The sequence below is a fragment of the Chelon labrosus genome (genome assembly GCF_963514085.1).
Source record: "Chelon labrosus genome assembly, chromosome: 21".
In the NCBI taxonomy this organism is placed as follows: domain Eukaryota; kingdom Metazoa; phylum Chordata; class Actinopteri; order Mugiliformes; family Mugilidae; genus Chelon; species Chelon labrosus.
Window position 1 is genome coordinate 18,461,562 of NC_140354.1, and position 209,048 is coordinate 18,670,609.

The 209,048-nt window shown below is 42.0% G+C and overlaps 7 protein-coding genes and 1 long non-coding RNA gene across 15 annotated transcripts; 2 read left to right on the plus strand and 6 right to left on the minus strand.

Annotated features, from left to right (window-relative positions):
- Positions 1–8,912: 8,912 nt before the first annotated feature.
- LOC311506832 (uncharacterized protein) lies at positions 8,913–29,814 on the minus strand. 4 transcript variants are annotated; one of them, XM_084570931.1, is made up of 17 exons: positions 29,737–29,814; positions 24,447–24,508; positions 23,972–24,046; positions 23,333–23,374; positions 23,154–23,243; positions 22,954–23,062; positions 22,564–22,578; positions 22,395–22,442; positions 17,964–19,196; positions 17,563–17,601; positions 16,972–17,004; positions 15,929–16,035; positions 15,612–15,656; positions 14,889–14,939; positions 14,431–14,466; positions 13,548–13,598; positions 8,913–12,342 (listed from the first exon to the last, which is right to left on the minus strand). In XM_084570931.1, exons 2-17 carry the CDS (start codon positions 24,495–24,497, stop codon positions 12,259–12,261), a joined length of 2,109 nt encoding a protein of 702 aa, XP_084427057.1. In that variant the 5' UTR covers positions 24,498–24,508; positions 29,737–29,814; the 3' UTR covers positions 8,913–12,258. The 4 variants fall into 4 exon arrangements, with proteins under 4 accessions (XP_084427057.1, XP_084427060.1, XP_084427059.1 ...); XM_084570934.1 differs by lacking the exon at positions 17,964–19,196; XM_084570933.1 differs by lacking the exon at positions 16,972–17,004.
- Positions 29,815–31,677: 1,863 nt separating this feature from the next.
- cpt1a2b (carnitine palmitoyltransferase 1A2b) lies at positions 31,678–105,080 on the minus strand. Of its 2 annotated transcripts, XM_084571530.1 has the most exons (19): positions 104,924–105,080; positions 99,112–99,254; positions 96,675–96,814; positions 92,623–92,800; positions 90,970–91,071; positions 90,752–90,889; positions 84,669–84,746; positions 84,218–84,325; positions 82,603–82,690; positions 79,820–80,015; positions 74,886–75,074; positions 72,390–72,495; positions 71,524–71,640; positions 45,667–45,831; positions 43,163–43,291; positions 42,156–42,311; positions 41,522–41,635; positions 39,350–39,442; positions 31,678–35,318 (listed from the first exon to the last, which is right to left on the minus strand). In XM_084571530.1, the coding sequence occupies exons 2-19, from the start codon at positions 99,250–99,252 to the stop codon at positions 35,196–35,198; spliced, it is 2,361 nt and encodes a 786-aa protein (XP_084427656.1). In that variant the 5' UTR covers positions 99,253–99,254; positions 104,924–105,080; the 3' UTR covers positions 31,678–35,195. The 2 variants fall into 2 exon arrangements, with proteins under 2 accessions (XP_084427656.1, XP_084427657.1); XM_084571531.1 differs by lacking the exons at positions 96,675–96,814; positions 99,112–99,254; positions 104,924–105,080 and adding an exon at positions 94,857–94,973.
- A 7,235-nt stretch (positions 105,081–112,315) lies between these two features.
- On the minus strand, positions 112,316–130,834 carry LOC311506936 (serine/threonine-protein kinase BRSK1-like; the record flags this gene model as incomplete). The annotated part of the gene is made up of 20 exons (XM_084571092.1): positions 112,316–112,781; positions 112,888–112,977; positions 113,933–114,041; positions 114,322–114,423; positions 114,564–114,687; positions 115,243–115,291; positions 115,617–115,893; positions 117,444–117,504; positions 118,768–118,918; positions 119,081–119,178; positions 119,799–119,963; positions 120,561–120,592; positions 124,022–124,168; positions 125,733–125,801; positions 125,878–125,911; positions 126,229–126,345; positions 127,830–127,970; positions 128,088–128,173; positions 130,319–130,413; positions 130,747–130,834. 20 exons carry the CDS (start codon positions 130,832–130,834, stop codon positions 112,573–112,575), a joined length of 2,244 nt encoding a protein of 747 aa, XP_084427218.1. The 3' UTR covers positions 112,316–112,572.
- Positions 130,835–136,388: 5,554 nt separating this feature from the next.
- LOC311506104 lies at positions 136,389–147,310 on the minus strand. 4 transcript variants are annotated; one of them, XR_014699680.1, is made up of 4 exons: positions 147,176–147,310; positions 144,688–144,846; positions 137,787–137,897; positions 136,389–136,762 (listed from the first exon to the last, which is right to left on the minus strand). It is a non-coding gene; the product is annotated as an uncharacterized lncRNA (long non-coding RNA). The 4 variants fall into 4 exon arrangements; XR_014699681.1 differs by having other exon boundaries at positions 147,172–147,288; XR_014699682.1 differs by having other exon boundaries at positions 147,168–147,182.
- A 4,736-nt stretch (positions 147,311–152,046) lies between these two features.
- On the plus strand, positions 152,047–154,235 carry prl (prolactin; the record flags this gene model as incomplete). Its single annotated transcript, XM_084570409.1, has 5 exons — positions 152,047–152,089; positions 152,761–152,873; positions 153,066–153,173; positions 153,762–153,944; positions 154,044–154,235. The coding sequence occupies 5 exons, from the start codon at positions 152,047–152,049 to the stop codon at positions 154,233–154,235; spliced, it is 639 nt and encodes a 212-aa protein (XP_084426535.1).
- A 1,226-nt stretch (positions 154,236–155,461) lies between these two features.
- mfsd6l (major facilitator superfamily domain containing 6-like) lies at positions 155,462–160,700 on the minus strand. The gene is made up of 2 exons (XM_084571586.1): positions 160,469–160,700; positions 155,462–158,309 (listed from the first exon to the last, which is right to left on the minus strand). Exon 2 carries the CDS (start codon positions 158,281–158,283, stop codon positions 156,553–156,555), a length of 1,731 nt encoding a protein of 576 aa, XP_084427712.1. The 5' UTR covers positions 158,284–158,309; positions 160,469–160,700; the 3' UTR covers positions 155,462–156,552.
- Positions 160,701–165,966: 5,266 nt separating this feature from the next.
- grb2b (growth factor receptor-bound protein 2b) lies at positions 165,967–197,388 on the minus strand. The gene is made up of 6 exons (XM_084570313.1): positions 197,201–197,388; positions 195,032–195,324; positions 175,553–175,650; positions 171,616–171,738; positions 170,888–171,056; positions 165,967–168,372 (listed from the first exon to the last, which is right to left on the minus strand). Exons 2-6 carry the CDS (start codon positions 195,107–195,109, stop codon positions 168,187–168,189), a joined length of 654 nt encoding a protein of 217 aa, XP_084426439.1. The 5' UTR covers positions 195,110–195,324; positions 197,201–197,388; the 3' UTR covers positions 165,967–168,186.
- A 1,008-nt stretch (positions 197,389–198,396) lies between these two features.
- Positions 198,397–199,755, plus strand: mchr1b (melanin-concentrating hormone receptor 1b; the record flags this gene model as incomplete). The annotated part of the gene is made up of 2 exons (XM_084571587.1): positions 198,397–198,457; positions 198,743–199,755. 2 exons carry the CDS (start codon positions 198,397–198,399, stop codon positions 199,753–199,755), a joined length of 1,074 nt encoding a protein of 357 aa, XP_084427713.1.
- Positions 199,756–209,048: the final 9,293 nt, after the last annotated feature.

Below are 209,048 nucleotides of genomic sequence, written 5' to 3' on the forward strand. Positions count from 1 at the left end.
GATATTGTCACGTCTTAGGCTTTCACTCCTAAGAAGTGGTTTAATTCAATTCTGAAACCTGGCCTGAAACCCAGAGAACAAGCATGAAGGCGTCGATGGCAGGAAACATTTAACAGGAAGAAATCTTGAGCAGAACCCAGCTCATATGGAGGGACCCATCTGCCTAAGCCTGGCCTGGTAGAGACAGAAAAGAGAGAGAAGAGAGAGGATAGGAGGAACAAGATAAACATACATCTGTCATAGATACATACATCTGACTAAAAGCATACATGTAGAATATGATAATGATGCAAATACAAGATATAGCTGATGTTGTTACATGACAGTTTGGAGGAATCGTAGGTAGGTTGGAGAATTGTTCATTCAGGGGACACACAGCAGTTAACATGCTATACAGTAGTAGCACAGAATTGCATGACTAGTAGTAGAGTAGAAATTAGAAGACAGGAGCTCAGTGTGTAGTGGAAATTCTCCTTTGTGAGGTAGAGAGTTGCCAAGTCTCCGAAGAACTTCAGACTCCAGCGTATGAATCAGATCTCTTTTAATACACACAGCGTGGAGGGAAGGCAAAAGCGTTCTCTCTCGAACTGGTAAAAAGTTTGCACTTAAATACAGAACAGGGAGGAAGGTATCTTCATTTACAACAGTCATAAAATAGGTTTTACGTAACAATTGATGCTTTGGTGTTTTGGGGTATCCTGTCTTTCCCAGGGTGGTGACCCTTTGATGTAATACAGATGGGACAGCAAATGTTTATCTCATTTACATTTCTGTATCTTCTCAAGATGGTAATGTGCCCCACCTGTGGTTCTCTAACACCTCAAGCACATGACCCTCTAACTTCCTCCTCTCTCATCCTGCTCATGTCTTTACATCTCTCCGATCACATACAGACAAACTATGTAATTTCTTACAAGTGCCACAGAAAAGAAAGTAGAGGACATGTACTCAGTGCATTGTCCCCCAGCAGCCTAGGCCTATTGCAGCATGACTAAGGGATATTTCAGTCCAGCCCTAACTATAAGCTTGATCAAAAAGGAAAGTCTTAAACCTGACCTTAAATGTAGAGAGGGTGTCTGCCTCCTGAACCCACACTGGGAGCTGGTTCCACAGGAGAGGGGCCTGATATCTGAAGGCCCCTCTACCTCCCATTCTACTTTTTGAAATTCTAGGAACCATAAGTAGGCCTGCACTTTGAGATCAAAGTGATCTGTTGGGATGATATGGTCAGTGATGGAAATAACGGCGTTAAAATAAACAGCGTTACTAACGGTATTATTTTTTTCTCTAAACATTTCTCTAAAATCTCCTCTAGAATTTCAGAAATAAAAGGAAGTTTGAAAATTGGTCTATAGTTGGCTAAAACATTTGGGTCTAGAGTAAGTTTTTTAAGTAAGGGGTTAAATACAGCAATCTTAAAAGACGGAGGCACATATCATGTTAAGATATGCGACGTCGTGTATCTCTCCGAGTCCAGTTACTTCTTTGCTTTCTTCTTCTCTATTACAGGTAGACTGTTCGAGAAGCTGGCAGACCTTGGAGTCCCTACTCCCACCTGCAACTGGATCTTGGATTTCCTGACCGACAGACCACAGGTGGTGAAGATATTAGGACGGGTGTCTGCTGACCTTAGGGTCAGCACAGGATCACCACAGGGCTGCTGCCTCAGCCCAAAACTCTTCACCCTGTACACACACAACTGCGTCTCCACCCAGGACAGCACCATCATCATCAAATATGCTGATGACACCACCATCCTGGGGCTCATCAAGGGGGGGAGATGAGTCATAACTCGATTTGTGTATGTTTTGTAACTAGATTTGTGTAATATTATTTTACTTTGAACTTTTGAAAAGGACCCCAGGAAGACTAGCCTGGCGTTTGTGCGTCGGCTAATGGGGATCCTCAATAAACAAACGAACAAACAGGGCCCTGGTCAACAACATCCTTGTCTATGGAGAGGAGAACAACCTCATCCTCAACACAGACAAGACCAAGGAAATAATTCTGGACTTCAGGAAGAATCCTCCCCCTCTACAGCCTCTTTTCATCAGAGGGACTGAGGTGGAGAGGGCAGACAGCTACAGATTCCTGGGACTGCACTTCACATCTGGCCTGAGCTGGACTCCCAACACCACAGCCACAGTGAAAAAAGCCCAGCAAAGGCTCTATTTCATCAGGTTGCTCAGGAAAGCTGGTCTGAACCACCGCCCCCTCACCCAGGCCTACAGAGGGCTGATAGAGAGCATCCTCACCACAGACATCACTGCCTGGTACGGCAACACCACACAGGCAGAGAGGAAGGCTCTGCAAAGAGCCATAAAGACCGCGGAGAGGATTATAGGGACAGAACGTCCTTACATGGACTGTATGAACGTGCAGCGCTGTAGGAAACATTGTACTAACTAACATTGTATAGAGATTTCTATATTTTATACTTCTTGACTTAAGTTTCTTTCTTACTACCTAAATTATTGACTCTGAGAACCCTGCACAAGATTTCCAATGTGCCTGGACTGTTGTTTTATGCACAAATGGCCAATAAAGAACTTTGAACCTTGAACCTTGATATCCTGTTAATAAAGATAAATGTATGTGGTTTAATATGGAGGTGTTTATTAATGGAAAAAAACACTTGAGCGGTTTATTTGGGATGGGATCTACAAGACAAGTTGATGGTTTAAATGCTGTAAATGTTGAAGAGAAATGTTGAAAGATTTATTGGAGAGAAGGATTAGGTCTTACAGAAGTTTCTAATGCCGGTGAACTTAAATCTTTGACAGCTGTTGGAAGGATGCCTTGAATTTTTTTTCTAATGTCAACAATTTTATTAGTAAAGAAGCTTGTGAAGTCATTACTACTGAGGGCTAAAGGAATAGATGGCTCAACAGAGCTGTGGCTCTTTGTCAACCTGGCTACAGTGCTGAAAAGAAATTAGTTTTCTTGTATATATGATGAATACTATGCTGTTCTAATATGACAGAGAGCTTTTTTAATCTTTCCAGGCTATGTGAGTTTCTTCATAATTAGTGGGGTATTGTTTATAATGCGTTGAGCAGTCTTGTGGCACATGGGATGAAACTGTTTTTGAACCTGGATGTTCTGCTCTGTAGGCTGCGAAACCTCCTACCAGAGGCCAGCAGCGAGAACAGTCCACGTTGGAGGTGTGAGGGGTCTGAGGTGATGTTTTTGGCCTACTAAGCAATGACGCAGTGTTATTAACAAAATAATCTATTTGTGTAGGAGATAAATTGTGTTTGCTGTCATCCCAACCATTATCAAATGGCTCTTGGCAAACTTACACACCGATTCCACATTAAGTTCAGTGACCCTATCTTCATGTTCCGCAAACAGAGTTACCGGATTTATAACAAAACTAAGTTTAGGGACCGAGTAACTGAGATCCAGTCACTGCAAAGTGTTTCATGTTTTGCCCCCTCAGAAACCTTCAGCCTTGCCGTGATCTGATGTTGAGAAAGACCCCCTTTGCTAAGAATAACAGTATGTTAACTGACCGTTCAGAGCCCATGCTTTCACTATTTGCGGTCTGTAGCAGCTGTGGAACCTCAAATCCCAGGAAATGAGCTCCATCAGTTTTTAGCAGGTGTGATTGCTTTATTTAGCCTCTGATCAGTGAATCAAATCCAACAACGTGGTATCGGCAGGCATTTAACAGTTCATAAATTACCCTTGCATTGTATAGATGATTTAACACTAAACACTCATTGAAAAGGCCCTTGAGATTACATCAGGTTTAAAGCACTGTAATCTGATAGACTGAAGGTGTTGTGTAAAATGACTTGTTGGCTTTCTGACCTGAAGCGATCTACAGAGCTTGGCCTGATCATGTAGAATGCAGCTCAAAAGTAATCTCCAGCATTATTCCTATCAACCTAATCATCAGAATACTCACTGTTGAAGGGTTTTGTTGAATAAAACTGTTTAGGCTTGCACTTTACACAATCAGATTTTGGCACTCATGCAAGAACCACTTGCATGAACTGGTTTATTCTTGGAAAGGCTCAGAAATGTTGGTGCAATCTCCAAAGCTGTGGTATTTATTTATTTTATTTTTTTTTGGTGTGTGTTTTATCAACATGAAGTGTTAGGCAACAGCCAATTTATCAGTCTTTCACAAATTACCTAATATGTCCTCCAGGCTTTAGGTTTGAGTACAGACATGCCTCTACCACGCCTCTTCAACTAATCTCAACTTTGAGGCGACGAGACTCACATCATGACTGACGGGAGTGCTTGATGCAGTTGATTGACTTGTGACTTAACTACTTGTTACCCATAATGTCTGCTGTAGGGAATCACTTTCAAATTCACCATTCTGATATTGGGGCGTTGGGTAAACCCAGATGGACCGGTAGGGTCACTGGTGGTATTTTCTACTAAAATAGGGAGATGGCAAGAAGAACTGGGACAGGCCTTTTTTGGGGCTATTAAGCTCAGAAAACAACCCCAAAGACATTTAGCTGCTCTTAACTTGATTATTGTAATGCATTTTCACTGTTATCTGCCAGGCCTCCTTCCAATGTCTCCAGCTGGTGCAAATGCAGCTGCTTCCTGGGAGAAATTATATACATAATTATATCAGCCCAGTGCTTACACCTCTCCTCACACTGACTCCGAATACGATTTCAGGTCACTTAAAAATGTTTTGTTGTTTAATTTTAAGGTCTTATACAGCTGAAATCCGAAACAGATCTCTGATTTTGTGACCTTATGTGCCGTTATTGACAGCTCAGATCTGCTGGTTACTCCCACGTCACAGAGATGTCATGCTTTTGCTAATCCCTGTTTACAGAGACACGGAGGCTCTTTCCTTCCTTCTCATACAGTGCATTAGGAAAGTATTCACAATTCTTCACTCTTTCCACATTTTGTTATGCTACAGCCTTATTCCAAAATGGAATTAATTATTTTTTTTCCTAAACATTCTACACACAACGCCCCATAATGACAATGTGAAAAAAGTTTTTGGAGATTTTTGCAAATTTCTTAAAATAAAGAAACTAAGAAATCACATGTACATAAGAGCTTTTGCTCAATACTTTGTTGATGCACCTTTGGCAGCAATTACAGACTCAAGTCTTTTTGAATATGATGCCTCAAGCTTGGCTCACCTGTCTTTGGGCAGTCAAGCTCCTTCAGGCTGGATGGGAAGCATCAGTGCACAGCCATCTTCACATCTCTCCAAAGATGTTCAGTTTAATTCAAGCCTGGGCTCAGGGACATTCGCAGAGTTGCTCTCAAGCCACTCCTTTGATATCTTGGCTGTGTGCTTAGGGTCGTTGTCCTGCTGAAAGTTGATCCGTCGCACCAGTCTGAGGTCAAGAGCGCTCTGGAGCAGGTTTTCATCCAGGATATCTCCCTAGTTTCCCAGTTCCTGCCGCTGAAAAACATCACCACAGCATGATGCTGCCACCACCATGCTTCACTGTAGGGGTGCTGTTGGCCTGGTGATGAGCGGTGCCTGGTTTCCTCCAAACATGATGCCTGGTATTCACGCCAAAGAGTTCAATCTTTGTCTCGTCAAACCAGAAAATTTTGTTTCTCATGGTCTGAGAGTCCTTCAGGTGCCTTTTGGGAAACTGGTGGGGGGCCCAGGTGGGCTGCCATGTGTATTTACTAAGTAGGGGCTTCTCTCTAGCCACTCTACCCTACAGGCCTGCTTGGTGGTTTGCTGCAGAGATGGTTGTCCTTCTGGAAGATTCTCCTCTCTCCACAGAGGAATGCTGGAGCTCTGACAGAGTGACAATCGGGTTCTTGGTACCTCCTTGACTAGGGCCCTTGTCCCCTGATTGCTCAGTTGAGACGGCCGGCCAGCTCTAGGAAGAATTCCTGGTGGTTCCCAACTTCTTCCATCCACAGATGATGAAGGCCGCTGTGCTCATTGGGACCTTTGAAGCAGCAGAAATCTTTCTTTTTTTTTTCTCCAATTCACTTTTTATTGGTTTTCAGCAGAAAACAAACAAACAAACAAAAGGAGTCCAACACAGACAGTATACACACATACACATATACAAATATATGCATACAAATGCAGACTGCTGAGAGGAATTAACGGAAAGGCTGCAACCCACCGGTGTATCCAGATACCGCTGTATAAGGGCCCCTTTGTTTCTTATATAACTCTTCCTTATCCATCAACCTGTAACACAGCCTTTCATGGGAAGAAATATTGGCCATTTCATCAAACCACTCCTTTACTGATATATCTCCTTTCGTTTTCCAATGTCGCAATATTATCCCTCATCCAGTAATAACTGCTGTTCTGCACTATTCGATCTGGTGGAGATTTAGCAGGAATCTTTCTGTACCCTTCCCCAGGTCTACAGGCAGTTCCTTTGACTTCATACTTGGTTTGTGCTCTGGCATGCACTGTCAGCTGTGGGATCTTGTATAGACAGGTGTGTGCCTTCCCTAATCATGTCCAATCAACTGGATTTACCACAGGTGGACTCCAGTTAAGCTGTAGAAACATCTCAAGGATTGCCAGTGGAAACAGGATGCACCTGAGCTCAGTTTTGAGCTTCATGGCAAAGGCTGTGAATACGTTTTAATGAATCTGAAAAAATCTCAACTTTTTTTTTTCACGTTGTCATTATGGGGTGTTGTGTGTAGAATTTTGAGGGAAAAATTAATGTTATCCATTTTGGAATAAGGCTGTAACATAACAAAATGTGGAAAAAGTGAAGCACTGTGAATACTTCTTTTACACTATAAATCCCTTCTTTTTGTGAAATCTTTAGGAAATGTTTGCCATATATTCTGAGTCATACTTTTTATTCACATTTCTTGGATGTTATTCATTGACTTCCTCATTCACCAACCTTCCTTGTTTGCTTGTATTTCCTTTTGTAAAACACTTGTCAAGAAAAAATATTGTGAAGAAAAGTGCTTTATAAACACATTTACATGATGTTTTATTGTTACATAAGCTGTATGCTCTGTTAATGTGTTTCTTTCCCTTTTCCAAAAGAAAATTATTGCCCTCTTCCTTGTTTTCCTCTGAGACGCTGAATTAAAAGATCTTTGGAGCAGCAAATGTAAAATGACTGGCTTCATGGGCCAGTCATTTTACATGAGCTTCGTGAGCTAGAAGTAGGGCTTTAAGTACAACTTATGTATGAGAAAAATATGGCAGATGTACAATGAACTGTTAAACAACGTCAATGGCGATGCAGTCCTTGGCGTGGCTGGTCCATCGCGTTTAAATGATTTATGTGATTACAGACTGAACACAATATGATTTGCTGGCAGCTGTCATGGGCAACATGTTGCCCAAGGCTTGGCACCCTACGAAGACTGTAACACACAAAGACGTTTTGATACTACGAGTGGGAGGTGCAACAACCCCAACGCACTTTAACAAAGAATTCTTTTCACTTAACTTTGTCTTTCGGCAGGTCAAGTTAAAAGAAGTCTAAAGGCGTCAGTGCTCCAAATGAAGTGCTTTGTCCGAGGGGTCGAACAGAATCGTAAAGTGCCACTTCATCAGAACATTTTTGACCTCAGAAATTGCGCCGTTGGGTTCAACATGCTTTTGCCAGTTTCCATAATCAACAGTCATTCAACAACATTCTGGTCCAGTTCATGCATTGCCCAGCCCCGAGTGTGGTAGGGGTGAAACATTCTGTGAACGGCCATACATAAAATCCCCATTAACATTTTGAACGGTCTGAATCGTTCTAAACTTACATGGTACTATTCAAGCCAATTGGAGCCTCTCAGGAATCTCTCAGATCTAAGACAAGACCCTGGACTTGTTGTTATTTATTTTCTTTCTGTTCTGGTGCACCAGTTTGCCAAGTTCAGTCAGAGTGATACCATTCTCTGGTTCATTTTGCCACTGATTAAACATGCATTGTTCCAACTGGTGCCAGCGTAGCAGGACAAACCACCAAAACTAAGGCCACGGGCGCCTATTGACGAACCAACACTGGCAAATGGCCAACTGTCGGCTTGGCGTGTCACGGTCCCCATACACCACTGTAGTCCTGGAAACACCTCTATTGTGAAGGTTGCGAATGACACAGCCAACAACGGCCATATTACAAACAACAGTGAGAATTCATGTGGTGAGGACATCATCAGTCTGTGTACATCAGGTCTCAGGTTGTCTGGAATCAGTCTCTTATTAAAGAAACGTAAGAAAGTTTAATTCCAAACTCTGGTTTATTTTTAAGAGGATTATAAATCATTCCACATTGGCAGGGGATACACATGGCCCAAAAAAGTAATTATAACCATCCAGCGGGTGGCAAGGACTCCTTCAGGTGAGTCCTTGCTAACTCAGTGTCTGGACAGTAAACAGAAACAGCTGCAGCCTGATCACCGTTGGAAAGAGACGATAGGTAATATCCTGTTATTGCAACAGACAATCCAAGTGTGGTTTATTCATTCATTCATCTTCTGTACCCGCTTATTCCTGTTAAGGCGGGGGTACACCCTGGACAGGTCGCCAGTCTATCGCAGGGCAAGTGTGGTTTAATTGCTAGAGCAGACGCACTTCAATTTGGGTGGTCAGATAAGCTGTAAAATGTAATGTAAAACACGACTCTAGTTGTTTTGACTTGAACCGCATCAGCACGCCGAACACAGCAAGCAGCCTCGTGTACATGTACAGTAAATATGTAACTGATTTATATGTATGTATGCGTTTTTGTGTCCGCCGGTTCATTGTATGCTACCAACACTGCACCACAAGGGCGGACAAGATGATATAAAATAAGATAATCATTGAAAAGGTGCCACGTTGCAGCAGCACACGGTCCAAAGGACGGTGGACGCAAGAGATAAGAAAGAACTACATTCGAAGCAACTTTAGGAATGCAGGTGAGCACATTTGCAAGTGAAGAGACTACTAATTATCAGAAATGCTGCATTTATGCTAATAATAACAATAAAAAAAAGCTATGAAGCACTTGAGAGACTTTATTTGTTATGTCAGTTAGGACATTTATATGCACATTAATATTCCATAATACATATTACTTCAAACACAGTTTTTATTTTGAATTTGATACGGTTCACATGAGCAGAGTATTCTGTGTGGAATCTGGCCTCTTTACGAATGTAGCCTTTTCTGATGTAGATTCATGGACACACTTGGTAAATGGTCATGCATTTATATAGCACTTTTCTAGCTGTTAATACTCACAATGCCCTTGGAATATGAATCTCAACTGAGGTTTGTAAGCACAGCAAACTAACAAACAGTTCACAGGGATCCATGCTCCAAAGAAAAGGCTACATTTACACACAACTTAAATGACAGACCTGAACATCAACAGGTTTCTGGAGCAAATATCAAAACGTCAACCTCTTCTGGACGGTGGTTGAAGGAATGAAAGCGGGGAGGCTGCGTCCAGTATCAAACAAGTCAGGCAATTTTGGCGTAAAGTTCCTTCAGCCATGTAAACAGCTTAATAGAAATAATATGGGGATTACCATAGATCTCACTCTGAAGAAGTGAAGTGATAATATAAAACAGAGGCAAAACAAAAAATGTGGATTTGAAATGAAATCCCAAGCAGGCCAACAAAGTGAAAAGACATGGGCTCCAAAAAATCCAAAAACACGGGAGAAACATTAACTGGACGACAAAGAAGAGTGCTTTACACCGAACAAGCATGTTCGACGATAGGTTTCATCTTACGGATACGTTGCTATGACAAGCAGTCCTATGACAGTCCACGAGAAATCCAGAATCACTGCAATTTAGTCCAGCTAAAATGTTGATCCATTACATGCAAACACAAACAACAGAGCTGAGCGAAGGCGGACTGAGTCGATGCATTGACCTGGTGAACTGACAAACATTTACCTGGAATACCTCATCCTTCTTACAGACACCGCAAAAAGACGTTTTAACAATGACACACAGCACATTTACATATTTAAGAATACTTTTTTTTTTTTTCATATAAAATACAGACAATGCAAGATAAAAAGTCGTGGGATAGCTTAAGAAATTTTCAATATGCTGCCAGAATGATAAGTCTTCCTTTCCCAATCTCAACTTTCACAGAGAGAAAGTCAGAAAAAGTACACAGCTTTATACACTATTACTTCTGGTATCAACAGCTGGGGTCACAGCATACATCATTTTTTGTCGTTCGTGAGAAGTCAGAAAGCCATCTCAGCAAGCCATGCTTAATTACCACCTCCCCATCTTTGTCTATGGAAGCCAAGAACGCCCTTGCTCGCAGATAATTTGATAACACAATTATCTCAACACCACAAGTCAATTATTTTATAATCACCAGAGCTCACAAAGCTCATTTTCTGGTGACAATGAGAGAGAAGAGGAGCAGTCATATCAGAAGTATTTATGATGATTGTTGAAATCCATGCATAGCAGCGATGGTTGAATAGATTAAATTCGGGATTTCAACACGGGTCACTTAACTTTATGATCTTTTACATAACTGATTATTTATCAGTTATGTAAGACAGTCAGACATAACTTTATGCGAGAAAGCCCCGAAGGAAAACATTTGAACACCAAAAACAGACATTTGTCGTAAGTCACCTAATTATTGTCAGGAATGTAGTTTGTTGTTCTTAAGACAAGTTAAACTGTCTCGTTGTCGGTAGAAAACACCTCATTATTTCAATGCACATAGCAACGGAAAAGAAAATGTTTGCGAACATGGACGCTTTTGGCTTCCGAATCGTTGAATCTCAGTGTGTGTATTTCTACTCGATACAGAGATGTATGCACAAATATATCAATATTAACTTCCTGTCTGAATCCATACACCCCGACACACTATCCCAATCACTCATGTTTCTATCACGGAAAGGACTTTGTGTTAACATAATACATTAGTTAACCATTACTCCAGTCCTAACCCTAACCCTAGCCTTAATACCCAACCCTAGACCTACACCTAACCCCAACCATAGCCTTGGCCCTAACCCTAACCTAACTGTAACATTTACATTAAAACCAACTTGTGGGTCTCAACTTGATCAAAACAAGACCACGCACACAATCCTATAAAACACAATAAATAATATAGATAAAAGACAAAATATAAAAGTACACTTGTGACATGGCTTTACATACTTGAAACCAGCTTTAAAATGCAAACACAATAAAAAAAAATACAAAACACGAACACGCGAGATACATCTGCTTCACTATTATTACATGCTATTTCTATTGTAACTGTCATTGTAATGTGACGACAGGCTGATAAGATGAAAATGCACAGAGTAGCTGTTTAATATTTTGGGTTAGACTTTATATGCTCGAAGGCCGTTTATAATATACGTGTCCGTATTGGCGGAGCGTCTTATTTACAATATTAAACACTGCGGGAACTCTTTTCATGCCGCTTCTCAGACCAACAATTCAGCTGTCACATTTTAGTCCCAGAAAAGGCAGGGGCACTTACTGACTCCCAGGTCAAATACAGTAAAAGGTATTTAAGCCCACAGTCACTAGAATTTCTTTGTTCAACTGGTTCCTCAACTGCGCAGTAATCACAGAAAACTCAATGCAGACAATAAAAATAAAGCAAAACCTGAGCTGCTAATATACACATTTATACTTTTATGCTGTATTACAATGACAGTGGAGGATATTCCTTTTTTCTTTGTCCATTATCTGACATGCCAGTGTCGCCAACGAATCACATTCAATTACTCCAGTAGTATTAGACCAGAGCGACACCAAGACTAGTGCAAACAAAGAGCAATAACCACACCTGTGAGAGGTCTTCCAACTTTTTTTTTATTCCTATAACATGCCTATAGGTAAGGGCTTAGCTTAAATAGAAATGCTTGCTCTATGTTCCTTAGAAACTTTGCTTGAAATACAATAAAATTAACTCAGACATGTCACTAATTGTGCTCACTCTGGTATCCCTGCTTTAATTCTGAAAGTGCGTTTTCCTTTGAGAAACTTTAGGTAGGTACACAAAAACAAATCCTCAAAATTTTGTCTGGACAAGCAACTCGGTTGACTTGATGTGGTTCTTGTTGCACTTCATTTCCCTTGTACTGGAGTAATAACCTACTCCGTCTTGATCAGGGGCAGTGTTGAGCTGTAATGCCGAGGCTCATTCGCTGTCACTTCACGCCGGAAGCGAATCAGGGGCTCGAGGCATTTACAAACCATCTCAGTTCTCCTGTCCTGTTACCAAACAGTGAAGAGCTGTCCCGTACAACCACGTCCTGCATTACATCCCACAGCTGTGATGAGCTTTTTTTTTTATATATACATAGGCAGTCTTGTTAGTAGGGCCCGTGATGCTCTGTTCCACTTGCACTTGGAGCTTCGCCAGTGGAGTTTTGGGTAAACTTGCAACACCCAAGGTTCTGCATGACAAAGAAAGAACAGATATATCCGTGCATGAACAAAGGCAGCTCTGCAAGGCTAACTGCAAGCTAGCATGTCGTCACTGATATTGTTAGCATGTTGATGTGTGGAAGGTAAACATTTTGGCCATGTTAGTGTTAGCACCGTAACATTTACTACCTGCTGGCTGTACGACATCAAAACTCATGTGATCACCAAATCAACTTTGTCACATTCTCTGACAATAAGTCAGTATTTTCCACCAATTCATCCAGTAAATGTGGATATATTTAGTCTAATAACCAAACTTTTTACCCAAAATGAATGGAGCTTAAATGGTAAAAGCTTGTATACTGCAGTGCAAATGCGTGGGACAACTCAAGTAATTTGTAGACAAAAACAACAGTATACATGTAATTCAAGGCAGCTGGTGTGTAGCAAGTAAACTCTTTCACCATCTTAGTGTATTACCACTTCTTCAATAAACAGCTAAACGGCCTTTGCTGGCTAAATAGCTCAAACTGCTGGTGACACTACATCAAAACTCACTGGATCATCAAACATACTTTAATGCAGTGTCTGGCAGTCACTTAACATTTGCACCAAATTTGGCACCAATCCATCCAGAAATTGTGGATATATTTAGCCCAATAAGTGAACCCTTCTTACCCAAAACGCATGCAGCTAAAACGGTAAAAGCTGGTAAACTGCAGTGTAAATACATGGGACGACTCATGTAATTTGTAGATAAAAAGAACACTATTCCAGATATAATTCAGGGCAGCATGTTAACATGTTGATGTGTAGCAAGTAAGCTCTTTCACCAGCTTAGTGTAGCGTGTTAATATATTACCACTTCCTAAATAAACAGCTAAACGGCCTTTGCTGGCTAAAAAAGTCAAACTGCTGGTGGCACAACCTCAAAACTCACTGAATCATCAAACATACTTTAATGCAGTGTCTGACAGTCACTCAGTGTAAATAAAGTATGCGATCCAACTCTCTCTGTTTTATCTGACCCAGACATTTAATAAATCTGACGCCTGTGACTGATCACGAAAAACAGCCCTGTTTTTCTTTCTGACCCTTACTGGTCCAGTCTAACTTATTAGTGTTCTGTGAATTTGTGAAGCTCACTTAAGGCCTTTTTGGGAAAGGGCACTGCATATGTACTGTAGGTGCTCTTCTAGTTTATTACATGCTGCACACTCAAAATCATAATTACCTGCAATAAACGTGAAGCCTCCCCGTTGTTATCATCTCCATATGTCGGTGGCTAAAATAGAAAGAAAAAGGGTGTTAGAATCACCAGCAAAGACCTCTGGCACATTATAGTCCATACCACTTGCCAACATTTGAGATTTAAATTGTCGTTACTATTACTTTTGATATCCCTGCTATGCCTCGGAGGTCAACATGTGCAATGAAAAGTGATTCTGTCTTGGTTCTTTTCTTTTCTTTTCACATGAAAAAATACATGGAACCAATGTGCATTACCGCAATCCACATGAAAACGCAAATTGGCCAGTTAACAGTTGTCTGGCAAAGATGCCTTACGGTGAATACACAATAAAGGTGCTGTGTTCCCGTCTAGAGCATAATGAAGTAACTTGATGAAATGTAACACGGGAAACTGGTGTTTATGTAACGATCCATGTGTTGTTGATCACTTTTTATCCTGAATAGTCACAGATTAAGAGGCTGTGTGAATAAGGGAGCTACTGTGATGACTACAGACGCCATTTAGCTCAAACTTGCAGACATCACCTGGTAGATAGACTTTCACCACAGGTGCAGCCAAAGTAAATCTGGACTTGACTGAGACAACATTTTCTCAAGGTTATTCCATGTGAGGTGAGGTTGCCCAGCAAACCAAGAAGACAGATGCACAATGGTTTCATTCACGCCGCAGCAGACTACGAAAGCACTGTTCTGTGGCTGATAGTGCACAGATTTCGTGTCCTTTCTCGTCTGGTGATAATTTCTTGAAAATCAAGCAACTTCTATAGATGTGGATACAACAACCTTCTTCATATAACTTAATCAAACATCGACAGGACCAGCTCTGAGTTTTAAAGGGAAGCAAAAGAAGTCAAAGAACATCTCACCAATGGATCTTCCGCAGCAGTCTCAGGGACTCGAACCTGAAACAGAAATTACTCTTATGTTGTTCTGATATTTTACCATCAAAATCCGATGTACCGTATACTATGGTCCTCAAAGAAATTAATGTTACACAATCTTATTTGGCATTTTATACAGTTTAAATTGGGGCTGCGATGGCTGAGTAGGTAGAACGGGTCGTCCACAAACCTGAGGGTTAGTGGTTCGGTCGGAACAAGGACTACGCAGGCTGTTGCCAATGTAATCCACCACAGTTAAACAGCAAGCTCAAGTTCAGTAAAAAATATCAGAAGGATTTTTGATGCCTGGAAAAATAGCCCTGTTGACCCTTTCTGGTCCAATCCCACTTATTAGTGTTCTGTGAATTTGTGAAGCTCACTTAAAGGCCTTTTGGGGAAGGGCACTGCATACGTAGGTTCCTCTTATAGTCAATCATAATTACCTGCATTAAATGTGAACCCTCTCCGTTTCCGTCATTCGGATATAGAGGTGGCTAAAACAGAAAGAAAGATTTGTTAGAATCACCCACGAAGAGCTCTGGCACATTATAGTCCATAATATTTGCAAACATTTAATACGTTTTTTTTTTTAAGCACCAATCAAGACTTAAATTGCAGTTACCGGAGAGAAAAACGACATCGCTATGTCTCGGAGGCCAACATGTGCAATGAAAAGCCTTTTCACACTCACACTCTGATTCTGTCTTAGCTGTTTTGGTCAGTTAGTGGTTGTCTGGCAAAGGTGCCTTACAGTAAGTACAAAATAAACATCCTGTGTTCTCGTCTAGCGCACAGTGAACACACGCAATGAAATTTAACATGGAAAACTGGCAGACGGCGCATACAATAAAAGCCTTGGTATTTATTCACCAAACCAAGAGCACAGATGCACAATGGTTTCATTTATGCTGCAGCAGACTGCGGAAGCACTGTGTAAAAACCACACTGCAACCCAGATCCAGTCCTTCCCCGTCTGGCAGTAATTTCTTGCAAATCATGCAACGTCTATAGACGTGCTTATGCAACAGCATTCTTCATTCAACTGAATCAAACATCGACAGGACCAGCTCTGAGTTTTACGAAATGCTAGACTCATATCAACAGGATGATGGAGTTGAAAAGGAGCATACACAGAAAATATTTACTAAAATCGAAGAATATCTCACCGGTGGCTCTTCCATGGTAATTTCGTGCATCTCTGTGAATGTCATCTGAAACAGAAATGACACTTATGTTGTTCTGATATTTTACCGTCACAGTGGGATGTACCGTATACTATGGTCCTCAAAGAAATGAATGTCACATGATCTTATCTGGCATTTTATACAGTTTAAATTGGGGCTGCTACGGCTGAGTAGGTACAGCGGGTCGTCCACAAACCTGAGGGTAAGCGGGTGAAGGTTCGGTCGGAACAAGGGCTACGCAGGCTGTAGCTAATGTAAACCCACAATTAAACAGCAGACAGATTTTTACTCAAGCTTACCGACTGTTCCCTTTGCAGTTTGCCTTGTTGTTTCCTGGACCAGAGAAGAGCCACCAGCATGGTGCCATTCAGGAGCAAGGAGATCAGTAAGAAAGACGTCAGGACATCTGTTTAAGGAGAGATCGGATAAAAATATATATATTGATGTCACTAAACAAACAAAAAAAACCCCACAAGATAGATAAATTATGAGAAAAAGAAATTAAACAAAAGATCACAAATTTTTCCTGACAATCTTTTCACTTTGACATACAGAAAATGATGTGTAAAAAAGTAGCTCTTACTGTTATTCATAAGACATAAGACATGTTTATTAATCCCATGTATGGGAAATTTCCTTGTAATAACCACTTGGAGTAAATTCAGCCAACAATAATTCAGTGACTACAATGGAAGAATTATTCATTTAAGTTTAAATCTTAAAGTTCAAATTGTGAAATTCACCTTTAACGATTCAAAGACCTTTTTCATGTGGGAAAAATAATCTGAAACCTAGACTCTATATCTATACATGATACTCAACAGATCAAACAAAGCACTCAAAAGGTCCCTAAGCTATAAACGACCATTGGCGACAAAGTCTGATTACTTTGAAACCTTCTGCATTACAGTACCTAAGAACAAGAACAAACGTTTGACTGTATGGAGTCACAGGAGTGCCAAACGGAGTATCTGGAGCCTTTAACACCTTGAGCAGGCCACTAGTTCATGGCGAGGCTTCCAGGTCTTGGCGGCACATGTGCCACCACTAAAAAATAATTAGACTTAAGTCTGGTTGAGACGTATGCAAAAAAAAAAAGATAAATCCTATACACTATATGCAAATAAAAAGACAAAAAGATGTTATTTCCTTGTTTTTGTACAAGTTTTGCTCTTTTATTTTATGGCACTCCCGTAACTCCGTACAACTGGACGTCAGCATCTATGTGAACAATGCACTCCTCTTTTTGAAAGCTAGCCAGGCAGGCATGCGGGCGTTTGCTCAACTGAGCTTTAATTCATGCTTTAAGTTTATTTTTTCTCTTGTAAAGCAAAGCTCTTACTTTTTCCGGTGTTCTCACTGTCATGTCTCTCTGCTGTGTCAGAAAGGGAAAAATCATCATTTCAATAAAGCAGCCCAAGAGTACAGTTAATGCTTCAGTTCCGTCTTTATCGCCGTCCTTGTATTTGCCTGATAAGACGTTTTCCGACTGGCTCAAATATTCCAGATTTTTGTCTTTAAGATTCTCGTCTTTACGTTTGACTGTATGGAGTCACAGGAGTGCCAAATGGAGTATCTTGAGCAGGCCGCTAGTTCACAGCGAGGCTTCCAGGTCTTGGCAATACATCTGCCACCACCAAAAAATAATTAAACTTAAGTCTGGTTGAGATGTATGAAAAAACTGATAAATCATATGTATGGATATAAAAAGACACTGATTATTTTGTTATTTCCTTGTTCTTGTACAAGTTTTGCTCTTTTATTTTATGGCACTCTCGTAACTCCATACAACTGGAAGTCAACTTCTATGCCAATAATCCATTCCTCTTTCTCTTTCTTGAAAGCTAGCCAGGCAGGCATGCAGGCGTTTGCTCAACTGAGCTTTAATTCATGCTTTAAGTTTATTTTTTCTCTTATAAAGCAAAGCTCTTACTTTGTCCGTTGTTGTCATTTTTCCAGGAAGAGAATGTTCCTGAAAGGGAAAAATCATCATCTTCAATAAAGCAGCCTAAGAGTACAGTTTATGCTTCAGTTCCATCTTTATCTCCGTCCTTTATAACCACTTGTATTTGCCTGATGAGATGTTTTCCGACTAGCTCAAATAAGGATTCTTGTCTTAACGATTCTCTAAGGAATAACATCCAGGAGTGTGAAACTGTTGTAACGTTACCACAATTTAATTCAGTATTTAATCCAGTATTTCACAATGTCGGTTGAACTCTTAAAATGGGACTATGTGCCTATAAATAAATCGCATAGTTTCCATGGACACTGTATTCCTTTATATAAATTTTTATTCATTTTCTCAAATAAATTGGCATTTACATAGCTTACCCTCTGGATGTGGGCACGTGCAGGTTGCATTAGCTGTTGTAGGTGGTTGCACTCTTGTTGTAGTCGTTTCTTTCGGTGGCAGTCTGGCTCTACCAGATGATGTGTCTCGCTGTGTTGTTGTTGTTGTTCGTGAAGTTTTAATTGATGTCACTACTGCTGTTGTCTTTGTCTGTGTTGCAGTTCCTAACAGTGTTGTCGGTGCCGGTGTAGTTGTCAGTTGTGAAGTATTAACTGTTGCCCCTACGAGTGTAGTTGCTATTGATGGTGACGTTTCTGTTGCTATCTTTGTCTGTGTTTTCGTTCCTGACAGTGTTGTCAGTGCCGGTGTAGTTGTCAGTTGTGAAGTATTAACTGTTGCCCCTACGAGTGTAGCTGCTGTAGGTGGTTGCACTTTTGTTGTAGTTGTTTCTTTCGGTGGCAGTCTGGCTCTACCAGATGATGTGTCTCGCTGTGTTGTTGTTGTTGTTCGTGAAGTTTTAATTGATGTCACTACTGCTGTTGTCTTTGTCTGTGTTGCAGTTCCTGACAGTGTTGTCGGTGCCGGTGTAGCTGTCGATTGTGAAGTATTAACTGTTGCCCCTACGAGTGTAGTTGCTGTTGATGGTGATGTTTCTGTTGCTATCGTTGTCTGTGTTGTTGTTCCTGACAGTGTTGTCAGTGCCGGTGTAGTTGTCAGTTGTGAAGTATTAACTGTTGCCCCTACGAGTGTATTTGCTATTGATGGTGATGTTTCTGTTGCTATCGTTGTCTGTGTTGCAGTTCCTGACAGTGTTGTCAGTGCCGGTGTAGTTGTCAGTTGTGAAGTATTAACTGTTGCCCCTACGAATGTAGTTGCTATTGATGGTGACGTTTCTGTTGCTATCTTTGTCTGTGTTGCAATCAGTTCTGCCGGTGCCGGTGCAGATTGTGGAGTATTAACTGTTGTCCCTGTGAGTTTCATTGCTGTTGACGTTGACTTTTCTGCTGTTGTCTCTCTCTGTGTTGTGGTTGTTGTGGTTGCTGGGGTTGTTGTGGTTGCTGTGGTTGCTCTGGTTGTTGTGGTTGCTGTGGTTGCTGTGATTGTTGTGGCTGTTGTGGTTGCTGTGGTTGTTGTGGTTGCTGTGGCTGTTGTGGCTGTTGTGGTTGCTGTGGTTGCTGGGGTTGTTGTGGTTGTTGTGGTTGCTGGGGTTGCTGGGGTTGTTGTGGTTGTTGTGGTTGTTGTGGCTGTTGTGGTCGGTGCCAGTGTTGTCGGATCTAAAAATTGCAGACAACTCAGTCAGCAATAACATCTCATAACACGGTCTTTGCAGCATCAGAGTAAGTATGTAAGTATAGTTGCAAGCATCAAGTTAGTGAATTTAAAGGTGCAGGAAACTCAAACATTGGAATGGTGGATTAATTACGTCCGTGTGCTTTGTGTTAAATTATGCCAATATAGTTTCTACTCTGTCATCCAGTTCTGTCCATTTTTTTATTTATTTATTTATTTATTTCCAGAAAGCGGTCTGAACATAGTCTGACTCTAAGCCTGAATTTTTGAATTTCTGGTTGCAGAACAGCTGATCAGTCCGTTCAGTCAACTCATGCTGGAGCAAGGTTTTAAATCCAACACGGCAACTTGAATGATGTGAATAATGGATGGAGGCTCCACACTAATCCGTCGGGGAGATTGAGATGAATTAATGCCACCCATTTATCTTTAAAAACGGCAGCGTTTGACAGCGCCTGGCACCATTTATTTTAGCCGCCTTGAATTATTAATGGAGGATAGAGTGCTTAAATCAGACATGCTCTATCGACAATAAACTGAACATGGATCAAAGCAGAGACGCCGAATAAAGTAGTTAGATCCGGCCCTGAATAAATTATTTTGATCGTACGCAGAAAATGCGAAACGTACGCGTTTTTTTTAAATGTGTTTTTAGATTTGGACGCCTGATGTGTAATGCCACCAAAGTGAATTCGATGTATTCACATGATTTCCAGCTACAGCGCAACCAATTACAACACGGCAACACAGCGACAACCACAGGACGTTGGGGTGCAGTGGGTGCGTCTGAATGTTTGGAGAACTCATACCGTGGTTAGTTTTACGTGATTTCAGTCTGATTAGTTGTTTCCGACTTATCCGTTTACATGGACGCCCAAATAAACCGGATTAGATGTACAGTACTGTATGTGTTTACATGCTCCAAAACATCAGTCTGAATGTAAAGTGTTAAATCTGCTGGAAGCGGTATAGATATTATTTTCGCCAACTTTATTCATGAAAATTGAATTCATTCAGTTGAAGAAGCCGATCATATCCTATTTAGTTGATTATTTAATTGATTTACACTGCCCCTCTCAGTCCAGATGTGATCGGGTCGGCCCTTTTCACTTATTGAGGTGATTACAGAAGCATTTCTGTGTCGGCTGAAGCATTACCCTGATTGCCAGTGGAATACCAGTGTCCAGTAAACACCTCATGATTCTAATCTTCTACATATTAACATCACGTGAGCGAGAGATGTCAGTACGAGGCTCCTTCAGGCTGAGTACCGAAAGAAAGGGAAGATAATAACAATAACACGCAAACATGTCTATAAAATGACTGCTGTAACTGATGCTGTGAGAAAACTCACTTAACCCGCTTTCTGGAAAAACACACCTGGATGTTTCCTTTGATGACAGCCTGACAGCTGTTGGGTTAATTATCGTGCAAAGATTGCTTAGATGCGATAAAGTGTGGGATAGTTGTTCAACACTTCACTGGATCATTAAAAATGAACTGCCTCACACGCATACACCCATCAGGCATAACATTATGACCACCTTCCTAATATTGTGTATGTCTCCCTCGTTGCATCCAAAGCAGTTGTGACTCCTAAGAGAATGGATGCCAATGAATGCCAGGTCCAAAAGTTTCCCAGCAGAACTTTGAATTGTCACAAGATGGTCAGTGTTATTCACTTCTCCCATCAGTGGTCATAATGTAGTGGCTGACTGGTGCACACAGAAAAAAATGACATGCCATGCAACCATACCTGTCAAGTATCTGGCCGGGAAAGTCCCGTATTTTACCCTTCTTTCCCGCCGTCCTCCCGTATTAGTATTTTCTTCCCATAAATCTCCCATATTTTAACCTCCCTTATTAAAAAATAATAATACCCCGGGCCCGGGCGGAGTAAAAATAACCGCGATAACTGGCACCTCCAGTAGCCTACTACAAGTAATGTAGATGACAGTTGTTGTGAGGTTAGTGTGTGACGTCAGATGATGAGTGGCAATGCAAGGAAAAAAATGAAAAAAACTGAGATGGATGATGGACGCCACGACAGAGAAGGCCCTCCTCCTGCCAAAAAACCAAAACCCTCATGTAAATACCGCAAATAGCTTAAGCCAGCTCCTTTGTTTCCTGTCTGCCATTATTGGACAAGCTGATTAATCCAGGTGTGTCTGATTATTGTTGTTGTGACTACTGAGGTCAGGCACACCTGGATTAATCAGCTTGTCCAATAATGGCAGACAGGAAACAAAGGAGCTGGCTGAAGTTCAGGAAGTAGTGCATAAAGCCAATTGTAGTTTATAAGTGGTTGACAAGCAGTTATTGTGGCGGGCACCGGAAAATTTCCCTTATTTTCAAATCCAAAACTTGACAGGTATGCATGCAACAGGTGAGTTGTCTTAATGAAATTAGAAACCAGATGAAATGATTTGAGGTACTTTATGTCTTTTTTCCCTGAAGCATCTTTTTTGTTAATTCATCTGGAGGATGTGCAGTTCTAAACCATGTTTCCTGCACATTAAATATAATATTTCTGTTAAAAAAAAAAAGCTGTGCCCACAATCACTGATAAAACGCAGTAATTATTCAAGACAGTATGCATAATATTTGCATGCCTTAAGCAAACGTATGGTCTGCGCTGTCGCTGTAGCTTCTGCGTCATATCGACACAGAAGTCTAAACCGCCTATTAAAGGGGAACTACTGTTTTTTACAACCTGGACCTTATTTCTGGCATAAAATACCATCGTTTACTCACCCATTTAACTTTGGTGTAATTTTTTTGTCAAATATTGGTGAAATTAACGAGTTTCGCGCAGATAATGCGTTATTTAGAGGCTGCGTTTCGGTGCCCCAGTCACTCCCACTATATGGATATACGTGGATTTAAATATCGTCCAAATGACAAAAAATGACACCAAAGTTATATGGGTGAGTAAACGATTGTATTTTATGCCAGAAATAAGGTCCAGGTTGTGAAAAACTGTAGTTCCCCTTTAAGCTCTAAATTTATTTTTTTTTAATTTTTTTTTCAAAAAAATAAAGGCACAGTTTTTTTGGAGTTGCGTAGACCTCTTTATACTTGCTGTATAAACTGGTGTGCAGGCTTTGCAAGCACGATTTATAGTATTTTCTCAGCATCAACATGCACTTTTTAAGCAGTTCACAACAAAAGGTGCAACTTACCAGACTTGTTGTGATGTAACATTTTCGAGTGGATCTCACATATGAATTCTAAAAAAAGAAACAAAATCACAACAATGAAGGTAATGAATGTAACGTGAGGTTACACCTTGAAACAAAAATGTTGAATGTGTGCTTCTGTGCTGGTGAATAAATCAGGGTATAAACTCACCGTACTTGTCACAGCCTGTAATAGAAGGACAGAAAATTAAATCACATGTGTGAATTAAAAAGAAAAAAAAGAGAAAGACAAATTTTGGACAATTTTAAATAATCACAAATTGTTAGCCTCATAGCATAATTGCCATTTTTTGGCCACTCTTAGAACATAAATAAAAAATACCAATGTGCTTGCTAAAAATTGTGTTCTTTTCTTGTTTTCTGAAATCGTTAAAATATGACTTAAGCAATTATGCTATGAGACTAATGAAATACTTTAACGTTTACAAAGATTGCATTTTGTGTCAGATTCGGATTTCAGAAGTAAATGTATTAGTTTGTGACTCTCAGCCCCATTCACAGAAAACACTGATTGTTAGAGTAGTAAACGTGTGGGTCGTACCTGATATACTATGGTTGTGTATTTGGGCAATGACGCACCCAATGTAGTGCAAACTGACGTTCTTAGAACTACTCCCTTTGCATGATTCCAGAGGAAATTCGCTTGTGTTCTGTTAACAATGAAAAAGTCGATCAGATGCAATCACTGTTTGAGTAAAAACAAGAAACGGCGAATGAAATTTGAAGAAAATGCTCACTTACTTTGTCCAAAATGCAGTAATACAGAAGATGACAATACGTAGTATTTTCCTCTTTGGGGCAGACGTGACGCAAGGAACACGCCAGCATGTTCTGCAATGAAAACAGGATATGTGCATGTTTAGTGAAATGCAGGTCGGAGTTTTCACAGGATTTTGCACAGAATTGGTTCATTAAGTTACCTGGGGTTTGGTGTTTATCACTGTGAGGTTTTTTTCCAGACCCTTAAAAGGGAAGCAGACAAAAAATAAATAAATAATATGTGAAAACAGCGTTAAAAGATTAAGAGCTATTCAGACATATGTCCTGCACCTGCTTTATATGATGGAAATCAATGTTCAGATGTATACACCGATCAGGCATAACATTATGACCACATTCCTAATATTTTGTAAGTCTCTCTTGTGGTAACTCATCAGAGAATGGACAAGGGCCTTCAGAGGGTGTCCTGTAGTGTCTGGTAATAGCATGTTGTTAGTGGGGGGATACTTGATCAGTTTGGGATCTAGTGAATTTGGAGGCCAGGTCAACACCTTGTGCTGTTCTTCATGTTTGTTCCTAAAGCTTTTTTGTGGTTGCATCCTGCTGAGGATGGCTGCTGCCATCAAGGAGTATCATTGCTATGGCGTGGGGTGGTGTCTGGTTTGGTCTAGGTGGGTGCTACATGTCTAAATAACATCCACATGAATGAATGCCAGGTCCAAACGTTTCCCAGTAGAACATTGAATTATTACATGATGGTCAATGTTATTTACTTCACCTGTCAGTGGTTATAATGTTATGGCTGATCTGGGTGAATATAAAAAAAGATCAATACATACCTCACTACTCACGCCTAACTTCGATAATGTCTCATAGCAGTTACCCTCTGTGCAATCAATCATGCACATGAATGCCTAGTGGACAAAAAATAACAACATTAACAGACTTGTTTTTCAAATCACTGCTGATCATGTGAAATATCTACAATAAAACCTCGGGATGCACCGATACCAGCGGTCCAGATAAACATTTTCTCTGATAGCCAGCGCTGTGTTTGGTTCTGTGTTTTGGTTGATATTTATTCCCTCGGTTGTGTCAGGGAAACACACTTTCACTAGGAGAAATGATCTATCTATCTATCTATCTATCTATCTATCTATCTATCTATCTATCCTTCAGGGCTTTGTAAACATAGATGTGATTGAGCTGACTCTGTTAGGGAGGCCGGCTTGTTCAATGGCCAACATTCAGACTGATACATCGGTCCATCCCTAATGAAAACTCTCTTGACTCGCTTTCAGACATGAAACTTACAAAAAGAAACACGTAGCTCCTCCATGATGTCATGCTGCCACCAGGAACCATCCAGGTTAAAGCTGTGGCGGTGACAGAAAAGCATATTAGAGAACCAAAGTCAGACAGTAGCATCCAAATGCACTACAGGTCAATCTGCAGCCTCTCTGGCCATCATAATTCACCCCTCCTCCCCATTCTCTCCCACCCATCCTCCCGGGATGTGTCTTCGTTGCCAAGAGCATTACACTCACTGAATCTGAATGTAGGGAAAGAGTGCAGGGGTACAGACTTTCCATAGATGCTTTCGGTTTTGTTTGTTTAAGTAGCTGCGAAGGCTGATATGAACCACAGAAAAAAAATGCATTTTAAAAGTCTTGCCCTAAATCTTATCTTCAGGAAAGGTTCTGGTGTTCAGCATTTGTTTAAAATAACAGAGAGAACTGTTGACTCAACTCTGTTTTCATTTAGAGGCCGTGGTTTGTCAGACTGTCGAAGAGTATGATGTTGCACCAACTTATATTTATTCAGTCCTCTGGAAGATCGCAGGGGGGGATGATCCTACCCCAGCTGTCATTGTCTATCACAGGGCTAACACAGAGAGAGAGAGACAGCCATTCACACTCACGCCTACGGCCAGTTTAGAGTCACCAATGAACCTAATGAGTATGTCTTTGGACAGTGGGAGGAAGCCGGAGTACCTGGAGAGAACCCACGCAGACACAGGGAGAACATGCAAACTCCACACGAAGAAGATCCCAGGCAAAACACCTTTAGAGGTACAGTCCAACTGACCGGTCAACGGCAGTATGCAGCATGTCATTGCAAACCTACAGAAATATGAACTAAATAAAGGGCTGCTGGCTTGTACAGTCCGCTCAGCAGCTGAAAACAAAAACTCATTTAAATAAACAGCCGATCAGCCTGCTGGTCAGTTACCAACCAACAAGAAGACATCAGACACATGGCCTCGTCAAAGGCAGCATGCAGCGTGTCATTGGGGTTTTCAAGTGGGCACCTCCCTTCACTGATGTTTCATTAAGTTGGGCCCACGACACCTCAAGAAGGTGTAACAGTGAATTCCATCGTCCTGGAGTCACCCCCCTCCACGCTGCCACAGCACAACAACCCAGAAATTAACCTAGCCCTTTTCGTGCAGCAATCAGAGCAAACAATCAATTGAAACGTTGATGCGGACCACAACCCAAATACTAAAGTTACCCAGGCAGCCTTACCTTTAGTGAGCTGCCTGATGTTTCCCCCTTACCCACAGCCATTCGCTTGCTCGCTCTGCTGCCAGGGACACCCTCTTGGCTTTTGCCACGTATGCCTGGCTCATTTAGGAGAGCAATGGTGGATTTTGCCATAAGTCCACGGCAGCCCACCTCCACCGGCCACACACGGGCCATCCAACCATGCTGCCCTGCATCTGCTGCCATCTCTGCTACCAGCTCGTAAGCCTCCTCATCTCTGTCTTCCCACAGGACAGTAAGCTCAATGAAGTAAACTACCTTGCCTAGCTCAGATCACGACAGCAGTTCAGGCCATCTGGGTTGGGATAATTAGCTGCTCATTTAAGTTGTCCCTCAGCTCCTCCTACCCTTAGCTGCCTTGTGCTATGCCTGATGATCAATAGTCTAGTAGTTTTTCCTCAATTGCAGCTGCTAAACATTTTAGTGCCTGGTTGTGACGCCAGGTGTATCGTCCTTGGGAAAGACTAACCCTACAACCTGTCACAATATGGTTAAGCCTTCATACACAAGTGCACAGTGGGCAGGCAGCATCCTCACCTACCCACTGGTTTATGTTCTGGGGAGTTGGCAACACATCATAAGTAGCGCCTATCACAAATCTAATCCTGCTAGCCTCCATGCTCCACAGCTCTTTCCACTTCAACTTCCTTTTCTCTACACTCTCCCAGTTCACCCATTGTCCCAGCCCTAGGCCTCCACGCCCCTGCTGTATGTGGTCTATGATATCCCTATGCCTAAGGCCTGCCTGTGCTTGTTGTACCCTCTCAATTGGGTTCAACTTCCTCCCTGTCTTAACTGTGTGTGCTGCACTCCTAACCACTGGATTCTACGACTGAGTGAAAGTCATTTTCAGTCTAATCTTAGGGAACTACCGTTTTTTACAACCTGGACGTTATTTCTGGTACATTATATGATTGCTTACTCACCCATATAACTTTGGTGTCATTTTTAGTCCCTCGGAAGATATTTAGCTCCAGTGGAGTGCCGCGTATATATCCATATAGTGGGAGTGATTGGGGCACCGAAACGCAGCTTCTAAATAACGCATCATGACACTGGATGACATCATCCAGGTCAGAGGTTAGTTGGTCAATCTACAGACCCCGGATGATGATAACAGGCAACTCTGGACTCAATGGGGAATAGCACTAGCGTATCATAACAAAATATTGGTGAAATGAACAAGTTTCGCGGCAGATAATACGTTTCCTTTAAACTCCTCTGTTAGGCTAGTAACTGGGGACTCCAATATGTCTTTCCCATACAAAGCTGTGCCGCTCGCGTAGCGTGGGACACCGTGCCATTTTCTGATAAATGAATTAATCATCCTTTCCAGCTTTTCTTCATTTGAAAGAGGAACCCAAATTGCAAGCACCATAATTTTAACTTTCCTGGGAATCCTGACCGGTCTATGCTTAAGACGCCTTGAATCATTTCCTGCCTCAACCCTTCAAACTGGCCCATCACTGAGACTTGCATCTTTCTATCTCCCCAAACTCTTCACTGGCTTCCCTAGCACTGTGGGCACCACCTCATCATTTATAACAAACTTCTTATCTACTATCTTTCCTTTAACAATTGAAACATTCCGAGATTTACTGGCTTCACTTTCATCCTAGCCCACTGCAGGTTGCTGTTTAACGTATTCAGCAATCTGCTGGTACGAGGAGCAGTTGATGTTGTACTTGTACATGTACTTGTCTCTCACCTGGGCTGAAAAACATAGCCATTTCTGCAATGGCTTTGTTTTTCAGCCCAGGAGAGAGAAATAATATGTGAAGCGGTGAATGTATGCTGCTTTTCATCCTGCTGCAAATGGAGACTGGCTGCTGAACAGGTCTGGTGTCATTAAGATTAGTTGTTGAGATAAACTATAGGCACACAATTTAGTTTGATAGTGTTCAGAGTGTTTGCAACAATAATTTGCCTCTGGAATAAATGGAAAATGGAAGAAATGGGTTGTCATCTACCATTGCACCCATCTTAATCGGAACAAACAAGCGATTTAAACCATTATATATTAATTAGCTTCAGAAACTGCTATTTAAAGTCTTCAAAATGACCCTATATAATGTCAAAAATATTTCTGATTTGATACATTTCTTGCACATTGCTTAAAGCTCATACATTTCTGTGATAAAAACAATTAGAAAGACAAATATTTTGCCAGATATTCAAATGTCAAACTGTTTAAATGTTTCATTAATTCTCTTACATACACCGAATGAATTTAAATTGATGGGTTTTCAGCCACTGTTAAATAAAAATAAGTAGATAACTGAAAAATCAGAATACACTTTATATTTCAGAATAGCTGGTTGAATTTTTCCATTACTTGGCCTCCATACACCCACATACACAACAATAGGATGATCAGCAGCCTTCTTTAGTGGTGGAAAAAAACAATATATCTTGCTCACGGAAAGTCAGTTGTAGGAAGGAAACAAGGTCAGATGAGAGGAAGGGACAGTGTTTTCAAAAATATCAATGGCTGCAACTGATGAGTATTTTTATAACTAATTAATTTGCCACTATTTTAGGAGTAGCTGCTCTCCGAATTTAGGAAGCTAAACCCAAATATTTTATTTGATTGTATTTTTTGCAGCTGCTTGAAAAATGAATTAAAAAATTGAACTCAGTGGAGAAACAAGCAATTTTACACAGTTAAATAAAAGATATATCAGAAAAGCAGCCATTTAAAGTCTCACAATGTATCAAATATAACATATAAATATTTTTGTTTTAGTAAAATTTGAAATTTATTCCTGTGTACACATATTCTCATGCACTTTGAGATGCTCAAGGAAAAAACAAACATTTTGCCCCAATGTAAAAACATAATTTTGATTTTTTTTTCATCCATTTTTTCCATTCATTGACTTCCATACATCAAAGGACTATTAGCAGCCTTTCAGTCGAGGACTGTCGCAGAAACCACAAATATATTTTGCTCATGGAAAGTCAATTAAAGGAAGGAAACAAGGTCAGATGAGAGGAAGGGAGTGTTTTCAAAAATACCAGTGGCCGCAGCTGATGGTTACCTTCAGAACCAATTAATTTCATCATTGAGCAGCTAATCCCCACATTTATGAAGCTGAAAACAAAGACTAAATGATTCAAACTATTGGCCTGATTGGATTTTAAATCCAGATGTTTGCTGGAAGCCAGATGTTAGTAAATTAAAACGTCATTAGACCATTAGGTGAATTTATGGCAAGTTAAATAAATCATAAAATGGCCACATATGAAAAACAAAATGTTACTTCAAATCTTAAAATGTACCCTGTTTAACATAAAAATATATGTTTAAATAAAAGTTTTTTTTTTTTTTTTTTTTTTTTTTGCTGTTTACAAATATTCTCATGCTCTTTGAGGTAGGCTACCTGTAGATTTAATAAATAAATAAATAAATCACCAAATGCCAAAGTCGTTTTTTTCCATTAATCGTCCTCCATACCAACACACCTACTGTAAATGCACCACAATAGAATAGCCAGCAGAATTTCTTTTAGTCAGACGGTCGTGAAACACATCACTATATCTTGTTAGAAGAAATTGTGTTGATTAAAGGAAATGAGGCCAGATCATAAAAAAAAAGAAAAAAAAAAAAGAGCTGACGCGACTGTCTTGGGATGAGTTATGCCCCAGAGTGGGTGATGGTAATGCAGCTGCAGGTCCCGTGCGTAAATCTGATCACCGTGTTCAAAGTCCACACATGGAACCGTGCACATTTTTATTTTTTTTTCTGAGGCGAACCCCCTGGCGCGCCGAGGTGCCCCGTATGTTCACACAGTCACGCGTGAACGAACAGCTCAGCTCGTTCTGCAACTCACCAAGGGACACATCCAGTAGCTGACCGAAGCGCCTCTCCCCGCTTCCCAGCGGTGCAGCCACTGCGACTCGTAATGGCGCAGTTTTGCACGTACAAAAAAACCCAGTCTCTGTTGTGAATCTAACAGGTACAACTCTTCATCTGAATCTAATAAAAACTAACACAACCCATCAACTTTACCAGGCCCCCACTTAATAAAGCGCAGTTAAGAGAAACAGCAGCCTACCGTGATCTTCTGTTGGTGGTGCGTGTCTGTTCCGACCAAGTCTGCACTCATTCTCATTCTGACATCTTTACTTTCACTTTCCACCTTTTCTCTCCTCCTCTCTCCTAACATCCCCGGAATTTCCAAAAGAGAGGCTGGGTCCAAACCAACGCAGGGGGAAGTTGAATGACATAAACTCATGTGCAAAGTACAAAGTGGAAAGTTGTGGACTGAACTGTGGGAAACCCCTGATGCAAACTTTTGCATCAGTGCAGTGAGAGTGGTGTTTATTTAAAGCCCCTGGTGGAGATTCTATGATTCCCCATGTCCTCACCAAGATGTTGCGTGTTGAAAACTGGATGAAAATGTCCCCACACAGCTCCAAGTGGCACCTTTTTATGTATTGCCATCAACCACTGTGTCTGAACTGGGCCTGCAGGATACAAGTAGTTATTCGGCATTGTGTTTACACTGAAATATGTTTCTCAGGCATTTCACCTGTGCTGCAGGCGAGAAAGAATGAGTTGTGTCAATAAAAAAATTACAAAAAAACCCCTCATTGATATACAGTGGATATAAAAAGTCTAGACACTTCTGTAAATAAATAAAAAAATATAGCAGGTTTTTGTGACGTAAAATAAATTGTGAGGCCTTCCTCAGGCTCCTCCACAGATTTTCTGTTGGAAGCTGGAAGCCGGCTTGACTTCTTCCCCTACACAAGCAACATTTCAATGTCTCAAGAACTACACTAAGTAAACTAAAATAGCTAACTTAATGAAATTTGGCATACACAATCTGTAACATATTGTTGCACATCAAGCTGCATAACATTATGTCTACAGGGGGCGCTACAGGTGACAGGGAAACATTTCATATGACTTTAAGGCCTGTCACTTTTGAAGTATTCACCCAATCCTTATGGAACTTAGCAACCCCCATTATGACATGCCTGCATACAATCATGCCAAGTTTTGTGAAATTCGGGCTGTCGGGAGCGCTACAATGACTACATGTTTGTATCTCACAAACCACCACAGTAAACTGCTTGAAATTTGACTATAATCATCTGTGGATGAGTCCTTATAAGCCCACCACGTTTCGTGCAATACGGTCTATAGGGGGCGCTGCTGGTGACGTGTAGATATTTGAGTCCTATCTCCAACTCAGTTGGCAGACCCAGCTTTCCCCTAATCACACTTGACCTCCTGTCAGGTCTTTTCCCACCTGCTTTAGCCTATGACTCCCTCTAGTGGCCGACTGAGGCAATGGCATCTGTGGAAGACTGCGTACAAGCCCACCAAATTTCGTTGCTTCCGACCCGCCAGGCTCTCATTCACTTGTCAGCCAAAGGATTCCTCCGCAGACACATTACCTCCTTTCAGGCCATGTCTGACCTGCTTATGCCTCTGCGTCCCACTCGGGGGACGACTTCGCCACGGCACGAACCCCTTTATGATCGCTTACAATCGTCCAGTTATTGTCCTTTTATTGGGCTGCTGAGCGGGCTACACAAGCCAGCAGCATTTAATTAGTTCATATTTCACAACACATGACACATTTATTGCACAAAACGTATTTAATGTGTTACTAAAGCAACAAATAGTTTCCTTTTAGTATTAAAACTGAAATTAAATCAGCTGAAATGTGCTTTTACAAATGAACAACTAGTCAATTTCAAAGATTTGAAACAATTTTTTTTTTAAATATTTTACTTTTTATGGCAGGGAGGTGCTTAGATAGTCGGGGAGAAATAAATTTTTTAATCTTGATCAGTACTAAAAGTTTCATATGACTAAATGAAGTAGAAAATACAAAGATGTTTAACGATTAATTAATTTGGTTGGTGGAAATAGGCTCTACTAGTTATTTGCACTTCACCGTGGCTTTGCAAAAAAAACAGTAAAAATTGAAAAATCAACAAATGAACTCAATGACACGAGAACAGATCAAATGCAGACAGAGTAGGGTTTGGTAAACCTTTAATTTAAACGACACGCCATTAACATCTGGGAAAGGCCTTTCACAAAGTCCACAATTTACATTTACAAATATCTGCTTGGATAAAAACGACGCACCAAGTCGTGGCAACATTAGCGTCGTCTTGAAGAACGGCAGGAGGAGTAAACACAAAATGTATCTCAGTAAAAATAAGTCAGAAAAACTAAAACTGTGTTAAAAAAAATTCACAAAATCATGCTAATGCTAAAGTTACCCTTAAGTTGGAACAAGAAACAAACTGCTGCGAAATGCTAGCTTCTTTTTAAAAAGGTTCGTAGTCCTAACACCGTGGCACATTATTATATACACATGTACGTGGCAGAGTAAGTGAGGCACGAGTTCATGACTTTTTTTTTTGTATTTCAGGCAGGCAGTGGCATGAAGTTCATATACTTGGAGGCGTAAAATTGACACTCCTATAATGATCTTAAGAATGATGTACCATGATTAAAACACGCCCTTACTTGACAGCTTTACTGAAAGCATTCATCTCATGTACAGAAGACACAGTCAAGAGTAATTCACGACTGTGGTCGCAGTAAAACGTGTAGTAATATATCCTGGCCTCGTCCGTTCTTTCTTATTTTGTCAAGACCCGAAACACATGAGGGTAAGGGCGTCCCAATGTCTCAGCTCTCTCTACTGATGACTATTTATCATCGGCTCCAACTTTATTAGAAAAAGTCACGAGTGGAGAGAGGTAGAGGCGTTGCGGTTCTGCTGCTGATCGCGTAACCTGAGGCAGAAGTGGAAGCCACTGCGGTGTGAGGCTATTACGACTTGAGATCAACAATCTCTAATGTAAAGTTTTGTTAAGCAGAAGGTTAATGCCACAAAATTTGAATGCGTTTACGTGTGAACATGTCCTGGCACAACTCTAGTACATTCTTATTAACACGCACAGAGATGTTCAAGAAAGGAATATATATATATGTTATATATATATATATATATATGTACACAAACAAGATGAGTTGTTTTCTTTTTTTGCATTGTTGTGTTAAAATTGCATTGAAACTGTTGCTAGGTGAATACTTCTATTGAGGCACGTGTGTGTTTTAATTAAACTGCCATAGCTTTTAAAAAACAAAAAAAATCAATGTAGCTGGAGGGAAACCTTTTCATTGCGCCCCTCCCCCCGTGGGAATATAGGGCCCTGTGTACATATGCGCTCTAAAAGCAAATAGAAACCCGGCTCTGCTCACGCTGAGTGTATAGTTTCTGAAGCAAGGGGTCATTTCGGAAAACGGGGCAGCTCACGTGGCCTCGGCAGAAACGACAAGAAAAAAAAAATAAAAAATGCAGTCTCGCACTTCATTCATCTAACAGCATTTAAATTACAACTGAAGCATATGATAAACAATTAGCGACAACATCTTATTAACCGTTACACTGAAGTTGAGATTACACAGTAAAAAAAAAAAAGAAATTAATCAATACAAAAGTCATGTGTATTTCTTTTTCTCCTCCCTTCTTTTCTTCCTTTATATACACGGCTATACATAAAGTGTTGCAATTATTATTATTTTTTTTTTAATTTTAGTTTTATTGATCACCTGATCTCCTGGTCACAATACAGCCTGGGAACAATTGTGCAGTGTAGTAAAGTGTAGCCTTTTTTTTTTTTTGTTTGTTTGCTTGGTTGTTTTTGGTTGTTGAGCGCAGCGGCGTTACAGGACAAAGTCAGCGGGGGGTTGGCGTTCTTCCAGCTGTTCCGCTTTCACTCGGCTTCACACCAAGCCTCACTGAGAATGCGAAACACCCGGTTCAACGGTTCGGGCGAAAAAACACTTTAATGATTTGTGGAATGTGTCTCGTGCTTTCGTTTGAACCTTCTGAGAAAATTAATTAATTAACATTTAATCCTGCGTACTCGCTAATGATTGTAATGCTTTAAACGTTCTTAATGCCTCGGGATGGACATCTTACACTGTAGTAATGCCACTTTTACTTTACGACAGGTGCTAAACACTTATTGATCTCAAAGGCTCTTAAATATAATGCTTTCACACTCGTGTGCCAGTTCATTAGGTACACTATTCAATTCAACAGTCCTGCGTTAAACTGTTATCCCCACGAAGGAGTCATTCTTGTGAACTGATGTGTTTCCATCTGTTTCAACATAAAGAGGAACTTTGATAGAGGAGGATTTACTGCAAGGCTGTCACTCTGGAATGCATTCACCGTCGCTGGCGTGCCCAATGACCTGGATCGCATAACAAAGCAGCCCGAAGCTTTAATAATACAGTATGCCAACTCCTGGCTTTTCATATCTTTCAGTATTGTTACAGGTATCAGCTTGCAGCTTGTTAAAATGCTGTTCAACAAGCACCGGCGAAGAAAGAGGAAAGCTTAAAGTGGGCCAAATGTCATCTAAGACAAACACTCAGCTTTGTGAGGCACGACAGCTGAATCCAGTCAAATCACAACAATCCATCGCGGGTTTGGGACCAATTTCCACAGGTTTGCGTCTGTCAGCTTAGTTGCAGCTGCAGGTTGGTTGGACTACATTCCAGGTGGTTCAGCAACAAACAAACAAACAAACATCTGCCGTGACTGGTTATGATTTGGAGAACTGACTCAATTGACCTCATGTGTGTCGCGCCGAAGCCACGACACCGTTTAGGACAAAATATTCCCTCTGACATTAAAGAATGAACTAAGAAGTTAACTATTGATTCCGGCTGCGGTGGCACGGTCCAGAGATCAGGTGATGGGTAACCGCGCATGTCACAAAAAAACAACTTTTAATGTCTGTGTAGGATTTGACGGAGACTTTCATTGTCTAGCTTGTAAACCTCCAGTCCCTTCTCGTACACGACAATAAATAAACGGGTCTACTTTGATCAGACTTCCCTTTTTTTTTTTTTTCCACCCTATTCCTCTCCCTGGTTTCTGATTTCTAGCCGCCCTGTGACACGCACTCCGCAAAACTTGACTGCCACCATCAAATTGTTTTGAACCCTGTCAGCGAGCTTTTATCTTTCATTGAGATTTAGGGTCTTTTAATGATTTCCGGGAGGTTTGTTCCTCTTTTCCCTTCTTCAAGGCTTCACTGAAAAGACTTCCTCCTGAAGCGAGGAACTCTGATCCCACTTTGGGAGAAATCATCCATCACGTTTTCTGAGTAAGCATTTTTTGCACCCTAATCCTTTATCGAGCTGAAAGCAGGAAAAACGACTTGCAACACAAGCAGAAATAAAAGTTTTTAAGGCCATTCATGCAGAGAGAGCTTTGAGCTTTTGTTACAGCATGAAGTTCAAAGGTGACACAGGTGCATCTTTAGATTATATATATATTTTTTAAGCATCAAAGGGTTCCCTCCTTCTTCTTTGCCTTATTATTATTATTTTTTTTTTTAATGTTACCGCTGTGACTTAAGATGAAGATAAAGATCAACAGCACCTGTTGGGGCAGACCTAGTTGTGCTTTTAACGTTGTGGGCTCCGGATAACGACGTGTTAATGGGGGGAGGGGGCGATTCAGAGGAGCTTCTTGGACTGAGGCTGGCCTTTGGAAGACGAAGGGGTTTTGGTGTCGGCCGAGAGGAGAGCCATGATGTCCTGCAGAGCTTTACTTATCTGAGCTCCAAACCGGTGGGAATCCTAGAAAAAAGAAAAAAAAAAAAAGAATAGTAAAGATTGAGAAAAAGATTGTCGTGTGATTTCTCGGCCATTTTTTTTTTTTGTGACAAACTTTTTTTTTGAACATTTTGAACAAACATTGTGCCACTGCCCTGCCACTAAAGAGACATAGAGTCCATAGAGTCTTGCAGTCAGACAGCATAACTCACAGTAACACCTTGTAGTCTATGCCAGCAAGCAATGTTCTGTCAGAAAGATAACCTGTACAGGCCTGTACAGTAGACGCTTGCGCTTACGTATGACAGTGCAATGTCTCTAAAACAATTAAGCCATTCTTTTGCCGACTGGATGTCTGGGGAAAACCATGAATGTATTATAGTCTTCTTGGCAGTCAATCCTGCAAGCATAACTTTCCTCCGTGCTAATGTGGTACTGCCACTAAGAACTGAGTCATCATTGAATAGTGAAGTAGGGGGCGGATGCATAGTAATTGGATATCCTAAAATATTTTCAAGACTTGGACCAGAGGCCAGACACAGAGGGACATTCCCAAAAAACATGAAGATATGTGCCAGCAATATTCTGATCACATTTTGTACAGTCGGGATCATCTGTCGGTTTCATTGTAAATCGTCTGTATGGCGTGGCATAAAATCTGTGGACAAACTTGTAATGAATAAGTTGATGTGCTGGATTTTTTTTGATGAGATGGGTATGCTGGTCCAAATATTGTCCCAGTCCAGATCATAACCCCGCTAGTCAAGTTCACAGCTCCGAGAACTCATCATCTTCTGTACCCGCTTATTCCTGTTAAGGGTCGCGGGGGTCTGCTGGAGCCCAATCCCAGCTGCCATCAGGCGGGCGGCGGGGGTACACCCTGGACAGGTCGCCAGTCCATCGCAGGGCCAGCTCCAAGAACTGACAACTCCTAATGATTTTCACACTTTCAGAGAGCAGGTCATTGTTGATAATGGACACTAATCTAGTAGAGGGTGTTCGAGAGGAAATCCAAGAGTCCAACGGATGAGAGAGTAAAAGTGAATCCCATGGAACTCCATAGGCACAAACTGCAGACCTCAACTGGAAATATAAGAACCAAGGAAACCCAGAGAGAGAGTAACGTTCTTTGAGTTCTTGGAGTGAAATCAAACCATTTCTGTCATACAGATCTTGGAGAATGTGAATTCCTCCAGAAGCCAAACTGTCAGCTGAATGCTGTAATCAACTGTAATTAAACCAAACAGGAGAGCTCTACGTTACATCCCATATGTCTCTGGACCGCAAACCAAATTTTCAAGGAGTTGCCAATGATTGGCCCAAACCTTCTACTCACAGATCTAGGTTTCAATCCACAAAATAGTATGTCTTTCAACCTATGTGGTTTTACCATCTCTGTCTCCATCTGACGCCAGGGTGTGACAACATTCTCATTGCACCAAATTGTCAATTGCTTTATTTAAAATGACCAGTAGTATAATTTAAAGTCAGGTTCTGCTAAGCCTCTTTCTTGGGAATTTTTTTTTTTTAGAGAATATGAATGATAACACAAAAACTATTCGTTCACTCGTGGTTAGTGGTTGGATGAAGCCATTAATTATCAAACAACTCTTGTTAAATCTTGACGACAACAGAAAGTACCCAAAGTTTACACAACCCAGCTCTTAATAGCATCCACTGCACCCTTCAACATCAATGAGAGCTTGAAGTCTTTTGTGGATGAGGCTCTTTATTTTCTCCAAAGGTAAAGCTGCCCATTGTTCTCGACAAAAAGCCTCCAGTTGCTGTAAATTCTTGGGCTGTCCTACACAAACTGCACGTTTGGAATCTCCTCTAAGTGGTTCAACGTTACTGGCCAATGACCCCGGTTGACTTGGCCTTGCGTTTTGGATCCTTATCACGTTGGAACGTCCAAGTATGTCCCACGCACAGCTTCAGGGGCTGATGATCAACGATCCTCCGCCGCCAGTAAAGTTCAGTCTAGCGTCATCACTCCAAATGGCTTTGTTCCAGAAGTTTTGAGGCTCGTCTCTGTGCTGCTCGGCGTATTGTAAGCGAGATGATTTGTGGTGTTCTGGCGACTCGTTTCTTCAAGTGCATCATTATCGTGCATCTTGAAACAATCACACCCTTTTTTTTTTTTTTTCCTCCCTTGAGTTCTATATATCAGCTGAAGTTATACATGGGTTTTCTTAGCATTCCAAACAATTTTCCTGACAGTTGTGGCTGAAATTTTTGTCGCGCTTCCCGTGATTTGGTTTGAACACTGCTGATCAGCATTCTCAGTTCCTTTTTTTAAATTTTTTTATATCCCTTTCCTGTTTTTATACAGTTCTATTACCTTGTCTTCTTGTGCTTTCCCCAATGCACAGATGATGGTCATATATACACACACACACACACACACACACACACACACACACACACACACACACACACACACACATATATATATATATATACACACACATCAGCTAATCTCCAAGAACACAATGACACACAACGTCAAAATAGGGAAATGGGGAGAAAGGAAAGAAAGGAAGTGAAAACAGAAGTAGCTCATCATGTGTTTTACGGGATAAGAAGAAACCAGAGGCGAGAGAGGAACGCCAAAATGACGTGCTGCAGATAGGAGCATGCATTTTTATTTCAGTCGTCTTTGGTTCAGTCGTTTAACAAAAACCTGTTCGAGCATTATCCAAAAACGCTGCAAAATAAGGCATCAGTGAATAAATATGGTTGCATTTCCTAAACGTTTAGAGTGATGCACGTTTAATATTCAGTGGCTAGGACGTGGTTGGACAACTTTAAATAAACTCAAATAAAATGTTTTTATCATTTCTTTAAAATCCTTTGTCTGAAATCATCAAATAATGGTTGTGATTTTTTTTCTTCTCCTCTACTCTCTTCAGTTGCATAAAGGAAACTCTGGAACAGTTTGCGTCATTAGGCAGGCCCAGACACTGCCTGGTGTTAAATCCCTTCTTAAAGCTTATTTATAATAGAATATGATAGTCTGTTTTCATTGTGCAAGTACAACGAAATTATATTATAATACATTCAATTCAGTTTGAGAGCTCTTTTTTATATTATATATATATATAATGTTGTAATCTAGTAATCTAACCTCTTCCTCGTTGTTGCCTTTGTGTTGGCTGTGTTTCTACACTTTCACTACTCTGTGCAGCGGTCTAGTGAACATTCATTGGCTTTAAATGTACTTTATAAATAGATTTGTAGGTCGTTTGATCTCCATCAAGTTAAGAAAAAAAAAGAGTCTGAACAAAACTTCTCCAGCTCTGATGTGGCTTTGATCAAAAAAAAAAAAAAAAGAAGGGCTTTAGCCAAAGGAATGGTTTCCATTCACAACTCCCTACATCTCCTCTTCTGTGACTCAGCCAAGCATATGGTGTTCTCCACTTTTCTTTTTATGTTTTGTTTTTATCACGAAAATGATCCTGAGTTCATCAAAAACCGTAGCCACTGCCATTTTTTATTTGTTGAGCTCAACAGTTCTCCCTACTCCCCTTGAATGCATCGTGCAGGTTTTCACAGCAGAAGTTTCCACCAAAATTCCAACATAAAGAGCCAAAATGGTGTCAGGTGTTAGGTGGGTCTACTGATGAGCTGAAACAAGGAATGCGTTGAAACATGTTTGGTCCGTGGCCGAGTCAACTCATGAATCAGACTTCCTTTAGAGGTTCAACTTAGCGCTGTCCTGGCAGCGCGCCTGCAAGCTATTAGCCTCACTGTCATAATGTTTAAATACATCTGATCTGTTTAGTCACGAAGCTGAAAAGAACCAAGGAGTGGCAGGACAATAATGAAGCAATGAATGACAATATAACCGATAGCTACCTCCTCTTTTATCATTGTGTTATTTCAGCCAGTTACACTGCGATAAACAGCGCTATTCCTACACATTCCCCCCACAAAGCTCATGGAGCGTTTCCATTTTACAGGAATACAGGATGCGAGTCGATTATCATGGCGTGAAACGTGTAATAATCGCATTCGATCTGAACAACAGCAGCAGTAAGAAAGGCTTTACTTACAGTCTCGCGGCAGGAGTGCTTGGATGACACGTGGAAGTTTATCATGTCCTCGCCCACGATGATGTATGAAACACCGTAACCATCATCGGCAACCTGATGCAACGGAGACCAAAAGAGATCAGGTTCAGGAACAGAAATATTACGCTCTTTTATTTGTGCCAATAAGTGCCAAATCAGAGTCAGCATCTGTTCAGAAATGTTTCCAATACAATGAAAATGAGTTGATGGAAAGGACAGAGATATTCTACCAAAGAAGAATAATTTGGTTTAAATGAGTGATGTCATGTTTGGAGGTGAAACAACTTTGCATTCCAGCATCTGAACCTCAACCCAGGGGTGGGAATAAAGTCCTCTTTTGGGCCTGTTATGCTGCATGGCTTGTCGTCATTGACGGACCAATGAATTCTGAATTACACCAGTGAATTCTAGAAGAAAATGTGAGGACATGTGTCCATGAGCTACACAGCCGTTCAGTCCCAATCCCTTGAGTTCCCTTCACATTGTACGGAAGTGCTCTTACTTTCACTATTAAAACACAGCTCTGAGTTCTACTGTTTGTTTTTCTTCCATTTGATTTCACCAAACTTTTAACCGATCGCTGATTACCAGTGTTGTTTTTGGCAGTCTTAGTCTTTTGGACGAAAATGCTTATTAGTTTTAGTCACATTTTTGTCATTTCTATGTGTGACGGTTTTAGTCTAGTTTTAGTTGACGAAAACTCAAAAAGGTTTTAGTCTAGTTTTAGTCAATTTTAGTTGAAAGAAAAAAAAGAAAGTATTTTCACCAATAATTACAATAATAAAGGAATGGTTTTAGACAAGTTTTCCACCCAACGGCAAATACTTTCTGATCTACTATAAGGATTACGCATTACACACAGATAAAATGGTAACAGTGGAATCGATGTTCATTACTCCAAAAAAGCCAAGAACAAAAACATTCTTAGTTAGCAGACCGGTCATATTAATTGGTGCTACAGTGTTAAAAGCTCTATCCATCTTTGTTTTTATTTTTATCAAGAAAAACTGGTGCACTGCACCTTTACAAAAATAGCGCTGTCTCTTTAAGAAAGACAGTAGTCTTGAGTTGTTGTTGAAGTTGTGCGTGGCTGTGGATGTGTGGCGCTGAACTGAGGGCATGTTGCAAATATAAAGTAAAAATAAATAAAGATGAACGTTTGTCTTGCTGTTTGTTTTGGAGTTGCAACAGATAAATGTTTCAGACTAACATCTATTGCGATCGACGTTACGAGCACCCCTGCCATAGATCATCTCGTCGTTTCTGACCACCAAGGCCGTTGCCGCTGCCACTGAGGTCCATCATTTAGTGTGACTGCGACGGCAGGCGTGTTGTGCAGAATGTGCACAGATGCTGGCGTGATGCCGTGTGGTGGGCGTGACCAAACAAGGACAGGATGCAGCACCACACTAACATTTTCGTCCAGTCTCGTCTCGTCAACGACAGCTTACACACATCTAGTCATGTTTTAGTCATCAAAGAGCCATGTTTAGCTCGTTACTGTCTCGTTATCGTCATGAAAAAAAAAGGGGCGTCAACGAAATAATTGACACAACGCTGCTGATTACAGTGAGTCAGGATTCTTTTCCGACCACATTTCTTCCAGGAAGACGATGGTTCCCCACTATCCTTCCAGTTTTTAATAATGCGTTTGACAGTTCTTAACCCAATTTTAGTAGTTTCTACAATCTCCTTAGATGTTTTCTCTGCTTGATGCATGCCAATGATTTGACCCTTCTCAGGCAGACTAACATCTTTTTCACGACCACAGGATGTGTCTTTAGACATGGTCGCTGAGAATCAGTTGAGGTTAAATAACTTGTTTCCATCTGAAAGATAATCATCGATGCAGTAATTATCCAATAGGAGGCTGGTACCTATTTGCTTAGTTAAATCCAGATGGCGACTTGCCAGTGGCAGTTTATTTCTGTTTTATTTATTTGTCTACTTCCAGGACGTGTGTGAGTCATTATCATGGAGAATTGTAGAAAATCCCTGGAAAAACCTTTAAGATTGGTTTATCATGACTCAGCTGTTGTGGGATCAGATAAAACAAACATGATGCCTGCAGGTATTGAGTATTACTGAACGGGTGAACTAAGGGCATTTGAGGGTCTGCAAGGTTTCAGATCTTAAGCGCTGTGTGTCACTCACAGGTCCAAAACCACCGCCGAGAGATATGAAATCTGGATGGTTCTTCAAGTCAAACAGCTCCATCTGCTGAACGGGCGTCTGGCTGGTTGAGAGGCGCCACGGCTCGGACAAAACCTGTAACATGAGCGGATTAGAGAAAACCAGAAAATTGGGGTGAAATCGGAATATAACTCACCGATGACTGATCTACAGATGTCAGGAACGCGAGAACTTTTGCAACGCTCACGTTTATGATGATTCAGTAAGTTGTTGTTGCATTCACATGGTTTGTTGACGATTTATTTAGTCTTGGTTCTGTGATGGTTCACTGATCTGTTTTTGCTGTTTGGATTGCACCATGAGGCATGATTTAAACAAAGAAAAACCCAAAACTCTAAATGATTGAATGCAACAGAGGGCTAACTTTTCACTGGGTGTAGGAAGTTGTCAGAAGCACCAACACAGCTAAGACAAAGGCGACTGGACTGAAGATGCTTCACCACTCGCCCAAGTGTCCTCTTCAGTTCTACGTGACTGGTGGAGAGTTTTGGTTTTCATCTGGAGCATACGCGCTTACAACGGTTAACGTTAACGTTGTGGGAACGCCATAGCTCTTGGTCCGGGACATTGCCGACAGACAAAACCAGGAGCGTACCTCTTTGAGGAAAGGTGACTCCACGCCCAGGTACTTGGAGACCACGTAGAGGCAGAAGAGGTGTCTGTCGATTCCAGCTCCAGTCATTGCCATTCGATAAAGGTTCTGGTGCTTCTCGGAGGCCACCTGGAACAGGCGTCTGCATTGTTCTTCGGTCTGTCAAAACATTTCAACACACTTTCATCAAATCCCTCAAACAGGACCCCACAGAAATCACCCGCAAACTTTACAAGACGTTTAACTCAAAACAGCACTTCAAGAATCCATTAATTACAGAAGTTGGCAACCCTGCTGTTATGAAATCTTATTTTTCATGTAGTCAACTCAGTTTTTGTAAGATATTTTTACAGCCCTTTTACTTGGAAGGAAAATGAAAAAGGCTTCTCTGCAAAATACAGAGGTGTTTTTCCACCTTTCCTGAATTAACATCACTAACATTAAGTATAACATTATGACCACCTTCCTAGTCTTGTGTAGGTCTCCCTTGTGCTTCCAAAACAGTTGCGACTCATCTGAGAATTTCTTAGGGCCTTCTGAGGGTAACATAAAGTTGTTAGTGGGGGAGGGGCCTCTGTGGATCGTCCCAAAGATACTTGCTCGGTTTGGGATCTAGTGAATTTGGAGGCCAGGTCAACACCTTGTGCCGTTTTTCATGTTTGAGTTGTTCCTGAAGCGGCTGCATCAAGGAGGGTCGTTGCTCTGGGGTGGGGGTGTCTGGTCTGTCTAAGTGACATCCACACCAATGAATGCCTGGTCAAAAGTTTCCCAGCAGAACATTAAAATTTTACAAGATGGTCAATGTTATTTACTTCTCCTGTCAGTGGTGTTAATGTTGTGGTTTATCAGAGTAGATAGTGTCATCTCCACTTACAACACTCTCCCAAAGAGCACTATTTGGCATGGAGCACAAGCGTAGAGTTAACATTAGACTCATAAATTTTAATCCCGTGCTGTGCCACGTTTGGATCAGAGTTGGGGAAGCTATTTCCGTGAGGAGTGATTCTTACCTCTCCACCCTCGAAAGCTCTGATGAAGGCACAGCTTTCGTTGGAGCAGGATCGCACCGTCTCCGTCCGGCCCTCCCTGAACAGACGGGTCATTGACGCCTCATAAGTCAGACAAAAACCACTGCGATCCTGTGGGACAGACACGTAAGAGGAGGTGGAGAGAAGTAGGCGGAGTTAAAAGAGACGCAAACATACTGTCTGACATTTCTCCAAACACTGAGCCTGTAGCACTGGAGACAGGCATGTCCAGCACACAAATCGAAGACATAAAGGGGGAGGAAGGAGTTCAACACAAATACAGAGATAAGAGAGACCGATGTAATGATAAACAGGAAATGAAGGAAAAACATGGCCAAACAGATCTGCTTTGTGATTTGAGGACACGTTTCTGGGATAAAACGCTTGATTCTCATTCTACAAATATCTTGTAATTTGTAGAACTCTGACACTCTGGTAATTGACTGGCGCTGTTGTTTTTTGGGACTATGCGGATATTGGCAGCTCTGGTGTTGAATAAATGGTTTAATGAGCCATTTTTACACACTTCATGATTATTTTCTTCCTCTGTTGTAGTCTATTGCATCATGGCACATGTTTCAATCAACAAAATAAATCGAAACCAGCTAACAGAATCAGAGACATACATCTGGACATCTGGAAGGTGAAACACACATTCAGGAAGTCCAAATTGTGCAACGCGTCTCCATGGACGTTTAAAGCTGACGAGAGTTTTCGAATCAGTAAACGTTTGATTACGTTTTTTTTTTTTTTTTTTTTACAGTGTAGTTGGTTTCAGACTTTTACGCTCACACACAAATCTGTGCCAACTGAGAGCGTCTTCAGACTTCATGATGTCTGATTTGGGTCCCACCTTCAGAAAGTGTCTACCCATGACCTCTTTTATTGACTCTTGAGTAGAGATGCACCGATTACAATTTTCCCGGCTGATTCCGATTTCCGATTTTTCATTGAGTTTGACCTGCCGATACCGATTTTAGCCGATTCCGATTTCATTTTTTCTAACCACTTTACAACACACACAAAGATTTATTTTCTCTTCTTTAATAGAATATTAATATTATCTTTTCTTTAATAGAACATTTTTTGAACAGATAATCGCTATCACTATAAAAATAGAACTATATAAATTACGAACCAACCGAAGAACCATTTCTTTCTTTTCATATCCAATATCCAACTAAAGAAATGTGATATATAGCAAACTAAACTTCTGTATGAAAACAGGGAAAACAGGTAATGGAAATAAAATAATATATAAATATATAGAAAAGAGAAGAAAATAGAGGCCTTAAAGATTTTCTTAACAAATATTTAAAAAAAGGTGGTGACGGTGAAGCTGGGACTAGTAAGGTGAACGTAGGTTAGAAACAGCGCAGCCAACGTTTACCAGCCTTGTAACGTAAGCTAACAGGCTAGCTCTAATGTTAACGTCCATTAGCTTGTATAAAAGCCCGACACAACACGTTATCTTTGACAGAAACAGTTGAGTTTGGTAGCTCCGTCAGAGAGGATGAGAGATCTGGCTGCAGTCAGGTGACAGAGAGAGTGATGCGGGAGGGGCCCGCTGTCCCGGAGCGGAGGGACAGAGTCAGGCTACCGTTGAGAGAAGAGAGAGAAGGTCACAGTGGAGCGCGGGGGGGGGGGGGGGGGGGGGGTATCTAAGATTATCTCGTCCCGGGCCCAGGCAAGACTGTCAGCTGGCCTGCGTGTGATGCTGATGTTGCGCGATGTAAATCATGCGGCGCCCGAGTGCATTTGACCGGCAAAAAATCAGCATATGTCAGACTGACCGGCCGGTCTCCGGTCATGGCCGATCACGTGAAAATCGGCCGATTCCGGTCACCAGCCGATAAATCGGTGCATCTCTACTCTTGAGGGTTGTGGTTTCCTTCAAATTAAGTCACGGTGGTATTCAAAGTCTCAGGTTAAGTGGAAATTTGCCCGAGCACATGAGTTTTGAAGGGGTTACGTGTCCGGAAATGGTCGAGGTGAATGGAGTGTTCTTCATAAATTTTATAATAAGTCTGAAGAAAACGAAACTGTTGGTTTTGATGGTTTCCCGTCGCCAAGCAGGGGTGTTCTCGAAGCTTACGGCTGAGGCATAGTATATTCTTTGAAATGGTAGCTGTTAGGAGAAGGAGACCAGATGTAATCAGGAGTGACACTGGATGAGTCAACAGGCGTCACTACAGTGATAATTGTAACACAAGATGGGATTGAATTACATTACTGGAAGTAGGACGAATAAGAGAAGCATGGAGTGAGTCGTTTTAACATTAACATGCACTGTGGAGTCTGAAGGAATGTGCCTAAGTGGGCACACGCCCAAGAGTCAATATTTACTTCCGCCCTTCAGTTTCAGAGGCATGAATGGACGGTGTGATATTAAACCAACACATCAACACTTCACCTATAAACTTGGATTATTTTTTACCAGCAAGTCGTTGTAGCCAGTTTGTGATGAGTGTCTGTGACAGCTTTACCCTGTAGTACGCCAGCTGCAGGCTGATCTGTATGAAGGCGTCCGGGCTGATCCGACACTTCTTGATCCGTCCTTTCCCGAACTCTCTGAAGGGAAACACGTGGCAGTCCACATCATCTGCAAGCGCCTGAGCAACAACCAGGGAGCTGCAGGCCTGAGTCTGGACCTGACAGACAAAGGAAAGAGACAGGAAGACATATGTTAAACATGGACTTGGCTTGAATTTGGATGAAAGCACTTTGACACCATTAACCCATCTTCAGCGCAGAAGGGGTAATTGCATTAAACTTTTTAATCTGATTAATCACGAGGATGGATTTTGGATTTTGACAGCCCTAATGTTTAGATGATGAGGTGATTAAGCGTGCTCAGTCACAGGAAACCCAGCTTTGATAAGAAACTGTCCCATTGTTCACAGCGTGATCTATCTTTAAAGCTGGGGACACGGGGAACAACACCATCATCACTCTTTAGATCTTCTGACACTGACCTCACTATGTTCTCACACGGAACGAGCAGCAGTTTTGTTTGATGGGGGATCACTGCTAATGTATAATTTGTGGAGTCAGGAAACCGTAAAACGAAACAGGAAATGGGTTTCAGGGAATTACCCCATTGTCCCTCATAACTTCGTTGTGATTTGTTCAGGTCCAGCACATGCACCCTGGCGCAAGACCCGATAAAGTGATTGGAACACCTCAAACAAAAAGACCAACGTGCTCGTTTCACGTGATGGATTTTGATAAGCGCGAGGGGGGAAGGGAGCGGCGGTTAAAAACTCCCGAGGAAGGAAGCCAGTTGTTTTAACAAAAGATAAACCGTGAGCATACCAACAACAAAGGATAAAGCGTGAGCATACCAACACTGCTTTCAAACGTGCCATTGTGCATATTGTCATATTACCGACACATACATACCTGTTTGGCTAGGATGCATTACAATAACACAACGTCTGTTTTATTGAGGCAAGGTGATGAATCAGTCCAAACACACCCAGTGTTTTAATTTGTGCCAAATCCACTCTAATACATGTAGTAGTGGGAATTGTTATCATGGGAACTTCATGCATGCTCACATTGTTGTCCAAGTGGCAAAACATAATCATTTTAAATTTAGCCCACAGTGGGGAAATGACATCAAGTCAAGTTAGAGTCGTTTACTTGTCTTTCCGTCTCCGGACACCTTGTGTACTCTTTACCTCTGACTGGGTTTCACTTGTAGAGCAACATCCTGACCTATCTAAAATTGGACGTGGCCCAGCTGCGATGGAAAATTACCACAAGGGGGTCGAACACTATTCCAACCCTGTCAGTGTGCAGTCAGATCAATGGAAAGCATGTTCAGGATGTAAGTTGTTGTCTCTTACAGGTCAGAGTTATTATCACACTACCAAACCCCAGTACCTAGTGTGAGTTACAGGTGGGCACAACCTACAGATGGTCCTAAGAAAAAACATCCAACCAGTCATTTAGAACTGGATGGAACGTCTTCAAGAACCGAACAGGTCCAGGTTTTAGCTAGGTAGTTTTAGCTTTTGTTTTTTTGGACAATAGACACGCCATGAGGCTGTGTCCTGTACCCAGCCCAGGTCAACGAGAGGTCGTTTGAGAGGCATTGAAGCCTAAATAATCAAACAATAGAGTGCCGCAGAGAACGCTTCAAATGGCATGATAATAGACAGACTTTTTAACCACTAATTAAGAGGCGGGGCTTTATCGGAAATCCACAAGACCAGGATTAATTTTCTGGCACAATGCAGCAGAATGTGCAGGAGATCTTTATTATGTAAATCCGCAGGGAGCTCATCTCTGAGCCAAAGCAAGCAAGTCTTTGGATCAAGACGCAATTGGCGTTGGAAGAGGAGTTTGAGCTGCTGCCGCCGGATATAGGGACAGCTCCATAAACAGTAAACAAAATTTAGACAAGGCCGGGTACATTCTGAGTCTGGCCTCTGGGCTAACATACAGCCTACGTAAAAATTTAAATTGTCTCTCCCGGGTAGAATTGGGTACTAAAACCCTGATGGGCTGGCCAATTAGCTCATTCCATACCTCGACATCAGTTTCTTGCTTTGACACTGAATAGCTAAATGCTAACGTCACTACGCTAACCAATGCGATTTTCTTTTCATTTATCCTGTTACCAAACTGTTAACTCTTTAAAACCGAACGCGGCGCTGGCAGCACCTTTGCGCACTTTGGATTACCGTAATTATGTCACGGTTTGCGCCACTGGGAAACAATCCAGTGGTTTCTATAACCCAGTGGTTCCCAAAGTGGGGGGTGCGACCCCTGGGGGGGGCGCAGAGCCATTGCAGGGGGGGCGCAAGGCTCGGATGGAATTAGAGGGTGACAATTTTTCGGGACTCCCGCGGGTCACGGTATTCTCGCGGGAGTCCCTCGGTACGGGTGTCAATTTCACTGTTGGTAATGTGATAGGGACGGGATAGAGCAAATAATTAACAGGAGCGGGACGGAGCCAGAGATTAAATTAAAAAAAATTACTGCAATGCGGTGAGTGCGCCCAGCTTTAGATAACAACACAGGGAGCGGGACGGGATTTGGGAGTCTTTCTGTCGGGATTTTGCGGGACAGGATTTTTTGGGGGGGCAGTCATGTGATCGGGATATGACAGGAGTGTTTTTGTGGGCTCGGGATGGGATGGGAGCGACAACTGATTCCCGTGTCACCCTCTAGATGGAATGAATCTGGGGGGGGGGGGGGGGGGGGTCGTGAAGATTTTCTTATATACCAAAGGGGGGCCCAGCAGAGAAAGTTTGGAAACCACTGCTATAACCCAATATGGTGTCATTACGATAATTTCACTCGTGCCTCTCCTGGAAGGTTATTAGACTCTTTTAAAATGCAGTAAATTATAAATAACTGCCAGATATGGAAAGTACATGGTATTATGGAAATATGGTATTCTGACTTTTTTAATAGTCAAATTATGCAAAGAAATATCCAGGTGGACATTAGGGTGTTAAAGGTTAATAAGAGTAGCCTATGCTACCTTTATCTGAGAGCCTGATATCTGAGAGCCTTTTCTGGTTTCAATGGAGTCTTAAACTGAAATGTGTTAATGTGACTGCCTCTGAAAACTGCAAATCATCATGTCTTTGTTGGGAACTTTGTAATGTTGATTTGAAATACAGCAATAAACATCATTAGTCTGTCAGTATGGACACTGCAACAGGATGCAGTGCCCTCTTCCATTTCTATTTATAGTATTAGTACAAAGAAAGAGTGTGCTCAGACAAGCCTCACTTCAGAGAATCAGCAAAGGGGAAAACCACCTGCCTCCTTTCTCACCATGCTGCGTGCACTGAATTGGTTAATTTCTTCAACAGTGGGATTCAAGGGGACTTTTGTCAAACATGAGGAAATCACCTCATAGACCTTACGACATTAGAGTGGGCGTTTAATAATGGTTACGTTATCTATTTATTTTGAAACCAGCTGATACTCTGTGAACTGTCAGCAGAAATGCACTGTAGAAAACAAACACTAGTGTTATATACACCGATCTGACGAAGAGACGGAGAAGTAAATAACATTGACCATCTTGTGACAATTCAGTGTTCTGCTGGGAAACTTTTGGACCTGGCATTCATTCACCAGGCACCCCCACCTCATAGCAATGACACTCCTTGATGGCAGCAGCCATCCCCAGCAGGACACAGATACACACACAAAAAATCACTAGATCCCAAACTGATCAAGTATCTGTGGGATGCACTGGAACAAGCCTGAGCCACATAGGCCTCTGCCCCCACTCAGACCCAAAGGCCCCCCACTAACAACAGCCACCACAGGACACCCTCAGGGTAAAGGGTGACATCATTTTCATTTTCACTTCACAAACATGTGGACATGAAGCAGGACATAGTTTCACACTTGCATCACTTCCTGTGGGATTTTCAGTTTTAGTGTCACGTTGCACTGACAGAAAATTTTAAACTTACACCCACACACATGTCCTTCCCTCACAAAAGAAAAGAAGCCAACTTGTTCATCCTGACCACAACCCGGTTCATACTTGCAATGAGTTCTGGCTACATGTAGGAAGACTTATGTTTCCTTCCATACATATACATGAACCCAAAAAGTACAGTAAATATATATATAAATATACAACTGCTGAGAAAACACTTTATGAACTGTGTACAAAGGTCTGCAGCCTCAAAGGCTTCATAAGCTTTCATTTCATGACATGCAAAGTTGACATCCAAGGTTATTAAGTTATTAAGTGACGTGCTAAAATGGTGACATCCAATGTCTAACTGGATCTTTTATGCAGTGAACAGAGGTTGCGCTAGACTTTTTCGTTGTCGATCATTTTGACTGACAAGGTCATACAAATCCCGTCATAATCTATTTGTACCCGTCACTTTAATTTTTTAAAATGAAAATAAAGACATATTCAATAGCATTTAATTTTCATTAAAGTTTCATTAACTTTAAGTACTTTTTTCAGAACAGTATTGACTTTAAATGGTAACAAAAAAAAAAAAGCTTAAGCTGCCGACACGTCTTGTCCGTACTCGTAGCGAGACTGCTAGCATAAACAGTTCTTAGACGGTACCATAGCGTTAAAGTGCTTCAGTGGTATGCAAATTCCATTTTGGTAGCCGTTAGCTGCATAGATATATACATATATATAGTATATATGTATATGGTCTATGGTTAGCCACATATGTCTATGGTTAGCCGAGCTCTGACGCGTGCATCAGTAAAATCGGAGTACCAGGAAATCGTGCATCGACAAAAGTTCCTTGATGTTTGGAACACAAACTGCGAATGCGAGACAATAGCCAATTAATAAGGTCACTCGCCACCAAGTGGTCAGGGGTGTGAATTGCAATCTGTCAAAATGACGGATGGCCTTCAGATTTTTCCGTCACATTTAAAAAAAAAAAAAACAATGACGGAAAATATTCGGTTAACTCGACCCCTGGCAGTGAAAAAGCTCAATAAATAAATTTTTGATGCAAAAAGCCCATAAATTTTTATTCTCAGGTTTGTTGTCTTTGAAAAATTATCGGACAAAACCTATTAAGAAGTCGCATTAGGATCAATTTTGTTCTAGATTTTATTTTAACATTTCATACATTCAAAGACGAAAAACAAAAATATGGGATAAGATGAATTCTAAGTTGCAACCCTTAAAGGAAAGGTGATGAAATGTGATGTATTGTGTGTGATCCGTGCCTTAAGGCCGTTACATACTCCGCGAGAAATTCTAGCGGCCACTCTGTGAGCTCCCAGATGCTAATATTCGCAGTGAGACAGTCGTCAAAACGACTGGCCGACATCTGAAAAAAATAAGAAAAGTGCCTCTCGTCGTCTGTCTCCCACAATGCTTGGCGAGTGTGACGTATGCTGCAGTGGGAGGGGCCTATGAGGACTTTCCAGGAGTTCGGTACTTGAGTTTCTCGCATAAAAGTATTAATTACCTGGCCAGAACTAACTTCGTTCTCGTTCTTGCTCACTTCAAGAAAAAGAACAAATTTCTCGCTTCTTGCATAACAAGCTTTCGACACACCCAGCGATAGCTTTAACAACTTTTTTGTCTTTAGATTATTTTTAACCAAACTAGATTCAAACTCCATACGTTGCATAAAAATTACTTTTCATCCCTCTCCTCATCATTTTTCCCTGACAGCAAATCCCAGGAGCCAGTTATCTCAGATGGAATCCGACCCCGCATACACCCATCACGTTCCAGACATCCACACAAACAAACTTTTGGCATCAATATACACACCCAATCACATACACCCATTGCTCGTCAGTATGTCGGCAAAAATCATCAAAACAACCAACTTGGAAATCAACCATACCACTTTTTCGGTATTTGTTTGCTTTTAGCGACACTTGTAAGAAAAAAAAATGCCTGTACAGACATGTTTTTTGTTTGGATGTCTGGAAAACAAGAAGACTGCCGCCACCTATTATTTCCAAAACAGACAATGTTCTGGCCAGCGTCACAAAGGAATTCATTTCAGACTTCCTATCTACAGCAACCATTCTGATAACTTTGCTCCCTCAATGGCCTTCTTCCTTCCTCTTTTGCCTCCAATTACATTTTTGCCAATTTTAGCCTTTTTGCTCGACACAAATGCATTGTCACGTCAGGGGGTCAAAATCAACGTGATGCTGAGCTGCACTCGTCCAAATCTCAACTGGCTTCTCATTGGGGAGGGAGGGGGAAAGGTCACTTCTGAAGTTCATGGAAACAACTCCATGGGGTTTAATTTAACTACAAAGTGCGCTAAAATATGTACGACTGTTATAATTTAAACTGTCAACCACTACTTAGTGATCAGAGGAAACTTTGACTGCGTCATTGAATCGTTCTAGAAACTTAATAACTGTGTTGATACTTTGCACTGTCTCTGAACTCTGAACAAGCTAGTACAATACCATATCGAAACTATGACTCTTCTGGTAGCGGCAGGCAACAAGGAGGCAATCACACTGATAACTGTGCAATACAGACCGTTTGAAGTAGTAGATGCCAAAGTCAATAACATGGTAGTAAATGGTCTGCATTTCTACACCAATCTGGCATAACATTATGACCATCTTCCCAATATTGTGTAGGTCTCCCTTGTGCCTCCAAAACAGTTGTGATTCATCAGAGAGTGGACATGGGCCTTCTGAGGGTGGAGTGGTGCAGTGGACCACCCGCTCTGCAATCTGGAGTCATATCTTATCTGGAGGTGGGAGGTTTTCTTTACGGTTTCTTTTTTTGTATCCCACACAGGAAGTTACTTTGATGCCGAGAGAGATGGTGATCTATGATGACACGCACAATTGTGTCACCACAGTGTGACAGCACATGGGCTGGGAGCATATCAGTCCTTCGCCATAAATCATGTCACAGTTTATATAATCTTTTTGCTGCTTCCTGTAATTTGCCATGATATTTGTTTGGACACTGTGACGGCCACCTGCCACTAGGGCGTGTTTTGTGTTTTCCCCTTGTCTTGTCTTGTCTTGTCTGTTTTTGCAGGTACCTCAGTGGGCAGGTCGCATTTTGGGAGACCTCATTTTTGACCTGGCAGTCACGATCCTCACTCTCTCTCTCATCTTCAACCTGGACTCCTCCAGCATGGGTTTTGGTTCTGTTGGCTTTGGCCTATTTGTTTTATGTTAGCACCTTCCAACAATACACATACACTATCATGCATCCATCAACAGACACACTGATCCTCACACTCAAATCTCATTAATTCTTATGGGTTCTTTTGGTTTGTTTAAATAAATCAGTTGACCTTTATGTTTAACCGCGTTTCTTTGTTTTTTGTCATGGCTTACGAGCCAGGTTGTGTCAAAGTGGGGTCTCGTCCGCTCGTTCACAAGAAGAATAAGAAAAACCTTTATTACCTTTATTATTTATTTAGTACAACCAACTCACCATCAAACACAAAACAAGACTGTCACGCACAGTGAATCATGCTGCCAAAATAACTGGCTCCCCCCATCTCCCCGTATCTGAGCTGTACAGCCGCTCTGTGATCAGGAAAGCCAACCTGATCACAGAGGACCACTCCCACCCCCTCCATCACTCCTTCCAGCTACTACCATCAGGCAGGCGTTTTAATGTACCACTGGCCCGTAAAAACATCTACAAGAAATCCTTCATCCCTTCTGCAATAGCCATACTGAACAGCACAAAATGAACACCACAGTCAGCTGATACCTCAACACCCCATGTCCTGTTTGTATATGTCTGTGTGAATGTTTTTCTTGTGACTAGAGCCTTGTCAAAGACAATTTTCTGTAACCTTGTGTAACAGACAATAAAGTATTATCTTATCTTATCTTATTAGAAATTGCAGTTTACAACAGCTTACAGAAAAGGCAGAATAAAACATAACAAGAGCAAAAATAGTAGCTTATAAAAGATAAATAATGAAATAGAATAGGATAAAAATATTGCACGGATTGAATTGTAAAATATTGCATAAACTGGTGTCAAACTGCTGTTTTGGAGTTTTTACACCTTGTGGTGTAATACTAGTAAGAGCCGTTGCAAGCAGCTGCCGGCTTTGACCGGCGCCAGAAGTGAAGTTCATTCACAATTTGCTGTGCAATCGGTCCGTGACTTTTATGAATGAAGTGACGCAAGTACATTGTTTTTTTTGTGTGTAAAAGTGGAAGCTTTGAGTAGCTGGTTTTACACGTGGTGTCACTGTGGAGACGTGGAAATTTGTCAGGGTTTAGAAAATTAAGTGGAGTTCAGCGTTTGGCTGAAATTACGCGAGTGTGGGTCAGTGTTCACTGTGTTTTGGAGACATTTTCCCCTGTTAGGTATTAGCAGCGTTGCTCCTTTGAGTTTCGCTGGTTTGTTTTTTTTGTAGTGTTGGGGTGAAAGCGGTTAGAGCTTTGTCTCGGGAGCATGGCCGTGGTGATGGGTTTGTTGCCAGCCGGTGGTCGCTTTCCCATACCAGCGGTTTTCAGTGCGTAAGTACCCACCGCAAGTAATCTCATGAAGACTAGGGTTGAGTTTAGTTAGTTTTTGGTTAGGTAGTTTAGTTAGAGGGGATTGTGTGCTCTATTTGCGGTCTTGACGGGCCCTTGGTGTTCACCTGGCTATCACTCGTTTTGTTTTGTTTGTGAGAAGTAACTCTGGGTTTTTCTCTTGTGTGTACCATGGCTAAATTGGCTGAATTTGTTAAAACTCCAACTAAAGAAGTTTTGGATAAGTGCACAAAAGAACAATTGTTAAAAATTGCGAACCACTATGAGATTGAGATATCTGATAAAAGGTTAAAGGACACTGTAAAAGGCATTTTGGAGGCTAATTTAAGTGAGATGGGTGTGTTAACTGCCGGTTGGGAGCAACCTCCTTCTGCCACTAACACGTGGGTGGTTTGGCTTTTCCAGGAAGTTTAATTCTTACCAACTAAATAATTCGACCATTGAGAGTTGGTGTGGGCTTTGACACATTTTGATGTGTGTGTGGGGTCTGGTGTTGTGCTTGTGGTGGTCTACACCGACCACAATCCTTTAACTTTTCTCAACTCTCTGAAGTGTCCAAATCAGAGATTAATCCGTTGGTCCTTGCTATTACAATCACACTGGTTAGACAATCGGTACATTAAAGGCTCTGACAACGTCGTGGCGGACGCGTTGTCAAGAGCACCTCGTCACTAATCCTTCCGATGTTTAATTTAGTTGCTGATGCATGTTTATTTCTTTATGTCCTTGTTTTTGTTTTTTCCTTTCCTCTCTTAAAGTGCTTCCTTTGGTACCAGGTTGCTGAGGGGGAGGGTGTGACAAGTGCTAGAGGTAAATAAGCACATCAGGTCAGTTGGTTATATGATTGGGAAAAAAATAAATAAAAAAATAGCCTATATAGGGCAACTTATTATGGAATATTTTCTAAATGTTATAGTTATATATACTTTAGTTGGTTTCTGGGGATATTCTATAACGTCCTGATTATGTATTTTGGTTGGATTCTGGGATTGGAATCCCTTCTTATGAAGGGGGGTGTGACGGCCACCTGCCACTAGGGCCTGTTTTGGGTTTCCCCCATGTCTTGTCTGTTTCTACAGGTACCTCAGTGGGCAGGTCTCATTTTGGGCAATTGGGGGCACCTGGCCAGTCTCCCTGAGCTTATAAGACCTGGCAGTCACGATCCTCACTCTCTCTCCCTCATTTTCAACCTGGACGCCTCCAGCATGGGTTTTGGTTCTGTTGGCTTTCTTTTGGTTTGCTTAAATAAATCACTTGACCTTTATGTTTAACCCATTCAGACCGGATCATGCATCTGTGCGTGTTTACCTTTAAGACCGGATCACGCATCTATGCGTAGTTACCATTAAGGCCGGCAAACGCGCCTGTGTCATTTTGAGCGTTGTCGTCTTTTTCGAGGCACATGGCCAATTATATGCACTGTGATTGGCTGAAATATTCTTGGGTGAGTGACAGAGATGCTTAGGGATTTTTTTTTTAAACTCATGTGACTAATAAAACGCTTTGTGATTGGTCGAAATAAGCCTACACGTGGAGTATGTTTTGATCAAAAATTTAAAACACCGTGCTAGCGATCCGTCATGGCTGACTCAAGTGAAGGAAGTGATATTGACAAAGTAATTGAAAAAATAGATCTTTACTGATTTTCAAAATTTTCAAAATTTTTGGAGTTTATTGATTTTTAAAAAAAATGCATTTGAAGATTATGCCCTAGCAAGTCAGTCAAGTTGAAAGTCAAAGAAGTAAGCTGTCAAATGCTTTTTATCTCATGTTTTTATCTGCTACAGAGCCTGAGAAATTAAGGTTTAAGTGTTGACATATTCTGAAAAACCTCAGGTTTTGAGAGGGGGTTTACAGAAGAGTGTTTAGGCCTGAATGGGTTAACCGCATTTCTTTGTTTTCTGTCATGGCTTCCGAGCCAGGTCGTGACAACAGCATGAGCCTGAAATCTGGCGTCTATCTACTAAAGAGCTGGCGAGCCTAATTTGAGTAAGCCCATAAGGAATTACACCACTCATAATGAACATCATCTTCTCCTCTCACACACAACTGCTGCACAAGCAAAGACATCGACCCCGTTACACAAATAAACTCCTGGTCAGCCTTAATTCCTCCCCGTCACTCTGTGTGAAAGGTAAGGAAATGGATTGGGAGGTACTTGTTATCGTTCCTGTAACTTGTCAGTGAACACAGTCACAGGCCTAAGCTGACAACTGTGTGAAAGGCAAGGTCACACTAGACACACAAGGCTGTTGTGTTGATGAAGGTCTCTCCTCAAAAACATTAGAGCACAACCTCGGTCAATTGTGAATGCACATTTACGAAAACCCTCACTACTTAATTTCTTCTTGTTTAACCTCATGTCTGTAGTTTATTAAAAAAACGATTATCTAGTAAAAAGAGGTAACTCCCAGACTATTAAATCCAACATGGATGCCTCATGAGAAGACAGTTGAGGAGCCCAGTGGGTCACTGCAGCAAACTAGCAGCGGTTCATCAAGTGTGTGGAAATACTTCACTAAAGATGAAGCCCATACTACCGTGAAACGTCAGCCCTGAAATACAACAAAAGTTCTACTGCAATGCATGTGAAAAGACATCCGCTAACGCTAGCAAAGGAACGGTCCAAATCCTCTCGACAGCACTCAATTAACAGCTTCACCAAACGTCTTGCTGCAGTACACAGAGAAGGCTTCAGAGGGTATCTTTGCCATCTTCCAGCAGTGGAGTACTGTTATATGCTACTGATGGTGCTGAGTTGCTGCCTGTTTTTATACAGGCTATACATATCTGCAGCACACAGTATGTAGCACTAGAGCTGTCTGTTCCCAGCATCTGTATTCAGGTCAAGAATACAGGTTTCATTGTCTTAAAGCATTATTTTCTACTGTGTTTTTATTAGTGACGTCATCAGCGACTAGTCGGTATCAACTCCACTTTCATCACATCCAAACAGTTGGCTTTAAAAAAAATAAATAAATCTGATATTGTGCAACCTCAAGTATTCAGTAACATCAAAGTGCAATCTTGGTTATGTTTCGTCTATCATGTTGTTTTAAAATGCTGGGACTGTTTCTACTGCTCCATTCACTACACTGCTTCCCCTTTCCCACACTTGCAAACTCACTTATTCTCATTTTCCACAACACAACTCTCCTCAAGCGATCTGTTCGCAAACCATTCTCTGATGCAATCTGTCCAGAAAGTTTCCTTTCTCTAATTTAATGTATTGCAGTTCAAGCCCCTCTGTCTGTCTGGCCACCCCACTCCCCACCATCTGCTCTTATCAGCCCATCTGCACCACTCGGATAGACGTTACAGGATCCTGTTCATATCCTACCTTCATCGTGGATTCCCTTCTATGACGCTGATCCTTATCCGAGTCTGAGAACCAACACATTTATTTTCTAGCTCCTGTTACTATATTAAGTTTTGCTCTTTACTGCCAAACAGTCTTACTGGATTACTGGTTCAAGGGTCTTATTGACAGACAAAACATGACTTGGCACAAAAACACAACTTAGATAATGTCGTCTTCTTTACCATTTCTAGGTTTTTCTATTTGTAATCACTGACTGCACTGTAAGCATGGCAATTTTACTTTGGCAACTACTTTCAAGGGATAGTTATTTCCTGTAGAATGTAAGCTTTACAGCACTATCAACCTCACAGATTGTTGATCCATTACAGCTGGGTACATAATGGGATATTTTTAATTAAAAGTAACGACCTGCCTGGCCAAGAAAATAAGTCACCACCTGGATTTAACTAAGCAAATAGATATCAGCCTCCTTTTGGATAATTACTGCATGGGTGATTATCTTTCAGCTGGCAACAAGTTATTTAACCCCAACTGATGCAATGAGTAGCTTCTCATTTCTTAAAAAACCATGTCTAAAGACACAAAGAAATATGTTAGTCTGTTTGAGAAGTGTCAAATCATTGGCATGCATCAAGCAGAGAAAACGTCTAAGGAGATTGGAGAAACTACTAAAATTGGGTTAAGAACTGTCCAACGCATTATTAAAAACTGGAAGGATAGTGGAGAACCATCATCTTTGAGGAAGAAATGTGATCTGTGATCACTTAAACGTTTGGGGAAATCAAATTGAAGAAAAACAACAGTAGAACTCAGGGCTATGTTTAATAGTGAAAGTAAGAACATTTCTACAAGTACAATGTGAAGGGAACTCAATGGATTGGGACTGAACAGCTGTGTAACCTTAAGAAAACCACTAATCGGTGAGGCTAACTGGGAAAAAAAAGGCTTCAGTTTGCTAGGGAGCATAAAGATTGGACTCCATTGAGTCCAGATTTACCCTGTTCCAGAGTGATGGGGGCATCACAGTAAGAAGAGAGGCAGATGAAGTGATGCACCCATCATGCCTAGTGTCTACTGTACAAGCCTGTGGGGGCAGTGCTATGATCTGGGGTTGCTGCAGTTGCTCAGGTCTAGGTTCAGCAACATTATGTGCCAAAGCTGACTACCTGAATATACTGAATGACCAGGTTATTTCATCAATGGATTTTTTTCATCCCTGATGTTCACGGGCATATTCCAAGATGACAATGTCAAGATTCATGGGGCTCAGATTGTGAAAGAGTGGTTCAGGGAGCATGAGACATCATTTTCACACATGGTTTGGCCACCACAGAGTCCAGACCTTAACCCCACTGAGAATCTTTTAAAATATAAGTGTGTGACCTTTTTTTTTGTATGTCAACAAATAGCCCAACAATGAAATCCCCCCCACCTCCAGACAGTGTTTCATTCTGCGTATGTAGAAAACGCCGCCAACAGTACGTCAGCTGGTTAAAAGCAGCCGATTTCACTCCCTTACATGTAATTTCGTCTAAGGTCCTAACCTTGGCCTTGTTTTATTGTGCCGACAGGCCAACGCCTTCTTATCGTTACCTCGTGAGAAACTTATCACTACCTCTTCAGAATATTGTGCCACTAAATCTTGAGTCATACTGTATCAGCACGGTCACTCATTTACTCTTCGTCTTTAGAAAACAGTCTCCCTTTTAAATTCCTTTCCATCTGACAAGACAAACAGAACAGGAGGACAGCTATCACAAAGAGATTAATTTCAAGTTAGCATTACTCCTTCAGACCAGGGAGCACTATTTAATTGGCAGTAACTGTTTCAACATGAAACTTATCGCTGCCTCTTGAAAGTATTATGTCACTACATTTTCAGTATCGACAGCTCCGTCGATACTTAAAATGTTTATATATGTTCTGGTTGGAAATATACAAGGATCTACCCGCGACTAACTGTCAACCGTCCAAAAATCTGTTTCATTCATTCATTTACATTCATTTACTTTATTACTAATCCATTCTTTGTCTCGCATGGCCACACTGTGTTGTGCGAACAGTCTCACTTTAAATTTCTTATCCAGTTCACAGTACAAACAGGGAGGCAGTGATCACAAAGAGATTCATTTCAGATTATCAGTACTCCTTCAAACTCTAAAGCACTATTGCATAATCGGCAGAAACAGCTTCTACATGAGAGTCATTGCCACCACTTGGGAATGTTATGTCACTAAATATTTAGTCATCCTGTGTCAGTGAGCAAATGACCAAACTCGGTTAACTCGTTAATTTGTTGCATAATCGGTAGAAACTAGGACAGAGCCATGAACTGTTGAAGGCAAGTAGAGCAGCTCAGACTTGGGAAGACACATTTGATTTAGTGGTGAGAGTGTGCACAAGATGTGGCAAGAGGAGCTTCATTACTACGCTGACCCTTTGCTTACGGAGTTGAAAATTAGCTGCAGGTTCAGTAAAACAGTATACTTAGCTAGTAGCAATGAGTTCAATCTGTGCTATGCAAAAGCATACGAGGTCAAAATCCTTCATTTTGGCACAGTTTTCTTACTTGTGCTGAAGAAAGCAGACTCAGTGAAGACAAAGAGTAAGAGCGTGAGATTATTTACAGCACAACCAGAAGTGGACCATCTATGGACAACCGACGCACTGGAAATTCTGTCTGGGGGCGGGGGGGGTTTCACTGTTAGACTATTTGTTGACATATGTAGGTAGTTGCTTTAATTTAAAATGTCAGACTTGATTATGGAAAAGTGTCTGCTGCAAATACCCTGCTGTGAAACCTTCAAGTCATCATGTAGGCACCCATCCGGTGCGGAACAGGGCTTGATATTGAGATAAAGTTTACGGCCTACCGTGTCTTCTTGAAGGCGGTTGATGTTCTCCAAAGGAAAAAGTGCTGCACTTGAAATTCAACTGTTTTACTAGTGTTAAGCTACAAACAAGCTGATTGATTAAGTTCTGCTGAGTTATGAAAGACAAAACTAATGTTACTGGTTTCGGAGATGCCAATACCAGCATCGGGTATCTGTCCGACACTGTGCGAGCGTACTTCCACCTGCAATGGCATGCACTACATGTTACAGTTTCTCATAGAGCCGAAGAGGGCCCTGGGAATATTCTCATCCAAGCACGAGCCCCCTGCCAGCATCACCGTTCACCAGTGAGCGCTCGCAGAAAAAGCAATGAATTGGTGCAATAGAGAATCATACATTAGGGCATAATCAATCATTTAGGAGAAGGCAGTTTGCTTATCTGTGCTGATAAGAGATAAACAAAGTTATTGTAAGAGCGTGAGATTATTTATAAACAGAAAAGAACCATTAACAGACATCCGTCGCACTGGAAATGCTGTCTGGGGGATGGGTTAGGGTTAGGTTAGGGTTGCTGGCACCAGTTGCCCATGACAGAAGATAATTGAGAACCACTGCTTTAAAATGTCAGCGTTGAATATGGTCTGCTGCAAATATCCTGCTGTGAAACCCTCCAGCCATCATGTAGGCAGTCTGGTAGTCTGATCAAAGATGGCAACGTCATGATCAAGAAAAACATATCATTGAATATTCAGATGTAAGTTCCGCCAATTTATCGGTGTAGTCACAGAATAAACAATATCTGATGGAAATAAAGCACACGACTGACGCACCGGAAATGCTGCCTGGGGGCGGGGGGGATTTCATTGTTAGGTATATGTTGCTATATGTAGGTAGTTGCATTAATTCAGTACTTCTCAAATAGTGGGGCGCACCCCCTCCCAGGGGGGCAGGGTGGACTTTCAGTATTAATGTCTTTATTCCAGCCCAGTAGAAGTACACAAGAACACCGGTGTACAGAGGTGACGGACGGTAACGCCAACAGGCCACTCATTTTGTGAGCGTACTATCAGTAAATGAAAAAACACCGTTAGCCTTGTGCAAAGTTGCCCACCATATCGCAAAGCGCGAAAAAAAAAAAAAAAAACTTAGTTATTGAACTGACCTTGGAAATTGTTTTATGCTGTCGCAGATGTTATCTCGTGTTGAACGCTGGTGCCAGCAACCAGCGACAACACAGAATAAACAATATCTGATGGGAATAAAGCGCATGACCCGACGCACTGGGGGCGGAGAGAGTTCATTGTTAGGCTATTTGTTGCTATATGTAGGCAGTTGCTTCAATTCAGTACTTCTCAAATAGTGGGGCGCACCCCCAGGGTGGACTTTCAGTATTAATGTCTTTATTCCAGCCCAGTAGAAGTACACAAGAACACCGGTGTACAGAGCTGACGGATGGTAACGCCAACAGGCCACTCGCACTTTTGTGAGTGCAGCATCAGTAAATGAAAAAGCACCGTTAGCCCCGTGCAAAGTTGCCCACCACATCACAAAACGCGAATAAAACCTGCGCGACATCCCAGTGAAGGATTTGGAAATTGTTTTATGTTGTCGCAGATGTTATGTCAGCTCATTTTATCAATCTGTTTTGATGATAAGGTGTTGAATGCTGGTGCCAGCATCCAGCGACTGGTGCCAGCAACCCTCCCATGACAGAAGATAATTGAGAACCACTGCTTTAATTTAAAATGCTGCAAATATCCTGCTGTGAAACCCTCCAGCCATCATGTAGGCAGTCTGCTGGTGGTCTGATCAAAGATGGCAACGTCATGATTAAGAAAAATATATCATTGAGTATTCAGATGTAAGTTCCGCCAATTTAGAGGTGTAGTCACAGAATAAACAATATCTGATGGAAATAAATCACACGGCCGAGTACCTTCACAGACATAGTTAATGGCATTATTTGCGTACTCATATCAGTCCTCAGTATTGGCAAGGGCTCAAATGCAGGTACTGCGTCCCTACTTGTATCCGGATTTCTAGTCAGTGAAGAGTTTCAAGTCCTTAAGCGCCATGCTGGGAGTCATACGACAGTCAGAGATATAAGATTGCCGACTATTGCAGTCTGGAGGAAGTGATACTACACTAAACAGACAAAGACAGTCGACAGAGCAGCGTAGGCAGTGATTTCCGGTTAATAGTGGTTGGAAAATTCTGACATTGTGACGCTTTGTCTCCACCGTAGAGAATGATGTGGGCAGATACTTTGCACGAACTGTCCAGAATAAACTTGGCACACTGAGCTGCAGCACAGAGCCCATAGCTTGTCTCAGGCCACTCTTCTCTGGCTACTACCCAAAATGGCCCGAGTGGCTCCGCAACTGCCCGGTGCCAGCCACCACAGTACTCAAGGTCTGGCGCACTTCTTGCAATAATCAGCGTCAAGTGGTTTTAAGTGGCAGTAAATTCTGCAGGTTCAACTCAGTTTCAGGGTTTAAAACGGCCGAGTATCAACAAACGGCCATTTCAAACGTGTGCAGAAACCTGGGAAACGTGTGTTCCTTGCTTCTGCAGCTTGGGGGAGGTGATTAGGAAGGAAAATATTTTTCTTTCCTCTCTTTCAGGATACCAGAGGGTGTCCAAAATATTTTGGACATTCCCGCTGCAAATGAAAGGAATGTGTGTGCGCACAGTATGCAAGATGAAAAATGGAATGATGGACCAAAGGAAACGACAGCGGTATAAAAGACAGACGAAAATGTGGCTCATGACATCTGTGAAGCGGTTCCAGCGATCAGGATGTTCATTAAAGTCTAGTATTAAGCACATGCAGTATTACACCGACGTGGACGGTGGAAAACAAATCTCCACCAGTTCTGCTTTAGAAAATGACTCGGCATGTTGCTCACCCTGACTGATCAATCCTGACCTACTTGTCTGCGTTGCTCAAGAAACTAAATTGTTGGCGCTGTAGTCCCCGTGCACTGCCACACCTCTGCAAAAAAGGAAGGCCGAATTGGGTCCAAAATCCTTCAATTGTTTCCAACTTCCGCTGACATTCAATTGACATTTTGGTAGCTGCTACTTGCGGTGATCTTTGCATCTTAAATTATCCCCGAGATAACTGGAGTTGTTTCTGTTTGTGACTGAAATTGATCTTCCTCAAAGGTTATTTGCGAAGGAAATAAGTTCATTGTGCTGTAATGCGTAGCGGTTTGGCTTCTGTTCACCTCCCGCTGCGTCCACGCGGCAAGAAGGAACGCTAACCGCAGGTTCTTCATTCCAGCTGCCAAAAGGTTGCACAATTCCAGCCTGAGTCAAAAAATAACCCACCTGTTTTTTGATTGCACTGCCTTATATTGAACAAATCGCTACCTCACCGTCTCATGGTTGTTAGAGTTTTAGCAATTATTTATTTGCAAAGTTTTCCATCCACCACAGTGTAAATACAGAATGTCTTTATATTTCTGTTTCTCTATATATTTTTCAGAGTGTCATTTGTTATTTTTTGTATATTTTTGCCAAACTGTGACATGGAAATACCATACGTGGGACCAATAAACATGTCTTATATCTCTATTCCACAAAGGCACCAGGTTATCTGGCGCCAAGTTAACAATGCATCAGGCATAACATTATGACCACCTTCCTAATATTGTGTAGGTCTCCCTTATGCCTCCAAAAACAGTTGTGACTCATCAGAGAATGGACATGGGCCTTTTGAGTGTGTCCTGTGGTGTCTGGGAACAGGATGTTGCTAGTGGGGGGGGGGGGGGGCCTTTAGGTGCTATGGGTTGATGGGGGAGGGGCCTCTGTGGATCATCCCACAGATACTTGATCAGTTTGGGATCTAGTGAATTTGGAATTTTGAGTTGCTTCTAAAGCATTTTTGTGTGTGTGCATACTGCTGTGGATGGCTGCTGCCATCAAGGAGTGTGTGTGTGTGTGTGTGTGTGTGTGTGAATGGCTGGTCGGTGTAGGTGTGGAATAAACAAAAACACAAGTCACGCTCTGCTCGGCCTGAAATTTGGTCTCCATGGTGACTTCAGCCTCTTCAGTGAACTCTGTGACATGGTAAATGAAAGGTGCGGACGTGTTAATGATTAAATGTGGTGCCTTGCATCAATAATTATAATAGTAATAACAATAATTAATCCTTTAATTTATCCCCGAGTATTGAAGGAAATTCTCTTCTTCCCTTTAGTGATGGTAGCCATCATCTCAGGACTTAAATGTAATAAAATCTATACTGCTTCTATCTTGACTTACTTTAAGATTATAGGTGAATGTTGAGCTGGAGACAGAGCAAGCGGAGAATCATTGACTACAGGAGTTACAGGAGTAACCTGAAACAACCCCTGCATGCACGCTATGATCTGAAGATAACGAAGCAACACACACACACACAGACACACTACGGGACAATATTTAAATTAGTTTGTCTGTTATGAATCTGTAAGCCATTCGGGAGGTTTAATACGCGCCTCACCTCTCGAGTCTCTTTGAGTCTGCGTCTAAATTTCCCCGTGGCAAAATCACTGACTTACATTTTAATATTTTTCCATTAATCTTACAAAATTATTCCCAATGACCTCTTCTTTTTATTTTATGTCTTGTCTTTCTCTCAGCTGCGGTGCTTCTGGCAGCGTAGCTTAGGCATTAGAGCCTTTTTCCAATCATATTTTAGCCATCGCGTGTTGCCGGAGTCAAAAGAATTCCGTCTGGGCCTTCACAATGAAAACTGCAGGCGGCTGAAGCTTTAAACACCTTATAATGACACTGTTCCTTTAATAAATCACACCTGAAGTTCGTATTCTTAGGCCTTCTCTGTGGCCTACGGTGGCGTCAGTGTTTTCGCGTCCTCCAATTGGAGCCGCTCCGTTTAAGCCAAGCTAGCGGTTCATGTCCATCTGTTGCGAGCTGTACAAGCAAATCGTCCCCGTTAACGTTTTGACAGCTATTTTTTGAATTCACGATGGCGGAAGGAGGAGAGGCTATTGATGTGGTTGCAGATCTTCTTAGAAAGACATTTCACAGCGGACTTTGAAGGAAAGTCCACCCAACCCCTGGAGCTAGCTAGCCTGACCCAGTCGGGGAAACTTTCAGGTCAGCAACTATTAGCGCTACCCTTGGCTGACTTGGTAAATGAATTATATTTACATCTTTTATGTATATTTTTCCCATTTTATTGGGCCGACATTGATGCTTCTGTTGGATTTGACTTTTGAGTGAGGACTTTCCTTCAAAGTCCGCCCAATCCCCGGAGCTAGCTAGCCTGACCCAGTCGGGGAAACTTTCAGGTCAGCAACTATGAGCGCTACCCTTGGTTGACTTGGTAAATGAATTATATTTACATCTTTTATGTATATTTTTGCCATTTTATTGGGCCGACATTGACGCTTCTGTTGGATTTGATGTATGTGGCGCTGGTGCGACTTTGTGAAATGTTCTAAGCGAGTTTCTTGCTTTAGTAATGGCATTCATCTCGCTCCTGTTTTATTGCATATCCCCATGATGTTGATAATTCCGATAGCAGTGGCGCAATAACAATCTATTAAAAGGTGTTTGGAATAAGGCTGGGGGTTATTGAAGGGTCCCTTCATATGAGCTGGGTTCTGCTCAAGGTTTCTTCCTGTTAAAAGGGAGTTTTTCCTTCCCACCGTCGCCTTCAGGCTTGCTCTGGGGGTTTTAGCCCGGGTTTTGTAAAGCGTGAGGGTTTGTGAGACGATTTATATTGTTATCGTTGCTATCGTTTTATTGCTGTTCAATAAAATTGAATTGAACTGAATTGGTGGAACATGCACAGCCCGGCATCGGAATACAAAACGGAAGAGGCTTGCATTTAAGGTTAGACAGCTGCTCTGAACAGCGACTGCTAAAAGAACTGTGCAATTATTTATCATAGTCTGTGTTCGAGTAGCTGGTGTGTGTGTGGATACGTTCCCAGTTTATTTATCACTACTAGTAGGAGCCAACTTTCAGTTTTGGTTTGATTAATGGGAAAAAAAACAAAAAAAAAAAAACTACGAGATCTGGTTTGAGTCTGGTTTTTTATCTTAATCGAACCAGAGAAGCTCTTTCAGTGACAGGTTGTATGCAGGGTTCGACAGTGCGAGCACCTCGTCGCAAATGCTAGTAAAAATAGTTCAGTGCGAATAGTGAAATGCAATTAGTAGCACTTGTGCGACTACCGAATTTTACCGTTCAATAAATGTTTTATGATGTGTTGCTGACGTTTGGAGGTTGTGGCTGGTTGTGCACTTGAATGCAGCCTCAGCTGAAAAAATACGTGATTTACACGTAGTGAGCGTGCTTGGCGACGTGCTGCGGAAGACGGTTAAAGGCAGAGGGAGTATCTATGGCAGGGGTGCTCATTACGTCGATCGCGATCGACCGGTAGATCTCGAAGGTAGTGCGGGTAGATCGCGTGCCATTGAAATTTTAGTCTAAAACATTCATCCGTTGCAACTCCAAAACAAACAGCAAGACAAACGTTCATCTTTACTTATTTTTTACTTTATATTTGCAACATACCCTCAGTTCAGCGGCATAAATCCACAGCCACGCACAACTTCAACAACAATCAACAATCAAGACTACCGTCTTTCTTAAAGAGACAGCGCTATTTTTCTAAAGGTGCAGTGCACCAATTTTTCTTGATAAAAGTAAAAGCAAAGATGGATAGAGCTTTTAACACTGTAGCAACAATTAATATGACAATTAATGTGAAAGTACAGGTTTAATGCTGACTGGCAGAAAACATTCCTGTGGCTCCTTTACGAAAACGAATTATTGTAAGTACTGCAAAGCGCAGAAGCAAGCAGCTGGAAAGTCCGTTTATGTCACAGGCAACGCGAACTTCAAACGAGATAATTTAGTGAAACACAGTAAATCACATAGGCATTGTGAACCCTGCCTGCTGTATGAATGTTCTATGTGATAACACAGGCCAAATAAGCTTAAGTCTGTTGTCAGTACTACAGTATTATTCTCTGCACTTTTTGGAGAATTTTACTTGCTGTTTTGATACCGTCTCAGTTGCACTGTGCACATTTGCACCTATAAATAACTGACAATACATGAGTTGTTACAGTATTATTCTCTCTACACTCTGTAGAGAATATAACTAAAACTTAAAAAGCTATGAATTTATTTGTTTTGCTTATAAATGCCTCCTCGTTGACCTCATATCACTTTATTAAAGAAAAACACATTATTTGGTTACTTTTCATCGTGCCCCTAAAATTATTTGTGTGCTACTAGATTTTTCAACTTAGTAGCACACGTGCTACTTGGGAAAATGCTAAGCGTCAAGCCCTGGTTGTATGTACCCTGCGAGGAAACAACTGGACTGTGGTTGCTCTGCTACTACACATATTTTTTTATACAGCATTGACTATTTAACGTTGCTCCCGAAAGCATCACTTCCTCCGTCCCCTCCCCACACGCTGGGCGCTCAGGTGCTCTGTGCTGAATTTAACCCAACGGAGAAATGAGACATTACTGTTGGGAGTTCGTCAAAACCTGAAGGAAGAGACTCCAAACGTAACGTGAGCTAGCTAAACTCAAAGAGCTAGCTAGAACAGTTAAATTTGCTAATAATTTATTTAACCTTACATAAATTTGTCGATAGAAAGTCACGTCTCAACGGCATTTTGTTTAGTATTCATGTATACGAACTGCACAGGCTGCCGCTAATTGTCGCCAAATCCAAAACTGGAAATGGCAATTTAATGATGAACTGTAAAAAAAGGCACGACCTTATTCCATGTGCAGACATTTCATTAACTCCGGATTTTCAGAGTGTGAGGTGTGGTATAAACCTTTCATTGGTTTTTAATAATCCTTTCTGGGTGCATTTAGGACGGAGGTTGCGCTAGACTTTTTCGTCATTTTGACTGACAGGTTCATAAAAATCCCGTCATAATCTATTTTTACCCGTCACTTTAATTTTTTAAAATGATAATGACATATTCAATAGCATTTAAATAAAAAATAAAAAAGTTTGGGACACATCTTGTTCGTACTCGGACCGGGACTGCTAGCGCTAAGCTCTTATGGCACTGTATTGTTGAAGTGCTTCGGTGGTATGCAAATTGTATATATGTCTACGGTTAGCCGAGCTCTGACGTGTGCATCAGTGTAATCGGTGTACCAGGAAATCGTGCACTGACAAAAGTTCCGCGATGTTTGGAACGCAAACTGCGATTAGAGACGAGAGCCAATTAATAACATCACTCGCCACCAAGTGGTCAGGGGTGTGAATTGCAATCTGTCAAAATGACAGGTGGCCTTCAGATTTTTCCATCACAGTTTAAAAAAAAAAAAAAAAAAGGGTCAATGACGGAAAATATTCGGTTAAAAATCACATGACCAGTTTACGACGATGTAGCAGCAAGACGAAGTCTCACTGAGACTCCATTTCAATTTGTGTATAAAGTGCTAACTTCAGCCTATATACCAGTTTTTAAATGGTGCTGATAGGCCAAGTGAAATATGGCATGCTTTTTCCTGAATATTGTCACTATGTTTGGTGCGCGTTTAGCACAGGAAGATACGGTGAAAAGGAAAACGCTAGCAAGAGGAGAGCACTAGCCGGCTTCAGGTGATCGAGAAAAAAAAAGAAAACAAAAAAAAAAAACATGACACCCTCTTTCCTATTGGTGGAAAAATGCATCACATCAGCCAATCAGAAAATTATATGGTAATGGTTGATAAGGAAGAGTGAATTTTGTGGGAGTGACGCTATATACAATGTATGGAGTGACGACGGTGAAAGAGAGAGAGAAGCAAGTTTTGAGATTTGAGACATTTGTGACTTTACTTATTTACGTACCTTACTTATTAGACATTACTTATTGTGACGCCTGATAGTTTTGCAAATGGTTGTAAATAGTTGTAAATAACTTTGTTGTTTGCTAAATTTTTATATAAACTTTTGAAATTTACAGTTTAGATTGCATTCTAAGTTATAAAAATGGTTCGTTAAATATGGTTGTGGTTTTCACCGTGAAAAATCTAGGTTTTTCCTACTTGGATTTTATGTTTTTAGTGTGGTTTTAGGTCCACTGTGTTAAAACAGTATGTCAGAATGAAAAAATAACTGTAAAATCACACATGTGAGGTTTTGCTGAAAAGAATGACACCCAACAAGGCAAGGTAAACTGTTTTTAAGATGAAAAATAATGGTATAACCAAAAGTATTAAAAAACGGCCAATTATACTATAGACCCCAGAGGGTTAACGCGACCACTGATCTAGGATAAACAATATTCAAGTGAGCCATGTTTCAGAAATGGGCCCTTCTGTCGGTCAGAGAAACATGGTCGAAGCCAAACAACGCCGTCTGAATCAATGTGGGAAAATATATTTTTCCAATGGAATGGTAATGTTTTTGGAAGGAACATGACTTCAGCCAGCCTGAAGAAATAACCTGGCAGGACTCTTGGCTGCAGGACTGCTCAAGTGGGCTGGTTGCATGTCAGCGTTTCCCACACATAAACGAATCTGTGGCGCCACAGATTCAACTTTTGTCACTTGCTTTGGACCCTGCGGTTTATACAACGAATCATGGATTTTTACAGCTAACGGTCACCAGGGGCGAACTATCATGGAAGCGCAAGAGCGAGACAGACAGTTCGCGCCAGGTAACGAGAGCAAAACAAACCAAGTGAGTCCAAATGCAGTACGACAGCTGCTTTTAAGTTAAAGGCGATCGATCTGACTGACTTTTCTGGTATAGTAGGCTGGTTATTTTGATACAGTAAACGGCCGTGCTACTGCACCTTTACTGCTGTGTTGGCTGTTTTCGAAAAAGATGCTGGTTATTTTGTTGAGCAGCCGGGTTACTGCACTTTTGCTGCCGTGTTACAGGCAAGCACTTTTACAAACAAATTAAATTTAGCCATTTAACGTTATTGCCTCATCAAGCGTTGTAAGCTTTGTTTTTTGGTATAGCTACTGCACTACTACGGTACTATGACTGCAGGAAGCGCGCTAGGAGCGCACCGTTGTATTATTTGTGCACTGCACGAATGCTGTTTGTAATGTCAAATGTGTGAAAGTTTGATCGATTGATTGATTGTTTGATTGTTTGATTGAAAGATTTATTGTGTTTCTCAAATGTAAATAAATGGGACGCTTTGCATTTCCAAACAGTCATTTCTGTCCCGACAATCCCCTCCGTGGTAGAAGAAACCCTTACGGTAATTAAACATTAAAACACCAGCGGCTTAGGGTGCTGCTTGTAGTCGGATGCGGCTTGTAGTCGGGTTCGGTTTATATATGGAACAATCTGCATTTTCCACAAAATTTAACTGGTGCGGCCTATATTCAGGTGCGCCTTATAGTCCGGAAATTACGGTATATATAGGGTGTTAAAATTAATGTAATAAAGTTCTGTGTAACCAATTATTAACTGTTTTTTTAATTATTAAGCTTTAGGAATTAGGAACCCCCCCCCCCCCCCATCGGTCAGACACAGGGCAGTCCTCATGCACATACCCTATCCAATACCCCCCCCCCCCCCCACACATTACTTTCAAATCTGTGGGAAACACTGCATGTCATACGCAGCCCTGCATAGTCTTATGATGTGTGGCAACGAGTACTGACTGTTAGAGAATAATTTCTCTTCCCTATGGATAGTTTGTGTGGTTAATGTTAGATTACTGTTGGGGTCAGTTATCTGCCCTATTTTCTCTTTGAGGAAAATGCCAAGGCCATGGTCCCTCTTTTGGCGCCTTCCATCTCACTGTCTGGCTGTCTACAGGCACAGCTGTAGAGTTGGATGATAACGTCCTCCATCACTGTCTGACAATTTGTATTTCCTAGTTGGTGTGAGTCCTTATCTTCATGTTTATGTATAATAGCCAATGGGATATTGACACATCTCCCCTTTGCTGCCTCAGTCCACCTTTCTAGTATAAGAATCTGAGTTCACCGTTTGTCCCTTAGAATTGAGGTGGACTCATGCACTTATGATGACGAAGCTTCTGTTCTCCTCGTATACGGGCCTAAATAAACTCCTTCAGGCAATAAGACATACAGGACTCTGGTGCTTCTTCTTCTTCATCGGCATCACCATAAATTCCTCCCTAACACTGACAGTGCAAGTAAAATATACTATATTTCAGACTGCTGCGTGGTAATAACTACAGACATAATGAGTGAGTGTGGGGACACGAATACAAAATCCCACCGTGGGGTCGTACCTCTGAGGGAATATCCCAGGCAAGCCTCTGAGGGTAGGGTAGAGAGAGGTCCACTGTGCCTTTACAGTGACCGTCCTCATTGTAGCCCAGCTGGAAGGCATCTGTGGCCAATGTGTACTGGAAAAACAAATGAAGGGAAATTAGTCTAAAACCATTAACCTTAAGGAGCTACCCTCACCACACTATATCAGCGTTGACAGTGCTTATACCTGTTTATTTGACTTAATGCAGTCGCGGAGTTATAACGCCAACGCTATATCATATTAACCAATCTAAAGCCAACCTTTAAAATGGAATTATTACCTCTCAGTTCTGTAGTAATTCTAAACTGGACAAAGACAAATGACAGTAGCTGTTTAAGCAGCTTTAATCAAGCGTAAGCCAAAGCATATTTTCAGAAAGAACTTAGTTTTCTCATCGTCTAGTAACATCTGTCAATACCCAACGCCCCATGTCGCTACGGATCAACGCATTTCATGTTCTGTGCTTTATTTCCAGGTCAACCACTGACACTTGCAAAGAAACACAGACACATGGGGGAGGGTGGAACTTCTGGAAGCTTAAGATGAAGATTGACCAATCTGGGAATTTCCACTCAGCTCACACAGATGTTTCAAATCTTTATACTATGTCCCCCATACTGAGTTTACGTTTTTTTAATGCATCATTAAACAGGCTCCAGCAGCTGTGGGAATGTCCACAGCTATGTGGCTATATAATGTCCTGGGCTGCCCTTTGTCTCTGCTGCTGTCCATTCTGTAAACACAGCCACTTCTTGGCAATGCATCTCCCCCACTGGCAAGATTTCTTAACAGACCGTGCAATAGATCCGTCTTTTGAAATATAAAAACGAAAGCAACACGCACCTCCCAGAGGTGAGCCACTGTTGGTGCATCGGCCCAGGAGTGCTCTGCATTCAGCCCGCTCTTCCCATTCTTGTAGATCACAATGGAGAACGATTTATCAAACCACCTGAGCGATGAAGGATGAGGAAGAAAAAGCAAAATTTAAAAAAAAGAAAAGATAAGGAATGTGAAAATACCCTAAGTGATGAAACAGGAACATAAAAACAGTCATGTAATGAGTGGTGAGTATTTTTTGTTCTATGGGTCAAATTCAACCACAGCTGTAATCTCTGGGGCTGGAAGAGGAAGCCAACGTGAAAGTGCCAAAAACTGCAGTTCTACTAATAGCCACTTGAGGCTAGCGCCAAAAGTGAGTCAATCCCCATAGAGCACAAGTCTGTATGGGGGTTAATCTTTACATAACTCACTCATATAGATTTTTTCACGGCTTACAGTTACGCATAATTAATGGCGCGATCTCTTCGAGTGACCTCTCCCTGGGCTCCAGTCATGCTCCACCTTTTTTTGCCCATTCTTGAATTAATCTGGGGGCTAGATGGCAACAGCCGGAGTCACAACACTGAGCTTCAAAACCACTGGAGGGTTCATCAAATTTTATATTCAGTCAGTGGGGTAGCTATGTAGCTAGCTTGCATGTTGGTAGACAATACTTGCCACCTTTGTAATGGAAATCTCCTCAAGAGTTAGCATGGCTTTGCCAAGATGGTGACAGTCAGAGCAACCACACTGTGCTTCAAAACCACCCTATCAGCTATGGGTAATGTCGTAGAGGGTTCGTTGATCTTTATTTTCAGTCAGTGAAGTGGCTATATAGCTAGCTTGGATGTTGGTAGACAATACTTGCCACCTTAATAACAGAAATATGCTCAGGAGTTAGTCTGGCCTTGCCAAGATGGTGACAGCCAGAGCAACCACACTGAGCTTCAAAACCACTCTTTTAACCTATGGGTAACATCATGGTAACACCATCTTTATTTTCAGTCATTGGGGTAGCTATGTGGCTAGCTTGCATGTTGGTAGACAATACTTGCCACCTTAGTAACAGAAATATGCTCAGGAGTAAGTCGGGCAAGATGCCAAGATGGCGACAGTGAGAGCCACCACACTAGCTCTTCAGTAAAGCTAAGGGTTACGTCAAGAATGGTTCTTCCCAAGTTTGGATAACATGTTCACTGTGGCAATGCAGGTTTATTTGCAGTGACATCTATCTTGCTGTAGCACTGTCTCGTAACATGCTAACTTTTGCTAATGAACACAATGATTAGCTAAGACTAATGGGAATGGGAATAAGTTCAGGAATGGTCAACCGAAGCCCTGGAGGTAGACCTTTGATTTTCATACCAGACTTACTTAAGGGCAACCTATTCTATAAGACATTTTCCAGAAATGATAAATGTCCAGGACATCTAATATATCCTGTGGACCTCTGACTTTGCTTCTTCAGCAACTACTGGTCACAGTGCCAAGCTCTTAAATTACTAAATCCTCATAACGTTGCAGGTTAAGGGTCAAGAAGATCCTGGAACAGCCCAGTCACCCCGGACACTCTGTCTTCTCCCTACCAGGCCGGCGTGTCCGCTGCGTGAGGACAAAGACTAAGAGGCTGAATAAGAGCTTCTATCCACATGCCATCCGTCTGCTCAGCTCTGAGCCTTAAACTGGACCTAAATACCACTGCACGTTAGTCACATAGCCGTTTTCAAACACTGTAAATGTGTATGTGTATTTACACAAGCTACCCCCTTTAAGTTTACAGTCTATATTTTATATTACATTCTATTACCGTTTTACTGTAGTACCTTTTTTACTACTGGCTGCAGGTACAAAAATACATTTCAATGTACTTTGTATAACTGTGCATGTGACAAAACAAAACTTATCTTATCTTAGATTGCTGCTGCTGCTCTCAAGATTTAGAGAGGGTCAAAAAGGTGACAGTAAAAGAGGGAGTGAAACCGGATTGTATCACTGTCTGACGAAAACCCCACGCAGTGCTAAATTACAGGATTCAAACTGTCTTACACTATTAAGCAGAAAAGGAATAAAATATTATTTCAGATTGGGAAATATGTCTATTGAGTGCTTAACTATTTTTGTGGGTTTAAAAAAAACCCAGATGTGATCTGAACACGCGGCTTTAATAGTAACAGGATGAAGTCAGAAAGACTTGGTGGCAGACATGCTGCTGCAACTGGAAAACCCAACGGAAAGGATCCAGACGATACAAAATATTCTCCCACTCACTGACGGCGTGTCTGCAGCTCTGCGATGGGCTTTTAGGGGGAATCAACAAATGCTCGTGGAACCTACATGGGAGTTAAAGCATCTGGGTATTCATCATTTGCTTTTGTTTGTCTTGGCTGGAAAGACAGTTTGCTGCCCGTTTGACTGTTCCTTACAACACAGACTTGGTGGTATTTAATCAATCTGATTTATGCAGCCAAATGACAGCCTCCCCCGCCCCCATGCACTCCCTTTCCTCCGTAACCTCCACACCTGTCATAGCATTTCCCATGGAGCAGAGACTTGGCGTAGCGGTCCAAGTTTCCCACTGGATCGTCTCCTCTCATGCCTTGCTCTTCGTCGTCCAAAGTCACAAAGAAGGCGGCCCTCTCAATGACATCAAGTGATCGCTTGTTGATGCCGGAGCTGAAGTGCTGCTTCCTCATCCGAGACCAAGGAACCCTAGGAAGGAGCAGACACACAGATCTTAAGGATGAGGCACTAACGGCTCAATATCGGATGCTTTCAAGATATTTCTCAGCTGGCCTCAAATTACGTGCAGAAAGTATCAGAGAGGGTACAGAGAGTTCATGACGGCGGAAACCGCAGATCTTGCTTTATCTGCGAGATGACACATTAAATTACATCTGAAATATTGTCCTTGTTGACGTATCTCAACAAGGAGCTGATAAAAAAACAAAACAAAAAAAGCACATCCTCCCTTTGTCCTATTACTCCAAGTACGTTTTCCATCCAAGGCAATCTAAGGACATCTAATGCAAATATAAAACATCAAATTTAGTTTGAATGAAGTTCACAACCTCAAAGGACAAAATTAGCTCATGGGAAAACGCATTAGGCAATATTTTTCCATTTAGCTTTCCAAATCTGCACACATCTGCATAAAAATTCTTAGAAGGGAACTCAAGTGTGAAGCTCATTGTAAATGTAAATCAAACTAGTTCTTCTGATGAATGGCAACGCTTGATTGCCCATCAAGTGGATTTGAGTGTGGTTACATGCTATTTGGATTTAATTATGGGACAACAGAACAGCCCTACAACTAATAAGAGCAACATATGTTTCTTGACAAATGCCGTAGTTGCTGTCAAGTGTTTGTCCATGAAGTTATTTCAGGATATTAAAATCTAAACATCTCGTCCTGTTCTCCAGCCCCCGGCCCTCCTTTGCCAAGGGGGGCTTCCTTGGCAAAGGAAGAGAGAAAAGAGGAGTGGGAGGAGGAAGACGAAAATGAGGGAAAAAGTAGGGAGGAGGAGGACGAGGAAGTGGAAAGAAGGGGGAAGACGTAAAGGAGGAGCAGAAGGATGAAAATGAGAAAGATGCAAGAGGGAGAAGAATGGGGAGGAGGAAGAGGAGAAGAAGAAAGTGTGAAAATTACTCACAAGACTTTAAACTGCCATTTTTCAATAAAAGTAACAGCTATTGCCAATTTGTCCACTAGGGGGTGCACTATTTCACTAAGAGTGGCTGAGGTAACGCGACACTGAGACCCAGAACTTAACAGCAGGTGGCAGCAGTGCGCAGACATCGCAGTTATTTTTCTTAAAAGATTTCAGATTGTTCATAAAATGTTTCGTAAAAGGATAGTTCATTAAATCTAAACATTTATATCATAATAATTGAACCCTTAATGGTTCCGCAGTTGGAGCAGTGGGCAGCAGCCTCTAAGGACTGCGCCCAGGGATCAATAAAACAATAATAAGAAGAAGTTTTATTGTCATTGTCCAGTGAAAAACAATGAAATACAGTTTGGCAGCTCTTCGGTTCCAGAGCAATAAAAAAAGGTAAAGATAAAAAAAAAAACAATGAATATAATTGTTACACTGAGGAAGGAAAAACCAGCAGCATTTTAAATCAGTAACCAATACTGCAAATGGTATCCAAGTTAGTGCCCCTGAACTGAAATGAGTTTGACAACCCTGATTTATAAGGGTAAACAGTTACGGAAGTTTAATGATGATTAGAAATATCATGTCAAGGCAGTGTTGCAAAGTCCGCTTATTATACGCGACTTTGGAATTTGTTTTTCCGTAAAGTCGCTTACAAATATTGGTAGTCGCGTGTCGTCCAAGATAAGCCCAGTAAATGCTATTCAGAATTTGTCCACTAGGGGCCGCACTGTATATAAGCAGATATTTTCTATATATCATTTAAACGTATGAGTTTGTCTTGCCTGTTCCATCTGCCCCTCCCCTTTGCCTATGCACACTTCTAATTGGCTCTGACCCAGATGGCAACGAATACTAGCCAATCAGAGGCAGAGCCAGTGAGTGACATTTAAATGAAAATACGCGCGAATGATGGTGGACTTTAGGAGAGTTTTTGGGGAAAACAAAATGCCTGGGACAGAGTGGGCGAAATATGAGAAGAAATATAACGACTGGGAGAAAGAGAAAATTCCCAAAGCTCAGGGAGGAGAAAAATAAACTGTGCACCGTGGGTACAGTTGTGCAAAACTGCGCACATAGATACCAACAATCGGTACCCACAGTTGCATATATACATGCTTATTTATTTTTCTCCCCCTGGGACCTAGGGGGGCTCCGTAGAAAAGTCACTTGTCTTGGGCCTGTTTTCACAAGGCCTGGTTGCTTATTTGTCTCGTGAGATCTGGCAACGCTGCCTCAAGGTTGTAAGCTTCTGTTAACTAGTCCATGTAGTAGTAGTAGTAGTAACAGTAGTCCATTTTTATGTGTGTTAAGACATTTGTGTGACTTGTGTTTTTTTTTTTTTGTTTTTTTTTTTACGGACAAGATCCATTTCCTGTCAAGATTTGAGGGGAAAAAAAGAAAGGGTTTTAGTTTTGCTTTGGATAAATGTGCAGCTGTTTCTCAGTGGTTATTAAATCTGAGTTAAAACAGATGCTGGGTTGACAAGGCCTGAGTGTCTGTGTCGCAGTTCAAATTACGTTTACGTCATTTATACGCTGGTAAAGACAAGATGAAGGGAGCAACAAGAAGAAGCCTGTTCAACACACGAGAGGATAAAGAAGAAAGAAGGAGGCATGTCCACACATCTACACACCATGCCAAATGCCCTTTAGCCATTGGGGTAATTACAGTCATTTCCGTAAGTCCATCAAAGAGGAGAATTTCTTTATATTTCTGTCCCTTCAGTGATAATAAATGACCAATACGGAACCTTCTGGTGACACCTCCTATCTTGCTCACGTTAAGGCCTTTGAAGCACGGCGCTTAGATAGCAAGCTGGAAATCAGTGTTTCAAAAAGAAAGGAGTTGTTTATCTGCACAAAATGTGATCTGACAGTAGTGCCGGGTTCACGTGATGATTAAATACCTTGGCACAGTTCTGGACTGCCAGATAAACATCTCTGAAAACACAGACTTTGTTTTTAAGAAAAGTTCACAGCGGCTTTACCTTCAGAGAAGACTGAGCTGTCTTGCGGTCAGTCCACTGATTCTGTAACTTGTGTATACTGCACACATAGATAGTGTCCTGACGCACATTTATACCGAAAGGATGGGGAGGAAAGTTGAGAGAATCCTGGCAGATGACTCACATCCTCTTTTTATTAAGTTTGAACTTTTGAAGTCTGGGAGGCATTATAGACCCCCTATGACCAAGGTTTTTTTTTAAAAAAGTCTTTGATGACCTGCATGAAACTGCACACAGATAGCACCCAAGATGACAGGTACAAGGAAACAAGAAATATACGGAGGACAGGATGGACTCTTATCAGACCATATATGGAGAAATTAGTAATGCTAACTCAGCGGATTAGGGACAGAAAGGCCTCCAGCCAGACCATGCATGGATGTAAGGTAAGGCAGGTTGTTTTTTAAAAAGCCACCAGCAAGATGAGGCAAAAACAACTGTGGCACACGGAGGATAAAGGTTGTGCTAGAAAGAAGACCTTGTATGGTAGGAAAAGATGAGTATTTCCAAGAGAAATGTCTATTAAAAAAGGGGGCTGAGTCCAACCGCTGTGTGTAAATAAAGCGCAAAAAGGTGTATAAACCGTTGCACAATACCACAAAATCAGTCCGACCTCGCATGGTAGCCTGAACTGACTCTGGTTTATTTCTTTTGCATCAAACTCTGATCGTCTTCAGTGATTCTTTTTGACTTCGAAGATACCAGATACTGGTACCGGATACCAGTAGATTCCAGTCTAATCTAGACTGCATGTCAACTTGGAGAGATATAAGCTGATACCTGGCACTAGTCTGAACCTCAACTATTTTTTCAACACGCCTCACTCAAACACTCATTTCCCCTTTCGCTTTCCATCCTTTCCGGCCTTGTTTGTGTAGAGTACAACAGAATGAATGCACTCTTTCCTGCATTCACAGACATTCACTGACAATGTATTGGTTTTTTGTTTTCTTTGACATGAGGAATTCAAAAATTAAACCTGGTCTGTGTACAACACAAAAAAAAAAAAAATAAATCGTACTTCACGCTCCACTGATTGCTGGAGAAACTCTGGTTATCAAGAAGCCTGTCATTGGCAAATATTTTGGCAATGACCATTAATAATTCATCTCTGGTGAAATGTCCATACAGAATATAAAAAAAAAATCATACACCAGAACTAGTTCAAAACAATTCATGAAATGTTTATAGAGGAAAGGCCAGGAAACTAGATTTCATGAAATTCTGAAGAAGTGGAGTAAACATATTTAGGCCGAGACGCCCTTACTTTGTTTAACTTTTAGTTCGGGCGCCAAAATCAGCCCAACTGGGTCTCAAGAGGGTTGGACCAGTAAGCCAATAAGACAATAAGCCTTAAATCATGACGACTACACTCGTTTCCCTTTGTTTTAGTGCAAAAAATAAGTATAAGCACATAATAAGTACAATAAGTGTAAGTACATAATGAAAATGTTTCTCAGTGTTGTGTTATTTCACAACTCTGACTAGAGAAGGGCGACCACTAGTGGACAAATTCGGAATCGGTGACAATTTTATATAAAAAAACAAAACAAAAAAACAATTGCAGTTAACGTCTTTTATGTAATTTTTTCAGTTTTTGCAAAATTCATGCCTGGTTTTGAGCCAATTTAAGCCAATTTGAGGGTGACTCTCATTCGTAAAGATAATGTAAAGATATTTATGTCAACCAAACATATATATGTTTTTTGAGGTCCTGTGTTTGTGTCTTTAAAAACTTCAAACGTAGAGAACAGAAGCTCTTGAAAACAAGCATGCCCTATTGTTCCCACCTGTCACCAGCCGTGAGCGCTCCCAGCTTTTCCTCTCCAGGAAACGGAGGTGAAGTGTCATCAATGATCTTCTGGATCTGGAACTCGATCTCCCTTGGGGTCAACAGCCTCCCGGCCTGGTACACCCACAAGCGGAAAAAGCGGCCCTTGTGGTAGACTGCCACAAACTCACTATCCTGCCAGTGCTGGAGCACATCTGTGGAAAAAACCATATCATTGTCATCTGTGTTTTAACAAATGCACTTGGGATGGGGGAATAACATGAGATCCAGGCAGCTGGCAGACAAACCGGGAATTAACCTACTTTTTTTTTAGCATTTTTCAGCTCATCTGTCATGGGACACAATGACTTCAATGATGTATTTTGTGCAGATAAGTTTGTTGGGTTTCGAATTCACTCAGTGTAAAAGGTTAGGGCTAGGGTAAGATAAGAACATGTTCGTGTGTGTGTTCTTGCACAGTTATCTTTCCGAAGACCAGTTTGAGTTTTAAGCCACCGGAGTGAGGACATTAGTACAAAGGGAGGACATACCAGCCAATCCTCACTTCTTCATGAGGCTGTTTGAGGGTTATGATAACACTTAGGTTAGAGCAGGGCTGCCCAATTTGGGGCCCGCGGGCCAAAGTTGGCCCGCGACTGATTATTTTTGGCCCGCGGCCCATGCTCATATTTTTAATAATTAAATTATTATTATTGTCCCACTGCCAGCAGTCGGAATATCTCTTTTAATGTTTATTTATTGTTGCACTTCCTCTCCTGACCACAACTTAGCATTGTGTTACATTGGGGGTAGGGTGGCACTGTTTAGCTCCCGTCAGCTCAAATCCGGCCGGAAGCCCATGACCAGAGAGTGAGAAGATACTGGGATGGAGAGCATGGGCTCAATCATAGACATGGGCCCTCTAGTATATACAGTCAATGGCTCCAGGGTGAATCTGCCTTCAGCCGTCGACTTCCAGGCTGCTCAGCCTGGGAGGCTGCACAAGCTCCACCCTCAACAACAATCAGCACAACCAATCAGAGCTCATGCGGCATCCATTCGAAGCGAGTGAGCGCGACTCGTTTGAACCTACAGTCAATGGTTTGAACACGAAGCGATAAGCGGAGTGAGCCACCGAGCGAACTGCTTTAAGTTAGATGCAAACATCTTTTTGAAGTAAGTTAGATATTTAAGCTAATTGATTTATAGGTAACCAAGACTATACACAGAGTATTTTTGTAAATAAACTGGTTAGTTTATATATGTTAGAAATTTTTAATTGCAAGTTACTGCTAACGTTAGCTTAGCTTGTTTGTTTGTTAATACAAAAGGCAACAGCCTTCAAGGCTAATTGCAGAGAGTAGTGCCTTGCAGGCTGATTATTAGGCTAATGATGATTTCATATTGCATGTCATTATTCAGTCAGCTGCTTTCGAGGCTGATTGCAATAGGAAATCGTCAAAAAAAAAAAGCTAAAAAGCTGAAGCTGTTGTCCAATTATATTACTATTTTAAAATGATTGTTCAAGGCAGCAGAGAGTGTAATATTTCAGTCTTGTAGGGGCATGTTGTCCCATGTTGTTGAAGACATAGGCCTGGTAGCCTTATTATTATTTTTCTGCTTTCAACAAACAGAAGTGCCATTCATTTTCAAAATTACTTTGTATGACTGTTTATTTTGCAAAGTTATATCATAGTCATATTTAATTAAATGCACTGCAACATGAATGTTTAGTTTTGGCCCGTGACCCTGTACCCTGATTCATTTTTGGCCCTCCACTGAGAAGTATTTGGTCACCCCTGGGTTAGAGGTTAGGCGCCTTGTTGAGATGGTGATGGTAAGGCTTTGGGGACTAGTGAATACGTTACGTAAATGATTGTCCTCACAAAGATGGTCATACGTACGTGTACGTGTGTGTGCTCTTGTATAACTATCTGAGGACCTGGAGTGAGGACATTTGTGCAAAATGAGCACTTTTTGGCTGCTCTTCACTCGTTTACGAGGTTAAAATAAGATATGATAATAATGTGTTTATGTGTGTGTTCTTGTACAGCTATCTTTATGAGCATGAGTGAGTTTTACACACTACAAGACTGTTTGAGGATTAAGGTGACAATTAGATTATCATTGAAATGATTAGGGAACGGGGCAAGGGAATGCATGATGTCAATGAATGTCCTCTCAAAGACAGTCATGCAAAAGTGTATGTGTGTGTGTGTGCACGCTCTTCTACAGCTATCTTTCTGAGGACCAGTTTGAGTTTTACACCATTGGAGTGAGGACGTTTCTGCAAAGTGAGGACTTTTTGGCTGGTCTTCACTCGCTTACAAGGTTAAGATATGATAAAAATGTGTTTGTGTGTGTGTGTGTGTTCTTGTACAGCTATCTTTCTGAGGACCAGTTTGAGTTTTACACCACTGGGATGAGGACATTAGTGCAAAGGGAGGACATACCGATCAATCCTCACTTCTTCATAAGGCTCTTAGTTCAGATGGTTAGGGAAAGGCTTTTGGGGCTAGTGAATACATTACGTAAATGATTGTCCTCACAAAGATAGTCATACGAACATGTATGTGTGTGTGCTCTTGTATAACTATCTGAGGACCCTGAAGTGAAGACACTTAGCCACTTTTTGGCTGGTCTTCACTCGCTTACAAGGCTAAGATAAGATATGATAATAATGTGTGTGTGTGTGTGTTCTTGTACAGTCATCTTTCTGGGGACCAGTTTTGAGTTTTACACCATCGGAGTGAGGACATTGTGCAAAGGGAGGACATTTTGGCCATTGTGTATGTGTGTTACCAGTTTCTTCTCCTGGCGTTCGCGTTGTGTTGAACATCCTCTCACACTGAGCAGCACACAGAGGAATGACAGTGCCTGGAACGCGAGTCTGAAACACAAACACCGCTGTTATTATTATTTATATCTCTTCATCACAGCCCGAGAGAATTTTGGAACCTACTGATTAATATTTAACCGTTCAAACAACCATCCAATAAAAATCCCAATCAAATATCCCAAGGGTAAAAGTTTTTTTTCCAAGTGGCTTCTACTGTTCTAAATGACAGATGGGGAGCCCAAGCAAAGATGATATCAACAAGGTTAATCTCAGTAACATCCACAACAGACCCTAGGAATGTGAGCACCACCCACAGACGTTCAGACTTTGTTTTGGTAAATAAAATAGCATAGCAATTATAAGGTGATCTTATGATAAAAAAGTTTTTTGCATAGTGACTTAAAAGAAGAAACCGAAATCAAAGATCTACCAGCAACAGAGACTGTGAGCTTGCTTTACTGTCAGCAGTGTCTGTGTCACAATACAAAGATTACAGGCAACGACCGACAGGAATATACCTTTTGCGTCTTTGAGCAAAACATATGTCAACCTAGCAGTAGTCGAAACCAAAGTGCCGGTATTAATTCTTTATGGGGCAAGGAACCATATTTGGTAACTTTGACACACATTTTAAATTGTGTCCCGGTGAATCTCAGCGAGGTTTAGAAGCATGTGGTTTTCACCCAGCCAATCAGAGAAGATCAAGGCACAACTCTGGTGAATGCGGTCTGAAAGGTCAACCTCTGCATGAACGCTGAGCACAACTGTTTTATTAGGTACCGAGAAGAAGTGCCCTAATGTTGTTTAATGTAATAATGTGCGTGCAGACAAGTGCCTGCATCAGCACTTATGTTCTAATGGTCCAAATGCATTTGCTTACCACTTAAGGCCAAGGAACAATATATTGTAAATTCGTTAATCTTTAATATTCTCCATTAAAATTAAAACAGTTCCAAGAAACTAAGAAGAGCAACAAACAAGGCTGATCTGTTGTTCACTCTGGTGGAATATTAATATTCAATTCAATTCAATTGAATTTTATTTATATAGCGTCAATAACAATACAAATCGTCTCAAGACGCTTTACAAAAACCCGGCCTGAAACCCCCAGAGCAAGCCTGAAGGCAACGGTGGCAAGGAAAAACTCCCTTTTAACAGGAAGAAACCTCGAGCTGAACCCAGCTCATATGGAGGGACCCATCTGCCTGAGGCCAGCCGGGTACAGACAGAAGAAAGAGAGAACAGCAAGATAAACATACATCCGTCATATGAGCCCTATTAAAACAAACTTGTGCCTACGTGCATCAACCTTTTGAATTAAACTTTAAAATGACTCTGCCCCGAGGTCGCTGGGATTGCGTATTAGTTCTATGACGCTCAGCCATTAAAGAAGACTTTGCAGGCCTAAGATCGTCTGCCAGGGAACTGCATAACTCTGAGGCATGAACAATGGCAGAAAATTGCTGGTAGATCTAAGATACAGATTATGCAAATAACCTGGATTTTTCTCCTGGAGCCAGTTAAAAGCCAAGCCAGACTGTTTCCCAACTGAGGCCTATAAACTGAGTGCGGTCTCACCGGTTTAAGTTCCTCCCGGTTGACCTTGCGGCGGTAGAGCAGCAGAGCAGTAATTGTGTTGCCTGCCCTGGCTGCCTGCACCGGGGTTGGCGTCACGTACAGAAAGTCCTGGAAGAGACACACACACACCAGACATTTTAAACTCTTGAGATTTGCAAACGGATGGCCAAATAAAATGTTACATAATTTGGTTATACAACTTTAAACACGTGAAAACAATATGAGACAGTAAGAGATAAAGTTATAAAAAGGATTGCTCTGGTGGGGTCAGGAAGTTTGAGGAGAGGAAAGAAAGGAAAGATATAATTAAGAAAACCAATAAATATTATGCAAGAGAATGCCTTGCTTCCTTTTTGGCACAACCTTCGAATTCTCTTTGTTGTAAAGAGATAAAGCACATTCACATTTAGCCAGGTATCCTTGTAAACCCTAAGATAAGGGAGCTGGTTACCATGCCGTAGTAGTTGCTGTTCACCATTATGGGCCCTCTGCCTCTCAAATAGATGTATTCCTCCCACCAGTCGCTCACCTGGAATCAAAACAGAATTCAGAACACAATTCTTCCAGAACTTTCTCGTTCAATCCCACTCACAACCAGCATCTATTCTGTCACAAAAAGGTTTCTGATGATGTCCCGTGCAATGCGGTTTATTTTAAATTAAGTCCAAGGAAGGGTGGAGGTGTTACGTGTCAAGACAGGGGCAACATATCATCTTTTTCCGTTAACGTTTAGAGAAACTGGGTTGCGTGGCAAGACAGCGACCTCAAGCACGACAGTCGTTAAGGAAGAGCAAAATTAACGTTTTGAAATTACCCTGATCCGACATAAATTTCCTGAAAGGACATAAGGCCTCAGAAATGAAGCGGTTCTGTTCTGAGGAACCGGTTAAAATTCCCACAGTCTGCTGTAGGCAACACATCAGCAGTTGCTGAAAAGGTTTAGTTGCTGTTATTGGCGCACAAGGAGGTAACACTAGATACTGAGAACAAGGGTACACATACTTACACTGTACACTCATTAAAGAAATATAATATTTCCGTAAAACAGTGTTGTTTTTGGCAGCCATTTTAGATTTAGTCTTAGTCTTTTGGACGAAAATGCTTATTAGTTTTCGACATATTTTTGTTATTTCTATATGTGATGGTTTTAGTCTGGTTTTAGTCGACGGAAACTCAAAAAGGTTTTAGTCTGGTTTTAGTCAATTTTAGTTAAAAGAAAAAAAAAAGAAAGTATTTTCACCAATAATTACAATAATAAAGGAATGGCTTTAGACAAGTTTTCCACCCAACAGCAAATACTTTCTGATCTACTATAAGGATTATGCATTACAGTAGTCCCTCGCTATAACGTGGTTCACCTTTCGCGGCCTCGCAGTTTCGCAGATTTTTTTTAGTGCAATTTTGCATGCTTTTTTTTTTTTTTTTTTTTTTTACAGTGCATTGTTTTCTGCGTCCTGATTGGCTAAGGGAGAGCCCGAGTGTCGTCTTTTGCGTCCTGATTGGCTAAGGGACTGTAGACCATTCTCAATCAATCTCCTCGTACGGTGTCTCTTGTACAGTACGGAATGCGTTCAGCTTGCCAAATTTACATATACATCTTTGATCGCTGGCAGTGTGACTGAAGTGCGGTATGTTTGCAAGTTATTGAGAAAAGTGTATAAAGTGTGTAGTGAGGGGTTTTGCAACCTTAAAACATTTATAATCATTGTAAAAAATAAAGCTGACTACTTCGCGGATTTCGCCTATCGCGGGTTATTTTTAGAACGTAACTCCCGCGATAAACGAGGGACTACTGTACACACAGATAAAATGGTAACAGTGTATATATAGTCATATTAATTGGTGCTTCAGTGTTAAAAGCTCTATCCATCTTTGTTTTTATTTTTATCAAGAAAAACTGGTGCACTGCACCTTTACAAGGTGTGCCGCTGAACTGAGGGAATGTTGCAAATATAAAGTAAAAATAAAGATGAACGTTTGTCTTGCTGTTTGTTTTGGAGTTGCAACAGATAAATGTTTTAGACTAACATCTAAAAAAAAATTTCAGTGGCACGTGATCTACCAGCACTACCTTCGCGATCAATCGGTCGACGCAATGAGCACCCCTGCCATAGATCATCTCGTCGTTTCTGACCACCTTGCCGCTGCCACAAAGGTCCATCATTTAGTGTGACTGTGACGGCAGGCGTGTTGTGCAGAATGTGTACAGATGCTGGCGTGATGCCATGTGGTGGGCGTGACCAAACAAGGATAGGATGCAGCACCATTGCTGATGCTTTTTAGCTTTTGACAGACAACAGGCCGAAATGTCATGGATTTTGAACGTCTGACAGACCACCCACTAACATTTTCGTCCAGTCTCGTCTCGTCAACGACAGCTTACACACGTCTAGTCATGTTTTCGTCATGAAAGAGCCGTGTTTAGCTCGTCACTGTCTCGTTATCGTCATGAAAAAAAGGGGCGTCAACGAAATAATTTCGTCATCGTTGACGAAAACAACACTGCTGTAAGAATTGTTTAATTGGGTTCTGTAGTGTGAAAATCTGCTGCAAATACTTTTAAGTGGCATTGTTTAAACACCAATCAGGCATAACATTATGACCAGCTTCCCAATATTGTGCAGGTCTCCCTTGTTGCCTCCAAAACAGTTGGGAACAGAATGTTGTTAGTGTGGGGCCTTTGGGTCCTATGGGTTGAGGGGAGGGGCCTCTGTGGATCATCCCACAGATACTTGATCAGTTTGGGATCTAGAGAATTTGGAGGCCAGGTCAAAACCTTGTGATGTTCTTCATGTTTTTTTTTTTTTGAGTTGTTCGTAAACCATTTTTGTGGTTGCATCCTGCTGGGGATGGCTGCTGCCATCAAGGAGTGTCATTGCTATGGGTTGGGGGGTGCCCGGTCTGGTCTAGGTGGGTGCTACATGTCTAAGTAACATTAAAACAAATGCAGTTGAAAAGTTTCCCAGCAGAACATTGAATTGTCACAAGACGGTCAGTGTTATTTACTTCTCCTGTCATTAGTTTTAATGTTATGCCTGATCGGTTATTGGTGACACTTGGTTACTGGTTTGTGTATATTCTCACAAAACCTATTCTTAGATAAGATCCGATCATTTAGAGCAGGGGTGTCAAACTCATTGTAGTTCAGGGGCCACATACAGAACAATCTGATCTCACGTAGGCCGGACCGGTAAGATAACAGCATAATAACAACTCCAGATTCTTTCCCAATTGTTTTAGTGCAAAAAAGATAAAGTAAATTTGGAGAATGTTTCCATTTAATAAAATATCCTTGGGAAAAAAAAATGAAATTTCTTAACAAAAGTAAGTGAAACTTGGATACATTGCTGTCTGCCATTTAGTCCTGGGTCTAGGTGTTAGTGTTCTGTCTACTTCTCTTACTAACACAGTGGACAATATAGGGATATCAGATATTTTCATTGAAAAATTGCAGTCTATGTGATTTTTGCACTTTGCAAATTCATGCTGAAAACCAGATTAGACGCTCTGCTCGCGGGCTGTATGTTTGACACCTGTGGTTTAGAGGGATTCATTCGCTCTGTTACTTTCATTTATTTTGGCGCAACTGCACGGCCTCATCTTTTGTCGGTGGTAACCTATTAAACCTATTTAATGTTCTACACCGACTCTTGTGCGTTCATCCGTGGACACCCCCTACTGACGGGCCATGACACTTGCCAATGATTAATAATGTTCATGTTTTCTCAAGGTTTGAAACATCGTTGGATGCTTTGATGAAATGCATCTGCTATACGTCAAATCTTATGAATGAGAGTGAAAAAGACAGAAACAGCTTATGTACACATTAGGTAATTCAATATGCGCACACACAGTATCAGGTGCTTGACGAAGTGTGTCAAAACGTTGCAGCTGCCAGACGATCCTTCTTCCTTCCTTTGAGTGTCTGCGGCTGTGCACATATCGCCGCCGCATGTAGCTCTTACATGAATCTAAATCTGACAACCTTCCTCTCACTCACTGGGCCATTAATAACACACGTTGGGGGGGGGGGGGGTCGAATCCACGATGCTCCAGTGAGTTCGAATAGTGTTTCTTGGTACTGTGCCAAGAAACACTATTCGAACTCACTGGAGCATCGTGGATTTGGATAAAATCCCCGTGACGGATTAAAAAAATAAAATAAAAGCAGTTCCTGCACATTCACCATTAATAATCCATTTCACTGTTAGGACAAACTGTGCTATTCTGAGAAAAATGTTCTGGAGAGGAAAACCGGGAGGGTCAAGAGGCTGCATTGGCTGAAGGAAGGGCAGATTAATAAAAAAGCACTACAGAGTGTGATTTCAATACATGGGTTGCAAAACAAACTGTGGTACTTTACTGGCAAAGTTCATGGAATCTGCCAACCCACAAAGCATCTGCCATAACACACCATTTACTTTAATTTAGGGACCAGATGGCCATTTAAGAATTATTAATTCACGGAAGAACATAAAACATGCAGTGAAGGTGCCAAAGTTCACCTTCACTGCAGCGTTCTGGCTTTAGTTTTTACTCCATCTGTACTTTGAAACATCGTTCAATCATCTTCATCTCGCTGAGAACCAGAAGTGGCACTGTTTTTTGTTTTTTTTGTCTGTATTTTTTGGCAAAGACTAATTGGCTCCTTCTGTTTATTTACCCTCATCAATTATTTGCAGATTGTGGTGAATCCTGTGTATTCTTTAAGTGCTTTCTGGGACTCTGGAACAGTTTTGCCTCTTTACGTTGGGCGTCCCAGACACTGCCTGTTACTAAAATACTACCCATATGTCATTTGGAGTCATTTGGACGATATTTAGATCCAGCAGAGCGCCGCGTATATCCATATAGTAGGAGTGAATGGGGCACCGAAACGCAGCCTCTAAATGACGCATTATCTGCTGCAAAACTCGTTCATTTCACCAATATTTTGTTATGATGCACTAGTGTTATCCCCCGTTGAGTCCGGAGTTACCCGTTATCATCATCATCATCCGGGGTCTGTAGATTGACCTACTAACCTCTGACAGAGGGTCAAGCTGATTAGAAGAGAGTAAATAAAGAGGAGGGACAAAAGTTTGCGCTCTTGAAGTCCGGCTTTCTATGCGTAAAGCAAACGTAACCTAACAATCTATGCATGCGTGTAGGCTACTTACTCAATCGAAAGTTGCCCGTTCGGTCCTGCAGGCTTTGGCTTGGTCATCCAGTTGACTTTGAGGACACGAAAAAAAGTCTCTACAACAGCCCGGTTTATCAAAGAACGGAAATCCTCCGAAGTTGTGATACAGACATTTCTGGAGACGTCCCAACGGGCATCTCCTGACCTCAAATCCCATTCTGAGCAACATAGGCATTCCTCCTCTGTTGTCACAGACAAATATTTTTCCCCAAGCACACCACCAGTTACTATCTATTCGCAAACGTGCAGCGTTTTTTGTTATTTGGCCAGCTGTTCCTCTATCTCCCTCTGTATCCTCCTTTCAACGAACTCCTCATCCGTATACTCTGGCTCAAAACGGTAGCAAATTCGAGGTAAACAAGCTGACCGTCGCGGGTGATCATACAGGTCAGAGGTTAGTAGGTCAATCTACAGACCCCGGATGATGACAACAGATAACTCCGGACTCAAAGGGGAATAGCACTAGTGTATCTTAACAAAATATTGGTGAAATGAACGAGTTTTGCGGCAGATAATGCGTTATTTAGAGGCTGTGTTTCGGTGCCCCAGTCACTCCTACTATATGGATATACGCGGCGCTCCGCTGGATCTAAATATCGTCCGAATGACTCCAAATGACACCAGTAAGTTATATGGGTGAGTAAACGATCGTATTTTATGCCAGAAATTAGGTCCAGCTTTTAAAAAAAAGTAGTTCCCCTTTAAATACTTTGACTACTCTTTTTTTTTTTTTTTTTTTTTATAAATGTGCTTAAGTTGACACGGACATTAAATAAAAATGGAAACGGGTACTTTCTCAATACAATTAACAAGGGTTGACATTTTTAATCCCTTCAAAACTATGTCCATAAATCCAAAACTGACAAAAATGACACTTAAAGTTTGTTCATGCGTTGCTACTAGTAATCCAGGAGTGTATAAAGTACTCAAAGTTGTCACGGCTTTTACTGCTAAAATAAATGAGGCTTTGAATGTTCTACCCAACCCTTTAAAACCCAATGTGTCGGCGGCAGCATGTTTGCACAAGCGCACTTTGGATTACCGTAATTACATCGCAGTTTGCGCTCAGAAAAATTCCAATAGTTTCTGAAAAGCAGTTGCGCTTTGCATCCAAATTAGTGTCATTACGGTAATTTTATTTGTGCCTCTCCTGTAATGTTATGATACTCTTATAATATGCAGTAAATTGTAAATAACTGCCAGTTACTTAACGTTTCTGACCTTTCTGTAGACAAAATAAACAAAAATATCTGATGCTTAAATATCCGAGTGGTTCTTCCACCATTGCATAGAAACACAGCTCTGAGGAGTCATTAGGTGCAAACAGCGCTTGTGTGAATAAATCCACTTACATAGTTGGTGGCCCACAGAGCTTTGAGTTTCAGGTAGCGCTGGAGGCGGTTGCCCAGGTTAGACTCAAACCGATTGGCCAGATCCGTCATCCGTTTAAACTCTGGATCGGTCAGTAGAGGGCGCACCGACTCCAAGTACTGAGAGCAAGAGAAAAACGGCGTCACTTGGGATTCATTTCATTCATATCAACATGACAGGTGTGTTGTTGAGCACTCACCCTGCTCATTGTGTCTTTGATGGCAGGGACAGGCAGGTGAGGCAAAGAGGTTTGATAGCTGTACAGCAACGGCTTCCTGCTTGAGAGTAACCTCACCAGCGTCTGACAGAAACAAAGGGAGAGACGTTTTTTTAGAGACAATGAAATCTTATTAAAATTTAACAAATATCACACACAATAGCCCTATTCACAAGGGACTAGTTTTGTAGTAATTACAGAGGTCATCTGTGTCCTTAATCTCGTGTTAATCTGTATAAAAGTACAGCGCACCCTGTTTCTCCTAACCATAGACTGTATATAAATATGGACAATGCTTCTCCACTTCCTCTCATTGGCCAAACTGACACCATTTTTCCGGGGATACAGGCGGCGCCATCTTGCGATTTTGGAGCCAGAGTCTGATCAGTACGGTCCGAGAGTGGAGCCACGACATCGTTGACCAGACCACACTTCAGCCAGACTCACTCGCATTTTCGTTTTCGGTCGGCACGGCAGCTGGTGGTCACCATTATGTGTCACATCCTGTTACTTAAATGAAACTTGAATTGGCACTGTTGGTGTCAACATTATATTAACTAGGGGTGTAACGGTATTTGTATTCGTCCCACGGTGTCACAAAGTTGAGTCCTCACTTCAATCCAGGTGACGGTAATGAGTCTAAAAGCTTCCAGCAAACGTTGGCAGCAGTGTGGGAACACTTTGGTTACCCAGTGCAACATAATGACGTTGGCACACAAGTGATGGACCGGACAAAGACTGTCTGTTGCTTTTTTACCGTTGTACCGAACCTACCCGAACCGTGACCCCTACACCTAGGTATGTACCGAACCGTGACTTGTGTGTACCATTACACAACACTATTAACTACCTAAAATGACAGAAACCATCCTTGAAAAATATTCCACGTGCACTAGTTTGTCCCACTAACACAGAGGGGGTGGAGCTTATGACCTATACTTCAGCCAGCCACCAGGGGGAGCTCTTCCGCCATACATCTTCATACTGTCTACGCTCCTAACACCTAACATCCTGTGATAATACTTTATCTCTGCAATTTGGGGTTAGTGTGCGTTCTACATTTTTCTTCCTTTAAGAGTTTTGTTTGATTCAAAGCTTCTTTTTTTTCTGTCCCTTTTTCCCTTGGGAATTATATAAGCTGTGTCTGACGTCAACATCTGGACAGGTGTGTTTCAGAAAACAAAATCAAACATCGGACAAAATCACATAGGCTGGTAAAACGGATGACGTGTGCATGGCGGCATATTCAGATGTGTTGGATTTTATTAAGTCAAGTATTAATGTGTATAAGTAAAGATGTAATCAGCACATTTAACTGAGCTTTCCCACAGTCTTATGGTGTTACTGCCAGTTCTGTGTGGCCTTAATTGCCCCAGTGGGGACAAATAAAGTTTTTCTGAATCTGAAACTAAACGCTAGAGAGGGTCTCATGAAAATCTGTGAGAAACACCGACTGACTGAGCCTTTGTTGGCCGTCTTATTGGCTTACTAATGACTAGACGGCTCCAACGCTTTGTTTAATGTTACTGTAGCTAGGTTAGAAAAACAATATCAAGGTGAGGGTCCATTCCCACTATGGTCACAAGGGCCAACACAAGGGAGCCGTGGTAACAAGCAGAGACAACAGCAGCTCACCACCCAGACTTTGGTCGTGTTAGAGATTCGTCCGTGCTGCTCAAACATCCACTGGTGGTAGGAGAGCAGCAACTTCAGGCAGAATCTGAGGGCGAGGATCAGGGAGAGCCACAGCAGGGTGCTGAAGACGAGCGCCGACACCATGGTCTGGCCCTGGGCACTGAGGGACACGTGGAGACTGGACGGAGGGACAGAAATAGAAATGAAAGTCATTTAGCAAAAACACACATATGGAGATACAAGAATGACCAAATTATACTGCTCCTGAAAATTAAAGGAACACTTATCCAACTAGATTTTATTGTCAGCTTTTTTTAGATATATGATGGTACAACAGCCTCAGGAGACATTATACTAACATACTTTTTTGTTTTTTATACTCATGTAAATGAACTGAATGCTTCCTCCTCCACTGCTCAGAGAGGAAAGCTTGGAAGGGTTGCAGGCAAACATCCTGTAAAACACAGTTCAAATGCCGAAGCGAACACTGTAATTTGTCTAAGAGGGTGTCCAGTTACAGCCAGAGGAGAACAGAGGAGAACAGATTCAACCCAGTTACTCTAAACATCACATCTGACCCGTGACGCAACGCGTGAAGAGCAAGGAAACCGCATGGAAGTACAACAGCGACATCTTCTGGATCAAGGAGGAAGTGAATTTGAGTGAAAAAAAAAAAAAGAAATGTCCTGGAAGTAGAACAAATAAACAAACCATAAATATTATACTTGTGCATTTATTTATTCAAGAAGTGATATGACTGGCACATTCACTGATCAGCCACAACATTATGACCACTGACAGGAGAAGTGAACAACATTGACCATCTTGTAAAAATTCAATGTTCTGCTGGGAAACTTTTGGACCTGGCATTCATTCATGTGTATGTTACTTAGACATATATGACCCACCTAGACCAGACCAGGCACCCCCACCCCATAGCAATGACACTCCTGGATGGCAGCAGCTATACCCAGCAGGATGCAGCCACAAAAACGCTTTAGGAACAACTCAAAAAAACATGAAGAACAACTCAATGTGTTGACCTGGCCTCCAAATTCACTAGATCCCAAACTGATCAAGTATCTGTGGGGAGATCCACAGAGGTCCCTCCCCTCAAAGCCCCCCCAATTACAACATGCTGTTGCCAGACACCACAGGACACCCTCGGAAGGCCCATGTCCATTCTCTGATGAGTCACGACTGACTGTTGTGGAGGCACCAGGGAAGACCTACACAATATTAGAAAAGTGGTCATAATGTTATGCCTGATCGGTGTATCTGTGAGTTGCAAAAGTGTGTGAACCCTTCTTCTCAGTATCTGCTGCGACCTCCTTGTGCAGCCATAACGGAAACTAAACATTTCCGCTAACTGCTGATCCGTCGTCTACAGCAACCCGTTCCTCAGAACAGAACCGTTTCAGTTCTGAGGATGTTTCTGGGTTTCCTCAACGATGTTCAAGCCGTCCTGGCTCGGTCGCAAACTAGGACGTTACAACCCACCATGATGCAAAGACAGGATGAGGTTCTGATGCTGGAATTCTGTGTTTTTTCCGTCTCCAAACACGACGCCTCTCATCTAAACCAAACAAATCTACTTTTGCCTCATCTGCCAACATAACCTTTTCCAGTCTGACGTTCGACCAAGTTCTTCTATGTGTACCATCAAACACTTCCATAATCATGTGTCGTAAGGATCAGACTGTGACAAACCCAAGTTTTTTCGTTTAGTGGCCTTGACGTTAACTTGTAATCCTACAGGTGCAACTTCCCTTTGCAACTCACAGACATGCAATATCGGCTCATTTGCACAGTGAAAATTATCAGGGTGGAATCTGCCAGTTGTGTGTCGACAGTGAATCAGCGCTGAGGTATTTAACTAAAGCCACGGTGAGCAACCAGACTGGCAGGGAAGTGGGGGAAAGTTCAAATGCAGGCGACACACCCACGCTGCTTTATATCGACTCATCGGCCTCACATGCCGAGGACTTACTATGTTTGTTTGGATTAGTCAAATGTCAGGTCTACAGTGGTTAGTACATGTCAGGCTGATCTCTAAAGTGCAACTGTCACCGTCAAGGTCGGTCCTCTTGGCTGTCAGCACATGTCAGACGGACCTTTTTACACAAGAGATTAACTACTGCACATCAGACATTTTTAAGCCCTGTCCAGATATAAAGTGATTTCGCTCGCTGCCGATCTCTTTGGAGCCGACGGTCGGTAGCTATCGGACGTACCTGGTTCTGGTTGCCTGGGTAACCCACTTGTATATTTCCCACCCAGAAAGTATGGATCAAAGGGGCGGCACAGTGGTTAGCACCGATCACAGCACGAAGGTTCTGGGTTCGAATCCATCGGCCTTTCTGTGTGGGATCTCTCCGGGGTCTCCGGCTTCCTCCCACCGTCCAAAGACATGCCCGTTTGGTTAATTGGCGATTCTAAACTGGTCGTAGCTGTGAGTGCGAATGGTTGTCTGTCTCTCTCTCTGTGTTAGCCCTGCGATTGACTGGCGACCTGTCCGTGGTGTACCCGGCCTCTCGCCCGATGACAGCTGGGATAGGCTCCAGGCCGCCCGCGACCCTCCGGAGGACAAGAAAATGAGTGAATGTATGGCTCAAGCTAGCTCTCCTTGTTTGAAAAGATAAATACTGTAATTGCTGATTGCCCGCCAATCTGCACGGTCAATTTGTTGGTAGGAACTAGGGATGCACCGAACATTCGGCCACCGAAAATAACTGTACTAATTGTATTAATAATTGTCATAATAATTTTTTTCGCTGTTTCGGCTTTCGGGTCTTCCTTTTCGGTTTTGGCCAAGAATTTTCATTTCGGTGCATCCCTAGTAGGAACCAAAGTCGTGGCCTTACTAAATTAGTTCAACTTTGTGCCCACCCACCAGAAGTACTGTACCTGAAGTGCATTCACATTTCATATATGTTATCGTTACAGCATTTGAACTTCCAGACTTCATCTTCACAATGTAATCTTTTTTTTAAAAAAAACACAAAAAAAAACAATTTCTAATGTCTACTATCAAATATTCTCAAAGTTATAGTTTCTACCTACAAACAAACGCTAAACTGAGGTTAAGACATAACCACGGGGCGATGCTACTACTGTATGAAAGTAAAATAATGTGTCGTCAACTTCATATGAAAAAAAAAAAAAACAGAAGTGCTGTGGCTTCACAAAAGAAAACGAAAATAGGGCCACGGTGTCATAAATATAAGTTACTATCACATAATCCTTTGTAATCCTTCCTTTGACTTCCTTTTATTTTATTTATTTATTTAATTTTAACTCGAGTATCAGAAACTCTTCTTGAATGCTACCCAACTTCTGCTTCCTCCTTCCTGAGTCGGTGAACTCATAGAACCCAGATTTACATTAGTAACCATCATTAGCTCCACCATATTTTTACTCGCCTAAGCCTATTTTACATCAGTTCCTACAGATCCACAAATAAAATAAATGTAGGTATTGATGTGAAATGTCTGTTTTAAAGTGCTTTTTGTATATATATATTCATCTCCGACCTGATATTAGCCGTTTCAGAGACCCAAACCAAACAGAGCTCGGGTTGTAACTCCAACCATGAAGAAAAAAAACTAAGATTATCTGGAAATAAAGTTAAACAAAGATGACGATCATTACTATTCGATACCGTAACTCCACAAGGCTACAGGCTAAGGCTGTTTTGGTGAACTCATAGAACCCAGGTTACATTTGTAACCTTCATTAGCATATTTTCAGTTGCTGTAGCCTGTTTTTTGTTTATTTTATTTCCAATTACTCCCCTTTCTTGCCTCCCCAACCCTTGCTGGTTGGTGTAATATATCTCTAGAGCTAGAGTTGGATTATCACCATAGACAATAGCTTTAAATCCCTGGTATCCTGAAAAATACAGATATATTTACAAGGGGGTGATTCACTCAAACCTTTTCTCTCTACTAATGGTGAGATAAAAAAAAAAAAAAAAGGCCTCCAAATTTCCCTTATGTAACATTCGTAATTTGAAGACGGTAGAAAACGGTCTTCGTGTTGTGCATGTGTACCTCAGTGGGAGGTGCTGCTGTATCTTGGCGATGAGGCCCATGCTGGGATCCGATTGCATGTACATAGTGGCCAAGATTCCTATGGCGACGACGAGCCAGGAGGAAGGGCTGGCGGGGTACACTCCCTTAATCACGCTGTTCTGTAACCACAGAAGAAGAAGAAGAAGCAGTTATTTATCAGCTGATTCCTTTCATAAAAACAGGCACGAGTCTTGAGGTAGTTCTTCTTTTAGTTCTTTTTTTTTTATGCTCTGACTTAATATTATTGTATCACAACAATTACTCACAGTGGCTGATGCACACATTTCCACCTGTGTCACAGTCAGCAATTAGCTCCGTGCATGTCACTGCATGTTGGGAAAGACTCATCATTCTTAACTTACACGTGGGAATTCATACTCTGTAATTAAGCCGTCTGTTTTCAACTCGTTCCTGGATACAAATCAAACCTTGCATACCTCCTCCTCCTCCTCCTCCTCCTTCACACATGCAAACTGTACTGTTGACATACCCTTCCCTTATTCTTATCCATAATGACAAGGGCACCCACAGGGTTTTTTTAAAAGGAAAACATGCGTCATACTGTCCAACTCATGATTTTTTTGTCTGGCTCCTACCTATCTTAAAGTCCAAATTAAAAATTAAACATTTCCGATAAAGCTGATATCTGTTGCAAGATATGGAGGCAACATGTATGGAGGACCAAGACTGCCAAAATAAAATAATAATAACTGGAGAAAAAAAAAAATTACAAAATTACCATTAACCCTCTGGAGTCGACGGACGCACCGGCGCATACAAGTCACATGACCAGTTTAAGACGATGAAGCAGCAAGACGAAGTCTCACTGAGACTCCGTTTCAATTTGTGTAGAAAGTGCTAACTTCAAAATATATACCAGTTTTTAAATTGTGTTGATAGGCCAAGTAAAACTGGACTTATTAAAACTAATATACGGCATGCTTTTTCCTGAATATTGTCATCATGTTTGGTGTGCGTTTAGTGCAGGAAGATACGGCGAAAAGGAAAACGCTAGCAAGCGGAGAGCGCTAGCCGGCTTCAGGTGATCGAGAAAAAAACAAAACAAAAAAAAAGACATGACATCCTCTTTCCTATTGGTGGAAAAATGCATCACATCAGCCAATCAGAAAATTATATGGTAATGATTGCTAAGGAAAAGGGAAAATTTGTGGGAGTGACGCTATATACAATCTATGGAGTGACGACGGTGAAAGAGAGATAAACGAGTTTTGAGATTTGAGACATTTGTGACTTTACTTATTTACTTACCTTACTTATTAGACATTACTTATTGTGACGCCTGATAGTTTTGCAAATGGTTGTAAATAGCTTTGTTGTTTGCTAAATTTTTATATAAACTTTTGAAATTTACAGTTTAGATTTGCGTTCTAAGTTACAAAAATGGTTCGTTAAATGTGTTTGTGGTTTTCAAAGTAAAAAAATCTAGGTTTTCCCTACTCTGATTTTATGTTTTTAGTGTGGTTTTAGGTCCACTGTGTTAATACAGTATGTCAGAATGAAAAAATAACTGTAAAATCACACATGTGAGGTTCTGCTGAAAAGAATGACACCCAACAAGGCAAGGTAAAGTGTTTTTAAGATGAAATATAAAGGTAAAACCAAAAGTAGTAAAAAACGGCCAATTATACTATAGACCTCAGAGGGTTAAAATGCAACAAAAACTACAAATAACAATAAGAATAAATGTAGGTATGGGACATGAAGTGACGTGTCTTGTTTAATTTTCTTTGTATATATTTATAAAGGCCCTGATATTAGCCGAGATCCAAACAGATCTCAGGTTGATCCAACAAATCTGGAAATAAAGTTAAACAAAGACAATAATATTCAGTACCTTAGCTCCACGAGGCTACGTTGCATAAATCTACATTAATACATTCAATTATTAATTCAACTATTTTGCTTTTTAGTAGAAATTAAGTCACTCCCTGGCACATTATCTGAGCGCCGCTGAAATGCCTCCGACTGTTTGTAGGACCATCCAATTGCCAAGTGCTCAGATATTTTATCTCTACACGAGCTGCAACACCACCCATAACGTAATCCAAATGTCGAGTTACTAGACTTCTCTGAAAAGGACTGAGAGCGAGATCTGGACTTTAAAGCAGTAAAACTAAATAATACAAGTAAAAACCATAAAAGAGAAATGTAATTCTATCCGATATGGATTTTAGCTGACATCAAAATAAAGTGAGAGGCACCAAGACAAGCACCCACGGCACAGAAACGGTGGTTTTGAAGCTCAGTGCGGCTGCTCTGGCCGCCGGCATCTTGGCAGAACTTGACACCGCCGACAAGGGCTGATTTTTGATTTTCTGATTTGATTTGATTCAGTATAATCTAGAGAGATTTTAGTTGCCAATGGCTCCAGAGATTTGTGGCATCTCCTCCTCACCCTCACGCGGCTGACTCGTTTCTTCCATGACCGTACTCCGGACAGGTAGATCTGGTTCAGGGCCTGATAGGACAGCTGTAGGTCTATACCCTCTGGTGTTATGGTGAACTGGAACGCCACAGCCTGGTGGGCCTCCGCCATCGCTGTAGAAACACAAAAAAACAACAACTTAATATTCCGCACTGTGAGCCGAGACATTTGTCTGATTTAATAACCGTCCATGACAGTCAATTTTATGTGCCAGCATGCGCCGAGCTCCATGTGACAACACTTTAATTGAATGTGCTGGAGGAATGTTGTTGTTCTCGCCGAATCCTGCTGCAGCAACGAGAACACAGGCCAAATGTTTTGTGACCTTAAATGACACCTGTGCCATCGCACATTTAGAATTGCAGTATTTTTGACATTCGTCCACATTTACCTGCTCAGAAAACGCATTTTCCTACACTTAAAAAGCCGTAAAGCCATTTTAAATCGTTGCAGTTTGCAAACAGTTTCCTGGATGCTAGCCCAGACTTTATCCCTTTTTTTTTTTATGCCCTGCGTCTGCAGTTTTGAGGTTTTGACCCACCATCAGAGTCTCTTTGACATTACGAACCGAGACCTGAGCTTCAACCTCTGGCAGTTAAACGGCAAACAGGATGCATCTCCTCGCTTACAAGCCACTAAACATTAACTCATGGACACCGCACCGTGTCATATCTAGAATTTTACTGGCCTATCTACAGTCGATCATTATACAGTGAGTTATTCAATGGGTGGGTAAAACTAAGGTTCATTTGGTTTGGGTGGAAACTACATTCATTGGTTTTACTTTACGGTCTGTTATTCTTTATCTGAAGGTGCGTTCACGTCTCAACCCCTGATCAGGGTTTGGTACGACATGAACCAGAGTGTATTAATCAATGACTGAACTAAAAGAGGGCTTTAGACACTGCTGCACCACTTGGACAAAAACGGATCTGTTGAGTCCAAAAAAAAAAAAAAAAGCTTTGACAATCAGCAGTCTGTGATGGCTGGTGAAAGAAAGAAAGAAAGAAAGCTGTGGAGTCCTGCGCAGCCGACGACGAACGAAGCTTCTGGTGCGAAATGATGACACAGCGACGATACGGTTACAGGCTGGCGGTGGGGAAGTGGGTCAACATATAAACCGTTTGAGGTCCTGAGCACCTCTGTCCCCCTCTTCCCCTTCTCTTTGCCCAGCCGAGCGACTGATTGCCGCATATTTCCCACCTCCCACAGCTGACTCAGTCCTGTGTGAATGTGGGAGGAAAAGTGTGGACGCGGTATTTGTTGGGCAAGAGGATAACAATAATAATCATTCACTTCCTTCATTTAAGGATTCACTCGAAGGCCGCACCGACGCCGTTATCTCTATCCTTGGACAAAAAAAAATAAATCGAAACTCTCACCAGGCTAAACAGTAAAAGAAAATACAATGGTCTGAAACAGCTGGGTGGAAGTGAATAACAAGATGCCCTTTGTGGAGATTGAGGTGATCTCCAGGGGTAGTCGGAGGCAGAAAAATAGCGAGACGAAAAATATTTCCACTCCAACCGTAGTTTTTATTTAGGCAGTTGATATCGCGGTACAGGAGGTGGTTTCAAGTACCGACAAAAAGTACGTTGCCTGCAATAGCCAATCGGCTCGGACATACATTCACCTGCCTAAGCTAGAATCGCCGACTCCGCTGCAGATGAAGTGACGTCATCCTACATACAGGAAGCGATCGTTACACCTTGGCACTCCACAACACGGAAACAGTGGTTCTGAAGCTCAGTGCGGTTGCTGCGGCCGCCGCCATCTTGGTAGAACTGCCGACTAGGGCTGGGTATCGCCGCCCATTTCCTGATTTGATTCGATTCAGTAAAAGTCCTCTTGAGATATTTCAGTTGTCAATGCATCCAGAGATTTGTCGTATTTCTACAATATTTTACATCCAGTTTTGTGTTTTTTCTACATTTTCTACTATTGTCATACTTTTCCAATCCAATCAGCTTTCAGGCCTCACTGAGCTCATTCAGAGTCATGTTTTTCATCTCCCTCATACGCAGACTAATCTCTTTTCACGATCTCGTGAGATTTGTTGTGCAAAAACCAGACAACTTCCTTGAAAGATTAAATAAAGTATTCTGTTTCCGATTCTGACTGGACTTGTGAGGCAGTTTGATTCTTGCGAGATCCGTGAGATCACAAGACAATACGTCTTGTCAGGCCTCGAGCGACGCACTTCTGGTTGATCCACAGGGGCGTGGAACAACCGGTGTCCCGTGAAGCAACGACTGTAAACCCCGGGTGTGTTCCAGCAGGCAGCAAACAGACGTAGAAGACTTAAAAAGATGGCAGCTTTTGTCTACCGACATGCCAGCTACATTTCTGGGGTTCTACTGTCTTAATAAAAGCCCCTAATTGTGATGCTATCCCAGCTATTAAAAACTATTTACGCAGTATATGGCACATAGAATAAGAGCTTTGTATCAGTCCGTCTTTAAATTACCGTAATAACGCGGATGTTGGATTTAGCGACAAATAGCAGCTGTCTGCGCAGTTCATATACATGAATGCTTAACTTTTTTGACGTGGCATTCTATGGGCAAATATGTGTAAGATTAAATCAGCAAATAAATCTAATTTACAGTAAACAGTTGGCTTTTAATCTAACTTTGCTAGCTAGCGCTTATAAAGTTTAGCTAGTTCACGTTACGTCTTGAGTCGTTTCCTTCGGATTTGACCAACTTGACCAAAAACAGCCTAATTATGATGCTATCCCAACCATTAAAAACAATTTATACCTATGGACAAATATATTCAAGATTAAATCTATAGTAAACAGCTGACTTTCAATCTAACTTTGCTAGCTAGCGCTTATAAAGTTTAGCTAGATCACGTTACGTCTGGAGTCGTTTTCTTTCGGGTTTTGACCAACTCTCTTTAAATAACTGTAAATCTCTGAGGTCTAAAAAATCAAGAGCACAAACATCGGGTTTTAAAAAGTGCCGGTAATGTAATTATTTTTTATTAGTGAACAACACAAGTAGCTTCACATGCTACGTGCCGTTTTCTCCGTCAGGTTAAATTCAGTACAGAGTCAGGTGAGCGACCAATGTTTGGGTAGGGTCTGGAGGGAGGTGGCTTTGGGGTAAACAAACGCAAGCACAGCGTTGTTTGAAACGTGCAAACATATTTCTGATTCATTACGAGACCGTGGCGGAGTAAATTAGACGCTGGCGGGCCGCCGTAGTGTTAACGTTGTATGGGAAACGCTGGAAAAACCCTCCACGACACGGAAACAGTGGTTTTGAAGCTCGGCGCGGTTGCTCCGGCCGCCGCCATCTTGGCAGAGCGTGACACTGCTGACGAGGGCTGGGTATCGCTAATGACTTCCTGATTTGATTCGATTCAAACAAAGTCATCTAGAGATATTCCAGTCGTCAACGGTTCCAGAGATTTGTAGTACTTCTACAATATTTTACCTCCAGTTACGTGGTTTTTCCTTTTGCTTAGTCATGTTTTGGATCTCCCTCATACTAATCCCGTTAGCATACCTTTAAGCCTTTATATAATTTAAACAGGTTAGATATTTAAAAACATAAATAAATAACTCGACAATCACATCAACTCCTACCACCTCACCAAACATCCACACGGAATAATTTAAGAATTTCTGTCTGACTGACTTCATTTTGCAAAGTTCTTCCACGCAGCAGACATGTTTAGCTTTGATGCTAGCCAGCCACCACCTTGACAAAAGGAGAAGAAGAAGAACAAAAGGAAGTCGTCTTCTTCTTCTTTGTTATTTTTTGTGGCAGCTTTGACGCTACGCAGAGGAAGAAGACATCACAGCAGAGCAGCAGTAAGTTGACGTAAGCTAACTTCTATACAAGTACAACAATTGCTGGATGTTAAGTTGCATTGGTGTTACATAACCCTCAGAAACGGGAGCCAATTAAAATCCACTTGTTGTGTCTTAGCAGTTGATTACTCAAACCACCAGTGTTTTGTCTCCAGGGAGGATGTTTGTGAAGCCTCTCGGCCATGCTAATCGTGGCTTATCTAAAACGCAGCTCAAAACAAAAGGACTTGTTTTGAGTTATCTTGTAGACGTCTCACCTCTCGTCCAAGTGGCCTCTTTGGAAACTCTCTGCAAACATCCAGTCTGGGGAGTTTCTCAAAGATCACGGGTCAATCTGAACAACAGCCTGAACTGCAAATTGATCATTTAGAACTGAAGAAGCAACTAGAACGAGATGTCCTCAAGAAAACCCAAACAAGTCCAGCTGCCTTTACTTTGTTTTTTGTTAGATATTTGCAAAGGGGGATGCGTCTGATGGGCAAAACCCAACAAAACTTATTTGTACAGACTAGATATTACTCAAGGTCGTAGCTTGAACTGATGCTGCACGCTTCACTCACTTACTTAAAACATTAGACGCACTATTGAAAACTAGTGCAATAAACAACAAGCAATTAGTGGGCAGACGTCCAGTGCAATGAAAAGTAAAACACCCAACAACTTGTCCTCTCACTGGCATATTACATATCTGTTATAATAATAATAATAAACAGCTTAATGCACTTTCTAGAGCCTTTACTTTATATCTACACTGGTTATTTTAAGGCCAGAGGAGGGGAACATAATTTAAATTCTTCCGTATGTCCTGAAAATATAGACAACTGACAATAAAAGTCTTTAAATCTTTAATATTAGTAAAATTAATAGTGATAATAAAAATTAGAATTAAGTCCCTTAACTTCCGGGTTCAATAGCTGCCATTTCTGACACCGTTTCAACATAAACTGAACATTATAACAGTCATGAAGCCTAGTGTACCTAATGTTTTGGCATGTGAGTACTGCAAGAGTTAAACAGCAGTAAGAAGAAGTTATATATATATATATATATATATAAAAATCTATAAAAGGCTAAACGAGTTAACTCTACAACACAAGAAGACAGTGCTGACAAACTGGTTTTACTTGAAGGAGTAGAAAAAGCAGAACGTCTTTTGCGGGGGGCGCGCATACACGTGAGCGAAGATATGCGCGTTCACGCCCTCCACAAGCAGTTGAACATTATTGTGTTGAAAAATTTTTGCAGTTTGTGGCTTTTTAGTGTCGGTGTAAAAGAAGTACACACCCAACGGTGCTTCCTCTTAGTGGCTAAAATAGAAAAAAATACATATATTTATATTAAATGTCATATTACATTCGATAATGTTAATTAGAAAAGTAATAATTAGCTTACTCTCGTGACTTCCGGGTTGTGGAACTGTTACGTTGGCTCCTACGTACGCCCAAATTTAAGTTTTTTTTTATTTATTTATTTATTTTATTGTCTTAATTGGATATTTATCCTTTTAGCTTCAGGGCTTTACATAAGCTAGCAAATATTTAAATAAAATTACAATAAAATAAAATAAATCTTAACCCCCGCTGTTTTGAATATGGCTGACCACTTTTTTTTTTTTTTTTTTTTTTTTTGGTTAACATAAATAGAGTGGCGAGTCGCGGCCATGCTGCTCTCCATCACTAACTTACATCACCACGTCCCTGAGTGTAGAAAACTACACAACAACAACAAATGCTGCACAAACATAGTTATGACACTTATGCAAACGACAGTGCATTGGACAGCACACACTGTTACTGTTACTGTGTATCTCTGTGGTCCATTCATGACCGACTCCCACCCCGCGCGTTGCACAAAAAGGAAACACAAACGGAGAGCAGCCAGAAGTAATTACAGCGTAAATGAGGAAGAACCGAGGCGGCGGCTCGATGAGGCTTGTTCCAGATGCCGGTGAAATCTTACCTGAAGTGTCTTTGGGGGATCTTACTCGATGAGAAGGTTGATAAAGAAGCGCCTGTTGTTTTCGCGCCCCTCCTTTTCTCAAGTGTTCCACAGAGAGACGGAGCAGTCAGTCAGTGAAAGCGTCTGGTGCCAAGCTGCACAGATCGTGTGTGAGGACAGATGAGCCACTCGTTTGAAAGCGGCTCAGCTTTGTACCTTTGTGCACAGGGGCGTTTCTAGATTATATTGGGGCCCTAATAAAAAAATAAAATAAAAATAAATCCAGTTAAAAAAAAAAAAAAGTCTCTTGTGTGTTATAAAATCACTGAAGTTTTATTTAGTTTTTATTAAGCGTTATTGTAAATAATCATTATCTGCTTCTCTTAAGAATTATTTTACTTCGGGTTTTTTTTTCCATTCCTAAAGGGACATGTCTTAATTTATAATTGGTGCACCACTGTCATATTTAACTACGACATATATAACTGAATTAAATGTGCAGAGTTGTGTCCACTGAGGGGCCCCTTATTGGGTGGGGTCTCCTGCTGTCATTATAAACCTAATACACTGCCACATTGCATTTTCCTTGCTTTATAAATAAATTCTTAAAAAAAACAACAGAGCAATTTTAATCTGGACCAAATAGGCAATAGTTTGCACAGAATATATAATAATATTGGTGTTTAAAAGTAAAAAGAAAGCAACAGATGTATTAAGTAGTGTAATATAACAAATATAAGGCGAAATATTAAAGACACTGATGTTACTGTGCAGCCAGATACTTTATAGAGGAAGTTTGGTTTTATTTGGACACGCTATTAGTGTCAGAGTGAGACCTCTTTGTATTTCTTTTCCTCTCTGGAGGAAACTACTGATGACGCTACCGATGACCCACCCCCCAAAAATGTTATTTTTATATATATATATATATATTTGTTTTATTTTAATTTTTTTGACTTTGGTTTTAAGGACACGACCCTAGTGAACATACATAAATGTAAATTAAAAGTATAATAATTTATTTATTTATTTTAATTTACAGTCCTTTAATGGTTTTTATCTCTTAGAACCTGCTTCTTACTCAGGGAACTCTCATTATGATTACCCCATTTCCACCACTTTTCCACTTGAAAAAAAATAATAATAAATAAATAAAAAAATAAAACTGAAGCACTTTATCTTATATACATGTAAAAATGTGGCTATAATTGTGTAAAATAAGGGAAAAACTTCCAATATCTCACCAAATCTCACCTCCATTGATCGTTTCACCAATAAATTCCAAGACTTTTGTTGTCACTTGGCTAAAGTCGACTGAATAAATGCTTTAAAACTATAAAACTGAACACAGGGACGCACTTATTTCCATTGTTGTTTATTGGTCAGTATTTCTCACAGGCAATAATAATCATTGTCATAATAGTGCACTTTTCCTTTTTTTTGTAATTATACTACAGACATTTCTCTTCGTCGTTGTCATCATCATTAATCGTGTGAGCGGTTTCTCTCGACCCACCCTCCCGCCTTTCGTGCCTCCTCCTCCTCCTCCTCCTCCGTGAAAAAAAATCTTTCTCTACGGGTGGTGGAGTGGAGGGGCACGAGATGGTGGATGGGGAGGACGGGGTGGAGGGTGGGAGGGGAGGCGTTGTGCGGCGGAGACGAGGTGGAGGGGAACATGTGTGGTAGACGGGAGGTTATAGTTGTACAATTGCAATAACTGCAGAAGAAGAATGAGCAATAATGATGAGAGGAAGAGTTGTATGGTGACTACAGTGTCGATAAAACATAGTAAACGCTACATAGATATGGACGGCATACAATGGAGACACAGCGTATACAAAGGTATACAGCATCTGCGACGAAGTATACGGTGTATAAAATGTGTACAAGGGGGGAAATGGTTATATAAGGGGGGGCGAGATATGTGCATTTGGGTCAAGGGTGGGCGTGGAGCAGGATTCAAGGAAATACAAAGAGGAAGAACGGGAGCGGGTGTAGAAAATGTCAAGTAAATAGGTGGATAGGGTGTTAAGGTGGAATGAGGGAGGGAGGGGTGAGATTTCTTTCAATAGCAGAGCTTTGCGCGAACGAGCCGACCGTCCTGTTGTGTCTCTGAACGGGTTTCAGCGGAGGCTCCGCTCAGAGGGGAGCAAAAAGCTCAGTAAGCCTCTTTTATTCTTCCTAGCTTTGCCGTTCTGTTCTTTAACTAGTTTTTATTTTCTTTCTCAAAGTGGATGTAAGGTGAATGATGCTTTGACCTCATGTTTAAAAAAAGATGTAACCCTTTCTCTGGTGCGAGTGTGCAACGTTAAACCTCCCCGACCTCTGGCCTTTTTAGTTTCACTGCTGGATTCTCCTAAAGGTGTCAACTGTGAGCACTGGGATGGGACAGGAAAGCCTCTAACTACATGAGAGGTGGAAAATAAAAGAGAGATAACACACACACACATACATCTACAGCAAAACTTAAGTGGAAAAATGTTGTTTGATTAAGTCGTCCAAGGCCGTGGCGCCATTTCTAAGAGAAAAAAATGGACAAATAGAGAGAGCTATCTAAAATGATTTCAGAACTATGTCAAAACTTCAAATATCAAATATTATGTTCTGAAAATATCAAGTTTGCATTTGGATTTTAATCCCTCGTGTAAGAGATTCTAGGATGTTGAAGCACAACTGCTAACCTCAAGACAAAAAAACAAAACATCTGTGCGGTGTGGCAATTGAAAGTCAGTCAATGCTAACAAAATAGGTGAGCTGTTAGCGTTGGCATTTTCCAGCAGTGCCTTGAACTAACTATTATCTTTAGCATGCTAACATGCTTGCAAAGATAATCCTAACACACTAATGTCCCACAGGTGTAATGTTAGCTATGTTCCTATTCATAGCAGAGCATGATATCATGCTAACATTTCCTAGTTAGCGTTAAAACTATTTCATAAAAGTGAGTTTGATGCTGATCCATCTGTTAAATACTGACAAATATGACCATTTTCACCTGCTGTAATAGATGAGAAGAGAAGATCAAAAACTAATTTGGGTTAATTCTGTGCTTTGAGCTAAATCTTAACTAAAGCATGCTAACAAACTCGCAAAAAGATAATGCTAACACACTAAAATGTTTTGTGGCTGTAATGTTAGCTATGTTCCCCTTCTTAGTAAAGCATGGTAGCATGCTAGTATTTCCCTCACATAGCTCACATGTTGGTGGTGCTGGATGAGGATCATAACCTATTAGCTAACTGTTAACTTTAGCATGCTAACATGCTCGCAAAAAAATAACGCTGACACACTAATGTTTTGCGGGTGTTATGTTAGCTGTGCTCCCCTTCTTTGTTAAGCATGATAACATGCTAACATTTCCTTCCTTTGCTCTGAAGTTCAGCTAACAATTTGAATAAAGCGAGTTTGAAGCTAATCCGTCTGGTAAACACTGAAATAAACGACAACAAATGTTCAACTGCCGCTTGTGCTAGATGACAAGACAGGATCAAAAACCCCTGTGAGCAAAATGTTAACTTTAGCATGCTAACATAATTACAAAAAGGATAATGCCAACACACAGAGGTTTATGGGTGTAATTTTCCCCTTTTCGGTTAAGTATGATAGCATGCTAACTTTTCATAATTAGCTCTAAAGTTCAGCTGATCGCCTAAAGAAACTGAATATGATACCGAGCCCTCTGGAAGACACTGACTTAAATGACTGCCGTATTAACCTGTAGGTGGATCAAAAATGTTAACACTAGTATGTCAAAATGTTCGCAATAAAGGTAACGCTAACACACTAACATTTTGCGGGTGTAATGTTAGCTGTAATCCCCTTTGTATTAAAGCGTGATAGCATGCTAACATTTCCCTACCAGCTCTAAAGTTAAGCTAACTGCCTGAAGAAACTGAATTTGATGCTAACCCATCGTGTGAACACTGAGATAAATGACAATTTTTAACTGTGGATGGGAGCTACATGAGGATCAGGGTTCATTCTGTGGGGACCATGCATGTCTGTAATGTTTCATAGCAATCCACCCAATAGTCACGATATTTCCATCACACCAAAGTGGCAAACCGAACGACAAATTTCAATTTGCAGACACCTATCAGGACCGTAAAAGACCCTTAATCTGAAAGGCCCTTGTGTGTGTTTTGTACATACAGGCACACACACAAACACAGACATCTTTGAAGTAATCATGAAACATTCCAGTAGCTTAGCATCCTGCTGTCTTTTGCCTTAGGTGTCAACAGAAAAACAAAATAAACTGAACAAACAGTAAACGACTTCCTGTTACAGCCAGATTTTGGTATAGCAACATAAAATGTGAACAACTATAGAAACAAACCAGACAATAAATGAATAAAATCAAACTTGAGGGAGCCAGTATAAAGCAGGAAAGTGTTTTGTTTTTTGTTTGTTTGTTTTTTTTGCAGCATAGATTTGGAAAAAGAATAAAAAGAGAAGGAATTTTTCAGTTTCTGTCAGGGGAAAGCTATTTCGCTTTGCAGCATGAGACATCTTGTAAATTAAATTTCCTGGTCTTTGAAATCATCTCCTGCTTGTGCATTCATGAAAAAATAAAATCACACTTTTAACACATACACAACAAACAAATAAATACATAAATAAATAAATACATTTTTTTCAATAAATATATGGAACAAAAATATTTCTATGACTCTCGCGATAATTTCAAAAGAAAAAAAAAATAACTTTTTGGACATTGGCATGGTCGGTTGGTGCCATGCTTTATTTGCTGCTCGCAAACATAAAAACACTGAAAGTAAAATAAAACATATGAAGGTCAGAGCGGAGTAGAAAAACAAAGGATAAGACGGTAAAAAATAAAACGAGCACATTTCATTCTTTAACTGTGGCTTCATTTTTCCTTCCCAGGCAGTTTGCGTGCAGAGTTTTTTATAACAACAGACACACCTGAGGGCTTTTTTTTTCTTTCATTGCAGCTTTCTTGTTTTGCCTCTTGTGAAAAGTACATTATTTGTTCACCGCTCTCGTTTCCTTTTGTTTTCTGAGAGGCGGAAAGGACTGAGGCTTGTTGGGGGTTTTAGAGTCGCCCTGCAACATTCTGGGTCTATTGTGAAAGTAAACGGAACGTGGGGAGGGTTTCGGTTGCCTAAAAGTGAGCCTAAATAGCTGAACACCTGTTTGACAAGCCTCTTTAGTTTAGTTCAGTTTAATCTCAGTTAAAGGAGGGGTGTGTGTGTGTTTTTAAGCCACTCTTACTACAATATTCACATGCCAATATTTGCACTGAAGAAATTAGTCGTTGCACTAATCCTTCCTCCTCTCCATCATCAACGTAACGTGATTAATTCCTCATACATTGTAAAAGATCCAAACAAAACAGCTTAAGAATTCTTGCAAAGGCTTGGCAAAAGCTAATATGAGTTAGTTAGCTAAATTAAACTAAAATTACAACTTGATAAATATGCGTTTTGAAGGCTAAATTAACCAGTGAGCTAATAATTAGGGTATAGCTAGCAAGCTAAGACCACAATTAATCTAAACGTGGTAGTTATGTATAGCTAGCTAGCTAGACAACTCACTAACATCAGCTGTCTAGTTGTAACTTTGACCGATACTGGGAATGTCGCACAGCTACAGCTAGCTATTTAGTAGCTTCAACAGCAAAAGTAGCTGAATTACATTATTTCGCTAATCCAACCACAAGGCTAGCAGTGGGTGTGAGCATGCTAGAATAATGTTGCATTTAAATGGGGTCGTGTTTACTGTGTTCATAAGAAGAGTTCCTGTGATTAATGACCTTGAAAATTTTCTGAAGGCGCTGAAAGAGTTCTTGAGTTGTGTCATGCTTGCTAATGTTTTCCAAAATGGTGGAGGCCATGAAAATAAAAAGTAGTCCTTGGCGTTCAGGTGGTAAAGCATGAGAACTGCTGCTAGGCAACTGTTGCCGTCTAGAAACCCCAGAGGCTAACAGATTAGCAAGCTAACAACCAGGTAACTTAATGTAGGAAATGCAGACGCATAATTCAAACATGTGTCTGTTGGGAATATCAACATTTTCGTCAGATACATTAGAAAACTGATAAGAAAACTATATGACTAAATTAAAGTATATTCGTTTACCGTCAACATTTATTGTTAGCTAACACGTCACAGCTTATGAACTCTATCAGAAAATATCCACTTATAAGGTCATAAACACCACGATCTGACTTTTTGCATGAACACAGTAAACACGACTCCATTTGAAGGCACAAAGTTGTATTTTATCATCTGTATTAGCAAGCTAATTGCGCTAACACTTGCTCCACGTGGTGGTTGCACTTGACTGCTATATCGCCTGGAGCTAAAAGGATAAAAGCAAACTCTCACAAGAAAATCAGTCTTTAAAAAGGTGGTTGCCTAGCTCTGACTGGATAACTACTGTTCATTCATTCATATTAGCATATTAGCTCATATTAGCGTTAGCTGAACACTTGCATCCACTTTGGGTGAAGGTATAGTCTCACAGCTTGAAAGTTAAGCAGGAAAACTACAGTTTAAGTTTTTTATATATGGCATATGAATGTTGTAAAAGGGTGGACTAAAAAAAACAACTATCATTTAACTAAGCTAGCTAGCATTTCTAAGCTAGCTTAAGAGGCTTTTGGCTACTTATTCTTCTTATCTCCTTCCCTTTCTATGTTTAGTCTATTATCTATTCACCTCCCGGTCTTCCATCAGACGTTTTCACTCGTGAGGGGATCCTACCTTTTGTGACTAGTGTCTTCGAAATGGGGCTCAATCTAACTAGCTATCCACTTATTCTCCTCCGTTAAAGGCAATATGGTATCATAGCTTTATCAGTGTAACTCAGAAATAGTTGTGGAGGGCTTTCGCATACACTCAGGGAAGGGTGGTGTGTTAAATTGATATTCACCTTTCTGTAGGGCTCTTACGACATGGCCCACGTCTGATCCGTTCGCCGTCCTCTGCTCTCAGACTCTTTGATTGTTAATTTTGCTAATCATTTCTTGATAAAATCCATTTTAACAATCAAGACTCTTCCTTTAACTCGTTTTTTTGTCGCCTTGCTTGAGAGCAAACCTTTTTCGTCTCTGATTAGAGAGTGAGGGGAAGAGAGGAGAAGCGGGCTTCCTGTCATGTGACTCGCCAGGTGCGGCTGAGGAGATTTGCTGACTCAGGTGACAGAAGGAAATGATAAATGAGAATGCCCACGGTCTTCCTGAACCATTTCCACAAATGACCGATGGGAGGTTTCCTGTTGAGTTTCAACCACGTGTTGATGGTCGGTGTGAACGTTATGTGCTTTCATTGATTTGTTGGAGCAGGTGAATGTGTTTCCCTGCCTGTGAGCTTTTCCAGTTATGGTAAGATGGGACGTTTCGGACTTCCTTTCTTTAGACTCATCCTTCCGGGGTGAAGCTACTCTAGAGATGAGCTCAACCCGTCTCCCTGCAAATACGCATTTTTGTCGAAAGTCAGACATTTATTGGGAATTCTCCGTCGTGTCTCCTGGATCAGCTTCAAGGAAAACGTTCCCCCTCTTCCATCCCATTGCTTGGGACTAAGAGTATGAAGCAAGGCAGGAAGTAAGGAAGTAGGGGAGGGAAGAATGTGGGAAGGGACCGAGGGGAGGAAGAGATAAAGGCCAGGCCGACGACCCTCGCTTCTCTTCCGCGACATTCTTTTCAAGGGTGAGACTGTGTGCCGTTGGTCGACGAGAGCAACCTGGTCTTGTCCTTCCCGGACTCTCGCCTTTGTAAGGCAGTCCCGCTGCTGCTCCCGCTGCAGCTCCCGCTGTCCGCCGCGCGCTCCCGGTCCGATCCGCTTTCCGAACGCCGGGAGTTCTGACGCGAGGGGGTGCTGGGCTGGCGGGAAAGCTGACCGTTCTTCTCATCTGAGGGCGAAATTAAATGGGAAACGAGTTAAATAAAGGATTAGGCTGCTGCTGCTGCTGCTGCTGCTGCTGCTGCTGGATGTGGGTGCATGTGTGCACTACTCACCAACCAGTGCCTGCACAGAAGGCTGATCATGAGTGCTGAGGAGCTGAGCTTGAATGGTTTCCACTACTCTTTTGAACCTGCGACTGGGACCTGAGAAGAGAGAGGAGCAACTCATTAAGTTTGTCTTAGCCGAGAGTGCATTAGACAAAAATGGCAGAAGCGTTTGACAAAGATCCAAAACTTGAGGTGAATATAAGTAAAAAATGCACCCTGCAACTGAAACCGACGTCCAAATTCTCGCAAGCTGAATCACTGAAGTTCTAGACGAGCCACTTTTGAATCAGATTTGGTAATTTATTATCATTCAGTTACTGTTATTAAATCACATCCTGTTTGTTGCCCTCGTGTTTGTATGATTGTGGATATTGATGGCTGTATGAATGGGGTCTTTTCATTGTTCAGATGTGGCACGATAAAGCATAAAACATCCAAAAAAAGAAAAGTATTCAACGTGTTTGTTAGAAGTCAGAGGATGTTTTTGAGTAAATAAGAAGAAAAATGAAGAATTTGATCACAGGAAGCCTTAAAGAGACAGGAACATCCTGCTTCAAACACAGGCTGAACTGAGGGGTGCATAAACAGCCAGCAAACAGTGAATCATACACTTCTTAAGCTGTAAATAATTGAAAGAGACTAATACATAGATCTGGAAATGTGCATGAAATATTTTCTAAACATATTTAAGTATTTAACCTTGAGCCTTCATAGTTAAAATAAGTACAGATACCGAAATTCAAATCAATCTGTAGACCAGCGTGCACACGTTTATCCTAAATCTGCAACTAACATTTTTGGCCACTAGGGGGCGGTGGAAACAACCAGAGAAGGTCTACCAGAACTAAAAATACCCAAGAAAACACACTACTGAACACTTGATGTTTAAACAAGTATTAGCCTGTGTAAAAAAACAAAAGAATGATATATAACATTCATTTACTTCTTTGTGATAACATCTATCATATGAGAGCGTCTCCGGCTTTGTCTCTCTCTCTCTCTCTGTCTCTCTCTCTCTCTCTGTCTTTCTGTCTCCACATCATCTTCCTACCTGTTATTAAAGTGAAGGTCACACTGTAGATGCCCATCTCTCTTCTCCCTTCCCTCTCTGCTCGTTCCCTCTCTCGCTCCCTCTCTCCCTCAGAGAAAGCGATGTCCACCTAACGGAGGAAAAAGGACGAAAATGAAGAAAGGATTTCCTTCCTTTTTCGAGGACTCTGTGTTATCGTAGCCTCTTTTAATGCAGCCTAAAGGCAGGACTTTCTGTTTGTAGGTTAGATGCTTTATGTAAGGTATAAACAGACCAAAACAACTTTTTAATTTCTTACTTATTTGTTGTGAATTTGTGTGCAAAGATAATATTTACTGTATCACAACTGCAAGCATTAAATGTAAACTCAATATCAGAGCTGAAGAGATAAAGAAAGGAAATAATTATACTTGGAACTTGACAGGTTTCTGGAAGACAGAGGGGCCGCCAGAGGACTTGTACTCTGCCCGGAAACTGTTCTGAGACACCACACTGTGGCTGAGGGACGGGATCTGCGACGGAGGACAAAAGAAAAGAAGGATTTTAAGATCAAGTCCCGAAAATCTGCGTTGTTAACACCATGAAGGGCGACTCGCATTTGTGAGATTATTATTATTATTATCCGCTTATCCGGGCTCAGTCGTATACTCACGGAGAGAAAGGCGTGGACGATGTCGGCCTTGATGGAGCTGAGCGGCTTGTCTCTGATCATGACAAAGATCTGCTCCTCTTTCTCCAGGCTGATGAAGTTGCCGAACCAGGACTTCTTAGCCAGCCTGCAAATAAAGCAGGACAGTTACAGTCGCATCTATAACCGCTGACAACTAGCATAGCCATAAGTTAAAAAATAAAAGAAAGCCTTAAATATGATTTGTTGGCAGAAACAAGTTAGCTAAAGCTGTAAATACAGAGAAACCTGGTGAAAGTCCAATATTTACTCTGGTTTAGCTCTGTTTTTGGTCTCCTCCACCTACTGAGAAAAATATCTATCTCTTTAGCTTCTAAATGTAACACTATGTTCACCAGCACGTTGCAGCAATTTGCAGACAAACATGGGCTGATTTTAAATATTATATACTGGTTATTTTAAAGCGAGAGAGTCACAGCTTTTTAATTCTTCTGTACGTCCCTAAAATGTAGAGGATTGACAATAAAAAGTCCTTGAATCTTGAAAATCTTGGACCAAAGAAAAGTTATCTGCTTCTAAGCTTAAACTACAGTTTGAAAATAACTTTTTACAAGCCTGCAAACATCTGACAACAAAACAAAAAAGCCCAATTTGTCTAAAATTGTTTTTCATTTCTGGAGAATTGAGGCATGTGCTCACTTACTCTGGACTGGACTCTGGAGTCAAACTGGACATGTCCTCTGATGTAGGGACTAAAGCATGAAATATAGACGGAGACGGAGAAAGAAAGAAAGAAAAGGGCAGTCAGTCTTGATGACAAGCTCTAATTTAATTGCCCTAATTACACATTATCACAAAATCAGATATTACCCAACACAGCCTCAGGCTCTAGACCGGGACACGTGCTTGTGTCTTGGTAATAATAGATCTCGGATGCAGACTAGTAGAACTCTGATTCTTAAAACTGTTAGCGGAGCATCGGGTTCACACTGATGGAGAGTAGTGTGGCTTTGTTCCTCGGCCTAAAGACTTATTTTAGGATGTAGCGTTCACTTTGTGCTGCGAGTCTTCGCTCACCTTGCAGTTTGCGCCGATGGAAGCGTGGAGAGCCCAGCAGGTTGTTCTTGAACGAGTTGAGCCTTGTTCTCCAGTGGCCGGAGCTCGAGGCGGCCATACCGCCGCTGCCGCCCGGGCTGGAGGGCGGGGTCAGCGACAGCGAGGCCCCGCCGGCTCCGTCCGCTCTGGAAGAAGAAGACGAGGAGGAAGAGGAGGGAGGGGTGGTGGAGGAAGGGTGTTGGATTTGGTGCACGGGCGTGCCCAGTGGGGTGGGCAGCGGCGAGCCCTGCGGCGTGACCTGCGACACAGGAGGAGGGGTGGCAGAGGAGTTAGAAGACGCATGGACGTTCTTGGACTTGAAGACAGACGGGGAAGGGAAGTTGAAGAAGCGTGGGATGGGGGAGAGGATAGGGGAGGGGGAAGGGGAGCGTGGCGTCTGCAGAGGGAGGGACTTCATGGAGTTGAGCTGGGGCCGGTCGGCGGGGCCCTTTGAGGGCAAGGTCTGGGTTTTTGGGTCGGGCGGCGGGCGGGTAGGCCGAGGAGCGGTGGCACTTCCTGGCTTGGGGTCTTTGGAGGAGGAAGCGGAGGTGGAGGTGACTTCTGATTGGCTGAAAGTGAAGACCGGGCTCTGATGGGCACACAGAGAGAAATGGAAAGGAGGAAAAACAGGTATGGAAAGATGAGAGAGGACGCAATGGTCATGACACGTGATTCATGATTCATGGACACGATACATCAACAAGCCTCAATTAGATGCACCAAATGGAAGATGGCTCTGGTGATCTCTACCCTCCTGGACAACTATTTGTCTTTCAGTCCCTTTTTTGTTGTCCATGCCAGGACATGTACACAGGCTTTTGTATGAGGCAGCATGATGTGTCTATGAAACGAGAATGTGTATGACTGAAACTGTGACAATATGATGGAAAGACATGACTAGCGAGGACAAGTTATCAGAGGAAAGAGAGTCACATCACAGGAAATTTGTTTTTGTGTTTATGATGACCAAAACTGATATCTATACACTGACGCTCCTGGCGTGTTTTACTGTATTATATAAAGTATATACTGCGTGTTGGACTGCAAAGATGAGCATGATAAGATAAAATCAGTCCATTATATGCCAGGCTGAGTGATTATTTTCATTAAACTGGGCACTAAAGCTCAAAACTAGAAGTTAGATTGACTTCTCTACCATGTCGACTTGAACAAAAACGGCATTTTGAGGCTTAGGAATTTAGTAAGACTCAATTGAACGTTACTGTAAAAGGAATAAATGCTGCAGTTAAACTTTCAGCTGCAAATGAAGCATTTAAACGTATACATCAGGAGATTAAAGGGGGCAGTTTGTACCATTGTGTCCTAAAAGTACCCATGTTCACATAAAAATAAACAAAAGCTTCTTTGTGTGACTGAAACGCAGCTTCAGAAAGTATGAGTACTTCCTTATTGTTGCAGTTCACGTCTACGTTTGTCCAGACTCATAATATAAGTAGTTAAGACTTTGTGGAAATTTGATAAAAGTGTTTAAGAAAAAAGTTTGAGAGTCACTTTGTTGAGTTACACCCAAAAACGTGTTTTGTGTCGTTGACAATGACCTTTGATCACATAACTACTGTAATCAGTTCATCCTTGAGTCCAAGCAGATGCCAAATTGCTGTTAGTGGCTTCAAAAGAATCGGCGGGACAGTTGTACGAACTTGTGAGAACCAGAAAACATAATGTTACTGGCGTAGAGGACCAGATTATCCCAAGAAAATCTCTTAATCTGGAGACTCTTTGCGCTTACGTAATGTAAAGTACAATTGAACAGAGAAGAACAAAAACAGAGCGGAGTGAAGATCTTACCCTGGGACTGCTCAGAGGACTGGGGGAAAGGCCTGTGGATGCTCCGCTGACCGAACGAGACCTTTTGAAAGCAGCAGAAAGTCAAGATTAACAGTAGTCACAATGGTTTGACACAAAAAAAGGTCTCGGTTGCTAATGCAAAGTTTCTTATTCAAACTAATATTTGAAATTCGTTAATACACAGGATTAGATGTTACAATCCCTTGTGCCAAGACCTCAGGCAAAACACATTTAGAGGCCCTGTCCAACTGAGAAACCCTAACAAACCTACGGTCATGAGATATGAGGATTAAACCTACAATCTAAATGAACTAAGTAAATGCTGCTGGCTTGTATGGCCCACAGAGCAGCTAACCAAACAAAGAAATATCGCAACCAACCAACATGAAGACATCAGATACCTGGCCTAGTCAACAGCAGCAGCTGATGTTCACGCGAAGGATGGGAATAACGGAAAAAGGTTAGTTCCCAAAGACAGACGAATGTCCAACAACCTCAAAAGTTGGTGAAAGTTTTGGTTTCGTAACTTAGCAAGGGGTTAATGTTATATACGCAAAAACGTTGCAGAAAGTGAGTTTGAAATCAGTCTTATGTCGTGGCTCCCCTGATCGGTTTCCTTTGCTCTTTGCCGCCATGCAAATACTGGAATCAATTTACATTTTATTTATATAGCATCAATAAAAACACAAACGTTTTAGAATCTTTACAGAACCCAGAGTCTGCAAAAGCAAGCAAACACAAATTTCAACTGTGGCAAGAAAAAAGTCCCCCAAGAGGAAGAAACCTTGAGCACGACCATGCAGCTCATATCGTTAAGTCATTTTTTGGCCACTGTCTATATCTATAAATCTATAAAAAATACCAATGTGCTCTCTAAAAAATTGTGTTTTTTCTTGTTTTCTGAAAATGTTAAAATATGACTTAGGCAGTTATACTATGAGGTAAACAATATGATGGGGAAAATGTGTAGATAGCAAGAGTGAAAACTAATTTGAATAGCGAGAAAAAAATTGAGGCTAGGTGCAAGAGATAAGAAAGTAGAGGATAGGTGCTAGGTGCAAGAGCTAAGAAAGCAGAGGATAGAAGCTAGGTGCAAGAAATAAGAAAGTAGAGGATAGGTGCTAGGTGCAAGAGATAAGAAAGCAGAGGATAGGTGCTTAGTGCATCAAGGGAAGTCCCCCAGCAGCCTAGACCTTTATCAAAAGGTCTAGTTTAGCTTTATCAAAAAAAATAAAAAACGTTTTAAGCCTAACTTCATTTAGTTTGTAGCGTCCGTGTAGTTTCCGCAACTTGAAAGCACACAAACAACAAAGTCTGTTCGTACCTCTGACTGTGTGCATTAGTGTCCAGGGCCCTGCGAGGTGGGGTGGGAGACCCCTGGTCTGTGACACTGAGGACCTCCAAGCTCTTCCTCTCTGGACGACAGCGGCCATGACGCGTCAGCATGGGGGAGTCCACGCGCTTCTTGGGTGGGTCTAGGAAGACAAGAATATTAGTGAATAAAAAGACATAAAAACAAACAAGTTATCCTGACATTTGGGACATTTTTCAGATATAAGGGAAACTAAAATTTACTGTAATAGTTTAGATTTTGGTTCTTGGTTTCAGTGTCATGCTTTTTGGGCGCCTTTTCTTACCAGCGTCGTTTCTGGGAGGCAGATCCTCGTCCTCGCAGCTGGGGTAACGCTCCTTCCTGTCCAACAGGAGGTAGTAGATCATCTTCTCCTGGTTCTCCCTGCAGAGACAGATGAAAGTAAGAAACAAAAACAAAAGGTCAAAAAGACAGGTAAGAGAAGGACAGAAAAACTGCTAGCATACTAGCTAGCTAGTTAATAATCCCACAAATATATTCAGCAAAGAATCTATCGCCATCGTCAACACCAACATGATGTCAACTCTTAAGTTACCAATTTACACATTTAGCAGACACAAAATAATGTTAGCACTTATTTGGACTCCAATATTGTCTTTGCCTTCGCTAAATGCTAAATGCTAAATGCTAATCAAGAGGTTTATAACTATTTTGCTGAAAATAGCTGCTGGCAGTGACGGATAAAGTAGTTGAGGAGAGTGTCAGGCTTGGAATAGTTCAGCATTTAACCATAAAAACCAAAACGATAAGCTAAAATATGCAAAAAAAAAATGCTCCATAGAGCTGAAAGGAACTGCAGAGCTGGGTAACAACTCTGTGCAGCGTTGTCGCTGAAACAACCAGTTTCACATTACATACCGTCATTTGATCCATTGTTGATAAAAATCAGTGATTAGTGCAGCCATGCCAACACGTTTACCTCTCAGTGACGTACTGTTTTGCCATGTCAAAGTGGAAATGTTTGATGGGTCGCATTTACTCACTCCTCAGTTGTAAGGTCCTGTGTGAGTTTGCCTCGGTCTCTGAAGCACCCCAAAGAGTACATGCTCTCCAGGACGTCGGGGTCCAGATCCGTTAAAGACAGGATCCTCTTCACGCACACCCGGCGAGGGGGAGGCTGCTCTGGGCAAGGCTCGTTGCGACCGCTCCTGAATGGGGAAAAAGGTTGACTGGTATTGTATCGCACGACTTTCAATAAAAGTAGGGTTGAGACAGAAGGAAAAAACAAGTGTTTTAGTTCAAAAGCCCACACCAGAGGCCTTAGTTAGGACTAAAACTGGAGGTTGTAATTTGCAAAACAATACATGTGGCATTATGGATTAAACAAGAACTTTACTTATTTATACCATGAAATGAAAATGTAAATGTTAGCATAAAAAAAACGCTCTATTTCTATCTTCATGCTTTGAGTTACTTTTGGTTTCCACTTATTTTCTTTTCGTACATGCACAGTGAAAAGATAAATCCCAAAATAGATCACAGGCCTCTGCCTCATGACAGATCATGTCCATGAGATCAGGGAACTTTTAAAGCTTTCTTGTCCTTTGATCATATATCACGGTTTTCCACTGTGAACTCAAAGCAATGTTGAAGTTAACAAGAGGAAATGGAGATTTATACTCTGCTAGCTTGCATATAGTTATTTTGTGGATGACGGTGGATGTAAATGGAGCAGTTTGAGCTAGTAATAAAATATACAGAGGGGGTGTAGGTGAATTGGATGGAGGATAAGTAAATGTACTTACTGGTACCAGGCGTGTTTCTGTATTGCTTCTAGCTGTAGTCAACAAAAACAGAAAACAGCACTTAACAGCACTGAAAACAATATATATTCGCCATGTTTGCACCCATTTTTTCCAACCGATTTGAAAGTGTTTAAATGTCTGGTGAGTCACTATAGTTTGCCAGATTATGTAACAAAAAAATAAACATATATTTGAGCCCATGACGCACTTATGAAATGATACGAAACTAATCACTTGCATTAACAGCGTTTGGAAGAGAGTGTTTGTGGAGACATTCTCACAATATCAGAAGCAGCACACAGTCATCTTTCAGGCCAAGACAGTAGGCGGGGCTAAAGGTCAACTGTCTGACACTGACTAAGTTTGCGTGGGAAATATTTCTTCAACACGACTGAAATCATTGTGGTTTGAGATTCAAACTTCACCGTTTACTAAATAAAACAATATGATGTACACCAATCAGGCATAACATTATGACCACCTTCCTAATATTGCGTAGGTCTCCCTTGTGCTTCCAAAACAGTTGTGACTCATCAGAGAATGGACATGGACCTGTGGTGTCTGGCAACAGGATGTTGTTAGTGGGGGGTCTTTGGGTCCTATGGGTTGAGGGGAGGGGGCACAGATACTTGATCAGTTTGGGATCGAGTGAATTTGGAGGCCAGGTCAACACCTTGTGCTGTTCTTCATGTTTTTTTTAGTTATTCCTAAAGCGTTTTTAGGAATGCTGCATCCTGCTGGGGATGGCTGCTTCCATCAAGGAGTGTCATTGCTATAGGGTGGGGGTGCCTGGTCTGGTCTAGGTGGGTGCTACATGTCTAAGTTACATCCACACCAATGAATGTCAGGTCCAAACGTTGAATTGTCACAAGATGGTCAATGTTATTTACTTCTCCTGTCAGTGGTCATAATGTTGTGGCTGATCTGTGTTTACTTGCCCCAAAACATCAACCAGAATAGAACTATTTCGACAAGCACAAAGAGGTTCAACTTTATTGAGAACTCTGAAACGATTCAATGAAGGAAGATGACCAAGATGCACATGGACTCCAGCTCTGTTCAAACAGCTGGTTGTTTTGCTACCTCCATGTTTTTGTCCTTCCTGGAAGCTTGTCATGCCACCTAGTGTCGACAAACGTGAGAAAATGTGCTCAGATCAAGTGTTTGCATGATTATCAGGCGCTAATATTTTCCTATTCAATGGATCATCAAGGATTTACACCTCAATCTGAATGAGGTAGCAACAAACGGATCTAATGTCAAAATGTTTGGATCTGGATTGTTCATTCATTCACTCATTTTCTGTAACCGCTTGTCCTGTGAAGGGTCACGGGGGAGGTTGAAGCCTATCCCAACTGTCATTGGGCCAGGTCGCCAGCCCATCACACCTACGGCCAATTTAGAATCACCACTTAACCTAATGAACATGTCTTTGGACGGTGGGAGGAAGAACCTGGAGAGAACCCACACAAACTCCACACTAACCACCACACCACTGTGCCGCCCGGATCGCTGCATAGTGAGGTTTAAAAACACCCCTGCAACTACCACTTATTGGCAAATAGGTGCTACCAAAGAGAAACGATGCAGTGAAATCTTTCTCCAGTACGACCAAATACCACCAGAATTACTTCAACTAGAAAACGTTTTGCACGCTAAACTCTCATATAGCTGCAGGCTAATGTTTTCATAAACCCCAGGAACAGTTTTCAGCCTGTAGCCACCCTAAATCCTCTCACATACTCTGCATTAGGACCGCATACGGCGGAAGTCATCCCGTCAGTGCTGCACAGCATCTCTTGGGGTTAGAGTAATGGAGCAGCTGCAATTCTGCAAGCATGTGAAAGGAAAAGTGGGTCTCCTGCGTGAACGCTGTATTCACAGATCTTGCGGGGAGGAAGGTCGGCGAGCAGCTGCAGTGAAAGCTTTGCATTTTTTAAACTCGCTATTAAAGGACCTGCAGAGGCGAGACACTTCAACGCTCCTATTCTCCTGCGTGATGCGTTATGAAGTATTGAAAATGTGTGGGTTTGTTTCCTGATGCTAACTAACAGATATATTGTTGTGAAATCCGTCTCGGATTGTGCGGTGGGTGGTTTCCACGGAGGCAACTAGCAAATAGATAGATGAGAAAGAGAGAAAGAGAAAGAGGGAGAGAGAGACAGTCTGACCTGGTTTCAGGCTCCATTAATCAACAGCTCATCAGACGAACTCACAGCTTTGATTAAATCTGCTCCGTCGTAGCTGCATGACTAACCGGACTATTTCTTTCTCTCTCTCTGTCTTTATTTTGCAGCCCGCTGTGAAACACATTATCGCAGTTGTCCCCAACTCTCCGCCTCTTAAGCGTGAACTAATTTCACCCGCACATGATTGCTTTGCCCGAGCCCTCGCTTTATAACCCGAGCGCAGTGGAACTTTCTCGAGCTGCCCGGCCTCACTCAGTCATTCATATATTCGTTCACTCACTCCCTCTCTCTCGGTCTCTCTGTCGCTCTGTCGCCTTTCAAGAACTGCTTTCAGGACGGAAATCTGGCCTTTAGGTGAAAAGGATGAAAATCCTGCCAACGGTGAAGCCACTCGATTATCCATCTTCATTCGATCTTCTACACAAACGCAAATTTTATCCTTCCTTCCCTCCCTACATCTTGCTTTCTATGAGCTTCTTCTCCCAATAAACCATCTGCTCTGCCGCTTTCACCCTCCTCATCTTCTCCCCTTCCTCCGTCCCTCTCTAAGGTCTTGTGTCAGGTTTCATTTCTGTCACATCTCGAAGCAAAGCCCCGGGGCAGGGTCTTTTCTCTTTCGCTTTCCTTGCACCCTTTCAAACGCCTTAGCTCGTCTGCCGTAAGAGCTGCCCCTCCTTTGTTATTGCTGCTACACCTGTCAAGCTCTCCATTCAGATGCACATTAATAACACGGGCAGATTTAGATTTAGTGGAGTGGTTAAACCAAGGAGATGGTAAAACCTTTTAGTGAGGAGAGGACATCCACCAAGCCCACGTACGTACTGTACGTCATGGGCAAGGAGGTTCGGATAGCTGAGCACAACCGATGCTGAGGAGGCTCAGAGATTACGCAACAAGATGCTGGGGATCTACAGTGCTGTGGCAGTAGCATCAGTACAAGAGATGCCAGCAGAATCAATAACACAAGGATGGAACTACCATTGGACGAACCCTGGAGACGTTTGTGTCTACAAGGAGCAGGAGGTCGAAGACGTACATTATGGATAATCAAGAACTAACTAAACGCAGCCTAAATGGGAAGGAACGAGCTAGTTAGCAAGATATGCTAACGGTTTACATGCTGCTCCCTTTCTTGCTCAGTCACATCTCCTTCACCCTCTGCCCAACAACTATTGATTTTCTCTAGGTTTCTGCCATCATTGCACTACAGTGTATTGACAATACAGTGATTACAAATGTCACTGGATTTACGCTCCCCTTTCCCTTCCTTACCGTGAGCCTCTTGTCGGCGTTGACTTCTATCATTCCTTTGAGCAAAGCTTGGCAGTCGGGAGGTATAAAGTGGGGCATGTGGAACACTCCGCTCTTCACTTTCTCTAGAAGCTGCCGCAGGTTGTCGTGGTCAAACGGCAAGGCACCCTGGGAATGGACAGGAGAAGGTGGTTACGGATAAAGAGGTGAAAGTATATGGATGATTTTCTCCGTCCTAGTCCATAATTACTGGATGGTTAGCCATGAAATTGATAGCAATAAGTATAGCTTGCAAATAATTGCTTTTCCATTTGTGCCACCATGAGTTGTTCCGAGTTGCTATGTCTCAGAGTTTTAGTTGGCATGGGATGGATTGTCATAAAACTTGGTGCGCCCATTCGTATTAGACTGACCAGGTCTCCAGCCAAAATCCTTTTTTTTTTTTTTTTTTTTTAATTTGCCCAGAAACTTTGGATCGTGACCAAATACATGCAAATAAGACATTTAAATTCACTGCCAGCAGAGGGAAAGTGCTGCTAGAAGTAATTTATTACACGGCTCACTTGTTTTTTTACATCCTCATACCCTTGTTAGCGGAGACCAAGAGCAAAGAGTGAGTTGCTTGTCAAAGCGCTGATTGTGTTTACATGTGGATTAATGTTGTACTGACTTTTAAATGAGTCGTGTAAACAGCATAGTCTACGTTGTTGTATTTTCCAATTAAGGAAGTGATACAGTGATATTAGTCTGGTTTAAGGAGCATTCTTTGTGCATGTACACCGATCAGGCATAACATTATGACCACCTTCCTAATATTGTGTAGGTCTCTCTTGTGCCTCCAAAACAGTTGTGACTCATCAGAGAATGGACATGGGCCTTCTGAGGGTGTCCTGTGGTGATTGAGTGAATTTGGAGGCCAGGTCAACACCTCGTGATGTTCTTCATGTTTTTTGGAGTTGTTCCTAAACTGTTTTTGTGGCTGCATCCTGCTGGGGATGGCTGCTGCCATCAAGGAGTGTCATTGCTATGGGGTGGGGGTGCCTGGTCTGGTCTAGGTGGGTGCTACATGTCTAAGTAACATCCATGCACATCAATGAATGCCAGGTCCAAAAGTGTCCCAACAGAACATTGTATTGTCACAAGATGGTCAATGGTATTTACTTGTCAGCTGTGGCTGATCGGTGTATGCAGCATCACGAAAATCTGTGTCCCAGTTTTGGTTTTTACGCAGTCTGCAACACATAGTCTCTCTTTATGGTCAGCTCTGCATGTTGTACAAAAACCAACAAGCCAACAGTTTCCAAGGCTGGGTTAGAGACTCGTGCCCAAAAGAAAAAGCCCTCTTCCATTTCTAGTTGAAAGGAGAAACATGGATATGGGATATGTACAAATATTGCATTTGCAGCCTTTTCCAGAAGGAGGCTGAAGGAATGCAAGGTCAAACGTGTCCGCCAACAGTGGCAAAGTGTCAAGCACGAGCGTCTCCATCTGTTTGATGTTAATTGAAGTGGACGTGGCTGCATATAAAGTAGGAATATTAGCATATAAACACACTAGGAATGTGATTTTCATTAATTTCTCTTTTGGAATAAGGACAAAACCTGAACATACAGCGTTCCCTTAGAATTTAATACTAATAAGCAGTGTGCTTGTTGTTCTGCATGAGATACTGATGAGCAAATGCCTAAAAATGAAAAGACTTGAAGCAGAGAGGGTTGTCTCGTCTCCTTACCACAAGAAGAGCAAAGAGGATGACTCCGCAACTCCAAACATCTGCCCTGCGACCATCATACTTCTCCCCCTGAAGCACAAACAACCTTTTAGAAATGCAAACACACTCACACACAAAAACATGCACCGAGAGTGAAGTAACTTACCCGTATGACCTCTGGGCAGGCATAGTGAGGAGATCTGTAAAGGAAGGAGTAGGACATAATTACACAGAGAGGGAGATAAAGGCATGCAGTGCTGATTTATGAGAGCACAAAAATTGAGGACACCTCCTTGTTAATCCACTGAATAGACTGAATAGAAGAATCCAGGTGAAAGCCACAAGCTTTTACTAATTTTATCTGCTAAAGCCATATTCCGCCTGATGGTTCGGTTTGAGCTTTTAATCAATACTTCCATCGATTACGTAAAAACAAAGACGGAGTCCGGTTTTTGAAACAGTTTAAAAGTAAACGCTTATACCCTTCACTTGTGCGTCATCTCGTCCCAGTACTCACCCACAACTGGTCTCAAGCAGACTGTCCCCGACCTGTAGCGAGGCCATGCCAAAGTCTGCTATCCTGATGTTGTTCTTCTCGTCCAGGAGAAGATTCTCTGGCTTCAAGTCTCTGTGACTGGACACACAAAACACACTGATACTTAGGCACACGAGCCAGTTATCTGCAAAATAAATTATGCTTCTCTGATAATATTCCGGTACTGTTGCTCAAGTAGGATATGTGTGCGGTGTTGGTAGTTTTACAAAAGCGAAGGATTTGAGAGGTTTTAAACGCCAGAGAGTTTGCTAAATAGAACTGTCGCGTCCTTGAAAAAAGCACTTGGCAGATTGAAAGAAACCATTTACATCCTCCACTTTTATTGTCTATCACATACCAAACACAATAATCCTTGGAGATTTGAAAGCCCGCAAACGGTCAGTGTAGCTAGGTGCATACGTAGTTAGCATGTTAGTAGATTTTTATCGTCTTTGTGTGGGAAAACTTTGACAACATGCTACAAGTTGTATTCATTGGATTCAATGATGCAACAAACCGACGCGTTTGTTGCATCACATGGTGCTCAACGAGTTTATATGTGTTTGTTTCACCAGTTCTGCTTGAAGCATCCAACAATGGCAATGAGTGCTTGAGCAACGCCGCAACTGTGACTCAGCGATGTAAGCTAGCCATGTTTGGCCATTTTGTAACTTTTGACCTCACCGAACTAGGAGCCCTTCATGTGAGCTGGGTTCTGCCCAAGGTTTCTTCCCATTAAAAGTGAGTTATTCCGTACCACTGTTGCCTTAAGGCTAATTTAAAACACTGTGGGACATAGACGCTGTAACCTACCCACATAGCCTACGCCGGTGTGAGCCATTTATACTCGTGCACTTGTTAGTCTGGCTAGTTGGCGCTGTGTCATTTTTGCCAATTTCTACTTCCTGCTTCACTTTCAACAATGGCAACTGAAGCTTTCGCCGAAATTTTGCAAGTCGTACAAATGTTCGTACCTCCGAACCCCTCAGTTAACCTTTCCTCGATGTGTTCCATCTCTATTGATCCAAAACAATCAATCTGAAAATTGCTGAGATGGAGAAGCAGCCGGAAATAATAAAGCGGAAACACGCTACTACCAAGCGGACCAATCACAGCTCTTGCGGTCTGCGTCGCCAAAGGGCATCGTAACATTTCTGGCAAGGTGAACGTCAGGCTGCGGCGTTAGGGTCTGCGTATGCTCTGCAATGTCGCAGAAGCCTAAACCGCCTGTGAGTGCTTGCTCTGGGGGTTTAAGGCCAGGTTTTGTAAAGCGTCTTGAGACAACTTGTATTATTATTGACGCTATATAAATAAAATTCTGGACTCTGATTGGTCCACATTACTGTAGCTCTGCCAAAAATACAACCAAACCTTGACGTCTGGAAAGATAAATTGCAGTGTGAGCGTACAAATCTTGTGAGAATCCAACTGCCTTTCAAGGCAACATGTGTTTTTGCAACGATCAATCAATATACATAAAACTCCACCAAAGTGATTACTTACAATTACTGACAGGCTTTTAAAGAAATAAAAAATATTCTGATCATAAATTTAAAAAAGGGCTTGCATAGCTTCTCACAGACCATATGGAGTGACTATGGCAGAAGTCGAGGGCGGAGATGATTTGTCTGAAGAACTTCCTGGCCTCTTTGGGGGTGAGCCTGCCCTTCTTCACCAGGTAGTCAAATAGCTCTCCGCCAGACACATGCTCCAACACCAGGTACCTGGAGACGGACAGAAGAAATTTGCACGCCATACGGTGAACAGTTCTCTTATTCAAGGTTGGTTCTGGCTCAGATGGTGAGGGTCAGCAGAAATGAGAAAGATACAGGGATACTCACAGGTATTTGTTATTCTCATAGACATCATACAGCTTGAGAACGTGAGGGTGCTCTATTAGTTTAAGAATAGCTATTTCTCTCTCCACCTGCGTAGACGGAGGGAGGGAGGGAGGGGGAGATGTGGAGAAAGGTTGAGAGAGACAAAGAGTAGGTTATAATGATGGAGATGGAAATGTCAGACGGAGGAGCTGGAGGTAAATATGATGCAAGACAGAGAGCGGGAGGAAGCAAGTATAAAAGGAGGAGTTAGGGTACAGTAAAAGACTCAGTTTTACTATGATAAAGTAAAAACGAATGTAATTATGAATGAAATGCACCATGTGTTGCCATCCATGACAAGCTAGCTCTACTCTGCTATGTGCTAACCTAGCTAGTTGCTAGCATTTAGCTCCTGACTTACCAAAAACCACAAACTATTCATGAACCAAAATGAACTTATTTGTCGTTCATTTACTGTCTGAAAAAAGGTCCCATGCTGGTCCCCCAGAAGGGGAGGGGCTTTGCTTGTCTATGCTCAGCATGAGGAGTTCCCTTCCTCACAAAATTCAGTCTTTTGTTGAATTCAAAATAATTTATAAAGACTCAAGAGTCTAAGTTAGTCAAATGAGCCAAGCATTTTGATTTGATTTTGCGTTATTTCCCTGGACAGTGGCAGCGTAGCTTCATATTAGCTTTGGCTAAATGTGTTAGCATTCTGGATTTTGCAGCCGAGACCAACCATTGCTAGTCCGCACAAGCAAGCAATATTCCAACTATTGTGTTGCAGTGGATTTAAAAATATCCCCCGAGCCTTTCCTTTAGATGCAAGATCTGTCATGTTTCATTTCAGCACTCAGCAGCTGCACATAGCATGACCTATTAAACAGCGTCACACATGGCACGGACTGAGGCACAGTATCGATTTCCTCTCCACATTGGGGTATTGATCGTGCCAAAGCTGCAACATATAGTCTGAAGCGGGCATAAAAGTTTTGCTTCTGTATCACGTCGAAGCCCCGGAGCAGAAAATTCAAAGTGCAAAGGAGTGTGAACATGACATAGCTACTTTTACTCTCTGTGGTTTTACGGGTTTGCAACAAGCTAACGCTAGCAGATAGAAGCCTAGCAATGCGGTTAGTGGCAGTCCGCAGAGAAAATAGTCAATGGGCAACTTTCCAAAGCAAAACAAATTAGCAATACTGTATAAAACACAGGAATCAAGAGCCCGTGCTGCATACAGGGGGTCAAGGCAACACTCTTTTGCCCTAAAGTGTCCCTTGTGCAACCTCTTTTAAAAGGACAGACTTCTCAAAGCTGCCGGCAATCAGCCACATTAGAAACGCCAACATGAAAAGAGCTTTTTTAAAATTTCATTTCAGCAGCTTTCATCAGAGGGCCTAATTAGCAGTGAGTGAAACCGTCCCTATTGTTCGATCTGGAGAAGCAGGGCCCACACACTCGGCAGCTCCAAGTTACAACACACTGACAGTTTTTTTTCTTGACAAAAATAAAGACTCAGAAGCTATTTCTGCAGACCGCGAGCTTACGTAATTTCAGCTTCGTAGCCGCCATAATGACAGTCACAGGGACTTCTGGCGCAAGGAAGTTAAGAAGTGCTTTACAGGGATGTGGCAGAAATAGAACATTTCAAGACAAATAGGCAAATAAAATCAAGTAGAAAGAGTTTTGAGAAATAATTTAATCAACAGGCAGGAAGTTCCCAAACTGACGGGGCCCCTAATCTCTATTAAGAAAAGTTATGTGCAGGGAAGGGACAAGATTTTGGTACTGGAAGCTTTTTGGTTTCAGTTTGTACCTTTGGTTTCAGTTTGGACCTTTGGTTGCATGCATGCTTGTACGTCCAACACCTTAAACAAAGCCACTGTTGTGGTTCTAAGCTACCCAGATGTGGATGCTGTCTCTCAACTTCAGCTCCTTTCTTGCGTCTTAGTTTGCAAGAATGACAAATGACTGGAAAGTCTTGGACCGGATGTGCGCTAAATGTTATCCGGATAGCCGCTGGATGCACCAGAATCCCCAAGAGGCGAAGTCATCAGACGACAGCTGATGGGTTCCCTGATTGGAGGAGCCCTGACTGCAAAAGCTTGGCCACCTTTAGTCTTGCAGAGCTCCGTCTAAGGATCTCAGGCTACGCAGCAATTTAGCAACACTATCCGAACCGTTAAGTGCTCTGAACCTGATCAGTGAAAGGCTCTAAAACTGACCAAAACAGCTGTGGTCCGATCTCGTACCTTCATTAGGACCGATTCGGAGAGCTTCTCCCTGTTGACGATCTTTATGGCCACCTTCTGCCCCGTTATGCAGTGGACGCCCAGCTTCACCAGCCCTGAGAGGCGGACAGAGGGAGGAAGAAAGTGTTTGAATATCACAAATCGTGATGCAGCGTGAAAAACAGGAAGGAAGGAATGTTCATAAATAATTCAAAAAGCTATACAGACTGTCACAAACTCAGCTCAAAGGAACAAAAAAAAATGACTTTTTATTTAGAGGCCTGCTGGGATTTCTTCTCCCTGACCAGATATTTTAAGAAAGCGACCGTGGAAGATAAGAAGAATGAGTGAATCAGTGATTTTGCATTTGGATGAACCACCCTAGAAACCAGTGGTGTACCTTTAGACGCCTACTGACCCTTACTAGAAGACTCTAGGGGGGTTCCTACCTGTCTGTCCCTTCCCGAGAGTCTTCTCCAGCCGGTAAGGCCCCACATACTGGCTGGACTGGCCCACCGTCAGCTCCTTGCTGCTCATCCTTCCCGAGATGAAATTTTGTTCCTGATATAAGGCAGATCAAGAAAGCGTTTGGTGCTTCTTCTTCTTCTGCTGCTGCTGCTCCGTGCGTAATTCCGTAACGCACATCACAGGCGGCGTAGGGGACTGGTCGTGATCTAAAGCCGGGCCCTGCAGGCTACTCCCATGCACTTGTTTGTCATGCGGTCAGGTTCCGCGCTGGGGAGTGAGCACCGGCCCAGTTTCCACTCCGCGAGGCCTCGAAGTAAAGTCTCACCGCGGCGCAGAGAGCAGCATCGCCCCGGATTGAAGGTAGAAAAAGATCAGTGAGAGAGGTGGACGTGTGAGGTTTGACCGGTGATGGGAGATGTCCACATAAAAACCCACCTCCCCTTGCTATAAATACCAGTAGTTTAAAGCTGATTGATCCCGTGTAGCTTATGCAGCTGGCCAAAAAAGAAAAAAATCTTATCCAGACCCTGGCAGGGAGGCTACATTTACCACAGATTGATTCCTGTAAGAGCAGAGTCTCAAATATCCTAAGTCAGAATGCCCTGATTGAATCCATGCTCAGATCGATATCAGGGACCCCCGTCCTCCTCCTCCTCCTCCTCCTCCTCCTCTACTGCTGCCGTCCTCAAATGTTTTTATAATCCACCCAAGCTCATACATCCCCCCTTCCCTCTCTCTCTTTCTTTCTTTCCCCCCCTCTTGTCAAGCCCAGGCCTCGTTTGGTCAAGATCCGCCGTTCAGTGGAGATGCGGCGCTGTCCAGATAATCATCTATTATCACAACGGCATCAGCCAGAAGAATGGGTTTTCCAATATCCGGTGCACACTTTGGCTCACCCCCTCCCCGGTCCTGCATCAGGAAATAGAGGAAGAGGGGGTAGAGCATCAAAAAAATAAATAAAAAAAAAGAAAAGAAAGAGCCTCGGGGGAGACCGGGTTCAGACGGACAGACAGACGGGCGATAACGCGCTCTCGGCGGGGTTAGGTGCGCTCCGTGCGCCGGTTGGAGGATCAGCGCTCGGCGCGGCGACGGATCCCGTTTCTAGAAACAACAAGCATCCTCAGCTGGCCTGGTGGTAGCCGACTCCCCGTGCTCTCTCTTCCTCCCTCCCTCTCCCTGTCTCTGTCTCCTTCTTTTCTCTTTCCCCTGGCCGGCTGTGCTCATGATATCACCGCATCTCCTCCCTCGGGCTGTTGCCTCCTGAGCAAATAACAACAAACGGGGCTAAAACGATTTCTTTCAGCTCGTCAGAAGTTGTCCGCGTCCACGGGAGTGTTCATCACTGACGGGATGTCCTCCTCTACTCTGCTGCTGCTGCTGCCCGTAATATCCCCCTTTTTTTTTTTTTTTTTTTTTATCATCCCACCTCTCTCACTCCTCCTTCTCCTCCCTCTCTCTCGCTTCCTTCTCTTCATCGGTCAGCATCAGCATCCGGGTTCCGTGGTTCCCGCCCCACCCACCCCTCCATGCCTCACCCACCACCCTTTCTTCTCTACTGTAGGAAAAGTTCCACATTTACTGCGTGTGACTGACAAAAATAATGAAATAATATAAGACATCTGTCCAGCCTGACCTTTAACACAGGCACCCACACAAGTAGAAATATAATAGAAATAGCAGCCACATGTTGTGCCCACATCATTTTGCATCCTTTAAAATAAAATCAGAACATAATAACTAACCCATTTTTATTCTATAAAGGGAATATTCTTTTTGTCACCTACTCAAAAACATATTTAAATCATTAAAGACGCTTAAAGATGCAGTTTGGCTATTTTTCATATAAACTCACTTAAAAGAAAATAGTGAAAAGTGAATGCTAAGCTAAGATTTAGTGCAGCACTCCTCTATTAGATTGTTTGTATTAGTGTTCATAATGAACTGGCAAGTGAGTACATATTTTCCATTAACTTTATTGTCAAATGTTTGGTATAAACTACAAAATTAGGAAAAAAGAAAAGAAAAAGCACATTGAGGAGTTCTCCAAGGCTCAGCGTTGGTCCCATTAATGTTTTGGTTTTTTGTTGTTTTGTGAAAAATGGGGAGTTTTCCAAATACAAGAGCAATTTATTCTAGGGGTGGGATGAAAATTATTTCTGCTTTCTCACTTTAATATCAAGCAAAAGGTGCAAAAATACTTCAACCTGGACCTTAAGTGGAAGCTGTGGCGCCAAACTTTCCGAACATGACATGATTTATTTTTTACTATAATAAATATTGTTTGACTGATTATATAATATATTTAAATATATAAAACAACAGAATGTGTTGTTGTCTGTGAAGGTTCTCAGACATCCAGGTCATGGTATGGTTTTTGAGAATGAAGAATTCTCAAAAAACTCTACAAGTCCAGTTGCCTTTTTTGAACCTTTGTTGGATAGAATTTGTTGTTGTTTCTCTTTTTAATATACTTTATTTAAAGTTAATACCATAATTTGAATGTTACATGACATTATATGATCTAACAAAATGAAAATAATGTAGTTTTCTTTATTATTTTTTAGAATTTGGCTTTTTTTTTAAAAAATTATTAACTTTCTTTAAATGCAAAACAATCTAGAGGACATATTTGTAAAGTCAGCTGATGAACAGCCACGGTCCACAGCCGACCCCCTTGCACGGATCACAATGTCCACTTGTAAACCCACTACGCCACTGCATGTGATTAAGCTCCACATTGTGATGTCTCTATGATGCCGATTCCCAAATCTCAATCCCCTTTTAATCTTAATCTCTTGATACATTCAGGTTGATGCATCTCAGATTATCTAACGGTGCCATGTGTGAGCACGTAAATCAGTCAGTTTATCTCTTTGCAGACAGATAATAGCGTCACATTCAAAACGTCCATCCATGCATGACCTACATTTACGATTAATAAAAGATACTGAAGACAATGAAGTTGCATTTTTTATGATAAATACTTTCTTCTCCACTGGTGATCCAGTGCATTTTAAATTGTAACGCAGGTGCATTTTCCAACCACAGGATGGTGCTGTTATGCAAGTACGAGCTATCATTTTTTCATCTCTGTGTAATTGTATTTTCCAGCCATGGGATGGTGATGAAGCGGTTTAAGTTCAGGGTGATAGCTTGTTCAGTCTGCAAAAGTGATGCAACAAAACAGTTCCTCTCTTAGTCACAGCCAAACCCTGATGGTGCATATTTAATTTTATCTTGGTATTAGGCAACAAAACATTAAGTCAAGCACTTTTTCTCTTGAGTGCTACTTCAACACATCTCAGAACATTACATTTACTTCCCGGTTTGGGGTTTTAATGCTTGCTGCAACTTCCACCGACTCTCGCCTCACATGCAGCCGTACAGCCTTTGCCCTTTAGGCTCTTCTCTGCAGGGTCAGATGGAAATATTGTATCTCCACCCCTATCTCCCCCACCTCCCCCACCCTGTCAGTGGAATTTTCCCGAGGCATTTACCACGTCGAGGGTTGACATGATATATGTGACCTGGAACACGTAGATAGGCTGTCACTGTGACATGTGGGATGCAGTATTGTATTTATGTCTGCAAATTAATGACTGGATGTTATTATTTCATGTGGTGGAGACAGGGTCCTTGTGAAGGTAACAGTTAAAGATTAAGGCTCAATTTAGTTCTTGCAAGTAGTACATGGTTGGTTCTTTCATGTGCCGACAGCTGGCTGCAGGCCATATACAGTGTGTACAAATATGAACAGAGTTATCACCTGGTAGACACAGTGCTGGTCTGAGTTTGTGCAGCGTAGGTTGTTTAACCTGTAAAAGTTAAGATTAAGAAAGAGTGAGTGAAGTAGGTTTGGCTCCATCTCGTGGATAGAAACCATTTTTGAATTGGTTTAAAACTTAATAAAGAACTTAAGTGCGCCAAGGTGTTTATTTTCTTAATTTAAGCATCTTTACATGTTTGTTTTAAGGCAATAAAAACTCTATTAAGTTTTACTTTACAGATGTGGAGTGATCTCAGACCTTTGTAGATTACTATATATATATAGATAAATAATAGTATTCATGTGTAGTTTTACAAACGTGCGTGGACTGGATTTAAAAAGTACGGGTCTGAAATAGCGAGTGAAAGAAGAGGACAGGCTAATCTGGGAATGTGCGGGTGTGATGCCAAAAAGAGTCTGAATTTACCCCCTGTAGCTGGATTAGGACGACCAAACAGGCAGCTGACTGTATTGATGTCTGTCTGTGGGTGAGCGGCCAGACTGGCTTCCGTCTTGATCGCTCAGCAAATGGCCCGTTGGCTCTTGCTTGATTTAGCCGAATACCAGTCAGCAATTTCCCTGTCAGTCAACACTGAATTTCCTCTTGTCCAGCATCTATCTATGTATCTCTCTATCTCTAAGTAGCTTTAGCTTTCATTGCTTAACTTCTGCTACAGGGCTTTATGCATCTATAGTGATGGACTAAAACATACTGATGATGATCATGACGTGCTCTGGCTGTAATTTAAAATGAATGAAAGTAACTGTTCTTGTTATGCTAAGTTAAGCTAAGCTAAGCTAAGCTAAGCTATGCTATGCTATGCTATGCTATGCTATGCTATACTAAGCTAAGCTAATTATCAGTTTAGAAAAATGTGCTTTATTTATTCCACTACTGCTTTTACCAAAACTGTAAAATTAGTGTGTTCAGGCTACCAGTTAAAAAAGCTGGCTACAAGAAATTCACAATTGCAATCGCCTCGCTGACAAGCTGGAAGTTGAGCAAGCGTGAATTTTGTTTTAGTGTTCCAACAATGCGCTGCAGTGTTATCCTCTTACATGCGTTTGCTTTACCACCATAACTTCTTGAGCATTTCTCAATATGCTTTCTTGTCTGTACTCGTGTTCTTGTGGAGTCGATGCCCATATACTGTCCTAGTTCAAAGTACCATCTGACCAAGTCCAAATACCTGGATGAGTTCTTGCCCCATCGTACTTTACTTGGTAATGACAAATGCCCCTTGGCTCAAAAAGTTGTCTTCCTTGTCTTTATATATATATACACAGAGGATATGGATGGCAACTGTTAATCATCATGATGTCACGTCCTGTTTCTATAGCGCCAACTAACAAACTAAAATAGACACTTGAACATACATCAGCATTATATTAACTACCTAAAATGACAAAAACAACAATCCTTGGAAAAAATAAAAAATAAAGATAAGACATGTACCTTAGTTCGACCCAAGTCCCATCCACTAACATGGAGGAGGCGGAGCTTATGACTTATACTGCAGCCAGCCACCAGGGGGAGCTACACATGCTTTGTCTTTGAGCAGCTGTCATGGCGTCCACTTTTTATACAGTCTATACTCCGGATCTTATGGCACTCATTATTAAATATGTGTTAGAAGAACTGGAAATAAGCCGAGAAAAATTGTAAATGTTGCACGTTTCTGCACAATAAAAACTAACTTGAACGCAACTGAAGAACCCTTTTAGTGAGGGGGAAAATGCCAGCCTGTCCTGCCTTGACTAAGATATAGTTTTACTTTCTTTACCACATGGATATTATATGATAATGATCTGGTTCCTAGATCCGCATTCAACCCTGGTGAAACAAAAAGCCAGAAGTCACAATTTATTTTTATACCAATTATTTGATACTTTTATTTCCATTTATAAGTATTCATTTCAAGTCGACAATTTACATCACAGCCCGTCGGCTCGCTGGAATTGTCAAGGTACTGTACGTCAGCCCCAGAGGGAGAAGGGGAATGGTGGGAAGACAAAAGGGACACCAGGTAAGTCTAAAACAGGTAGGGGGGAGGGGGGTACTGTGGTTACTGCCACCAGATCCCAGACTCAGCCCACATCAACACAGTGTTTGTTAACGCTCAGCATCATCATCATCATCATCATCATCGTCTTCATCGTTGTCATCGCTCAGTCCAGTGCTGTTGTGCAGAAGGGAATGCTGGGAACTTGGAGGACTCAGTGCAGTGGACCTGGAGGAAAGGTGAAAATTACACTCACGTTAACATGTGATACCTTGTCTGGATTAGATCTGAAATCAGACACAAAAACAACAAATAATCTGAAACATGTATTGATATTTGATCACTTCAGATGGGGAACGTGGATTTTAATTTGTGGAGTTTAAAGCACTGAGAAAATGAAGTGGAAATTCAGGAACAAAATCTCTTCTCTGATCTCTGTGTCCTGTTTATTCAGGGAAATAAGAGACAAATATCTTAAAATTAAACCAAAACTACCTACCCATTCAAAAGATTAGATTGTCTTTATTTACAGTCAGATAACATGAAGAGTAGGACCCTTAGACTGAAGCAGCTAAAGGAATTCAACCACCATTCATTTCATTTCTTGCACATGTGAATTTTCCGCTGCAAATTAAACCATTTGAAGTCAACGAAACTGCATTTTTACATTGATTCATCGCCAGCACAAGCTGCTGCTGACTACGAATGCTATTTTTTTGTTTCTTTTGTTACTTTTTTTTTAAATATTTTTTTGATGTGATTTTTTTACACCCAGCACGTTGGTGACGTACAGACAAATTTGTCCAAAGTTCAACAGCCTCTGTGGTGATTCGTCCTTGGTACAACCCACTTTAAATAAAGTTTACTTTCAGTATAAATCCTCATAACCCTATAAAAAGAAAAAATGTGCAAAACGTTAAATAAAATTAAAAAAAAAAATCTATGTAAAACTATAGTAGTTTATATGCGGGTGTTTCCAAAGTACATTTAAAAAAAAAAAAAGTTTAAACATGGATTTTTTTATGAAAAACGAGTGAATTACAATGATTGAGCCACGATCTTTAAGAGATAAAGAACACAACTGTGCTAAATATTGATTAAAATGGTTATTAATGAGATATAAACAATGTTTATCGGGATTTTATGGGTTAAACTAATACCACACAGGTACAAAACAAAGACAAAACAACATGAAATAAATTTATTTAAATGTAAACGAAGAAGAAGCGACTCGGTTACGTAACATCCTTACATTCGAGGCTGGAGGGCGACTCCTCATGACGTCCCCTCGGCTGCGCTCTTCACACAAGCGGCGAAGGCCTCCATCAGCTCTTTACAGCCCTCGGCTCCCTTCTCTGCCACGCTGAAAGACAAATGAACGATGATTAGGTCGCAGTCGAGGGGGAATCCACGGTTCGACCCATTATTTGTCAGCAGAAGTTGACTCGGGTGTGTTGAAAGAACAGATGTTGCTTTTATTTAACACAAGCTTTAACAGCCATGCCACTGCAAAGACAGCAGAAGTGAGAAAGGAGATGTGTGAGAAGAGAGAGTTCGGGCTCAGAAAACATTTCAGGCTCCCAATTCAGGAGCTCACACAGCAGCCGATACTGACAGAGTGCATTAGGGTGATGGAGCGAGATGGAGGGAGGGAGGGAGGGAGAGAAAAGAGAGGCAACGGGAGGAGTGAGAGATGCAGGAAAGCCGTGTGGACTGACCCATCTGTTTAATAGGACAGCAGAGAGGGAGGGAGGGAGGGAGGGACGGAGGTTGCGTGATAATGCAAAGATGACATGACACAGAGGAAGGAGGGGGAGTCGACGGGAGGAGGAGTTTCAAGTTACATGAATGCAAAGCCAGGATCTGACTCCTCCTATGGCCTCATGACGTCTTATCCTCTCTCTGTTCTGCTGTTTTCTTCCAATCCCTCCCTTTTCCACTGAAGTATCTACCCCTGTGTCTTTTAGTTTGGCTATTTACCCAATATGTGAAACAAAAGAATCATCAGTAGGGCTTTTCTTTTGGGTCCCTTCATTGGATCGGTTGAATAAAGTCGATTAGCGCCACGGTTCGCCTTCTCCACGCTGAATTTAAATCACCTTCTCACAGTATACACAAAGGACTAAGAGGAAGACATGTTAGTGTTGGGTTGCTAATGGACGTCCAGGCGTCTGTTGGCTGCTTATTAATCCTCAAATATATCTTCCACCTCAAATGAAACCAAGTGAAACAAGCAAAATACAGAAAAATCTGCTAGTGTGCTAATGGATGGAGCTAGCATTTCTTGCTAGCGTGCTATTAAGCGCGATAAATCTGGTGGTAGGAACCAAAGTTGTGGATGGGATGGTGTTTTCTTGTGGCAAACGTTTGGGGAAACTGTACTCAGTTTGGTTTCCCCACCGGTCACACCCATTGGTTGTCACTTGAAAGTTGAGATTAGCTAAACTTGTTGCCCATTCATACTGAAACGCCAACTCAGATGTTTTCCTCTTGTCATCTAAATTTCATTAACATTCATGACCTTGTTGCCATAACGCTGCCTTCAAATGCCTCTATTGTGTAGCATACACTCTCGTACAGTTGAATCATGTTGCTGCTAATGCTAACCAAACATTTACTACTTCTGAGTCTTCACATGAAAAGCATTCAACAACACAACATGGCTTTTTTTGTAAAGCACAACAAGACTCTTATTTAGCTACGATGACACAAGAAACTGGTGTCAAAAATATCACATTAAGCAGCACTTAAATCTCAGTGTATTACACTGACTTAGCATTAGCTAAAACTCCTGGTTAGCATTAGCTAAATCCGTGCGTTTAGTGTAATAACCACATTCTTATTTTTTCTCAAAGTCTTGTGCTAGCTAGTAGTTGAGGTCGTGTTATGCTAGTAGCAGCTAATTTACCCTCAAGCTGCGAGCATTTGTCAAAATTGTGGTCCTGAGGAATCACCAAAGGCCACTACAGTTTATTTCACATATAGTATGCTAGTACTTATCGACACCTGTAAACAGAACTCCTCTTTGTTGCAAATATAAATAAGTAGTTGGACGTTTTAAGAACCATACATGGCATGGTTAGCTTAGCATAAGGACTTGAAACAGCTAGCATGTCCACAGAAAAACAGAAAAGTTGAGGTTTCACATTAAGGCGATGTGGAGTTTTTATGCTAAGCTAACTAGATGGCGCGTCACATTAGCGTCACAGCTATTCTTGTACACCAGTTGAGAGGAACAGGATCGCCTCTGCTGCTTTATCTCTCAGCATCATGGCCCGGTGCCCATTAGTGATGTAACACACAGCTGGATGCTGCAGATTATCACTCAGCGCTTTACTTCGCCGGCAGAGATGGAGCGAATGGTGTGTAGGTTGAACGTAGACGTTAACTCAAGCATGACAGAGACAATGAGTGCTTGTGTTTGACCACTGACAGATGGCCCGACATCAGAGGGTTTCACCTGTTAGAATATATCCATCAATCCAATACAAACACACATTTTACTGTGCGATATAAAAATAAAAGCATGGAACTCTTTCACCCTATCAGCTTTGTCGTCTAATTTAACATTTTTAAATGAACGCAGGCCTCGTATGTATACCTGCATGTAAATTGCATAAAAGCAGGGATTACCGAAAGCATTAGAGCCGGATGGCTTCATGCAGAGGAGGGTGAGGAGCTGGTGACGTCATCCCAACCACAGCAATCACATAATCTCCCAAGAGAAGGCACGGCTGTGGGCGAGGTCACGTTACAGGGTCATGGGCCAAAACCTGGGGTTGGCCTGGTAACAAGAAGCTTTTGTGACTACTTCTAGTTCCTCGATAAACCCAACAAGTTTATAAATAAATTAAATTAACGTGGTTTAGTAAACCAGCTTCACGCTGTGGAGCGCTACTTGTATGCTGGTGCGGCGATGTCCGGTGCGACGCCGTCCTCGTCGTCGGACACTATCAGGAAATGAATTTTGAATTATTTAGGCTGAGCTAGCTGTTCTCAGTCCTCGGGGATGCACATGCATAATGGATCACTGAGCAGGTGCATGCAGGAAAAGATGATGCAGAGGCCGAGCATTAGTCAACGGGTCACGTGATTAAAGCCATTGTCTGGATTCGAACCTCTTTTAGAAGTCCAAGAAGAAGGATATTCACTGTCCATAAGTTAAGACGCTGGACATGTGTCTCCTAAATTTAACCCAGAGAAGGAGAGATCGCGCTCAGAGCAGTGGTCAGTTTGGAGGTTTGGTGCTTTGCTCAAGGGCACTTCAGGCCGGATGTTGAGGGGTTGAAGTGTTGCTGATTCACCGAACCCTCACACATTTCTTCTCCACCCCTATGATCCCAACAAAAATTTGAGATAAGTTTTTGCAAGACATCTCTGCAAAGATCATTCACAACTGCGCCTCTTTTGTGTTAGCATCACATGCACTTAGCTTAGCATCTGAAAAACCAAAGCAATTTTTGAGAAGAGATTTCTGTTGCACAATTAAACATATCAACTTCCAAATGAATATAATCATAAAGTCGACTCCTGCATGCGTGGTGCAGTGTGGTGGCCTGAGGGGAAGGAGGCCGGTGCCAGAGCAGCACTCAGATTACTGACTTCTGCAGAGTCACCGAATTCCATGGTGAAAACCAGCTCGGTTGCCACCAGCGAGAATGGACATGCTTGTCTGCACATGCGACTCTAGTGAATCAGTAACAGAGAGAACTGTTTATATATATGTGTGTGTGTGTCCAGAGGGCAAAGGAGGGATTAAAGGTGCATATGTGCAAACTATGTGTTTAACCCTTGTGAAAAAGCCTTCAGTCTGATAATACGCCACCAATCAGCAAGACTGCCAAGACTGTCATGCCAAAAACATTTACACTGCAAACTCTACTCATGCAGGGAAAATATAGTCACTTATATTAAACAGGGCTTAATTTGAGATATTTTTTTCCATTATCTTGAAACAATAATCCAAGTACCAAATAGTAGTTACTGAAAACTAGATTAAATATTCCAGCGACACTGCATTTTATCACTTGTTTGAATGAAAGTAATCCTGAATTAGAGACAAAATAGATTTGATTGCACGGAAATGGACTAAAAAGCCTTTATTGTCATTGTACACATGATACGGCGAAACAAAACAATACTCGCAATCAATCCCATTCCCATTATGGCATATATTGCAGAAACACTGCATTAAAATTGCTGTTGCTAACTCGACATCGGTGCGACTTAGCCAGTGTGACCTTCACAAGGTCACAAGTATTGCCGCTTCTTAAAACCATCAAATTTAATAAAAATGAACTATCCCGATAAACGACAATTAAAAAATAGCCCTGAAACAGTGGAAAACATGATTAAATTGGATATATGGTGTAAGTACAGAGAGATGCTTATCATCCCAACATGAGGGCCTAAATCCAATATGGCCGCCTCCATGCGTGTCCTGGTGGGTGTGAATGCGAGGCCTTTGCTTGGGTTAAAAGGAGCAGGTGTCAGGTGGAGCAGTAACGTGATCCATGGTTGGATCCATGGCACATAAAGCCTCACTCGTGCATTCTCTACATCCATAACTTTTAAAAGCTGCCGTCTATAAATACGCTAGGGGTTTCGGGTGTTACTTACACAGAGTGAAGCCTTGTTGAATCTATGGATGGGTCGGAATAAAATGGAAGGCGGATGGGTAGTGATCGAGTAGTGTCAACACTTTCAATTCTTGACATGGATGTAGGGGGATGTTTTGCCATAGAAGAAGACCACATGCAGAGTTTGAGGGCAGGAGTCCAGAGGGGGAGCTGAGCGTTTGAAATCTGAACACTTTCCCCTTGAACCGATTTCTCCAGGTCATAGATAAGACTTGAAAATGTTCACAAATCACGGCAAAAAAGTCAAACGCCCGACTCTCGATAAGCTAAATCTGTTTTTACTGCTCCAATCAATGAAGCTCCAATCAAACGCATTCTTGCTTTTAGCCAGGTCACTAGACTATTTAAATAAACTTTTTGTGTTTTACTGCAGCTATTTTGGCTAACGACATAATGTCAACTCGCATTGCAGCAACACTTCAACTCTGACTTGTAAGCAATGTAGCCGACCACATCTGTCGTAGCAGAAACATAGCAAAGGGTTGATCACTGACCTTGAGGAGTTCAAAATATGAGAAGTTACTAGACTTCCTCTCTGCTTGAGGCTTGAGTGCTTGAGGCTGCTGCTAGCGACACATGCCGAAGTCTCACGCCGAATGAATCTAATTCAATAGGATTAATTCCTTATAGTTCAATTCTGGTCCTTAAAACCACAACTTCTGAAGGAAACTAACTGGCAGTTAGCTTTTAGTTGCTAATGCTAAGAACTACGAGTAAGACAAAACAGCGAAGCTAGCCAAACAGCTAAACAAATCGATATTATGCTCTGTAAAACCGAGAAGAGTGGCAGATTAAGGCGCCACCACACATTAATTTGAGATAAATGCCTTCCACAAGATCCTCACTGATCTTTATTTGAATTGTTGGATAGACATAATGATTGAGTTCAGGATGTAGGTTGCAGGGGTTAAGGCTCCAGAGCAAGAATTGTGAATACTGTGAGGGGCGCCACCATGGCCTTCAAATTAACACCAGCAGCTTAGCTCAGATGTACTATACCGCAAGGCCGCGTTGACACGTGATGACTTTCAGACTCTTGCGATCGTGCATTCAGGCTATGCTGAGAACAGCTGCATGAAATAGACCACATACACACTCATCACTTCAAACCACACTATGTTGCATGCAGGTCAAAACCTCTCATTAAACTTATATTTTGTGTCGTGCCTTGACACGCCGTTGAGTTGCAACCTTGGCCAGAGTTTTTCGAATAGGCCGTAACTCCTCACTGCCCCAGAACGTCTGCTATGTCTTTAACACAAGAGTTATATAGACATCTGGAGTTATCCATCAGTGACAGATGGCACATAAAAGGGTGCCAATGGATATATCAAACATCAAAGTCATCTGTAAGGGAGTAAACTCAAAGTTGGCACTCGTCAACTTTTAACACATGATTAGCCAATCGTCCGAGCCTTGCCTTCCTTCCTCCACCTCAATCTGCTGTCTTATCTAAAGGCCTCACACACCCACGGCTAACTTATCAAGACCACACAGCAGTGCTAAGACAAACTCTGCAAACTGTTGACTCTGCAAAACAACTTCAATAAAAGTAAAGTGTGAAAATTCAACTACACCTCAAGGACACTAAAAGTGCAGCAAAACCGCCCCTGAGAATTTGTTTTATTGGTGCTTGATGACAACTCATGAAAGAAAAACCCCATCTGTCAGAACGGACAGTGTGTTGAAGCGTAGAAGTCTTACACCATCGCTGCTCTTCACTCCCGCTGAGCAGCTTTAAGTAAAGACAGCATCCCGACAATGGTGTCCCTGACATTGACACAGCAGAGGCAAAAAGGAGGCGGCGGGGACAAAACGGAACAAGCTATCGCAAGGTATTCTGGGGAAAAGGGAGGCGAGTGACGTAAGCAGATTCCCAGCCTCCATCCATGCGTGCAGACAAGCATCAAGCATCACCCTGCTGCCACGCATCGTTAACCCCCAAATCTTTCTACCCTGCATGAGGTACCCCAAATTTTCATGACCCCTGACCCCCGCGCGCAATTGGCATGTCATATTTAGTTAAATCTCTACAAGCAAGACGTGGTGGCTCTCGGCGCTAACGAAGGCGTCCGCTGAAGAGACTCCATTTTAGCATGGCGCATTTTTAGGATGCCGCTGTCCACATCCAACCGCTCCGGTTTGGACTTGACTCGAGCTCGTTCCCGAAATTACAGCAAATTTCCCATCTACGCTCAGATGTGATGCTTTCTTTGCTTTCCTTGCGGCTGTCGGGTAGCACGTTAGGTAACCTTCAAACCCATCGGACACAGATAATCTGGCCTTTGCAACCTTCAGCGGTTCATCATCTCAGCGAGAATGAACGTTTGAAGGAACCAGAGGAGAACTTGCAGAAGTGTCAAAGACGGTTCAAGACTTGCAAGAGGTTCCTACAGCGAGTTCTCTATGAAGATCCTTCACTTCTAAAGGTTGTGCGGAAAGCTACAAGAACCACACACCTTCACGTTTCCCACTGATGCACACTCCTTTGCAAACATGCACACCTTCACCTACCATTTGTCCAGGTCAGCCTTGATGCTTGCACAAGAAGCAGGGACGGGGGCCTCAGCGGGGGCAGCGGCGGCTTCAGAGTCCGACATGTTTCTAGTGGTGGTTGTGGTGGTGCTGGTGGAGCTGCTGTGTGGTGTTGAGGGTGCGTGTCCTGTCCTGTTCCTGTCGTCCAATGGATCCCAGCGCCACCAATAGAAGACAGAATGAGAGAGAGAGAGAGAGAGAGATAGTGTGGATGAGAGTGAGTTGGTGAAAGGGGAGGGGAGCGCAAGAAGGGGAGGAGGTGGAGGAGGGAGGAGATAAAACATGTGAGAGGGAACCACACGTGTATATATGGCAGTCAGGGGCAGTAGGAGGGGCTATTAGGGGTGAAAGGGCACTGACACCGAGTAAAGTGGAGGATAGGAAGACTGGTAACATGCACAGAAACAGTTGGTGTGTTCACCTCAGTGTCAACGGAGGCTACAACCCAACTACAGAGCAACCCAACAAACCCTAACCCTAACCCTAACTCAGACAAGGATAAAGCACATTTCTGCTGGTCTGCATGAGAAACTACACCCGTACATTTCTCCACACATGCACAAAGTGGTGCAGGGAACTGACCCACTTGTGTGTCAGGGTAGATGCAACATGATAACAGTCACAGCGAGTCCTCCAAGAAGAATTGTCCATTGAGCGCTGCCCTCTAATGGCGGCTTTGCGCAACTGGCTCTTACAGCTGCTGCTACCCTCACAGCACATGGCTGCCGTTCATCAAAGGTCAGGGATGTAACGGGGCTGAACTAAATGTACGGGCGTCATCTTTTATATCCGCTAATCATTGCAATCCATCTATATGTCTTGGTTGCACTTAGTCAATAGCAAATGGCCACAGTGGCAGATGATTTGTCCTTGCAGGAGCAAACTCAGAAGTGTTTGTCAAGGTCACAGTTAGACTGGGCTGCAGTTTGTTTATTTAACTGATCAAAAAATTTAGTTTATATCGTAAAAAATATACATTACGGCTTCTCAAGGTGGGAACTTTAGATGCTAAAAGCCATAAATATTCATTTGATACCAGCTAGAAAGGAGATGGACTATTCAGCTAATAGTTTAAGCAGCTCTAGTCTGGAGCTGCAGAACAATAGGGAATGGCACTTTTAGTTTTGATTAGTTTGAACAGATCTGATACTTGACACTAATATTTTTAGGATTTTATTTGTCTGCACAAAGGGAATCCTTTAAGAAATCGTTTTGCATAAGACTCATTTTTGTTTCCAGAATATCTGGTTAAATTAAAGTTTTTTTTTTTATCACATTGAGCATAAAAAGTGGATTTAGTTTGCCTTGGTGCTGAAAGGATGTTGGCGTAACTTTCTGTTCTTCGCGCCTAGGGGGAAAAAAAACTCAAACCATATGGATGGCTTAACACCAGAAGGAATAAGTGAGAAAATATGTTAGGACTTCGGATTTAGGATTGTGATCATTGCGAGGCATTTCTGACACCTGTGTAATGTCTTATCAGTCAAAGGTTTTCTGCTTGGTGTACACACTGGAACCAGTTCTGTGTACACAGAAAACACACCACGGACAATCTACTTTAATCCTCTCCGCCTCTAAACCCTAACCCTGGCTCGTCTTACCTGATCCGAGCGTATATATTGCAGCTCTCTGCGGCTGCACACCTGGTAGAGATCTATAAATCTGACACAAGCCCTTGAAGAGACGTGAAGCCCGTTCGTCGCGTGAGCTTCAAAGCAATGGACTGTTCTCTGAGACATACCGTACATATTGCTGACTTACGGCTGCAGACGAGGCACAAACCCACCAACCAGAGCGGACTTTAACTGCTCTCTGACGTCTCCTGAAATAATCCGAGCTGCTCATTCATATTCCGCAGAGAAAAGTGTCTCTAAATTACATTAGCATCAAATGTCAACCAATTAACTCCTCTTGCAGAAATAGCGCTTTCTCATGCATAAATGTGTCGTGGTGACACAAGTTAAAGTGTGAGCCAATGGCACTTACATGGAAAACCGGACTTAAAGCCTTGTGGCTGTATGAAGCCCCCCACCCCCAAAACAAGTCAAGCTGTATGTGGAGATACTTAGAAAATGTTACGGGCGAGATCTATGAAAAGTTTTGTGCCGAATTCAAGGCATTCCTTGAGAAAGAACTGAATGTGCAGGCAAAAGCGAAAACTTAAAGCCTCAAGCCACAGCTGTCGCCTAAATGGAGCCACGCAAAGAGATACCATATGTGTCATCACACTTCGTGGCATCTCTTGCACAAAAGAAGTTTTTCGAAGAGTGGTAAACTTTTCCCTTGAGAGCAACCAGAAAAAGAGATGCCCATTCCACATGCCCCTGCTAGGCCATGTGCACCGGGACTAAAAGGAACAGAGTGTACTTTGAGTCAAATAAGCAGTTTCCTGCACAGAAACCCATCCCAAACACTTGAATAATGCAAGAAACCAAACATAAAACATTGTTGTTAATTACCTACCTACCTGCAGACGGGATGTCTTTGTCCTGAGTTAGAAGTGTGTCTAAGTTTGTGGAGGAATCAGCAGAAAATGCCAAAGAAGGGCTTTGACGTGCTCTGAATGAGGTCCCAGTAGAAGGGGGTGTGTGGCTCAGGTTTATGACTGTGCGTGCCTTTCTTTCTCTGTGTGTGTGTGTGTGTGTGTGTACAATGTGTACACTGCCAGGAGCTAAAAGACAAAAGGGGGAGTGTTTAGTGGTGGAAGGAAATGTGCAGAAAAATGAGAAAACAGAAGTTTGGGCTGTAAAAGAGAAGTGAAGACGGTCCAGTTTGAAATTCAACGGGGATTACATAGAAACCAGGAAGGATGCAATGTTTTATGACCGCTAGCCCCGGCTGCTGTGGAACGTGACACAGTCGACATCTATAAAAGAGTCAAAAATGGCCTCTAAAGTAGTTTCCACATGGTATGTTCTCTCACTTATATGCATAAGACCCTCAGGCAGCTCCGTGCGCTGACTTTGCAGGAGTCAACAAGTTTAAACCCACACAACAGGACCATCAGAATTCCTCCGTCAGGCAAAACCAGCAACATTAAACTGTTTTTCCTGACAACAAGCTGGACCTTAGCTTGCAGCAGTTCTGGATTTGAATGCAATAAATAAATAAAAGAAAGTGTGTGTGTGATAAAACCAAAGTCACATTGTAGGTCCCACACGGGGCAGCTGGCTGCACACATACACGTTTACACAGCGCATCATGTGTGATAATGCAGTTTGAACGGGGGCGACTGGAGCCCGGCAGAGAGGTATTTAAAGCAAAGTGTCCCGGGAAATATGCAAGCGATTTGCGCACTTTATTCCTCAGGGAACAAACGTGCAGTCGTATGTGCAACTTCTGTTTTAATGGAGGTTGTGTTAAACGGACCAGAAACCAAGCAAACGCTGTTTTATTGGCAGAATATTGAACAGGTTTTCTAGTTTTTAAAATAAAGTGGCTTACCTTTCTTTAAAGTACTTAAAGAAAGGTACTTAGCTAAAAAAATCACTAGTAAAGCTCAAATTTGGATTTCTCTCATTGGGGTTTTAGTAAGTTTATATCAGTCTGCACAAAAGAGATCGACCTCTCTATGATCCAAATAATCGTCTGCAACATCTCAGCCTTGGATAAACTGTAATTTAGTCCTTTACCGGTGATATCTACAGTTTTCTGGCAAACAAATTAGCGTATCTCACTGTTTTAGGGGGATTCCTGCATTTCTGTGAAGAGTGACAGCCTTCTCAGTTTGAGAAGCTAGTCTAACCTGTCGAGAACTGAACCCTTGAGGCTATAAGCAACAGTGGAGTTTAACTGTGTTCAAACAGAAATATGAAGACAGGTTAGTGTGTTGATTTATTCCCGTATTGAGCGTATACAGCAGGGTCTTTGGAGACTTCAAACTAGCAGGAAATAAAGTAAAGGTCTAAAAAAGAGTTAAAGATTAAAAGGTTGAGAGGGAGCAAAAAACGTTTCATCCAAATAGCTTCTTCAGTTCTGATAGGCGGTTTAGGTTTCACCTAGGCTACGCGGCACGGCGACGCAGAGCGCAAGAGCTGTGATTGGTCCGCATGGTAGTAGCATGTTTAGTATTTCCAGCTTTTTCTCCATCGGCAAATTGATTATCGAATTGATTGTTTTGGATCAATAAAGAATCGGTGATGTTAACTGAGGAGGTTTGGAGATGCTTTGTACGACTCGTGTGTTGGAGTGAACTTTCGGCGAAAGTTTCAGTCGCCATTGTTGACGTGTAAAAGAGACGCAGCGGCAACTGGAGTTTGGGTGGCGTTATTACAGAGCTAGCCAGTAAAAGTGGCTCACACCAGCGTAGGCTAAGTACGTAGGTTCTTGCATTTAGGTACCTTATAAGCGCCTTAAAGGACTGGTGAGGAGTTTGGGTTTCAACTGGAACGTTTGCAGACAGGGTCAAACTGTCTCCTACTACTACAGGTTAAGTATCTGGCCGTTAACAGACCTGAGTCGTGTGAGTTTCTGATGGTTAACGCCCACAGATGTTGCCAAAAGTCTTTCAGAACTGAAGAAGCTTCCTGGATGAAATATCTTTAAGTGAAACTCTACAAGTCCACTTGTCTTTCTTGCTGAAACTATTAGGAACACAGAGGGTACAAACGCAACACGACTATAGTTCAGAGGCTGGAGGTTATCACAGCTGACCTTGGGTGAGGAGGGGGAGGGTACACCCTAGACAACAGCCAATCAGCAAACAACCCGCATACATGCCGTGGACAGTGGGAGGAAGAAACCCCTCCCGGTTATAGGTGGATGAGGCCTACCCTACCTTGACATTATAAAGTTTCCCACTTCTCTTTTACGCAGGACGTGTTCAACCCTACTCTGCTTTTGAACGCTTTGAGACCAGGGTCAGCTTTATGTGCTGAAGTAAAAGCTCCAGTAACACTTGTAGTAAAAAGAAGAACTTTATTAGACTGGGGTCGCGTAGGTCTAAGTTGTCACAAGTGCTGCTGGAGTCTTGATCTTCCTTGTTATTAATCAGTCATGTCTCATCTGTTGAACTCGTTCCCTGAGCTCTCTGGATCTTTTTAAGCGAGGAAAGAGATTGAGACCTTCCAGTTTTTCAATCGTTTGCATTCGGACTGTTTAGAGTAAACCCCAGACTGGGGGCCAATCAACGAGCTGGGCCGGAAGGCCTCACCCACTTTAAACCAGGTCTTAAGTTAAAGGTCTAACCATGGACTTGGTTTTCAGTTCACCAACTCCAATAATAGCCTGTAACAGGACCTGGACCAAGTTGTGACATTCATATGGCTTCTGATTAGTCAGGTGTAGCATGCACAGTATTTACCGTTTGGGTAGCTTGAGTTTTTGAAAGGCAAAGGAATGTCAGACCTCCGTTCATCCCTCGGACACTAAAGGGTTATTTGAGACCTTTCTAAGTTAAGTTTGCCGTCTCTGTTCTACCTCTTTGTCTCCCACTGACTTTCTTTGACTCTTGTTGCCATTTTGGGTACCCATCCCCTCGGTTTCACCTGTTAGAGCAGGGGTGTCAAACATACGGCCCGTGGGCCAGTGAAAATTACACAGAAAATTACACAGAAGACAATTTTTTCAGTAAAAGTACTACATTAAAATTCCTTCTTTGCTCTGTTCGAGCAAGTGTTGCAGACATGTCTAGCTACCTTAATGTTAGGTGAGTAGCATTAGCATCAAAGCTATATAGTGTGAGGGTGAGTTGGTGAAAACATGAACCCTGAAGGCTGCTGAAATCATGTGCCTTGAGAAGCAACAGGTTTTGGCCAACGTTAACCTGCAGAGAAAAGTCATTAAAAATGGATCTCGTCATGGAGGTGTTCATTTGAATTGTTAATTTCATCCGAGCCAGAGTTAATATGTGTTTATTTGTATATTTATACAAATAATAATAATAATAATAATAATAATAATACATAAAACTTGTAGTGGTGCATGAGCAATAGGGTTTTCTTTGTTTTATTTGTATGGATTTTATACATTTACAGGGCAGGGGGATAAATTAACTATAATAGTTCCAACTAGGTCCAGCTAGCTTTAAATTGTATGTATTATATGTGTAAATGATAAACTGAGGAATAACATCGTTGAAATATTTTTTTCAGGTTGTTCAAAAGACATTTTCATCATGTACTTGTGCTTCTTTGCACTAAAACAAAGGAAAATGTCATTATTTTAAAGTTATTATGCCATTATTTCACTGGTCCAGCCAGCTTGAAGTCATGTTGGACTGTATGTGTCCCTCCTCCCCCCACAGCTAAAACGAGTTTGAAGCCTGCAAATCCATACATGTCCGCTAGATGTCGCCATTTAGCTCCTACCTCTGTTCAACCAGGGGCAACCAGAAAAAAAGACAACAGATGTTTTCAAGTCAGCTCAGATAAAGATAAATAGATGGAGATACACGTATATATTTAGTTTTATAGGTCTATATGTGCATAAAAAAACAAAACAAACAAACAAAGAAAGAAAAAAAAACAAGTGCATACAGTTTGCAAATGAAAAAGCTGCATGCTGGCGATAAAAGCATCTGCTCTCAAGTCTCTAAAGAGTTATTTTCTTAAGGACATCGTTATTTTTTATTTTTTAAATCAAAAACAAAACAAATAAAATACTAGATACTAAAAGAAACATGTTCTATAACTTTATACACCCAGTAAAATATATACACATACATAGTTTCATATAATTTGTTAACACTACATGCTCACTGTTGGTTGGTTGTCCTTAAAAATTAAAAATTAGAGCTATATTTACATGTCTATAAGTATCTACAGAGCCTGAAAACTGCAAGAGAATATTTTCAAATATTGGCTCAACGTGGAAACTGCTACAATTGACGCTTTAAGATCGTAAAAGACAAGACTTTTTACCTACGAGTCTGATAATACATATCAGAGGGTGCGCACTGAAAAGGTCAGGGGACTTATAAACTCATCCTGATTTCGCTATCAAACGATGTAAAATGGATCGAGGCTCGTGTTACGACATTAATTACCAAACTCTGCGTGAACATTTTTATTCATCCGTTCAATTAAGATTGGGAACGAAGGAAACTTTTTCCACATTCACACTCACACCGTTATCAACCTGGCACTACGTTCTGTTGAATACATTCACATCTTCCACACCGTGTTGTTCCATGCAAACATGCAAACAATTAGCGCACATTCACCTGGCTGTTGATGATGCTGCTGATGCTGCTGTTGCTGCTGATGCTGCATAGTCAAACCGCTGCAGCCAAGGAAGTATAAAAAGGTGGCGAAAATGGAGCAAGAGGAAGAAAAGGCGACAAGCACAAGAAGAAGAAGAAGAAGCAAAGACTGAGAGATACACATCTAAAGAAGAGAGATGGCACAAACACGAACCAACGGAAGCAAACTCTTCATCACAGGTGAGATGACTTATTGATTTTATCTGTCAATGCAACGTATCAGGCTAAAATATATCTGAATCTGCAAAAGTAGCCTGTTCAGTATGTATCTAAGCGTTCAACAAACACATTTAGGGGATATATCGCTTTGTGTTTACATGACAAAATCCTGTATTTGTTTATTTGGGTATAACGTTCATTAATCAAATTGGAAAACCATTTGTTTGTTACTTGCAGAGTGTTGTTGCATTGATATCGGGTTAAATTATTTTCTTTTTCCCAAGTAACTACAAAAAGATAATTAAGTAAGATGTTACTTAGACATGTAGCACCCACCTAGACCAATGACAATAACACTCCTTGATGGCAGCAGCCATCCCCCGCAGGATACAACCACAAAAACACTTTAGAAACAACTCAAAAAAACATGAAGAATAGCACAAGGTGTTGACCTGGCCTCCAAATTCACTAGATCCCAAACTGATCAAGTATCTGTGGGATGATCCCTAACCCTTTGGGTCCTAACCCTAGGACCAAGGCACAATTGAGACCTATACAACAGTAGGATCTGTGTATAAAAGGTTACAGAAATGAAAATGTGGCACTTTTATTGTTGGTCAAAGTGATAAAGACGCTGCAGCTTTAGCCTCTTTCTGTACATATTTAACAGTAAAACTCTATCTCCTCCTCAGTGCTCTACATGGTGGCCATGTGCAGAGCCATCCCCATCGGTGACCTGCTGGACCGAGCCTCTCAGGGCTCTGACAAACTGCACTCCCTCAGCACGATGCTCACCCAGGAGCTGGTTAGTGCCGGTCTTTATCTATAAATGTGTGTTTGCACCCTCCCAATGTGTCACAGACGAACAAACACAGCCTCCTGTTTAACCTCTGTTCAGCCGCATTACACCTGCTCAGTCTCCAGGAACAACAACAAGAAAAAAAAAAAAAGGCATTTATTTGAAAAGAGATTAACCATCCCTAACCGTCCCTCCCAGGACTCTCATTTCCCTCCCATCGGCCGGGTCATCATGCCTCGTCCCGCCATGTGCCACACCTCCTCTCTGCAGACGCCCAACGACAAGGAGCAAGCTCTGCAAGTAGCGGTAGGTTTCTCTAATTTTCATTTTCATTTTCCCCTATATTATTTGCTTCTGTCACAACCCTTTCAGTCTTCTCTTTATCACTTTCACTACCATACATCAGATTGAATCTTCCTAACCCGTCAGGCTTCCATTATCTAATCTTTGACGAGATCTGAAGATGAAGCATAAATTGAGGACGTCTAAAAAGCTCTAAAACTGACTGAGACAGCGATTGTGTTTTTGTAAATCTAAAGCTAAGGATTCAGATTGCATTCTCAAGACTTCATCAATTAAAGTCTAGACTGCATTCATCCATTTTCGTCCACATATCCAAAAAGTCTCCCTAGCATCGTTTCACAGTTCATCACGAGGGTTCCTAAGGTGTTCCTCAGCCACATGAGATATGTTGTTCTGGGTCTACCCTGGGACTTCTCTCCAGTTGCCTAAAAGGCTCTAAATTCTCAGGAGCCACCATCACCAGATGCCTGAACTCAACCTTTGCTAGCTCCCTCCAAATCTCTGAGCTCGTACAGTGGCCTCAAGGCTCAACTTCCTCTTCACCACAGCAGTCCTTCGTACCAATGTGACGTCTTTTATTCTCGCCTCCAGGAGTCAGACCTGATGTCACTGGCCCGCTCCTTGCTCCAGGCCTGGGTGGATCCCCTGTCAGTATTGTCCACCTCCGCCAACACCCTGCCTCACCCAGCCCAAAGCAGCATCTCCAACAAGATCCAGCAGCTGCAGGAGCACTCCAAGAGCCTTGGAGATGGCCTGAACATACTATCTGGCAAGGTCCGCAACTGCAAACACTAAAATGTTGTCACGCTCGTCTAAAATGTAAATACTAAGTGTGTATTAATAAGATTTCTTTTGCCTACCTTTCACTCCCAGATGGGTCCGGCTGCTCAGTCCATCTTCTCGCTGCCCTACACAGGAGGCAGCAACCTCGGCCAGGACAGGATCTCCAAATTGACCAACTTCCATTTCCTGCTGTCCTGCTTCCGCAGGGACTCCCACAAGATTGACAGCTTCCTGAAGGTCCTGCGCTGCCGGGCGGCGAAGATGAATCCCGAGTTGTGTTAAAAAAAAAAAACAAGAGCGAGAGCAGCAGATTGTTCTGACGACTTGGATCACATACAACCCACACCAACAGCACATGCTAGGAAACTGCTACCTTAGATAATATGCTATAGTTCGCATTTTGCATTTTCAGAGTGAAAATAAAGAGGAGTTATACAGCACATACAAGAATACCTTCCTTTTTTTGACCTATCGCTTTGTGCAAAACACTGACTGATGCATCTCTCTATTATATGCTGCCGATTAAATTCATTGAACAACTCTGAGATGTCTGGAGCACATGCAGAGAATTCAAATTACACGACAAAAGAAGAAAATAAATCTTAAACCTATAGAATCATACTGTCGCTAAAACTGGCAAAATGAAAATACCGGTCAGCCATAACATTAAAACCACTGATTACCACCAGGTTATGTAAATAAAATTGACCATCTTGTGACAATTCAGTGTTCTGCTGGGAAACTTCTGGACCTGGCATTCATTCATGTGGATGTTACTTAGACGTGTAGCACCCTAAAACTAAAAAAAAACATGAAGAACATCACAAGGTGTTGACCTGGCCTCCAAATCCACTAGATCCCAAACTGATCAAGTATCTGTGGAATGATCCACAGAGGCCCCTCCCCTCAACCCATAGGATCCAAAGGTCCCCCCCAGCAACATTCTGTTGCCAGACACCACAGGACACCCTCAGAAGGTACATCTCCATTCTCTAATGGGTCACAACTGTTTTGGAGGCACAAGGGAGACCTACACAATATTAGACAGGTCGTCATAATGTTGTGCCTGACTTTATAAGTCTGAAATCCGAGAAATGTTGTCTATTTAACATTTTTTTGATATGTGCTGCTGTAAAGCAGAGTGTAGAGTAGATTCACATGGAAACACACTCCAGGACTCGTCTGATCATCGTGGGCAACAGAATATTAAATTACAGAACCATTAAATCCGCATTAATTTGACTTTACTGGATAGTACTGAATCTTAATCTCAATTTGAAACTTGTTTGGGTGTAACAAGTTAATACTTTGCAGCCCTGCCTGTTTTAGTTGTGCCGTAGTACTCCTTCAAACAGACTTAAATGAGTGAAATGTGTGAAGGTGGTGAGGCCCGTCTGACGTGAGGTGTGTTCTGCAGAACAAGACTCATGCAACTCAATCAATTTCTTATATTATAAACACAAGTAAAACAAAAAGAGCTTCTTTTTTTTTTTTTTTAGCATGTTTAATAACCTTTTAGTCCAGGAAGAGGAACAAACATGATATCAGCGTGTTTGAGTGCGCAAGCGTAACAGGATGCCGCTGTAGCTCGGTTTAACTACACGCCTTGTGTTAACACTCCTTGTATGAGGCTTCGATTGTCGCGACGCCTAATGCTGCTGAACTCGTCAGGTGGTATGGAGTTCCTTGATCTGCCCACCCGTCATCCTGCTGCCTTGTTTGCTTTATAAAAATAACAAATGCTTATGCAGACGTACAATGAAAGAAGCCACGGGAAGGTCCAAGAGAGGAGAATACCTAAAGTCCATCAGTTGGCACCATAGACTGTATATAAATATGGACTATGCGTCCCCACTTAATTGCAATTGGCCGAACTGACTCTATTTTCCCGGAGATACGGGCAGCGCCATCTTGCGGCTTTGGAGCCAGAGTCCGATCAGTACGGGCCGAGGTTGGAGTCACGTGGAGCCATGTCATCAACCACACTTCGACTCACTCGAGTTTTCGTTAAATAAATACCAAGCTCTACCTCCACCAGTTGCAAGTAAATGTTGGATTATGCACTGTACTTATTTATTCAATTATTTTTACAGACTCTCACAGTCCCACAGGACTGCTTTACGGAGCGGTTGGCATGGCAACTGGTAGTCGCCATTATGTCACATCCTGTTTCTGTAGCGTCAAATAACTGATTAAAATGAAACTGATCCAAAGAATTGACACTTGAACATGCGTCAACATTATATAACTACATAAATTATATAAATTTCAGTGTTTCAGTTCAGCCCATCCACTAACATGGAGGGGGTGGAGCTTATGACCTATACTGCAGCCAGCCACCAGGGGGAGCTCTACTTGCTTTGGCTTCACTTTGAGGAGCTGTTCCGCCGTCCATCTTTATACAGTCTATGGCTGGTACCGATGGGATGAGATTAAATTTGAAAAGTAATGAGAAGTCAACGTTTATACTGTAGTTAAACTTTTCAGGGTAGGAAGTCAATAACACAACTCTGCGATGAGCTGACGATAAATAGTGACGCGTCTTTTGTAGAATGACGATTTGTATCATTATGAAATCAGTTCATTGTCTTGTGTGAGCTCAGCGGATTATCCTCCTTCCCATGCTATTGTTGTTGTTGTTGCTTCTGTCATCTTCCATTGCCTTGTCCAGCCAGTCTCTCTCTTGATCAGACTCGGTATCGCTGGCTTCGCTCGCGTCGGCTGCCAGGAGCCGGGAGTAGTTGATCCGGCGCTGGCGGGGGGCCCTCCACTGGAGCAGGGGCAGACAAACACACCACACCGTCAGCACCAGCGCCGCTCCTCTGAACAGCCACGCCAGCCCGAACCTCTGCACCACAAACCCTCCCGCGACACTGCCGAGTCCACCTCCCAGGTGCAGAGAAAGAGAACTGTAGGTCCTCCACACGCTCCTCTCAGCTCCAGGCGTGGCAACGTCCTCACACTGGGTCTTCACGGCCCACCAGAGGGCGCCGCTGCTGAAACAGCTCAGCACCTGTGCGGGCAGCGCAGCCCACGCTTCCCACAGGAAGGAGTAGTAGACGCACTGCAAGCCGAGACATCCAGCCGCAACTATGAGCACCCTTCCCGGGCTCAGGAGTTTAGAAACTCTGGCAGCCAGCAGAGGGTAGGCCGCCTGTGAGAGCAGAGCCAGGGCTAAAGAAAGCCCCATGTGGAGCTCACTGCTGCCGTGATCCTGCATCTGCCACAGGAGGAAGTTCTCGACGGCCGAGCCGGCAAACCCAACCAGGAGGGTGGTGAAGAAGCAAAGGAGAGCACGGGGGGAGCCGTGCACTAGCTGCGCCGCCTTCAGGAACCCGTTGGCTTTGTCCCGCTTCTTGTTCAGGTAGAGGGGAAGATTGGCAGCTACAGGCAGAGCCAGAGCAGCCAAAGCAGCGTAGCAGTAGAAATGCACGGCGCTCCTGGAGGTCTGAGCCACTATGAGACAACTCAACTGGCTGACCAGCAACCCAGCTCCCGCGACTCCGCACGCCGCCCCCAGTAAGCGCCACAACTCGGTGCTGCCGTGGCGGTCCGAGGCGTCCGCAAAGTCTAGATACTCATACAGGCCGTCCTCTACCGTCCACTCCAGAGGAGCCGACACAAACTCCAACATCAACACGATGAAGAGTATCATGAAGAAGAGCTGGTGCTGGGCGTCCATCCTCTTTAGGCTTCCCAGAAAACTGCCCTCCCCCTCCTCCTTCTCCTCAGGCTGCTCTGATATGGACCTCTTCCTCCTCGATGGAGTCCCAGAAGAGCTGCTCATCGTCGATTCTCCTAAAGTAACGTTCACCACGGACACGTTCGGATGAGATTTGTTATTCATAACTGGGGAAGAGTTTGTATGAGGGAGCGTGCCAGCAGGAAAAGTGACAACAGACTGGGAGACAAGATCTTTCTGTTGAGTCGCCGTTGATTCAGGTCTCCTCGTGAGCAAGCTATCACCTGGATTTTGAGTCGGATTGACTCTTAGATCGGACGCGTTGCAGGCGCCATGGACATTTGTGTCATTGTGAGGGATGAGCAGCAGAAGCAGAGCAACTGCAGCAGAAGACACAAGGCAGCCGTTGATTACCACTCGCCTCTTGTTGTAGAGTTTGGAGAGCAGAGCGGCCACGGGGCTCCACACCAGAGATACAAAGTGTTCGGCACCCATGACGATGCCCGTCATGGCAGGACTGAGGCCCAGCTGTCTGAAGTACAGGGTGAGGAAGGGAAGGAGGCAGGCTTTGGCACAGGACCACAGGAAGTTGAAGGCGCCGGCGAGAGCGAGGGCTCGCTTGACGTCAATCTGCCGGTTCCTCTTCATGGTTGTGGTCCGGAGCAGAGTGTCCACTGGGAGACAAGGGGAGACAGTGAAGGCGTTAAAGTTTGCAGTTAGAAGAGCAACACACGACGGCGTCTACAAATGTTTTACTTGACTGCAAGTCAGTTCACAATGATCTATGCATGACCTATGGTTAGTAAAGCTTCCAAACATTTAGGTCTATAAATGTTTGGAAGCTTTTTTATTTTAGCTGTTTACCAAAATATATTGAAGTTGAAGCTATACAATAAATATGGACTTAATGGACTTTATGGACTCTCTTATCTGCAGAGCTGCATGTTTCTCATCTGTGGCCCTGCCCACTGCTCTTTCTTAGCAGTTGATTATTGATAAAACTGCCGCTGCCACTCAACCACCTGATTAAATGGTAGGTCATGTAAATAAGGATCGGTAGTTAATGTTTCAGGACCTTCAAGGTTCTGATGAGAAGAAAACTGAGGAAATATTAATATGTTTAAAACCACGATTAATGGAGAAAAAAGATCAAACCCGTAGATTCATGCAAACTAAGATGAATGGATCTGCTTTAACCACAGGAACAATGTTAACTATGTTAAGTTTGCTTTAATTATGCGGGTTATTTTTTTTTTCTGCACCTATTCATGTTGTCATAATTCACGTAAGAAAAGGCTCAATGCATTTTGAAATCAGTTTGTACAATGAGCCTTGTATATTCATTCTTTGCCACCTGTTAAAGGCCAAATCCTTTCATGTAATAACTTTTACATGTCATATATATCTACTCACACAAACACTCCATCTATCTGTTCCTGACCCGGACCCTCAATCAAATTTTAAAACCCATTGTGGCCCGCAAGTCACAAAGTTTGCCCGCCCCTGCTCTATGACAATGGAAAAATGTAAAACCTCCAAAAGATATTCTGCATATTTTCAAACTACTTTTGCTTGAAACTGATCTAATAAAAAATGACTAAAAATTAAATGGACCCTGGTTAATTCTTTGTAAACATACACCGATCAGACGTAACATTACGACCACCTTCCTAATATTGTGTAGGTCTCCCTTGTGCCTCCAAAACAGTTGTGACTCATCAGAGAATGGACATGGGCCTTCTGAGGGTGTCGTGTGGTGTCTGGTTGTCAGTGTGTGTGTGTGTGTGGGGGGGGGGTCTTTGAGGGGAGAGGCCTCTGTGGATCATCCCACAGATACTTGATCAGTTTGGGATCTAGTGAATTTGGAGGCCAGGTCAACACCTTGTGCTGTTCTTCATGTTATTTTTGAGTTGTTCCTAAAGCGTTTTTGTGGTTGCATCCTGCTGGGGATGGCTGCTGCCATCAAGGAGTGTCATTGCTATGGGGTGGGGGTGCCTGGTCTGGTCTAGGTGGGTGCTACATGTCTAAGTAACATCCACACCAATGAATTAAATTTTTCCAGGAGAACACTGAATTGTCACAAGATGGTAAATGTTATTCACTTCTCCTTCACAAGCGGTCATAATGTTGTGGCTGACCGGTTAATGTGGTTTTTGTTTGGTGGGGGCGGGGGTGGCGTTACCGAAGTTCACCCGGGGCCCTAAACAGACTAGAACCGCCTCTGATATAACGAATAAATGAATTAATAACATATTTGCATATAAATTATGAACATATGCGGTTGCTTTGATAGGAAAATACTATTTTCAAGATTAAAAATCATTAAATTATGTGTAAAATAACTCAAGTTGTGAACAATCCCTTTTTTATTTCATTCAGCTCAAACATAAATAAAGTTTCTGAGAGAAAACAAAAGATATTTGATATATTTTTGCTTGAAACTTGACGACAAATAATTAAATGGACCCTGGTTATCTTCAGACTTTAAGGCCAGCTAATGAAGCGCTTTTTAATAGTTAGAATAACACAAGTTGAGAACAGTTTTATGTCTTTTAACTGCATCATTAACAAAGTTTCGGCCTAAATTAATGAATATTTCCTCAGATAAGAGAGGTAAGTTGTCTAAAAAAGGATCAAAACAGGACGGGAACTATTTCAACTTTAACGTCCGTGTTTTATTTGCAGAAATACGCGGATGGAGCGAAGCAGGAACTTGACGGTGAGTTAACACCTGTCGGGCTGGATGCACCTGTCCCTGCAGGATATCAAGATGTGGGAGCACTCACAGTCCACGTCACCTCAAGATACGTAAAAGACGAAGAGAGACATTTACCTGTTTATCTTCTGCTCGAGGAGAAACGCTTCCTTATTCTCTTCTACGGCTCATTTCTCGCCACAGATGCCGACATTACGTCCACGAGTTACTTTCTCTCTTTAACTTTTTTTTTTTTTTAAGTCGAGTTTACCTGTTGCAGCCCTACGGAATCCCGGAAGGGACATGAAGAACAAAACGAAAAGCACCAGGACCCTCCCAATGACTGTACTGTCCTCCTAGTGGCGCTGGCACAGAGTGACTACTTCCGGCTCTCGCTGTGGCGCACGGTGACGCCTCCGTGACGCCTCCGTGGCTACCTGAAACTACCTGTAACCACCTGAAACTACCTGCGATCTTATTTTTATTTATCGTGTGGTATCGTCATAAAATAAAACAACATTTAAGACATTTAAGAAGCAACAGGACCGAGACAGACGAGGAGTGGATAAGACTCGTTGTGGTGCTTTGTGATGCATTGATACATAGAGATCCATATTGGTGGGAGGAGCTGCTTACAGAGTATTTTCCCTGTTGTAATGTCCCACTAAAGATTCTTAAAATTATATTGCCACCGTGTTGCACATCACAGAAACCATCAACCGTGTCTCGCTTCATATTTGCAAAGCACAGCACCCATGAGCTCCAGCAGGTGTTGCACTAGAGATAAAGGCTGTCAAATAGTAGAGTTCAGACCAAGTAGTTCTCTGAGACAGAAAATGAATGACAGAAGTTTAGATCATACATCTTACTTTGCAAATCTGACTTGCTAACAACAGTAATAAATAAAAGAAATACAAAACCTGCAAAATTCAACAATGTGCAAGAGAAATCTATTAAATTAACAACAGCTAAAAAAAACTTTAAAAGTTTAAAAAGTGGTCAGTGCCTTATGCTACACATACAGTTGATAAGATTTGATGTATTTCATTAAGCATTTGTTTGTCAAGCTAAACAATTATATGTTTGTTAGGAACAAATATACTGACGTTTTACTGAGTTTCTGTACATAGCAGTCTTCTAGATGTTTTATGAATCTGTCCATTTATTTTCACCATTGTACCTAATGAACTAAAGTATAACCTTTACACAACTGTATTAAAAAATGGACAACAAAAGAAAATATTTATTCTCTTGGTCTTTTTCCAAGTAGAATGAGTTCTGCAGATTGGCCAGTAGGTGGCAGCATTACACTACAAATGACTCCAAGTACAGCGTGACTGGAAAAAACTGTCATAAACTATTATATATAAATATATATGTTTGGAGGGCTTCAACCTTCATTTTGTGTTTTAATTTAAGAGAGTGTAATGATTTATTCGAGTTCTGATGTGTTTATCACGTATTTATCAGCAGTATTAAAGCTGGCGGTGTTTGTAAAACAGACTATTTGCATGAAAAGCGGTTCAACAAGTCAAACTATTCCGAAGCTGCGGCAGAAACGAGAGATAAAGATAACTCTGAATGCAGCTTTTGTGGTTTCCACCTGAATGTGACCCCTCGAGCGTCACCTGCAGAGGAGGTGTTCGCTGGAGCTCATCCACCTGTGTTTTCCAGAGTGGAAAGTGTCAACCTTTGCGTGCCAGATAAATGCATAAGTGAGCCGATAACTCTATCGCATATCAGACACCTACACAGAGACGCCTATTGTTTCCAGGGGTTTGTGATTTGGCGTCGTCTCGTTTGCCCCCTCAGGTGTCGGTGGAGGCTGTAAACAGAAAACAGATTTACGGCCCTGGTTCTTCACGCGATACGCTAATGCATGTGTTGTTTTATCAGTATAACAACTTGACTTTAAACCATCTAATAGGAAGTTATAGCATTAAAAAGCTGCTATTTGTAACTCAGAGTGTGAAACAACAGGGCTCCGGATGCAGCTAGTATTTGTGGTTGCTTTTTGAAGTTATTTTAAACCTATGTACCATCGCCTGACTCTGATCTGTACCCTGGAAATAGTTGGTGATCTTTATGTTCTAAACAAAGACATTCTGGTTTGTCCGAAAAAAACAAAAAAATAAAAAAAACAAAGCTAAAACTATGGCAAATGGACTTGTTGGGTTTCTTGAAGATGTTTCACAACACAGTTTGAGTTGGGGTTTTACCAGGAACATATGTGGGTGGCGCACACCTGAAACCCGCCTGTCTAGGGTCTGTTAGCAGCCAGATACTCAACTGTAATTGGAGGAATTTGTTCCTTATAGGTGGTTTAGGGATCTCCGTAGCTACGGCGATAGCCCAGATCCTAACGCCGTAGCCTGACGTGCACCTCGCCAAAATGTAGCTACAACGTAAAACCGCAAGAGCTGTGATTGGTCCTCTTGGTAGTAGAGTGTTTCAGATTTAGTATTTCCGGCTGCTTCTCCATCTCTGCAATTTCCGAATTGATTGTTTTGGATCAATAAAGATGGAACACATCGAGGAAAGGTTAACTGAAGAGGTTCAGAGATACAAACTTTTGTACGACTCGTCTCCAGTGAAATTTTGGCAAAAGTTTCAGTCGCCATTGTTGAAAGTGAAGCAGGAAGTGGAAACAAAAATAAACCCGACTGGCAAAAAAGACACAGCGCTGACTAGTGTTTGGGTGGCGTTTTTATAGAGCGAGTATAAATGGCTTGCACCCACATAGGCTACATGCGTAGGTTATGGTGTCCGGTACCTTAAATGAGCCTTGAGTTGGCTAAAGGGGCTTTTGCAAAAGGCTGTTAAAGGGGAATTACTGTTTTTTTACAACCTTAGATCAGCGTATATCCATATAGTGGGAGTGACTGGGGCACCGAAACGCAGCCTCTAAATAACGCATTATCTGCCACGAAACTTGTTAATTTCACCAATATTTTGTTATAATATGCTAGTGTTATTCCCTGCTGAGTCCGGAGTTACCAAATGACACCAAAGTTATATGGGTGAGTAAACGATTGTATTTTATGCCAGAAATAAGGTTGTAAAAAACGGTAGTTCCCCTTTAAGGTTGTGGTAGCTGTGATGCTAGATGTCTGGCTTGCCTCACACAACAACTTCAGCTCCGCCAATTTGCTCATGCTAAGATAGCGACGGCCAGAGACGCTACACTGAGCTTCAAAACTGTTTTTCTGGAAACATATGTGTGGGTCAAAGAGGGTTTGCCTATCTTTATACTCAGTCAGTGTTTGCTAACTCTCCTGCACGCCTCTTCTCTGCTAACGTTAAACCTCTCTGTCCATTTCCAAATTAACCAGAAGTTTGGTTAAATCAGGCACCGCCAAGATGGTGACGACCAGAGCTGGGCGCGCTGAGCTTCAAAACCTCCTCGGCCTTTATTTTAAAGCCTTAAAGTGCAAAATCTTGCTGTCACGCAGTTTCTCATGACCAAATCCAGACATACTCTATTTTAATCTGTCTACGAAACAACCAAGCCAACGAGTGCGCGTATCTACACCGACTTTAATAAAGAAGCCGAGGGGCTGAACGAACTGGTCGCAGGTTTCTCACGCTGATGGTTAATCTTCTCAACTCAGCACGGAACGTCCTCCTCACTTGCAAATCCTCAAATCATCTTAGGATGGGGCTACCACGGCTGATTTTACCGCTGCCGACTACTATAGAAGCACCATATGGTAAAAAGCACAGTGAGAGGACAAAAGACCCCTGGGGCAGAGTTTGTATTTCAAAATAATTAACCCAGAAGTCTGAGCTTAATATGCTGTAGTTTTCTTTTCAATAATCACACCACTGGTCAACAGAGGCCACAGTGCAAATGTTTGCGTGGGCTACATTACTGGTAAATGTCAAATAGACGAAAAGATGCACTGGAGCGGGGCGATATCTTTCAGAAGCAGAATACATTCCAGATGGATGGGCTAGAAAGAGGACAGCTGATGTAACAGTGTCCGTTCAAGACCAAAAAAAAAAAAAAAAAAGGAGGCAGATTGAAGAGAGGAGCTTAAGTGGTACTCTGAGTGCTAAAAGTCAAAATGTGGAGCAGACGGAGCAGCAGACCGTGGCTAACGTGCAGTTAAACATCTCGCCGGAGCTGCAGCAGAGAGTGCTGCATGCAGAGCAAACCCTGGGGCTTTTCGTCGAGAAACCAAATCGTCCGCTTCCTCTTCGCTGCGCCTCCAACTGACACATGCATCATCATCTGCACCTCTGGAGGAAAAAAAGAGAGGCACTCGGATGGGTTTCATAATGAAATGTGGCCTGATTCAGTGAGCTACCGTTCAGCTACGGCTAACAGATCCCCCATCCCGGAGAATCCCCCTTTGGTGTTCACACCGAAGATGCTAAATGCTAAATTTGTAGTGAGCAGACTTTCTGTTTAAGTCAAATACATCACAGATGATTTAACACAAGCATCGTTTAACAGTGTCTGGATGGGCGAGCTCAACAGACGCTAAAATATTAAGGATAAACATGTTTTTTTAATCAATTTATTGAAGATGAAATAAACTTAATGTTGATTTCTGTGTCTCCTGGTTCATTTAAAAAAAATAAATACTTATTTAAGGCTGCTGTTGCTGGAAACATGTTGTATTTGCTGTATACATCTTCAAACCAGCTCTAAAAATACAGAATCACCAAAAAAAATCTGCTTTTTTTAAATCTGACTTTTGTTATTCACTGCGATGGATTACTCATCACAAGGAAGTTTCAGGTCTGCAACCTCATTATCATACTGCAGCGACCTGCAAGGGAAACCACCGGCTGCAAAAACAGGACAAGGACAAAGCGCCACTGAATCGAAGTGTGTTAACCGAGCTTTTACGCCGTACACATCGGAGGCAAACATTTCAACATCTTTATTAGTAAAAATAGAACCGGATGTGACACGAAAATGAGCGGATATCTCGGAAGAAGGAAAAAGTAACACGTGCCTTTCCGTGTAGTTACTACTTGTGGCCACAGCGGTCGCTGTTTAGCTAGTTATGTGGTTTTGTTTTAAAGCTACAGAGCTGCTCCCCCTTCTGGCAGCGAGAGGAACTACACAAACACTGTCGTCTCATTCCCTTCTCTTGTTTCAGCGCCTTCCAACGACGAGAAAAATATTTAATTCCTCCTGATCTCCAAAGATTGTCAATTCATAGAACCCATAGTTACATTAGTAACTTTTTTGACACTACTACTACCAGATCTCCAAGACTACAGTTGCGCCTCCCTTCTGCTTGGGTATTTTGACATTTTCAACCCGCAATAACTCGTTTCATATTGTGTAGGTGTAAAAAATATGTTAGCAGAAGCCGGTTAGCTTAGCATTATGACTGGAAACAGGGGAGCAAGCAAAAAAAAGTGGTCCACTCTAATATCTGAAAGTCAAATTTTAGCTTTTTAAAAAACTTTTTGACAAGTGTTTGTCCCCTACACTAAGGAAGTAGCTGCTTGTCCAAGAGACACATTTATTGTCAAAGGGACAGTCAGTCTGCACATTCAGATCTTTGCCACTGTTGATGTCAGTGACACATTACACATTTATCGACTCAGTTTTTTTTTTTGACAGTTAGCATCTATATCCATTTGCTTAAACAAAATACAGACCACAAAAAAAGTCGCATTTTTTAATAATTGCATTTTATTAATTGAAAACAAAACAAAACAAAAAAAACAAATGCAAATAAAAAAAAAAAAAGAGCAAAAACAAAACAGTATCATTAGGTAAGACGAGGCGAGAGACACTTAAATAAGAAGAGTTCCATGTTGGTGAGGGCAAAGGTGGAGGTGAGTTGATGCTGGAAGGACGGGGGAAAGGACAGGGAGGGGGGGGGTTATTGGTGGATGATGGGACATCTTGGATTATGTACACTGTTTCTCACTGCAGGACTGGCAGGCCCCGTAAAGAGATGAAGTGGGCTGGGAGATGGGGCGGGGGCGGGGCGGGGGGCTCAAAGTAGCAGGTCGGAGACACTGAAACACCAGAGAGAAAGGCACTATCCAGAGAGAACAAGAAAACCAATAACACTAACACAGTAAACAAACACACACTGGACCAAAAAATAAAAATAAAAAAAATAAAATGTTTTGACAAAAAAAGTGCTTGACCACACGCCACATCGGACAAAAGAAAGGAAAGAAAAAACAAAAAAAGCTGATCTCTCAACTTTTAGCATAAAAAGACAATCTCTCAGTTTTCTGAACTGTTAAATTTGTGCCAGCTGCAGGTCTCTGCTCTGCACTGGTGATTACGACAAAGTGATTATCCAAACTCAGCCCCGTTGCTACGTGCAGGTATAACAAGGAGGAGAGCGTATGCATGCATGCATGTAATGAATGCGTCTGAATATGCATCACGTCAAAACTACCTGTACATATCCTCGGACACCGCTCTCGTCACAAACGAACACCGACGACGTTTTACTCAGCATGTCTCTCTTTTTTTTTTTTTCTTTTTTGTTGTTTGTATGTTTTTAAAAATCCCTTGCGCGGTTGTGTAGTTCAGGTTCAGGTTCAGGTTCAGTTCTCCGACCTTGCTTCCCTCATGTTTGCGTCTATAGACTCAGTCAGCTACATTCACTGCCCAAGTTTAAATGGCTGCAATAAATACATTGGCTTTGAAGAAAGAAAGAAAGAAAGAAAAATAAAAAAAAAATAAAAAGGTGGCTGACCTTTATACAGTTAATACAGCTGTTGTGGCATTCATGGCTCTGCGTACGTCTTGCTGGTCAAACATTAAAGATCCCTGACAGGACTAGTTTCCTTAGAGAACCATTTTTTTTTACTTTCATTGAAATCAAATGGAAAAAATTTTACGACCCCCCTTTTTTTTTCTTAATGTCATGCTTTGTTATCCGAGAGCCCTCAGATGTATTCAGGAAAATAAAAAATAAAATAAAACCCGACAGTTCAACACATTCTGGAGCTACTAGGTCTAAGAGAAGATTGAACATAATTTACATATGGAGGAAAAAAAACTATTTGTGATGAGAGGTAAAACAGACAAACATACAAATATATAATATATATTCTTAAAAAATGGATTCTCTCTATACTTGATTTATTTATACAGCCGGGGGGGCTGATGCACAACGCTCACGTGCCAATGATCTCAAACATGGAAACTTGTTGTATTGTTGATGGCATCATTTTCTTTTTCTCTCTTCTTCTTCTTCTTCTTTTTATTTTTGTACATTTTTTAAAAACCATTTCTTCTTTTTTATATTTTTATTCATTTTTTTTTCTTTAAAACAGGATTCGTCGGTAGGTAGGCATTTCATTTATGTGATTAAAACAACATGCGGCAGAGAAAGGAACAAAAAAATAAAAAATAAAAACAAAAAAAAGGCAGAATGTTAAGAAGTTAAGGAGAAGACAGAAGCAGCTGTGGCAGCGGTGAAATCATTTGGTAATCTTCTCGGTTGGTGCGCTACGCTTTAGTTTCTCGGCATTTAGATTTCCCTCAAAACACAGTTCAGTCCTCGCTGAGGCGTTCACGGGGGTGGGGCGAACGTTCCCGTTGGGTTTCTGCTCAGCTGCCGCCCACACAGCGACGCCTACGGCAGAGCTAACTCCTGTTTTTATCTCTCTCTCTTTCAGTTGTTTGCGTTCTTCCTGTCTGCTCCTGTTATTGTGGGATGGCCAAGAGACGAGAGGTGGACGAGGCGGGGTGGGGGGGTTTGGTTGGTTTCTTTTTTTTTTTGTTTTGTTTTTCTTTTTTGAGGCGGGGCGGGAGAGGGAGGGGGATGCTGGATGAGGACTGATGAGATCAAGAACGATGATGATGGTGATGATGATGATGGTGTTGTTGTTGTTGTCGTTTTACACGCTCTGACTGTTTACATGTTCCGATTGACAGGTGTGACGTAGTTGCGGGGGAACATGCCCGTCTGGCCGTGGCAGCCTCCTTTCCACCAGTTGGGGTCGGAGTTGTCCAGGACTTGAATGAAGTCGCCGCGTCGGAAACCAAGCTCCCCTTCCTCCTGGGGGTCGAAGTCAAAGAGTGCTTGCACATACGTGGGATGCTATGGAGGCAAAACAAAAAACAAACAAAAAACATTTGATTAACTGTTCACATGGAGGCAAAATAAAACATCTAGCAGCAGTAACACAGGAAGTTGGGACTTGACAACGGTTAGGAGCTCTCTGATTGGTGGTCAGCAGACCGATCAGAGGGCCAACAAAGATCGGATCTTTGCTTCTGGAGCTGTCCAAAAAATTTTCGGTCAAAAATTTTGCTCGTGTCTATCTAAGGAAGTGACAACGATATTTAAACACAGGCCAGTTTCTATTGGGGCTGACGCCTCCAAACAGAGTTGCGGATGGGGAAAAAGATCAGCATTACTCAATAAACTCTTATCTTTGGCCAGAAAATGTATTTATTTAATTGGATCATTGAGAAACCACCCACTTTAACTCATTTATACGAAGAAATTTTCTCTTCTACGGAAAGCCTAAGTGTCAAACTAAAAGGAAATGACGACACTTTTATGGGTTATGTGGACATATGACGGCTTTGATATTATCCAGAGGGGAAACACTGGCTTAGGAGGTCCCAGACTGAGTTGACGGCGGATGAGAAGTATTTCTTAACGGGTACAAGGACACATTTTTCTTCAGTTGTTCATAGGCTGTTGTTTTCTGTTTTTCTTTTCTGTGTTATTTTAATTTTGCTTATTCATTTCCTCCTCCAGCTCAGACCACTACTTAATGATGTGTGCTTAAATGCGTTGTTGATCAGATTATTTCTAACCCTAATGGAAACTCTTTTGACAATCCATTGTTCCCACATACGTCCCCCAGTCTGCACTTTGAGACCTGAATCCTTGTAAATAAACACCGACTTAATTTGGAGATATTTGAACAAATGTCGTGTCCTACTGCTGTTTCAGAACCACAAACTGTTTGCCGTTAAACCCTAAAACGGGTTTTGCCATGGCAGTGTGGAGGGGGGTGACTCCAGGACGCTGGAATTCACTGTTAAGCCTTCTTGAGGTGTCGTGGGCCAAACTTAACGAAACATCGGTGAAGGGAGGTGCCCACTTGAAAACCCCAATGACATGCTGCATACTGCTGTTGTTTAGACCAGGTTCCTGATGTCTTCATGCTGCTTGGTAGCTATGGGTAGCTGCTGAGCGGGCCATACAAGCCAGCAGCGTTAGGTTAGCTCATGTTTCACAAGGTTCGAATTATCCTCTGCTGCTCTGTGGGCCTTCAAGCCAGCAGCATTTACTTAGTTTATTTAGATTTTAGGTTAAGCTAGCCAGTAGCATTTGGTTAGCTTATATTTCACAAGGTTTGAGTTAGCGTCTGCAGCTGAGCGGGCCATACAAGCCAGCAGCATTGCTGTAGGTTTGTTAGGGTTTCTCAGCTGGATAGGGCCTCTAAATGTGTTTTGCCTGGGATTTTGGCACAAGGGATTGTTACATCTAATCCTGTGTATTAATGAATGTAGAAAACGTCCATATGAAAAAAAAAAAACATCTCTGGTAATAAATAAGTAAATAAAGACACCAGTGATTATAGAGCTATATGTAACTTGACTCCACAAGGCTCTTTATACGTCAACATGATCGCTTCAATAATTAACCACATGACGATTATTGTAAAAATCTCTCATTACTAATGAACAGACGTCACTTATGGTGCTTTTTCCCTTTTTGGGTCAACATCTACTATAGTATCTGTAAATGTTTCTCTCAGAATGAGACAGTTCTCACCAGTGGTGAGCAGGTGGTCGTTAATGTGACATAGAAACAAACAAATTAGTTTAAATTTGTCCCAGACCACCTCCAAATCTGATCTCAATGCGCCCTGGGTGTGTTCACACCCGGCCATGAAAGGTTTAGTGTTATAACAGACAACACATTGCACAAATGCCCTTTTTTTACTTCTCCAATTTTATTAATAGATTTATGCAAAGTGCCGTTCATTTAAATCAGTGAAAGCAGCCTTTAGTGTTTAACACGCTCGTTCTGCTTCTATCTGATCGTAATTTGACTTTTTACTATTTCCCACCATCAACGTAACAGCTACTCCCTCGGTGCTTTGCTCAACAGGCTTTTCTGCTACAGCGCATTCACATGTGGTTAGGTCGACAACCACCACACGCTTCAACAGCTTTGCTCTGCTGTATCCGATTCAGACTAGAGTGGAGTGTAGAGCAATATCTGCACGAGCAGAGCATGCTCTACCAAGAAATCCACAATGTTCTTGTGTTTAGTTCGGGGGTCTTTGACGTTCTTCAGGCCAAAGACCCCCTGCTTATGTATATGTGTATTTAAAGACATTTAAATTTATGGAGAAAAATAAAATTGCAAGGCCCCCCTGCAGGGACTAACAGACCAACCCCAAAACAATCCCGAACCCAGAAATGGGAAAAGGTGGGGCTTGAGGCCAGCAACCTCAACTTTGAACACAGAAAGACAGATTCCAAGAGGACTCTGGTGGACTGTGATCAACGGTCTATGCTCCATGAAGGAACGCTAGGCAAAGAAGAAGTAGAAGAATGGAAAACACTGACGGGGTTTGAGTTCTTACCTGTGGGACCTGCTCTATGTCTCGCAGAAAGATTTGCTGATTGCGGGAGACTGAGGTGGAGCGGTGGTAGTCCACCAGCTCGTTGAGGGAGTTAAACTTCACCACCCATAGGAAATACTTCCCGGCCCCGTCGCGAAGAACCTTGAAGTGCTGCACGTCGTTTCCAAACCTGGAAGAAGATTCACGGGGAAGACAAAGAGTTCAGAAAAAGGAAAAAAACAAGTTGCCCTTGAAGGCACATATTTAAATAAACGGAGTCAGACACTTTAGTCGGCTTTATCAAACAGGTTTGCCTCAGAGAGATTACTAAGTATTAGTCAAATGACTGCTTGTGACAGACTGACATTCAATGGAAGCTGACTAAGCTGAATCAGGACTGCACAGACAGTAATTAAGATCCATATCTTGGCAACAACTTTACATGTACGCTGGCTTTTGGGAAGGACAGATAAGAGGAAATGAGCTGTGTCTGTGTCAGCTATTAAAAAAAAAAAAAAAAAAAAGGACCTGCAGGGCTTGAACTCTGGTCACTAGAGGGCGTCACCGAGACTAAGCCAGAATGAGGAAGTGGCTTTGCTGATGACTCAAACACGCCAAGTATGGAAACTTAAGAACCTGATCAGTTTTGAGGAAACAGTACGCTGATATGGGGGATAATATTAAAACTGTATTTAAAGAGAACTGTGAGTGTGACTCATGTTTCCCTCCCTGTTCCCGTCCACACTTACTTCACAGAGAGGGAGAAGTCCCCAGGTGCACTCTCGCTCTCTCTGATGAGGAAGGCGCCGTCGTGCCTCTGTTTGTTGAGCATCTCCTCTGCTTTGGCTCGGGGGATCTTCCCAAAAAACCACCTGGAGGAGAAACCGAAGAGGAGGGCTAAGTGTCAGTCTAACCACGGCGACTCAAGTCTACCTCTCTTCACTTCCGGCAAACCTCAACTCTGCGGACAGGGTGAGGAAACTTAAAGAGGGCCACATGAGAACATGAAACTCGCCCCGAGACATCACACCTCCACTTTGGCCGCCAGGTGTGAAGTGACGCTGCTAACCTAGCATCCACCAAGCTGACCACAGAGCGAAATGAGACTCTACCTTTGCTCTGACAGGCGTTACTTCGGACTTGCCACCAACAAAAATAAGTATATTTCATTAACATAACAGGAAATGTGGAAAAATTCATACAAAGAGTGGCCAGTTCACTGAAGCGACGCCGTCCCGTGTTTAAACCAGGAAATAGATAGTCATCTCCTAATTATAGTGGAGAAAAAGTGACATCAAAAACAAATACTCTGCCTTCAGTCTCTCACCATTTACTTTTCAAAGTGTAGATACTAAGAGGAAGTAACACTTGCACATTCTTGAAACTTAAATGAGGTTTATTTTTAGTTTTAATACATCACTGAGAGAAACTTGGACAGAATAGTTGAGGTGTTATAAAGACGGACGGTGAGAGAGAGGAAGAGACAAATGGGAGAGACAAAGCAAGCGAAAGCTCTTTACTGGTGTAAATAATTAAAAAGTACAGTCAGCCCAAAGATGGCATCTTGGCTCCTTTACACATAGGTGAAAATCAATGATGAAATGGCCAACTCTTGGCAGGACGGCGAGCATGCGCACCGGGACCTCTTCCCCCCACCCCTCCCCACCCGTTTGATAAAAGTGATAGCAGAGCAATTAATGGAGCCAAGGAAACAGGAGGAGGACGGCGATTGGATTTACTATCAGCAACACGGACATCCAACCCTGTGAGAGGGAATGATCTAAAGCAGGGGTGTCAAACATACGGCACGAGGGCCGAAACTGGTCCACCAGAGGGCCGAATCTGGCCCCTCGGGAAAAATTTGCAAAGGGCAAGAACAATTTTTCAACAAAAGTAACTGATATACCTATTTTTTCTGGGGGGTCCTGTTGTTTTAGTAAGAGTTGTGGTATAACAACGCCGAGACCCAGAAATTTCAAGTTGTTCATAAAATATTTTGTAAAAAAGGATAGTTTATTGAATTTAAACATTTTCATAATGTACTTCTTTGCACTAAAGTAAAGGGAAACATTTGAAGTTGTTGATATTTATAGGTTACTACTCTATTATGTCACTGGTTGAGATCAAATTGGACTAAAATGTGTTCCACACCCCTGCTCTAAAGCCTGCAGGCTCTTCTAACCACACATATCCTCAAACCTAAGCGTCAGAAACAAAACACAATAGTTTCAGGGCGGGAGAAAAGATCTGTGTACAAGCAGAAATGACTTAACTTGGAGCCATACCCTTATTGTGCTCTGCTGTATAGTAGCACAGCTGTGTGGCCGCCTGATGCTCTGGGACTTCACTGTCACCACCAGCTCCAGTCACATCTGTGCTACCATCACCAGTTTTTTCCAGTTTCACTGCAAGTTTCCTCTAAAAATCACCGGGAAACAACAAATAAAGCCAAAATTTCCATAAGAGGAAATATCCAGAATTTTGGGGATTCCACTAGGCTCTAGTCTGGGCCCACTTCTCACAAAATGATCATTATCGTAGAGCTGCGCCGACAGCAAAAGTAAGAAGATTTTCGTGCCTATCTTGGCGTGCGTGCCGCCAGGAATCCTGAAAATGACCAAAATACCAGATAACAGAAGTGTGGAAGCTCAGACCCACCTGGTTTAACGCTGTATATAAAGATGATAACCACAACGATTTGGTTGATCAACTTAGATAACTGTTGCTTACCACAGTTCTGCATATTACCTCACATTGGTTTCCAACTATATATAAAAAAATCTATAGGGCCTCCATGTTTGCAACTTTCTGATTACTGATTGTAATCCAACACATGCTGCAACATCCGTAACGCAACAACGAGACGAGAAAGAGGAGTTGTTCAGCCTCGGTGTTGGGAATAGAGCGTATAGGAAAAGGGTGAGCATACGCAGTCACCTTGTTATATTTACAAATGGCTGCAAAATTTACACATTTAAAACATTATTTGTTTGAATTTCATGAACTGTTTTGCCCGCTTTTGTAATCCTTTGTAATGCGGTCTCTTACTTCACCGCCTACATTTCAGGAAGGCGCCTTAGCACATCTTTAGAGGTGTAGAAATGCCACAACCTGCTTTTTAAATGGCACAACCTTTCCTGCCCTCTCTGATGTGGTGGGAAAGCTAAACCCTGCAGAGATCCTAATATTAAATAACGTTTAATTAAAAAGGGTGAAATTTACCTCTAATCTAATTATAAGTCTACATTTAGTAAGGATGTGCCAAAATAAACACATTGAAAGGAATCAAACGAGTAGATGTGACGGTTAAAATGCGTTTACAAGCTACAACACTGCTGAGAACCCTCTGTATAATGATTACGATCTATCTAAACTTCTCCCAAGTGTAGAATATTTGGATTATTACAATTAATTCGGTCGGAGCGTGGGATTCATCATTGTTGCGTCCTTATTAGTTGTTTTCAAGAAAAGACCTAAACTGACAGCTCGTACGGCAGCGATGCTTTCTAGTGTATTCACAAGTTGTATGCAAATCATTTCTGCACATACAGACGTATAAAACTAAATGACGCATGTTTCAATCAACGTTGCGCCACTAAGTGGGTGTAAGCAACCTTTGGCAGTGGTTTGGGCTTCCTCTCAAATAGACACGACTGTTAATGGGAGTATAACCCTCTACAGGGTGATACAGATGCATTTCCAATTACAACCGGTTTAGTTATATTTTAGAGGTATTAGATAGATTAATCTAAAAATAATGAGGGCAACTTAAACTGTGTATAAATGCTACAACACTCTTGAGAACCTCCTGTATAGTGATTATGAGGGGGTTTTCGTGGTGCAGGTGAATCAGCTTTAGCTCAACGTGAATAAATAAATAAACGTACCACAATAAAAGTCTGCAAACACTTGAGTACTATTGTTACACTACCACAGAAGGCTGACACAAACAACGGTAAAAAAAAAAAAATCCACAAGCCTAGTACAATAACATCCCCAACCCTCCTCCTCCCTGTCCCGCTACAGAAGCTACACCTGATAGCACTACAGCAGCGAAGCACTGAGGTCAATATTCAATTAAATGTAAGAGGCCTCGAGCACGTTAATAAAGAGAGAGCTAATCTGGCACTGAGCACGGGTCCTGGGGTAATGTCCTCCAAGGATCCTGCCAGGCAGCGGCTGCAGCGGCGTCTAAAGTGGTTTAAACACACAAACTCTCTGCTCTTTGTCTTTAAAAAGCACACACACAAGTCATCGCAAACAAACGTCACAGGAGTGAACTGGGACTGCTCAGATTTAGGGACTCCAGCTCAAAGTTCCCACCACTAAAACTTTACAGACGAGGGAGTCACAATTCTTTATGCACGGACCAATAAAACAACTCGGACGTGCTAACCGCACAGTCGTAAACGTCACCTGGGCACTGATGAGTTGATTTTGCTTGGGGAAGCGAGACGTTTAGATCCCGACATCGCGTTTCGTGCGAAAGATATTCACGGCAAAATAACTTTACAGCTCTTAAGGCCTTTGACGAGAGGCGTACGTGCCCTGACTGGTTGCAGAACTATCAAAATGAAATCCAAATGGTCAGAATTCAGCAGTACAGACAGTTCAAATGCACATGCTTATTTATTTAGACAATAAAGGGAAAAATAATTAGTAGAATACGACGTGATGGATACTTACGGGTGGGCTTTCATCTCTATGTAATTCTTAGGAATGAAGCCGTCTTTTCCATTTAGCTCCGCCTTGTACCAGTTCTGATCGCACTCTTCATTTAATACCTGGAGTTGACAAAAAGAAAGAAAGAAAGAAAGAAAGAAAGAAGAAGAAATGTCATTCATTACAGAGCCACATATGAATCTCAAACAACTGCTTCTAAACTGGTCTTTACGGCGCCTCGTTTAATTTCCCGTCACTTCAGATAAGCGCGTGTACAGTGTGTTAAGAGAACTGCCTCGGTAAATATTAGGAGACGACACGGACGGCCGAGGACGGCGGCACGAGCAAGCAGAATTAAATTTCCAAAATGCTTCCGAGCAGAGAGCTACTGCATCCGTAGGCGACTTATTTAGCAGCATGAGCGCATTCGTGTCTGACAACACGCAGCGTCGGTGCAGGTGTGTCGAACTAGTGAAGCATCCATGCGTGTCGATGAACCATTTTGGGTTTTTTTTTTTTTTGCGTGGGACAATGAGTGACCTTCACGTTACAAAAAGGTCAGCTCATAACGCTCATGATTTTAATGTTAGCACACGTCACGCAATGCGAGTTGCAATGGCTGTTTTATATCTTTACATCTTTGCATTATGTGTGATCTTACGTGTGACACTTCTGCTTTTCGTCGAGTACGAAATTCAAAGGAAAACTAAGCAACTGTACAATGACTCAGGAAAAAAAGATGTCCGTTTGATGACATGAGTCTGGCTTTTAGACATGCATGCTCATCGTCACAACTCTTAGGGCACCTTTAAGTCTGGTAAAGGTCACTTCTTTAACCGACTTTGATCAAATCTCTTCTGCATAATGTATTTTCGTCATGCAACTCTTAATGCAGAGTCACTGGACTTTTTCCGCAAGAAGATGAAGCGTCCTCCTCTACGCTCTCCTCAATTTTCTCCCATTCATCTATTTTCTCGATTGCATTTTCCCTTCCTTCCCCTTCCAGTTCATAATTTATCCAGAGCCCCTCCCAAGACAGCTGTCCAATTGGTCTCTGTTCAGTGCGAGTGACCTGGGTCTATTTGCTCCAGTGAGCTTGCAGAATGCCAGCTGTCCCTCATCCTCCCCCAGCTGTGAGCCCTGCGCGAGACCAGCATTACTGGATGAGGGAGTGGCCCTGGCGCAGGAACTAAAGTTGGCCTCGGCCAGGAGCGGGACGGTAAATGAGTCTGTGTGCCCACAACACAGTGGATTTACACATTCTGAGGAAGGCTGTAATACGCAGAGATGGGAAGTACCAGATACTGTGGAGTTTGTTTAGCCCCCGGGGCAATGTGAGCCAAAACTCAAACAAAGAGCTTTAGCCTCCGGGCTGCATGTTGACACACCAAACCAACCTTTAACAACTAGCACCTAGAAAGGCAGACTGGTCCGACCGCGATGCAGCAGTGCTGACTGCCATGATGCAGCTCTCTGCAAAGACCACAACCCAGGGGTAGGGCCTGGCATCGCTGCACATTTCCTGAACCAGTTTGAATCTGCTTCACAATGCCCCGACGCGAATCGATATCAATTTACTTGAGTCATGAAAGAGATTTCCACAAAACTTCCAGATCTTTGTGGTATTTCCTGAATATTTTACCTCTAGTTTCACATTTTACATACGTCTGTGCGCAGCTCTTCTCTGTCATCATACTTTTTTAAAATCCAATTAGCTCCCAGGCCTGACGACGACGCTCTCGGGGGTTGTGGCTTCTGTCATGTTTTGGATCTCTCTCTCTCGCACGTGGACTAATCTCATTGCGTGGTCTTGTGAGATTTGATGTGCAAAACGGGTCAAGTGAGACTGCAGCGAGATTTCTAACGAGAGGATGCGAGGAATGCCAGGTATTTAAAAAAAATGTTATGAATCAAATCAAGATAAGTTTTGAATGGGGGTTTGGGGATTTAAACCCAGCATGTGAAAAAAACAAGACAAGACGTGGGGACAAACACGCTAGCCGTCAATGCGTCCAATAGTGAAGATATAATCCAGAAAAATGCAAACCTTAATGTTTATACTACAGAAAGAAGACGATGCGTCATCTAGGAGCCATGCCACGGATGAATGCAACTCTATGATATTTCGTTAAGTAAACAAAGATATTTCACAGATTAATTAAAAAAGAAAAAACGGCACCGCATCAAATAAGTGATGGTTTTTAAACCTGGACTAAAGTGGCAAACCAACACACGTTCCCCTATTATGAGTTAAAATACAACCACACAGTAAGGAAGGACCTAAAATACCATAAAGTTGATTTTCAACTTTATTTATCTACAGGGATATAGTGCGTCTTACATGGTTATTATTTCACTCCTCAGTTAAAAGTCCAGTCAAACTGAAACCACTGCATGCAGACCTTCAGTAATGCTACGCTACCTGCATGAGCCACCTGTAGTTATTATTTCATTTCTTTATTATTTTAGGTGTGTTTACTTGCAGAACACCACCTGGGCAGGTTACTGGTGTGCAAAGCCTGCTGCTACATGTAGCCAGTGTCAGAGTCAGAAAACTCAGCTTTCCTCTGTTAACATGGACACAGGAATAACAGTGCTTCAAAATGTTTTTGAGATGGTGTGAACTCCAAACAACCCCACGAAACATGTTTATTGTACATTTGTATCAGGTGAAGTGTTTGATTTAATTAAGCATTGCATGGGCGGCGGCTGCTGCTGCTGCTGCTGCTGCTGCTGCACTAACCGCTGACTCATAGGAAAGCTCGCTTTGAGAAGAACAGCGCCCCGGGCGCACAGTCATGAGCAACATGTGATGGTGCAAGTGACTGATGTGCTTGATCTATGCATGCTGGAGTAAAACTGACCCAAGGAATCAGGCTCAACATGCAGCGTGGTGCGTCCCTGGGGCTGCTTTAGCGGTGCTGAGCGAGAGGAAGAGGTGGCGTGTAATGTTAGCCGATAAGAATCCAGCCGCAAAATGTCTTCATATATTTTTTAACCGACATTAAAGCAACAAGTACTGGAGGAGTACTGTAGTCTTGTAGGAGTACTGTAGTCTTGTACAGTGCTGCTGCAGGTGGAGGAGTTAGAAAGACAATGACTCATCTGCACAACGCAGGCTCAAGCCCACTTGTTGGCAAACTACTACTCAGTTGAGGTGTCTTTAAAACCAAACACGTCATCTTGACCCATTTTAAAGGAATTAAAAAAAACAAAAAACTTCCTGAACATGACGAACGTCTGACATCAGTTAAGTACACCACGTTGGACATTTTGCAACGCATATTGTGCAAGAAGACATTGGAAGCATCTCTTTAAGTCTATCATGATCAAACAGAGTACAAAATGTGTTTCTATGTGATAAACGATATCACTGATGGATCACAAGTCTCTACTACACCACTATCTCTGTGGTGAAAGGAGGCTGACTGACTGTCTGCCAGACAGTACAACCATTTGGTCTTGTGAACTGGAATAACCTTAAATAATTACCCAGTCTGTGACCAAAGTTAATAATAGAGCACAGCGGGTGCAGCAATATACGGTATGCCTGAGCTTGTGCTGTATAAATTACTGTGATGCTTAAGTGAATTTTCCAGGAGATTCAAAAACAAGCAAGGCAGTTATTCGCCGTCTTACGCCGCCTTAGTTATAATTTCTCAATATCTGCAGCCGGATTATTATCCACATGACGGTTTTTGACTTTCATTTTCAAAATGAAATGACTGTTTCCTTTCTCGACGCTCTCATATTGGCTCATAATCGAAGGCTGTACATATTAAAGAAATAGCTAGCCATCTGCTCCGAAGTTCACAACTTAGCACAACGATCCGTACAAAAACAACAATTTTTTATTTATTTTCTTGACATGTGGAAATATCTCTCCAGGAAATAATGTGGCTGCAATTTTTTTTTAAATGTCATGTAATGCGTGTTGCAACGGTTGTTGTTTACAGGGGTGGGAAAAAACAAAACGCAGATGCAAAAGTATTAAAAGCATGACAGAAATAGTTTCTATTCAAATGTTTGGGAGTCTGTCTGGTGGCTTTCAAGGCTGAAAGAATGGCAGCCCACTAGGAAAAGCAGAAATAAAATATTTGCTTGCTTGGCAGTTTTTTTTTTTAAGCCACAGAGAGGAGACAACGGCAGCATTTTGTTTGACTGAGCTCGGCCTCTGTGTTCCAAGCCGAACAAGCATTGTGCTGCATTTCTGTGGATGACAAGCATTCCCTCCCTCTATCCCTCCCGCCCTCCCTCCCTCTATGTGAAGATTTTTTTTGTCTTTTTAATCTGATTGAGCCACAATAGTTGTAAGAGTTTCTCTTTGAGAGGCTATAAGGTCCAGGGATTATCTGCTCCACAGCTGCCACTGCAGCCTCCCTCCACCTCCTCCTCTTCGTACTACTACTACTACTACTCTCTCTTTATCAATCACACTCTCTAAAATAATACAAGCCCATGTGAGACACTAAACATGGTCAACATTTACTCAGGAAGTCCGTAAAACCATGAATGCGTGTGGTAAATATGGTCAACCCGCTTAATAATCTTTTGTTAACTTGACAAATAGATGTGTTTAGGCTGACGTAGAGAAACTGATGCAGCATAAAGGGATTTCACACTACCTACCTACCTACCTACAATAAAATGTCACAAACTCCAAGTGCAAGTTTCTGTTTCATATAACCAACTTACTACATGTTGCGCAATGCAAGATGGAGGCGTAAAGTGAGGACAACAGCATCGGCAGACAGAACAAGACGCTAAATAAACCACGCGTCTGCACGGTCCACGGCGGATTGCAATAAATCAGGAGCAGGGATTACCCCGGAGTGTGAGTTAATCTGAGCGGGCAGCGGGTCAGTCAGACAGAAAGACAGACAGACGAGCTAAAGCTTCATCAGAACCTCAGAGGCCAAAGCTTACTGGATCCGCCGTCGCTCGTTTTAAGTGGACCTGGTGGAGCCCCTCCTGCTGCTGCTGCTGCACCAGACGGCAGCCTCGACACACTTGCGTGGTTATCTAATCGGACCGCGGCAAACTCTCAGTTACGACAGCTCGACTATTTTAATATGCAAAGTCAAAGCCAGCCACTGTTGAGATGAACCAGTCAACCAGAGCTCAGGTGGTGCCGTACATGTATAAAACGTACATGTAAAACCTAAACTCTTTTAGGTGTTTTATGAGCCTTCACTCCTGATTTATCACCAAATGAAAGAATAAATTGGAACTCAAACTAGGGCTGGGAATCAATACCAATTTCCTGAATCGATTCAATTCAGTGTTAAATTGTTTAAGAGATATTTCGGCTTTGAAACAATTTTACTCAAATCTAGGGATGTCCCAATCGGTATCTTAAAATGACTGGATCGGTATCGGGCTTCAGCCAATCCCAATATTTTGTAGTTGTTCGTTCTGGCGCCGTCATAAACCAAAACCACGTCAAAACTTCTTATTTTTCTTCTCCTTTAATGGCGGTTGGTTAGCGTCAAAGCTGCTTAAAATCGAAGAGGAGGACTAAGACGAAGAAGACGACGTAGAAGAAGAAAAAGATGACAAAGAATCATTAAACAAGATGGAGGACAAAGAGGGAGAAGGGGAAGAAAGAGAACAAGACAAAGAAGAAGAGGATGAAGAAGAAGACGACAAAGAGGACCAAGAAGGAGAAGATGAAGAATCAACGTGACTAAACATGTCTGCGTTGTGGAAGTACACAACTCTGGAAAATGAAGTGAGTCAGACAGCTGTTTGTAAATGGTGCGATGTAGATCATCAATCAAGACTAGCAACTTGATTCAACAGCAACCACAAACTCTGAACGTTGAGTTTAAAACAAGACGATGGAGTCGAGGAGAAAAGCATTACATAGAGGGTTACTGAGTTCTGCAGTTCAGATCCCTGAACAAAGGACAAGCTGATGCGCCCCCCCCCCCTAAATGGAACCGTATATAGGACAGTTACATATTGGTCTTTAAATAGCCTGAAAGTGTTTTAACAGACTTTTCTAGATTCGCATGGAAGTGTGGATTTTAAATCTCAAGAGATTTGGGGGGGGGGGTTGAGTTTGACCTCTTTTGCTCCCAGCAGGGAGGCAGCAGCTTAGACCAGGATAGACCACAGCCAGGGAGGAAATGAGTGCCACCCCAAACGCAGAAGAACACCAGGGAAGAGATTACGCTGGATTCTAGTAAACTGAGCCTTTTAATACTACTGTAATTAAAATAACGCTCAAGGCATTTACCACATGGGGATGCGTCCTCATAGAGCAGAGATTGCGGCTCACACCGTTTCTCAAAAACTCAAAAAGGCGAACTGGATACCAGTCGTCCAACAAAAACCTTTGGGTGCACTTTCACTGTGGCTTGTTAGGCCACCAGCTCCTAAACAAAAGTGAGTCTCCAGCTTGGGTGCTGCAGTTTCCTGGTTCTTCCCATTTATTTACTGTGTTTGACGGTAATTTGCAATGGTTACGTCAACGCATTGTCAAATTGAAAAGGTCTACTATAGTAGCCCAACCGGTTATGGAGAAGTATCTCAATTGGGAAGATCGTGGGGCTTTCCAAACTTGAAAACGACATATTTCAATGAGTTTTGTCTGATTCTTTACTAGTTAGTGCTTAGGAGTCCTTGAATCATCCTTCATAGAGTAGAGATTGTGGCTCACACCGCTCCTCAAAAACTCAAAAAGGCGAACTGGATATCAGTCGTCCACCAAAAACATTGGGGCATACCTTCACTGTGGCTTGTTAGGCCACCAGCTCCTAAACAAAAGTGAATCTCCAGCTTGGGTGCTGTAGTTTCCTGGTTCTTCCCATTTATTTACTGTGTTTGACGGTAATTTGCAATGGTTACGTCAACGCATTGTCAAATTGAAAAGGTCTACTATAGTAGCCCAACCGGTTATGGAGAAGCATCTCAATTGGGAAGATCGTGGGGCTTTCCAACCTTGAAAACGACATATTTCAATGAGTTTGGTCTGATTCTTTACTAGTTAGTGCTTAGGAGTCCTTGAATCATCCTTATTTTGCCTGAAACAGAAGACCGATAAACACAATCTAGACCAGATGCTAATTGCTACCATACAACACTGCTTTTCCAAGTTGTACTCAGTTTGTTTATGCACACATATATCCCTATAAAACTGACTGATATAGATTAACTCGTCTGCAAGTTTCATGAACAAAACAGTGTTGGAAAGGTGGTAATTCAACTGTAAAATCATTTTGGAGGATGTCGTTTGAGGTGCTGTTAAACAGCAATCGATTAATCATTAAAGTGTTGTTTTCTGTTTAGCTTAGCCCACTGTACGACGAACAACGGTCCCCAAAATAAAGACACGGTTGAACCAACAGCGCTCGGTTATTTTAAACAGCACAACCTTCACGAAGATAAGACTTGGTTATATTTAAAGGTTTTCACTAGTGTACCCAATGAACTGGCAAATGAGTGTATGTCATTAATGTTAATGTTACTTAATGGCATGTTAGCTAGATGACTACTTACAGATTATTTGAAAACAGACAAAAGTAAACCGTTTATTATTATGACTCTGTATCTGCTATGTATCACGTTTTTTATGGACTGCGAATGCACTTAGCATAAGTATATAAACTATATAAACTAAATGAGAAGTGAAACCGAGTTAGGAGTTCTGAAAAGAAAAAAAAAAAAAAAAAAGGAGCAAAATTAGACAATAAAGACAAAGCTTTGGACAGACATAACCAGGATAAAAGTCAGTGTTAGGAACAACAGAAGCACACTCGACAGTAATCCTCCATTTGATCATCTCGTGATGATTAAACAATAAGTCATGCCGCCTTGACAAATTGTCAACACACCGACCGAACCAGACGTGCTGCAGCTCATTGAACAGTTCCAACGTGATTACCAATATAGAAAAAGATCCTTTTAGGGTTTACCCTCCTTTCATATCCCTAAATCAATTTGAACCAGGCAGCTGGGGGGAGGGATCCTCTCGTACGTCACAATGTTGTTTATCACAGCTTGAATTCTCGGCACAGTTTTCTTTTTGGCAATAACCTCTAATGACTCCCAAAAAAAAAAAAAAAAAAAGGCGACAAAATCGGCTCTGTCGTCAACAGATGTGAGAAGCTTAGGCAATTGTATTTAGGAACAACTGTTCCACTTATGAAGCGTTAAGATGGAGCTTGTCTGATGCCTGGGTGGCTTTACAAGTTGTTGTTTTAAGGAGCGCCAACCTTGGCGTAATCCAAACGCTGGAGCCGGTTAACTAATTTTAAGCCAGCTTTATTCACAGTCGTGTGCAGAGTGTGAACGAAAGTTTAGAACAAAAAAAAAAAAAAAGCAGAAAGAGAATTATAACTTTTGGTTTAAATACAGCCGTTGGTGTCTTTACGGCACATCAGCAGGGCGCGATGGCGAGAGGAGACGGAGCGAGACCTAATTACAGCTCTCTGACTCAACACTCAGAGGGGATGAGTGGTGAGAAAGAAAGATAGAAAGTGAAGAAAACCAAGGTACAGAAAACGTCAGGAGACACCAATAATAGCAAAATCGAAAAAAGAAAGCGACACAAGCAGAGAGAGAGAGAGAGAGAGAGAGAGAAAGAAAGAAGACAGAAGCACTCTGAAGAATCACACTCCTTGTGATCAGCTTAGGAAAACTCCTCGAGGGCAAATAACATAAAATGAGGGCATTTCATTTTCAGAGCAGGCGAGCTATGTTTGATTCTGCAGCGTCTTACGTCTGTGGTAGCTTGTGAGCTAAATGACTTTCTGCGAATCCCATTCCGCCGTCCCATCGATCTAGTGAAAGGGAAAGTTGTCTTTTCATTCCCACGCTGCACAAGAGAACTGACGTCTAACCTGCGCTCGTAGTGAATTATTACTTTTCCTCCTCTCTTTATTGCTTTTAAGACGCCAGAAAGACGTCAAAGATGTACAAAGAAGTTAAAATAGTTTAAGTGTTGATAACGCTAAGCAACGTCATGAACAAGGTCTGAAAGATGTACAGACATGACATGGACAAAAGGGACATCTGCTGATCTTTTGGGACATATAGGTGCAGTCTCCCTAATTTCTGCTTTTGACGGCGCTTGATATCTGAATTTGGGTATGTGGGACGCCAAGCCAACGGTCGGCCATTGGCCCAGAGTTGGGCTGTCGGTGGCCGTACGTGTTTCAGACTTAGCTTTAGCAGCATATCAAGGACCATTGGTACAGATGAAACTGACTGGTTTCCTTTTAGCAAACTAGCAAACCAGCATTCCAAGGCAGAAACAGTTTCACAACACGTTCATCCGGCGTGACGCAACTCAAGATTATCTATCCAGATCAGTATTAGGCTTTAGTCAAGGCCGCTCTTTTGTAATTATTTATTTTAGGAAGAAGCGGTTTTGATGCTACGCTACACGGACGGGTTTTTGGTTTACGGCGACAAAAACACCTAACTGTAGAGTAGCACCAAAACTTCTTCTTCCTCTTCTGGTTTAATGGAAGTTAACAAGAGTCAAAGCTGCCAAAAAAATGAAGCAGCCAAAAAAAATGAAGAAGACAACGACTTCTTCTTCTGTTTAGTAGCGATTGGCTGATGACAAAGGTGGTCATCCAAACCCGTCCTTGTTTAAACCTACCACAGGTCAACAACTGCAACAACTACATTGTTGGCTAAATTATTATTATTTATTTTTTTTTTTTACTTGGTACTTTCCACCGGCAATGACACAAAGTTTGGGTATCTATTCAAGATTTTTAAAATATGTGTAATTTCCTGCATCCTCTCGTTAGGAATCTTGCAAGACTAGTTTTGCACGTCAAATTGAGTTTAGGCCACATGCGAGGGAGATCCAAAGCATGATAGTGGCTACAACCGTTAACGCTGAACGGATTAAAACACTTTGACGACAGAGAACAGATGCACAAAAGCAAAGCAAGTAACCTCAAAATGTACTGATATTGAATCAAATCAATTGAGGTAATCAGTAGCACGACCCAGAGATAGATGATGTCAAAAGAGTCCAAGTTGCTCAGTTGCTTTTGTGTTAGCTTGATTATTGGATATACCATGAGGTGGATGGCTGAGAATCTACACAGACAGATGTCCAAAATGATGATAAATAAAATGTCAAATATTTCAAATAACTGTTATTGCACTAACTTCTGATGAACAAGCAAGCACTGTGTCAACTTAAGCCAGATTTCAACTTCAGCGACAGCAGCAGGCGCGAGAGCTGGCATATTAAAGATTGTCCAGTTGAGCAGCTATTTGCTGGGACAATGCATGCCGGCCCACTAGACCTGTTGCCGCGTGTTGACTTTGAGCAGACGCCTCGAATGCAGACACACGAAACGGCACAACAATGAGAAGGGAAGAAGACAGGAAAGGGTTCATGCAAACACACTTTCCTCCATTACTAGGCTGAGGCAATATTTGCCCTTTTCCACGTCTTGTTCCATTGGCGCTGTGAACAGATGCATGTTGGTAGTGGTGTCACAAGTAAAAAAAAAAAAAGAAATTGCTGCTATTCTTAGTACCCTAAGCTGACCACATGTTTGCCCCATCAGCTCTCATCCTTCCTGGCAAGTAGTGTTTTACTAACCAGAGCTTCACAAGTAGAGACTGCCTAAAAAAAAACAAAAGAGATTTTTTATATTTAAATTTGATGTCATTTCCTGAAAGAGTCGGATTCTTAGTCGTTTAAATTGAGATGATCTGTTACTTGAAGGAACATCTTCTTCCTCAAAAGGTTTTCAAAGTGGATTGATGGTCGGTAACCATTTAATCCTAACGCAGAATAAAATGACAACTTTTCATTGCAAGATGTTGTGCACAGAGATTGGGAATTTAAAACAAAAAGTCTATAAATGCTGAACTAAGACATACCTTTATTAACCTGGCTTTTGATTGGAGTGACAGCTGATATGTCTGACTAGTTATCCAAGTTTCGTTAGCAGCACTGGGGCTGATCCAGGCATTTTGTAAATTAAATAAATAAATAAAAAAAAAAAAAAAAGGGGTCGGGATTCAGCCAAGCCACCAAAAGATGAAGAACCAAAAATCACACGACCAAACATGTCTACTGTCTGTGTGGATGAACTTTAGTCTGGAAAATAGAAATCAGCAATTGTGCAATGTGGATGTTTGATGAGGTGGCAGTAGGAGATCATCATTCAATGCTACCAGCTCGGTTTGCCACACAAAACGGCATACGGCAAGCGCACTGAGGCAAAGGCTGCTCCGAAACCACAACAACAAACACTGAACGCTGCGTTTAACAAAAAAAAAAAAAAAAAAAAAAAAAAGAAAAGTTTCCTGGAGACTGTGTCAAGTGAAAAATATTCCAGAGAGGTTTAGGGAGTTTATGGCGTTGGATGACCAGCGAACACTGGTTTTGTGGAGCCAAGATACAAGCTACCCTCTCCACACTACATTAACTTTGACAGAATTATTTATTGGACTTAACACAGTCACACTACGCACATGTGATCAAGGAAAATACAATTAAGATACACTACTAGTGTGTTTTATCTAAAATGCTTCAGTTGCTTGTAATTAAAAGAGCTTCGGGAACACTGACAATTCAATTCTACATTAAAAAACAACACTGAAATTGTACAAATAGTAATAAGACATCGTCTTATTACCTAAATCCATTGTACTATGGCTATGTTTCGAGTTCTTCCCGGAGTCTGAACGATACAAAGTGAAGAAAGGGTAAAGAACGGAGTCAGAGAAATGTACTTATCCGGACTCTGTCTCTCCAGAGATTCAGCATTTAATTAGAAAATAGTCCACTCTTAAGCAAATGTTAACAGTGCACACAGTCTCCCAGACTCCAGCGAGATCCAAGAAGACTGTTGGCAGTGTAAAGACAGAGTCGCATCTGTATCAAAAACTGCACAATGGGCAATATAGCGAGGGGGATTTATTGACACTTCACATAGTCTACTTCACTGCTGCCTCACTAAATACAGCCGGGGGATCCAGAGAAAACCACTGCCAGCTTGAATTTTATGTGTTTGGAAAGGAAAAGGAAAAAACCAAACAGAAATTGGAGCTCAGACACCGACGACGGCTCATGAGGGAAGTTTTCGAGACATTCATGCAAGCAGTAATGACACAAACCCGTCCCTCTTCGGTGGTTGCGTGGACAGATACCGGAAATCAATGACCTAAGCTCTAATGCGTGATGAGGGCATCATTAATCAAGCGCAGGGAGTGGAAGTAACCGACTAAAAGCTCCATATTCCTCAATAATGCAGCACCTTAAAAAGGGATGTCAAGATGTCTCCCCCCCCCCAAAAAGAAGTTTTTGGTGAAGGTACTATTTCACTGACATACCAAAACCACGATCTACTAAATTCTTGCTATGACTTCAAAGGAAAAAAGAACAAGGCGTGTGCTTGTCTGTGTAGATGCAGTGCTATTTTGTAGTAGGTGCAAAACTGTAGAGTTGCTGGAGTTTGCTGTGGAGACACAGGAAGTTGCAGGGGGTTGGAAGACACATCAGACAGGATGTGAAAAAACTGCTACGGCGTAGCATTGACATAAGCACAGATGCACGGACGCGCTGATGTTGGGACAGACTAGACAACTTTACCACAGATTGCGAATGGCACCAAATGGGCAGGATGCATGGGCAGTTACCGACAATCCCATTCTCTTTAAAGAAAAATATAATATGTATAGGTCACACATTTAGCTGCTGGAGTTATGACGTTGATAAATGCTGAGGTAGAGAACAGAATCCAACCTTTGAAACCATTTTCAGTGATCTAGCTCAAATATAAGACCACTTATGGTTCTTTAACAACTGTTAAATGTTTAATAAATGTTGCTCAACCTGGAGTAGACATCAGCTCTGCTTGCCAAAAGTCATCTTTGTTAGATGAAAGTAGACTTTAAAAATTCTGAGCTTGATGTCAAGTAAAGTTTTCTCTTTGTACGCCTTTGAGCGTCTTCCAACATTCACCTCCCTTAATGACCATCGATTGTCCTAATAATTGTTCGGCCAGGGTTGACTGGCGACCTCTCATGGAGCTCTCTTTCATTTCCTGAATTTTAAATGGGTAATTTCATGGCGTACCATTTCATTAATGGCTGCAATATAACATAAACAGAGTAAGTAACATGGCTAGAGCAGATTTTAAATAAAAAATTCGATTGTGTGGACAGGCGTTTGCGGAAGCTGGTATGGTGGCTCTTAGATCATGGTATACGAGCAGGGTTCAAAGATCTGTTAATGAGAGCTACGTCTGACAGCGAGAAGGGCTGTTAATCTTTATTTATTTAAGGAGGAAATGAGAACAAGTGCGTTGTGCTCAGGGCAATGGCCAGGCTCGACTGTGGGCTACACATGCCTGCTGCTTTGCCTCTAGATCCACTTTTTGACACAGAAAATTAGAAAAACAAGGCTAGGTTAAGCCGGACGGTCATTACAATCATATGGATGGGATGAAATTGAAAGGAAAGAAAAACACAGCTTTGAAAACAGCTGACTGGATTATAAAAACCGGTTCATAACAGACCCAGTTACCACTTCTGCGTGACTGTTTGACTTGGATTAAATTTAAGCCCTCACACTACCACATGTGACTCATGTGTATCTATGTATATGACTCACTAGACAGCTGTGATTGAGATAAATTATGATTTAACCCCGTACGGATTTTTACAGTGTCACCTTGCTCTGTTAAATGACAACATGTCGTGTACACGCAAGGTTCTCATCAAATAGATCTAATTATAAAAATGTCATTTTAATGAATAACTTCTTACTGTAGAAACGCAAGAAACATATGAAGTGGTGGTGCAAAAAAAAAGTGAGCTAATCGTTTTTTATAACCAAGCACAGATAAAATGCATTCACCAACATTTAAAAAAGATCCTGTGGCCAACAATGGCATCTTCCTCTTTTTTTGTCCATGCATGATGGGAAATCACACTGTGAAACCACGCTAGTGTGCATTATGCAAATTTGTCATGGGCCCACACTCCTAACATTTGCACTCAAAAAATGTTCTACATGCTCGCTGTAGTGGCGGCAAATGTGTTTGTCGTTTTTTGTGGCTTGAATTCAAAAAAACAAATCCGTCCTTACGTCCAGATTCAGTGAAAAGTTTGAACGGTTAAACAGCTTGAAACTATGTGTAAAGATATAACAGGAAGGCTGTCGCAACAGCTCTGTGCGCCATGCACTGATAAGAAGTAAAAAAAGAAAAAGAAAAGTGATAGGTAGAGGAAAAGCACGCATACCTCATTTTATCTATAGGTGCATTTAACATTAATGGCTCGTACACTGAAGCACGGCAGTTTTAAAAGTGAAGACTGAGGGGTTGGAGGCTGTCAGTCTGCTTCACTACTCAGTAACTAGCAAATGAGACGACCAAATGTTGGTGTATGACTCAAGGCGGCAAATTACAGGGAGACCTGGTCTAGTCAACCAGCTGTGAGTCACGGTGACACGGTGCCTTCTCACTGGCTGACAGTTTGTGAAATCTGAAAACTAAATATCTCTGGAAAACACTGGCATCCCTTTCACATGATATTGTGTAGTAATATTAGCAATGAATGCAGGAGTAGCAGAACAAAGTGTGAAAATAAGAAATCTAGTCTAACTGATCAGAGAATATCAAAAATGACTAGCTCAAAAACAACCAAAATACAATAAAATAAAAAGACTTGTGGGTGGATGGAAATGGTCTCCCAAAAGATTCAGCATCAATTTAGTATGTTAAAACTATAAATGCCAACTTATATGTAAATAAGTCATTGCGTTAGGTGATTAAAAGTCAGCACATGTCCCCAAAACACACTTTCACCCACATATTACATAAAAAAAGGGGCTTTTTCTAAAAACAAGGTGAAGAAAATTGATTTGTGGCATCGAGCCTGAGCAGGAGCGACCTAACATTTGGGGTTTAACCCTGTGACTTTTAGTGAGTGATTCAAAGTGTAACTGCTGACGTCAACGTTCACTGCTAAAACAAAGCCAACTCAGTGTCTACAGTAGCAAACCAAAGAGGTTGTCGGAAGGGAATGCAGATTCAGAGAGGTATTAAAATCAACCATTCCCCCAGGGCATGGAGCAATGTTGGCCCAAAAATAGACCAAAGTTGAAACAAAGCTACTAAGACCAGGGTTGGATGATGCTTAAACGAAGGCTGGACTAAAGGTGGTTAGACCACGGTTGGACTAAAGGTGGTTAAGGCCACGGTTGGACTAAAGGTGGTTAAGGCCACGGTTGGACTAAAGGTTCTTAAGGCCAAGGCTGGACTAAAGGTTCTTACGACCAAGGCTGGACTAAAGGTGCTTAAGACCACGGTTGGACTAAAGGTGCTTAAGACCACGGTTGGACTAAAGGTGCTTAAGACCACGGTTGGACTAAAGGTGCTTAAGACCACGGTTGGACTAAAGGTGCTTAAGACCACGGCTGGACTAAAGGTGATTGAGACCACGGTTGGACTAAAGGTGATTGAGACCAAGGCTGGACTAAAGGTGATTGAGACCAAGGCTGGACTAAAGGTGATTGAGACCAAGGCTGGACTAAAGGTGATTAGACCAAGGCTGGACTAAAGGTGCTTAAGACCACGGTTGGACTAAAGGTGCTTAAGACCAAGGCTGGACTAAAGGTGCTTAAGACCAAGGCTGGACTAAAGGTGCTTAAGACCAAGGCTGGACTAAAGGTGCTTAGACCACGGCTGGACTAAAGGTGCTTAGACCACGGCTGGACTAAAGGTGCTTAGACCACGGCTGGACTAAAGGTGATTGAGACCACGGCTGGACTAAAGGTGATTGAGACCAAGGCTGGACTAAAGGTGATTGAGACCAAGGCTGGACTAAAGGTGATTGAGACCAAGGCTGGACTAAAGGTGATTGAGACCAAGGCTGGACTAAAGGTGATTGAGACCAAGGCTGGACTAAAGGTGATTAAGACCAAGGCTGGACTAAAGGTGCTTAAGACCAAGGCTGGACTAAAGGTGATTGAGACCAAGGCTGGACTAAATGTGATTAAGACCAAGGCTGGACTAAAGGTGATTGAGACCATGGCTGGACTAAAGGTGATTAAGACCAAGGTTGGACTAAAGGTGCTTAGACCAAGGCTACACCAAAGTTTGACCAAAGTAGATTAGACCAATGTTTAGTCACATTTTAGATCTAATTTTATCAATAATATATGTTTTTAAGGACAGAAAAACTTTCTTTGTATGCATTAATGTTAGCATCTGGTGTCATATGGTTATTGGGCATTGAGTTTTGCTCCCAGAATATCTAAAAGTGCTAAACACAGACTGCTGTGCGACAAATTTCCTCCAGGGCTTTGGTATCTGCAACAAATCATCCTTTAACATGTTGTAAACATGAATAAACCCATTAACAAACATGACCCTGCTGCAGTGTGTGGAAATACATAGTGATACTAAAAATGAAAGCAAGACTAGCGGTCCGATGTGAAAATCCAAACCAGAAACCATAACAGATGTTACTGTAGGTCAACGTGAGGCCTGGATTGAAAAACACTAGCCACCATCGCTGAGTGATACTGAAAGTGGTGAAAAGTTAAGGATGCAAGCGAAGCCTTAACACGGGGGTGTTCTCTCATGAGAGGGACCCTTTGTCTGGAGAGCAGAGCTGTTTAGTATTAGTATCAGCAGACAGATAGCACTGGTGATGGAAGAAAAGGAGGCACAACTAAACACAGTCCACCTCACATAGGTTTTGTATGTCGCATCCAACAGGCCGTATAGAATCGGGGAAAAGCGACGTACGTCAAATGTAAATGAGAACCGGAGTGGGCCATTTTATCAGCGCTAATGTCGTCAATCGAGAAAGGAATTTAACGGTATTGATGTTTAAGCGGTTACGTAATCAAACTAACCGGTCTGGAAAGCTAAGTGCAGAGAGCAAAGTGAGATAAAGAGAAACCTCGCTCATGTGGCTTTATTTGGTGCTTATTTCTCTGAGGCTACTTCCTAATGCAGGAAAACGGCGGCTTACAAAAGAAGGCGAACATCTGTCACACTTTGAGATACTGGCTCTGCGAGTTGACATTTAATACTTTAGACTACTCTAAACTTAAAAACGGTCAATCACACGACAAAAATATGTGTTAACTCACCAGATTTTCCTCTCTTCCTTGAAAACAAATACTGGGTCAATCAATCACAGTTACATAGTTCAATTCGCAGCCCCAGTACGTGCACTGCAGTGCCAATCTAATCAACACAGTGAGATATTTGAGACCCTTAAGAACTTAAATTCAAACTTAAATTATTGCACTTAGCAATGTAGACGGGCGCGCAGTTGCCTTCGGATGCCATTCGCATTTACATCTGAGATACTTACTTAAGTCTTAAAACCAAGAAGCCATGCAGCAGATCGTGGGGTAGATAAAAGCTTTGAAAGTTCCTAGTATGAACTCTGAACCGGTGAAAGTTGGTTTCCGGTACTGTGCACCTTGCTACTGGAATGACTTGCAACATGATCAGTGGGTTGAATGAGGTTAGAGAACATTTACAGCTTAGACACTAGCTCACGAGTTGTATTTTTTTTTTTGTTTTTTTTATTAGATTAAGCTGTGCCTTCTGCCTTTATCTAAATGACAAGTGAGCATGCTCCATCCCGTTTCTCATAAAATGACCCCGGGGCTAAACTTGAGCCTAATGCACAAGCACAGAGCGAAGGAACGAGGATAAAGGGAGGCGAATAAAATGTGTGGGACGCAACGAAACTCTTGCCAATTCATCTCAAAACAGTTAACAGGTTCAGATGAAATGCGGGTACTGCTCGAGGCTTTCCTTCCCCTGCCCAGACATTTGTTGCAGCCTTCACAGTTGTGCACTTACATTATGTCAAGGAACTAAAAAAAAAAAAAACGGACTTTCATTTGAATACGTCCTTTTGCTTTTTCCATCTCCACGTCGCGACAGTGATGATATTCTTTCAGTCATTAACGGAAATAACTTAACACGTGCCTCATGCGTGTCTGTGGCGAGACGTACAGAGGCTCGGAGGGACAGGCAGAGCTACAAGGCCGTTGTTTTTTTTGAGGAAACGACTCAAGAATTGAGTAAAAAAAAAATAAAAAAATAAGTAAGGCATATGAGGAACTGAAACGTACAAGTTGGGCTTTAAAGTCAGAGAAAGAGCATAAGAACGCTTTTAGATATTCTCACTGAATAGCATTCAGCTCAGTCTGGACTACCCAGGCGCCGATGGGTGCATCTCGTCTTTAATGATGTCAATTAAGGCAGGGGGGGGAAAAAAATCTGTGGTATTTCCCATTAACTTCTGGGATGGAGTTGTGCCATCTGGTGAAAGGCTTGAGATCCCCCCCCCCCTCCGCCCGCCCCAGCACCACAACTGGCAGTTCAGAATCAGAGGAGAAGTGCAGTACTTTCTCTTCTCATATGCAAATGAAACAGAACTCGTATTTAGCTCAGTGTTTCCTAAGCCCAATCTCTCCCCCTCCCTCCCTCCCTCTCTCCACCCTCCTGCTGAGATAAGAAGTCTTTTCAAGGCTGCTCAAATCTCTTTTTCTCCCCCTCCTCAGGGAAAACAGCAGTCACCTCTCACACTTTTAAAATGTTATATCAAAACACAAAAAAAGAATTACGTGCGTGCTTTGTGACGCCATATTGATTTTCCGTCCACCTGTGTGTGTGTGTGTGTGTGTTGGAGGTAAACGCAGATGCCGCGTGTAAAAGCAGCTCGGTGTTGTGATGAAAACAGGATGACAGGTTGCGCTTGGAAATACACGAGGCTGAGAGCTCTTTCACAAATAAGATCTCGAAACACAACCGGCCAGCAGCTTAGGATAAGTGTTCCTGATAACCATCGCGGCTGTAGGAGGTGAAGTCACATCCAAACTAGGTTCAGATAATGTAAATTTAACTCATCAAAGTGAAAGTCTAACTACACGTATGGTCTCTGGAGATACGAAGGTGTGTTTAAATCTTCCGCGACCCGTTCTCCACTACCCAGGGAGGATTATAATGATTGCGTTTGAATCCAAAGTGAATCGCCGCGTAGGAAAATTGCAGCGTGCACCTTCTTCTCGTACCTCGGTCCCCTCTCATCAAGGTCGAAGAATGACAAACACTTTTCAGGGAGGCTTTGAGTAAGCTTCTCACGGGGCCCCGAGGATCTGGACGAGGCCGGGGCTTTTCGGGCAAAGCTCTTTAAATAGTTCATAATGAAAAACCTTGCAGCTTTCGCCTCTTTAATCAGTGCAGTTTTTTTTTGCGGTGCGAACAGTAGCATTGTTTTTCCCTACCCTGCAATGGACCGCAGCATCAAATGTTATTGTTCTGTTGCCACATGTAATTACCGTCATCACATGACACGGCGGCGGCGGCGGCGGCGCAACATCTTCTTTAGAATAACAAAAACCATTTACCGGCAAAACCGTTCTGACTATTGTGCAGCAAACAAACCCGCAGCGAGAGTGCATCTTCCAAAAAAAAATTTCATAACTCTGAGTAATACGGACAAGTCTTGACATCGAGCGAGCACTTCACTTACCTTGAGGATTTCTCCACGCTTGAAACTAAGCTCGTCATCAGCAGTGGCTTTGAAATCGTATTTGGCAATGGCCTCCATGGTCCTTTCTGTAGCGCGCTGGGAATCTGCTCGTCCGTAGTTGTGTCTCGGCGACTGAATTATATATATATATGTATAAAAAAAAAAAAAACTATGACAAAAAAACACTTATCCGGGGCTTCTGTGGTTCGAGCGCTTTTCTCCGAGTCTCTCCTCCCGTCAGTGACCCGTTCCTTTAGGGCTTTAGACCTCACATAAAGGTCACAGTAAGGAACCTGGAGGAAAAAAAACAAAAAACAAGGAACAGAGTATTTGTGGCTGCACGGCAAAGCGGAGACGACGACAGCAGGATTTCAAACAAACAATACGCGTAAAGCTGCGTTAATATGGTGCGCAAGATAATATTTTAAGGTTTTTAAGGCTCAGATATTAAGACTATTGCCGTCTTAAAGAGCAAAGGAGCAGGGATGGTCTTTCCAGCGGCGAGTTCAGCTTCAAAATCCTGCAAGATGGACCAGAACTCGTCTGCATTCGCCATCGACGTGAACTGACCTTTCTGAGCAAGTGTTGAAAAGAGTTACGACTGAGGACAGATTAAAACAGATCTAAAAAAGAAGAAGAACTCGCGCGATTAAATAGTTTATGACTGCCCCTTCACTTTTAATGGCAACTTCAAAACTGCTGCTGCTATTCTGGGCAATAGTCCTCAAAAGATGATGATGATAATAAATCAAAACCTGCCAAAAGCCAGTGGCGATTCGATGCGTATCGGCCCGGGAAAACCAGTCACCTCGCCCGAACCAAAACATTTAAGCCTTTTTTAATTTACTTAAGCTAAACCTGCGACAACAAATGAAGCTTGGGGTTATCCAATTAAGTTGCTAGCGTACAGCTCTGATGGGCTCGCGCTAATGCAACCGTGTCCGACATGAGGCCATTAAAGCGGTCGAGCGAAGCCAGGAGGCAGCAACGGTGCAAGAAGAAACGTCTTCTTCTTCTTCTTCTTCTCTTAAAGCACGTAAACGCGTCGCTTCTGGGTTTGATGCCAGTACATCCCAACAGGTTAGTGCGGCTGTTGTTGAATTCAAAGCATGGGGGACTGTAACTGTAAGGTTATTAAAAAAAACAAAAAAGAGAAAAAGACCAAATGAAAGCATCAATGAGAGGCGGTTTTAAAGATGAAAAAGAGGAAGCCGGAGCCCGGAGGGAGTGTTTTCTACCAAAATGATGGCAGACTTCAGCAACACGCGCTCTCACACTAATGCACGGTGTCCGATTATGAGGCCATTAACTCTGACAAGCAAGATCCAGATGACAGCGAACTTGAGGTGGATGTGCAAACGTCCTGATTCTCCCCTAAAACATGTAAACACACACCGTGAGGCAAGTGGACAAGTAGAGGAAATTTAAAGCTGAACAGTTTCTGGATCTGAGCCACGTGAATTTAAATAAACTAGTGTGGGGTGTTGTTAAGAGCTTAATAAGTCCAAGTGTGAGGTGTGTGGTGTTATTTAAAACAGAAAGACCCAGAGAAAACATCGATGAGAGGTGGTTTTATAAGAGGAAAAAAAAAAAAAAAAAGAGGAAGCTGGAGTCCAAAGGGACATCGGCCCTCAAGTTATTTTTCTAACAAGGCGAAGGGCTTGCGTTTAAAAAAGCATTTGTTCCATTTTATTGTGCGGTTCTTCTCGGGGATCGATCCCCGTCCCCAGCTAAACGGGACTGCGCCCACTTGTTCCAGCAAAGCAGCTACAGCTAGCATGCCGGATAACGGGGTCGGACAACAATAAACCCAGCGATGCAGTGCGATTTGTCAAACTTAGCCCCTTGAAATGTACAAGAGCAAATCAATTAGAGGCTACTTTAAAAAACCGGGATGAGGTTTAAGGTAAATATTAGGGTGTTTATTGACGCCCGGGGCCTACTTGCTTAGCTTCACGTTGACAAATGAGAAAAGGAAGAAAACACCTCTTTTTTTTTTCTTCTCTCCCCTCATAGCGCAGGCTGCTAATGTTGTTGCTGCTAGCTAGCTTAGCTTAGCTTAGCTTAGCCAGCTCCAACTAGCCCAACTGAACTTGGCTAGCCTGCGTCGCGACGTGAAAGGAAAGCGGCGACACAAGTTCGGGGGGGAAACCCGTGGATAAAACTCACCACTCGAGATATTCCGTGTCAGTGGAGCCCCCGCGACGAACGAAACAGTTTGTTTATCCGCTCCCCGCTTCCTCTAGAGAGGCAAACCGACGGCGTTTGCGTGTGGTGTCGCCCGCTTGTACACCCCGTCCTCCGAGCCTAAAACTAGCTACTAGCATAAGGTTAGCAACGGTTATTTCCGCTTCCTTTCCCCCAGAGCTGGGAGGGTCTGACCGGCTGTTGTGGCCCGGAGCTCCTCCCTGTCAAGTCAAAAAAATAAAAATAATAATAAAAATACCACGTTAACTGTCACACACATCAATTAATACTTAACCATTACTTTATATGTCACCATATGTCTGTGAAAACGCACCTCAATCCACCTTAAAGCGTTGAATTAGCCCAATTCTACTGTTGCTAATGCTCCACAAACATCCTAAAAAGTGTCTTTGTGCACTCTTTTAAAAGTGTGGTTCATAAAATACCCCATTTTTTTTTAAGCTTGGCAGATATTGTTTGGGATAGTTGATCGACTTTGCACATCTGTTTTCAATTCTGACGCTTTAAAAAAAATAAAATAAACCTTGACAATGCCGCCACCTAGTGGACAGAGTTAACCACAGCAGTTTAAAAGATGACAACAGAGCAAAACTCCATACAGAAAATGTGGAAATGTTGAAAAAACAGTGCCAATGTTAGGCGTATTTTAAATATTTTATATGAAAACGGTGTTTAAAATGTCAGTGTTCAATTCGGCTTTGTAGAAGAAAGCGCACGAGCTATAATTGTTGTTTTCTTTTATTATTTAACACGTAAAGATTCAGTAAAATTAAATGAGGAAAATAGTGAATTTCAGCCTCGCTTCCTGCAAAATAAAAACGATGAATGGAAAAATTTGCTCTTCATTTAGTGAAAGACATTACTGATTCGTTTCCTGATGGATGAGAATGAGGCGCGTGCAACGTCAGCTGCGTGGATGTCTTCTGTTTTTTTTTTTTAGGCAGTCGCGTGGAGTGGATACCAGCACCGGCGCGCGAGCAGCGTTTCATCCCTGCTATAAAATCAATTTTTTTAAAAATCATATAATTTTTTTATTATATTATTGCTGTTATTCTTTCTAATTTAATATTTTCGCCTTGTTATAATATCCTATAATGTATTATTATTTATTTAGCTCGAAAATTGCTATGTAATTAAGTTGCCTCACAGTATTGGACATGGATACCTATATTTTGAATTCTTCTTCGTCCTTCAGTTCACCTGATAATCTCGAAGAAGGTAAGTTATTTGATTTTTCTCCTTTTTTAAATTAAGTCTGAAACTATTTCATGGCCACAAATATTTAAAAAAATATATACTTAAAACAGAAGAGATTAAATATGAATAGTGTAGAGTGGTTATAGTAGAAAGAAACATTAAAAAAGGTGTAGAAAAAATGTTTAATGAGCTTTTTTTTTTTTGCCCTTTGATTTTTAATCAGGATTAAAAATGCAACAAAAGAAAAATAAATCACAGACAGCTCTATGTTCAGTGTTGTAAGGAGTAACTGTTTCCCTTTTCCAGATTATGATCAGTACAACACTGTGCTCATGCCGAGCATCTTCGGTGTCATTTGCTTCTTTGGCATCGTCGGAAACTCCATCGTCATGTACACCATCGTGAAGAAGACCAAGTTCGGCTCCCATCAGACCGTGCCGGACATTTTTATCTTCAGCTTGTCCATGGCGGACCTCCTCTTCCTGCTCGGCATGCCCTTTCTAATCCACCAGCTCGTTGGCAACGGCTCGTGGTGCTTCGGCGGCACCATGTGCACGGTCATCACCGCCCTGGACTCCAACAGCCAGACCGTCAGCACCTACATCCTGACCGTGATGACGCTGGACCGCTACCTGGCCACCGTCCACCCCATCCGCTTCAAGCACGTCCGAACCCCCTTCGTGGCAGGGGCGGCGGTGGCGCTGGTTTGGGCGTTCTCTCTGGTGTCCATCACCCCCGTGTGGATGTACACGGGGCTCATGCCGCTCAAGGACGGCACGGTCGGCTGCGCCCTCCTGCTCCCCAACCCGGCCACGGATACGTACTGGTTCACCCTCTACCAGTTCCTCTTGGCCTTCGCTTTGCCCTTGGCGATCATCTGCATCGTCTTCTTCAAAATTCTCCAGAACATGTCAACCACGGTCGCTCCTCTGCCTCAACGCAGCATCAGGGTGCGCACCAGAAAGGTGACCCGCATGGCTGTGGCCATTTGCCTGGCTTTCTTCATATGTTGGGCCCCCTACTACATCTTGCAGCTGGCCCACCTTGGAGTCCAGCGACCCAGCTTCGCGTTCCTGTACGCCTACAACATCGCCATCAGCATGGGGTACGCCAACAGCTGCATCAACCCCTTCATCTACATTCTGCTGAGTGAAACATTTAAGAGGCAGTTCATCGTGGCTGTTCGCCCGTCCCGCAGGGGCTTCAGAGTGGCCCCCGCTGCGACTGAGGGCGGTCTGAGGATGGCGCCAGACAGATCCAACCCATCATCGGGGGAGCTACTCCAGAGCATGCTGCCCGTCACTGTGGCCGTGCACTGAGATGCGCGATTATCCGGCCATCTGCCACCACTGACAGCTCTCACTCTTCCGTCTGTTTGAATCAGAGACTCGACGAAGGAGGGAAGCGTCTGCCAAGACGTGACACAAGACAGATTTCTGGATAGTTTAGTTTCAGCAAGCTGCAAAACAAAAGAGTAACAACGGAAAACAAATACCACAGCCCACGGCTAACAGCTTAATTAGCCATAATTGCACCCTCTGTGTGCTATTCTCCAAATAGAATTCAGTAACTTCACACGCTCGTTTCATCAAATGTAAGAAAACGAAGTGACTTGTGTTGCAGTCTGCAGAATTTATTGATCTAAATCTGTATATGTCGCAGAAACCTGATGCCCGCTGAGTGGGATCTAGACCCACGTAGCTGCAGGGCTAACTGCAAGTCATCATCTCAATAGGAAAATCATCCCGTGAGTCACTCTCAAAAAACGATCACTTCCCCGTCTAATGAAGCGCAGCTGGTTGCTTTTGTGGTTGGGGGAAAAAAAAAAAAAAAAAGGAACAGATTTTAGAGACCGTTTTCAGCAACGCATCTGAAATGTCATAACAATTGTATTCGTCAGCGGAGCCACTATTACAGCTGCAGGAAGTGGTTGTGGTAATTAGACACAGGGTGTTAGAACTCCACCAGAGGAGAGGACACGCCTTAGAGGACACGCTGATAGACTCCTGATAGACCTCACATGTCCCGCGTGTTTTGAACCAAATCAAAAGGACAGTAAGTGGACGTGTGGACCTTTATGACTGTTTGACTTGTGATAAGATAAAGGTGTGACAAGGCGAGACGAGATAAGATAGATATGACGAGACGAGATAAGGAAAGAGAGTTGAGACAAGACAAGATCAGACGACACAAGATGAAATGAGATAAGAGAGGACGAGACAAGATAAGACAAGACCAGGTGAGGTAAGACAAGACGAGAGGGGATGGGACGAGATAACATAAGACCAGATCAGACGAGACAAGACGAGACAAGACAAGGAGAGAGGGACTGGGACGAGATAACATAAGATCAGATCAGACAAGACAAGACGAGACAAGACAAGACAAGAAGAGAGGGGATGGGACGAGATAACATAAGACCAGATCAGACGAGACAAGACGAGACAAGACAAGGAGAGAGGGAATGGGACGAGATAACATAAGATCAGATCAGACAAGACAAGACAAGAGAAGACAAGACAAGACCAGGTGAGGTAAGACAAGGAGAGAGGGGATGGGACAAGATAACATAAGACGAGATCAGACAAGACAAGACCAGGTGAGGTAAGACAAGGAGAGAGGGGATGGGACAAGATAACATAAGACGAGATCAGACAAGACAAGACCAGGTGAGGTAAGACAAGGAGAGAGGGGATGGGACAAGATAACATAAGACGAGATCAGACAAGACAAGACCAGGTGAGGTAAGACAAGGAGATAGGGGATGGGACAAGATAACATAAGACCAGATCAGACAAGACAAGACAAGACCAGGTGAGGTAAGACAAGGAGATAGGGGATGGGACAAGATAACATAAGACGAGATCAGACGAGATGAGACAAGACAAGACAAGACAAGACAATGTAAGGTAAGACAAGACAAGAGGGGATGGAACGAGATAACATAAGACCAGATCAGACGAGACAAGACAAGGTGAGGTAAGACAAGGAGAGAGGGGATGGGACAAGATAACATAAGACGAGATCAGACAAGACAAGACAAGACCAGGTGAGGTAAGACAAGGAGAGAGGGGATGGGACAAGATAACATAAGACGAGATCAGACGAGACGAGACAAGACAAGACAAGACAAGACAAGACAAGACAAGACAAGACAAGGCAAGGCAAGGCAAGGCAAGACAAGACAAGACATTACCTGAGATATCTGTGTTGCACTTGAGAAAAGACCAAACATATTGCACAGAATAAAATGATAAATAAGTTCCTTTTCTGAGAGAGAGACAGCTCTGTTGTCCAGAAGGTGTCAGTGTCTTTTCGTTGTGTCAAAGACTCTGAGACTGCTGCAGGGACAAAGGATATTTGTGTATCTGCGCTTCTCTGCATCGTAGACTCGGATAATGATATGCCGACCTCCCATGGAGTGTTCTTCACAAGGTTTCTTCTTTACCTTGGAAAACATCCAACGCTTTTCATGTCTTGGAGCTCACCTTTTGATGAGGGCCTGCCTTTTTATTCTTTTATTTATTATATATCTGTAGCTTAAATATGTCTTGGACACCTGTACGTCCTTTCTTCATAGTTGACCTGGACGAGGATGCGACTGCCTTCTAGAAAATGTTCTTCACATAACTGAAAGAAGAAGTTTTCTCGCCGTCGTTTATTTTTTCCTAACTGTGTTAACCGTTGACTTGGCGCCGCCTAAGGCTCGCGGTATATCTCCAATTGATTTGCTGTATGACTGAGGGCGCCATTGAACGCCTTTTCACTTGGCTGAACAATGAAATCAATTTCCCAACATTTTTTCCATGGCTGTTACCTTGGCCTTACACAGGCCGACACGTACCCTTAGAGCCTAGATGAGGCGTTCACTGTTATAGGGATGATCTTTGAATCTCTCAATAAAACATACTTTTATCAAAGGGCCTTTCCTGGTTTTAACTGTTATTCATTAACTTTCTATTATGTGCCTGTTTCTAAAATTGCAGATTTGTATGTCTTTGTTAATATTGATTTGAAAAAATGCAGCAGAAATAGATTATTATCATTGCTGAAGAGATTAGGAAGGAACACGTCACTCCTGTCCACAAAACAGCTTTTGAGCCAGCTTTAGGATCTGGTTTACCTAACAAAGACATTTTCAGTACTCATCTGAGTGGCTTAGCTTTCCTGCTGTGCTTTGGAAATGTAAACTTTTGCACGTCTATTGTAGCTTCGTGTATAGGGCAAAAGTACTGTTATAGGTGGTTTAGGCTTCTGCGTCAATTTGACGGCGTAGACCATCGTGCTGTAGCTAACGTGCACCTCCCCAGAAATGCAGACCACAAGAGCTGTGATTGGTCTACTTGGTAGTAGCGTGTTTCTGCTTTACTGTTTCTGGCTGCTTCTACAATAAAGATGAAACACATTGAGGAAAGGTTAGGCCGAAAGTTCGCTGGAAGTTTCAGTCGCACAAGTATAAATGGCCTGCACTGGCGCAGGCTACTTTGTTTATGTCCCGCATAGGTATAAACCACACTTAAGGCTTCACAAGGTTAAGAGAATTTCTTCAAATTTGGTACAAACGTTGGTTAGGACTCAGAGAATGACTGATTAAAATTAGAAGGTCAGAAGTCACAGTGGCCTTATGTGAGACCCATTCTTGTGACCATTAATAATCGAAAGTTTCAGTTGCTACTGTTGAAAGTGAAACAGGAAGTAGAAACAAAAAAGACTGGCAAAACAGACACAGCGCCAACTAGTGTTTGGGTGGCGTTTTTACAGAGCGAGCCAGACTGATGAGTGCATAAGTATAAACGGCTCACACCAGTGTAGGCTACGTACAAAGGTTACGTACAAAGGTTACGTAAAAAGGTCTATGTCCTTCAGTACCATAAATGAGCATTTACAAATACACAAGACTGTCTTTACCATGCATGGACTTCAGTTTGCATGTTTTTTACTTGTCAGAAGCTAATGTTTTGCTTTGTGAGGTCCAATAAGGAAACTGTCACTGTTTTTGTAATGATCATTTTTGCATTCTTGTAATTGTGCTAACAGAAGTGTCAATAAAGTGTTGAATTTAATTGCATTACTTGAGACAAAGCTGTTTCACGCCGTCAGGACTTATCCAAATGTCAGATGGGAATCGAAACATCGTCCTTTACCTTGAAAAGAAAAGGGGATTGCAATAAAAGAGAAGCCCCAACACACACTCGAACACTTGAACACGAAATGACAAGACAATTCATATTCACACACTCATTGTGAGGCTGCACGTCGTCCCCTGCAAAACACTCACAAAGAGCGGTGGAACGTAACTATTCCTACGGCAGCAGAGTGATTCTGTTGCGCCTATAATTGCAGGGTTTTAACAGAATTGCAGGTGCCAAGAGTAGCTTTCAGAGCTGCCCTGCAATCACTCGCTCTCCGCTGGACTGTAGAGCTTGACGTCAGTGTGAGCCTTAGAAAAAGGAGCACGTCAGGAAATCCTACCGGGAGCAGAGGCTTCCAAGGACAAAACAAAAAAAATCTTGTGGTAATATCCATCAAATTACTACAATGACAGAAAATAAAAACTTGGTTAGAGAAGCTCAGTTGCACATAAAAAACTTTTGAAAACCAATAGTGAAAATAAAGAAGAATTAAATTTAAAATAATAAAAAATAAAAATAAATAAGAAAAATGAATAAAATAAAATAAATATGTATTGCATATGTACAAATCTGCAAGAAATAGAAATAAATATACACTAAATACGTAGGAAGGATAAATAATAAGGTGCAATAATATGGAGTTATCTGTTACAGAAAGGTGAGTTGTTGTACAGCTGGATTCACTTTGGTTTGAATTCACAAACTGGTGCAAATTAACAAGAGCGAGGTGCAAAAATGGCCACACTGAGACTCAAAGCAACGCGACTACAAAGAGAACACAAAACAACTGCAAAAATGACTGCAACAGAGATGAGCAACGTGGCCACGGAGGTGAAAAACAACCACAACAAGACACCGAATGTGCATTTGGGGACACACACACAGAGAGACATGTTGCACAACAGCTATACATATAAAGGCAGGTTGTTTTTGTGAGTCTAGGGAGGTATGTGGAGACCTTCGGATGTCTGTGCTCAGAGGTTGGCTCTTTCGTAAACCCTTTTGTCTAGGTGCAGCTTTATCGCACCAATTTAGAAAATAGCACCGAGCCTTACAAAATGCACGATGGAATTGTGATATAGGTACACCTAAAAAAAAAGAAAAAACACACATTGTGGGGGTTGTTCTGTCTGACATGACGCGGCCTGACATCCAGCTTGAAACAATCTCCTTTTGCATTTTGTACTTTTGCACTTTAAAATATTCAAACATTCAAACCTTTTCTCTTCGCTCGCAGTTTAATGGGAGAAATCAATATTGGATACGGGCCTTCGTACTGCATGTGCTTGTGTTTTTGTTTGATTTGCCATTTGATTTTCATGAGGATGGATTTGGGATTTCATATTCCTGGCACCGCTTGGTGTTTCATTTTATATAATCTTTGCAGATCTCGTCAGGTAACAGCAAGCGTCCCTTAAAACTGAACAACAATACTTTTAAATTCGATATTCGCTTCGGTGAAAAACTGATTAAATATCTGCAGGACATCAACTTATGACTGAAAAACACACTCAGGGGATTTAATATGAAACACAAGCAGGCGTCCACCTTATCTCTGATTATGAGCGGGAGGATCTTTCCAAGTGGCAGTAATGGCCTCAGGATTGCAAAACATCGCCAGCCATCACACCGATCTCTGCATGAGCAAAGACAGCAATTACCCTCCCTGTAATGAGTCCGGTCCAACCTCAGGGACGCAACTTTAGTCCTCAAACACCCATGTGATGCGCCTCGTTGTGCCGTCACCCTGCTCGGGGCAGAGATGTGAGTCACTGTGGCTATTAGGAAATTGATATCGTGCTGCGTTACATAACCAGAAAAAATGACAAGAGGACGTCAAAAAGATGAACAGAGGATAGGCTGACATCGGAGGTCCCTGCCAGGTGGACTGTTGGTACAAACAAGCGCTAAATAACCCCCCTCCCCCTTCCTTTCAGAACAGCTTCTTGTCTCTTTTATGCGTCATGCTCACACAGAGTTTAATTTAGGAGACATATTCCCTCCAGTATTCCTGCAACTGGTGTTTCGGAAATGGTTGAAAGCTGACTGCACAAACGTCCTCTGAGATGTGCTTGAATGAAATTGCGAAACAGTGATGTCAATACACAGATAATACAATAATCCTTTATTTATCCCACATAGCTATATTTTACTTTGGGAAAATAGAAAAATAGACTAAATGCTGTGAGTTTAATGAGAGAGAAAACTGATACCACTGATATCTGTGCAGTTAAGCTAACATGAAGCTATTAGCTGGAGCCAACAGTGGTTAGCTTAGCTGAGCACAAATAAGAATCAAGGGGAAACAGCTAGCATGCCTTAGCCTAGTAGTGCTTAACTACGATCACATAATTTGTGGGATTTGTGTATTTGTTTCCTGATAAAAAAAAAAACTAGATGTGTTAATCTAATAAAAAACATCTACTTGTGCTAATATAAGCTGACTAAGCTAGCTGCGTAGCTAACAACTACACAATCTCTTTCGAGAACATTAAAAAAAAGAGAAAATAGACTGAATGTAAATGTTTTTTGTTAAATATTTTGCTGCGAGTTTAACGAGAGAGAAAACTGACACCACTGGTATCCATGCAGTTAAGCTAACGTGAAGCTAACAGCTGGAGCCAACAGTGGCTAGCTTAGCTTGGCACAAAGGTAAGAATCAAGAGGAAACAGCTAGCATGCCTTAGCCTAATAGTGCTTGATCTGTGTATTTGTTTCCTGATTAAACAAACTAGACGTGTTAATCTAAAAAATTTTTACTTGTGCTAAGATAAGCTGACTAAGCTAGCTGTGTAGCTAACAACTACACAATCTCTTTTGAGAACATGAGATGATGATAGCCATCTTCCGGGGGGGTGGGGGTGGGAGTGGGGGGGCAACTAAAGTTTTATGGTAGTTGTACTCGTGTTAAATTACTTCAACTTCACTACGGTTTAGTGGCAAGCAGTGGTGGTTTCTAAATTGGAGTGACCAAGCAATAGACTGCCACACTATTTGGCTAATTGTCAGTCATGGTCGCTGTTGTAGCACGTTTTACGGGCTACCGCTGGTCTGCCACTTTCAGGCACTTTCAGTATGGCTTCAAACCGCCCTAATCCTTCTGATATCTAGGCTGCTTTCTTTGATTTGCATACTCTGCAATCTGATTAGGTTCCTGGGGAGGCTTATATTAATAAACTCACACTTAACCTGATTTCTTCTGGTGTCTGGGGCAACACATTAGCTATCAATCAAGACATCCTTGTGAAATGCAGGAGCACTGATCATGCCTTACGAGGAGGAGGAAGCAAGTCAGAAACACCTAATTAGGTTAATTGGTAATTTTAGCGCTTTGAAAGAGATGAGGTAAACTTCAAAACAAGAGAGCAATGTTATTTAAGTTGTGAGTTACGCACATGGTCCTTTATTTATCTAAAAGTCACAATAACACGCCTACCCCTTCATTCACACCAATGGTAAGCACTGGGAGCAACTTGGGCTAAAGGACACAGTATGTAGTTCATTTACTAGAGATGGAACCATGCTAAGACATCATGGATAATCCTATAATTAAAACAAAAATTATCATTCTATGCAGGTTTCCAGTCAGCGGCCCTTATCTAGGCTTGAGCAAAAACCTCTGTGACGACATGCAATGAGACGCATTAAGTCTGTCGCATTAATAATGCGCATTTCTATTTCCTCATGTAGTCAATTGTTGGACACGTGTGGCAGCTTAGTCAATTCTGAGAAGAGGAGGAGAAATCCTCGTACGTCTATTACGGGTACAAGATAGAAAGTTTTTGTCAATGAGCCTCTGCACAGACACGTGACTTTTCCATTGCGGTTGATGAAATAAGCGAGAAAATATTACAATGCAGGGAATTGGAATGAAAAGCAGCGAAACAAGGCTGCAGACGTGAGAAATAAAGAAAGTGTTGAGCATCATTTTAAAGTTTCCAAAAAGGAGCACTCTCTTTTTTATATGTAACTGGGCTTCTAACATTTAAGAAAGCTCCACAGAGTGAATGTAGTGGTTAATATTGCTCCTCCATTAGCCTCCCATAGTCCTGAAAGATCTTTCGTAAATGTTTCTCTACGTTATTCACAGTCCTGCCGGTTGTCTGGTTGGCTGCAGCATTAGCTGTATTATTAGAAGTTATTATTAGAAAACAGTTAATGCACAGCAGTTCTTACCAATAAAAGTTGATGACCCGATCGGAATTTAAGCACCTTGCTGCATACATTTGCATAATAAAATGTGTTTTCGCCCACTTTGCTTTTTCAGGTCACACAAAGTAAATAAGAAGCACAAACAGAGCCCTTGGCTGGAGACTCAATCAGCAATATAATAGCTGACAGTATCGTCTTATTATAGGCTTAATGGTTTGGTTGGAGCCCGCCAGACAAATAATACCCACTGTGGTAATTGCTTCGCAGGCTCATGCAGCTGAGTAAATTGAAACAATCAAAATAAAAATCAAACAACCTGAATGGGAGCAGTGGTGCATATAGACCTGCTAATTTATGTCTGTGCAAAAGTAACAAGAAGATGGCTGCTAGTGAACGTAAAACTGTATGTATGATTTGACAGCGAGAGTCCTTAAACAATAGATCATACACATTTATAGGAAAGTTTGACATTTACAACAGATCAGTCTTCCAGTTTAGCCTCACCTTAGCATCTGAAGCAACTGCCAAAAACCGAGACTGTAAAGTGTGATGGCTGTACCATTCAATAGCAATAAAAGATTGATGGGATCCCTGTGATTTTATGAGTGATGTTTGAGTCATATGTATAGCCTGTATAAAAACAGGCAGCACCTCAGCACCATCAATAGCATTTTATAGTTCTCGTTTGGTGAAGGTGTTAACTGACTGCCGTCGAGAGGATTTGGACCGTTCCTCTGCTAGCATTAGCAGATGTCTTTTCAGATGCATTGCAGTAGTGCTTTTGTATTTCAGGACTGACATGTAGTGAAGTATTTCCACACACTTGACCTGCTGCTAGTTTGCTGCAACGACCCACTGGGCTCCTTGCCTGTTTTCTCGGAGGCGTCGTTGTTGTTATTGTCACGTGATCAGTGACTAGTCAACATGGTACAGCGGTGAAGTCGGCGAACTAGTCTGATACCATGCAGCCCAAGGAGGATATTGTGTTCGTCACTTTGGTTGTTGCTTGTTTAGTCCGTACAACTCATGCCCCCCATCAGCCGACTGGTTCCTTTCTGTGTGGAGTTTGCATGTTCTCCCTGTGTCTGCGTGGGTTCTCTCCAGGTACTCCATCTTCCTCCCACCGTCCAAAGACATGCTGGTTAGGTTCATTGGTGATTCTAAATTGGCCATAGGTGTGAGTGTGAATGGTTGTCTGTCTCTCTGTGTTAGCTACAGTGGCCCTGAAGGTCAAAACACATTTTAAAACATGGACATTTTAAAAAAACACAACGACATTACAGAAAACACAACGACATGTCAGATTACGGAAAGGGTAGGGACAAGAC

What these genes read in the sequence shown, in the direction of transcription:
- LOC311506832 (XM_084570931.1), bottom strand. Translation starts at nt 24,497, where the DNA reads ATGGTTCCTGGTGGCAGCATGACATCATGGAGGAGCTACGTGTTTCTT. An exon ending in ATTACTGCATTTTGGACAAA is followed by an intron (nt 23,063 to 23,153) that starts GTAAGTGAGCAT and finishes CATTGTTAACAG; the next exon opens with AACACAAGCGAATTTCCTCT. An exon ending in AGGGTTCACATTTAATGCAG is followed by an intron (nt 14,467 to 14,888) that starts GTAATTATGATT and finishes TTTCTGTTTCAG; the next exon opens with GTTCGAGTCCCTGAGACTGC.
- cpt1a2b (XM_084571530.1), bottom strand. Translation starts at nt 99,252, where the DNA reads ATGGCGGAGGCCCACCAGGCTGTGGCGTTCCAGTTCACCATAACACCA. An exon ending in CTCTGTGGGCCACCAACTAT is followed by an intron (nt 84,747 to 90,751) that starts GTAAGTGGATTT and finishes TTTTGATTCCAG; the next exon opens with GTGAGCGACTGGTGGGAGGA. An exon ending in AGTCACCTTTCCTCAAAGAG is followed by an intron (nt 41,636 to 42,155) that starts GTACGCTCCTGG and finishes CTCATGTTACAG; the next exon opens with GTTTTGTCCGAGCCGTGGCG.
- mfsd6l (XM_084571586.1), bottom strand. Translation starts at nt 158,283, where the DNA reads ATGAAGAGGAACCGGCAGATTGACGTCAAGCGAGCCCTCGCTCTCGCC.
- grb2b (XM_084570313.1), bottom strand. Translation starts at nt 195,109, where the DNA reads ATGGAGGCCATTGCCAAATACGATTTCAAAGCCACTGCTGATGACGAG. An exon ending in AGCGTGGAGAAATCCTCAAG is followed by an intron (nt 175,651 to 195,031) that starts GTAAGTGAAGTG and finishes TGTCAACTCCAG; the next exon opens with GTATTAAATGAAGAGTGCGA. An exon ending in GACTTCTCCCTCTCTGTGAA is followed by an intron (nt 171,057 to 171,615) that starts GTAAGTGTGGAC and finishes ATCTTCTTCCAG; the next exon opens with GTTTGGAAACGACGTGCAGC.